Source organism: Tachypleus tridentatus, chromosome 12 (assembly GCF_004210375.1).
Source record: "Tachypleus tridentatus isolate NWPU-2018 chromosome 12, ASM421037v1, whole genome shotgun sequence".
Lineage (NCBI taxonomy): Eukaryota > Metazoa > Arthropoda > Merostomata > Xiphosura > Limulidae > Tachypleus > Tachypleus tridentatus.
The window spans coordinates 59,036,953-59,325,310 of NC_134836.1; the positions used below are offsets into that span (position 1 = coordinate 59,036,953).

The following is a 288,358-nucleotide window of genomic DNA, read 5'->3' on the forward strand; positions in this document are numbered from 1 at the left end:
TAGCTCCTGGGTTCTCAGGGAATCTATCAAGATGACTGTACAGGTAATGGAGTTTGACACTCATGTTACATCAAGGTCGCGAAAAGCTGACAACATATTCGTTACAAGGGTTTCATAGTTGTCAGCTTTTTTTATTACCGAGAAAGTTTGCCATCACCGCCACAAATGAAAGCCATGCAGTCCTTTCCTTGTCGTTCATCTTTCTGGCAAATTCTTGATCACGCACAAGTGCACGAATCTGTGGTCCATCAAAAACACCTGTCTTGATCTTCTCGAAGGACAAACCAGGGAGCACAGAAAATATGTGTTGGAAGCATTCACCGTCAGTATTCAACGCCTTCATAAACTTTATATGCAAAAAAGGCTCGTTTGGGTTGAGAAAATATTTTACACAAACTGTTTCATCAAGCCCAGCATGATATGGAGAGGAGGAAATATGATCTTTTCCTCAAATGACAGACAATTGGATCGTTGACAATATTTGGCATACCTGCCTTCAGAGTCTCACGTATGGGCCACTCCTTCTGGTTCCAGTGCTTTTCTCGAGCTCGGCTGTCCCACATGCAAAGATAGCAGGGGTACTTTGTAAATCCTCTTTGTTGACCTAGGAGGAAAGTAACCATTTTGAGGTCCACACAAATTGTCCAGTTGTGCTCGTGGTATTTTAGTAGGTCAGTCACAGTCTTAATGACATTATATTCCTCTCGTAAATACACAGAGTGTCCAATTGGAACAGCTGCATAGACATTGTCATTATGAAGTAGAACGCACTTCAAACTTTGCTTAGAACAATCTAGAAATAATCGCCAGTCATTTGGATGGTATACTGGCATCCCTAATTCCTGAGAAGACCTGAGATATTATGACAATAAACAAACATATTCTCCTCTGTAAAATATGGCACAAAAGCCTGCTCCCGATTTCGGAAGTATGACACTTTAGTTGTATGGCTCAGCTGATTCTTTTCTTGCATCCTGGAAGCTAACACTTCAGCTGCATTTTTGGAGAGACCCAAATCACGCACAAGGTCATTCAACTCTGGCTGGCTAAACTGTTGAGGAGTTAATGACTGTGGGGTCTCATAAGAAGGATCGCCAGATTCTGAAAGTATTTCTTGAGTTTCATCAGCAGTCTCTTGCTCTTGGTCACTACCCACATCTTCAGATGGAAGAAATCCTTTAAAAACTGGGATTGGGAGCTCATCAGAGTGCAGAGTAGGTCGGATTGCTGAGGGGATACTAGGATATGAGATTTTGTGTCTGTTTTTCTTGCCAATGCCCTTTGTATTGACCAGACAAAAATAGCAGTCAGTTGTGTGGTCCATCGGTTCTCGCCAGGTCATGGGAATTCCGAAAGGTAAACCCTTACGTTTCCCTTTTGTCCAGTCACGCAGCATTTCCTCGCAGTTATGACACACAATATGTGGGGCCCATTTCTTGTCTTGGTCACCAAGAGCAAGTCAAAGTACGCTTTATAAGCATGCCTCAGAAATGATGTTATATTACGCCTTTGACGAATAAGCGTGAAGCATCCACAAATATAACAGAAAGCGTCCGGCTTGTTCTCACATTGACGTCTCCTTGTAGCCATGATCAGATCTGAAACAAAATCTAAACAATTTTAATATCTCTGTTGATAACATAAACGTGTAAGTAATTAACACGTTTCCTGCGATGGGACCCACCGGTGTCCCACTATTGTCTTACCTTTAACTAAGTTGCAGGCAAGAGACAAGTGTAACGACAACCTCACGTTATCATAGCTCATGCAGCACTGAAGCTGACAGATGTACAAGAGCATCGCAGCAGTTGCCGGTTTGCCAATATAGGCATCACAGGAAACGTGTTAATTTGACCACAAACGGCTAGAATGAAAAACTTAAAATTGCATTAAAACTAGAGCATGTAGAGCTGAACCGTTTTCATATTTGAATTTAGCAGGTCACAAAGGGTAAGAATAAGTAAAAAAATCTTATGCAACTGAGATTTCGAAAAAATTTGTTGACCTGTGTTATCATCCACTGCCAACTCTTGGGCTACTCTTTTACCAATGAATAGTGGGATGAAACGTAACTATATAACGCTCAAGGGCTGAAAGAGTGCTCATGTTTAGTTTGTGTGTGTATATATATTAGTTTGTTATAATCTAAAAGAAGCCGAAACATAAATTAATTGAAAAATTAAAAAAGCTTTACTAATTGAAAAAATCCCAAGGTAGAAGTACCCACATAGATGATAGACAATGTATCCCCAAAGCAATTTGCGTCCTACTTCTTCAGTCACCTCCTAAACCTAGGATAACTTTTATATCCCACATTAGAGCTTTTACCTTGGGATCTATTTAATTAGTGCAGTGTTTTTCGTTTATTATTTTACAATTTATTTCTTGTTTTGACTTATTTTTAGGTTATAACAAACTAATGTAATTATTCAGAGGTTTGGATTTGATGTTTTTAACGCATGTTTTAAGTTAATTTATCTAACTGTTTCAGTATTAACTTTCTTTATACATAAACATATTTATTCTACTGAACAAGTGGGTCAGGTTTATCTGATCACATAAAATGTGTGATAAAACTGTAATTTTTTGTAGAATATTTTTTTTCTCCTTACGTAATTATCTAACTGTTATATCTAACGCAATATTACATATGATATATTATTCTTGTAAAATAACAATAGTTTACAATTTTATTTTTATAGGTAACAACTAAAAAAAACCACAGCACTGACAATTGTCCGAAATAATGAAAACTGCAAAAGTGGTTTTGCTGTAAAAATATAGAGTTGCATAATTATGTTTTGTCTGTGTACATACATACTGCTCAGATCAGCTGTATTCTGAGACTCAAATTCGTTTTTACCTTTTGTTAAAAAATAATACCGTAATGTATTTGATAAAAACGAAATAAATAAAATCTTAAAAACTGTACATCAAAATAACCTTTCGCCATCTTTCCTCACCTTTTCCCATCAAGTAGAAACTGGAACATAAGAAAGAAAGGTCTACTAACGATTATTATAAATATATATAAAGTTACATCAATTTGTGTGAGAAGACACGAACTATTCCGTGCTTGATGTGCTAACAGTTGCGGATAGATCTTTTGTGAGTGTTGCTGTTCGTAAGCCTAGCGTATGAACTATACTGATTATGATTATACTGGAAAACTCGGATTACAAACTGTAAACAAGAGATAAGTTATTATTTGATCAAGAAAAAAAAACTAAATTTCTTGTCTTTTATATTTGAAATTTTTTCTCGAAGTTTCTTTGTTTGTTTTCGAATTTCGCGCAAAGCTACAAGAGAGCTATCTGCGCTAGTCGTCCCTAATTCAGCAGTGTTAGACTAAAGGGAAGGCAGCTAGTAATCACCCCCTCACCAGCTCTTGGGCTACTCTTTTACCAACGAATAGGGGGACTGCACTTCGCACTTCACATTTTAACGACCGCACGGCTGAAAGGTCGAGCATGTTTGATGCTACGGGGGTTCGAATCCGCAAAGTCAGTTTTTGAAAGATATGTAGAAAACGTGGAAGTTCTTTTTCTGTTCTTTTGTAAACTTATCTAAAAGAGCAACAGTTTCTGATATTCCTGCTGACGCAGGTGATTGTATGTATATTATGCTGATTAAACGTATTTTATAATTTGTATAATTAATTCTGTCTAATAAAGCTGGTGCTTTGCTTGTGTTTCGTGTAGTCCAGTCTCTCTTACTGCCAGTGTGAAATCACGATTTAAAATGAGATAAAAACTATTTGTATCAAAGCTTTTGGGATAATGAAACACCGTACAAGAAAAAAATGATCACGTGCTAAATTGATCAATACGTTTTGATCTAAGATCTTCTTGAAATATTGAATGCACTTGGATCAAATTTAGTAGAAATCCCAGGAGAAAACTCTTGTTGTTGTTGGCTTTTTTTTTTATTAAGCTTTGCAGAAACGTTGGTACAAGTAATTTTCATTGCGTGTGTACAAGCACTATATCAGTGTTGCCTCAGAATGTCCGTAATGGTTCTAGAAAGTTCTGTTTTTATGACTAAATCCTAAATAATGTGTTATTGCGATTAAGTTTGCATTTTCGCTATTTCTTTACAATTTATTATCTTTTAAACATATCGCTTTTAGCCAGAAAATTTCTTACATACATGTTTAAATTAAGAAAAACCGGATTGTAGCGTTCGACAACAAATAATAAAAGATTTATAACTAACTATGGTTTTCAATAAGTAAAATGTATTGTTAAAACATGGCGATGATAAATTTTATGAAAAGTTAAGAATACTTAGAAAATAGTCTAGTTTAGTTAATGTAAGTCAAAGGTCAAAGGTTACTTTAAAAAGTTTCCGCGCTATATCGCAAGCTTTCCCAGCATCTTAAATAGTGGGTGCGTTATAAGAATGGAAGTCATTTCTTTAACGTGGAGGGTCAGTAAAGCTGCGTTTGAAATTTCGTATAATACCGTTTTTGTTCTTATAAGACCTATTGTTAAATAATAAACAATGGCATGACGTGATTAAATGTAACCACGTAGCTAGAGTCATTTTGACTTCCAATTACCGGTTATGAATCTATTAAGAAAATGAATACATTCCGAACGTCTGAGATATCGCTACACTAGTATGAAACACAAATTACGACACTTTCGGCTCTACCTGGCTTCGATAATGATGTGATCGTACGTTTGTTCTAAGTTTGTAAGTTATGATCTCATTTGGAAGACAGTAATAGAAACATGTCTCTGAGCCTTACACGTTTCGAACATATTTTAAACAACATTCACGCTACACGAAATTTTTTTGTCATTTCGTGAGACCAAACACCTGGAGAAGAGGGAAATAGAGAAAGTTTTATTTATGACGAAGCTTCGAGTTTCCTCGAGTGTTCCTTAATGTTAACACCGTCTGAAAATCTGAAAAATCTGTTAAGTGTTATATCAGAGCTATTCTTCTAGTAACATGAAAATAGCACGAGTGATGAAACCAGCAGACTTTGACTGATGGTGGAACAGTAGTTGTACCGTAAATAATAAAAACGTAACCTAATATTGTTATTCTGAAACAGTTGTTCACAACACGGACGGCTTAAATAAATTTAAAATCAAATATTTAGACAACACGCCAGAAAAACAAATTTATAGGAAAATATTTTGGTTGAATCTTGGAGAATCTGTTAGTGTTAAGTTCATTGGTTTGGGGGTTATATGTGAGAACCTATACTAAACTTCACGAACTATGTTTCAAGTCATGAGACATCAAGACACCAGCAACATAGAAAACTCTGACTCATAAACTCATATAGGTGAATAACTGTTGCGTCTTCTACTTTTTCGAAGATGTGTCGACATCATTAAAAGACCATAAGAATAACGGACGAAGAACTCTTGTTCGGCAGCCATTTTAACTTGACCGTTTTATTTAAAAAATAAAGGGGAGATCGGTAGCAAAATACATGAGACCAGGGAAAGTTATAGTAAATGTTGCTCACATTTCTAGGTTACTTTGTACAGGACGAGCACCCTTCAGTTATCTAGCGTGTTTGAGATAAATGAGCTGTTTCGAAAGTTAAGTATGAATAACATATCTATCATTTACAATATAACATTAATAAGGCTTTAACTCCCAAATAATACGTTAATAAAGGTAATTTTGGTAAATGAGCAAAATAGTATCTTTTAAAGAGGGTAGATTTGTGAATTAACCAACTTTCTAATAATTGCTTTGGTGCCAATCATACACGGAACAAATGTAATTATGTATAGATTACGATGCTTACAAAAGTACTATCGAATTACTTACATATTACGTAAGTAATTATCAACATATATATTCATAACATTGTGCAGTCTAGTCACAGACAGCTCGCAACATTTGCATCATAACTGAAGAAATTAGTAGCAGGTGTACGTTGTAAAAACAACGAACGAAGTAATAAGCGAAAACAAACGAATCTCCAATGCATACGTCCGTTCAGGGACTATACAGGAGTTATTATTCATACATATGGAAACTGTTAGGTTAGGGTTATGGATTAATTCTTAATTGTTCTTGAGAAGCCACCATACAAAATAAGAATTACAACTATTTTACCTATGCATGTCAGCTCCATTCATTCTGAAAATCATAGTTATATGTTGATTAGCGTCTATGGCAAGTCTTATATGTTCTAAAATTAAGACCATCTATTGATTTTTCGATTTAGGTGAAACCGTACATAAAGAAAGAGAATCTACCTTCAACTTAAACTGAGCGACACCAAAGACAAAGAAAGTTCAATTATTTTCTGCTAATGAAGTTTATTTTGTTAATGCTAGCTATACTAACCCGGTTGTTCTAACATAATTGCTGTTTTAAAACGTGACTCTACTTAGCGTGTGCAGCTAACATTAAGAACATGCCTTCAAAATACAGAGCTATTAAAACTATTTTAATACGAATAACTATTTTTGTTATATGCTATCTCAAACTAATTTCTTCATCAACAATAAATTGAAATTCGGTTATAGTTTTCGAGTATTATTTTTCTTTTTTTACTTCTGCAATACGACTATACACCTTTTACTGTATCTAAGCGGTGTATAGCATTTACTTTTCAGGGCGTTTCTGAGCAATGTGGAAGTAATCAGGTGAAACATGTGAACGGGAGAGATGTAAGCTCATTTATTTCGTTCCAGATTTGAATTTTCACGAGCGGTTTACTGACAGGTTGTTGCCATTATGGATTCACATCTAATGTTTCGCTTAAAAAAACGATGAAATATATGAAATACAAATCAGAGTATTGGTTTATTTTCTAATCTTAATCTACACTTTCGTATTTGCTGGTTATTTTAAAGTACATAATATATTTAAAAATGTGGGGTCTTGGCTGAAGACTTTCGAATTGTATCGTTATTAATAATTGAAATATCATATGAGAGTATTTTAAAACTTTTGGTTAGAGAATACAAAATAAATCAGAACACTTTAAATGTTGTGTTTTGAGAACATGTTTGCAATTAATCCATTTATTGAATTCTGTTGGAAAGCGTCTGTTCCGTCGTAACTGAACGAAACTCTATAATACATTTATATGTACAGTAACATATTTACCTCAACGATCATTGACAAGGCTTAGAGATAGTGTTCTAAGTAAAGAGTTAACTTCACTTTAACTCACAACAAAATACACACCTCAACTTTACCTACAACCACAAAAGATACAATTTACATCCGTAGTTGGGACAACGTTAAGTGTACGGAATTATAATGTTAAAATCCTGGGTTCGATTTTCCACTGTAGGAATAACTAAACACTTCAATGCAGCTTTTCTTTAAAACAAACAAACAATAGAATCTAGAGAACGAAAAAAAAAACGGTTATGAATAAAGCCACTAATTTGGAGAACCAAGAAGAGAACCAAGAAGTGTAAACTACTCTATAATATCGCTCCATCAGAAGAAAAACCAACAGAAATATCTTCCCTCTGAAACTACAGCAAGGACACCTCCATAAAAGTTCTATCAGAAGACACAAAAATATCATGTAATTATGTGCAGTTGAAAATGGTAACTAAACAAGAGCCCTGTGTGATCAATCCACGTCAAGCACACAGAAATAAACAAATAAATAAATCGACACTTCAAGAAACACCAGAAAGAAGTTAAGTAGAAACAGCCAATAACTGACATCAGCCCTCCTCACTCTAAGTATGGTCTATCTAATATTCTCAAACAATTATATCTCTCCGTTTCAAAGTTAATTGCAAACCATCCGTTAGTAAAATATCTGTTAGATATGATATCGCCATCAACAAATAAACTGTCCTCAAAAGTTAAACACGCATCTCACTTTGCAGAAATTATAATCAAATCATCCACGATAACCTCTGAACATATACTTCATTCACCAACAGCTTCAAGAGGATACAGCTTAACCTCTGAACATATACTTCACCAACAGCTTCAAGAGAGGATCACCAACAGCTTCAGGATACAGCAACCTCTGAACATATACTTCACTAACAGCTTCAAGAGGATACAGCAACCTCTGAACATATACTTCACTAACAGCTTCAAAAGGATACAGCTTAACCTCTGAACATATACTTCACCAACAGCTTCAAGAGGATACAGCTTAACCTCTGAACATATACTTCACCAACAGCTTCAAGAGGATACAGCTTAAACCTCTGAACATATACTTCACCAACAGCTTCAAGAGGATACAGCTTAACCTCTGAACATATACTTCACCAACAGCTTAATCTCTGAACATATACTTCACCAACAGCTTCAAGAGGATACAGCTTCTGAAATACATACAACTGGCAATATCTACATAACAGCACATAAACCTTCTGTCTAAACGTTATCAACAAGGAGAATGTTTATCTATACGTTTAAGATAGGCCCGGCACAGCCAGGTGATTGGGACGCGAGACTCACAATCCGAGGGTTGGGGGTTCTAATCTCCGTCACACCAAACATGCTCGCCCATTTAGCCGTGAGGGCGTCAAAATGTGACGGTCAATCCCACTATTTGTTGGTAAATGAGTAGCCCAAGAGTTGGCAGTGGGTGGTGATAATTAAATGCCATCTCTCTAGTCTTACACTGTTAAATTAGGGACGGCTAGCGCAGATATCCCTCGTGTTGCTTTGCGTGAAATTCCAAAAAACAAACAAACAAACAAAGAGGTTTAGGTTTGTTACCATTACTCAAAAACCTCTTCACTGAACATTTAACATTAAAAACAGATCTGCTTATTGATGATACATATGGTTACACATTAAAGACAGTATTCAAGAATTTATGAACCACCTAAGCGGCCAAGCACCACGATAAAATTAAAATTAAAAATAAAAACCCAAAAAACTCCCATACCCTGGTGCAGTCGTAACAAAGACGTATAATTTATATCCTTCAAGATTTTACAGGAAACCAATAGATACAGACAAGTATCGCTACTATCAATCAAACCATCCAAACAGCACACAGATAGACGAAGTAAAATGTCTGGTTTCTAGAATAAAATTGATTTGCAGTACCGAAACAACTAAGAAGAAGAAAGAAAAACACATCGGTTAAGGCCCTGGCATGGCCAGGTGGTCAAGACACTCGACTCGTAATCCGAGGGTCGCGGGTTTCAATCCCCATTGCACCAAACATGCTTGCCCTTTCAGCCGTGAGGATGATATAATGTGACGGGCAATCCCACTATTCTTTGGTAAAAAGGTAACCCAAGAGTTGACGGTGGGTGGCGATGACTAGCTGCATTCTCTCTAGTCTTACACTGCTAACTTAGGGACGGATAGCGCAGATAGCCCTCTTGTAGCTTTGCACAAATTGGAAAACAAACAAACTTCGCCAGAAGCCAGCATTTTAAAGATATATCGACACGTATATGAAACGAGATTTGTGTGTGTTAGATATATGTAAGGTTTTGAAGCAAAGTATAATAGAATATAGATCGTAATTTTTAAATACATTTTTCCAAAATTATTTATTATTGAAAAAAACAAAACCAGCAAAGAACAAATATTCAAATTTTGTGTTTGTGGAAAAAAAAGAGGCTTTAAGTTTATCTGCTACGGTCACCAATTTTAAATTAATGACCAGCTATTTAACAGCACAATACCATCCATCGTCTACGTTAAGTGACTGACTGACTTATCACGCATTAACAGTTTAAAGTGCGTGGATTAATTCTTTGGTTTGTTTTTTGAATTTCGCGCAAAGCTATCCGAGGTCTATCTACGGTAGCCATCCCTAATTTAGCAGTGTAAGACTATAAGGAAGGTAGCTAGTCATCACAACCCACCGCCAACACTTGGGGCTACTCTTTTACCAACGAATAGTGGGATTGACCGTCACATTATAACGTCTCCACGGCTGAAAAGGCGAGCATGTTTGGTGCGGCCGGGATTCGAACCTGCGACCCTTGGGTTACGAGTCCAACGCCTTAACACGCTTGGCCATACTGGGCCTAATTCTTTGGTATATCACAGATTAGGACTTGGCTCGCCAACTCCGAAGTACAGAGCACTTACACAAGGCCACCCCGCGCCCTCTGAAGGATAAAAAACGTAATGATAATATGATTTAACAACAATCTTTTGTGTCATATCCCACATGATTTGTTGTAACTGATTTTAGATTGACAGCAAACATGAATCACGTTATACCTTGTTCAGACATGAAAAAAATGAATCTGAAGGCTGGCTTATAAAAGTTATAAAAAAACAACAACTTCAATTTCATCGTTTATTGTAGAATACGAAAGAACATATTAAGAGTTCTGTTCTTACAGCCCTTTGCAGCTGTGTTCGACCGATTCAAGAAAATAGTCGTTTTGATGCTCAGCTGGGATGACCCTCGACTTTCCTTCCAATAACGAAATATTTATATGTGGTCATGATGCTCAGCTGGGATGACCCTCGACTTTCCTTCCAATAACGAAATATTTATTTGTGGTCATAGACAAAAAATACTGTGTTCTTTGAGGATAATCGATTTGAACGTCTCTTAGGATGTTTTAAAGACGGTTAAATTAATAAAATATTATAATGCACTTTCACGAAGGCTGAATAAAATAAAATACAAAAAATTAAATGTTACATTATAAGAAGTATAGTGATTTCACAGCCGTTTTAAATTTTATCACGCTTTCCGCATGCTGCTACGGATCTGTTACATGTTGTATCTCATACATATATAACACGTGCATTGACATGTTTTAATATTTGTTAGAAATTAACTTAAAATTTGATTGTTACAAAATATCAGATATGTTCACATTGTTTTTCTATAAAGTATCTTACTGTCCTCGTATAATTTCAGAAAAGCTAAGCATGTTTTTAGTAGTTTTTGTTGTTATTTTTAAAATAAGCACAAAGCTGCACAAAGGGCTATCTGTGTTCTCCCCACCACGGGTATCGAAACCCGGATTTTAGCGTTGTAAGTTCACAGACATACCGCTGAGCCACTGGGAGGGGAGGCGTTTTTAGTGGTAAAATGAGTTGTTTATAAACCATAATGATGTAGAATATTTTATGAAACGAAACTGAAACCTTTCATCGAGACTTATTCTCCTCAATTTACTGTGAGGCATATTTAAATGAGATGGTTAAATATTGTGTTACACTTCGAGTTTAACGTAGGTTTTCCATGAAATTAGACAGACAATATCTTTTTGATTTTTCTTGTAAACACTTCTTCAAAATAAAATGTGTAGACTGATAATAGAGTGTATAAATTGTTCTTGGTTTCTAATAAAGCCAACTAATCATATACAGTTGTATGTAAAACGTGAGATATTCAATATTAATTACCATAGCTAATGAATGATCCTTGCTCTGCTTCAGAGTTGAAAGACCAAGGCATAAATTTCAGAGTCCCGAGTGTGCAGATAACGGTTACCCATTACCCCCCCCCCTACCCCAGTTACTTTCATAGCTATCCAAATATTTGTTTTTAATGGAAACACACTACACGAAGACACACGGTTTCAAACGAAACGTTTCGACATACCAAAGAACTGAGGAACATTATATGCGAAGCCCGATTCGAGTAAAATGATACTAGACTCCGGTCATTTCTAAATGATGTTAATAGATGGTTGTGTCATGTAGATAAGGACCATCCCTGTCTCCAGGGTCACCCTGAATCTACTAAGTTTGGTAATGTTAGCTTAAAAACTGTGAGGAATTCGTGGACAAACACTTTCAAACAACGTGAATTTTGATTACTATAATTACGTTATATCTTATATGTGATGATAAAAATAATTATTTCTTTATTATACTGTTCTAGTAATAAGGTAGCCCATCAATTTTAAAACATTAACAATGTTTACATACTGAAGTTGTGTGATGTAAACCGTGCGAGTCAATTACGATATTCAAGATAAGGACGCGTCGTCTTATGAAGATATTAATTGCTTATGTAATTTATTTAGCTTAATAGAATATTTAAATATTCTACACGAATGAAAGGTTTGCCGTACTTTTTGTCCTGAATGTGAGTTAGGTATTCCAAAAACGTTGCTTGCCGAAGGGAAATTATCTCAATTTACTACCATTTAGCGCAGATCTGAGAATCCTCGGAAACCTAACTGTTGTAAGAACGTGTATTTATACGACTAAAACACGGCCAAATAAGAAATGTTTCTGAAGTAACTCATGGATTCTTCTTTTCTTATATTCCAGTGATTGCAAGGTAACAAATATTTTTTTTCTTTTAATTAATTATAATTATGAAAGTAATTAAGAACTCCTTATTAAATATCAACCGAGAAAATAAATTCATATATCAAATATACATGAACATAAAAAAATAATTCTTAGATGTGAACGTGTTTTACTACAAATTATTATGATATAAAAGCTATTATCAATTTTCTGCTGTAAACTTACCTAAAAGTACTAAAGATGTGTCTGGGATTATCTTACCTTTCAGAGGAGGTGGTTAGTTAGGATTAGCTCTCGCAGTAGTCAGGATCTGCACTAAGGTTACTCAAGATCTGCACTCAGGTTAGTCAGGATCTGCTCTCAGGTTAGTCAGGATCTGCACTCAGGTTAGTCAGGATCTGCTCTCAGGTCTATCGAGTAAGTAACTTGGCCTTGGAAGAGCTACTGACGTGATATTAATATAAACGTGGAAAATGAAACAAAACACAATTTTTCAGAGAGTTTCAACTTGAGAATTCGAAATCTGCTTGCACGCCTGAAATATGCAAAATCTCATGTGAAGGTAAAATAATAGAAAAATATAACCATAAGTCGGTAGCAATGTTCTGGAGGTGTTGAAAGACAAACACAGACGATAACGTCAGTAAAGTTTAGAATCCAAAACAAACAGTGTTTAAAAGAACGGTAATTATGTAAACATGCGTATTATGAGGACGTTATAAACAGCAGCTGTATAAAACACTTACTTCCTCATAAGAGGATCAGCACTGATAGCAGTTCAACATGAGGAAATAAACAAATTATAAAACAGTGAAAAAACTTTAACAGGAAACGTTGTGTAGCTTGTTAGATGTTTAAATGTTTTGAGGTCTAGCAATGGTCAGTAAGGCTAAATAATGTAGTGAAATTATTACAGAATAAGTTTTTATAGAATATCTGTTTAACAAAATATAGTTTAGATTAAAAATTCATCAGTCATCTAGAATCAAGTTATTATTGACATTAGATTTATAAAATCTAAATAACCTAAGTATAATTATTATTAACAAATATATAAACAAAATATTATTAACAAAAGATCTAAAAACTAAATAGCCTAAAAATAATTTTATTTACAAATAACAACGTCCCCAGTAGCTCTGCAGACTTACAACTCTAAAATCCGGGTTTCGCTACCCGCGGTGGGCAGAGCACAGATAGCCAATTGTGTGGCTTTGTGCTTAATTCAAAACCACAAAATATAATAACTAGTAAATAGAAATAAATTATTATTAACATTAGATCTATAAAACCGAAATAGCTTAACTATAATTATTATCAACAATATTAATTAACAAATAAAAAGAAATTATTTTTATATTAGATATATAAAACCTAAATAGTTGGACAATAATTATTATCAACAATATTAATTAACAAATAAAAAGAAATTATTTTTATATTAGATATATAAAACCTAAATAGTTGGACAATAATTATTATGAACAATATTAATTAACAAATAAAAAGAAATTATTTTTATATTAGATATATAAAACCTAAATAGCTGAACTATAATTATTATCAACAATATTAATTAACAAATAAAAAGAAATTATTTTTACATTAAATATATAAAACCTAAATAGCTGAACTATAATTATTATCAACAAATAATAATTAATTAATATAAACAAATTATTATTAACATTAGATTTATAGGAACTAAATTGTCCAACTATTTTGATTATGGAAGCTTCTATTGGATAGAGTTTATTGATGTGGATCTGAAGCTCTTAACTATGCACCGTGATATACTGTGAAAAACAATTCACGTTTTCGGCTTAGGGAATATAATAGCTATGAAATTATATAAGAACAAATCAGCTTTAAAATCAGAAATATTAGAAAATAGCTAATCTTCGTTGGCCAGTGATTATATAATAATTAAAGTTATTTTAAATAATTATCTCAAATATCTTGGAAACAACAAATCATCTGGTTTTATAAAAAAACAAGAACAAAACAACATAATTTATGGAAACAATAATACGTAAGAAACGAAACTGATGTGTTTGGTTTTCAAAATATCGAAATGAAATCTTATGTTTCAACATGATTATTTTTAACTATAACTTTTACAAGTTTTTACACGTGAAGGTCAGAAATATGTGGAATTTGGTATGATGCAAATTTTGCGAACATCTGGAGTAGGGTTATCTGCGTTATCCGTCTCTCATTTAGCAATGTAAGTCATCTGGTCATCACCATCCACCGCCATATCTTGGATTACTTCTTTATCAACGAACAGTGGAATTGACAGTAACTTTATAATATTCCCACGGCTGAAAGGGCGAACGTGTTCGGTGATTCGAGGATTCGATCTCATTTTTTTTAAGTAACAGTTCGTTGCTGGTAAAGTTGAAAAACAAGGAAAATGGCGCTAAAAGGATTGTTTTTTATCGATTTAAAGGCTTTTTGTTCATTCCAAAAGCAAGATACACTTGATAACCGAACAACTGACAAAATTATTTAAAACACAACAATTTGGTTAAGTGTTTAAAAATCTGCCAAAATATTTTGACAGAGTCAAACGTTTTGTTTAGCATACATGCTCGTCCTTTTAACCCAGGGGGCGTTATACTGTTACGGGCAATCCCATTGTTCGTTGGTAAAAGAATAGCTCAAGAGTTGGAAGGTTTACACTGCTAAATTAGGAACGGCTCGCGCAGATAGCCCTCGTGTAACTTTGCGCGAAATTCCAAACAAACAAACTCTTTTCGTGTGTGACTGAAAATGTTATTTACTCAAATTTATATTCGTTCTTTCAGAGAATAGACACAGATTTTACCAACAATTTTTCATAACGTTCGTTAGCCTAGAAAACATTTAGGAAGACGACACATATCATTAAGCACAAAGTACCTTAATCTTCCCTGTCAACAAAATTAAAGGTGAAAATTCAACCTTTACCACAAATTCAATATAAAATACACCAGCCAGTTAGTTACTTCAAAACTATTAGTGGTGGTCTACACAAATATGATGAGCTGTACAATAAATTTAGTCTACAAATACAATATAAGATTACTAACCAGCTGTTCAAGAATGGGCTATTTGTAGTCTGCCCACCACGAGTATCAAAATCCGGTTTCTAGCATTCTAAGTCCAAAGTCATTCCGCTATGCCACTGGGAGACAGGATTCTTAAAAACATACGAGTCACAGAAAAGTTCAAATCATTATAACCCCTCATGTTTTCGTTCGGAGTCACTATATACTTCAGGCATAAAACATGTTATTTCAGCCAGTTGCAGGTGCTTTCTTAGTACCGAGTGCCTTGATTGACAGTAACCTAAAATTACTCACTATAATTCAGCATGTGTATCCAGGAAACTACAAATAGAATAGAAAGAAGTTGGGGAAGTTACAGCAGGTAAGAGATGAAGATTTATATCGTACTAATACTCCGTTCAAAACAAAGGTTGAATTTCGACAAACATATTGAATGAAGCAAATTTTGCTTCCTTTCCTTCGGGCCCGGCATGGCCAAGCGTGTTAAGGCGTTTGAATCGTAATCCGAGAGTCACGGGTTCGAATCCCGGTCGCGCCAAACATGCTCGTCCTCCCAGCCGTGGGAGCGTTATAATGTGACGGTCAATTCCACTATTCGTTGGTAAAAGAGTAGCCCAAGAGTTGGCGATGGGTGGTGATGACTAGCTGCCTTCCTTCTAGTCTTACACTGCTAAATCAGGGACAGCTAGCGCAGATAGGCCTCGAGTAGCTTTGCGCAAAATTAAAAAAACAAAACAAAACATCAATCCTTTCCTTTGTTGTGGGCCCGGCATGGCCAGGCGTGTTAAGGCGTGCGACTCGTAATCTGAGGGTCGCGAGTTCGCATCCCGGTCGCGCCAAACATGCTCGCCCTCCCAGCCGTGGAAGCGTTATAATGTGACGGTCAATCCCACTATTCGTTGGTAAAAGAGTAGCCCAAGAGTTGGCGGTAAGTGGTGATGACTAGCTGCCTTCCCTCTAGTCTTACACTGCTAAATCAGGGACAGCTAGCGCAGATAGCCCTCGAGTAACTTTGCGCGAAATTAATAAAAACAAACAATCCTTTCCTTTGTTGTTGTTTGTGTTGCTTTTTGGAAGTGGTAACGGTGCTAATTAAACAGGATATAAAGGTAATCTTTGAAAATGAAACATCTTCAAGTTACACTCATTTTAATAAACTGTAACCATATAATTCGAATTATAAAACGTGCTATCTATTAAAATTTCAGTATAGTACGTTGGCTAGCTTTGATGTGTCTCACTCCAAACATTGTCGTTGTCGAAAACAGGAATATTTCATGAATAAGTCATAAAATGTATAGAGGAGAAGACAGTAATCACAAATTTTATTTCACATGAACCGAAAGTTGTTTTCTTTAAATTCATATCTCAGAGTGAGAATCAGCAATACATACTGATATGATGAAGATTCTGAAACTCTTGAAGCTATGCTCGCACTGTTAAATTGTGAAATGTTCCCCAAACAATTTATCAAATACAAATTGTTATCACGTTTATGGAAAGACTGTTGTGTTCTTTTTCATATAAGCGCGAACAAAAAATGTAACATTCTCTAGTAAGGATAATATGATTTAATATAGGATATGGACTAATATATGTGGTTGTTTTTGTTTGAATTTCGCGCAAAGCTACACTAGAGCTATATACGCTAGCAGTCCCTAATTTAGGGGTGTGACACTAGAGGGAAGGCAGCCAGTCATCACTACCCACCGCCAACTCTTGGGCTACTCTTTTGCAAACAAATAGTGGGATTGACCGTCACATTATAACCCCTTTCCCACGGCTGAAAGAGCGAGCATGTTTGGTGCGAAGTGGATTCGAACCCGCAACTTTCAGATTACGAGTCGAGTGCCTTAACTACCTGGCCATGTCATATTTGTAGAGGTACAGTTAAATGAGAAACATAACGAAGTTATTTACGCGCAAAAATTTTTAGTGTCATGATTGTAGATATAAAGTAAAGATACCCACAAATAATAGAATTAAAAAATAATAGGATTGTGTATGTTAATAAAAGGCGTATATTTTCAAGCAAAATTTATAATAACACATAACGTAACGTTTCGAAGATCCGCCCTTCATTTGGTCTAAATGCTATTTGTACTTGAGCCTTATTATGCAGTGATTGATCGATTCATTGGAAGTCAGCGTAAAATTTTGTTTCGCGACTTGTATCCTTTTGAATAAACCAATTTTTGTTTTGCGTAAGCTTTCCCTGTGGGAACTTATTTTAATGTTAGTATCATTAATCACTGTTAATTATATGTTAATTTATTGTGCTCAAACGTAAAAAGAAAAACACGATCTGCTTCTATCAAAACCCGCCTCTTCACGTAGCAAAATAGTTTGATTTACGTTTTGTTGATAAGTTGCATGATAAAGCTGTTTGAAGTTTTATTATATAATTAATACGTGTTTACTAACATCAGTGGAGTTACGGTTACTTTATATGCTGGGTTTAAACAATGTAAGAGAACAAGGGATCGCTAATGTTGTATGTCATGATATTGTATATCGCTAATGTTATATATATAGAGAAAAAGTAGGAAAATTAAATGTAGTTAGAAACTGCGTCGCTAATCCATCTCTGCTTTTATCCCTATCTATAAAGTGGACTTACTCCGTCACCACGGTAACGATTTAAAGTTAAAGCCGACCGCACTCAAGTCTTCACAAAGCACACGGGAAGGAGGACCCACACATCAGTAGGTCACTCAAACAATACCGACCATCCGAAATATCGCAGTGTATGCTCTACTAAGGTTTATAGCTTTTGTCAAAATAAAATGTAAAACCTTATAGAAGATCAAAACGAAAATGAATTGTTTCATTAGATATCGACCACCGTTTTTCTTCTTGTGGGCGGTGCTCTACCTACACATTGTTAGTAAGTATTCAATCTATTTAAAACGTTTTTTTGTAGCATAATACGTTAATCCATGTGTTACGAATAATTATCAAGCATATTTATACATGTGTATAATGCTATTAAAAGCAGAAATGGAAGCTGTTCAGATGAGTGATCATATCGATGTTCGTTTTTGATCAACACTTGGTAAGTTTACTTTAAAGTAATAACTATCAACACTTTGTAAGTTTACTTTAAAGTAATAAATGTTTTTAAGATTTTTAACTGCGAATAAAATTATTATCATTTACTTAAATAAAACACAAAATATGTTAATTATTTTCTTCAAAAATCAGTCGAAGGAATCATGTGGTTACTTTATCTAATGTAAACAAAAGATTATACAGGAGATCGAAATACGTTAGGTTACATCTTAATCAACCAAGTCAGGTCTCTGAATAAGTGGGAAATTAGTTGAAATTGATGTGGTGTGTAGGAAAATGCAGATATCTTAGCAAAGTGCAACTACCAGTGCAAATATGTTAAAGTACTTCTAACGCAGGAATTGTTACGTTAAGCCTAAACTGTTGATTACTTGGTAAATATCCTTTGCTACAAGAGTAATTGGTCAAGCAGAGGAGCCCATTTTTAGGAAACGCTCGAGTTTCTGACTTGATGTTTGGACTTTCAAAAGACATAATTAACTTGCATTAAACATAGTTCTTGCTATACATTATTGCAAACATATACATAATATTCCAAAAAATAAATAACTGAGTCGTAATAAAGACCCCACCCTGTGACACAGTGGTATGTCTACGGACTTGTTAGAAGCCGAGTTTCGATACCCTTTGTGGCAGAGCACAGATGACTAACTGTAACTTTGTGCTCAACTTCAAACAGATATAATAAAGGAAGAACAATGTGTAATTAAGGCTAGATTTATTTTTATTATGAAAAAAATAACTTAATTTCATTTGTTCGGCGTCTATAATCTGATGTTTTAAATCAGCGGATTGATGATTGCCTTTACACTAGTATAACACTTATAACTGACTCAGAGGAACACAGTTTTTTTTATTTCCTGGTGCAATAATTATCATTAAACACCGATAATGATAGAGACAGGTTTCTTACGTTTGGAAGTCAGTGTTTGCTTCTTATTCATAAGAGGAGAACAAGCTACAAAATACCTAAAAATTAACAAATCAATAATAATAAACCACTTTAACTTATCGATTTATACAATTATTCAATTGTTTTGAAACGTTAACCTTGACGGATCTAAACAGAGATATTACATCTAACAATTAAGACACGGCCCGGCATGGTCAGGTGTGTTGAGGCATTCGACTCGTACTTCGAGGGTGGCGAGTTCGAACCCCAGTCACACCAAACATGCTCGTCCTTTCAGCCGTGAGGTCGTAATAAAGTTATGGTCAATCCCACTATTCGCTGGTAAAAGAGTAACCCAAGAGTTGACGGTGGGTGGTGATGACTAGTTGCCTTCCCTCTAGTTTTACTTCACAAAATCAGGTACGGCTAGCGCAGATAGTCCTCGTGTAGCTGTGCACGAAATTCCAAAACAAACAAGACACTAATGTTCAATTATTTTTACTTTTAATTTGAAAACCGGAAACACTTTATTAGTTTATGGGTAAATTGCGTTGGATGGGCTCATTTAATAACATCACGTGTAACTTTTAAAATTAACTTGGTGAGTAGTTTGGTGTTCAGTAAGTAAACTGTCTTCACCTGGAATGTTGGTTTTTCCTTTACCTTATGCCTTTAATTCATTTAGGTTTTGAGTCTCTATTCCGACAAAAAACACTAGTTCCAATCTAACACCGTGCAGTGAAATATGTTGTCAAATAAAACCATCCATTAAAAAACAATACTGTTTTTTGTTAGATGCGTGTAAACTTTATAATTTGTCAAACCATTTTCTGTTTTATTTCTGATACTTTAATCAACAGATTTTAAACATTATTTTAGAAACTGGTGTATCTTTTATCTCAACAATTTGTTTACTTTAATCTGACATATTAAAATATCGTTTTCATTACTTAGAAAGCACCACACTCAAACATCACAGATTTACTTTGGAATTTATAATGCAACATTATGTATGAAGCAGGAATTAAAGTTAATACAAATTAATTTATAGCCCTATTTTTCGGGTTAATTGCAGTTGATATTTAATGGCACCGATTACGTGACGTAGTTTCCTGCGTAGTGATGTTCAGTGGAACAAATCTTCAGGGATTTAAAAATATACTGCGAATTAACAATATGGATAACGAAGGATAGGAGAAATGTTTTGTTTGTTTATTTTGAATTTCGCATAAAGCTACTCGAGGTCTAGCTGCGCTAGCCGTCCCTAATTTAGCAGTGTAAGACTAGAGGTAAGTCAGCTAGTCATCACCGCCCACCCCAACTCTTGGGCTACTCTTTTATCAACGAATAGTGGGATTGACTGTCACATTATAACGCCCTCACGCTGAAAGGGCGAGCATGTTTGGTGCGACCGGGATTCGAACCCGCAACCCTCGGATTACGAGTCGAAAGCCTTAACATGCATGGCCATGCCGGGCCAGGAGAAATAATTTCTAAATATTTTGCAACAGCCTCTTGCATTCAAAAGAAGATATTCTTAGCATGATTCTTTGATAGATTGTTTAGGCAGAGTATTCATGATGAAACTTTGTAGAAACCTGAAGACCAAAGACGGAAAACTTTCGAAACGTCGTCCTCTGCACTTGTGTCTCCACAACAAGGAGTTGTTTGCCATTCTACAAAGTTTCATTCTCAGTATGATATTTAAACGATAGTGGTTACCGTCATCTTTTTAAGAAAAATTAAAAGACATTTTGAAAAATCATAATATTCTGTTAGGTCGAATAATTTAAAACTTACGCTGAAAAACAAATCATAAAGTATTTATAATATTTTAAATAAAATACATACAAAATAATAAAGTACAGTCAAGAAAAATGTCATTTACGGATTTACAGATGAAAGTAGGCTTAGGTTATTATAGTTTTCTATCGTCTTTACGAGACAAATTCTAACAGTCTCGAACAAAGATATATATATATATATATATATGTGCAAATATTTAATTTTGGACTGCAGTTTGTTGACAGTGATGTAGTTTGTGCTAGATATTTCTACATTAAACCATATTATGGATATATTTACTTTTGGATGGCGGTTTGGTTTTTCGTCTTGCTATTCAGTATATAGTTATTTAAAGTAATTGTGAATTATTTTAGTTTATTTTTTTAAGTCAGCAATATAAAGTTTAAAGAAAGTACATCCATATTATTCTTAGAATATGACCTTCAGTAGCTCAGTGGTAAGTTTGAGGGGTTATGATGCTGAAAGGTAGGTGGCTATACCCATAATGGGCATTGTACAAACAGGTGAAAACGTAAACAAGTGATAAACTTAGAATCTTAGTCTTTAAACCTTGGAAATAATAAACAGGTATTTACACACTTGTAAGTGGAAACGTGTTTATTGTACACTACACTATCCTGTGACAGCAGGATATCATAAAATATACCCGGCAGTAAAACACATGACTTGTTTTACTAACTGTAATACAAAGTCACGTTGTACACCCTACATTGTAGTGTTAAAAAGTAGCTATCTTTATTACTATATTGAATCAGGTAATAGTAAAAGAAATACCACAGCAGGAAAACCTAATTTCTAAGATGTTCACTTTCCAGCTTTGATATATTATTCAGTCTGTGTTAGTTCCTTTAAAGGGAAACTGCTGCTGTATATGCATCAGATGATTATGTTTCATATATGATACATAAGTGTACTAAAAGGTGTTTCCTTTAAATATTTCGTTAATAAAATAACATACAAATCGGAACATGGTGCATCTTAATGGGACATTGTAAATAGAAAAGTGTTAAGTTGATCAGATAACTTGGAAATTTTATGGAAAATACTGCTGTATTTTACTTTAAAATATTTTATTTCTCATATTATATATCAGAGCGAATGCTTACGAATATTATTTTGTTCATTTTTGTTCTTATAAATGGATATCAATTCGACTGCGCTTATATTATCTTTTCACTGCCTTAAATTTCAGGATGTTATACTGTTAGTAGGATGGGTAAATTTGTGAAGTATTTTAATTGTAAGTAATAATACTTTTACAATAATAAACAGTTTTTGCGATATAAAGGAGTTACTTATGCTTTTGTGTCAAGTAGGTTTAAAATACAACAAATATTCCGACAAGAACGAAAGATTAATTACACGAGTGAACTGGAAAACTTGTTTCTATGTTATAACAATATTTTTCTTTGTCGTGCGTTTTCAACAGTAATTATTAGCCATAAAAATAAATAATTACAAACAAAGATTCGTACATGTATTTGTAAATATGAATGGGAAATTCTTATAACCTTTACATTAACGTAAGTTTTATTAAAGATATAAATATTTCCAGCTAAAATCGTATAAAATATTTTACTAAAATGTTATTACTGACAAAGCTGGAACATAATCAATATATTTTATAGTTTAAGTTGTTTCATTGTTAATATCTATACATTAGAAACATCTGGAGAAACAGTAACACGTTGCAGAAATGTGTTTCATTAGAGATAGAGCCCTGGCATGGCCAGGTGGATAAGGCACTCGACTTGCAATCTGAGGGTCGCGGATTCGAATCTCCGTCATATAAAACATGCTCGCCCTTTCACCCGTGGGGGCGTTATAAGTAACGGTCAATCCCACTATTTGTTGGTAAAAGAGTAGTCCAAGAGTTGGCGGTGGCTAGTGATGACTAGCTGCCTTCCCTCTAGTCTTACACTACTAAATTAGTGACGGCTAGCGCAGACAGCCCTTGAGTAGCTTTACGCAAAATTCAAAGCAAACCAAACCATTAGAGATATATAAATGTTAAAGTGAACATGTGCATCAAATTGTTTTTACTAAATTATAAAAATTAATAAAAAGTTGTATATGTTTGTATATATATCAAAGATAAGGTATCCCACAAGCAAGGTTGTTTGTAGTTTTTCAAAGAAAGAAGATAAACTGTTAGGATGAAACAAATACATTCTTCGTCTTTGTGCACAAAACTGGTAAATGTCAAGAAAAACAGTTACATTTTTTGCTTATAAAGTCACATTGAAAATTCCTTAAATGTCCTCCAAATACGTCCTCTAGGACTTTCGTTGTTCCTTGAATCAGATAAAACACCTACATACGAGAAGTAATTAGTTTGAATCGTATGATATTCTGTAAACACGAACAGCAGGAGTTTCATTCAACAGTCATTCCCAGTTATCTTCGGATAGGCTTTGTACTATAGAATACTTATTTATATGAGACTTTCATTCACCTAAATTTACGTTTAATTAATAAGCGACATTTGTCCCCCAGTAACGTAGCGGCATGTTTATAGACTCACAGCGCTAGAAACCGAGTTTCGATACCCGTGGTGGGCAGAGCACAGATAGCCCATTGTGTACCTTTGTGTTCAATTCCAATCATTCGTTATATCTCTTTTTTTTTAATAAAGATGAATCGTCTTAAATAGTTATGCTATTTCTACTGCGCATGTCCTTCACGTAATAATGTCTTGTGCAAGCTACTTTTAAATTCTCAGGAAGTTACAGAATTGTTAGAAAAGGGAAAAAATGTGAAATTACTTTTACCTTAACACACTTCTTGCCATAAAATAACCAAATTTTATCAGAGGCATAACTGAGGAACGTATTTCTTATTCTGAAAAAGTTCTATCTTGTTTAGATTTTTTTTTTTCAGGAATTGTCAACGATGGTATTCAGTATTCTTTTTGTCATTCTCTATCAGTATATGAAGCTCATCTCTAAACGAGGCTTCAGGAAGCAACGTCTGTTCTGGAGAAATATCACGAGTCTTGGAATATCCTGAGCTCTGACTGACGTACGTTTCATTCAAACCACAAAAGCCGCTCTGTCTATAAAAATAGAAATGAAACAGATGATTGTGATTCTTGCTGGTAAAGGACGCTATTTAGCTATGGTCTTGAAACGTTATTTAGCATGCCAGAGTTCTCTTCAATAAATATGTATGGTTTCCACTTGCTTTCTTAATTAAGAGTAGTTTTTAACATATAATGATTTTAAATATAAGGAATTTAAAATTTCTCAGATATATAGGAAGAGTAAAAATTCATAAAACGATCTCCGAATGATTTCCTGGAGAGTATTATTTCCTGTGGAGTATTATTTCATGGAGAGTATTATTTCCTGGGGAGTATTATTTCCTGGAGAGTATGATTTCTTTGACATATTTTGTCTCTAAGTAACCTTTTCTTGTTTTCTACTTCTAACAAAGTCAGTCCTCTGTACCCGAGCAGAATATTTCTCATTTCTCTTCTGGGTAAATCAGTTTTACTCAGACTATCGATACTTAAAGCCATTTTAAAGAACTTTGTATTATTTTTACTCATCTTTGTCATACAAGCTAATGTCATCCATTTCGAGGATTAAAATTCATTTCAGCTGTTGGGCAACAACTCGAGTTTTCTTTTTTTGTTTTTGTTATTCCACCATAAATCTCTTTTGCTGGAGAAACGTATCAGTTTTTACCTTGTTTGGTTTATTAATTTTTGTTGTTGTATTACCCTGTTGTTTAAAACATTTATTTTAGACTATTAATAATGCAATCGATAATGGAAGTTGTTTCGGATTTTCAATATTAGTAGTTTCCAGCGATTATTGTTTTTATAAATCTATAAGTTAATAAAGGAATCCGTTGGTTTGGTCATTTTGCAACAAAATTACAATTGTTTTCTAAGTATTTTAATAAAAATATAAACAACTTGTGGTTGGAAATGAACGATCAAAACCATATCAATCACAACTTGGCTGGGGTCCGGCATGGTCAGGCGGATTAAGGCGTTCGGCTCCTACTCTGAGGGTCGCGGATTCGAATCGCAGTCGCACCAAATATGCTCGCTCAAATTATTTCGTGAATGTTCTAGAGCGTAGAACATTGTTTACACTCTACTAGAAAGAAGTACGTGTTGGAATTCAAACAAAAAAATAAATCCTTTTTACAGACGTTTATATCTTTTCTGGCCCGGAATGGCCAAGCGTGTTAAGGCGTGCGACTCGTAATCTGAGGGTCGCGGGTTCGCATCCCGGTCGCGCCAAACATGCTTGCCCTTTCAGCTGTGGGGGCGTTATAATGTGACGGTCAATCCCACTATTCGTTGGTAAAAGAGTAGCCCCAGAGTTGGCGGTGGGTGGTGATGACTAGCTGCCTTCCCTCTAGTCTTACACTGCTAAATTAGGGACGGCTAGCACAGATAGCCCTCGAGTAGCTTTGTGCAAAATTCCAAAACAAACAAACAAACAAAAATTATATCTTTTCTTATTTTATTAATCAAAGTAAATCTCAAAATCTCTTCTCTTAATTTGCATGTTTAATACGTTTTATGTAGGTTATAGTATATGTTATCTTTTTTAGTAAACTATCACGATATCTTGAAAATAAATTATTTGACAGAAATTCAAACGACTTGAAAAAAAAAAGAGTTTAATGGTGGTAATTTCTTGTCCTCCTCAGACGAGAAATTATAACATTTCTATGTAAAGCAGCAACAAATTTTAACGTGTTTCTTTTAAATTTGTATTTGAAATGTAAGTATTATTCTAGTGTGTCATCTTTTCTATGTTTGCAACAATATGACACTTGACAAAACTGTATTTTGCATAATGCACAGTTTGAAACTTTAGTCAGTTTCGGCTGACCTTTCGTGATAAAATTTTCTTTCTTTCGTGATTACAGAGTAGATGCAACAGAAATAGCTGGCAAATTATTATAATACAAGCAAAGTTTTACCTTTACAAAGACTAGTAATTTGTGAGTGGTGTTGACAGGTGATTACAAAAAAGACAGATTGCGAGATTGACCAATAATAGACGTTCCAGGAGCCAGAAAGACGTTTGTCCGAACGGAAGGTTAATCAGTCGGGTGCCCAATAAGTCGTGCTCAATAAATTGTGCGTGGTCTCTTAGCGAGGGCTATGATTAACCCTCCTGTCACGCAGAAAGACCTGTAGTCGCTGAACGCGCATAAAAATGGAGAAACGAAAGCATGACTACCGCTGACAACAAACCTGAAACAAAGTGTGATGTATGGGCACGCTAGGGCTAACACTGTATGGGCACGCTAGGGCTAACATAGATAGTATAAAATAGCTTTTATGTAGGTGCTATATGTCAAAATTTATCCACTTTCACAGCGATGTACTGGAAACACAAAACAACAGTTACTGATGTAAGTAAAAAAATGAAAAGCAGTCTGGAGTCTTTGCGAGTTACTACATGCAACTGTCAATTGAAAACTGAACTAATTTTGCACGTTTTGTAATTAAACACAACATGCAGTAAATACTCTTATGTAACGCGTTGAACACATAACCAACGTTTCAGCACTTTTCACACGTAAACCCAGCTTATCGGTTATATATTTCCTTTCTAGACAAACCGATGCCTCCCGCTAGTACAGCGGTAAGTCTACGGATTTACAACGCTAAAATGAGGGGTTCGATTCCCGATGTGGCTTTGCTATAAGAAAAACACAAACAACGCGATAATGCAGTAATGTGTACAACCATTGAAATGAGGAATTTATACTTAACGCAATAGATGGAATCAGTATTAATATAATTATAATTAATATAATATAAAATGTTCTTAGTTACTTTATTAAAGTATTTGATTGTGTCTTTCATATATGAATATTACAGTATGGTGGGACCCGGCATGGCCACGTGGTTAAGGCACTCGACTCGTAATTTGAGAGTCACACTAAACATGCTCGCCCTTTCAACCGTGGGAACTTTATAATGTGACGGTCAATCCCACTGTTCGTTGATAAAAGAATAACCCAAGAGTTGGCGGTGGGTGGTGATGACTAGCCGTCTTCCCTCTAGTCTTACACAGCTAAATTAGGGACGGCTAGCACAGATAGCCCTCTTGTAGCTTTGCGACGAAATTCAAAACAAACTAAACAAAAAGGTGTCCTTCATTTACAAATCTTCAATAATTTAGTGCAGTAGCGTTTTAAGTATTCTGAAATGTGATATGCTGAAATATTGTAATAATTTGTTATAAACGTAAGAGTGCCCCGGTGAGACAATGGTAAATCTTCGGATTCACAATGCTGAAATTAGCGGTTTGACTTCGCTTATTGGGTACAGCAGATATCCGGATGTGTGTGACTTTACTATAAGAAAATACACATATAAATATAGTAGATTGGGCTCAAATGTATATAAATGATAAGGAATCATAAAACTGTTGACGAGCCGCTGTAAGTAAATGTTATTTATGATGAAATATGGTAGTGATTCATAATAGTGGTCGCCCATTTATCCTTCCTTATTATTATTTAATATTGTGCTGCCAGCCTACAGCGAAAATGGCTGTCAGTATTGTAATAAAACGTGAATGGTGTTACTAAACGCATCACTGAACATTGTGTAGGATATTTTAAGTTTATCTGACTACCTAACATGTAACATCGGCTGTATAACTATTAAGAATCAATCATTTTAATGTAGTCTGTAGTTTGAAATCTCATAATCTGTTACATGCATACGTATACATCTGCGTTAGAACCGTGAATCTAATTTAATGTTTATATGGCAGGGATAACACATTTAACGTAGCGGTTATTAATTGCTGTTGCAACTTTACTGATGTCACATATCACATGTTTATGTATAGGGTTTCTGCCCATTTGGACACGAAGCTGTTCACAGAATCACAGTTTATTTGTTATTTATTTTACCACTGCATGATCGATTTCGGCCATGTCATGTCTAAAATTTATTCAAACGTTTAGGCTGTCTCTCACAACAGAAATATTTAAGCTGAAGTTTAAAAGGTAGCACCAAGCTCAGTTTCGAACATCGGATCGGCATTCACAGTTATGACTGATGGTAGGTGTCGAATTATAGCGAACACTGAGTGATTGTATATAACGCAGATATAGCAGCCATCCTTGAAGCTGACTCTAAGAAGTGACAAAAATAAGTGCGATTCTAGGCGAAAATGAAACAAATTTTGTAACCATATGTTTATTTTATTTAGAGAATATATAGGTTCAGATATAGTATGCAGCCGAATTTAGGGTTACCACAGTGGAAGGAGGCTGTAGAAGTGTCACGTTCCAAACTCCATCAGAAATGGAAGGGGGGTATATTAATATCATCAATTTATAATTGTTAAGTTTTAGACTTTCCAGAGTGTGCAGAATGGCCAGAGGAAAAGAAACTAGGCCTATAAGAAATGTTTGTTTGTATTCATATCATATTACATCATGACACATTGTATTATATTTCATTAAATATATATACATGCATCTATACAAGTTGTAAAATTCGTATGGCTATAAGTACATAAAGCTTTACAACAATATATATAAAACCTGCATGTGTGTATTTATGATCTAAATAGTAGTCAATTGCACTGGATGTGCATATATATATAAACCTCACATGGTTACAAAATCCAATCCGTACACCATTCCAGTATATTTCAGTTGTCTCTCCAATCCAGAATTTACAGACTCCCCATATAGCTACAGGGTGTAAACATGGTATATATACTCTTCAAAAAACAGAAACGCAAAAGGGATATTTTTTTTATTTTAGAAATAAATTTTATTTTAAGAGAAATGTATGTAATAACGTTACAAGCTCAGAGTATGTGATGTTACACGTGTTAAGGCACTGATTGTCAGACCAAAATGACAATAAAAGTTGTGCACTTTGAAAACGGAGGAAAACATCGGATTTTTCGCCAAAACGCATTCGTGTCCAATAAATTTGTTTGAGAGATCTGCATGTTCTGCAAATGCAACATGTGCAAAATCCCTATAAAAGTGACGGGTTCTCGGTTTCCATAGCTCAGTGTTAAGCCACCGACACGCAATACACTTACGCCAAGACTGACTGAAGCACAACGCAACAACGCCATTGGTTGCTTGGAAGCAGGCGAATCTCGATCAGATGTTGCCAGAGCTGTGAATGTCCACCCAAGCACCATCACAAGGCTATGGAATCGTCACCAATAACATGGATCAACTCGTGACCGTCCACGATCTGGCAGACCTCGTGTGACCACGCCCGCACAAGATCGCTACATCCGGTTACGTCACCTTCGGGATAGGATCACCACTGCGACGTTTACTGCCTCAACCATACCAGGGCTGCGTAGGATTTTCGATCAGACCGTACGCAACCGTCGACGAGATTCTTAGGCCCCATCATGGTGAACGTCAACGGCGTTTTTTCAACATGACAACGCCCGTCCTCACACAGCCCGACTCACCACTGTCTTCTTGAGACACCGCAACATTAACGTTCGTCCCTGGCCCTCCAGATCACTAGATTTAAACCCCATCGAACATCTTTGGGACGAGTTGGACCGACGTCTGCGACGGCGACAACCTCAACCGCAGACTCCACCTAGCTTGCAGCAGCTTTGCAGGCTGAGAGGACAACCATTCCACAGGATGTGATTCGTCATTTCATCGCTTCCATGGGCAGGAGATGCCAAGCAGTTATTGATGCTCACGGGGGGCATACTCGTTATTGACGTTGAGTGACGTTAAACTTCAACTAGTGAGCGTGGACTTCACCTTTGCAGACTTTGGATGTTCAGCAGTAAATGTGCAAAGTTTCACACATGTCATACAGAACTACCCGGAATAAACTTGTTAACAATTTGTCTCAAATTTTGCCTTTTGCGTTTCTTTTTTTGAAGAGTGTATATATATTTTACAAGTACATACATAACCTGTAGTACATTGATCACCATACATCTCAGTCATAATACATGCATTACCATTATCAATGATTACGGCCCGATATGGCTAGGTGGTTAGGGTACTCGACTCGTAATCTGAGGGTCGCGAGTTCGAATCCCCGTCACACTCAATATACTCATCCTTTTATCCGTGGGAGCGTATAATGTGACGATCAATCCGACTATTCTTTGGTAAAAGAGTATCCCAAGAGTTGGCCGTGAGTGATGACGACTGGCTGCCTTCCCTCTAGTCCTACGCTGTTATATTAGGGATGGCTACTGCAGATAGTCCTAGTGTAGCTTAGCGAAAAATTAAAAAACACGCCAATAAAAAAATCAATGATAGCATTGTGACAATGATATCAGGAACAAAAGCCATCCAATCAACATGAAGCAATCCAAAGGATAATCCGTGATGACGAGAAAACCCACTTGCAGAGAAAATTCTTTCTTTGTGAACCTGACGATGACCGAAGAAGGTCGAAACGTTGTTCGCTCCTCTATTAGTGCCTTCTCTATCCATACCAGCCGTTTTTAAATATATAATCCTAAGGATGTCATTGTTTCCTGATAGAGCATCATTCACCAACTGTTTATTCAGTAGAACTAACTGTTTCAAATAGAATTAAAGAAAACAGATTATTATAAGCTACATACAAAAGACAGTTAGTTTAAATGTCAAATATAAACGTAAAAAGTAACAATCAATCTTAAGGTTTGAGACATGGAGTTAGCATTATTTTTCCGCCTACAAATCCTTATTTTTAGAAGAGTAATAATAGGAATTTATAGCTTGAGGAAATAACGTTAAAACTATTTATTAAACCTTAAGCTTGTTTGTTTACATTTTTTTGCAATTGTATTCCCATTTAAAGCTACTCACTTCGTTTTTTAATTTCTTGAAGACCCCTATTGTATTATATTATTATACTATTCTCATTTCTAGAAGACTCCTATTGTATTATATTATTATATTCTTCTCATTTCTTGAAGACACTTATTGTATTATATTATTATATTATTCTAATATCTTGAAGACTTCTATTGTATTCTATTATTCTCATTTCTTGAAAACTTCTATTGTATTATACTATTCTCATTTCTTGAATACCCCTATTGTATTATATTATTATATTATTCTCATTTCTTGAAGACACTTATTGTATTATATTATTATATTATTCTAATATCTTGAAGACTTCTATTGTATTATATTATTCTCATTTCTTGAAGACTTCTATTGTATTATACTATTCTCATTTCTTGAAGACCCCTATTGTATTATGTTATTTTTATTTCTTGAAGACCCCTATTGGATTATATTATTTTCATTTCTTCAAGACTTTTATTCACCTGTCTTTAAATTAACAATTTTTGATTTTGTGCAATTCGCTTCACCTACAAAATGTTTAACCTTTAACAACAGCATTTTATGTAATTACAAAACTCTCATATATACATATAATTAAGTTAAAGTAATAAAAAAACAGTGACAAAAATTCATAAATCGAAATCAAAATAGTAAATATCTCAGTTATTTGTTATAGAGCATTTCAACTGAGATAATTAAGTAAGAAAAATTACAAGATATACATTTCCATCATGTGCGTTTCTTTTGAAATCCCCACTACAGACACTGGGGGCTCAGCAGTAAGTCTGAAGACTTAAACATTAAGATTTAGAATTCAAAACCTTCAGTTAACCAAATGCAGATAACCTGTTTGTAGCTTTAGACTTCAAAAATATTTTTAAATCCCTTTAAATGAACCTTCATTTAAAGCAATAACTCGCTTTCTCTGTTTCTAGTTACCAAAAATACAAAAGATGAAACATTCGTAACAAAGCTTTAAATATAGAAAGAAAATTACTCAGATATTCGATTCACAATTACTATGGAACTCGAATAACTAAAACAACAATTGGTGTTCATTTGCCTATATTAAAATTAAGTATAGTCCGAAAGTAAATTCGATAAATGTTAATAGATAAAAACCAAAACAGCAACTGTCTGTACAAATTGGAACCTATTTTTCATAATAGGCTTTTATTGACATAGCAACAAGAGGGACAGCACAAGAAAATGAATAGCTGTCTTTTAAGAATGAACCCTGAAGCGATATCAGGTTTATTATTTTTCTTCGTACAAACTATTTTATTAGAATCTCCTCTAAACATATTAATACAATAAATACCATTGTGTAAGCTATTGTATTAGAACTTCATCTAAACAGATTAAAATGATACATACCATTGTGCAAACTATTTTATTAAAATCTCATCTAAGCAGATTAATACAATAAATACCATTGTGCAAACTATTTTATTAGAACCTCCTCTAAACAGATTAATAGAATACATACCATTGTGCAAACCATTTTATTAGAATCTCATCTAAGCAGATTAATACAATAAATACCATTGTGCAAACTATTTTATTAGAACCTCCTCTAAACAGATTAATAGAATACATACCATTGTGTAAACTAGTTTATTAGAATCTCATCTAAGCAAATTAATACAATAAATACAATTGTGCAAACCATTTTATTAGAACTTCCTCTAAAAAGATTAATAGAATACATACCATTGTGCAAACTATTTTATTAGAATCTCATCTAAGCAGATTAATGCAATAAATACCATTGTGCAAAATATTTTATTAGAACTTCCTCTAAACAGATTAATAGAATACATACCATTGTGCAAACCATTTTATTAGAATCTCATCTAAGCAGATTAATAGAATACATACCATTGTGCAAACCATTTTATTAGAATCTCATCTAAGCAGATTAATACAATAAATACCATTGTGCAAACTATTTTATTAGAACCTCCTCTAAACAGATTAATAGAATACATACCATTGTGCAAACCATTTTATTAGAATCTCATCTAAGCAGATTAATACAATAAATACCATTGTGCAAACTATTTTATTAGAACCTCCTCTAAACAGATTAATAGAATACATACCATTGTGCAAACTATTTTATTAGAATCTCATCTAAGCAGATTAATACAATAAATACCATTGTGCAAACCATTTTATTAGAACCTCTAAATAGATTAATATATGTTAATATGATGAGCTGCTTATATATGAGAGTTTAAAATTATTTTGAGAATATGTTGACAGTGTTAACTGATTGGAGTAGTAAATTTTTTGTGATAAACGTAAGGAAGCTATTTCTAAATATGGTCATATTTTTTATTTTTTACCTTTTATTCGTCGTGGATTCCTGAATTCTACACAATTGTTTCAATATAATGAGTGAGGTTTTTGCGGATATTTGATGTTTTCCACTCAACTGGTGTGCATTCTATTACAAGTTCAATGAACTAAATATCTTAATGCTTTAAAGGGAGACATTTAGATTTTGCTTACGTCTATGCCAGGTTTACTGAACGTATCAACAGTTATTATGATGTAAGAGGTTTATTTTATCTTCATTTTGCTTCATATATGAATCGTATGTAACTATTTAACCATCTTATCAATTTATCGTACGTTTTCTTCTTTGGCAGGAGAAACGATTGGAAATGGATCAGTGTGGTGATTCTGAACTTATCTTTTGTTCATATTCTGTTTCTCTAATATTTTGATTTCTGCAAATACATGGTATGTGCTGTAAATATTATTTTCCCCTCCATTAAGTGTTTAGTTGGTTTAATGGGTATTTTTTGTTATTGCATTTTGAAATGTCTTTTGAAAACTGGTCTCACGTTATTATGTTTTAGAGATGCCTCTGATATATGGCAATGTAGCGGTAGTTATTTTCGGTTGTTACCTGCTATAATTCGTTTTTATCTAATTTTCAGACGTTCGTTGTTAACGAGGGTTCTAGTGATGCGTTGTTCTTCCATCTTCAAATATGGTTCATTCTGAAAACCACGTATTCCGTGATACTCCACTAATTTTCTGGCTACTAGCCACACAAAAATAGTTATGTTTAGGATTCTTCGAAAACAAGAGTAAATTAGTAACAGAAACGTTGAAAAAACTAGTTAGTAATTAGTTTTTGGACATAATATAATTAATAATAATAAAGAAACTAATAACTGAACTGAGTATTAACTATGACTACAAATATTTCTCTAAGCCTCAAACTAATTTTAAGTAGAGAGATACTGATAATATCGTTCAGTTGTTTGTAATTTCACACAAAACTACACGAGTGCTTCCTACTTTAGCCGTCCCAAATTTAGTAGTGTAAGACCAGAGGGAAGACAGATAGTCATAACTACTCACCGCCAACTCTTGGACTGCTCTTTCACCGTCACATTGTAACGCCCCCACGGGTGAAAAAGCGAGCATATGTAGTGTGATGAGGATTCGAACCCGCCGCCATCATCAGATTACGAGCCGAGTGCCTTAACCCCCTGGCCATGCTAGACCTGGTCACAGGGTTTTGTGTAAATTATTTAAAATATTAAGACATAATAGGTGTTGGTTCTCAGTTTTAAGTTCAAATTCCTGGAATACACAATTTCATTTTTATCTTGTTTAAGCTGGTAGGGCAATATTTCATGTAAAACTAATGATTAAAATTTGTTTTTATAACTAGTGAGAATATTTACACATATCAAAAATATTTCTGCTCGAATTCGAATAAATCCTCACTATTTGGTGCAATAAATGGTGAAAGACGTGTAGATGAATATGGGTCCATTTACTATTTAAAATAATAGTTTAAATGTTTCAAATCTTATTACCTAGTTCGACTGAAATTTTGTTTTTGTGAGAAAACTGTTCACTGTCTGAAAAAACAAACAAACTGTCGTTCAAAATTACGTTTTATGCTCATAACATATCTATTCGATTTGGAAGTGTGATATAATATAAAGAAATCCTATTTAGTCACTGAAACTAACTTCCCAACCTTAGAACCTTTGATGGGTGGGATTTCCATTGTAATAGAATTTGTCATTTCGTATTGCAAAGAAGCCTAGCTGTCAACTATTGCATAAAGACATCTGCTGTTTTTTTTACTTGAACATTAACTGTTTGAGTCTAAAACAGCATTAATCTCGCCTGACAAGAACTATATTATTATATCCGCCTATTTCACTAATAATGTATAGGTTTGGAAAATTTATCTATCTGATTGATGTTTCAAAACGAGATAAATCATGTACTCCTTAAATATTTAAGATTTGTAAGGGTTTGGCAACCATCGTTTCGATTATAGGCGTAAGTGATATTAGAACATTTGAATTACTGAATTATATGTAAAGTCCAGAAACGTTTCAAGTCTCTGAAAATGCTGCATTGTTTTAGAGATTTCGCACACAGTTAACCTAAACTACATATGTTGTTACGAGAGAAAAAGTAGTTTTGAATGGTTAGCGAGGAAACGTTTTATTTAGTTTTCTCAATTATTTAAAATTTCGTTATGATCAAATTTATTAAATTTACTCTCATTACATCATAGATCTTGGCTTATTTTCTCGTGATAAATTATTTTAATGTTTTTAATTAGTTGTCTAAATTACTTTCTGTTAATCAAAGGATTAGGTGCATTTTGCCTATGTTATGTAAACTTTAACGAAGGAAAGAAACCAATTTCTTTTAACAGCGACAACATAATTTACAGCCAGCAAATTAAAGTTGAAGTTAATTCAAGAAGTAATTTTAACTTGTTTCCCTAGCGACTCGACATTTTACTTTTTTCCTGACTTCTACATTTGGAAAGATGTTTAGTGGCTACATGAATCTTTCGGAGTTTTTCTCTCAATGGCTTTTGTTTCCTAAAAAAGAAAACCGTAGGATCATTGGAAATTTCTTAGGAGGAAAGGATCCTTAATGTTTCCAAAAAAAAAGGAAAATGTTAAGATACGCAAAGGAAAGAAAAATGATTAAAACATCTTAATTTGTTAGTGTGGATATTAGGCTAAAGCTGTCTGTGAATAAAGGTGTGTGAATTCATATACATGCATGCGTATGGTGGGAAACATTTTTCACATCTATTTGAAAACAGTAGAGAATGAAGAAGAAATCGCGTGCATAGACCTAATACACATTAGTAACTTAAGCATACAAAATAGAAAACTATGCATAATAAAGTTACCAAAAGAATAAAACTCTTTTTTTCAGATTTAATTCTATACTAGTTTAATTCCTTCTTTAAATGAATTCACCGAAACTATTCTGATCAATGATTCTAATTTTACTTTGTTTTTTAATGTTGAGTGATAACGCAATGCATAAACATGAAAGATACTCGAACGTAAAACTATCAGCTTGATTGGCAGATATAGTAACGTCCTTCTGTATATTTCTGTGTTCTCTTTGTGACGCCCTTCTGTATATTTGTGTGTTCTCTTTGTGACGCCCTTTTGTTTATTTTTGTGTTATCTTTGTAACGCCTATCTGTATATTTGTGTGTTCTCTTTGTAACGCCATTCTGTTTAGTTGTGTGTTCTCTTTGTAACGCCCTTCTGTATATTTGTGTGTTCTCTTTGTAACGCTCTTCTGTATATTTGTGTGTTCTCTTTGTAACGCCCTTCTGTTTATTTGCGTGTTCTCTTTGTAACGCCCTTCTGTTTATTTGCGTGTTTTCTTTGTAACGTCCTTCTGTTTATTTGCGTGTTTTCTTTGTAACGCCCTTTCTTATATTTGTGTGTTCTCTTTCTTTGAGGGAAACTAATTATATTTATGATGAATTGTTATGTAAACATTTCGATATTTTGATTATATTGATGTAAAATTCCTCATCTATAAGATATATTATACTGCTTAAGTATTTTATTTTCTTTGTTTACTTGTTTTAGAGTTTTCTCACACAGTTACCCTAAACTGCATATGTTGTTTTTTTGTAATGAAGCATAAAGCTACACAGTGGACTATCTGTGCTGTGCCCACCAGGGAAATCGAACTCCAGATTCTAGCGTTGTACGTCCACAGATATACCGCTCTGTCACTGAGGGGGGACAGCGTATGTATACAGCTATCTCAAATTGTTGGCAGATAAACTAAATTAAAGGCAGACAGTAGACAGATCTTGTCGCCAGCTATTTGTTTACTCGAGTCTGAAATAATTCAAGGATTGCACCTCCAGTTTTATTGCAAACTCTCAGCCCCAAAAACGCATAGCACGTTTTTGCGGGTGTAAACCTCGAAAACGAAACACTTGGATTTACATTCAGAGTTTGCTAACCGCTAGGCCCAGTTCAAGATACTCCACAACAGGGACTGCTGTTTTATTGTTGACATGGTGGCGTTACTTAGGCATATGCAGTAACTTTCAGCTTGAATGTAATTTTTTTTTAGGGGAGGGGTTTTAGACTACTTAACTTGTGAAACGGCTTACAACTGTGTTAGACTGCCTAGATAATGACTAAATAATCTTCATGTTTATTGCAATGTTAATAATGCCCTGATGTTGGTCTTTTTTTCCTATTATTCTTAACAACATAATTTGTTTACTTGTCTATTAATTAGTATGATTTGCCTGTTGGGAATTAAAGAATATTCTTCAGGATGAAAACTTAGATGTTGGGTTTACGTTGTCATTTAACTGAGACATGATGAAATTGTTCAGTTTTAGTCTTATAACCTTGTTTACATGTAGGTTTTTTAGAGCTTTTTAACTGTATTTTTACATGAATATTAAGCTGTCATAGCACGTATTGTATACTTAACACTAATTTTACTGCTTTGCAATAGAGTAAATAAAAAGTTTTATTTTATAATACTTTAGTTAACCTACAAGTCTCCAGATGGTGCTTTCAACTGCTGCATCCAAACAGAAAGATTCCTTACTTTATGAACTGCACTAAATAATGATAATCTAGTTTTATTGTGCAGTCCATGAAGTCTTATAGTGTTGGTGCAGTCCATGAAGTCTTATAGCGTTGGTGCAGTCCATGAAGTCTTATAGTGAAAATAGTGTTAGCTTAAAAAATATATGTTAGGCGGGACTGAAGCTGCATTTTTCGATTGATTTATGGAGAACATGAAATGAAATTATATATTTGTTTACAAATAATAAATTATACTCTTGTGGTTTCTAATTAAAGACCTGAAAAATGAAGTAAAATTTGAATTGTGGGTTAAAAATAAGTTTACACATATATTGGGTGATCAATGTGGTAACTTAATAGTGTCATATACTATTATAGATGTTACTAGACTGAAGCTCCACCTATGAATCATCATATTCGTAGTTTATCCTACTTACCTAGTTTGTTTGTTTGTCTGAAATTCGCGCAAAGCTACACGGTGGCTGTCTGCACTGCTTTAATTTAGCAGTGTAAGACTAGAGGGAAGGCAGCTAGCTAGTCATCACTTCCCACCGCTAACTATTGGGATACTTTTTTACCAACAAATAATGGGACTGACAGTAACATTGTAACGCCTCCACGCCCGAAAATGCGAGCATGTTTTATGTGACGGGATTCCATCCTGCGACCTTTGGATTACGAGTTGAGTGTCTTAGCCACCGGGCCATGCCGGGCCCCTACTTACCTGGTAGCTTTCATGTGTAAAAACAAATGTGGCAAAGTTTCAACTTTTAATGTCTACACCACTATTGTGATAAGCAAATGGCCTTTCAGGAATTAGTGACATATATACATTGAAGCCAGTTAGGTGCACTATACTTTATCAATGTTATACAATGTTTGTATGAACAGTTATATAGTTTTCATTAAAGCATTAACATTATAAAGGTTTCTGTAAAATATAAAACACTACCAGTATTTACTTATACATTTATTGTTTCCGGAAAACACAGTAAAGTTTTCAAAAGTATTATTATTATGTCCTCATTGTGAATATCAAAAGAAGAAGTGAAGGATAATTCATAAAAGTTGACAACCACGAGTACAACGGTTGATATTGTACATTACATAACATTTCATGGTTTCATTAGAGTTTGTTTTTTTACTTGCCCATACATACTTGAGAATTCAGGAAAAATAAAGGTGAATCATAATGTAGTGTTATTCTATGTTTGCATATTTCTTAGAGAAATGGAAAAAAAACTTACCATTTTTTCACTTAAGGAAAAATTGCCAATTGCAGAGTTGTCCATCTGACTGATTGTCAGGAGTCTTGACTTTATAAATTCACGTCAGGAACTGGCTGAACCAATTTCGTTGAAATTTTGATAGATGGATGAAGAAAGACCAGGAAATGTTAGCTCAGATGTATAAACAATCCAATAAAAGGCGTCAGTGTGACAGCCTTTTCAATTATTACAACCTGAAACCAACACTAAACGAAAGTGACGTTTAATGCTGCGCGTTTTCAATAAGCCTGCATAATGAATAACGCACACGCACGCCGTCCCGCCATCTGCTAGGAAGACAGCAAAATAAATAGCACGCGAGATGCAATTACATTTGCTAGCAATATTCTAAAAAGCACAATTTATATACCTTACCAGTTTGTAGTATAATAAAGAAGGAAATGGGTATATTCTATCAATTTTTAGTAGAAGAATAGTTTGTGACAATGTGCTAGTGTTTATGAAAAATTAATTTACACATTACGAACTAACATTTCCAAAACATTGATTTGTTTATTATTAAGCACAAACGGCCATCAGTGCTCTAACCACCACGGGTATCAAAAACCTGTTTCTAGCGGTCTGAGTCCGCAGACATACCGCTATGCTACTGGGAGGGAAACATTTTCTAAAAGCTCTTTTACATAACAACAAGTAATATTTCCTTTGGAACTTTGGAATAAATATTATTTTCAAATGTAGACGTAATTCACGTAGACTGTTTTTTCAGTGAAACAACTAAATACACATACATATGTACAAAATCAATGTCTTCATTATTTTCTATAAGAGAAAGCTATGAAGTGTTTATTTCATTGAAACACCATTGATGATCTATGACAACTACATGACCAGGTGGTTAAGGCGTTCAACTCGTAATCCGAGGTCGCGGGTTCGAATCCCGTCACACCAAACTTGTTCGCCCTTTCAGCCGTGGGGGCGTTATTAAGTTACGGTCAATCCTATTATTCATTGGTAAAAGAGTAGCACAAGTATTGACGATGAGTGGTGATGACTAGCTGTCATCCCTCTAGTCTTACAATGCTAAATTAGGGACGGCTAGCGCAGATAACCCTCGAGTAGCTTTGGGCGTAATTAAAAAACAAACAAACAATATGACAACTGACTCATCCTTATTATTGGGTTTGAACTTCATTACAAGAACAAATTAAGTAGTTTAAAACTCTACTTATTGTTAATTCTTTATGAAAGTAACTTAAATTAACAATGAAACCAGCATTACGTCTTTGTGTTAACAGAACTAACGCTATATGAAGACACAGTTATAAATCTTAACTCGTGGTTTTGACTTGAAACCAGCCTCAGTTCTCTTTGTTAACAACTATTATTATCTCTCCAAAACTCATACTTTCTGCATTGATAATTATATTTATGCAAGCGACACCCGGTAGCTATGAAAACTGTAGTTTACGCGTTGTTTTTATTTTGAAATTTATGTAAAACCGTGAGAAATATATTTAATGAAGTATTTTTCAGAATATAACGAACCTAATTAAAATAATTTATTGTAGAGTAGCCAGGAAAGCAAGAATTGGAAAACAGATGTGCTGTAACATTTTTGAAACTCTTATATTTGTCTAAAAAGTACTGTTTATCTTTACATAATTGCAAATATTCAATTATCAATTTATTTTACCTTAGACAGACGAAAAATTATAAACCCACAAGGGCGCACTAACCTCCCTCTCTGAAATACAATTAAACTCAATGGTGATATCTAACCTATCTTTAATAAGGCGTCCCTGGTAATTCAGCTGAGGTTTACCTCAGTTAGGAGTCCCTGTAAGTAAGTTGTCAAGGTACTGACAGATTTGTAATATATTTCTGTCTACTCCACCAAACAAGCTTCACATTGCCTTTTGAGATATGTAAAATCAAGGAAGAAATGAGATGTTATAACTTCAGTCAGCGCTTTTTCTAAGCTATGTAATTTACCTCAATGTACATGTCTTGTATATACATTAAGATACTCGTCATGATGGGTTATAATTATGAAATTTTGACATTAACAGTTTTTTTACCAATATGATTTCTATATTACTTTATATTACTTTATTAAAGTATCACACAAGGTTTCTTAAAACATCTTCGGTTTAACTTTTAATCTCTTATATGTACAATGTTTCCACTTGTTTTGTAGTAGTTAAGAACTTATTATTATAGTATGATTTAGGTCTATCTAACTACTATACTACTGTTATGCTAAAAGCCATACACAAGAAATGTTACGGCCACTAGTATGGGTGTGTTTTCTTACAGCAAAGCCACATCAGGCTATCTGTTGAGTCCACCAAGTGGACTCGAACCCTGGATTTTAGTATTGTAAATCCGTAGACTAACCGCCGTACTAACGGAGGTCTACGGTCACAAGTAGAAATCTTGAGCACGTGACTCTATTGAGCTAGATATAACGACGTATGATACAAAATGTCACCTTTCTGACGTTTCTAACAGTCAAAATTATATGCATTTGACATACATCAAATAACCTTTATTACATTTCTAATCTCGCGATAATTTCAAAATGAAGGAAATGCTTATATCTCATTAATATTTACAGTATTTATTTTCCATACGACATGTACGAAATCAAATATTAATTTCGTTTGATAAAGTGCATAATTTCATGCTATTTAGCTTTATAACACAACTTTACTTACAAGAAAGAATAATCGAGTCGTTCGAGTATCTCTTGTACCTAACGTTAAAAAATTATATTCAAATACACCTTTTCTTTCGGGCCCCGACATGAGCAGCTGGTTAAGGCATTCGACTAGTAATCTGAGGGTCGAGGGTTTGAATCCCCGTCACACCAAACATACTCGCCCTTTGAACCGTGGGGGCGTCATAATGTGACAGGCAATCCTATTATTCGTTAGTAAAAGAGTAACCCAAGAGTAGGCGGTGGGTGGTGATGACTAGCTACCTTCCATCTAGTCTTACACTGCTAACTTGGGGACGGCTAGCGCAGATGGCCCTAATGTATCGTTTCGCGAAAGTCAAACGAAACGTTTTCTTTTCCAGAAAATCATTCAATACCCTGTTTAAACTCCCTAAAGTGCCGATCTCCATTACTCTCAACGAAAACTCATTCCATGATTCTATGACCTAATTACCTTGTAAAACTTAACTGGAGTGGAAAGTTTCTTTTCGATATTTTAAACTTGTATTCTCTCGTTCTTCCGGACACAACAGGAATAAACCGTATTATTTAATCTCGTCAACCCTTCTGTAGGTTCTTGTAAACTACACTCTGGCCATCTTCCAGCTTTCTTTTCGAAAGAGAAAATAAGTTTATAAACGTCATGTTATTATCACAGGATAATCTCTCCATCTCCAGAATTAACTTGATAGGATTCATTTGAAACGTGTTTAATAAGTGAATATTCTTTGTCAGATAACAAAACTAAAACCATATTTCAAGACTTGATACTAGTTATCTGTATAAAGAGGTAATTGCCTTTCTTGGCTTGTAATCGATACGTATGTAAGTAAATAATAAATGTTTTAGTACTAGAACTTTACCTGCTAATGAATTAGCATTATGAGAATCCAAATGCTTAGCTTTAAGCCTAATTTCTCACTTATTATAAGTGCTAACTGTTTGTCAAACCTACCAGTTTTTCCAAGATTTTCTGTAGTAACTACTTACCTCCCCGATACAAATACAAATGACGAACAGTTTTATCTCTTCACTAAACCTTACATATTTACCTGTTAGTTTCCAAACAATACCTGTAGTCTAAATGACAAAGAAATATAAGGCCCAAGCTCTGACCACTAGATACTCTTACCGCTAACAAAGATCCAGTTTGACTGGACTCCATCAAAGTATTTTTCAGTTTCTTTCCCACAGCCATCCTACAATACCTTTAACTAATCACTCCACAACACCTACTAATATGAATTTCTTAGCTAGTCAATGTGTCGCATTATCAAAAGCATTTTTTGAAATTATAAGTACAACAGTCAGTATCATTTCCATCATCAAAATACATGTAACATCCTTAAAAAACTAGAGACTATAAAATAAAAAACATACTTATATTTAACGAATCTACGTTGGTTCTCTTTCTAGTTCATTCAGTGATTACTTAAACGTATTTTATCAGAATCTCTCTATTTTTTTTTAAAGTACAGAAGTAAAATTAACTGGCTCAAACTTTCTTGAGCAAATTTTCTCATCCATTTCAAAAATAAAAGTAACATTAGAAACCCTCTAATAATCAAGAACCAGCTCATTGTCTAGTGACGTATTAAAAACGTAAGAAAAAGGAAGAGACACACGTATCTGAAACTTCGACCTCATTTAAAACTTTTGTAAAAAACACTATTTGATTCTTGTGAAACCAATATATTAATATATTGGTGATTCAAGTTAAATGTAACATAATTTCTTTTAAAAACAGACGTGACAAGATATTTAGATTTAATAACTCCTGTCCTTCGACAAACGACTTTGCAGTAACACTTTTTCAAGGACCCAAATTATATCTTAACATATTTTATGTGCTATAATGTTTCACGTACATAAAAAATGTGATTTATTTTTACGCAAAGCAGTTAGGCTGGATAAAAAAGGCAAGCCGTCACGAAGAAAAGATAGATTTAATTGGATGATACTTGTGCGCGTGTGTAGTGCTTGTCTTATATCAAAGTTACATCGAGCTATTTGTTGTGATCACGGAAGGGAATCGAACCTTTAATTTTAATGTTGTAAATCCGACGACTTACGGCTAGAAGATAATTATAGGTGCTCTTGTACGAAAAGTATATATGATAAATATAATTTTTATACAAGCCCAACGTGAAGTGTAGAATAGTGGAAGAACATAAGTTGTTATCATAGTAACTGAGAGATAAATATTTGTCATGAATTTTTTAGATGAAATTCTGTGAATGTAAAAATCCTTCAATATTTAAAGAATACTGTAAAACTTAAGACAAAAACATACTCAAAACAGCTCGGGGAATCTTATGGTCTGTTTGTTTTTTTTTAATTTCGCGCAAAGCTACTCGAGGGAAATGTGCGCTAGCCGTCTCTAATTTTGCAGCGTAAGACTAGAGGGAAGGCAGCTAGTTATCACCACCTACCGCCTACTCTTGGGCTAGTCTTTTACCAACGAATAGTGGGATTCACCGTCACATTATTACGCCCCCACGGCTGAAAGAGCGAGAATGTTTTCGTGTGACGGGGATTCGAACCCGCGACCCTTGGATTACGAGTTGACCACTTGGCCATGCTGGGTCGAATGCTAGAGTAAAATGCAGTTTTATTAAACAAACAAAAAGTATGTTTTAAAGCGCATATTTGGTAGAGAGTAAAAGTTGTATTTTGAAACATAGCGAATGAAGTAGACTAGTAGACCTTCTGAAATCCCTTATAGAGTGGATATAAGTGAAAACATTTTAAACAGATAAGTTTCAAAACTATCTGAACCAAGATTATACATGCGTCATGAATTAACGGTTTATGAAAAACTTTACTCGGAGAAATGCAACAGACTGTTAGCTATTCAATCATTTTACGATATTATGCTATACCGAGGCTGACACCGTACAAAAATCCTATTGTACAATTTTACGTTCAAAAACAACCTGATGAAATACAACTCATTTATCGCCATCAACTAAATAGTTTATTAAGCAAAACCTAACAAAAATATCATTGGTGTTGAAAGAATCGCTTGTTTCCAATTTAATTTGTAAGGTGATTCATTTGTTTTTGATTTTATTAAACACAAAATTATACAGCGGACTAAATGTGCTTTGCTCACCACAGGTATCAACACCTGAATCTTATGCCTGTAAAGCTTCCGATGGACTGCCGAGAGGCTTCTAAGATGAAGACAATTGTCTGTCTTTTAAATAAGAACAGTAAAATCGATCTCCAGGAGAAATTATGGTCAATCAATCGAATAGTTCATCTGAAGATAGCGTATCATTAACTAGGAAACGTAAATGTTTCAAGAACTGAAAACAGATGCAAAAATAATTACTTCAAACGAATAATTATTACAACATCCTGTTACAGTCATGAAATAAATTACAGCATCCTGTTACGGTCGTGAAATAAATTACAGCATCCTGTTACAGTCGTGAAATAAATTATATGAACAACATCTTTGTAGAATTCACAAAAGTATTTTTAAAATATCTTAAAGACATCTTGCTCCTTTCTGTCAATAGATAAATCCTTAAATTGTTGAACCTAGAAACTTGAATGCAGATGAAGCTTTAACAAACTGACAGCACTTGGAATACGAATGGCATTTCATTACTTTATGCCTCGACTATCGAATTCTAAGTTATTGTTACTCACTGTAAAATAAAGTGTCAAAAGTTGTGACGTTTGCTTATAGCTGGACGTTATACATTTTTTTATATATTTCTTTACCAAAGGGTACAAGAATCGAAGTCTTTCTTGCGTATAACCCAGTTAAGTTTCACAGTCTCTAAAGAAACTTAAAAGTAAACAGAATAAGTTTCATATCATGAGTCTTGCAATGCAAAATAATATTATTTTGAGATAAAAATTACGAATGTTTTATTTGGTACATTTTGACATCTAAAGTATGCTTTTTTTATGTCAGTGTGATAAAAGATTAATGAAAAATAATAATGGTAATTTTTGAAGGCTTTTGGTAAAAATACTGAGATAAGCCTTCATGCAAATTTACTAAGCGAAAATCAATTACACTGTCATAACCAGAAACGACCTTCTTCATGCACGTGCAGTGGTTTTCAAGAGACTGGTTAGAATAGAAGTGGGCCTGTTAAAAACATCAATCATGTGAAATATAATAAATCAAACGAGAAAATCATATTCAATAACACGTAATAAGTGGTTCATGAACAGCAACACTATAGAATAATTTATACATCTCTCTCATTTGTTCAGTGAAACTGAACAAAATGTATTTAGTTTTAAAGAAAGTATACAACCATTTACGTTTATCTGAAAATCTTATGTTTTATTTTTATCAAGTTGTTTTTTTTTTGTCATTCATCACAGAACATTCTAATTTTATTTATGAAAATATAATTACATTTCTTTACAATAGCCATAAACATTATAAATCAGCAGTTTTGGTTAGAGTGGCCCAATAGCATGTCTGCGGACTCACACCACTAAAAACCGGGTTTGGATACCTGGGGTGGGTAGAGCACAGAGAGCCCCAATGAAATATTTAATCATTTTTCCGAAATTATTGATTTCCGGTGTAAAAGAAAGAAGAATAACATTCACAAGTTTAACAGATTATGTTGTGAACCCAACAATCGTGCGTTTCAAAATCATTGTTTCATTCGTAGTGTATTCGTTTGGAAATGAGTCTTGTTGAGATTATGTTTAGTTATGAACTATCAAATTGAGACATAGACCATCCAAATGTACAGCACTAGTTTTGGTTTGTTTTTAATTTCGCTCAAAGCTACTCGAGGGTTATCTGCGCTAGCCGTCCATAATTTAGCAGTGTAAGACTACAGGGAAGGTAGCTAGTCATCACCACCCACCGCCAACTCTTGGGCTATTCTTTTACCAACGAATAGTGGGATTGACCGTAACATCATACGCCCCTACGGCTGAAAGGGCGAGCATGTTTGGTACTAGGGGATTCGAACCCGCGACCCTCGTATTACGAGTTGAACGCCTTAACCTACCCGGCCATACAGATCCTAGGAATGTTCAGCGTAAGATCAGTACACCAGATTTTATAAAGATTGCAAAAGATTTCTTCAAACAGCTTATTTTACTAACAGAAAATTTTTTCTTCACATCAAGAACTTTAACACATTAGAAATAATAATTTAATTTCCTTCAGCCTTACTTTTAACCACTCTCAAAATGTTTCTTTTATCTCAGAAGTTTAAGTGCCTTACTTTTAACAACTCTCAAAATGTTTTTTTTATGTGAGAAGTTTAAGTGCCTTACTTTTAACCACTCTCAAAATGTTTCTTTTATCTCAGAAGTTTAAGTGCCTTACTTTTAACAACTCTCAAAATGTTTTTTTTTTTATGTGAGAAGTTTAAGTGCCTTACTTTTAACCACTCTCAAAATGTTTATTATATCTGAGAAGTTTAAGTGCCTTACTTTTAACCACTCTCAAAATGTTTCTTTTATCTCAGAAGTTTAAGTGCCTTACTTTTAACAACTCTCAAAATGTTTATTATATGTGAGAAGTTTAAGTGCCTTACTTTAACCACTCTCAAAATGTTTATTATATCTGAGAAGTTTAAGTGCCTTACTTTAACCACTCTCAAAATGTTTCTTTTATCTCAGAAGTTTAAGTGCCTTACTTTTAACAACTCTCAAAATGTTTTTTTTTTATGTGAGAAGTTTAAGTGCCTTACTTTTAACAACTCTCAAAATGTTTTTTTATGTGAGAAGTTTAAGTGCCTTACTTTTAACCACTCTCAAAATGTTTATTATATCTGAGAAGTTTAAGTGCCTTACTTTTAACCACTCTCAAAATGTTTCTTTTATCTCAGAAGTTTAAGTGCCTTACTTTTAACAACTCTCAAAATGTTTTTTTTTATGTGAGAAGTTTAAGTGCCTTACTTTTAACCACTCTCAAAATGTTTATTATATCTGAGAAGTTTAAGTGCCTTACTTTTAACCACTCTCAAAATGTTTCTTTTATCTCAGAAGTTTAAGTGCCTTACTTTTAACAACTCTCAAAATGTTTTTTTTTTATGTGAGAAGTTTAAGTGCCTTACTTTTAACCACTCTCAAAATGTTTATTATATCTGAGAAGTTTAAGTGCCTTACTTTTAACCACTCTCAAAATGTTTATTTTCTATATGAGAAGTTTAAGTGCCTTACTTTTAACCACTCTCATAATGTTTTATCTGAGAAGTTTAAGTGCCTTACTTTTAACCACTCTCAAAATGTTTTTTTCTATCTGAGAAGTTTAAGTGCCTTACTTTTAACCACTCTCAAAATGTTTATTTTCTATATGAGAAGTTTAAGTGCCTTACTTTTAACCACTCTCATAATGTTTTTTATCTGAGAAGTTTAAGTGCCTTACTTTTAACCATTCTCAAAATGTTTTTTTCTATCTGAGAAGTTTAAGTGCCTTACTTTTAACCACTCTCAAAATATTTTTTTCTTTCTGAGAAGTTTAAGTGTCTTACTTTTAACCACTTTCAAAATGTTTTTTCTATCTGAGAAGTTTAAGTGCCTTACTTTTAACCACTCTCAAAATGTTTTTTTTATCTGAGAAGTTTAAAGTGCCTTACTTTTAACCACTTTCAAAATATTTTTTTCTATCTGAGAAGTTTAAGTGCCTTACTTTTAACCACTCTCAAAATGTATTTTTTCTATCTGATAATTGTAAGTGCCTTACTTTTAACCACTCTCAAAATGTTTTTTTATATCTGATAATTGTAAGTGCCTTACTTTTAACCACTCTCAAAATGTTTTTTTTCTATCTGATAATTGTAAGTGCCTTACTTTTAACCACTCTCAAAATGTATTTTTTCTATCTGATAATTGTAAGTGCCTTACTTTTAACCACTCTCAAAATATTTTTTTTCTATCTGAGAAGTTTAAGTGCCTTACTTTTAACCACTCTCAAAATGTTTTTTTCTATCTGAGAAGTTTAAGTGCCTTACTTTTAACCACTCTCAAAATGTTTATTTTCTATATGAGAAGTTTAAGTGCCTTACTTTTAACCACTCTCATAATGTTTTTATCTGAGAAGTTTAAAGTGCCTTACTTTTAACCATTCTCAAAATGTTTTTTTTCTATCTGAGAAGTTTAAGTGCCTTACTTTTAACCACTCTCAAAATATTTTTTTCTTTCTGAGAAGTTTAAGTGTCTTACTTTTAACCACTTTCAAAATGTTTTTTCTATCTGAGAAGTTTAAGTGTTTTACTTTTAACCACTCTCAAAATGTTTTTTTTATCTGAGAAGTTTAAAGTGCCTTACTTTTAACCACTCTCAAAATGTTTTTTCTATCTGAGAAGTTTAAGTGTATTACTTTTAACCACTCTCAAAATGTTTATTTTCTATCTGAGAAGTTTAAGTGCCTTACTTTTAACCACTCTCAAAATGTTTTTTTATATCTGATAATTGTAAGTGCCTTACTTTTAACCACTTTCAAAATGTTTTTTCTATCTGAGAAGTTTAAGTGCCTTACTTTTAACCACTCTCAAAATGTTTTTTTTCTATCTGATAATTGTAAGTGCCTTACTTTTAACCACTCTCAAAATGTTTTTTTTTCTATCTGATAATTGTAAGTGCCTTACTTTTAACCACTTTCAAAATGTTTTTTTATATCTGATAATTGTAAGTGCCTTACTTTTAACCACTCTCAAAATGTTTTTTTTCTATCTGATAATTGTAAGTGCCTTACTTTTAACCACTCTCAAAATGTATTTTTTCTATCTGATAATTGTAAGTGCCTTATTTTTAACCACTCTCAAAATGTATTTTTTCTATCTGATAATTGTAAGTGCCTTACTTTTAACCACTCTCAAAATGTTTTTTTTTCTATCTGATAATTGTAAGTGCCTTACTTTTAACCACTCTCAAAATGTATTTTTTCTATCTGATAATTGTAAGTGCCTTACTTTTGTAACAAAGATAAGATTGTGATTTTAAAGCTAGAACATATTTCAGTAAAAACTTCAAAACACTCTTTTAGTAGTGGTCTGAAACATGTCTTTAACTGTGACTTCAAACTGTTTCCAAGTGATGACTTTAGACATACGTTTGTGTATCATTGTTGAAACTTTGCTGAAAACGTAAAGCAGTCTTTGTCATCGAAATAAAGCTAACCATCATTATTTGTCTGGCATTTTAATTCAATCATAACTGCTGAATTTGTAATTTTCGATTGTAGCATAAACCATTTATCAATAAATATTTTATAGTGATTTTTGATATAACGATATTTAGCTATGAACACACATCAGAGATTTGATTTTCTGACTAAAGAACTTTGTAATGATAAATTTAAGAAAGGTTTAGGCAGACCTTAAAAATTACTCAGTAAGAACATTGAACTGTTCCTCGTCTGAACTTCTAACTATATTTTGTCAGGGTAACCTTACATTACCTTGTTCACCGAGAATGGTGCGATGTGGCGAGATAGTTATAATGTTTCACTCGCGAATAATTTCAGAATTGCGGATTCGAATTTCCGTCACACCAAACATGTTCTCCGTTTTAGCTGTGGGTGCGTTATAATGTGATAGTCAATTTCACTATTCGTTGGTAAACGAGTTGTCCAAGTGTTAGCGATGGGTTATGATAACTAGCTGCTTTCCCTCTGGTCTTACACCTCTGCACCCCAGTGGTTCAGCAGTATGTCTGCAAACCTACAACGCTAAAAACCGGGTTTCAATACCCGTGGTGGGCAGAACACAGATAGCCCATTATGTAGCTTTGTGCTTAATTCAAAACAACAACAACTTACACCTCTAAATTAGGGATGGCTAGCGCAGAAAAAAAACAAAAACGAATAGTTTTGGGCGAAATTCAAAACAAACAAAACTATTCACTGATTATCTTTAAAAACTATCTTCGGTTATGACATTAAACTAGTTTTTAACGAAATCTTTATATGTTTTTATATACCACAAATTACCATGTTTCAGATCATGTCTTCAGCGAGTTCTACAATACATGAAGAGCTAAAACCAGACAATTATGTGTAACAGATCTGATATATTACATGTGTAAGTGCCCTTCTCAATGTCACATTCAACTAAACCATATACACAACATGATGAAGGTGTCATGGATTTCCTTGATATCATAATATGAAGAGGCTGTATCATTCAGAGCTTACAATGTGAATTTCTTTCACTTAAAGCTACACGATGACCTATTTGTGCTCTGCCCACTACAGGTGTTGAAACCCGCTGTCTAGCGTTGCAAGTCCGCAGACATACCGCTGTGGTAGAGGACTCAGAACTTTATAATTTACAATAAAAATTGCCTATTAATGTAAACAGTTGATTATATTAAGTTATTGTTATTTTAAATTACGGTCTTTTCACGAATTCCTAATCCAACTTTGATGATTAATTTATAGAGCTCTGTGGTAAATCCTATTTATTTTCATTTGGTTGGTTGGAATTAAACTCAAAGTTAAACAAAGGGCTATATGTTCTCTGCTAGCTACGGGTATCGACAGACATACTGCTGTGCCACTGGTGGATTTTTACTTTTGTTATTAGAGGTGAGGAAAACGTTATGATATTTTATGTGCCTTTCTATAAGCTACTGCATCCTTCACTTCTAATGTTACGTCATCAAAAGGCATATTTTGCATGAAATTCACTGCCTTTCTTCCCGAATGAATTTGTTTTTTTAGTACGCTAATCCTACTGTAATTCGTCATCATGCACAATGACAATTTTCATTAAAATTTTAACTTTCTTCATTATCAATTTCAGTTATTATTTTCTCCATTTATTTCAGGCTCCAACATGATCAGGTGGTTAAAGCACTCAACTCGTTATCTGAGGGTCGCGGGTTTGAATCCCGTCACACTAAAACATGCTTGCTCTTTCATCCGTGGGGGCGTTATAATGTGACGGTCAATCACACTATTTGTTGGTAAAAGAGTAGCCCAAGATTCGGTGGTGGGTGGTGATGACTAGTTGCCTTCCTTCTAGTCTTACACTGCTAAATTAGGGATGGCTAGCGCATATAGCCCTAGTGCAGCTTTACGCGAAATTCAAAACAAATCAAATTTTATTTCAGTTTTAATAAAATACCTAAAAGAATCGTCCACGTTTACGATATTTATAATTCCAACATAACCTATACTGTCAAACGCTACTATTACACTTCTGCGAATGTTCACTTATTGAATAGATAAATCTTAGTGTTTTTTCAAGAAATATATAAAAATGCAGTTCACTGAAAATACGATATATATATATAATATATATATAATTATATAATTAAATATATATATATATATAATATATAATACATATAATATATAATACGATAAATATATAAAAATGCAGTTCACTGAAAATACGATTTGTTTACCTTCAAATTATGTATCATCATATGTTCAATTCAAAATAGTTTGTTAGAAACAAATGTGATATCAGACAGCAAACTCTGTATGACGTAAACAAACACGCGCACACAAAGGTATAGATAGACAGACGCTTCGATTTACTTTGAATACCCTGTAAAATATAATCAAAACCTCTTTATCCATCAAAATCTTTATACAGACATTGGAATACCACTCTTAAAATAGAGTTCACGCACTTCTAGTATTACAAAAAATCATTGTAATTCGTCATATTGAACACAAAACACTAAAGAAACAAGTGCACTATTGTGACAACTGTCTTTCACCAAATGAATAACAGAATGAAAATGGAGTATCTTATTGGAGCATTATTTAGTTATGGAACGAATCAGTTTTGTTAACAACCTAACACTAATTATACCAGGTAGAGCTTAGTACCCTAATATTGAAATTACCAAGCCTTAGGTTATGACTGAATGAATTTGTCTGGCATAGTAATATTTTGAGAACAATAATAAGATATTGAGCAATAGGCGTAGGATTGAGAAAACTCAAGATCTTCAGAACACACTTCAGACCAATCAAGCAGACAACGTTGTCAGACAACCCTATTACATTCGTAATCATTTCAATTCCAAGTTCTTTGGTAAAGGTAGTGAGGTCCAAGAGACCTAGTAGATTTAGATCTGAATAACTGAGTGACTAATTCATGATCTACATAGTTCCTCGTTGAAGGGATTCATGGATACACTATTAATTTACATGCTCCAGCTGAGGTGTGAATGAGTTTTTTTTTTAGAAAGATTACACATGGGCCCAATAGCAGTAAATATATTCTGTCTTTTAATGAGCAGCAAACCCGTCCCTCTGAACTATTAATAGGTTTGCAAATTTATTCATGACTACGCCTTCTTACACCGTAACATAACTACGTCAGAGAAACTCACATTCATCGGCGTTACTAGTAGCATCAACTTCATTTTGTCTTATCTCACACAAGCCTGCGAATAATTTAGAGGTATGAGACCTTGACACATCTGTGATGTGTATGGGTGTATAGTGGCATTGTGACGATTTTAAAAAATGTGTTTTTTTGTACGAATAACGTTAGATCTGAAGTTGGTCTTTTCAATCTTAAGCGAGATTTATAAAGTCAGTTAATTATCATTTGTCTACTTACAATCACTCCAGTTACTGTCCTAAAATTATTGTTAAGCTTAGGGACAACGAACTAAAGAATCCTAATTGCCATGTTCTGCAGATATCTGTCATTATTGACCTAAATGATTTTGTATGACCTTATTCAGACATTCTAATGCACAAACTGGATAGTTGTTTGATAACTTATTCACAACTTTCCCCTACTGAAACGAATATATTAACAAAAACTGTTACTAACTGACCATGTGAGTACAGAGTTTTTGTCCTATCTATTAGGCAATGCCAGTAACTTTACAAAGTATATGAAATGCCTACCTGTTTAATTTGTTGGTGTTATCTGTAGCAGCTGTTGTCATGTCTTCATCCGTTAATGCATTTGAAGAACGTTACTGTTTTGCAGTTCATTTATCTATATTATATAAAAGTTAAACTAAGCACGTGCAAGCATATGCGTTCATGCATTGCATAATATTGATGATGTAATGCAGGTGTACTTCTGTCTTCATCCGTTAGGATAAACTATTGACTTACTTCTATAAAAGTTAAAGTTTGTCAAATAATCACGAACTGGCTGCTGTCAATACAGTAAAAGTTAACTTGATTTTTATATTTTATTCTCTGCGTTTTGAATTAGTTGTAAATAAAGTTAAGAAATATCGATCGTGGAATATTTTGAGCTTTCTTCAAACTATATACTTTGAATTTAAATATTATAGAAGAAGAATCTAGAATACTTTCGAAACTTGGTAACCATAATTTAATCATATAACTTAGAATGATCACGGAATAACACTTACGTCAACATGTCATATAACAAGTTAAGTTACTCCAGGTGTAAAATTATTCCTAATATTAGAAAAACCTTAATATTTAAACTTAATGCATACTTGTTTACTTAATGTATTACATACGTCTAATTTTGTGTTTATAAGTTTCATATGGGTATCGATGTGCACGTATGTTTAATTTTGTGTTTGTAAGTTTGATATGGGAATTTATGAGCACGAATGTTTAATTTTGTGTAAGTTTGATATGGGTATCGATGTGCACGTATGTTTAATTTTGTGTTTGTAAGTTTGATATGGGTATCGATGAGCACGAATGTTTAATTTTGTGTTTGTAAGTTTGATATGGGTATCGATGAGCACGTATGTTTAATTTTTGTTTGTAAGTTTGATATGGGTATCGATGAGCACGTATGTTTAATTTTGTGTTTGTAAGTTTGATATGGGTATCGATGAGCACGTATGTTTAATTTTGTGTTTGTAAGTTTGATATGGGTATCGATGAGCACGTATGTTTAATTTTGTGTTTGTAAGTTTGATATGGGTATCGATGAGCACGTATGTTTAATTTTGTGTAAGTTTGATATGGGTATCGATGAGCACGTATGTTTAATTTTGTGTTTGTAAGTTTGATATGGGTATCGATGAGCACGTATGTTTAATTTTGTGTTTGTAAGTTTGATATGGGTATCGATGAGCACGTATGTTTAATTTTGTGTTTGTAAGTTTGATATGGGTATCGATGAGCACGTATGTTTAATTTTGTGTTTGTAAGTTTGATATGGGTATCGATGAGCACGTATGTTTAATTTTGTGTTTGATATGGGTATCGATGAGCACGTATGTTTAATTTTGTGTTTGTAAGTTTGATATGGGTATCGATGTGCACGTATGTTTAATTTTGTGTTTGTAAGTTTCATATTGGTATCGATGTGCACGTATGTTTAATTTTGTGTAAGTTTGATATGGGTATCGATGAGCACGTATGTTTAATTTTGTGTTTGTAAGTTTGATATTGGTATCGATGTGCACGTATGTTTAATTTTGTGTTTGATATGGGTATCGATGTGCACGTATGTTTAATTTTGTGTTTGTAAGTTTATATGAGGGTCGATTTGCCAGCACATGTAAAATAAATACTAATCGTATTTTAATTTATTTAAATAATATTTTGTGCAGAGGTATAATCACGCATGGTAACCGATAAGTTAGGTTTAATTTGTGAAACTGACAGCACATTTAGCCATATTTATCATTTAAGGTCAATGTGTGTTTTATGACTCGGAGATTTAAAAAAAAAGTAAAATTTGTTGGATTTTATAATGAAAACAACAACAACAAACTAACTAAAACCGCCTGATTCAAGTGCATAAAACGCAAGTTTAAACAAACGCCTCAGTATGCGCGTAGCATTACTTGTCCTGCTGGGAAATGAAAATGACGCTGTCTGAGGAGATTCGCGATATGAAAGCGATATAGCGATATTTCTTTCGCACATAATGGAACATTTACTTTTAGTCTTTGTGCAGATGTCAAAAGGTGTCAAACGTCTAGCTCTGTGGTCGAAATATCGAGTGATTGATGTCTTTAGTTATATCTTCCGCTTTAGCGAATTTTAGCTTTTCAACTGTAAGAAAGTAAACGCTTTTTTCTCTTTCTTTGCAGAATTTATCCACTTTTCCTTGAAAACTTGACTAGTAGAAAACTTTGATACAGCCTGGGTGTAAATACACTTTTATGAAGTGCTGACTCTGCCTGAATTTAATATGAATCTATTTTCTTCCTAGCAATAAAAATATTGTATTAATATTACTTGCAGTACCATTATGTAATATACATGTAACGTCGCTTTTATACGTTAATTGTATGTGTAATTTTTCCTGGTGAAGTACTTATACGCTGTTGGTTTGTTTGAGACTTTGTTGACCTGTTTACCAACATACGATTTTGTTCACAAGAATACTGTACTCTCATCAATTATAGCTTCGTAAATACTGAAACCATTGCAAATTTTGCCAAGAATAATTTGGAATGGTTTACTGATAAATATAATGGAAAAGTTAAAAATCGTTTGGAAAGAATATACTGTTTGAAACGCACTATAAAATGTACATGTTACATTAAATTGTTCCAGAATCAAACTGGCAAATTTATGTATTTTATCAATCCATTTAAAACACAGGGTTTGTCCGAATTTTGTTTTCTTTTTAGCAGAAAATCAAACAATGAATTATCTGAGATGTTCCTACTTTGGGAATGGGAATCGATCCCCGGATTTTAGCGTTTTAATCCGAAAGCCATCAGTTAAAATAAAATTTCTCGTAAATATTGATTATTACATCCGTTATTTCTTCAGCGAATTCTAAAAAAAACACACAACCCTAAATTATGTTGTTTTCGTTTTCTATTTATTTCATACAATAAAATAAACCTGAATAGAAACGTTTATGTAATGTAATGGAAGTCGTTCTTTGATTCTTAGAAACAATTTAAAAATATGGATCTTAAAACTATTGTTTATGTCTAGAAAACACAGCCATGAAAGTAATTCAACCAAAAACTCAATTATCTCAAACAATGTTTTTAAGATAATTTTTGCGTTCAAAATTTCAAATACATTTATTTGAAAATATTAAGCAGATTTTTGTCGTTTATGTTTTACAGTAAAGCTACATAATGGGATAGTCTGCGCACTGCACAAGTCTGTAAATTGGATATTGGGTTTTACCATTGTAAGTCCGCAATCTTTTTACTGACCCACCGTGGAAAACTTTTTTTGCCAGTTTATTGACTTCATACTCTTTTGTAATTTGTATAACAATGTCGAATTTGTAACATTATGGATTAAAATATGGTAATTATCAAGGTTAGCATTACATACGTTAATTACTATGGAGGTCTAGCTAAATGTATGACTGCTTAAAAGATATAAAACTTAGATATCGTACAAAAACATACAACTTCCTATTACACGGAGTTGAACAGTTGTTATTAAAATACTAATGATAGTAAATAAATGAAATACACATATATAAAAATATATTTAAATCTTCAACAACTGAATTTTTATTATTTCTCTAGCACCTCAGCTAAATGACCAGGTGGTTAAAGCACTCGACTCCTAATGTGAGTGTCATGGGTTCGAATCCCCGACACACCAAACATTCTCGCCCCTTCAGCTGTAGGGACATTATAATGTGACGGTCAATTCTACTATTTGTTGGTAAAAGGGTAGCCCAAGAGTTGGCGGTGGGTGGTGATGACTAAATGCCTTCCCGTAAGTCTTACACTGTTAAATTATGGACGATTAACGCAGATATCTCTCGTGTAGCTTTGCTCAAAATTCAAAACATATTGCTTATTTCTTTTATGTTTAGAGCACGTGATAAAGTACAAATGACAAAGAAAATATTTAGTTAAATAAATGGTACTGCTTTTATAACTTATGTTAAATGTCACTTATACTATCAGTTACTGAAAAAACACAATACTTAAGAAGCAGGTATTCAGAAATAGAACGGACCATTCAGGCAATCGATACTGTTTAGTAGCGGAGAAAATTAATAACAATATTGTGTAACGTGGAGCAAAAAATAACTAAACGTAATTAACCATGTACTTAACACCTGTATCGCGTTGTTCAATCTTTATTTGGGAAATGTTTTGTAATAAACACTTTCCCTAAATTCTTTACTTTCATGTTTAAGGTTATTAAACTGTGTTATGTATTGTATATTGTGTTATATATTGTATGGAAGTGGCTATTAAGACGACACAGAACACTCAAAGTTATTTTATAAAGTAATTACGGATTTAAATCTATTTTGTGTTTTCAGTTTTTGTGATAAATCAAAAAATAATTTACGTTCTTTTCGAGTGTGTGTGTTTTTAATAGTAAAGTCACATCGGGCTATCTGCTCAGCCCACCGAAAGGAATCGATCCCCTGATTTTAGTGTTGTAAATCGGGAAGACATACCGCTGTACTAGCAGGTAGCGTACTGTTTGATCATTTCTGTGTGTGTATATATTTATGGGGTGGAAAAGTACTCCCCCCATGAAAATATTGTTAATTTGTTACATCTATTATTAGATAACAGAAAAGTACAAAATTATGTTTTTTAGAACGTACTCCACGAGCTCCATTTAAATATGATCTCAAAAATCTAATTTTAACACTAGATTTCATAAATACCAGAACTTTTCATGATTTTAAGTTACATGTTATCACACAAAGTGTTGTACACCTGCTGCAGTTTTTTAGATCTTTTTATTCAAATTATTCTACAAAATGATCAAACAAGTTTCTTTATAATTGTAGAGTCGTTAAAAGATGTCTTAGAAATAAGATATTTGATGCTGTGGATTGTTTTGTTTTTGTGTTTAGGATTTTGCTCAAAGCTACACGAGGACCACCTGCACTAGCCGTCCCTAATTTAGCAGTGTAAGACTAGAGGGAAGGTAGCTAGTCATCACCAACCACCGCCAATTCTTGGGCTACCCTTTCCCCAAAGAATAGTGGGTTTGACTGTAACATTATAACGCACTCACAGCTGAAAGGGTGAGCATATTCGATGCGACGGGAATTCGAACCCGCGACCCTCAGATTACTTGTCGAACGCCTCAACCCCCCTGGTCATGCCAAGCCTGATGCTTTGAAATGACCAGGTTAATCACCTGATTTGAATCCGACTGAAATTTGTTGGCTAAGTTAAACCGGTTAACTTGTTGAAGTACTTAAAGAAGGATTACGGTTAATAACTCAGGAATATCTATACAAACTCATTGAAAGCGTGACTGGTCGATGTGCTGTAGTACTGAATTACAAGCGAACGTTGACTAAATATTAACTTCTGAAACTGGTTTGTATTGTTTTGAGTTTCATTTTCACGTTCGATTATTGCAGAAAAATATATAATTTTATGTATTTGTTTCTCTTATCTAATATAAGATATAACAAGTTCACATTTTCGGTGGGAAGCACTTTTTCACCTCCTGTATATATATATATATATATGTTAGACTTAAAGACTGAATTTTATCAATAGCGGAAAACAAAATAATCATTTCGAGATATGCTTATTTGAAAATTCTCAAAACCGAAAGAAGCCTTTCTTTCAAGATTGACCAGTTAGTAATTCTAAGCTTGAGACAAATAGACAAATTAATTGAGACAAAAAAAAAAGTAAAATAAGCGAAATGTTCATTTCGCTCAGATTACAAAATGTTTATGTTGGTTTTGTTCGACAGATGTGTTAAATTTGAATTTAATGGCGTCATTCATAACTTCATGTGCAGATATTAAGACTTAATAAAATACTAAATTTATAGATAAACTATTGAACTTATGGTAATTAATTATAGAACAATTAATGAATTTAAATATAAAGTAATATATCATAATATTTAGAGCTACTGGTTTTTAAAACTATTCAAACAACAAAAATAATTTCGCAGACCAATACAATGCAATTATATTTATATTTTAATATTCTTACTGTTTGTGAATTTTTATTTCTGTGTGCCCAAGAGTTGGCGGTCGGTAGTGATGGCTAGCTTCCTTCCATCTAGTCTTATACTGTTAAATAAGGAACGGTTAGCGCAGATAGCCCTCGTGTAGCTTTGCACGAGGTGCCTGGCATGGCCGAGCGCTAAACATGCTCGCCCTCCCAGCCGTGGGGGCGTTATAATGTGACGGTCAATCCCACTATTCGTTGGTAAAAGAGTAGCCCAAGAGTTGGCGGTGGGTGGTGATGACTAGCTGCCTTCCCTCTAGTCTTACACTGCTAAATTAGGGACGGCTAGCGCAGATAGCCCTCGAGTAGCTTTGTGCGAAATTCAAAAACAAACAAAAAACAAAACAACCTTTGCACGAACTTCAAAAATAAACAAACAAACAATATTATCACAAGTAAGTCTACAGATTCATAACACTAAAATCAGGGTTTCGATTCCCCTTGGTGGACTCAGCAGATAGCCCGATGAGGCTTTGCTATAAGAAAACTCATATTACAGATTATCATTCTGCTTATTTTTCAGAGCAACTTCTTTCTTAAGAAATGAGACAACTTCTTCCTTAAAAAGTGCGACAACTTCTTCCTTAAGAAATGTGACAACTTCTTCCTTAAAAAATGTGACAACGTCTTCCTTAAGAAGTGTGACAACTTTTTCCTTAAGAAATGTGACAACTTCTCCTTAAGAAATGTGACAACTTTTTCCTTAAGAAATGTGACAACTTTTTCCTTAAGAAATGTGACAACTTCTTCCTTTAAAAATGTGACAACGTCTTCCTTAAGAGGTGTGACAACTTCTTCCTTAAAAAATGTGACAACTTCTTCCTTAAGAAGTGTGACAACTTTTTCCTTAAAAAATGTGACAACTTTTTCCTTAAGAAATGTGACAACTTCTTCCTTAAGAAATTTGACAACTTCTTCCTTAAAAAATGTGACAACGTCTTCCTTAAGAAGTGTGACAACTTTTTCCTTAAGAAATGTGACAACGTCTTCCTTAAGAAGTGTGACAACTTTTTCCTTAAGAAATGTGACAACTTTTTTTTAAAGAAATGTGACAACTTCTTTCTTAAAAAATGTGACAACTTCTTCCTTAAGAAGTGTGACAACTTTTTCCTTAAGAAATGTGACAACTTTTTCCTTAAGAAATGTGACAACTTCTTCCTTAAAAAATGTGACAACTTCTTCCTTAAGAAGTGTGACAACTTCCTTTCCTTCAAGTTGCAGCATCTCGTAATGTTCATTCGTGAAAATAAAATATTTATCATTAATATTCTCAGATGACGTAGATATCACTTTATCAAAATTCACTTCCATCATCATTACCTGGTGTGCACGTGTCTAGGAATATTAGTAGGTGACACTATTTTGACAGTACCCACAATTCGAATTTAATTCGTTGATGGAACAAAAACTACATAAGCATTTCGCGGTTTAAGCAATAACGCAACTAACATTTCGCGATTTGCTGATTTGTTTTGCTCAAAAATCGAAGGTTTCCTTTTTTGTGTGTTTCGTCTTCTTCAGTACTGATGCTCTTTCTTGTTTGCAAGTTGCATAATGGAATAAATAAAAGTTAAATTTTAATATTTGATTTTTTTCAATAACGGTTTTTTTTTACTGAATTCGGACTTTGAGTATAACATTAATATTTATAGATAATAAAGATATCTTTTCAAAGTAAACATTATTGAATAATTTCTAACATTTTTTTTAATCTCATGTTACATGTTGAACACATCTAGACCAACAACAAACAAACAACAATAAATCACAAGATACAACAAACTACAAAACCTTACACTGTTGCATATCATATGTTCCTGACATCAGTGAAAAAATAACCAACATTTGGAAAAAACTTATAACAAAACACAACATTCCAGTAAACACCAAATTTATTCAAAAACCAGGTGCAAAACTAAAGTCCTTACCATGTAAAACTATACTGATAAACACAACACTAACATTATTTATAAAATGCAATGCAACAACTGTCACGACTTCTATATTAGAGAAATAAGCAGAAAAATGAAACAATATTTAAAGAACACAAAAAACACCTTCACACGTTCTTCAAAACTGCAAATCAAATAAACACAACATAACCGTAGAAAACCCTCAGGTTTCAAGAAGGGAAACAAATATAAACAAAGGCAAAATCAAAGAAGCCCTACTTATACAGCGACTAAAACCAAAATTAAACCAATATAAAGGAACACCTTTTTACTTACACTGATTAATAACGTCTGTGTCTGTGTCAAAGCCATATCGGGCTATCTGCTGAGCCCATCCAATTGGAATCGAACCCCTGATTTTAGCGTTGTAACTAATTAATAATCTAACATTCAACTGCAACGACCCCTACAATCCCGTACACGTTTATACTCTCGTCACTAAGAAATGTGTCCGGGAACGGCCACTTGAAAACTCTCTCTTCGTTAACCTGAAGATGACCTAGGAAGATCGAAACGCTGTTCTCTCCTTACCAAAAAAATGTTAATACCCATACCAGCCGTTCTGAGATATAGAAAGGTTTAGCTGATTTAGGTGTTGTACGAAACGTTTATCTAAACGGTTAGTTATGTATTAGATTGTTACTTTGAACACACGAAAATAAGAAATATAATAGTTTTCTGTGTTTTTCATGTTAATCATAAGTATTGAAAAGAATTATATTGAAAGATTAGTTGTGCTTTATATGCATGGAAAGCTCAGCTGTGTTTTATATGAATGGAAAGATTAACTGTGTTTTATGTGTATGGAAGGGTTAGCTGTCCTTTATAAACGTAATCAATTATATTATCAAAGCGAAACTTGACGTAGCAAAAAACTGTTAAGTGTGTTTTATGAAACAGAAAATCCGATAACACGAGCTCAACAAATGGCAGACTGTTCGTTTTCGGAATTCACTTTTGAAGACAAAAGAAATCACTTCCAAAGCGCCCTGATTATTAGATCACCGGTTTTACGACTTTTATTTATTAATATGATACATAATTTTTAGTACTATAGATATGTTTACATGACGTTTAATGTTGGAAAGAACAGAAAATAGCTTATTCCAAAAGGTAATGGAAGATAAACAATCACACTAGATGAACATTCTCCTGAGAACATCTATGCTACCTGATAGCATTCCTGAAGGACACAGCAACAATGTCAAAGTTATCAGGCATAATCAATCTATTACTGTAGCCTCGCTGTACTGTTATAACCATATCGAGCCTGAAAGTGTCGTTAAAACGAAATTTCCCAAGCAATTTTTCCGGATAAAAATATACAATGAAAAACTTAAGTAACGTTTTTTATTATTATTTAGATCATGAGCATAAAATGTAGGGTTACTACTTAATAGATAAGTAGTATTTTTCTAAGCTCTTTGTTCCAAAAACGATAAAACATCATAAAACAAATTCCACTTTTTGTACTGAAGTTCCCCGTTTTTAAAACATTTGTGCTTGTTTATTGTTGTAAGTGCAGGGTAGCAGTTTTTGCACTCACTGAAAAAATACGTAAAGGGAAAGTTTACAAGTATTGATAAATACGGGACCTTCATATCATAACAGTTTACTTTATATTGTTTAACGTAGCAATTTGCGATCTGTACTCTGTATTGTTTTCTGCTACTATAACGTCATTAAACCTGTGCAACAATTTTGTTTTTCTAGATTGTTGAAGTAGTGATAGCTCTAAGACCTTCGGTTCCTTATTTCTAAATATAGAACTTGACTTATTAAGACTAAAATAAATATATATTATAATATCTTTAGATTTGATTCAGTGATCTATAGATTATTAGAAATAAGGATAACGTAACTATTAGACAATAGGATCATATGTTTTCCATCACTGAGGTATTCGGATTAATTGAAATAATTTAACGAGATATTGCATTACATACATGGTTAGAACTTAACAATATATATATATCGCTTAACAATAGTTTTCTTAATCCGAGAACAGAAATGAGCTGTATTGTCTTATGAAAAACAACACACTGTTAACTTTTGTAACTGGAACAAAAGATGTACTGTTTCTCAGAGCGACTAGTATGGGTTTTAACACTTTTATTAATACAGAGCGAACAACGTTTCGACCTTCCTAGGTCATCATCAGGTTAAGAAAGAAAGAGTTTGCAACTGACCGTTGCCGGACACGAGAAATACAAGTACTGGTCAGAAAATACCAAAATAGAAATTAATGGCCTGTAATTGATATAAGACAGGATATCAAGACATAATTACTTAAGGAAATATACAAATGTCTTCTGGCATTCTGATAAATATTACACAAACTTTACACAATACATGTATGTTTGTATTGTTTAGTTTTGAATTTCGCACAAACCTTCACGAGGGCTATCTGGGTTAGCCGTCCGTAATTTAGCCGTGTAAGATTGGAAGGGGGAGCTACCCATCACCACCCACCGCCAACTCTTGGGCCAATCTATTACCAAAGAATAGTGGGATTGACTGTCATATTATAACGCCCCCAAGGCAAGTATGTTTGGTGTGACGGGGGTTCATATGTATTAATAGAGTTCTGCATATTAATCTTCGTAATTCTTTATGCAGTAGGTTATATTATTGTTTATTGTTTCTGAATTGTACACATCAAATATTAAGCCTCGGACTGGCCAGGTGGGTTAAAACGTTCAACTCGTAACCTGAGGGTCGTGGAGACCTTATAATGTTACGGTCAATCCCACTATTCGTTGGTAAAAGAGTAGTCCAAGAGTTGGCGGTGTATGATGATGACTAGCTGCTTTCCCTCCAGTCTTACACTGCAAAATTATGGACGGCAATCGCAGATAGCCCTTGTGTAGCTTTGCGCGAAGTCCAAACGAAACGAAACGATATCAAGTTTCGTGTTTTGTAATGATATACTGTGAGGGTTGTAATAATGATATACTGTGAGGGTTGTAATAAATGTTTGCATAGAAGACAAGACATATAAAAATAAACTATACGCCAGTTCTCTGTATTGATTCAGCATTAACTACGAGAGCTTATAACGCTAAGAATCTGATTTCGATACTTGCAGAGGGCTTATCAAAGATAACCCAAAGTGTGGTTGACAAGAAACAAAGCTAAAATTATAAGCAAGTTAGTTTTAACGTTAATTGTCGATCAGTATTGTATTTAATTTGTATTATATCGCAGCAAAGTGTAAAAACGTATGTATATCGTGGGCAGTTTTGAAGGTTATTTGGCGATATTACTATTCTACGACACTGTGTTCTAATGTGTGTAGATCATTAAATAAAATTCGATAAATATATACGTGATTAATATAGTGTCAGCTTCTCTTAATTATTCATAGTGAAGAACCCGATAGGGTAGTTTAATGGTTTCACTTCACTTTAAGGGGTAGTGCTACCATCAAGAATGTTTTAGAGACCGTAATGCACGTGAACTCATGTGAATGAGATGATAAGGCACCTTAAGTATGTATAAACACACATAAGATGAACACTGCAACATGTACTACATGGCCAAAAGTATGTGGAAACTCAACCATCACGCCCACATGTGCTTGTTGAACATCTCAGTTCATACCCATGGGTATTAATATGGAGTTGGTTCCTCATTGCTGCTATAACAGCCCCACTCTTCTGGGAAGGCTTTTCACTATATTTGTAACATGGCTGCGGGGATTCGCTCCTATTCAGCCACAAGAGCATTAGTGAGGTCGGGCATGATGTCGGGAGAGAAGGCCTGGCTCGCAATCGGCTTCCAGTTCATCCCAATGATATTCGATGGGGTTGAGGTCATGAGTGTAGGCCAGGCAAGTTCTTCCACACCAACCTCGGTAAAACATGTCTTTATGGACCTTGCACGGAGGCATTGTTATGCTGAAACAAAAAAGAGCCTTCTACAAACTGTTGCCACAAAGTTAAAAGCACACAATTTTCTAGAATGTAATGGTATGTGATAGCATTTCACTGGAACTATAGAGCCTAGTCCAAACCATGAGAAACAGCCCCAGACCATTATTCCTCCTCCACAAAACATTTACAGTTGGCACTATGCATTCAGGCAGGTAGCGTTCACCTGGCATCAGCCAAACTAAGATGCATCCGTCAGATTACGAGATAGTGAAGCGTGATTCATTACTCCAGAGAACGCGTTTACACTGCTCCAAAGTCCAATGGCGGTGTGCTTTACATCACTCCAATGCATGGCATTGCGTATGGTGTTCTTAGGCTTGTGTGCAGCTGTTTTGCCATGGAAACCCATTTCATGAAGCCCCGACGAACAGTTCTCGTGCTGACGTTCTTCCAGAGGCAATTTGGAACTCGGTATTGAGTGTTGCAAATGTGGACAGACGATGTTTACGCGCTACTCGCTTCAGCACCCGCGGTCCTGTTCTGTGACACTGTGTGGCCTACCGTTTCGTGGCTGAGCTGTTCTTGCTCTTAGACATTTCCACTTTACAATAACAGCACTTACAGTTCACCGGAGCACCTCTAGCAGGGCAGAAGTGTGACGAACTGACTTGTTGGAAAGTTGGCATCCTATGACAGTGCCAAGTTAAAAGTCTCTGAGCCTTTCAATACGACCCATTCTACTGCCAATGTCTGTCTGTGGAGATATTCAGTCATTTATCGTTTTTGACGCTTCTTATTTACTCAAGTATCTACAGGTGTATTTCTTATGCATTCAAGTATCCACAGTTTAACGTAGTTCAAGTCGTCATCTTAGGTTAGTCCTACCTTATTCTTTACCTGTATGGTTAGCGTGGCTGTTTAGTAGTAGTGCAAGTTTGCCTCACGGGTACAAAGAGAAAACTTTGGTATAAATTGTTTAGATGTATGAAGAATAAAAAGTCTAAACACGATTTAGTTCTAAAGAGTACAAGCCACCGTTAACACATAACACCAAAATGCTTAAATCAAACTAATATTTTTTTTTCCTTTGTTTAACTCCTTGGTTTTCACACACTATCCGATACTTAAATGTATGTATATAAATAAGTGTATTGGGGATTATGCTAATAGATGACCAGTGTTATTTGTTAATGTTATAAAGGTCGAAACGGTATTCTCTGCTTATCAATAAAAGTGTAAATACCCATACCAGCCGTTCTGAGATACATTTTGTTTTTACTTCAAGTAAGTTTATCGTCATCAGAGTTTACCTAGAAGTTTGTTTTTAAATCGTTTGAATGTCAAGAACAGTAGTAGTTTGATATATTTAGACGTTTTGGAATTATCTGTTTTATTAAATCACATTTTTATGTGTTTACATCACATTATATGAATTATCTGTTTTATTAAATCACATTTTTATGTGTTTACATTACATTATATGAATTATCTGTTTTATTAAATCACGTTTTTATGTGTTTACATTACATTATATGAATTATCTGTTTTATTATCTGTTTTATTAAATCACACTTTTATGTGTTTACATTACATTATATGAATTATCTGTTTTATTAAATCACATTTTATATGTGTTTTATTTACATTACATTATATGAATTATCTGTTTTATTAAATCACGTTTTTATGTGTTTACATTACATTATATGAATTATCTGTTTTATTAAATCACATTTTTATGTGTTTACATTACATTATATGAATTATCTGTTTTATTAAATCACATTTTTATGTGTTTACATTACATTATATGAATTATCTGTTTTATTAAATCACATTTTTATGTGTTTACATTACATTATATGAATTATCTGTTTTATTAAATCACATTTTTATGTGTTTACATTACATTATATGAATTATCTGTTTTATTAAATCACATTTTTATGTGTTTACATTACATTATATGTGAACAAAAGGTACTAACTTATGAATATTTAGAAAATCACGTATTAAGTTATCGTTCTCTTAACATTAGAAACGGAATTCCAGAATTTGTGTTCATTTCTTTAGTTGGGCAAGTCTTATCTCTACATACAAGTTTTCATCACGCTTCAACTAGTTAACTTACATATTTTTAAGTTACCTTTCCCTTCTCTAATGTTTGAAACGTCAGTGTCGATAATTTAGTCTTTTTCCTAAATCTCACTGTTTTACTTACATTTTATGACACTTATTATTTCAGTATTTGAATATCAGAGTATCCAAGTACTCTGCATTATTGTGTTTAGTTTTACAAATGTTAGTGCCTAAATTTTAAAACATTTATCTAACAACGGTTTCATTGTTGGTACATCGTGTACTAAATTATTCTTTATGAAATGCATAGAAATTTGTAATCTACATTTACTTTAAATGACAATAGTATGGTAGAGATTTATAGACAACCATTAATCCTTATCTGTTCTGTTGCTTGTATGACGAACCCTAGTATGAATGTTCTATGTTATTATCACAATATGGGACTATTTCTCACTCTGTTGAACTATTGAAACTTGTTTGCTTGTTTCTCGCATATTCGCGCAAAGCTACTCTCGGAGCGATTCTTCTTTACTTTTTTAACTGGGTGGTAGGCTAAAGGGAAAACAACTTTTGTGACCAAATTGTCACAGAGCGCTCACAGCCCCAAAGTGAATAACACTATTTTGTGTGTGTTTTGGGGCATTCTTGTGTTGTCATGATCGGTCCAAGGTAACTAATAATTTCAGATTTACTGGAGGTATAAAATGTTTATTTAAAGTGCACGACATTTTTAAAACCTAGGTTTCCATATATCAATATTATAAATTCATTAAAAACGGATTTTAATTGGATAAAAAGTACTCATCTTCGTTATGAAGAGAAACCCACTTGAAGTAAAAATGTATTCTCAAGACAGCTAGTATGGGTAGTAAAACATTAATAAAGGCCAATCCCACTATTCGTTGGTAAAATAGTAGCCCAAGAGTTTGGCAGTGGGTGGTGATGACTAGTTGCCTTCACTCTAGTCTTACATTGCTAAATTAGGGATGACTAGTGCAGATAGTCCTCGTGTAGCTTTGCGCGAAATTCAAAACAAATAAACAATATTTGTGACCTACACAGTGTGCTAAAAATAATAAGTCGTAATATATATATATATATGTATATGTATATTTCGAAGAGTGACTTGCTTGATTTTAAACTTAATACGTCCAATATGTGAATTATTATTGGATTTTATATTGTATATTTTCTAAACAACCACTTACATATAAATATATAAATATAAACTACTTATTAATATTACCATATATTTTTGTATTTCAGTTTTATAATAGGAATGACTTATTTTTGAAATGAGATAACAAAGGTAATGCTGTGTTTCACAAAGCTTGGATTGCACTTTCTATATTTTATATATATTAAGATTCCTTGACGTTTGACATGTTTGTTGTTAAGCGCAAAGCTTCACAATGAGCTAACTACGCCGTGCCTACTGAGAGTATCTAAATTTAATTTTGAGTGTTATAAGCCCTCAGACTTGCTGCTGAGCCACAGATGGGGAAGATATAGGAAATATTTGTATAACGTGTAATACATATTTATAAGATTTGTTTTGTATGTAAGCCTAAATATACAGTTGATTCTCCAAAATCATTTTAAAACTTTATCCAAAAATGACAGAAAGAGATTTGAAATTGTTTTTTAAATGCAGTAAACTTAATGTAATTTACAAAATTTAATAGCAGTATTATGTTCTGAGAAATCACTCAGAAAGTGTATTGCAATAATATGTGGTAAGCTACGCAAGTTAGATTTAACAAATATATCATCATTCTAGATGTCGCTGCAGTCAAAATCAGGAGACTATCAGTTCCACGTTGGGTTGAGAACGGAACTGAAAGACCCATTACGCTGGACTGCGAGTACTTATACACCCATAACGACTTACACTTGGTTGTGAAATGGTTTTATAACAACGAGGTAAAACCGGTTTATCAGTGGATTCCAGCGCTCAGTACTCGTTATGTTTCTGGGTTTCTTCAGGGTCGGTTAGATGACACTTTTGTTGCAGAACCGTTGGACACGTACTCTCGATACCGGGCTCTGAGGATCATTAAGCCTACAATTGATATGACTGGAACCTACACATGTGTTGTGACATCTTTAGCCAACCAGGACTCTCGTGAGCAGGGGATGGTTGTTTATGGTAAGCCTGTCATTATCAGAAGTAAATGTAAGTCGATCTGACACTCTTTATATTGCTTCCATATAAATTAATTTATGTTTAAACGTATCAAACATACAATCTATGAGCCTTAGCTTTTACAGTGCCATTCTTCATATTAATATAAAGACCAGCGTCCCCTTACAAATATGGTGACATGAGATTATAATATTGGTACTGACATTTTCAACCAGAAGAGCAAGTTTTACACACACACACGAAACTCCTAATGTTCAGACATAGCCAGCCCTAATTTAGAGCTACTGGCCAGAGGGAAGGTAGAAAATCAGAAACTCCTGTCGCCACAAAAATATGAACAGATTAATAGGATTGACTGTCGATTTTATCACTCACTCATAGCTGGAAATTTTGAGCATATTAAGCAGCATGGAGGATAAACCTTATACCTTACGATACGCAGCCCAACAACCTCACATTGTATAACATCATTTATGCTTAAGCAACAACTTAGAATATTGTAATAAATTACAAAATACAGGAAATATTGTTATTCAGAAAACTACAGTGTGCTATATGCGTTCTGTCTACTGGTGAGAATAGAATCTTGAATTTTAGCGTTGTAATTACCTAAACTTACATCTAACTCAGTGGGAGACAGATATGTAATCAGAAAACTCTCTATTAAATGACGTATTTTTATTAGTACTACAGCAGTGATCTTAAATAAAAACATTAATTTATCAAAACAAGCTGCATTTTGCCCTAGAGAGTATTAAAATGTTAACTCAAACATCTGCCTTTTGTGGTAAACAGTCATTCAGTTGGTCTCCTGTTGTTTATAGAGCCATTTTGCCCTAGAGAGTATTAAAATGTTAACTCAAACATCTGCCTTTTGTGGTAAACAATCATTCAGTTGGTCTGCTATTATTTATAGAGCACGCAGAACGATAGATTTGTGATTTGGAATACCAATAACAGTTATTCATAGAGCACGCAAAACGATAGATTTGTGATTTGGAATACCAATAAGCGTTATTCATAGAGCACGCAGAACGATAGATTCGTGATTTGGAATAACCAATAAGCTTTATTCATAGAGCATGCAGAACAATAGATTCGTGATTTGGAATACAAATAAGCGTTATTCATAGAGCATGAAGAACGACAGATTTGTGATTTGGAATACAAATAAGCTTTATTCATAGAGCATGCAGAACGACAGATTTATGATTTGGAATAACAAATAAGCTTTATTCATAGAGCATGCAGAACAATAGATTTGTGATTTGGAATACAAATAAGCTTTATTCATAGAGCATGCAGAACAATAGATTTGTGATTTGGAATACAAATAAGCGTTATTCATAGAGCATGAAGAACGACAGATTTGTGATTTGGAATACAAATAAGCGTTATTCATAGAGCACGCAGAACAATAGATTTGTGATTTGGAATAACCAATAAGCGTTATTCATAGAGCATGCACAACGATAGATTTGTGATTTGGAATAACCAATAAGCGTTATTCATAGAGCACGCAGAACGACAGATTTGTGATTTGGAATAACCAATAAGCTTTATTCATTGGAAAAAGAAGAAAAATTACAATTAGAATGAAATACTGTTTGTAATGCAAGAATTAGTCTTTCTTTATTATAAGTGAAAATCTGCCTTCAACTCATTAACTAGTGTAGCGCTGTTCATCTTAACATCCGGAACACGTTAAATAACATCTTATTAAAATCAAAATTTATACTTTAACTGTCTTGTAAAAATTAGTATTAGAAAAGTAAACACATGTTTATATGTTATTCTCTTTAAGCCCTAATTAGTACACTAAGATGACAATGTATTTTATTTTGCATCTCTGGATAACAGTAAATGTTTCCACAATACTCTATTCTGAAAATAAAATATCATTTCAGGCTGAGATTTCAAAAAGGAGAAATTCAGTTGAAGATGATTTCAGTTTATTTTTCATAATATTTGCAGCAAGTAATAAACAAAAAGGATGGACAACAAATTATATTTATGGCAAGTTAATTAATGCTATCTGAAGGCGTCCGTGATTTTGAACTATTAACCCAAGGGAACTCTACAATTATGCTACATCTTCGATTCCCTTTACTTTCTTTTATCCATTAATTTCATTTTAGTTTCTACTTATTTCTGTCAATAATTATCCGCATAACAAATTGTTGTTTATCAGCGCTAACCAACAACAGATAGGTTTAAAGAATTTTTTCTTCCTTCGCCTCTCTAGGTTTATTCGTTCTCTCTCACATTTCCCAGTCGGTTGAACTTATAGAGGTGCCTGCTGATTGCAGAGATTTTCTCAGCACCTAATTTCTTAGAGACTGGCAAAAAGCCAACCATTTTTCACCCCTCTCAACTGCAACTAATGTTCCTTATTCTTAATTTCATAGTAGGGAATGTATTTAATCTGTCAGCACCAAACCCACATACATATCATCTAAGCTAAGTGATTGACTGACGTTTTGTTCGTACTACCTGTGTATAATTTCACGGTTCTGTCTCATACAGTTCGTGAAATATTATAATAATTCAATACATTTAATATTTTTCAGTAATTGTAATAATGTTAATGTCAGCGATAACAAATAAACTTATGTTAAACGCGTAGTTTATGTTTTTTCTTTGTCACACGTTTTATTTATTAGATCAATTTCGAATTTTAGATCTTTCTCTGTACCTTGAAGCTAAGCCAAGAAATATTACTGAAGAGTTAATTAAATATTATATCATTGCACAGCCGTTTGGTTTGTTTGAATTTCGCGCAAAGCTAAACGAGGACTATTTGCGCTAGCCGTCCCTAATTTTGTAGTATAAGATTAGAAAGGGAGGCAGTTAGTAATCACCACTACCGCCAACTGTCACATTATAACGCCGCCACGGTTGAAAAGACTAGCATGTTTGGTGCGACCGGGATTCGAACCCGCGAACCTAGGATTAGGAGTCGATTAATTTAACCACTTGGCCATACCATGCAAGGGGACCGCTCACTCTACGAGTTTACAACGCTAAAATCAGGGGTTCGATTCCCCTCGGTGAATAAGCAGACACCTCGATGTGGCTTGGCTATAAGAACACATAAACAAACACCCTTCCTCCTGATTCCTATCCCCGTAGCATCGTAGAATATCTGTCGGAGACATGGTACATTAACAAAACCTTTATCGTTAGGGTTAAATACTTATATAAGAAAACCTTATCATGATGTTTTTCATGGTGACCTTATTATTGGTTGAATAAAGATGTCTCTTAATTATCTGGAGACCATTTCCAATTTCCTAGGGTCTTTAATAAGGAAATGGTTCAACAGTTTGAAAAAGAGAACGATCTAGAATTTGTAATAATGACTTTAATTAAGGAAACAGTTTCATGAGCATTTTATCTCTTGTTAATATTCAGTTTTATCAAATCAACTTGTGACTGTAATAATCAATGTCCACAAGTCGTAACACGTGAGGTTTAGATAAACGTATGTTTCAGTATATATTCTAACAACAGATGCTCTGATAAGTTTATGACGCAACTTCTTTTCACTTCGAAGATATTTTAATTGTTCAAATTAAAGCGATGGTAAGGATACGTTTAAATTGATTTAATACTCTAATTGGTTTTCTCTAAGTTCTATTTTCATGATAGGTTATTTGACAGCTTTAGTACCTTGGACGATTTCAATTCTTTTGCAATTGTTTTCTGATATTTTGAACTAGTTATGTATATATATACATATAATAACCAGTATTTTTTATTACAAGATTTACTTGTACAGATTTATTTTATGTAAGCTTTGTTTTTTGTTTGTTTTTGAATTTCGCGTAAAGCTACTAGAGAGCTATCTGCGCTAGCTGTTCCTAATTTAGCAGTGTAAGACTAGAGAGAAGGTAGCTAGTCATCACCACCCACCGCCGACTCTTGGGCTACTATTTTACTAACAAATAGTGGGATTGACCGTAACGTTATAACACTCCCACGGCTAAAAGGGCCAGCATGTTTGGTGTGACGGGGATTCAAACCCGCGATTCTCAGATTACGAGTCGAGTGCCTTAACCACCTGGCCATGCCGGGCCTCATGTTAACTGAACCGGCTTAGTTTGTTTGAACTTAAAGATGTGTTTGTGGTACTTGAACTAAAGAAAAAATATTTGCTGATATAAAATTACTTTGTTTACTGAAACATCTCTTCAGAAAGATACTAAACTGATTCGGGAAAGAGTTGAAATTGAATTGTTGTTTTATGAAAGAGAAGTGGCAGCTTATTTTTGATATATATGTATATACATTTAAGAAATTTAATACTGATAAAGTTCGATTGGGATTGATTTTAATATCGCGCAAAGCTACACGAGGGCTATGTACGCTAGTCGCCCCTAAATTAGCAGTGTAAGACTAGAGAGAAGGCAGCTAATCATCAGCAGCCACCGCCAACTCTTGGGCTACTCGTTTACCAAAGTGGGATTGACCGTCACATTATAACGCCCAAAAATGAAAGGGCGAGCATGTTTGATGTGACGGCGATTCAAACTCGCGATACTCAAATTATGAGTCGAGTACCTTTACCACCTGGCCATGCCGGCCCCCTGATAAAATTAATTAAGCAAAATCAAATGACAGAATTACGTTAAAAAGAACAAATTTAAACCTTTGTCTAATTATATTGGTTTGTTACAAACTAAAAATAAACCAAAACAAAAATAAACTAAACAAAACACGACACACTAATTAAAGAGAACCTAGGGTACAAGTTATTATGTAAGATATAAAATGTATCCTTGGTTTTGGAGGTGACTGAGGAGATAGGATTGTGGTGGGGACACACCGTCTATCATTATTAACCTCCATTCGACAGTTCCACATAAAAAAATGAAATAAAGAGTAGAAATATAAATTAAAAGAGCGAGATGTGGGTTTTCAAGATAACAACGTCCCACATCTATATCACCTTTCACTGCCTGCAGACAGTTGAGAGAAGGTGACTGCTCTCTAAAGTAAAGAAAAAGAAAATACTTGCAAAATAATAAAAATAATAAGGTACTACCATTTGAGGGGAAATATATTAAAACTTATCTCTTGAAGTTCAGTGCCCATTATGGTATAAATGCACTAATTTGTAGCCCAGTAAACAAGTTATATTAGTATGAAGATTCCCATCCAGTTATCTAAATAAACTAGTTTCACACCCAACCACCATTCACTTATTAAGTCTGTTGCGACTATCTTGCTCTAAATAAGCCTTTATACGCAGCAAGGTGTACATCCGCATAAAGTAGTGCCAAGCTGTTAAGTGTCGTTATTCATAACCACAAATAGTTATTAGAAATTTTCTGTAAATATATACTATTTCACTAGAAGTCCAAATAAAAAGAAAAACTATTAATTTTCGTAATATTTTTTACAATTTATACACCTCATAATTTTACACGTGTCACAAATCTATAGTAAAACACGTTCTGGGCCCCGGCATGGCCAGGTGGGTTAAAGCGTTCGACTCATTATTTGAGGGCCCAGGTTCAAATCTCCGTCGTACCAAACATGCTCGCCCCTTCAGCCGTTGGGGCGTTATAATGAGAATGTTAATCCCACTATTTGTTGGGAAAGAGTAGCCCAAGAGTTGGCGGTGGGTGGTGATGACTAGCTGCTTTCTCTCTTGTCTTACACTGCTAAATTAGGGACGGTTATCGCAGATAGCCCTCGTGTAGCTTTGCGCGAAATTTATAAAACAAAGAAACAAAACATGTCCTGAACTCTTAGTAAGAAAGGAAACTGTGTGGGTAAGTTCAAACTAAACGTGGAGAGAGTCTTAAATACATTACAAATGCTGTAAAAACAGGTTGCTTTATAGTGAGCAACGAATCTCTTGCAGCTACTAAATATTTACAAAGTGTTTTTCATTTCAACTTTTATTTATTTTCTTGTTAATACACAGTATAACACTATTCTTTACTTATCTTATTCAGAGGGCTCCCACTGGGACTGCCATCTGAATTTATTTACATATACCGGAAAGCTTTTGGGACTTTATAAGTGTGCCATAAAATGAAAACGTTTGGGAAGCATTGCGTTAAGGTTTATGAGTGGTGTGGCTAAGCCACATAAATGGTACTAAAACAGTCACGTCTAGGTTGAATGATCGTATGTAGGAGTCACGAAATTAGCGTCGAAATAAATGTGCGAACATCTTAAAGCCTTTCTTTTTTTTTTCTAATTTCAATAAATATCCTCACTTGTATTAAATATTGATGAATCAATTTGGATTGGGTTATGGATTCTTTAAAATTCTGTTTCACACATTCAGTTTTTTTCTCTATCAAAATTCATGAAGGACATAATAATCACGTTACTCTGAAACATGTATCTAGCTAAATGTAACATTTGTATCAGATGTTACTACTTCATACTATGATTATTTTATGAAGACAAACCAGTGTTTTCATAAATAAGTAAAGGCCGAATTTCATGAAAAACACACAGACAAAACTGAGGACGTATTTTCGCTTGCGTTAAAATTTTCATTAAACGCCACATGGAACTAAAGCCTTTACTCATTGTGATTTTAATGCACTATATTTTAAATAAAAGATGAGTAAGATTTTTAGATCTCTATCTACTTCTTGACATACGTTACTGACAAAAGTCCTCGGGCTTGGCGTGGTCGTGTGGTTAGGACACTCAGTTTACAATAAGAGAATCGCAGATTCGAATCCCCGTCCAACCATATATGTTCCCCCTTTTAACTGGTGGTGATGACTAGCTGATTTATCTCCAGTCTTTCACTGTTAAATTAGTGACAGTTATCACTGCTATAATAAACCAAACCAAAACTCCTTTCGGTTATTTCCAGAACTAATCAAAGGTAAGCGGTTTATGGACTGAAATATTTATTGTATAAAACTCCACAGCTAATGAAACATAAGAATTAATATGATTTAAGAATTACCTATAACAAAGTGAAAAACGTTTCAAAGCAGTTTTAGGTCATTTGTATTTAAAATACATGACAGACAAATATGTCCCCCGCTGATATAGCGGTAAGTCTATGGATTTACAACGCTAAAATCAGCGGTTCGGTGTCCCTCGGTGGACTTAGCACATCGCTAGATGTGGTTCTGCGATAAGACAACGCACACACAAATAAAAATGATGTTAGTAAACATTAGTGCTCTAGCTCTTTATAGAATGTTTGCTTGTTTATAGAATGAATATTTATATACAATTTGCCTTCGCAACAAACAAATAATGCAAAACTGAAATACTCGTTGAATTTCTTTGTGGAAAATATATTGAGATTATAGAATGTGTTTTTTAAATTTCGCGCCAAGCTACAAGAGGACTATCTGCGCTAGCCGTCCCTAACTTAGCAGTGTAAGACTTGAGGGAAACCAGCTAGTCATCACCACCCACCGCTAACCCTTACGGCTACTGTTTTATCAACGAATAGTGGGATTGGTAGTTACATTATAACACCCCCATGGCTGAAAAGGCGAGCATGGTTAGTTTGATGGCGATTCGAATCTGCGACCCTCGGATTACGAGTCGAGTGCCTTAACCACCCGGCCATGCCGGGTAATGCGCTTTGATTAGCACGATGTCAGGCTAAGTAAACAGTAACTAGTAATAGGTCATCCTCACTGTCAGTACTGTCAATAGACGAATTATTTCATTTATTACCCGGGTAATTTATAAACCATACTTAGAGCAATGTCTTCTTTTAAACGTAAAAGACCTTCAATATAATTAATAAAATTAACAGTTATGTTGTTTGATTATTAATTAAGTGTATGCTTCTACACAATACGAACTTTATCAATAATTTCAAGATACGCGCCAAAATCCGATACAATATTAAAACGTACAACATTTAAAGGATTTTGGCTTCTAATAGTTTATTGTAGTGATCTGGTGGTTAGGGTGTTCGACTGGCAATCGACATACAGGATGCGTTATAATGTGACGGTCAATCCCATTCTTTGTTGGTCAAATGGTAGCCCAAATATTTGTCTTGGATAATATTTACAAGCTGCTATTCCTTTAGTCATCCACTGACAACATTCGACTCGTAATCCGAGGATCGCGGGTTCGAATCCCCGCCACATCAAACACGTTTGCTCTTTCAGCAGTAAGAGTGGGGGCGTTATAAAATGACGGTCATTCGCACTATTCGTTGATAAAACAGCAGCCCAAAACTTTAAGTTGGTGGTTCTAGTCTTACACTTCTAAATCTGGGATGGCTAGCGCAGATAGCCCTCGAGTGGTTTTGCGCGAAATTCAAAATAAAACAAAACAATTCTCTGATAAATAAATAATGGTTAACTCAGAGCGCCCTCGCTACGCTTTGCAGATATATAAAACGAACCAAAGAAATTTTATACATTAGGACTTAACTGCGCATGTTATTCTATTCTTGTAACAAATTGTATTTGACGAAGGAATCCGATTATTTATTTAAACTTAAAAAGTAATTTATTTTCTCTGCAAATAAATTTCTATACGGTGGTGATTTACTTCTGCAAATATTCCTTGTTAGTTGAAAAGATACAATATACGTTAGTTTTTAAATTGTTTAAACAGAAGTCATATGTGATTGGTCCGGCCATTTTTAATTAATAATAATTATTTATTTTTCATTATTCTTTATTTGAATATTATTAAATAACTACTCCACAAATTCCCTTACGAATCACCGAAGGCCCAGTGTATCGAAAAGTTCCTTCATTATTATTAACTTTTTCTATTGTTATCATAAAAGATTCCGTATCTCACACACACATCCTGTAAAATAAAATAGTTAGGGTATCCATCCTTTGGCATTTGATTACGTGTGCCTACGTTTCATTCCTGCAGTGGAATACGTACATAGTTTCAAAGGGGATCTGTAACGTAGTTCCATGGTCAAATTAGAGTTCATCTGTGACCCAACTCTTAGATTCCCATCATTTTGGGCGCATTTCTGTCTTTCCTGGTGATCGATATAAATAATGATAAGGCGATTAATCCAAATTAACGAGGACACCCAAATCATCCTGAAATCCTCGTTGTAAGTTCGATTCTGCTAACTATAAAAGTATGTGTTGAGTTTACTGATAACAGATTTCTGAGAAACAATGTAAATTCGTTTATTGTATAAATATTGAATTTACTTTGATGTAACATAATTTGCTTTATTTTTTAATTTTGCTTTTAGACTCCATTTTGATAATTTCGGCTGTCTACAGATTCAGTTTTCATAGATACTTTGATAGATTCATATGTTTATGTAACATTTATTGGTGTGTGTTTTTCTGTGTATGTTTATATTTAGTATGTAGTGATGTTATATGGTATTTAGGCTTAGGAACTTTATTGTTACCTCCTTGTTCACTTCCCTCAAGTTGGATTCCTGCACGTGGTGAGTGGACCTCCTAGATAAGGTTCTGTACTTTCAGTTTACCTTCTCGTGGATTTAAACATCCACCCACCTGTATGCCATGCGACACGTGAAGAGGACAAGAAGATTCTGGTGGTTGAGGGGTCCAACTTCAACAAATCACTTTGGTCTTGAATTCTTTTAGACGAGTAGCCTTTGGATGACTTTCCCAGAGTCAGTCGGCTGGTCCACTTGGGTTAGGATCAATCAAGTACCATTGTTTGACGTTCTCAACAGGTGTTGTGAACATTGTATCTGATGCTGATGTTTGTGTATAGTGCTCATGAAACCCTGGCGTTGCTGCACTTTCCTTGTTTGGCATTGTAGTGCATCTCCTCGTAAGACTCCATGATGGGTGGGGTCTTTATTATGGATACTCCTGTTTATAAAAGCACAAAAAAAAACAGTTTATATGGAAAAGACCATGCACGAACGGCTCTAGTGTACAGGCAACATCACAGTCAAATTCTGTTTCTCGATTTTTAAGTATCCATTCCTTATCCGAGAAATCCTTATGTCAGATTCCCTCGTTTTTTATTCAAAAGGGATTAAAGGGATTTGATGACTCCCCTAATACAGATATCTGGAGATATTTTGGTGGAAAAATCCTCACCACAACATACAAAATTCCTCCTGAAATCGAAGGCCATTGGTGATGTAACCATTGTGGTTATTCCCCCATATAACTTTGAATTCTTCCAGAGGAGTTATAATTAATAGGGATTTAAAGAACATTCCTCGGAGATCCTCGCTGGTTTCTCCAGCCAAGGAGTTTCTGCAGTGCCCGAATGTCTACTCGCAAAGACGGAATTATGGTACCTACTAATGTTCTGATATTGACGTTTACATCAACACGTTCTCCTGCCACATTCAAAGGAGGTTATCTGAACTGTAAGGTTTGGCCATACATTCGCAATCCTCTCAAATATTTACAGTGTCATCGGTTCAGTCACTCAAAAACATGTGCTTGTTGTTGTGGCAAAGACCACGATGCATACGAGTGCAAACTAGAACCATGCTGTTTGTAAGTATAGTGGTCCACACCCCTCTTACTTTATTTATTGCCCTAAATGAGTGGAGAAGAAAGAGATGCAATGCTTGAATACAATAAATAATATCTCCTACCCAGAAGCTCGGAAATTATTGTCCCCAACTCCGTCTCGGACATATGTTGCTAGACTCCATTTCACTGCCACAGTGGATGTGCAGTCAGACCTCTCTATGCCTTTAGAAGAGTCGTTTACAAAACACCTAAAGCATCTTTTGCTCTCCATGATTGAAAGAGTTCACAAATCTACGTGTAGTTCCATCCCCGTCTCTGCTACTCCTTCCAGTGACTACTCAGTTTTACTTCCTTTGGCTCTGGGTTCAAGTTTCTCTCGAGTTCAACCTCTTCTGCAGCTCCAAGAAGTAGAACGACCATTTATTCACGCCCTTAGTCACTGGAACCTTTGATCACAGATAAAAACCTGCCAATGCGACCCAAGACTGGATCTATAGATGTCAATAGATTTTTGTCCGATCAAGAAAAAAACATGGTCGAAAAGAGAAGGAATTCCCGTCACGTTCTTCTCTACATAAATAAAAATATCCACTCTGATCCAGTAGAACTGTTGGGGTTTTCGTTCAAACATACATGACATCAAGGATTTGATAAATTATTACCATTCTGTGTGTTCCTCCTGAAAGAAAACGTTTCTGAAATCTGCCAGTGCAGTCACCCTTTGGCAGTTTTCTTTGTACAAAAACGACAGGTCGTGAGATGGATGAGTGCATGGTAGGGTGGCACAACTAATTGATCAGCATGTGCCCATTCTGTCTTTGCCACTTGATACACCCTTGGAGGCTGTAACTATCCGTGCTTTCTTGGGTCGTGCCATCGCTATTTGTTCTCTCAACTTGGCTTCTGAAGAGATCTGTGATCAATCAGGTCCTGATGCTTTTACTGAGTAGTTATTATCTCATTTTTAATCCTGAGGGATATTAATAGACATAATCCCCTCTTGGATGGTGTTGATATTGATGGTAGAAGTTGTACCATAGAGCACGTGCTCTTGGATCACAACCTGTTTTTTAGTACTGGTTCCTGTACTTATTTTCATGCATCTAGTCAGTCTTTTACTACAATTGATCTTTAATCTGCTCCATTTCACTTTTCTCTTACTTTTCTTGGAGGATTGGCAGAAACCCATGGGGCAGTGATTATTTTCAGAGAGACTGGCTATGGTCGATGCAGCCAGACCCGCGCGCCTTGACGGAAGTTGGACCAGGCCAACCGGCCCTCTTTTACTGTTCTCTTAGAACTTTATCCTTCCATCGTGTGCAAGCCATCGATAGGCGTGGCAGCAGTTATTGACTGTATTGGCTGCTCATTGCATTCCTAAACCTCTACACGTTTTCCACAGTATCCTCGTCCTTGGTAGAATTCTGACTGCAAGATAATCTAAAGAACGGGAGTGGGATACCTTTTGTAGGTATCCATCTCTTCTAAACTGCATTGGGATACCTTTTGTAGGTATCTTTCTCTTCTAAATTGCATTGGTACACCTTTTGTAGGTATCCCACTCTTTTAAACTGCATTGGGATACTCTTTGTAGGTATCCCACTCTTTTAAACTGCATTGGGATATCTTTTGTAGGTATTCCACTCTTTTAAACTGCATTGGGATACATTTTGTAGGTATTCCACTCTTTTAAACTGCATTGGGATACCTTTTGTAGGTATTCCACTCTTTTAAACCGCATATGAATTTTAGTGGGCCCGTGCACATGCTTGGAAAGTAAGACGTCAAAGACAGAAGTAATCTTGGATTAAATACATCTCTAGCATTTCGTATGCCAGAGTTCTAAAGTCGTATTGGACAAGATTCGGAAGATCAGTAAACAGTATACTTCAGCTCCCCTTTGATCTTGCTCTCTGATAGTCAGGAAGTTGCTGATGTTAAGAGCATCGTCAATACTCTCGACGAAAGCTTTTCTCGTGCATCTAGCATTTTCACTTCGTCCTCCATCTTCTTAGCCATCAAGACACGGGCAGAACGATCGCCTCTTTCCTTTTGGACTGATCGTCTATATGACTATAATCGCCCCTTTACGCAGGTGAAACACAAGTTTGCTCTTCATTTATGTAGAAGTACTTCAGCTGGATATCAGCTGTTGATATTCATTACGAGATGCTGCACCATCTCTCTCCTGCTTCTCTTGCTATTCTTGTGGTTTTATTTAAGAGAGTCTGGCAGCAAAATGTTTTCCCTGATGCTTAGTGTCATGCTATTGTACACCTTTTTCCTAAGCCTGGGAAGGATAACAATATTCCTTTGAACTACAATCCAGTTGCTTTGTCTAGCTGTCTCTGTAAGATATTAGAGAGGATAGTTAATGCTATTCTTGTTTGGTTCCTCAAATCAAACAACTTCCTCTCACCATCTCAGTGTGGGTTTTGGTGACAGTGCTTTACCATGAATCACCTGACTCGACTTGAAACGTCAATCAGGAAAGCCTTCCTCAAGCAACAGCATCTTTTTTCTGTATTTTTTGGCTTAAGAAAGCTTATGATACAATGTGAAAGTATGGCATTTTGTGAGTCCTTCACTCATACAGGTTGTGTGGCTATTTACCCATTTTTTATTAAATATTTTTTTAAATGAATTGGTGATTCCAAGTTTGTATGGGTTCGACACTTTCCTGTTCTTTTCCATAAGAATTGGAGTCTCTCATGGCTGTGGCTTGAGTGTTACAGTTTTCATTATAAAGGTTAATGACATCAGTGGACAACTTCCTCTACAGTTGCAAACGACTTTAATATTTCGTGTCTATCGTTGAACTTGAGGCTTATTGAACGGTAGCCACAGATTGCCCTTATCGCTTACTGAAGTGGACCACAGCAAACTGTTTTACCTTTTCTCGATCCAAAACCTTTTGCAGGCAATAATGCCGAAAACAGGGTGTTCACCCTGATTCCGAGCTCCGTCTTAAAGACGTTGTGTTTCCCGTGGTCTCTCAAGCAACGTTCTTTGGGCTTATCTATGACCGTAAGTTAACCTTTATTCTACACATCAAGTAGCTATGCGTCAGGTGTACAAAGGCACTGAGCATTTTCTATGCCCTTTCTTCCACCTCTTGGAGAGCAGACTGATGCTCTATGCTAAAAAAATCTATATTGTCTTTATTCAATCAACACTGGACTATGGGTCTCTCATCTATGGCTCTGCCAGAACATCTGCTTTGACGATGTTGGATCCTGTTCAATATCAGGGGCTTCATCTCTGCACAGGAGCCTTCCATACTTCTCCAATCCAGAGTTTGTACACTGAGTCTCATGAACTTCCTCTATTTTTTGGCCGTTTGGAACTGTCTTTACTGTCTGTTTCGAAACTTTGATCATTACCACAGCATTCCTTAGTGGGCCATAACGTTTCATAATAGACAGTGTGCCATTGTTCCTTTTGGCATTCATATCCAGGGGAAATTGAATGAATTGGGCCTTTCCTTGGATAGTATAGTTGTATTCATGATCATCCCCACATATGACCTTTCTTTGAGTCATTTGAAAAAGGCGGATACTCCAGAATGGAAGATCGCCTACCATTTGCTGAATATATTTCGAACCATCTTTCCATTTCCATTTATACGGATGGTTCGAAATCAGGCGACTCTGTGGGCTCTGCCATGGTTTGTTGTGATTCAGTTGTTTCTCACAGAATCCCCTCTACAGTTTCTGTGTTCACTGTCGAATTGTTCGCCATTTATCTTGCACTGGATCACATAGAAGTAGTACACGAACTGTACTATTTATACTGGCCCTCTACAGGCCCTGGATCACATAGAAACTATGTAGCACACAAACTGTAATATTTATACTGGCCCTCTACAGGCCCTGAAATTGCTTCACGTAAGTTCACATCCTGTTCTCGTGGATATTCAAAACTGACTGTACCATTTGTCTCTATCATCTACTTCTGTCCAGTTATTCTGGACATCAGGTCACTTCGGTATCCAGTTATTCTGGACACCAGGTCACTTCGGTACCCAGCTATTCTGGACACCAGGTCACTCCTGTACCCAGTTATTCTGGATACCAGGTCACTTCGGTACCCATTTATTCTGGATACCAGGTCACTTCGATATCCAGTTATTGTGGACACCAGGTCACTCCTGTACCCAGTTATTCTGGATACCAGGTCACTTCGGTATCCAGTTATTCTGGACACCAGGTTACTTCGGTACTAGCGGGAACGAGTTAACTGATATTGCAGCTAAGTCTGTCCGCTCTGGTACTGTCACCCCCGTACCTGTTCCATAGATGGACTACGATCCTGTAAACGAGGCTCTGCCAGTCGGCAGTCGACTTGAGGTGAGAAACGTCATAACAAGCGTTTCCATATCTATCCTTCTATTGCTATTTGGTTGTTTTGCTTCCTAAAGGATCGGAAGAAGGAAGTTGTTCTCACTAGGCTACACATTGATCACAGTTTTATAAATCATCACTTTCTTTTATCTGGTAGTGATGCACTGATGTGTGGTCCGTGTGACACTCAGGTCATAATAGTCCACATTTTACTATTATGTCATCGTTATAATCGAGAGCGACAGCACCATTTTAATCTTGTATTTACCCTGAGTTCACCCTGACACTGGGCAGTGTCACTGGCGATCGTGAGACTGTCCACCTCAATTGTGTTTTTAAATTTTTGAAGGCCATTGGTCTTTATAACTCTATTTAAGATTTTAATTTGAAGATTGGACTCTGTTTTCACACGATTTCGTTTTACATATTTTAACGATTTTACTTTGTTATCTTTTTACCGGTTGCTTTGCGCAGATAGCCCCGCTGCTTTGCACCAATAAACAGCCAACCAACCTTACCTCCTCGTCCCCTAGTGGCAGAGTGTTACATCTGTGGACGTACAACGCTATATCCGAGGTGGACAGAACACAGGTAGCCCATCGTATAGCATTGTGTTTAACTTCAACACAAGTAAACATACAAATACGTTTCCTGTTCCATCATGAATTTCGTGTTAATAATCAGATCTCAGAAATTATTCCATGCAAAGAAAACAGAGGGTGGAACACATAAGAATATCGAATAAAGATAAAGAAATTATCTCATACAAGCAAAACAGATAGGGTTACTTATAAGGATAAAGAATACATTCACAATAGACCAAGACTGAAAAAACCCCATCAAAACCATGACAACAATGACGATTACATAAACGGTTCTATCTATAAGACCCGCTGGTAGCTCAGCGGTAAGTCTATTGACATTTAAATCTAGATTTCGGTATAAATGGTGGGCATTGTACAATAGCTGGCTATGTAGCTTTGTGCTTAACAATAAATAAAACATAAGATAAACATGACAATGTGAGCTTAAATATGAACATATTGATGAAAGCAGTAGAAATCCTAAAATCAATATTTAATGACAACTTAAAGAAGTCGTCACATTAGAACGAACGCACAAAATTGACCAAGAAATGAAATACGAACATAATAATAAATACACAGAAATGACATAAATATTGAATAAAAATATCCTGTTTACTTTTATTGAATATTTTTTACCATACACGACATAACGCCAATATACATTCTGTTCTTCTTTTCGGTTACCAACTGAGAAAGGTTCCCTAAGAAAACTGAAATTCCTCTTTTTAGCTACACAAAAGTAAGCAGAATCTCACGTAGGCCCGGCACGACCAGTTGGATTAAGGTGTTTAACTCGTAACCTGAGTGTCGCGAGTTCGAATCCTCGTCGCGCCAAACATGCTCGCCCTTTCAGCTCTGGGGACGTTTTAATGTGTGGTCAATCCCACTATTCGTTGGTAAAAGAGTAGCCCGAATGCTGGTGGTTGGTGGTAATAATTAGCTGCCTTCTCTCTAGTCTTACACTGCTAAATTAGAGACGGTTAGCGCAGATAGCCTTCGGGTAGTTTTGCGCGACATTAAAAAACAAACCGCAGCTATTCGTTTGTTCTAATTGTTTCACGCTACTCTTCATGGTATTAATATTTTTCCATTTTGTGATAAAACGCAACTTATATAATCATATTTTTTCATTCAACGCTTTAGTTTCATTTTAATAATTTAATTCATGAAATTATGTTATGCGTGCATAGATATTATTATAAACTCATGGTAGAAAATATTTCATATTTTTCAATTATAATAATTTATTTTTCATTAGTTTATCTCATATAGTTGTGATGTGCAAAGCAATTTTGTGTTTCTTGTGTTCTTCGGCGATCATCTCAGGTGCACGTAGATTGTTTTGTTTTTTTTAATTTTTCGCAAACCTACTCAAGGGTTATCTGCGCTAGCCGTCCCTAATTTAAGACTAGAGGGAAGGCAGTTAATCATCACCACCCACCGTCAACTCTTAGACTACTCTTTTACCAATGAAAAATAGGATTAACTCTAACATTATAACGTCTCCAAGGCTGAAAGGGCATGCATATTTGGTACGACCGGGATTCGAACCCGCGTCCCTCGGATTACGCGTCGAACGCCTTAACCCACCTGGCCATGCCGGGCCAGTACACGTAGAAGTTATAAAATATTTCGCACACTAACCTTTCGACCTCGTTTATAATTTTGAGAACAGCCCTCACTTCCTATTTTTCTGGGCTATTCCCGTTTGGAATCAAATACAATATTTCAATAGAAGAATGGATGTATAATAGAAAACACTATGTACAAGAAGTGAGCAATATTTTTTATTGGCAGAACAAGTGATACCTTGAGGTATTAAATTCCATTATTTTTATAGGTAGTGACCTCCATCAATGTGACTAATGCATGCACACTGAGAAGGAAGTTGTTATAGAACTTTATATATAAATATATTATCTTCTTTTGTTTAAGAAGCAACATTTTAGAAATAAAACCAAACCAATAAGTTATAAGCCTTAAGTCAATGAATCGTTCGGAACACAAGTTTACCTCCAATTGCTCTTATTTATAGAGATTATAAATTGACTTTGTTCCTTTTCTTTATATTTAGCCGTAGTTAAAAAATTATGAATCTCTGCTCTAGTGCACACTTCCTGTTGTATAGCAGACTGTTGCGGTGCTACTCTTGATTCTTAGGTTAACAGAGCTCGTGAGAACACGTACAGATAACTGTGATCTTATTATGAAATACATGAAGACTGTTCTTGTCTGTGCCTTCAGTAAGATAAAAGTCCACCAGGGAAATTGTTTTTTAAAGTTTTGAAACGGACTTTCTTTTATGAATAAAATGCAAGAGGCTTGGAAGAATATATTTCTAAAATCTAGAAAACACCAGAAAAAACAAAGGAAAAAATTCAAATACTATAAAAATGGAGCCTAAGCTTTGAATGGAACAATAACAAAATCCTTCAACTATACTATCAAAGTTTTTTTTTAAAGACTGTTTTCTTTCTTTCACACAAGATTGAAAACTAAGTAACAACTATTCATGACGACGAGAAAAACCCACTTGTAGATAATTATATATTTAAAAACGGCTGGTATGGGTAGAGAAACCACTATGTAGAGGAGCGAACAACGTTTCGACGGTGACCGAAGAAAGTCAAAACGTTGTTCATTTCTCTACTAGTGCTTACTCTACCATACCAGCCGTTTTTAAATATATAGTAATAACTATATTTGACGAAGAAACTAATTCTAATAATAAAAACCTGTGTTGTTAGTAAATCTCTAATTTATTATTATTTAATAGTTCAGATTAAAACTTTAAAAAGAGATTTTTCTTGAAAGGTTTATAAAGATGTTTCGTACTCGTGGTACCCAGAGAAACCCCCAAAATCAACTGGATAAAAGTATCTGAAAAGAAACCCTAAAACTGATCGTTTTTTGAAAGTATACTTTGCTTCGTCCATTCTGATCTATCCACTGCCGATACATTATCTTTAACATGTTCTTACCGCTAAAGTTACTAGTATGATGCAATGTCCATTGTCTACATAAAATTTACAGCAATATACCTTATCATAAATACTAATTCTACGGGTCGTTACTGAGATGGAAAGAAGATTACACAGAAACATACATACCTCGAGCCCTTGTATTCTGGTTGATAACTTACAAAAATAATGGATTGAAATATTGTTGATCTATACAAAGGTTATGACATACTTTATTGCTACTTAGAATTTCTCCATTAGACCAGAGATAAGTTTATAGACTTACAGTTTGAAATATTGGTTCGTTTCTCCTCGGTGGACAAAGCTCAAGTACCTCCGTGTGTACATCCGCGCTAACAGAATAACAACGAGTCTCAATTGGGAGCAGATGTCAAATAATTTATTAGAACAAGGTTTTCTATACTTCACGAAATCTATATAGTAAGTCCCGTGATCCTTGTGAAAGCTACGTTATAATTTAAATCTATACAGTAAGTACCGTGATCTTGTGAAAGCTTCTTTATAATTTAAATCTATACAGTAAGTACCGTGATTCTTGTGAAAGCTTCTTTATAATTTAAATCTATACAGTAAGTACCGTGATTCTTGTGAAAGCTTCTTTATAATTTAAATCTATATAGTAAGTCCCGTGATCCTTGTGAAAGCTTCTTTACAATTTAAATCTATATAGTAAGTCCCGTGATCCTTGTGAAAGCTTCTTTATAATTTAAATCTATACAGTAAGTACCGTGATCCTTGTGAAAGCTTCTTTATAATTTAAATCTATATAGTAAGTACCGTGATCCTTGTGAAAGCTTACTTTATAATTTAAATCTATACAGTAAGTACCGTGATCCTTGTGAAAGCTTCTTTATAATTTAAATCTATACAGTAAGTACCGTGATCCTTGTGAAAGCTTCTTTATAATTTAAATCTATATAGTAAGTCCCGTGATCCTTGTGAAAGCTACGTTATAATTTAAATCTATACAGTAAGTACCGTGATCCTTGTGAAAGCTTCTTTATAATTTAAATCTATACAGTAAGTACCGTGATTCTTGTGAAAGCTTCTTTATAATTTAAATCTATACAGTAAGTACCGTGATCCTTGTGAAAGCTTCTTTATAATTTAAATCTATATAGTAAGTCCCGTGATCCTTGTGAAAGCTTCTTTATAATTTAAATCTATACAGTAAGTACCGTGATCCTTGTGAAAGCTTCTTTATAATTTAAATCTATACAGTAAGTACCGTGATCCTTGTGAAAGCTTCTTTATAATTTAAATCTATATAGTAAGTCCCGTGATCCTTGTGAAAGCTTCTTTATAATTTAAATCTATATAGTAAGTCCCGTGATCCTTGTGAAAGCTTCTTTACAATTTAAATCTATACAGTAAGTTCCGTGATCCTTGTGAAAGGTTCTTTATAATTTAAATCTATATAGTAAGTACCGTGATCCTTGTGAAAGCTTCTTTATAATTTAAATCTATATAGTAAGTCCCGTGATCCTTGTGAAAGCTTCTTTATAATTTAAATCTATATAGTAAGTCCCGTGATCCTTGTGAAAGCTTCTTTATAATTTAAATCTATACAGTAAGTACCGTGATCCTTGTGAAAGCTTCTTTATAATTTAAATCTATATAGTAAGTACCGTGATCCTTGTGAAAGCTTCTTTATAATTTAAATCTGTACAGTAAGTACCGTGATCCTTGTGAAAGCTTCTTTATAATTTAAATCTATACAGTAAGTACCGTGATCCTTGTGAAAGCTTTTTTATAATTTAAATCTATACAGTAAGTACCGTGATCCTTGTGAAAGCTTCTTTATAATTTAAATCTATATAGTAAATACCGTGATCCTTGTGAAAGCTTCTTTATAATTTAAATCTATATAGTAAGTACCGTGATCCTTGTGAAAGCTTTTTTATAATTTAAATCTATACAGTAAGTACCGTGATCCTTGTGAAAGCTTTTTTATAATTTAAATCTATACAGTAAGTACCGTGATCCTTGTGAAAGCTTTTTTATAATTTAAATCTATACAGTAAGTACCGTGATCCTTGTGAAAGCTTTTTTATAATTTAATTCTATACAGTAAGTACCGTGATCCTTGTGAAAGCTTTTTTATAATTTAAATCTATACAGTAAGTACCGTGATCCTTGTGAAAGCTTTTTTATAATTTAAATCTATATAGTAAGTACCGTGATCCTTGTGAAAGCTTCTTTATAATTTAAATCTATATAGTAAGTACCGTGATCCTTGTGAAAGCTTCTTTATAATTTAAATCTATATAGTAAGTACCGTGATTCTTGTGAAAGCTTCTTTATAATTTAAATCTATATAGTAAGTCCCGTGATCCTTGTGAAAGCTTCTTTATAATTTAAATCTGTACAGTAAGTACCGTGATTCTTGTGAAAGCTTCTTTATAATTTAAATCTATACAGTAAGTACCATGATCCTTATGAAAGCTTCTTTATAATTTAAATCTGTACAGTAAGTACCGTGATCCTTGTGAAAGCTTCTTTATAATTTAAATCTGTACAGTAAGTACCATGATCCTTGTGAAAGCTTCTTTATAATTTAAATCTGTACAGTAAGTACCGTGATCCTTGTGAAAGCTTTTTTATAATTTAAATCTATATAGTAAGTACCGTGATCCTTGTGAAAGCTTCTTTATAATTTACATCTATATAGTAAGTCCCGTGATCCTTGTGAAAGCTTCTTTATAATTTAAATCTATATAGTAAGTCCCGTGATCCTTGTGAAAGCTTTTTTATAATTTAAATCTATACAGTAAGTACCGTGATTCTTGTGAAAGCTTCTTTATAATTTAAATCTATACAGTAAGTACCGTGATTCTTGTGAAAGCTTCTTTATAATTTAAATCTATATAGTAAGTCCCGTGATCCTTGTGAAAGCTTCTTTATAATTTAAATCTATATAGTAAGTCCCGTGATCCTTGTGAAAGCTTCTTTATAATTTAAATCTATACAGTAAGTACCGTGATCCTTGTGAAAGCTTCTTTATAATTTAAATCTATATAGTAAGTACCGTGATCCTTGTGAAAGCTACGTTATAATTTAAATCTATACAGTAAGTACCGTGATCCTTGTGAAAGCTTCTTTATAATTTAAATCTATACAGTAAGTACCGTGATCCTTGTGAAAGCTTCTTTATAATTTAAATCTATATAGTAAGTCCCGTGATCCTTGTGAAAGCTTCTTTATAATTTAAATCTATACAGTAAGTACCGTGATCCTTGTGAAAGCTTCTTTATAATTTAAATCTATACAGTAAGTACCGTGATTCTTGTGAAAGCTTCTTTATAATTTAAATCTATACAGTAAGTACCGTGATCCTTGTGAAAGCTTCTTTATAATTTAAATCTATATAGTAAGTCCCGTGATCCTTGTGAAAGCTACGTTATAATTTAAATCTATACAGTAAGTACCGTGATCCTTGTGAAAGCTTCTTTATAATTTAAATCTATACAGTAAGTACCGTGATCCTTGTGAAAGCTTCTTTATAATTTAAATCTATATAGTAAGTCCCGTGATCCTTGTGAAAGCTTCTTTATAATTTAAATCTATATAGTAAGTCCCGTGATCCTTGTGAAAGCTTCTTTATAATTTAAATCTATACAGTAAGTTCCGTGATCCTTGTGAAAGGTTCTTTATAATTTAAATCTATATAGTAAGTACCGTGATCCTTGTGAAAGCTTCTTTATAATTTAAATCTATATAGTAAGTCCCGTGATCCTTGTGAAAGCTTCTTTATAATTTAAATCTATATAGTAAGTCCCGTGATCCTTGTGAAAGCTTCTTTATAATTTAAATCTATACAGTAAGTACCGTGATCCTTGTAAAAGCTTCTTTATAATTTAAATCTATATAGTAAGTACCGTGATCCTTGTGAAAGCTTCTTTATAATTTAAATCTGTACAGTAAGTACCGTGATCCTTGTGAAAGCTTCTTTATAATTTAAATCAGTACAGTAAGTACCGTGATCCTTGTGAAAGCTTTTTTATAATTTAAATCTATACAGTAAGTACCGTGATCCTTGTGAAAGCTTCTTTATAATTTAAATCTATATAGTAAATACCGTGATCCTTGTGAAAGCTTCTTTATAATTTAAATCTATATAGTAAGTACCGTGATCCTTGTGAAAGCTTTTTTATAATTTAAATCTATACAGTAAGTACCGTGATCCTTGTGAAAGCTTTTTTATAATTTAAATCTATACAGTAAGTACCGTGATCCTTGTGAAAGCTTTTTTATAATTTAAATCTATACAGTAAGTACCGTGATCCTTGTGAAAGCTTTTTTATAATTTAATTCTATACAGTAAGTACCGTGATCCTTGTGAAAGCTTTTTTATAATTTAAATCTATACAGTAAGTACCGTGATCCTTGTGAAAGCTTTTTTATAATTTAAATCTATATAGTAAGTACCGTGATCCTTGTGAAAGCTTCTTTATAATTTAAATCTATATAGTAAGTACCGTGATCCTTGTGAAAGCTTCTTTATAATTTAAATCTATATAGTAAGTACCGTGATTCTTGTGAAAGCTTCTTTATAATTTAAATCTATATAGTAAGTCCCGTGATCCTTGTGAAAGCTTCTTTATAATTTAAATCTGTACAGTAAGTACCGTGATTCTTGTGAAAGCTTCTTTATAATTTAAATCTATACAGTAAGTACCATGATCCTTATGAAAGCTTCTTTATAATTTAAATCTGTACAGTAAGTACCGTGATCCTTGTGAAAGCTTCTTTATAATTTAAATCTGTACAGTAAGTACCATGATCCTTGTGAAAGCTTCTTTATAATTTAAATCTGTACAGTAAGTACCGTGATCCTTGTGAAAGCTTTTTTATAATTTAAATCTATATAGTAAGTACCGTGATCCTTGTGAAAGCTTCTTTATAATTTACATCTATATAGTAAGTCCCGTGATCCTTGTGAAAGCTTCTTTATAATTTAAATCTATATAGTAAGTCCCGTGATCCTTGTGAAAGCTTTTTTATAATTTAAATCTATATAGTAAGTACCGTGATCCTTGTGAAAGCTTCTTTATAATTTAAATCTGTACAGTAAGTACCGTGATTCTTGTGAAAGCTTCTTTATAATTTAAATCTATACAGTAAGTATCATGATCCTTGTGAAAGCTACGTTATAATTTAAATCTATACAGTAAGTACCGTGATCCTTGTGAAAGCTTCTTTATAATTTAAATCTATACAGTAAGTACCGTGATCCTTGTGAAAGCTTCTTTATAATTTAAATCTATATAGTAAGTCCCGTGATCCTTGTGAAAGCTTCTTTATAATTTAAATCTATATAGTAAGTCCCGTGATCCTTGTGAAAGCTTCTTTACAATTTAAATCTATACAGTAAGTTCCGTGATCCTTGTGAAAGGTTCTTTATAATTTAAATCTATATAGTAAGTATCGTGATCCTTGTGAAAGCTTCTTTATAATTTAAATCTATATAGTAAGTCCCGTGATCCTTGTGAAAGCTTCTTTATAATTTAAATCTATATAGTAAGTCCCGTGATCCTTGTGAAAGCTTCTTTATAATTTAAATCTATACAGTAAGTACCGTGATCCTTGTAAAAGCTTCTTTATAATTTAAATCTATATAGTAAGTACCGTGATCCTTGTGAAAGCTTCTTTATAATTTAAATCTGTACAGTAAGTACCGTGATCCTTGTGAAAGCTTCTTTATAATTTAAATCAGTACAGTAAGTACCGTGATCCTTGTGAAAGCTTTTTTATAATTTAAATCTATACAGTAAGTACCGTGATCCTTGTGAAAGCTTCTTTATAATTTAAATCTATATAGTAAATACCGTGATCCTTGTGAAAGCTTCTTTATAATTTAAATCTATATAGTAAGTACCGTGATCCTTGTGAAAGCTTTTTTATAATTTAAATCTATACAGTAAGTACCGTGATCCTTGTGAAAGCTTTTTTATAATTTAAATCTATACAGTAAGTACCGTGATCCTTGTGAAAGCTTTTTTATAATTTAAATCTATACAGTAAGTACCGTGATCCTTGTGAAAGCTTTTTATAATTTAATTCTATACAGTAAGTACCGTGATCCTTGTGAAAGCTTTTTTATAATTTAAATCTATACAGTAAGTACCGTGATCCTTGTGAAAGCTTTTTTTATAATTTAAATCTATATAGTAAGTACCGTGATCCTTGTGAAAGCTTCTTTATAATTTAAATCTATATAGTAAGTACCGTGATCCTTGTGAAAGCTTCTTTATAATTTAAATCTATATAGTAAGTACCGTGATTCTTGTGAAAGCTTCTTTATAATTTAAATCTATATAGTAAGTCCCGTGATCCTTGTGAAAGCTTCTTTATAATTTAAATCTGTACAGTAAGTACCGTGATTCTTGTGAAAGCTTCTTTATAATTTAAATCTATACAGTAAGTACCATGATCCTTATGAAAGCTTCTTTATAATTTAAATCTGTACAGTAAGTACCGTGATCCTTGTGAAAGCTTCTTTATAATTTAAATCTGTACAGTAAGTACCATGATCCTTGTGAAAGCTTCTTTATAATTTAAATCTGTACAGTAAGTACCGTGATCCTTGTGAAAGCTTTTTTATAATTTAAATCTATATAGTAAGTACCGTGATCCTTGTGAAAGCTTCTTTATAATTTACATCTATATAGTAAGTCCCGTGATCCTTGTGAAAGCTTCTTTATAATTTAAATCTATATAGTAAGTCCCGTGATCCTTGTGAAAGCTTTTTTATAATTTAAATCTATATAGTAAGTACCGTGATCCTTGTGAAAGCTTCTTTATAATTTAAATCTGTACAGTAAGTACCGTGATTCTTGTGAAAGCTTCTTTATAATTTAAATCTATACAGTAAGTATCATGATCCTTGTGAAAGCTACGTTATAATTTAAATCTATACAGTAAGTACCGTGATCCTTGTGAAAGCTTCTTTATAATTTAAATCTATACAGTAAGTACCGTGATCCTTGTGAAAGCTTCTTTATAATTTAAATCTATATAGTAAGTCCCGTGATCCTTGTGAAAGCTTCTTTATAATTTAAATCTATATAGTAAGTCCCGTGATCCTTGTGAAAGCTTCTTTACAATTTAAATCTATACAGTAAGTTCCGTGATCCTTGTGAAAGGTTCTTTATAATTTAAATCTATATAGTAAGTATCGTGATCCTTGTGAAAGCTTCTTTATAATTTAAATCTATATAGTAAGTCCCGTGATCCTTGTGAAAGCTTCTTTATAATTTAAATCTATATAGTAAGTCCCGTGATCCTTGTGAAAGCTTCTTTATAATTTAAATCTATACAGTAAGTACCGTGATCCTTGTGAAAGCTTCTTTATAATTTAAATCTATATAGTAAGTACCGTGATCCTTGTGAAAGCTTCTTTATAATTTAAATCTGTACAGTAAGTACCGTGATCCTTGTGAAAGCTTCTTTATAATTTAAATCAGTACAGTAAGTACCGTGATCCTTGTGAAAGCTTTTTTATAATTTAAATCTATACAGTAAGTACCGTGATCCTTGTGAAAGCTTCTTTATAATTTAAATCTATATAGTAAATACCGTGATCCTTGTGAAAGCTTCTTTATAATTTAAATCTATATAGTAAGTACCGTGATCCTTGTGAAAGCTTTTTTATAATTTAAATCTATACAGTAAGTACCGTGATCCTTGTGAAAGCTTTTTTATAATTTAAATCTATACAGTAAGTACCGTGATCCTTGTGAAAGCTTTTTTATAATTTAAATCTATACAGTAAGTACCGTGATCCTTGTGAAAGCTTTTTTATAATTTAAATCTATACAGTAAGTACCGTGATCCTTGTGAAAGCTTTTTTATAATTTAAATCTATACAGTAAGTACCGTGATCCTTGTGAAAGCTTTTTTATAATTTAAATCTATATAGTAAGTACCGTGATCCTTGTGAAAGCTTCTTTATAATTTAAATCTATATAGTAAGTACCGTGATCCTTGTGAAAGCTTCTTTATAATTTAAATCTATATAGTAAGTACCGTGATTCTTGTGAAAGCTTCTTTATAATTTAAATCTATATAGTAAGTCCCGTGATCCTTGTGAAAGCTTCTTTATAATTTAAATCTGTACAGTAAGTACCGTGATTCTTGTGAAAGCTTCTTTATAATTTAAATCTATACAGTAAGTACCATGATCCTTGTGAAAGCTTCTTTATAATTTAAATCTGTACAGTAAGTACCGTGATCCTTGTGAAAGCTTCTTTATAATTTAAATCTGTACAGTAAGTACCATGATCCTTGTGAAAGCTTCTTTATAATTTAAATCTGTACAGTAAGTACCGTGATCCTTGTGAAAGCTTTTTTATAATTTAAATCTATATAGTAAGTACCGTGATCCTTGTGAAAGCTTCTTTATAATTTAAATCTATATAGTAAGTCCCGTGATCCTTGTGAAAGCTTCTTTATAATTTAAATCTATATAGTAAGTCCCGTGATCCTTGTGAAAGCTTTTTTATAATTTAAATCTATATAGTAAGTACCGTGATCCTTGTGAAAGCTTCTTTATAATTTAAATCTGTACAGTAAGTACCGTGATTCTTGTGAAAGCTTCTTTATAATTTAAATCTATACAGTAAGTATCATGATCCTTGTGAAAGCTTCTTTATAATTTAAATCTGTACAGTAAGTACCGTGATCCTTGTGAAAGCTTCTTTATAATTTAAATCTGTACAGTAAGTACCGTGATCCTTGTGAAAGCTTCTTTATAATTTAAATCTGTACAGTAAGTACCGTGATCCTTGTGAAAGCTTTTTTATAATTTAAATCTATATGGTAAGTACCGTGATCCTTGTGAAAGCTTCTTTATAATTTAAATCTATACAGTAAGTCCCGTGATCCTTGTGAAAGCTTCTTTATAATTTAAATCTATATAGTAAGTACCATGATCCTTGTGAAAGCTTCTTTATAATTTAAATCTGTACAGTAAGTCCCGTGATCCTTGTGAAAGCTTCTTTATAATTTAAATCTATACAGTAAGTACCATGATCCTTGTGAAAGCTTCTTTATAATTTAAATCTGTATAGTAAGTCCCGTGATCCTTGTGAAAGCTTTTTTATAATTTAAATCTATACAGTAAGTATCGTGATCCTTGTGAAAGCTTTTTTATAATTTAAATCTATACAGTAAGTACCGTGATCCTTGTGAAAGCTTTTTTATAATTTAAATCTATACAGTAAGTACCGTGATCCTTGTGAAAGCTCTTTTATAATTTAAATCTATATAGTAAGTACCGTGATCCTTGTGAAAGGTTCTTTATAATTTAAATCTATATAGTAAGTACCGTGATCCTTGTGAAAGGTTCTTTATAATTTAAATCTGTACAGTAAGTCCCGTGATCCTTGTGAAAGCTTCTTTATAATTTAAATCTATACAGTAAGTACCGTGATCCTTGTGAAAGCTTCTTTATAATTTAAATCTGTACAGTAAGTACCATGATCCTTGTGAAAGCTAAATTATAATTTAAATCTATACAGTAAGTACCGTGATCCTTGTGAAAGGTTCTTTATAATTTAAATCTGTACAGTAAGTCCCGTGATCCTTGTGAAAGCTTCTTTATAATTTAAATCTATATAGTAAGTCCCGTGATCCTTGTGAAAGCTTCTTTATAATTTAAATCTGTACAGTAAGTACCGTGATCCTTGTGAAAGCTTCTTTATAATTTAAATCAGTACAGTAAGTACCGTGATCCTTGTGAAAGCTTCTTTATAATTTAAATCTATACAGTAAGTCCCGTGATCCTTGTGAAAGCTTCTTTATAATTTAAATCTATACAGTAAGTACCATGATCCTTGTGAAAGCTTCTTTATAATTTAAATCTATATAGTAAGTCCCGTGATCCTTGTGAAAGCTTCTTTATAATTTAAATCTAACAGTAAGTCCCGTGATCCTTGTGAAAGCTTCTTTATAATTTAAATCTATACAGTAAGTACCGTGATCCTTGTGAAAGCTAAATTATAATTTAAATCTATACAGTAAGTACCATGATCCTTGTGAAAGCTTCTTTATAATTTAAATCTATACAGTAAGTCCCGTGATCCTTGTGAAAGCTTCTTTATAATTTAAATCTATATAGTAAGTCCCGTGATCCTTGTGAAAGCTTCTTTATAATTTAAATCTAATCAGTAAGTCCCGTGATCCTTGTGAAAGCTTCTTTATAATTTAAATCTATACAGTAAGTACCGTGATCCTTGTGAAAGCTAAATTATAATTTAAATCTATACAGTAAGTACCATGATCCTTGTGAAAGCTTCTTTATAATTTAAATCTATACAGTAAGTCCCGTGATCCTTGTGAAAGCTTCTTTATAATTTAAATCTATATAGTAAGTCCCGTGATCCTTGTGAAAGCTTCTTTATAATTTAAATCTATACAGTAAGTACCGTGATCCTTGTGAAAGGTTCTTTATAATTTAAATCTATACAGTAAGTACCGTGATCCTTGTGAAAGCTTCTTTATAATTTAAATCTATATAGTAAGTCCCGTGATCCTTGTGAAAGCTTCTTTATAATTTAAATCTAATCAGTAAGTCCCGTGATCCTTGTGAAAGCTTCTTTATAATTTAAATCTATACAGTAAGTACCGTGATCCTTGTGAAAGCTAAATTATAATTAAAAGTTGCTTGTTTTTCAGCTCCAGCGAAGACGATAGTAGTCAATCACAGCTTAACTTCGTCAAATGAGTTAGACGTATCTTGTACGGCAAAAGGGCTCTTCCCTAGACCACAGATTGAGTTGTTTGTGTCTAAGCCTGGTAAAACTGTTCCCCTTTCTGTCGGCGGAGCTTCGGTTTCTACTTTTTCACGAGAAGGAGTATTTGATATAGAACTTAAGAAGACATTCAGTATTAGAAATCTGTCCAAGACTGAAGCCACTATATTTGAATGTTTCATAGAGATTCCAGGGACTGATTATGTTACAGTCAAGAGGAACGTTTACTTTCCAGGTAGGATTCGGAAAATTCCGAGTTAAATATATTTCTGTTAGTACAATAGAAAAAAGGTAAAACACTGGACTGTGTTACTGTCTTTACGATTATGGTTAACAACAGAAGATAGACGGCTGAGCAACAATATAATAATATGTATTTTATTTATGTAAATACCAGAATTAATGAGTAGGTAATTATTTTACCCATAATTATATGTCTGATAAACAGGAGCTGTTTACATTACAATTTCTACCAGGACTTAGCTAATGGTAGATATTAAAAACAGGCAATGAAATTATATCACGTGACGTTTGTTTAGGTGAACTCAAAATTTCGCTTTTATAATTTTCAATTTCACTCTCGGATTGAGTCATGGAAAATTGGTTTTAACTTAAATAAAATCTTTTAACCAACAAACCAACGTGCAGATGAAAATCAGCATAGATAGTTTTTAAGATATCAATTGGAGAGAATGTTTTATGAACAATAACGTATCTTTCTTCAATATACTTTCAGTTAGCGTGAAATATTAACTTCTATCGATATTAATACTGAAGTTAAAAATAGGTGGATTATGTCTGTATGCATTTTTATTTAAAGTAGAAATAAAACGTAGAAAATAAATATTTTAATATTTGTTAGAAAGTTTGAGTCCCAGGTATATCCAATAAATAAACATATTTTTATAAGAATACAGTTATAACAGCTAGTATGTATATTAACTGAAGATGACCTAGGAAGGTCGAAACGTTGTTCTCTCCTTTATTAGTAAAAATGTTAATACCCATACCAGCCGTCCTACAATACATTTTTATTTCAAGTGGGTTTCTCATCATGAAGAAGGAAAATAATACACGTATTTATCGAAATGGTACAATCTATATAAATGTAATAGTATTGTCTGTTGTCTAATATATATGTAAAAACGGTTGGTTTGGGTTGAGAAAATTTTATGTAGAGGAGCGAACAACGTTTTAACCTTCTTCGGTCATCGTCAGGTTCACAAAGAAAAAAAGAGGTAACTGACCACATGTTTATACAACAACTCAAGCCCAAAATAAACCAACACAAAGAAACACCTTTATACCTATATTAATAAATATATCAAACATCTAAGCACGCCCTCTACATTCCTACACTTAGTTATACAACCCCCTTCAAACGTGTGGTCAGCTATCGGTCAGTTACCTCTTTCTTTCTTTGTGAACTTGACGATGACCGAAGAAGGTCGAAACGTTGTTCGCTCCTCTACATAAAAATTTTCTCTACCCATACCAGTTGTTTTTACATATATATGTTTCTCTACAAGTGGGTTTTCTCGTCATCACTGATTGTCTATTGTCTGTTCATGAAACTACTTAGCAGAGTTATAAATAGATCTTCGCCAAATTAATATGGAATTTTCTTGTGTCCACGGGGAGATGCACACAAATCGGTTTTGGCCTTTTTTGCCTTTTTTACCACTACCTCACCTTCTAGGGATGGACCTTTACCAAATTTGATATTGAGTTTCTTTATATTTATGAAGACGTACAAACAACATTTGAGCTTCCCATTTTATGTTTTGCAGTTTTTTAAAAGTTTTGTTGTTTTTGAGGATTTTTTTTACTACTACTCGGCCTTGTTGATGGATCTTCATTAAATTTGACAAGAATGTTTGTTAGGTCCAGGCGGAAACACATGCATATTTACTGTTTCATATTTTGTGTTTTGCAGTTTTTATGAACTTTTTTGTGTATTAAAAAAACTACGTATAAAGAAAGCAATCTTTTATGTCCTAAGATAATATTTTATTAATCATGAATTTACAACTAGGGAACGGGTTCTCCAGCTGGTAGCGAAATAACTTAAAAGTAGAATTTATCAAATTAATTTCTGACTTTAGTCTATGTCTAAGCAAGCTTACATTTATATTAGGGCTCTGTTCATCATTGTTCTTGAGTAAGATCTCAAAGCAATTTTATTGCACAAGTATGTTTGTTTGTTTTTTTAATTTTGCGCAAAGCTACACGAGGGCTATCTGCGCTAGCCGTCCCTAATTTAGTAACGTAAGACTAGAGGAAAAGCAACTAGTCGTCACCACCCACTGCCAACTTTTGGCTACTCTTTTACTAATGAATAGTGGGATTGACCGTAACATTGTGATGCCTCCACGGCTGAATGAGCGAGCATGTTTGGCGAGACAGGAATTCGAACTCGCGACCCTAGGATTACGAGCCGAACTTTTAACCCACCTGGTCATACAGGGCATTGTAAAAATAATATCTCTGTCATGCATCGGTGTGCCTGGAAATGAATCTGTGTGACCTTCTTAAAGAGTGAACTTTACGTTGTTATATTTGCTGTTAAACTATTTTAGAGATTAAGAATGTTGGTCAGAGTTCCTAAGTAGATTTAGTAGTTTAAAAGATTGCGGGCAATTTTCTTTTTACGATACCAAATAATCCATTAATCTAGTCTGTAACTAATCCATTAATCTAGTCTGTAACTAATCCATTAATCTAATCTATAACTAATCCATTACTCTAGTCTGTAGCTAATCCATTAATCTAGTCTGTAACTAATTCATTAATCTAATCAATAACTAATCCATTAATCTAGTCTGTAACTAATCCATTAATCTAATCTATAACTAATCCATTAATCTAGTCTATAACTAATCCATTAATCTAATCTATAACTAATCCATTAATCTTATTATAAGGATCGCCATTATTAAAAAATCTTTAGTGAGCGACAGTTAGGTTTAGAAATACATCTGAACCATATTTGAGGGTATTACCCTTGAAAAATCTATAAAATACAGGAAGATTTTAAGTGATGTATAATTACAATTATTTGTTATTGTTTTATGAATGATATAATAATTAGATTTAATACAGAATATAATTCTAGCGTTTTTTTAATTTTATTTATTTGTGTCTTTTCATCAGGTACCTAAATGCTATTGATTTTCATGTTTTAGTGATTTTATACATTAAACAATTGCAAATTCGCTCTCACTAACATTAATCTAATGACGACAAAACAAGTAGTTACGCTAACTTTCATGTCACGTGTAATGACATTTCAAAACCTGTACTTATGACGTTTCAAACATGAAGAGGTTGGGTAAAGTGGGGTTCTAACCTTGGCAAACCAACATTGTTTCATTCACGCACGTAAAGTGTGGTTCTAACCTTGGCAAACCAACGTTGTTTCATTCACGCACATGAAGACTAGAACCACAAATATGGCTTGTTTCAGATATTTATTACAAAGCTACACGAGGACTACCTGCAATAACCGTCCCTAATTTAGCAGTGTAAGACTAGGGGGAAGGCAACTAGTCATCACTACTCACCGCCAACAATCGGGCTACTACTTAACTAACAAATAGTGGAACTGACTGACACACACAACGCCCCCACGGCTGAAAGGCAGAGCATATTTGGTTATAGAATTATTTAAGTTTAATTCAGAATTAAACACATATTTACATATATGGAGAATAGAGAATGATGATGCAAAGTCTAATCGGTTTTATAATTTTGTTTAACAACTATGTATGGCGAATAACGTAGAGTTAGGCTAGTTTTTGTGTAATACTATAAAAGACATCTTAGGGCTATCGTAAGATGATGGCAGTTGTGTAATGAATTCTAACATGCGAGTTGCTAAAGTCTTTAATAAAAATGATAATTATTAATATTTAGACTTAATTATTAATGAAAGACAAACTACCAAAGACCCCTATGACCACCCTGCCTTAGGTTGTCAGTTATCTGATTGTTTTAACATTGTCAAAATATCCCAGCACCAATTCTTTAATTAATAGCAAGTATTTCAGCATAATTTAATGTTGTAGACATCCTAACTTGAATTTGTTTTTCTTAGTAAATGACCGTGTAGGTTGTATAAATATGATTAATTAATTTCAGCTGTTCTAGTCCTAGAGGCTTTCTACGTATTATGATTCACTTCTGCTGGAAGAGTGCTTTGGGGAGTTTCCTCTGTAATATGTATGTGTTTCGCTGTCTAGTCCTGATATTACTACAACATCTGTAATTCTGTATAATATAATTACGAAGTTCTAATGGTACCATAACATGTGTAAATAACCTAAGGTGTACATAACATTCATTACCATTAAACTCACTGTATATATGATTATATATACACGTATTTATAACTTGGTATATAACAGTTTTTGTTGATTATCAAGCCATAATAAAATAATATGATACTGGCAGGTTTAGCGGGAGAAACAAAAATGAACAACAACGAGTCATGCTGTGCTCTATGTTTAGAAAACAAAACAATTTTTGTTACTTTGGTGTGGTATCAAAATATTTCCTTTCATAATTCGTTCAGCAGCTTAGGAGAGGAACAGAACCACAATATTAATTCATATCTGGGTAACAAAACTATAGAGTTATAAGAAGTGGATGGAATAGAGTCAAACAAAGGATGTTTTTTTATAACTATACCGACACTAAACATATCAATGTTCTTCCACATTTTAAAGTAACAATAGGTTTTCGACGAACATGACGTGTGGTACACAGAAAAAGATTGTTAACAGAATATTAAGAAAAGTAATAATATTGTTAACATGAAGAACTGCTTTTCGAATGTTCGTTAACTGATAAAACAAAAGGCTTTTCTCTATATGTTGCACTGGATGCATAATGATTTGTTTGTTTGTTTTTTGGAATTTCGCACAAAGCTACTCGAGGGATATCTGTGCTAGCCGTCCCTAATTTAGCAGTGTAAGACCAGAGGGAAGGCAGCTAGTCATCACCACCCACCGCCAACTCTTGGGCTACTCTTTTACCAACGAATAGTGGGATTGACCGTCACATTATAACTCCCCCACGGCTGGGAGGGCGAGCATGTTTGGCGCGACTCGGGCGCGAACCCGCGACCCTCAGATTACGAAGCGCACGCCTTAACGCGCTAGGCCATGCCAGGCCTAAGATGCATAATGAAGGAAAAGTAGATACTCTGTGAAAATAATCCAGTACAAATTAATTATAAACAAACAGCAATAGAAAACACTGTTAGTGAGATCTATATTTCATAAATTGGCATATCATCTTTTTGAAATAATCAAAGCTTTCTATGCTTTTAATAGAAGTAAAGTTTGCACTGAATACAACGAATTACTGTATAATAAATGAATAAGATACTGTTCAAACTGTTAAAATACGGTAAGGAAATCAGTTAGTTTGATTTCTTTTTTATTTCGCGCAAAGCTACACGAGGACTATCTGCGCTAATCGTCCTTAATTTAGCAGGCTTTTTTTTTATTTCGCCAAAGTTACACGAGGGCTGTCTGCGCTAGCCATCCCTAATTTAGCAGTGTAAGACTAGAGGGAAAGCAGCTAGTCATCACCACCCACCGCCAGCTCTTGGGCTACTCTTTTACCTACGAATAGTGGGATTGACCGTCACATTATAACGCTCCCACGTCTGAAAGGGCGAGCATGTTTGGTGTGACGGGGATTCGAACCCGCGAACCTCGGATTACGTGAAGCAAATCAGACCGCCTCGTTAAAAAAATAACGTATGAGTTAATATCTTTTAAATCACCGTCACAGAAGAAAAACAAAAGAATTAGGACATCTGTCCACTTTACTACTGTGTGATTAAAATAGAATTATCAATACCGTCTTATTCCATTTTCTATAAACTTTAAATTAGCTCAAATATTATCAAAATAATCAGATGTGATGTTTAGTTGTTTTGACGTCATAATTGTCTGCAATATTTTATTTCTAAACGTACAAATTTAAAGGTTTCCCTACTTCGTAAAATAAGAATAATTTCACGTTAAAAATTATTTCACGTCTCTTAAGATACAATTACCATCATTTCGTGTTAATCCATAGTAAAGAATTTACAGATATAAAGATTTTTACCTCAAAACCCGTTTGTACTCTTTCTAAAGACTAAATTTCAACATTCTATAACTCAGAATTTTAATTCGGTAGTTTTTTCTTAAATTCAGGTTTATAACTCGTTCACAGCACAACATTTTTTTTTTCCAATTTCGAATTTATATCATATCTTCTGGTTAACATCATCTATTGTTCCAAATTTAGATTTATAATATATTCAGATATTAATACTTATAGGGTTTTCTTTCTAGCCGAATTAGAACTTTAATGCTGAAATTGTTGTTTTAGGGTACTTCTCACCCATTAAAGGATGAATGCCCTGTACTTTAACCAGATTGTAATTCATAATCCATATACAACTTAGCATCATATGTTTTCACAATTTTAAATTCAAAACCCACCCAAAAAACAATTACAATATATTTTTAATTACGTCATACCTTATTTTGAAATTAATTTCAATATTATATTTTTAAATTCGGGTTCTACCTCTACTCAAAGACCAACTCCGTATTTTATGGTTTTTTTTTCAAATTCAGGTTAAATCAACCCAAACCCTAATCACAGTAGTTTTTTTTTCTCTATCTAACCATTAATAATAAAAAGTTCCTCTTAAAATTAAGTTCAAAACCTTCTAAAGGTGACATTATCTTAAAAGGTTTTTGCGTTTTTTATGTATCTTACTTTCTTCGAAAGTGTTAATTTAGTCTAAAGAAGAATGTTTATTAAACACGGTGTAGAAGGAAAATAATTAATGAAGATGTTCAAAAAGTTCACCTCTCCCCCCTCCGAAAACAAAAACAATAAAAAATAACAGCGCCGAGAAAATTGTTTTATCACATTTTATTGTTTATTGAAGTTAATTATATTAATTAATTGTCAATTAATATATGATTAAATACATAAACTATCTGTGAAACGTTGGGCCTAAGATGTGAACAAAATGTATTATTAAATAATGAAACTTGTAGCATTAGCTAGTTATGTATAAAGAACATTTAACATGAGCCACCTAGCGGCGGCCCCAAGTAGCACAGTGGTATGTCTGCGGACTTGCACACAAAAAAACCAGGTTTCGATACTCGTGGTAAGCAGAGCACAGATAGCCCATTGTGTATCTTTGTGCTTAATTCTAAACAAACAAACCATCTAGCGGAACTATGGCAAACCTTTTGGCTTGTAACGCTAAAACTAGTGGCTTGGTACCCATGGCAGACAGGGTATGTTGTATAGTCTCGTGTTTAATCTGATGTAAGATGTGTGTAATACATAGCTTGGGATCTTCACCGTGTTGAGTAGCAAACATCGTATTACTAGAAAGTAACCTTACCCACAAGAATGAGCGAGGAGTAAAAAATTATCAAATTGCTTTCTTGTTTTACGAAAGGTAAAGCGCTAAATAAAGTTTTACACATTAAAACTACAAAATGTAAATTATACAGTAAAATACAATGAGAACGTATCAAAGTCGATTGATTAATTCAAGTTTTCTATTATAAATAAAATCTGTAATGATACAGGAGAAAGATACATAATTGCATTTTAACGAGATAATGACTCGCTTGAAAAAAAACTGAATAATTTTATTATTATGAATAAAAAATACACACGCTAAGGAATATGGGTTTTAGGGTTTTAGGGTTTTTGTTTGACGTTGATTGACGATCTTATAAACCAACTTTTAAACTTGAAGTAAAATAACTTACACAATAAAGAGTAAAGAATGAACTTTTAAAACCGTAAATAAATTAAAAGTATGTCCCCCCCCCAGTGGCATAGCGGTATGTCTGCGGACTGACACCGCTAAAACCGGGTTTCGATACCCGTGGTGGGCAGAGCACATATAGTTCATTGTGTAACTTCGTGCTTAATTCTAAACAAACAAGCGAACAATAAAATAATATTAATTAAAACGAGATCAATTTGCATGCTAATAGAACTAGCAAAGGAATATTACAGAATATAGCATTTTCTTATAAGTACAACGTAATAAATAAAATAATAGTTTTACAAGGGATGAAGTTTACCATTTTACCCCATCCTTTAAGAAAAGGCCCCGGCATGGCCAAGTGGTTAAGGCACTCGACTCGTAATCCGAGGGTCGCTGATTCGAATCCCTGTCACACCAAACATACTCACCCTTTCAACCGTGGAGGCGTCATAATGTGACAGGCCATCCTATTATTCGTTAGTAAAAGAGTAGCCATAGAGTTAGCTACGAGTGGTGACGACTAGTTGCCTTCTCTCCAGTTTTACACTACTAAATTAGGGACGGCTAACGCAGATAGCCCTCGTGTAGTTTTGCGCCAAATTGAAAAAAAAACAAAATAAACCCACAAGTTAACTAATTCAGCTTAAGTTGAATTAGAACCGGAGTTACAAAATAGGTTCTATGTGTCAATACCAAGCGCAAGAATCACTGGCTTAGTCCTAGTCCGAACCGAATTCCATTTCTCAAATCAGGTCTACATTTGCAGAAAGTCTTGTTGTCTGTTTGACTGGACACAGTCACTATAATTTACTTTAAGTTATCGAAATAGAGTGTTTGTGTCTGTTTTTCTTATAACAAAGCCACACTGAACTATCTGCTGAGTTCACCGAGAGGAATCGAGTTCCTGATTTTAGCGTTGTAAATCCGTAGACTTACCGCTGTATCAGCAGGGTATATCGACATAGAATCAGACTATAACTGTTTATATTGCACTGAATTAGTAGGAAATCCATAGGTCCTGACAAAGCTGTAATAGTGAAATGTTGGAGATATAAGTCGCTATGTTATTTACGTTTATTAAAACTCTAGTTTATGTTAAACAAATTCAAGAATAATAAAGCGTACTTTAGCTTTTTTCGAAATAACGAGTTATTACGAAAACACATATAGGTGGTTTGGTCCTTAAGAATGTTTTGTTTTTGAATTTCGCACAAAGCTATCTGCGTTAGCCGTCCCTAATTTAGCAGTGTAAGACTAGAGGGAAGGCAGCTAGTCATCACCACCCACCACCAACTTTTGGGCTACTCTTTTACCAACAAATAGTGTGATTGGCTGGAACATTATAACGCCCCCACGGCTGAAAGGGCGAGCATGTTTGGCGCGACCAGGATGCGAACCCGCGACCCTCAGATTACGAGTGGCACGCCTTAACACGCTTGGCCATGCTGGGCGGGTCCTTAAGAAACACAAGCTTACTTATAAAGTATTTTGTTTTTAAGAAAATACAGATTTTGTTTAGAACTAAATTAGAATAATTCTCTGAGTGCTTCCCGTTACATTTAAAAAGATAACCAGTGCATTATTATAGTAATTATCAGCAAGTAATTGAAAGAAAGTCTTTATCCATGAAAGATTCGATAAGCCTGTTTTTATAATTTATAGATAATTGCTCTATTTGATGAACATGAACCAACTAATTGTTTCTTTTAAGAAACTGTGTTGACATATAAAGATTTATGCATCATTAAGATGTAGGCTTTATCTTGTAAACACGAAGCTTATTTTAAACAAAAAGTGCTTGAGCTGAGAAAATAATATTGTTAACATCGGTTGAATACTGTTCATACTTTTTTACTTCTAATCGTTTGCCAATTAAAATGATAAAATTATTTTAATGATTTTAAAGTCGTTGTTTGTTATTAAGCTCAACACAACACAAAGGGCTATCTGTGTCTGCTCACCACTGGTATCGAAACCCGGTTTTTAACGGTATAAGTATCGGAATGATTTAAAAGCAAAATATCGTAAGCACTTTGTGATAAATTATTTCAATAATTATATTTTTGATACATTACAGCAAATTATTTATAAAAAGTTAAAATGGAGGAGAAAAATGTTTCGAGGGAAATATTGTGATTAGAAGAATAACAAGAACTTGCTATTGGTTCTATCATATTGTACTTCACTGTCATTGGATGATAAGAATGGAGGTTCAACCATTCATGTCGTTTTCAGGAAATGTTCTCTAAAACAAACGTGTTTCTATGAACATACATTTTTCCTTGTTAGCTACACTGATTATAAATGTACAATTAATTCTATGACATAATGTTTTAGAGGTATCAAAATCTGCTATTGTAATTACAATCTACAGTCAAAAACTTTAAATCAAATTTAGTTACTGCTGCATGGAAAAAAAAAACACACATAAATCTTATGTCATTATAGATCTTTGGAATACTGTGTTATATTAGAGGTTCTCCACTATTACGGTTTGCAAAATAGATTACAAAGTTTATATTCTGGTTTTCTTTAAAGAAAGGACAGTTAGTATAGTATACTAGCATTAATAAGGGATACATTTAACTTTTGAGTTGTTTATATATATATATATATATATATATATATATATATTCATACGAATGAAATGTTTTACTTTATTTGATATAATTCTAAATGAGAAAACACTTCACTTTAACGGTTGAATATTCAGACCAAATTAACATTTTACAGGTTAGACGTACGTAATAGTTTGAGCGAATTTAACTAAACATTTTATTAATAAAGTTGGATTGTAATATTCTTAGAGACGTAAAATGTAATCTTCAGACATACGTTGTTATTAGTAACATTAGAATTAACTCGTTGTTAATAATATCTAGAAGAAACAACACATTATTGTTATTAATATCCATGAGAATCAACTCATTGTTATTAACAATATATCAGGTCATTCCTTAAGTAATGTCCGGTTTTAGGTTCAGAAAAAAAGGAAGGATTTCAAACGCTTTTAATGTTATTTAATCAATAATGTATGTTCCATTATTATTAATTACTTCCTGTCAATGATTCACAAACTTCTGAATGTCACATCTATAAAATTATTGGTGTTTGGAGGAAAAAAAATGTAGAGAGGGTAGTTTTGACATCTTCGTGTATTCCAAGCTCTTTTCCATCAAGATAGTTTTGCAAACTTTAGAATAAATGACAATTAGATGGGATAAGTTCAGGAGAATAAGGAGGATGTGGAAGTTTTTCCCAGTCCAGCTGTTTAGTCTTTACAGATGTGATCCTTGCTGTATGGGGCCGTGCATTATCCTGGTGTAACGTAACACCTTTATGATTGATCAAAGCAGGTCTCTTTTCTTTCAGTGCAACATTCAAGCGCTCTAACTGTTAACAATAAAAGTTTGATGTAATCGTTACATTGAGTGGCAGCAACTCAAAGTGTATCACACCAACAATATCCCACGAAACGCTTAAGAAGACTTTCTTATGGTGAAGGCCTATTTTGGGCTGTGCTTCAGCCAGTTTACCTGCAATGAGACATTGTCTGGGGAGCTTAACACTTTTATAAAATATCCATGTTTTATCTCTGGTCACTAAGTTATCCAAGAAAGGTGTGTTACGTTCACGAGAGTGTGAAGTGCAAATGTCCACCCTTGCTCTTAGGTTGGCTTCTGTCAAATTATGGGGGACCCATTTTCCAAGTTTTGACACCTTTTCAAGCTGTTGCAGATGACGGAAAACTATTGAATGGGTTCAATTAAGCTTCTGTGCTAGTTCTTAAACTGTTACAGCACAATCTTCATCAAGTGCAGCCAGCAGCAAGTCATCACTAAACTCAACAGGATGACCTGAACGTGACACATCACTTAAACTGTAGTCACCTGATCTGAACTTCTGAAACCACCTTCGACATTTACTTTCATTAAGAGACTCCGCACCATACGCACCTTGAATGTTTCGCGTAGTTTCTGCTGCACTATTGCCTTTTTTAAACTCATAAAGCATTATATGTGTAATGTGCTCCTCAGACAAATTTATCTTAATTTGGGTTTATTTGATTAATAATCTGAAACAGTGGAGTTCTGTTAGTTTCTTTTATTTGTCTGAACATTTTTATACACGTCCTACTACATATTTTAGTCATTAAAGCCTTCTACGAAGACAGAAATGATGATGCACTTTCTGTATTAAATTTTCGGACATTACTTATGGGATGACGTGATACAAAAGAATCATCACTTTGTTATTAATAATATCCTAAAGAATCAACACATTGTTATTATTAATATCGATAAGAATCAACTCATTTCTACTAATAATATATAAAAGAATCATCACGTTGTTATTAATAATATCAAGAAGAATCAACTCACTGTTATTATTAATATCAATAATAATCAACTCATTGTTATTAATAATATATAAAAAATCATCACATTGTTATTATTAATATTGATAAGAATCAACACATTGTTACTAATAATATATACAAGAATTGTCACATTGTTATAAGTAACATCCAGAAGAATCAACACATTGTTATTATTAATATCGGTAAGAATCAACTCATTGTTATTATTAATATCAATAACAATCAACTCGTTGATACTAATAATATATAAAAGAATCATCACATTGTTATAAATAACATCTAGAAGAATCAACACATTGTTATTATTAATATCGATAAGAATCAACTCATTGTTATTAATAATATATAAAAGAATCATCACTTTCTTATTAATAATATATAGAAGAATTAATACATTGTTATTATTAATATCGATAGAAATCAACTCGTTGTTACTGATAATATATAAAACAATCATCACATTGTTATTATTAATATTGATAAGAATTAACTCATTGTTATTAATAATATATAAGAGAATCGTCACATTATTATAAATAACATCTAGAAGAATCAACCCATTGTTATTATTAATATCGGTAAGAATCAACTCATTGTTATTATTAATATCAATAATAATCAACTTGTTAATAATCATTATTTTATATGTTATTAATAATCATTGTTATTAATAATGTATAAAAGAATCATCACTTTCTTATTAATAATATCTAGAAGAATCAACACATTTTTACTAATAATATATAAAAGAATCATCACGTTGTTACTAATAATATCTCGTAGAATCAACTCATTGTTATTATTAATATCAATAATAATCAACTCATTGTTATTAATAATATATAAAAAATATCACATTGTTATTATTAATATTGATAAGAATTAACTCATTGTTACTAATAATATATAAAAGATTCGTCACATTGTTATTAATAACATCTAGAAGAATCAACACATTGTTATTATTAATATGAATAATAATCAACTTACTGTTATTAATAATATATAAAAGAATCATCACATTGTTATAAATAGCATCTAAAAGAATCAACTCATTGTTATTAATAATATATACAAGAATCATCACATTGTTATAAATAGCATCTAAAAGAATCAACTCATTGTTATTAATAATACATAAAAGAATCATCACATTGTTATAAATAGCATCTAAAAGAATCAACTCATTGTTATTAATAATATATAAAAGAATCATCACATTGTTATAAATAGCATCTAAAAGAATCAACTCATTGTTATTATTGATATCGGTAAGAATCAACTCGTTGTTACTAATAATATATAAAAGTATCATCTCGTTGTTATAAATAACATCTAGAAGAATCAACTCGTTGTTACTAATAATATATAAAAGTATCATCTCGTTGTTATAAATAACATCTAGAAGAATCAACAAAACGTTATTATTGATATATAAAAGAGTCATCACATTGTTATTAATAATATATAAAAGAATCAACACATTGTTATTACTAATATTGATAAGAATCATCTCATTGTTACTAATAATATATAAAAGAATCATCACATTGTTATAAATAACATCTAGAAGAATCAACACATTGTTATTATTAATACATAAAAGAGTTATCACATTGTTATTAATAATATAGAAAAGAATCAACACATTGTTATTATTAATATTGATAAGAATCATCTCATTATTATTAATAATGTGTAGAAGAATCAACACATTGTTATAATTAATACATAAAAGAATCATCAAATTGTTATTAATAATATCAATAAGAATCATCAAATTGTTAATAATATCAGTAATAATTAACTCATTGTTATTAATAATATGTAGAAGAATCATCAAATTGTTATTAATAATATCAATAAGAATCATCAAATTGTTAATAATATCAGTAATAATTAACTCATTGTTATTAATAATATGTAGAAGAATCAACACATTGTTATTATTAATACATAAAGAATCATCAAATTGTTATTAATAATGTCAATAAGAATTATCAAATTGTCATTAATAATATCAGTAAGAATCAACACATTGTTATTATTAATATCAGTAATAATTAACTCTTTGTTTTTAATAATATGTGGAAGAATCAACACATTACTTTTAATAATATCTATTTTTTTAATTCTAGTATTATGTAAACAGTTTTCACATATCTTTTTCTTTTAATTAAAATAATTTACACTTGTTATTTCTAGTATTTTCCATGATTCATTAAAATTTTAAGACTTCATAATTTTTTCTACCCTGAAAATTAAAATTTAACAGAAATGTTTCTTAGAAAATAAGAATATTAACCTTGAAAACTGTCATATTCTTTCATACATATAAAATTTCTTAAACCAATATTTGCAATTTATTGTTTTACAATAATAATTTTCCAATATTGTTAGTTGTTCTTTGTATTATAAAAAGTAGAAGAATCGCTTATTTGGACATTTGTCTCACAACTATTTTGTATCCTATTCAAATATTCGTAAAATAACTCAACAGTAATTGTTCATGAATACATGAAAACATAGTAAAACTGTTAAAAAGATTAGTTTAAATTAAGAGATTCCATCTTTTCATCTCATAGCCAACTTTTATTTTTACCCGAGCAAACTATTGTTATGTCTATAGTTTGTGATTAGTAGTTGATAAAAGTGTGAAAGTTGGTCGTTGATAACACATTTCAGTTTTTTCCCTTTGATCCACTCTTTTCATATAGTTTATAAAATAACGTGTAGATTACATGGCCAAAGATTTACCTAAACATCTTATCAAGATTATGTTTTGAGGCTTATTGATTTTTATGATGAAGTTATAATTGATTTTTACTTAATTACCCCCTTAATGAACGTACTCAAACGAATTAGTATTGATTTACTTTGTTTTCAATACATTCAAAGAAAGAAAATAAAACTCTATAGATGTTTTAATAAATTACAAGATTCTATGATATTTTTTATATACCTATTTCTACTCTTTTATTTTCATTGGCGGTTATTTACCCTACATATTTTATATTTGATATATTTATATTATAGACGCTTGATTATTTCAGTTATTTTATGTTTATTTTATTATAAATCTCATTTCATTTGATTTATATTTGCATTGTATCATTTATACTCGTATAGGAAAACTATAGCTAAGCTGATAAGTGGTATACCTACAAGCAACCTTTGAATCATAGTAAACAGAGATTACAAAGGTAATATACGAAACTAAGCTGTACATTTTGATAACATATACTTAAGTCATTGAAATCAAGAACAAACTAGCTGTCTGTCTGTGATTTTCTACAATTTTTAATAACACGTAGATCATGTTTAGGTTACAGTAGTAAAATATGTTTTGTAAATAAATCTGAACCAAATATATATATATCTTTCTCTAAATAAATGATATTGATAACATAAGTTAGTTTGTAGTTGAAAAGTAAGTTAATAACGTTTCCTTAACTGAGTTGATAGTAAAATGGTGTAGGTGAAGAAAAGAACGTTTGGTGGAATTAGAAACGAAATGAAACCAGATCTGTCTCAATTTTTCTTAATGTTATATAGGGGTTTTGCATGAAAATGTAAATTTAAGTCAAGGTAAAGTTGTAATGAAGATAAATATGCGTTGGTTTAACTAGATGATTAGCATCATTTTGTCTTAAGTTGCATTACACAGAAATTTGATTTACAGCGACAATGTCGTACACTGAGATACAATGTTTTGCTTAAATTCCGTATAAAAATGGTAGTTTTGTGATAAGATCTAATACTTATGACAAAAATAGTTTATACTGTAGATTTTTGCATCATTTGTAATTTGTAAACTTCAGATTTCAAATCAAAAGTGAGTACGTATTGTTACGTATTGTATGAGTCCCCAATTTATTTTATTACGTATTAAAATTTCAAATAGTCTAAAACTGAATGAAATTATGATTAGCTTTAGAAATTAAATGAACGTCGATATGTATTCTATTTATGATATTTTCCAACAGGACTGATGCACACATTTTTAGTACAATTATATTTTATTATACAAACAATATCCCAATTTACAATAACGATTAATACAAATAATACACTATTTACAAAAGTTTCCCAAACTTTCGAACAATACCACGTGTTCTTTGCCGTCTGCAACTTGATATCTTATCGAGGGTTTACGATTAACGAGTTCATTTCGAGTTGATGCAGATGCAAGTCACTTAAGAAGGAGCTAGCTAACTCTTCACTGATCACACGTTGCATTTTTCATCGCTAACGTTACACAATGTATTCGTAATAATACCAATGTCCCGTGCGAATCCGTTCAAGTTAAAGAGTTTGTAATGTTCGAAATTTATAAAAATTCATGGTCAGATATCTAAAGTTCTCGATTAATAAGCGTTAGAACAATTACAATTATAGTTTTTGAGGTTTATTGTATACCAACTGTAACAGACCAATAATGTATACTGTCTCTTGGCACGTCGAGTTGGTTACATTTATAAGCTTAAAGAGAGTTTCTAGAAATTCCAGACTACTCAACAATACAGACGATACTAGTGTTTAGGTACACACACATATTGTTGATTCTTGTTTGTTTTTGAATTTCGCGCATTGCTACACGAGAGCTATCTGCACAAGTCGTCCATAATTTAGCAGCGTAGCACTAGAGGGAAGGCAGCTTGTCACCACCATCCACCGCCAACGCTTGGGCTGCTCTTTTACCAACGAATAGTGGGATTGATCGTCACATTATAATATCCCCACGCCTGAAAGGGTGAACATGTTTAGTGTGACGAGAATTCGAACCTGCAACCCTCAGACTACGAGTCGAATGCCTTAACCACCTGGTCTTGCCGGGGCCTGTTGATTCTTATAATCGAGAAACTTTTACAGTGAATAAGCAGAAATTTCGCAATACAGATTTAACAGTGAATATAAATTTCGCTTAAGTAATAATAGATATTAATATTTATATGTGATAGTAAATCCGTCTTAGTATGAAGCCCTATTACGCTAAAAACATGGCTTTGACAAACATCAAGTAGTCCTATTATGGGGTTTCTAAAAACCCAACAAGTCAATTTGTATTTACTCTCCGAGAAGTCACTGCTCTTTAAACCATTTGCTGAATACCAAAACTCACCTGAGAAGAGCAATAAGGGAGAAAAAAAAGACCTTATTTGAAGAACTCTATATGTCCATGTATTTCAGATTAAGTTACAAATCTGATGTGTATTAAGATGTATTACACAGAACGTGTAACACGGAATCTTACAAAAATATACCAATATGTAGTAAACTTGTTCTAAATAGATATAGTGCTTCATGTTAAGATATAAATAAAGAAACGAGAATTTGTGCTATGTCTTTTACGATGAAATAACTCTCTGTTGCTTTGTCATAAACAGATTCTTTTTTTTAGTATTAAGCAGAAGTCTACAAAATACGCTGTCTGTGCTATGCTCACCATAAGTATCGAAACTCGGTTCTTAGCGATATAAGCCCTCAGAAATAACGCTGATCCACTAGAGCCAAATAGTTTTAAGTTATGTTATACATAAGCTCAGAGCTAAATAGTTTTAAGTTATGTTAAACATAAACTCAGAGCTAAATAGTTTTAAGTTATGTTATACATAAATACAAAAACCGTAACTGTACTCTAGAGGGTTAGAAAATATTCTACGAGGCTTAAGAAGCAGAACAAACTAAATAAAAGTGAAACATTCAGTCTGTGGTTTTAGATAAAAGCTGTGACAGATGTTTTATGTAATGTTTTTACTTAAATATTTTTGCCTTCGTCTCGTGCAGGTTTTGAAAGCGCACACATGACTTTCAGAAATATACACTTACACGTTTACAAAAATCTGCTGCACCATTGCGTTTGAGACTATTTTGGTCTATCCGATAAAGGCCTGACATGGTATGATGGTTAGGAACGCTTGACTCACAATTTGAGGATCGCCTATTTGAATCCTAGTCATAACAAATATACTCGCCCTTACATCCGTGGAGACGTAATAATATTACGGTAAATCCCACAAGTTGTTTGCAAAAAAATTGGCTTAAAATGATGACGGTGGTAACTAGCTGCCTTCCACTGCTAAACTAGGGATAGCTTTTGCGTGCAACCCTGGTGTAGTTTTCCTTCGACTGATAAACTAGGGATGGCTATTGTGTACAACCCTGGTGTAGATTTCCTTCCACTGATAAACTAGGGATGGCTATTGTGTACAACCCTGGTGTAGATTTCCTTCCACTGATAAACTAGGAATGGTTTTTGTGTACAACCCTGGTGAAGTTTTCCTTCCACTGCTAAACTAGAGATGGCTATCGTGTACAACCCTGGTGTAGTTTTCCTTCCACTGATAAACTAGGGATGGTTTTTGTGTACAACCCTGGTGAAGTTTTCCTTCCACTGCTAAACTAGAGATGGCTATCATGTACAACCCTGGTGTAGTTTTCCTTCCACTGATAAACTAGGGGTGGCTATTGTTTAGAACCCTGGTGAAGTTTTCCTTCCACTGCTAAACTAGGGATGGCTATCGTGTTCAATCCTGGTGTAGCCTTCCTTTCACTGCTAAACTAGAGATGGCTATCGTGTGCAACCCTGGTGTAGCTTTAAAACAAACAGCTACAATGTATTTCGGGAGCTTAACGGTAAGCTTGAGTGATTAAAACATTAACAATCAGGATTAAACATCCGAATTGATTAGACCTCGATTATTCTGTTTTGGTGTTAACCGCTTAACAAACAAACAAACATGTTATCCTCTAACTTTGTTAGTGTTTCTTTTAGATAGAATACACAGTATAGTACAGGAAAAACATATTTATTGTTAAACAACAGTTACACATTATTGAACACTATATCCGTTCTTAATGTCAAGTTTACAACAACAATATTTGTCGTGAAAAGTCCTAATGATTAAGGAACTCCTTTCGCAATCCAATCATCCTAAATGTTATCGCTTCCCTCGTAGGGGCGTTATAATATGACAGAAACCACATTTTTTTGTTGGTTGAAGGGCAGCTCGAGAGTTAACGATGGACGACGACGTTGACCAGCTGTCTTTTCTATAGTCTATTACTTTTACATTAGGAACGACTAACGTAAATAGCTTTCGAGTAGTGTTGTGGAAAACTGTAGGTAACAAAGAATAAAAAATTATATTTTTGTAGCAAGACAGCTTTTAAAGTAAGGAAAAATATTTTTATAAGACGTACTGGCCCGGCATAGCAAGACGGTTATAGCACTGGATACGTAGTTCGAGGATTGCAGGTTAATCCCAGTCACATCAAACATGTTTGCCCTTTCAGCCATATGGGTGTTATAATGTGACGAACAATCCATTATTCTTTGGTAAAAGAGTAGCCCAAAGATCGGCGGTGGATGGTGATGACTAGTTGCCTTACATCTAGTCTTACACTGCTAAATTAGGGAAGACTAGCGCAGATAGCACTCGTGAATCTTTACGCGAAATTCAAAAAACAAACAAACAAACCAAGAGTTGACAATTTAGGGACGGCTACTGCAGAAGCCCTCGTGTAGCTTTGCGCGAAATTAAAAAAAAAACACACACAAACAAACCATAGTGTAAGTGCTCTGGCTCGTAATAAAATAATTCTTATAATCTGTAAGTAAAGCTAAAAGAAAATGTTAATAAATATGATTTCCAATCTTCCATATCGGATAATAAACAAGCAAGAAACGTATAACAAAATTTGTTTTTAAGATCACGTGGCGCAGAATAATACGAAATACAATATACCTAAAATGTCTTGTACCATGCAGTGATTCAAAGTTTTCCATTCACATGAATACATCAATATTTTGTAAGAGGTTTTCTATATCCATCGTGCTGAGAAATCTAAATATTTTACTTCAAGAAGTTTGGTTTGATTTGTTGTGAATCTCGCGGGATATCTGTCCTAACCGTCCCTAGTTTAGCAGTGGAAAGACAGTTAGTCATCACCACCCATCGCCAACTCTTGGGCTACTTTTTTACCAACGAATAGTGGGATTAACCGTACCATTATAACGCCCCCAGTGATGAAAGGAAAAGCATATTTGTGTATGAAGTCAGTGTGTTATTCCAGATACCACTGTAATTTGCAATAGCCCTGACGTATTAATGGCGAGAATTATTACGCTTCTTTCTGTCCTGGGAACATTTCTCGTAAAGCTAAAAGTCTTTGAGGGGCTTCAATCACTCTCAACAGAAAAAGAAACCTTAAAACAATGTTTACCCTTTAATAAAGAAACCACTCTTAAACGTTCAACACCAATGATTTTCCATTATGAAATGAAATATTTCTATTTTCATTTCAGGGGAGCTTATTCATCATGTTGTAAGACGTTGCTGAATTTCGGAACTAAATGTGAATGTAATTGATTTTTCTATCTTTTTAATAATTTACTATACCAGAGGGCGAGAAGGATTGTGATAGGAAGCTGAAATATATATATTTCTCTGATTTGTCAATCTCATTCAATGCAACAAACGTGCATAGTTTTGTTATTGATGCTTTACAAGAGATATATAGTAAGTTTTAAATGAATATATATATCTTTTTTCATACTGCTAGATCAGTTAGAATTCTTTATAAACAGTTTCGTATAAATTGCAAACTATTTTAGTGGTAATATGAAATTAGCAGTATATATATATATATATATATACGATTTAAGTTGGTAAAAACATTTTAAGCATCATATTATAATAAAACTCTTGCTTATATGATACTGAAAAAAATTATTTATTACGCGATATGCAACCTCCAACTTCGCGCATGTTTTATTCTGTGTGCACATAGATTTGCAATAGGGATCACGATTTTCCCATTTCGCCTCGATTTCCTCTTACGGAGAGCTTTACTTTTCTCTATTCTCCGGGTGTATATATGACATCATAATTACGTCACACGCTGGTCTAATGCACTGGTGCTATGGGTAATTAAAAATATTTTTTCTACTTACGGAATAGTAGAATTGATCTTCCAAAACATGACTTTCAGACTAAATAGGTAAATCTAGAAATAGAATTACGATTACTTGAAACTTGCCATAACAAAGCATGTGAAGGTTTTGAACCTAAAATAAACGTTATTTACTCTTATTAAATAAGTAGAAACATGTGAGAATTCTTGTTCATGTAACTGCGATTCTGATTGCTTAGTTTTTCCTACCCCTATTCTCAACTTGAAAGATTCACAGAGGGCAAAACAAACGTACTATGATAGATAATTTATTCTATTCGTAGACAAGTGAGTAGTATGCTCGATTTGTAATCTGAGGGTCACGGGCTCGAATTCCGTACCCACAAACGTAATCGCCCTTTCAGCCGTTCGGGCGTTATAAAGTGATGCTCAATCCCACCATTCGTTGGTAAAAGAGTAGCCCAAAAATTGTCGGTAGGCGATTATGATTAGCTGCTTTCTCTCTGTTTTTTCATTTCATTAGCGACGTTCAGCGCATATAGTTCTCGTGTGTTTTTCTGCGAACTTCAAAACAAACCAAACAAAAAAATTTGTTCGGTTAGTTCCAGAACTTGTTAGCTAATAAAAGGGTAAAGGAGCTTATAGACTGGTATTTTTATAGCATAAAACTCCAAAATTAACGAAGCGTAAGAATTAATATAATTTAACAAATTGAAAAACGTATCAAAGGTTTTTGTGTTTAAAATACTTGACAGACAAAAATGTCTCCCGCTGATTTACAACGCTAAAATCATCGGTTCGATTCCCTTCGGGGAACTCTGCAGATAGCCCGATGTGATTTTGCTATGCATCAAAATAGTATTAGAAAACACTAGTGGTCAAGCTCCTTCCGAACCTAAAGTACTTTCACTTTTCACCAACATATGTGTTGAACATTATACCAAATAACCAAACGGCATGGCCAGGTGGGTTAAGGCTTTCGACTCATAACCTGACGATCACGAGTTCGAATCTCCCTCGCACCAAACATGCTCGCTCTTTCAGCCGTGAGTTCGTTATAATGTGACGGTCAATCCTACTATTCGTTGGTAAAAGAGTAGCCCAAGAGTTGGCGGTTGGTGGTGATGACTAGTTGCCTTCCCTCTAGTCTTACATTGCTAAATTAGCAGATAGCCCTCGTGCAGCTTTGCGCGAAATTTAAAAACAAAACAAACATTTATGTCAACAATCATATATTTGAAAACGGCTGTTATAGAAAGAAAAAGCAATTATAGAGGAGCGAACGTTTCGACCGTCTTCGGTCATCGTCAGGTTCACAAAGAAAGGGTTAATGACCAGTAGCTGACCACATGTTTGAAAGCGGTTGTGTAATTGAGTGTAGAAATGAGAGGGCGTAATTAGGTATTGGATATAAACAAAATACTACTAAAAATGAAAAAATCCAACAAAATTTCAAAAAACTTTTAATTCCGACCTACGCAAGACTGACTTACGCACATCACAAATATACAGCATCCTGAAATCTCATAAACCAGATTGTCTACTACGACCAATAATATCCACATATGAATCGTTTAATTACAATCTTGGTAAATACATAGCATGGGCATTCTCCCAATATGTAACATCAGCCAGCTCTATTCATCAAAGACTCCTTTAATTTCAATTCTAACCTCAATCAACTTAATCATAAAGCCTTCGGCCCGGCATGGCCAGGTGGGTTAAAGCGTTCGACTCATAATCTAAGGGTTGCGGGTTCGATTCCCCGTCGCTCCAAACATGCTCGCCCTTTCAGCCGTAAGGCGTTATAATGTGACGGTCAATACCATTAGTCGTTGGTAAAAGAGTAAAGAGTTGGCGGTGGGTGGTGATGACAGGCTGCTTTCCCTCTAGTCTTAAACTGCTAAATTATGGACAGCTAGCGCAGATAGCCCTTGAGTAGCTTTGCACGAAATTCAAAAACAAACAATTAATCATAAAGACTTAATGGCCAATTTCGATGTCATATTCATCTTTACAGAATTTCCATCCACTGAAGCCGGAAGATAGCCTTTGAACTCTATATCCGAGACCCTAACCCGTCAATAGACATTCCTTGCACCTAAATAGCAACCTTCATTGAATTCGCCACGACGAAGACAAACCTTATGTTCAACAACCACAACTATTTACAAACAAATGGCCTAAGCATGGGTAGCCCAGTATCACCAGTTCTAGCCAATATTTTTATGACACAAGTTGAAACACAACCATTTAACACAGCATGACATCCACCACTATACTGGTACAGATATGTAGATGACACGGTTGCGGGATTCAAATCTACAGAACACATACATAATTTTTTCAATCACATTAACTCTATACATCCCAACATTAACTTCACCTTATGAACAGGAAGAAAGCAATCAAATATCATTTCTTAACCTAAAAAGTACAAGAACTGATACACAATTTAAAACAGAAATCCACCGAAAAATCACCCATACTGGACTATACATTCCTTGGGACTCAACACACGAAACAAAACAAAAACTCAACATACTAAGAAACCAAATAAACACAACCATAAAACTATGCTCACCAGATAAAATTAACGATCAATTAGACAAAATAACACAATACTTCATCAACATCAATAAGTGTCCTCCACAAACCGTAGAAAACATGATACGAAAACAGAAAGTAAAATCAACCAACAAAAGTAAATATATCTCACGAATCAGAAAACCACGAAACCATATACTGCTGCATACCATATATTCCCGACATCAACAGAAAAATAACCAACATTTGGCAAAAACTAGTAAGAAGATATGACATTCCAATTAATACCAAATGTATTCAGAAACCAGACACAAAACTGAGGTCTATACTATGTAAAAACTACACTGACAAACACCACACCAACATTATTTATAAAATACAATGTGATAACTGCTACGACTTATATATTGGAGAAACAAGTAGAAAAATGGAAACCAGATTCAAAGAACATAAAAAGTCACCTTCACACGTTTTCGAACACTGCAAATCAAATAAACACAACATAACCATAGAAAACACTCAAATACTATATAAACGAACATAAACAAATACAAAATGAAAGAAGCCTTACTTATACAACAACTAAAGCCCAAAATAAACCAATATAAAGGAAAACCTTTATACCTATATTAATATTTATAATCAAACATCTAAGCACGCCCTCTACATTCTTACACTCAATTACACAACCGCCTTCAAACATGTGGTCAGCTATCGGTCAGTTACCCCTTTCTTTGTGAACCTGACGATGACAAAAGAAGGTCGAAACGTTGTTCGCTCCTCTACATAGTGATTTCTCTATTCATACCAGCCGTTTTTAAATATATAGTTATCTCTACAAGTGGGTTTTACCGACATCACAAATAATAATATCGACAAATATCGCGGTCTTATAAATATATTGTTTTGCACTAAATGTTATGAATCTCGTATATTCAATATTATTAATGATGTATGCTGTCATAGAAAGCTCTGTAGTTGACAAAATATAAAAAATAAGCCATTCTGAGATTAAATATCTACATATAAACGTTTTATTGTTCTTTATTTCTAGAATGTCTTGAAGGATACATTGTTTGGTGTATTATTTTATTTCTTTGAAATACGGAAATTCCAGAAATCTGTACAAAGCTCAAATATGTTTTCTTTTGGTTAGAAAGTTATTTTATATAAATATATTATTGTGCAAAAACATATTCACGAACAAAATTCTCAACAGAACTCTACCTTTATTACTAATTTTATTTTATATTCTTAATTCGAGTGGCGTTTTAAAAAAGTCATCTCGTTTTCATTTTAGGAATGACCATCAATGACAAACATAAAAGAGCATCTTCGTATGAGTCACTGTTTTTGTATGTTAGAATATAGGAAATTCTAGATAAGCAACTTCGAAATGGACCTCTTAAAGAATGTGTAACATCCTCGATAAAAAATATATTAATATTCAGTAAAGGAACAAACTTCACTTAAGACTTGATAGTAGAATGTTTGACAGATAAGATCCTTGTTATTCTATGATTTCACTCAACCGACTCTTTTAAATAATCTCTATATAAGTAACGATAACGTTATATAAACATTAACACATTTTGAAACTATTCATAGTTTATCCACATAACTCAAAGATATTAATATCGGATTTATACGTATATTCATAAAATATCAAATTTATTTACATAATTACAGGACGATAATGAAAAAAACATACACACAAAATTATATGGTCTTAATATCAAATTTATTGGATAAAAATAAAAATTTATTAACATAAATATAGTATATTAATGTCGATCTTATAGACAAAAATATAAGGTATTATTATCAAATTTATCCACATAATTATAGGACATTAATGTCGAATGTACCCACAAACTTATTAAGTATTAATATCAAATTTATCCACATTATTATACGACGTTAATGTCGACCTTCTCCACAAAAGTACTGGGTACTAATATCAAATCAAACCACAAAATAATAGATCGTTAATATGAAACTTAAACACAGAATTATAAGGTATTAATATTAAATTTATCAACAAAATTATAGGATATTAATGTCCAACAAAATTATTGGACATTAATATCAAATTTATCAACATAATTATAGGATATTAATGTCGAACATAGCAACAAAATTATTGGGTATCAATATCAAATTTATCCACATAATTATAAGATGTTAATGAAAAAATATATCCACAAAATTATTGGGTATTAACATCAAAGTTACAAAAATAATAATAGGACGTTAATATCGAGCTTATCCAAAAAATATTGGGAATTAATGTCAAATTTATCCACATATTTTAGGAGGCTATTGTCGATCTTACCCACAAAATCATTGGGTATTATTATCAAAATTATCCACGTAATTACAGGACGTTAATGTCGAAAAAACCCACAAAAATATTGAGTATTAATATCAAATTCAACCGCATAATTATAGGATGTTAATGTCGAAATTATTCAAAAAATTATTGAGTTCTGATATCAAATTTATCCAAATAATCTTAGGACGTTAATGAAAAACATACCTACAAAATTATTGAGTATTGGTATCAAATTTATTCACATTATTATAGGACGATAATGTCGATCTTATCCACAAAGTTATTGGGTATTAATATCAAATTTATAAATAAAATTATAGGACATTAATGTCGAACGTATCCACAAAATAACTGGATAATAATATCACATTTATCCACATAATTATAGGATGTCAATAAAAAAACATACCCACAAAATTATTTAATATTAATATCAAATTTTTGAACATAATTATCGAACGTTACCGTCGAACTTAACAACAAAATTATTGCGTGTTAATATCAAATTTTTCAACATAATTATAGGACGTTAACCACGAACTTATCTACAGCATTATTGGATATTAATATCAAATTTATAAACATAATTATAGTACGTTAATTTTAAACTTATCCACAAAATTATAGGGTATTAATATCAAATGTATACACATAATTATAGGACGTTAAAATTGAATTCATCTACAATATTTTTGGATATTAATATCAAATTTATCAACAAAGTTATAGGACGTTAACGTCGAACTTATGTACAAAATTATTGGATATTAATATTAAATTTATCCACAGAGTTATAGGATGTTAATGTCGAACTTACCCACAAAATTATTTGGTGTTAATATCAAATTTACCCTCATAATTATATTACGTTAATGTCGACTTTTCCACAAAATTATTGTGTGTTGATATCAAATTTATGAACATAATTATAAAACGTTAATGTCGAAGTTATCCACAAAAGTGTTGTATATTAATATCAAATTTATTTACATTATTACAGGACTAATAATATCCAACTTATCCACACAATTATTGCGTAATAACATACAAAATTTATCCACATAAGTATAGGACGTTAATGAAAAACATACCCACAAATTATTGCATAATAATATCAAATTTATTAACATAATTATAAGATTTTAATGTCGAACTTATCAACAAAATTATTGGGTAATAATATCAAATTTATCCACATAATTATAGGACGATAATGAAAAACATTCACACAAAATTATTTTATATTACTATCAAGTCCTGGCATGGCCAAGCGCGTAAGGCGTGCGACTCCTAATCCGAGGGTCGCGGGTTCGCGCCCGCCTCGCGCGAAACATGCTCGCCCTCCCAGCCGTAGGGGCGTAATAATGTGACGGCCAATCACACTATTCGTTGGTAAAAGAGTAGCCCAAGAGTTAGCGGTGGGTGGTGATGACTAGCTGCCTTCCCTCTAGTCTTACACTGCTAAATGAGGGGCGGCTAGCACAGATACACCTCGAGTAGCTTTTGCGAAATTAAAAAAAACAAAATTACTATCAAATATATCAACATAATTATAGGATGTTAATGTCGAAGATATCTACAAAATTATTAGATATTAATATCAAATTCAAATACATAATTATAGGATATTAACGTGGAACTTATGCAAAAATTATTGGGTATTAAAATCAAGTTTATACACATAGTTATAAATCTTTATCTCGAACTTAACCACAAAATTATTGTATATTAATATCAAATTTGTCCACATTATTATAGAACGTTAATTTCGAAAAAATCCAGAAAGATATTGGTTATTGATATCAAATATACCATTATTATTATAGGACGTTAAAGTCGAAATTAAACGAGTGTTCATTTCAAATTGATAAACATAATTATAGGACGTTAATGTCGAAAATATCCACAAAGTTAATGGGTGTTTATATCAAAGTTATCCACATTATTATAAGACGTTAAAATCAAACTTATCCACAAAATTATTGGGTGCTAATATTAAATTTATCTACATAATTATAGAACGTTAATGAAAAAAACATACCCACAAAATTATTTGATATTAATTACAATTTTTCAACTTAATTATCAAACATTAACCTCGAACTTATCCACAAAATTATTGAGTATTAATATCAAATTCATCCATATAAATACAGGACGTTAATGTCGAAATTATTCACAAAATTATTCGGTACTAATATCAAATTTATCCACATAATATTAGGACGTTAATGACGAACGTATTCACAAAATTATTGAATGTTAATATCAAATTGTTCCACATTATTATAGGATGTTAATTTCGAAATTACCCTCAAAATTATTATGTGTTAATATCAAATTTATAAACATAATTTTAAGACGTTAATATCGAACTTATCCACGACATTATTGGGTATTGATATCAAGTTTATCCATATAATTATGAAAAGTTAATGTCAAACTTATCCACGTAATTATTGGGTTTTAATGTCAAATTAATCAACATAACATTAGGCGGTTAATCACCAATTTATTGGGTGTTAATAGGATTTTAATGTCGATCTTACCCACAAACGTTAGATTTATCCACGTTATTATAGGATGTCATTATGGAACTTCTCTACAAAAGTATTAAATATTAATATAAAATAAATCAACATAATTATAGGATATTAATGTCGAACGTATCCACATATATATTGGGTATTAATATAAAATTTATACACATAATTATAGGACGTTAATTTGAAATTATCCACAAAGTTATTGAGTACTAATACCAAATTTATCCACTTTATTATAGGACGTTAATGAAAAATCCTACCCCCAAAAATGTTTGGTGTTGATATCAAATTTATTCACAAAATTGCAGGACGATAATGTCGAACTGATCTATATAATTATTGGTCGTTAATATCAAATTTATAAACATAATTATAGACCATTAATGTAGAACATATCCATAAGATTAACGAGTGTTCATGTCAAATTTATTAACATAATTGTAGGACGTTAATGTCGAACTTATCCACAAAGATGTGGGTATTAATATCAAATGTATCCACATTATTATAGGACGTTAAAGTCGAAATAATCAACACAATTATTAGGTTTAAATTTCAAATTTACAAATAAAATTACAGGACATTAATATCAAACTTATCCACAAAATTATTTTGTACTAATATCGAATTTATCCAAATAATTATAGGATGTCAATGATTAAACATACACACAAAATTATTGGGTATTGACATAAAATTTATTCTCATAATTATAGGACATTACTGTCGAATTTTTCCACAAAATTATTGTGTTTTAAAAACAAATTTATCAACATTATTATAGGATGTAATGTCTAACTTATCCACAAAATTATTGGGTACTATTATCAAATTTATTCACGTTATTATAGGACGTTATTGAAAAATTCTTCCCACAAAAATGTTGTGTATTGATATCAAATTTATTTACATAATTATACGACGATACTGTCGAAGTTATCCACATAATTATAGGGTGTTAATATCAAATTTATCAACATAATCGTAAAACGGTGAACTGGAACTTATCTTCAACACATTTGGATATTAATATCAAATTTATCCACATAGTTATAGGACGTTAATGTCGAACTTACCCACAAAATTATTGGGTGTTTATATCAAATTTTCAACATAATTATAGGACGTTAATGAGGAACGTATCTACCAAGTTATTGAATACTAATATCAAATGTATCAAAATAATTATAGGGTATTAATGTCGACCTTATCCACAAAATTATTGGGTGTTAAATGCAAATTTATCCACATTATTATAGGATATTAATGTCGAAACTACCCACAAAATTACTGTATGTTATTATCCAATTTACTGACATAATTATAGGACGTTAATGAGGAACTTATCTACAAATTTATTGGATATTAATATTAAATTAATCATCATAATGGTAGGATATTACGCATCCACAAAATTATTGTGTACTAATATCAAATTTATTCACATAATTATAGGAAGTCAATGATAAAACATACACAGAAAATTATTAGGTATTGACATCAAATTTATTCTCATAATTATAGGACATTATTGTCGAATTTTTCCACAAAAATATTTTGTCTTAAAATCAAATTTATCAACATTATTATAGGAAGTGATGTCTAACTTAACCACAAAATTATTGGGTACTAATATCAAATTTATTCACGTTATTATAGGAAGTTAAAGACAAATCCTACCCACAAAAATGTTCTGTATTGATATCAAATTTACCCACATAATTATATTACGTTAATGTCGAAGTTATCCACAAAATTATTGTATATTAATATCACATTTATCCACATTATTACAAGACTGATAATATCGAACTTGTCCACAGAATTATTGCCTATTAATATCAAATTCATCAACATAATTATATGAAGTTAACGCCGAACTTATCAACAAAATTATTAGATATGAATATCAAATTTATCAACATAATTATAGGATATTAATGTCGATCTTACTCACAAAATTATAATAATAACGTTATTATAGGATGTTAATGTCGAAATTACCCACAAAATTATTGTATGTTAATATCCAATATATTAACATAATTATAGGACCATTATTTCGAACTTGTACACGTAATTATAGGGTAGAAATATGAAATTTACCCACATAATTATATTACGTTAATGTCGAACTTATCTACATAATTATTGCCTATTAATATCAATTTTATCAACATAGTTATACGAAGTTAACGCCGAACTTATCTACAAAATTATTGAATATTAATATCAAATTTATCAACATAATTATACGAATTTAACGCCAAAAATATATTTGCAAAATTATTGGATATTAATATCAAATTTTTCAACATAATTATAGGATATTAATGTCGAACTTATCAACAAAATTATTGGGTATTAATATCAAAAATATCCACACAGTTAGAGGACGTTAGTTTCGAACTTATCCACAAAATTATTGGGTGATAATATACAATTTATAAAAATACTTATAAAACGTTATTATCGAATTTATCCATAAATCTATTGGGTATTAATACCATATTTATCTACATTATTATAGGACGTTAATGTCGAACTTATCCGAAGTTATATTGGGTATTAATATCAAATTTATCAACATAATTATAAGACGTTAATGAGGAACTTATCTACAAAATTACTGAATTTTAATATGAAATTTATCCGCATAATTATAGGATGTTATTGTCAAACTTACCCTAAAGATTATTGAGTATTAATATATAATTCATCCATATAATTATAGGAGGTTAATGTCGATATTATTCACAAAATTATTGGGTTCTGATATAAATTTATCGTCATAATTATAGGACATTAATGAAAAAACATACCCACAAAATTATTGGTATGGATATAAAGTTAATTCACATAATTATAGGACGTTAGTGTCGAACTTATCCACAAAATTATTGGGTATTAATGTCAAATTTATCCACATTATAACAGACCTTAATGTCGAACTTATCCAGAAAATTATTGGTTATTAATATCAAATTTATCAACACTATTATAGGAGGTTAATGAAAAACATACCCACAAAGTTATAAAATAATAATATTAAATTTTTAAACATAATTATAGGACGTTAATGAAAAACATATCGACAAAATTATTGTGTGTTAATATCAAATTTATCAACAAAATTATAGGACGTTAATTTCTAACTTATCCACAAAATTATTGGGACTAAATATATCCACATTATTATTATACGGTAATGAAAAACATAACTACGAAAATATTGGGTATTAATGTCAAATATATTCACATAATTGTAAGACGTCAGTGTCGAACTTAATCACAGAATTATTTAGTGTTAATATCAAATTTTTGAACATAATAAAAGAACGTTAATGACGAACTTATCCAAAATTTATTAAGTTTTAATATCAAATTTAAACGCATTATTATAGGACGTTAATGAAAAACATAACCACAAAAATATGGGGTATTAATATCAAATTTATTCACATTATGATAGGATGTTAATGTTGTAATTATTTACAAAATTATTGGTTGTTAATAACAAATTTATGAACATAATTATAGGTCGTTATTGTCGAAGTTACCCACAATATTATTAGGTGTTAATAACAAATTAATCCACATAATTATAGGACGTTAATGAAAAAAATACGCACAAACATTTTGGTTATTTATATCAAATTTACACACATATTTTTAGTACAATAATGACGAACTTATCCACAAAATTTTTCGGTATTAATATCAAATTCGTCAACATAATTATTGGACGTCAATTTCTAATTTTCACAAAATTATTGGGTGTTAATATCAAATTTGTTAACATAATTATAAGACCTTGATGTCGAACTTGTCTACAAAATTGTTGAATATTAATATCAAATTTATCCACATTTATTATAGGACGTTAATGCCGAAATTATTCACAAAATTATTGGGTGTTCATATCGAATTTATCAACATAATTGTGGGACGTTAATTCCGAAATTATCCATAAAATATTGGACATTAATATCAAATTTAAACACATTGTTATAGGACATTAAGTCGAAATGATCAACAAAATTGCTGCGTGTTAATATCAAATTTATCCATATAGTTATAAGACGTTAATGAAAAACATACACACAAAATTATTGTGCGTTAACATCAAATTTATAAACATAATTATCTTACATTTATATGACGAACTTCCCCACAAAATTTTTGGGTTTTAATGTCAAATTTATCAATATAATTACAGAACATTAATTTCTTACTTATCCACAAAATTATTGGGTACTAATATCAAACTTATCCACATTATTATTATACGGTAATGAAAAAACATACCCAACAAGATATTTGGTAATGATGTCAAATTTATTCACATAATTATGGGATGATACTGTCGCACTTAAACATAAAATTATTCAGTGTTAATATGAAATTTATCAGCATAATTATAAAATGTTAATGTCGATCTTATCTTCAAATATATTGGATATTAATTTCAAATTTATCAACATAATAATAGGATATGAATGTCGATTTTATCCCCAAAATTATAGGACGATAATGAAAAAGTCACACACAAAATTATTGGGTGTTTATATCAAATTTATTAACAGAATTATAGGTCGTTAATGTCGCACTTATCTACAAAGTTATTTGGTATTAATATTAAATTTATCCACATTATTATAGGACGTTAAGGTCGAACGTAACCACAGAGTTATTTGATATTAATATAAAATTTATACTCATAATTATATGACGTTAATAAAAAACATACCCACAAAATTTTTGGATAATAATATCAAATTTATCAACATAATTTAGGACGTTAATGTCGAACCTACCCACATAATTATTCGGTTTTAATATCAAATTTATAAATATATATATAAAACGTTAATGTCGAAATTGTCCACAAAATTATTGGGAAATAACATCAAATTTATCCACATAATTATAAGACGTTAATGTAGAACGTATCCAATGAATTATTGGGTATTAATATGTAATTTTCCTACATATTTATGGGACGTAAATGAAAAAACATAACCACAAATTATAGCATATTAATATCAAACTGATCAACATAATTATATGATGTTAATGTCGAAGTTATCTACAAAATTATAAAATATTATTATCAAAATTTTCAAGATAATTATAGTATATTAATCTGGAACTTTACCACAAAATTATTGGGTAATAATATCAAATTTATCTACATAGTTATAAAACGTTAATGACAAACTTATCCACTAAATTTTGTGGTGTTAATATCAAATATATAAACACAATTATAGGAAGTTAATGTCGAACTTATCCACAAAATTATTGGGTGTTAATATCAAGTTTATGAACATAATTAGAGCACGTTAATGTCGGAGTTACCAACAATATTATTTGGTGTTAATATCAATCTTATCAACATAATTATAGGACGGTGATATCGAACTTATCTATAAAATTATTGGGTATTAATAACAAATTGATCCACAAAATATAGGATGTAAATGAAAAAAATACCCACAAAAATATTGAGTATTAATATCAAATTTATTCACACAATTATAGGATATTAATGTCGAACTTATCCGCAGAATTATTGGATATTAACATAAAATTTATTCACATAATTATAGGTCGTTAACGAAAAAACATATCCACAAAATTATTGGGTATTGTTATCAAATTTATTCACATCATTGTAGGAAGTTACTGTCGTACTTATCTACAAAATTTTTGGGTGTTAATATCACATTTATCCACATTATTTTAGGACGTTAATGAAAAACATACCCACAAAAATATTGGGTATGTCAAATCTTTTCACATAATTAAAAGTCGTAAATGTCTAACTTATCAACAGTGTTATTTGGTGTTAATATCAAATTTATCAACATAATTGTAGGACGTTAATTTCGAACTTATCCACAAAATTATTGGGTGTTAATATCAAATTTATCAACATAATTATAGGATATTAATGTCGAAATTATCTACAAGATTATTGTGTATTAAAATCAAATTTATATACATAGTTATAGGACAATAATGTCGAACTTATTAAAAAATTATTGGGTATTAATATCAAATTTATCCACATTATTATTATACGCTAATGAAAAAACATACACACAAATATATTGGGTATTTATATCAAATTTATTCACATAATTATAGGACGCTACTGCCGAACTTATCCACAAGATTATGAGGTGTTAATATCAAATTTATCAACATAATTATTGGAAATTAATTTCTAACTTATCAACAAAATACTGGGTACAATAATCAAAGTTTTCAACATAATTATAGGATATTATTGTCGAACTTATGCACTATATTATTTAATGTTAATAATAATCTTATGAACACAATTATAGGACGTTAATGACGAACTTATAAGTAAAATTATTGCGTGTTAATATCTAATTTATCCACATTGTTTTAGGACGTTAATTTCGAACTTATAAACAAAAATATTGTATATTAATATCAAATTTTATCCACATTATTAGAGGATGTTAATGAAAAACATACCCACAAAAATATTGGGTATTGATGTCAAATTTATTCTCATAAATAAAAGTCGTAAATGTCTAACTTATCAACAGTGTTATTTGGTGTTAATATCAAAATGATCAACATAATTGTAGGACGTTAATTTCAAACTTATTCACAAAATTATTATGTGTTAATATCAAATTTATGAAAATAATTAAAGGACGTTAATGAAAAACATGTCCACAAAATTATTGGGTATTAATATAAAATTTATCCACATAGTTATAGGACGTTAATGTCGAAAGTATCTACCAATTAGTGTTTATTAATAGGAAATCTATACACATAATTATAAAACATTAATGTCGAACTTATTAACAAAATTATTGAATATTAACATCAAATTTATCCACATAATTATAGGACGATAATGAAAAAACATACGCACAAAAATATTGTGTATTTATATCAAATTTATTGACATAATTTTAGTACGTTACTGTCGAAGTTACCCACAATATTATTTGGTGCTAATATCAATCTTATCAACATAATTATTGGACGTTAATGTCAAACGTAACCACAAAATTAATGGGTCTTAATATCAAATTTACCCACATAGTTAGAGGACGTTAAAGTCAAAGTTACCCACAAAATTATTGGGTATTAATATAAAATTAATCCACATAGTTATAGGACGTGAATATCGAACTTATCCACAAAATAATAGTATATTAATATCAATTTGATACACATTATTATAAGACATTAATGTCGAACTTATTAAAAATTATAATTGAGTATTGATATCAAATTTATGAACATAATTATAGGACGTTAATGAAAAACATATCGACAAAATTATTGTGTGTTAATATCAAATTTATTTACATGATTATAGGACGTTACTGTCGAACTTGCACACAAAGTTATTGGGTGTTAATATGAAATTTATCAACAAAATTATAGGACGTTAATTTCTAACTTATCCACAAAATTATTGGGACTAAATATATCCACATTATTATTATACGGTAATGAGAAAACATAACCACGAAAATATTGGGTATTGATGTCAAATATATTCACATAATTGTAAGACGTTAGTGTGGAACTTAACCACAAATTATTTAGTGTTAATATCAAATTTTTCAACATAATCAAAGAACGTTAATGACAAACTTATCCAAAATATATTAAGTTTTAATATCAAATTTAAACACATTATTATGGGACGTTAATGAAAGACATACCCACAAACATATAGGGTATTAATATCAAATTTATTCACATTATGATAGGATGTTAATGTTGTAATTATTTACAAAATTATTGGTTGTTAACAACAAATTTATGAACATAATATTAGGTCTTTATTGTCGAAGTTATTCCCAATATTATTTGGTGTTAATATCAATGTTATCAACATAATTATAGGACGTTGTTGTCGAACTTATCCATAAAAATATTGCGTGTTAATGTCGAACTTGTCTAGAAAATTATTGAATATTAATAAAAAAATTATAAACATAATTATAGGATATTAATGTCGAACTTATCCACAAAATTATAGGGTATTATTATAAAATTTATTCACATAATTCTAGGATGTTAATGTCGAAATTATTCAAAGAGTTGTTGGTAGTTAATATGAAATATATCCACATAATTATAGGTCGTTGATATCGAACTTATCCACAATATTATGTGGTGTTAATATCAAATTTATCAACATAATTATTGGGCATTAATATCGAACTTTTCCATAAAATAATTCGGTGTTAATATCATATTTATTCACATTCTTATAGGATTAAACGAAAAAACATACCACTAAAATATTCAGTATTGATATCTAATTTATTCGAATAATTATAAAACGTTCATATCGAACTTATCCACAATATTATTTGGTGTTAATATCAAATTTTTCAACGTAATTAATGACGTTAATGTCGTATTTATCCACAGAATTATTGGGTATTAATATCAAATTAATCCACAAAATTATAGAACGTTTATAACAAAAAACACAACAACAAAATTACTAGATAATAATATCAAATTTATGAACATAATTATAGGACGTTAATGTCAAATTTATGTACAAAAGTATTGAATATTAATATCAAATTTATCAACATAATTATAGGATATTAATATCGAACTTATTCCCAAAATTATCGAGTATTATTATGAAATTTATCCACATAATTTTCGACGTTAATCAAAAACACATACACACAAAAATATTGGGTATTGATATCAAATTTATTCACATCATTGTAGGACGTTACTGTTGTACTGTTGTTAATGAAAAAACATACCCATTAAAATATTTGGTATTGATGTCAATTGTATTCACATTTACTGGTCGCAAATGTCGAACTTATCAACTTATTGTTGTTAATATCAAATTTATCAACATAATTACAAGACGTTAAGATCGAACTTATCCACAAAATTATTGGGTATTAATATCAAATTTATCAACATAATTATCGAACGTTAATGAAAAAACATACCCACAAAATTATTGGGTATTTATATCAAATTTAATAACGTAATTATAGGATATTAATGTCGAACTTACTCTCAAAATTATTGGATATTAATATCAAATTGATGAACATAATAATAGGATATTAATGTCAAACTTATCCACAGAGTTATTGGATATTAACATAAGGTTTATTCACATAATTATAGGTCGTTAACGAAAAAAACGTATCCATAAAATTATTGGGTATTGTTATCAAATTTATTCACATCATTGTAGGAAGTTACTGTCGTACTCATCCACAAAATTTTTGGGTGTTAATATCACATTTATCCACATTATTTTAGGACGTTAATGAAAAAACATACCCACAAAAATAGTGGGAATTGATGTCAAATTTATTCACATAATTATAAGTCGTAAATGTTTAACTTATAAACAAAAAACTAATGAGCAAGGATGAAATATTTAAAGCGCAACTATGAAGCGAATAAAACACACTATTCAGCAGGAATGAAATAATTACGGCACAACTATGTAACATACAAAACACACTGATAAGCAGGAATAAAATATTAAAAGCACAACTAAGTAACGTATAAAACACACTATTCAGCAGGAATGAAATATTTAAAGTGCAACTATGTAACGTACAAAACACACTAATAAGCAGGAATAAAATATTTAAAGCACAACTAAGTAACGTATAAAACACACAAATCACAAAGGATAAAATATTTAAATCACAACAATGCAAGATATAGAACAAACTAATCAGCAGGAATGTAATATTTAAAGTACAAGTATGTAACGTATACAACTCCCTAATCAGTAGAAATGAAGTATTTAAAACACAACTACATAACGTATAAAACACACTACTCAGCAGAAATGAAATATTTAAAGCACAACAATGTAACGTGTAAAACACCGTATTCAGCAGAAAAAAAATATTAAAAGGTCAACTATATATTGTATAAAACACAGTAATCAGCAAGAATGAAATATTTAAAGACCAGCTATGTAATGTATAAAACACAGTAATCAGCAAGAATGAAATATTCAAAGCACTAGTATGTAATGTATAAAACACAGTAATCAGCAAGAATGAAATATTTAAAGACCAGCTATGTAATGTATAAAACACAGTAATTAGCAAGAATGAAATATTTAAAGACCAGCTATGTAATGTATAAAACACTAATGAGCAAGGATGAAAAATTTAAAACACAACTATTTAACGTATACAAAAGACTAATGAGCAAGGGTGAAATATCTAAAGCACTATTGTCTAATGTATAAAACACACTAATCAGTAAATATGAAAAATTTAAAGCAGAATTATGTAACGTATAATGCACACTAATCTGCAAGGATGAAATATTTAAAGTACAACTACGTAACGTATAAAACACACAAATCACAAGGGATAAAATATTTAAATCACAACAATGCAAGATATAGAACAAACTAATCAGTAGGAGCCAAATATTTAAAGCACAAGTCTATAACGTATAAAACACACCGATCAGCAAGAATGAAATATTAAAAGCAAAACTATGTAACGTATAAAACACACCGATCAGCAAGAATGAAATATTTGAAACACAACTATGTAACGTATACAACACACTATTCAGCAAGGATGAAATATATAAAGCACAACCATGTAATGTATAAAACACACTAATTTGCAAGTATGAAATATTTAAAGTTCACCTATGTAACGTGCAAAACACATGAATCAGAAGGAATGAAATAATATATTACAGTGTACGATTTAGAACTCTCACATTTGTTACATAAAAGATAGAGTAAAGATGCCTTCTTCTTTTGTTTATCCACATATCACATTTTAGTCTTTTATAAAATTAGACATGTTTAAACATTATAGCCTAACGTGTACAATGTATTTGCTTCTTCCATGAATGATGTACTTTATATATCTTCATATGTTCCTGGCCAGATCGTGCTTAGTCTTTTAAAGATAGTATTCTGTTAACTTAAACGTTTATATAATTAATAATAATTTTGTCTTGAATGTCACACAAAGCTACACGAGGGTTATCTTCACTAGCCGTCCCTAATTTAGCAGGGTAAGACTAGAGGGAAGGCAGCTAGTCATCACCACCCACCGCCAACTCTTGGGCTACTCTTTTACCACCAAATAGTAGGATTGACCGTAACATTATAACGTCCCCACGGCCGAAAGGGTAAATAGGTTTGGAGTGACAATGATTCAAACCCGCGAACCTTTTATTACTAGTTAAGTGCCTTAACCACATGGTCATGCCAGGGCCAGTCAACATAGGTCATGCCAGGACCAGTCAACATAGGTCACGCTAGGGCCAGTCAACATAGGTCATGCCAGGTCCAGTCAACATAGGTCATGCCAGGGCCAGTCAACATAGAATTAAAGTACATTAATACTTAACCTATCTGGTTAACTTCAAACTAGTATTTTATTTACGATCTGAATCAACATATGATTCAAAATAGTATAAAATATGTAGCGACTGTCTGTTCTTTATGTAGAATACATTATACGATTTGTTGCTTTTAATATGCAAATTTTATACGTTTTATGTACTTTAGAAAAATACAAATATTTACGACTTATTCTTGATAAAATTTATGTTTTCTCTTACTACGTTTAAAAATTGTTAAATTTAAACATATAACTAGTCTAGCATTTTCTGCCCTCTCTAAGTTTTAAGAGATAGTTAGCCAAAACCGCCCACACCCAACTCTAGAGCTGCATTTCAGTTGCGAATAGTGAGGTTGACCGTTACATTATAACGCTCTCACGGCAGAAAGGGTAAACGTGATCGGTGACGGGATACGAAGCTGTCACCAGCCACCAGCCATATGTTAAAAAAGTCGATTAACTGATAGAGCACAAGTTGTACGTGAAGTAGACAGAGAGCTGTCAACTTTACGTGTTTCAAGTGTTTCCTGCAGAGCTATATGAAAGTATATCTGCACGTATTCGTTATAACCGCTAAATAACAGACTAGAAGGAAGGCAGACAGTCAGTAATATTGGTGATACCGTAGTTTGAAGAAACAGTGGAATTTGATCTGTGTCTCCTTCAGCGTATCTTTCTTTTTTGTTTGTTCTGAATTTCGCGCAAAGCTACACGAGGGCTATCTGCGCTAGCCGTTCCTAATTTAGCAGTGTAAGACTAGAGGGAAAGACAGTTAGTCATCACCACCCACAGCCAACTCTTGGGTTGCTCTTTTACCAACGAATAATGGGATTGACCGTCACATTATAATGCCCCTACCGCTGAAAGGGCGAGCATGTTTGGTGCGACGGGGATTCGAATCCACAACCCTCAGATTTCGAGTCGAACGCCTTAACCCACCTGGCCATGCCGGGCTTTTAGCGTATCTACTGATCTAAAGTGCATAGAGAACTTTCTTGGGAAATTGACAGCGAATCATAAACTACAGTAAAAACTCGTCAACCGCAAAGCCACTTCCTGCTCCAGTAACATTAAGAAGTTTCTCAAAAAGAGGTATCTTAGTTGTAAATAAATATTTTATCTGGCTAAACTATATAAACAAAATACACTTAAAGTTATACTTGATGGTTAGAAAATATTCTAATTTGATCTGTAATAAGAAATGTCTTTAAACAGATTCGTAAAATTATACTGAAATAAAGCTTATGATAAATAATATTGTACATGTTAGCGAACACATAACTACTCTTATCTTGTGCTTCGCTAATAGTAAGTGCTATTTTTGCTGTTCGTATCATAGGAACTTACCAGGGACTAATGTTATCCTAGTATAATAGAAGTTATTCAAAAAAAAGAAATGAACATGAAAATAGGTAATAAGGTTCATTCATAATATCTAGAATGAACATTTATATAAAAAATCTAAATCTGTAATAACTTTTAGAGATTTATATACCCAGGTGCTCGTAATACACACACACTATTATTGGGGCTTCAGATAAATGTGAACCAATAACAATTCCTATTTTAGCATCAGTGGCCATGAGTGATGAAACACAAATCACGCATGATGCCTCATAGCTCGAAGTATACGTTCCTTTCAGTGTATGATGTTTTACAACTGGCCTTAGCTGAGAGTAGAGTACGGCTACCGTATAAGGTTATACGAGATATGATGTATGGGTTTATTTATCTAAACACAATTTCAAAAACATTCATTCAAGTTATCGACTCTTGTTAATAAGAAAAATATCGAGCTATCTGGACAACGAACAGAAACAGCTTTTGGTTTTTGATTAAAGTTTCATTTCAAAACGAACATCAATATATATTCATGTGTGTGCGTGTTGGATGTACAATGAAAATACATTACCTTTGTTATGCAATCTTATGCTACTCTATTTTAAAAGTAACGATCTATGACCTCTTAGGTTCATTGCTTATTGGAAAACCGCCGACCTGCTCAGGATCTGAAGTTTGGAAACCGCAGAGTAACAAAAGTTAACAAGTAATCTTTATGACATTAAACGACGTCGGGAATCATGTTGTGTTTTAGGGACGAATGTTTTGATTGAGATATTGACGTATGTTGGTAAACAGTGCGTTGGGAAGTAAGAAATGACAAATTATGTACTAGTGTCTTAAATACACTGACTTCGATAAGCGATTTATGTGGGTATGTTTTTCATAGAGCAAAGCCACATCAGGTTATCTGCTGAGCCCAGCGATGGGAGTCGAACCCCTGATTTTAGCATTATAAATCCGTAGACTTGTTGCTTTATTTGCAGGGAGCGATAAAAGGTTGTACCTGCGCTTGATTTAGAAACCTTGACCAAACCAGAAGGTAAAAAACTGAAGTTATGACGTCATTAATATTTTCATATATTCTTTGGTAGTTACTTATTTGGTTTGTCTCTCTCTGTATACATTTATATATATATATTTAGTTCAGTTAACAAAATAATTGAAAATTGCTTAAACAAACTTTACCACACCGTCCGTGGAAAACAAAACAAAAAATGCGGAGCTGAAATAGGTTTCAATTCATTATTGAGCACATCCATCTTTTAGTAAAAATCTAAGCGTAATAGCTGTTAGTAAACCTAGTCGCTAAAGTACCCCAAGGACGTCATTTATAAGGAAAATAAAAGCGTTAATAGATGAACAAGCTTTCAGCCATCTTGCTTTCAAGTCGCTAGATTTCCTACTTGTAGAAAAGTAGTTCCCAATAGAGAAAAGACTTAACTAATTTCAGCCTTGTTAAAACATTTATATCTTTTAGGCAGCTCAACTGATTTTCTTCAACTATAAATTCTGAACTAAATCTCAGTAACAAATTCAAGTTTGACTCCTGTAAGAGAACACAATTTTCACAAAGTAGTAATAAACTTTGCCTCACTTTACAGATAACCTGGTGGTCTTTCTTCTCAACTGCATATGTAGATCTAACTAAGTTAATAAAGACATATAAATAATGAAGGTTCAACACAGTAGAAAAAGCTTGCCGTGATATAAGTACATTGGCTGACACTCGCAGTAACAAAATAACATATAATTATGCTGTCATCAATAAACTGAGCTTCAAAAATAATTATATGACGTGACACGCGTGATTTCCCATAAAAATAGCTTGACTACTAAACAAGGTCTCTTTCTGGATTTAATCCAGTGATGTTTTCAAAATCCCCACTTTTAACTTTCATATAAAACACAGTGTTTAAAAAATCTATTATTTCACATAAAAATAGCTTGACTTCTAAACAAGGTCTCTTTCTGGATTTAATCCGGTGATGTTATCAAAATACACATTTTCGACTCTCTTACGTGGTTCTCCTAATGGTACAAGTTTTTTTAGTTTGTACTTTTAACATTAAAAAGCGTTTTTAAATAGTTACTGACCGTATAACATTTAATTCATTTTACGTTTGATACTAAAATGATTGCCTAAGAAATAAGTGAATAACGTAATATACTCTGAATAATTTTTTGTTATTTCTACAAATTTTGATTGCGTGTTCTGTTTGTCGTTTTTATCTTCCATAACACAAGTCTAAATCATAATAATCAGTGATGTCGAGAAACCCACTTGTTGAGAAATTTATATGCAAAAACGGCTCGTTTGGGTTGAGAAAATATTTTACATAGAAGAGCTCTATACGTAGAGCTATTTTACGAATCATTGTAAAATATTTTCTCAACCCAAACGAACCGTTTTTGCATATAAATTTCTAAATCATTATGTTTTACGAAAGACAAAGCAGCTATAACGAAGCATCAGGCCTTCATCGTGGCATAGTCTGTTCGGTTGTTTAAGTGCAAAGCCACATTAAGCTATTTTCTGTGTCCGTCGAGGGAGATCGAACCTTGGATTTTAGCGTCATTAGTTAGTAAACGTACAGCTATCCCACCTGAGGGCTCATAATGAGTCGTGGATTTTAAATTCAGTCAAGAAACTTACCGCCTTTTTGTCCTGCATTATAATGTGTAGATCCATTCTCATTTTTTTGATAATATGGAGTGACAAAAGAATTCTTCGAGCAGCTTTGCATGAAATCCAACAAGCAAACAAACATGCGGATATTTGAAGAACTTACTGCTATGGCTGGTCAGTCTTTGAACAACCTCACTTAATATCGATTCATACAACCTCTGGTAGCAATAATAGCTATGGTAATGACTCCACGAGATTTAAAAGATGTTTTATTTTACTATAGTCCATTTAATAGAGAAATATGACTGCAAATGGTTATTGTATGAAATCTGATATGTCGAATGTAACATTCAACCCATAAATCCAGTAACACTGCTGACCAACAGGAATTATTTAAGTCACTCCCTTGTTCTTTGACTTACGTTTGGACAAGAACAATAACAGCAGATTATCTGTAGTTTGGTTTGTTTTGAATTTCGCGCAAAGCTACACGAGGGCTATCTGCGCTAGCCGTCCCTAATTTAGCAGTGTAAGACAAGAGGGAAGGCAGGTAGTTATCACTATCCGCTGCCAACTCTTAGGCTACTCTTTTACCAACAAATAATGGGATTGACCGTCACATTATAACGGCTGAAAGGGCAAGCATGTTTGGTGTGGTGGGGATTCGAACCCGCGACCCCCGGATTACGAATCCAGTGCCTTGTCTGTAGTGCCAATGCGGGTTAATGTGGCACTACAGGATGTAGGTGGTACTTTTTGTTTCAAATATTCGTAAAGCTATACTCGAGGTCAACCTGAATTGGTCATCTCTAATTTTGAACTGGTCAATGTCATTCCTGTCCAGCTCTCGTGCTACTCTAATCGATAGTTAAGTTGACTATCACTTTTGTATCACATGTGCATCGTGCGAATTTGTAGTAACGAAACATGAATCATAGATTCTTGGATCTACAATGAGGCATGTTAAAGATACTTATCTTAGTCACGGTTGGTAAAGTCACTCATTTTAGACAGTGAATGTAGGACTCATCTAGGTCTCAAGCTCTGCCACGAGTACCTTTCCCACACTACTACGCTATCAGGAGGTTTAAGAAAAGTCCTGTCGCGTTTCACATTCTTAATATTTTTACTTTAGTTTCAGAGCAGGAAACAACGAAACACGAATCATCAGAAAACATCAACTGCTGCCAGACTTACAGTTCTACAGTTTGTGCTTTGAAGATTACTAGATCAGGGTTGTCAACAGTCATATATCAGTTGATGTCATTCCTTTACACTGAATATTTAGGCCCAGTGACATTTCAATTATTCTAAAAGGAAGTATTCAAACGGTAAACAGTCTGAAATCTGTTACGCTGTTAAAAAAACTGTTCATTCAATTGTGTACCTTCAGTTGTCTATGTATAGCAGCCACAGTTACATTTCCCTTACGAGAGACGCATTAATGTTATTCATAGACTATGTCATGTCCTTGACCAGTTAATCATGGAAACGATTTTTGGTCATAACGTTCATGCAAGACAAGCATCCGTTATCACGCCCTGGCAGACACAAGGTAATCTATTTTCATATAAAAATTAATGAAGTGTTCTCTAAACATGTGTGACTGCGTCCTAAGAACGATTTTATTTAGGGTAGAAGCAATAAAGTCTGAGAGCCATGTTTCCTCCTATCAGCATGTACTGGTATTAAAGTGCTAAAAGTTCTGCTTATAGTTAACAGTTTTTAGTCTAACACTTTTCGTTAACAAAATGTAAAATTGATTCATGGCAAATAATCAGTACTGCTGTCATACATGAAAGCCCAAGAGCCATAAGTTTCCTGGGTTCTCGTGCTATCTAAGGCGCTACGTTGAAAATTATATTGTTGTCATAATATATTATATTCCCATAGGTGTGAATCCTTACTTTGATTACGTGTTTTCAACTCATTAGACCTAACTGATTATTACTCCGGTGCATATGTGATAATATTCCTCCTTTTGCACATCAATCGACTGAACTAAGTTTTTAAACTATGGTCAGTACCATTGACTTTTATAACAAACTTTCACAACTTACTTTAGTCAAAAGTCTTCTAATGAGAAGTTTGAATGAAAATCGACGACAAAAACACTTGTACAACACACGTTCATGTAACTAAATATTATGTAACAAAGCTGCAGTGTTGTTATCTGTGCTTTTCCCAACAAATGTATAGAAACTCGGTTTTTAATGTTATAAACCCTAATTTAGCAGTGTAAGACCAGAGGAAAGGCAGCTAGTCACCACCTGCCATCGCCAACTCTTGGGCTACTCTTTTGCCAACGAATTGTGGAACTGACCGTCACATTATAACGCACCAACGCTGTAAGGGCGAGCATATTTGTTGAGACAGGGATTCGAACCTGCGACCCTCACATTACGAACAGAGCGCTCTTACCACCTAGCCTATTTCTACTATGAATCTCAATTCAAACGTTTAATCACGTGAAAAACGAACTAAACCAATTTTCTATTTTTGTTTCAAGATAAAATGTGTTTCATCCTTCTCCAGCACAAGTGACGTAGCGTAAGGCAGAAAACATACAGACCACAGTATAGCTTCGTGTTTAACGTCATACAATAAAACAAAACCTCTGAAAGCGTCTTTCTACATGCATATCCGTTGAAAATACTTTCAAATACATTATCCCTAAATGACCTATCCCTAGATTCAGATTGATAATAATCTATGATGACATGCGTAAATTGTCCAAATTTAATAAATAAAATATATGCTAGTAAATTTATTTGTTTGAAATTAAGCACAAAGCTATACAATTGGCTATCTGTGCTCTGCCTACCACTTGTATCGAAACTCGATTTCTAGTGTTGTGAGTCCACCAACATACCGCTATGTCACTGGGTAGTGGACTGGCTAGTACAATCACCAGATATGTAACAAATAAAGTCAGTGAGAACATCTGTTCAAAGCAAGTTATCACGTAAAAAATGGTAAAGAAAATGTCTATAGAATACAAATAAAACTAGAAGTTAAGAAAGAAGGTTCATTTGAAACTGTTTATTGTTCTGGGGTTTGGTATACGATTCATTATTTACTTGTGAATTTTGTCTGTTACTGATTTTTATTTAAATACTTCTAATCATTATTTGCACAAAATTATTTGAGTTTCATACAACTTTTTTATATCAAAAATAGCAGTCAAACATTCCCAAAAAATTAGGTCCACTTTGAGAACCAGTCTGAAAGCTGTATCAAAATAAGTTCCAATTATTAAAAAAAATGTCAGATATTTGTTTCGGGGCTATGTGTACCTTGCTCACACCGATTTTATGAGCTTTAACCCTCAAATCTCAGCGAGGTTATACGTTAAATATACGTTAAAATCAATCACGGTCCCAACTATTGTTCTTTTAAATTATAATCAAATCATTATTATAACGCTTGTTAAAAAGTTATAAAACGATCCGTTTCAGGCTCTGGCGTGGCCAAGCGTGTTAAGGCGTGCGACTCGTAATCTGAGGGTCGCGGGTTCGCATCCTGGTCGCGCCAAACATGCTCGCCCTCCCAGCCGTGGGGGCGTTACAATGTGACGTTCAATCCCACTATTCGTTGGTAAAAGAGTAGCCCAAGAGTTGGCGGTGGGTGATGATGACTAGCTGCCTTCCCTCTAGTCTTCCACTGCTACATTAGAGACGGCTATCGCAGATAGCCCTCGTGTAGCTTTGCGCGAAATTCAAAACAAACAAACAAATGATCCGTTTTTCATTTATAAAGCTTCGAAATAAACATTTCTATGCACTACATCTATCGATACACGGTTTGACTCTAATATAGGCGGACTTGGTCTGGTAATCAGGAACACATTAGATAAGGAGATGGAACACTTAGCTTTGAAAAACGTCAAGTGGACAAATATTATACGAAGTCCATCAGTCCGTCAAGTTGTCTTTGTTCACGTTTTTACATCCATAGTGCATTTCAGCGTTTACACTAGATAATTACTGGAATCATAAGATTCTTTTTATGTCTTGTGTAAAAAACCATGGCAGATCAAAGTACCTTACACAAAACAACATATATGTACGTATGTGTTTGTTTCTACACCTACTTGTGTTCTCCAAATTAAATATACTATAAAAGGCGATATCTTAAAAATTATTGTCATAGCAGAAAACACCGAGAAAATATTAACACTGATAACTGATTAGCATTTTATAAATATTAACACTGATAAGTGATTCTCATTTTATAAATATTAACACTGATAAGTGATTCTCATTTTATAAATATTAACACTGATAAGTGATTCTCATTTTATAAACATTAACACTGATAAGTGATTCTCATTTTATAAACATTAACACTGATAACTGATTCTCATTTTATAAACATTAACACTGATAACTGATTCTCATTTTATAAACATTAACATTGATAACTGATTCTCATTTTATAAATATTAACACTGATAACTGATTCTCATTTTATAAATATTAACACTGATAACTGATTCTCATTCTATAAATATTAACACTGATAACTGATTCTCATTTTATAAATATTAACACTGATAAGAGATTCTTATTTTATAAATATTAACACAGATACCTGATTCTCATTTTATAAATATTAACACTGATAACTGATTCTCATTTTATAAATATTAACACAGATAACTGATTCTCATTTTATAAATATTAACACTGATAAGTGATTCTCATTTTATAAATATTAACACTGATAAGTGATTCTCATTTTATAAATATTAACACTGATAACTGATTCTCATTTTATAAAAGAAAAAAATTGTCATCTTTAGTTCTTCAAATTCTATTCTAGATCTTATTAAACAGTAACAGAGAACCTGTGGTTATTTTTAAGCCTTTGTTTTAACAGATCCATATTTGGAAGAACCAGTAAAAAGTGTATCAGTTTCGAAAAATATTAATGTAAAAACGGCTCGTTTGGGTTGAGAAAATGTTTTATGTAGAGGAGCGAACAACGTTTCGACCTTCTTCGGTCATCTTCAAGTTCACAAAGAAAGTAAGAGGTAACTGACCGGAATCTGACCAAATGTTTGAAAGGGGATGTGTAATTAAGTGTCGGAATGTAGAGGGCGGTGTTAGATGTTTGAAGATATAATTTTATATTGTTTATTTTATTATTATTATTTATTATATCATTATTATATTACTTTTTCATACAGGTATAAAGGTGTTCCTTTGTATTGGTTTATTTTGGACTTGAGTTGTTGTATAAGTAAGGCTTCTTTAATTTTGCGTTTGTTTATGTTTGTTTCTTTATTTAGTATTTGTACTTAGTGTTTTCTATGGTTATGTTGTGTTTATTTGACTTGCAGTGTTCGAAAACGTGTGAAGGTGACTTTTATGTTCTTTGAATCTGGTTTCCATTTTTCTACTTGTTTCTCCAATATAGAAGTCGTGGCAGTTATCACATTGTATTTTATAAATAATGTTGGTGTGGTGTTTATCAGTGTAGTTTTTACATAGTATAGACCTCAGTTTTGTGCCTGGTTTTTGAATACATTTGGTATTAATTGGAATGTCATATCTTCTTACTAGTTTTTGCCAAATGTTGGTTATTTTTCTGTTGATGTCGGGAATATATGGTATACAGCAGTATATGGTTTCGTGATTTCTTTAATTCGTGGGATATATTTACTTTTGTTAGTTGATTTTGCTTTCTGTCTCGGTGTGTGCGTATAATGTTTTCTACGGTTTGTGGAGGAAACTTATTGATGTTGATGAAGTATTGTTTTATTTTGTCTAATTCATCGTTAATTTTATCTGGTGAGCATAGTTTTATGGCTGTGTTTATTTGGTTTCTTAGTATGTTGAGTTTTTGTTTTGTTTCATGTGCTGAGTCCCAAGGAATGTATAGTGCAGTTTGGGTGATTTTTCGGTGGATTTCTGTTTTAAATTGTGTATCGGTTCTTGTAATTATGAGTTTAAGAAGTGATATGTGATTGCTTTCTTACCGTTCACATGTGAAGTTAATGTTGGGATGTATAGAGTTAATGTGATTGAAAAAATTAAGTGTGTTCTGTAGATTTGAATCTCGCAATCGTGTCGTCTACATATCTGTACCAGTATAGTGGTGGATGTAATGCTGTGTTAATTGCTTGTGTTTCAACTTGTGTCATAAAAATATTGGCTGGAACTGGTGATACTGGGTTGCCCATGCTTAGGCCATTTGTTTGTATATAGTTGTGGTTGTTGAACATGAAGTTTGTCTTCAACGTGATGAATTCTATGAGGGTTGCTAATTGGTTGCTGGGAATGTCTATAGATGGGTTAGGGTCTCGGACATAGAGTTTTAAGGCTATCTTGAAGGCTTCTGTGGTTGGAACTTCTGTAAAGAGGGATATAACATCGAAATTGGCCATTAAGGCTTTATTATTAAGTTGATTTAGATTAGACTTGAAATTAAAAGAGTCTTTGATGAATGAGCTGGTTGATGTTACATATTTGGATAATGCCCATGCTATGTATTTATCAATATTGTAATTAAACGATTCATATGTGGACATTATTGGTCGTAGTGGACAATCTGGTTTATGAAGTTTGGGGATGCCGTATATTTGCGGTGTGCGTGAGTCGGTTTTACGTAGGTAGGAATAAAGTGTTTGTGAAATTGTGTTGGCTTTTTTCATTTTTAGTGGTATTTTGTTTAGTTGCGTTTCGTGTGTCTTTGTTGGATTTGTGTGTATTGGTTTAAATTTGTTCGTGTCTGATAGGATGTTCTTCATTTTTTGGATTATTCATTTGTGTTCATTATGACTATAGTGTTACCTTTATCTACTTTTAGAATTTTTATGTTTTTATCTTGTTTTAGGTTTTTAATGGAATTACTGTCTCTTTTTGTAAGATTATTTTTTAGTTTTCTGTTTTGTGAAATTATGTTGATGGTTTTGTAAGAAAATTCTTTGAAAAAATCGTTTAAGATGTTGTTTTTAGGTGTTTCTGGAAAATATAAATTTGTAATTTTTCCTGGGAAGGTTGGCTGTTGGATGTCAATAAAATTATCTAAGTTGTCTTCTTTCTGTTGGCTGTTTTGGTTGTTTCTTGTTTTTCTTCTCTGTAGAAAGTATCACAAGTCTCCTGGCTAGATCTTTTAAACATGTTTTGATTTCTATGGTTGGAATGTACCTAGGTGCTACTGCGAAGTTGAGTCCTTTGTTAAGTAGATGTAACTCGTCTCTGTTTAATTGTTGGTCGGATCTGTTAATTATGAGGTTAGTCAACGGTTTGTCGTTTTGGTGTCTTTTCTGTTGCTTGCATCTTAGTTTTTCTAGTTTTTTGTTGTGGCAGATTTTTTTGTCTCTGTCATTTCTGGTGTTGATTTGGTTTATGTTTCGTTGTATAAGTCCGTAAATCTTTGTTTTAATGCAGCATGCCAGTTGATGGTCTAGGTTCATATCTAGCGACCTTAGACTCGTAAGCTTCCTCTAAGGAGCTATACATGAGTTCATAGCGGACCGTCACGTCAACAACCGCCGCTTTATCATCACGAAAGAAAATCAGATCAGGTCCCCGGCGTTCACGATTGCTTGTCTCAATGGTAGGTTCTTTAAGAGCCTTCCACCCTTTGTGTTAGGTTTCAGCTACCAAATGGTCACAGCTTTTATTGTGACGTCTTGTCCTCATAGACTTAAGCTTTGGACACTGACCGCTAAGGTGACAAAGGGTCTCTCTCGGGGCCAAGCAGTCCCGGCATTTGGCAGATTCTTCCCTAGTGGGATAGACATTAGCCCTTAGAGCAAGACACTTCCTTCAATCCCACCGGTTTAGGTAACCAGTGGTTGGAAGATATAGAGTCTTTGAAGAGTCCTACACCATGCCCTTGGAGGGCAAGTCCTTCCCAGCACTTTCTTTCCATATCTCTCAATTAGTATGATATGTTCCAAAAGTCTGGTCAGATTTAAGGATCGGAAGTCCTGCTTTCGAGGCAATATCCCTGATGGTCCCCAACAAACCATCTTCTTTAGCCAAGTATGATGTTATTTTGTCCGAAGAATGGACAAGCCTCAATCCTGTCTTAGTTTATAGAGTAGGAATCAAAGATTCCAATTTTATTAGAGCTAAGCCACTGTCTCTGTAACGGGAATAAAATAACCCGTCGGCCGTGCAAGGTGGAAGATGACACCAGTTTTTAACGGCCTTTTTGATAAGATTGTCTAGATCTTTTAACAATCTATTGCTCTGTTTTCCCAGTTCGAGCTGGTATAGGAGCCTAGGTACCGTAAACCTGTTGAGGATCTCAACACGTTGATAAGGTTTTAGTGGTACCTTCGAGATTTTGTCTATCCACTTCTCAAGGGAAGGAATTACAGGATCGCTGTAAACACCTGTCCATGGACAGACATTGGCTCCAAGATTCGGGTCCGATCATTGGGAGTGTGTCACCGTTGACTGACCAAGGAGGACAATCGTTAACAGTGAAGGTCTTATTGGACCCCTAATCAGCATTCCGGAACTCTTCGAGATGTTGAGAAACATCCCGAACAGTTATCGTTCACAATATCCAACGTTCATTGGAGACTGAATTAACTAACATTTGGCAAGAACTAGTAAGAAAATATGACATTTCAGTTAATACCAAATTTATTCAAAAACCAGGCACAAAACTGAGGTCTATACTATGTAAAAACTACACTGACAAACACCACACCAACATTATTTATAAAATACAAGCGGCCTGGCATGGCCAAGCGCGTAAGGCGTGCGACTCATAATCTGAGGGTCGCGGGTTCGCGCCCGCATCGCGCTAAACATGCTCGCCCTCCCAGCCGTGGGGGTGTATAATGTTACGGTCAATCCCACTATTCGTTGGTAAAAGAGTAGCCCAAGAGTTGGCGGTGGGTGGTGATGACTAGCTGCCTTCCCTCTAGTCTTACACTGCTAAATTAGGGACGGCTAGCACAGATAGCCCTCGAGTAGCTTGTGCGAAATTCCAAAAAACAAACAAATAAAATACAATGTGATAACTGCCACGACTTATATATTGGAAAAAAAAGTAGAAAAATGGAAACCAAATTCAAAGAACATAAAAAGTCACCTTCACACGTTTTCGAACACTGCAAGTCAAATAAACATAACATAACCATAGAAAACACTCAAACACTAAATAAAGAAACAAACATAAACAAACGCAAGATTAAAGAAGCCTTACTTATACGACAACTTAAGCCCAAAATAAACCAATACAAAGAAACACCTTTATACCTATATTAAAAATAATAATAATAATATAATAAATAATAATAATAATATAATAATAATAAAATAAATAATATAAAATTATATATTCAAACATCTAAGCGCGCCCTCTACATTCCGACACTCAGTTACGCAATCCTTTTCAAACATGCGGTCAGCTTTCGGTCAGTTACCTCTTACTTTCTTTGTGAACCTGACGATGACCGAAGAAGGTCGAAACGTTGTTCAGTCCTCTACGTAAAATATTTTATCAACAGAAACGAGCGTTTTTACATAAATATTTTTCTCTACAAGTGAGTTTTCTCAACATCACTGATTGTATCAGTTTCGATTTAGCTTTGCGTAGATCTGGAAACTCTATAGTTATCTTCCTGATTTTGTTTTGTTTGGTTTTTTTTTACCACTTTCTTTCACCTGGAAGGTAATTTTGGGCGTGAAATACAACACTCCGTTAGTTCATTAATTTTATAAACATATATTTGTTTTAGTAACTGGAGTAAATTTTTGTTTATATAGTAGTTACAGAAGAGATACGCTGAATATTATTGGCTCACTGAATGTCAACTTAAAGCACATCTCTTTATAACTTTTTTAACAAGTCATACGCAATAAATGTCAAGTAGAAAACTGCTGTCAATAATAAATAAAAGATTTTAAACCAAAAATTATGAAAAGTTCTGCTCAACAGTAACGTTAGAGGTAGAAACGCAGATGTTGTGAAGATTCTAATTAGTATTAGGTAATTATGACAAATAATCAATGTCTGTGTTAAACGTGCTGGTAACATGGGAAGAACTCCAACATTACGGTTTAATTTCCAGTTCCTGTTGTTCACCTAAATAAATCTGTGCTATCAGTCGCTGTCTCAAATTTCCTGTCATATGGAATAAAAGGTTATGTTCTTCTGAAAATGATACAGTATACATGAATGTAGGTGTCTGGGAACATCTAAAAACTACACAATGAGTTTGTGTAACATCATGTCTTAAATTTTTATCAGACACGTTTAACCATTAGCAAACATTAAAATAGTAATGACATACTTTGGCAGGAATCTGACTTTTCACCTCTTATCTAAGTTTGCTGTGGTCAGATTTGGATATTCCATAGTGCATCCGTTATTGTTGTCCTTTATGAACAGTTTTTGGTTACTATTGTATAAGATATTTTATTTGATATTTTGTATACTATTAATATTGGTATTTTGAGAGTATGTTACATATTAGTATAATTACGTAAAGACATTACCACAAGAGACTCAGACAACCTAAAACCATACCATTAAAAACCATTTTCTTTAGATCTGTAAAACTCTTTCAAAAATATTTATAAGTCAACATAAGTTTTAATTACCTTGAGCATTTACGAAAGGAACTTTTAACGTAAAATCATATATAATACAAGGGGTTTACGTGGGTTCAGAGTTAACACAAATATAAGTTGTGTAGGTGATAGAGGACTTCTAGTATTATTCCGCGAGCGTCATGACTTTACTTTGTTTTTTCTGCAGACATTTACACCTCATTATTCAGACTATATCAGATAGGTGTTAAATGTTTGGGAAAAATTATTTTAATGAATAGGATGAAAGAAGTATCACTTTATTAAAACTAAAATATTTTGCCATTAAGCTAAGAAAACCAGCTATTAACCAGAATAATATCACACAGCCACTAACTACATTTTATAAAAATACAAAAAGAAAAGAAAAGAACGTTTATGTCTGAACATGAGACAAACCATACAGTTTACTTCACAACCTGAACATGAGACAAACCATACATTTTACTTCACAACCTGAACATGAGACAAACCATACAGTTTACTTCACAACCTGAACATGAGACAAACCATACAGTTTACTTCACAACCTGAACATGAGACAAACCATACAGTTTACTTCACAACCTGAACATGAGACAAACCATACAGTTTCCTTCACAACCTGAACATGAGACAAACCGTACATTTTACTTCACAACCTAAACATGAGGCAAACCATACAGATTGCTACACAACCTGAACATGAGACAAACCATACAGTTTCCTTCACAACCTGAACATGAGACAAACCATACAGTTTACTTCACAGCCTGAACATGAGACAAACCATATAGTTTACTTCACAGCCTGAACATGAGACAAACCATATAGTTTACTTCACAACCTGAACATGAGACAAACCATATAGTTTACTTCACAGCCTGAACATGAGACAAACCATACAGTTTACTTCACAGCCTGTTTACTTCACAACCTAAACATGAGACAAACCATACAGTTTACTTCACAACCTGAGCATGAGACAAACCATACAGTTTACTTCACAACCTGAACATGAAACAAACCATACAGTTTCCTTCACAACCTGAACATGAGACAAACCATACAGTTTACTTCACAGCCTGAACATGAGACAAACCATACAGTTTACTTCACAGCCTGAACATGAGACAAACCATACAGTTTACTTCACAACCTGAGCATGAGACAAACCATACAGTTTACTTCACAACCTGAACATGAGACAAACCATACAGTTTACTTCACAGCCTGAACATGAGACAAACCATACAGTTTACTTCACAACCTGAACATGAGACAAACCATACAGTTTACTTCACAACCTGAGCATGAGACAAACCATACAGTTTACTTCACAACCTGAACATGAGACAAACCATACAGTTTACTTCACAACCTGAGCATGAGACAAACCATACAGTTTACTTCACAACCTGAACATGAAACAAACCATACAGTTTACTTCACAACCTAAACATGAGACAAACAATATAGTTTACTTCACAACCTGAACATGAGACAAACCACACAGTTTACTTCACAACCTGAACATGAGACAAACCATACAGTTTACTTCACAACCTGAACATGAAACAAACCATACAGTTTACTTCACAACCTAAACATGAGACAAACAATATAGTTTACTTCACAACCTGAACATGAGACACACCACACAATTTACTTCACTATTATTTGCTAACATTCACTTTCTATTCAAAACGTAGGAGGCACGTGAACGTTCCATCCTTATAAGATCTCCGGTAGGACAACGATAAGATTTCGGATTTATGATGGTAGGGCCCTGGCATGGCCAGGTGGTTAAGGTGTTCGTCTCGTAATCTGAGGGTCGCGGGTTCGAATCCCCGTAGCACTAAACCTGCTCGCTTTTTCAGCTGTGGGGGTGTTATAACATGACGGTCAACCGCACTATTCGTTGGTATCGTAAAAAGGCATCGATAGAAAATTGGTCGCAGTCTTGTAAACTACTAAATCTCCTTAGAAACTCTGACCAACTTTCTTAATCTCTAAAATAGTGTAACAGCAAATATAACAACGTAAAGTTCACTCTTTAAGAAGGTCATACAGATTCATTTCCAGGCACACCGATGCATGACAGAGATATTAATTTCACAAGGCCCGGCATGGCCAGGTGGGTTAAGACTTTCGACTCGTAATCTGAGGGTCGCGAGTTCGCATCCCCATCGCGCCAAACATGCTTGCCCTCCCAGCAGTGGGGGCGTTATAATGTGACGGTCAATTCCACTATTCGTTGGTAAAAGAGTAGTCCATGAGTTGGCGGTGGGTGGTGATGACTAGCTACCTTCCCTCTATTCTTACACTGCTAAATTAGGGACGGCTACCTCAGATAGCCCTCGTGTAGCTTTGAGCGAAATTAAAAAAACAAACAAACAAACTTATGATGCTAAAAATCAGTTGTTTTATTTTTTGCATGTACACAGCAGATTACCCAATGGCTTTATTACAAGAAAACACCAACACGTACATTCTCTTTAAAACAAAAACATGTTACTTAATAGCTTGTAGTTTAAGAGCTAATACAAACCTTTTTTAATTATATGAAACCAACTGAGACTCATTTCAATTTATCGTTTTGATGTGATAAATGATTAAAGATGATTGGTCGCTTATGCCCTCTTAATAATAAGAGCGATTCAACATAAACAAATGGCCAACTACTTTGCAAGAAATTCTTAGACAGGCAAATAATTTGTGTTCTATAACGTATAGGAACCTCAACATACATTAAATCATTTTTGAACAAACAAAGGCTTAGCTTCATTCATTGCAACCAGCTACAGAAAGATTAAACAATGTACCATAACAATAAATATTATTCAAATCTATATAAATCTATATAATTTTTATAGACTATTGAATTTTAAAGATAGCGACAATGATACCACATTCTTTCTAAAAAGCCTCCCAGTGGCACAGCGGTATGTCTACGGACTAACAATGCTATAATCCGGTTCTCGATATCCGTACTGGTAATAGCACACACGTAACCAGTTCTACAGGTCTTTGTTGAACTTCAAACAAACCTCTCTAAACCTCTAGCATGGCTTGAAATGCAACACTAATTTTGTTTTATACAAAGCAAAATAAGTTTAAACTTTCTTACCTTAGTTTGAATGCTATTTATACCTCTGAACTTAGTGAAGTGATAGAATGTCTGTTGGAATATCATGTATTACATCAGAATGTGAGAAACAGAAGACATGACATTGTTATTATTCCAGTAGTAAATAAGTCTATTTCGTATATGCCATGTGATCATTGCCAAGTAAACATAAATATTATTTGCCAAACACAAGGTTTTCCGTCTCATTAAACGTCTCTCTTTCAATCCAGAAAGAAATTCTGGGTTATAATGTAACCACACACTTTTCACTCGATCAAATACCTCGGAGGGTATTGTACATGAAAACCCTTTTAGTACACTCGTGATTCTATAAGCTAAAGTTACGATTACTGGCCTTTTAATTTGCTTATGATAGATATTAACTAGGTAGAGAAAGTTAAGACAAATTTCGTTATGTATGCAATAGCGGCCTATTGTATGTAGATGTGTGTAAAAGTGAACCTCGCTGAGGTGTGTCAGATAGCTGTTGTATATTCATGTAAAAAGCTAACGATGTAGGTCTGGGTTCTGTAAATGCTGTCGTATGTCCTGAATTTTGTAAGAGTTTGTAACTTATCTTTTATTTATGTGAGCGCAACATTTATTGATACTGGGCATGGGTATCCTATTATTGGTTTTATATCGATAATGTATATTTTAATAACGGTTTTAGTTTACGTTCCTCTGTTCTTTGTTGACAGACTTTTGCCATACCTTATACATTTTTATACTCTAATTCGTACTAAGGTGCTCAGCCGAGGTTAGTTTCACTGTTTAAACTAAGAGCCTGCTTGTTGAAACACAGTGGGTCGCATGAGCTCTGACTTTGGGTCTCGCCAGTGGCGATGCACATGAAACAAAGGGGTCTTCAAGGACTATTTTCCACACTTTACTTTTTCAGTGGAAATCCTCATTAACTCAGCAAAGATTGTTTTTTGTCTGTTTTTGTGAATTTTGCGTAAAGCTACACGAGGGCTATCTGCACTAGCCGTCCCTAATTTAGCAGTGGAAGACTAGAGAGAAGGCAGTTAGTCATCACCACTCACTGCCAACCCTTGAGCTACTCTTTTACCAACGAATAGTTGGAGTGGCCGTAACATTATAACGCCTCCATGGCTGAGCATGTTTGGGTGCAAGGGAGATATGAACCCGCGACCCTCAGATTACGAATTGAACGCCTTAATCTACCATGCCGGGCCCTAGGAAGAGAATGATATGGTTGAAATTATCCACAGAGTTGCTACAATTTAATATTACACCTTTCGACTGCTAACCATCTATGCTTTGTCGTATTAGGTATTGTCTTATCTTTTGAAAATACGTTTGACTCAGATAAACGTTATTTAATAACAGAATTTATGTAGCTTCGGGCAGTATCATAACTTTCGAACAAATATATATAATGATGTGGCAAAAATATTGCGAACAAATGAGGCGAATGGCATATGGGTATAAATAAAATGAAATATATACAACCACACTTTTAAAACGTTTGATAAAATGCAGCTCCTTATATCCTACACGTGTCATTTGACTAGACCTACAAACAACATCAAAATGGAAACTTCATAATGGTTTAGTTACCTGCACGAAAATCTATGAAACGAGGTGATTGGAAAAAGTCTTAATAAGTCAGTTACTATGTAATAGAACCTCAGATAGAGAGCAAAGCTTGCAAGGTAGTCACGAAACATAATTTAAAATGGACTGGTGGAAGAAAGCCGCATGTTTCATTGACGAATCATGAATTTTTATGTATAGAATGAGGCTTAGTTTATGACATAACTCTATACACAAATGGTATTTGGGGTTGAATTGCACAAACAAAATCAAGTATGCGAGAGGCTTGCGGACACACTGTGACAGTTTCTGAACTGAAAGGGAATTGTGACAGCGATATGTAACAGAAACGCGTAAAATGAATTTCAGGAAGTTACGAGTAAAATATGATAAGTTACATAATACTGCTAGCAAAATGTTTTGCGTGACAAACCTTTAAAAACTGAGAATTAGAGCTGAAAACGATAAAAAGAAACGTGAAGTGTAACAAAGCTAACAAAACCAAATGTACCTTGTAACAAAACCTGACAATCCTTAGCAAACACTATATCGGAAACGCAAAAAAAAAATAAAGATTGAATCGTGACAGAATTTGTTTCTTACGCGGTTTAAATGTTAAATTATATTTTGAAGCATATGATTTTCTAAGTTCGAAAACAGTTATTTTGCAGCCCAGTTATAGGTGATAGATTATTATTATTATTTATGATTAATTGCATTTAGAACGCATTTGAAATCAGGCCGAGACGCAATAAGCTACTCTGAAACGTAAAAACAAAATATGTGTATGTTTTTTAGAAAGTCATAATTTATAGCTAATTACGAATCACTTCAAAAGCTTGTTAAAAGTAGGTGATTGTGATAGATGTCTTGTTGAACAGTTCTGAACTCTAATGGCTTCTCTATTGTGACCTTGGTGTATTGGGTTCAACATTTCATGCCGTGACTCAGCTAATGCGAATAGCGTAAATCAGATGTCACGCAAGATTTAACTTTTCGCTCAGGCTTCAATTCGAAAGTTAAGTATTTTCAATAGAGACATATCCTTACTGGCGTTTATAAAATAATAAGACTACAATAAGAAGAACGCTAAGCAAAATAAATTTGGTAATTATCCTGGATCTATAAAGTAGAGCGTTCCTGGCTTTAGATGTTTTGAAATCGTAAATGTCAATGCAATTGTTATCTATATTTTTATTTAATTTGTGTGGGTGTGTATTTGTAAGTTTAAAATATATCTATTCTTTTAATGTTATTTGTATTGTGTTAAATTTGCCTTCATAACGAACGAATAATTCGAAATTGAAATATCTGTGAGTTTTTTGTTGAAAATGTATAGATGTTAAAGAGTGTTCGTTTGTTATTTTAGTTTTGTACAAAGCCACACGAGGGCTATCTGCGCTAGCCGTCCCTAAGTTATCAGTGTAAGACTAGAGGGAAGGCAGCTAGTCATCATCACCCACCGCCAACTTTTGGACTACTCTTTTACCAACGAATAATGAGATTGATCGTCACATATAACGCTCTTACGGTGAAAGAGCGAGCATATTTGGTGTGATGGGGATTCGAACCCGCGACTCTCGGATTGCAAGTCGAGCGCCCTAACTGTCTGGCGATGCTGGGTCAAGGTTAAAGAGTGTATTTCAAGATGAAAACTCATTTGGTATCATGTTCGTGTTGCTTCTAGTCTGTGTTTTCTAATAAAATAAGTAAAAACAGATATTTTAACTGATTCAGAATTTATACCCTCAGACACATCTCTCTCCATTTGTCTCGGATGTATGCTCATACACTTACATTAAAATTTGGTTCGTGTTAAAGATTTGTTCTCAAGTTTTGTGCTTACTATATATGTTAAGTGCTTTTATCCAACTTTCAACTCTTCAGTCAAGGACAGGTTGTTGTCAATCGAATACCTCTTCGATTAAACTTACCTTTGTTCAGATGGCTCTCTAAGCTTTACCTTGAATATTACAATCTGTTTGAAAGCGATGCCCTCAGTACCTTTGTTCAGATGGCACTCTAAGATTTACCTTGGATATTACAATCTGTTTGAACGCGATGCCCTCAGTACCATTGTTCAGATGGCTATCTAAGGTTTACCTTGGATATTACAATCTGTTTGAAAGCGATGCCCTCAATACCTTTGTTCAGATGGCTCTCTGAGGTTTACCTTGGATATTACAATCTGTTTGAAAGCGATGCCCTCAGTACCTATGTTCAGATGGCTCTCTAAGATTTACCTTGAATATTACAATCTGTTTGAAAGCGATGCCCTCAGTACCTTTGTTCAGATGGCTCTCTAAGGTTTACCTTGGATATTACAATCTGTTTGAAAGCGATGCCCTCAGTACCTTTGTTCAGATGGCTCTCTAAGATTTATCTTGGATATTACAATCTGTTTGAAAGCGATGCCCTCAATACCTTTGTTCAGATGGCTCTCTGAGGTTTACCTTGGATATTACAATCTGTTTGAAAGCGATGCCCTCAGTACCTTTGTTCAGATGGCTCTCTAAGATTTACCTTGGATATTACAATCTGTTTGAAAGCGATGCCCTCAGTACCTTTGTTCAGATGGCTCTCTAAGGTTTACCTTGGATATTACAATCTGTTTGAAAGCGATGCCCTCAGTACCTTTGTTCAGATGGCTCTCTAAGATTTACCTTGAATATTACAATCTGTTTGAAAGCGATGCCCTCAGTACCTTTGTTCAGATGGCACTCTAAGATTTACCTTGGATATTACAATCTGTTTGAACGCGATGCCCGCAGTACCATTGTTCAGATGGCTATCTAAGGTTTACCTTGGATATTACAATCTGTTTGAAAGCGATGCCCTCAATACCTTTGTTCAGATGGCTCTCTGAGGTTTACCTTGGATATTACAATCTGTTTGAAAGCGATGCCCTCAGTACCTTTGTTCAGATGGCTCTCTAAGATTTACCTTGGATATTACAATCTGTTTGAAAGCGATGCCCTCAGTACCTTTGTTCAGATGGCTCTCTAAGGTTTACCTTGGATATTACAATCTGTTTGAAAGCGATGCCCTCAGTACCTTTGTTCAGATGGCTCTCTAAGATTTACCTTGGATATTACAATCTGTTTGAAAGCGATGCCCTCAGTACCTTTGTTCAGATGGCTCTCTAAGATTTACCTTGGATATTACAATCTGTTTGAAAGCGATGCCCTCAGTACCTTTGTTCAGATGGCTCTCTAAGGTTTACCTTGGATATTACAATCTGTTTGAAAGCGATGCCCTCAGTACCTTTGTTCAGATGGCACTCTAAGATTTACCTTGGATATTACAATCTGTTTGAAAGCGATGCCCTCAGTACCTTTGTTGAGATGACTCTCTAAGGTTTACCTTGGATATTACAACCTGTTTGAAAGCGATGCCCTCAGTACCTTTGTTCAGATGTCTCTCTAAGATTTATCTTGGATATTACAATCTGTTTGAAAGCGATGCCCTCAGTACCTTTGTTCAGATGGCTCTCTAAGGTTTACCTTGGATATTACAATCTGTTTGAAAGCGATGCCCTCAGTACCTTTGTTCAGATGGCTCTCTAAGATTTACCTTGGATATTACAATCTGTTTGAAAGCGATGCCCTCAGTACCTTTGTTCAGATGGCTCTCTAAGATTTACCTTGGATATTACAATCTGTTTGAAAGCGATGCCCTCAGTACCTTTGTTCAGATGGCTCTCTAAGATTTACCTTGAATATTACAATCTGTTTGAAAGCGATGCCCTCAGTACCATTGTTCAGATGGCACTCTAAGGTTTACCTTGGATATTACAATCTGTTTGAAAGCAATGCCCTCAGTACCATTGTTCAGATGGCACTATAAGGTTTACCTTGGATATTACAACCTGTTTGAAAGCGATGCCCTCAGTACCTTTGTTCAGATGTCTCTCTAAGATTTACCTTGGATATTACAATCTGTTTGAAAGCGATGCCCTCAGTACCTTTGTTCAGATGGCTCTCTAAGGTTTACCTTGGATATTACAATCTGTTTGAAAGCGATGCCCTCAGTACCTTTGTTCAGATGGCTCTCTAAGATTTACCTTGGATATTACAATCTGTTTGAAAGCAATGCCCTTAGTACCATTGTTCAGATGGCTCTCTAAGGTTTACCTTGGATATTACAATCTGTTTGAAAGCGATGCCCTCAGTACCTTTGTTCAGATGGCTCTCTAAGATTTACCTTGGATATTACAATCTGTTTGAAAGCGATGCCCTCAGTACCTTTGTTCAGATGGCTCTCTAAGGTTTACCTTGGATATTACAATCTGTTTGAAAGCGATGCCCTCAGTACCTTTGTTCAGATGGCTCTCTAAGATTTACCTTGAATATTACAATCTGTTTGAAAGCGATGCCCTCAGTACCATTGTTCAGATGGCTCTCTAAGGTTTACCTTGGATATTACAATCTGTTTGAAAGCGATGCCCTCAGTACCATTGTTCAGATGGCATTCTAAGGTTTACCTTGGATATTACAATCTGTGTGAAAGCGATGCCCTCAGTACCATTGTTCAGATGGCACTCCAAGGTTTACCTTGGATATTACAATCTGTGTGAAAGCGATGCCCTCAGTACCATTGTTCAGATGGCACTCTAAGGTTTACCTTGGATATTACAATCTGTGTGAAAGCGATGCCCTTAGTACCATTGTTCAGATGGCTCTCTAAGATTTACCTTGGATATTACAATCTGTGTGAAAGCGATGCCCTCAGTACCATTGTTCAGATGGCACTCTAAGGTTTACATTGGATATTACAATCTGTGTGAAAGCGATGCACTCAGTACCATTGTTCAGATGGCTCTCTAAGATTTACCTTGGATATTACAATCTGTGTGAAAGCGATGCCCTCAGTACCATTGTTCAGATGGCACTCTAAGGTTTATCTTGGATATTACAATCTGTGTGAAAGCGATGCCCTCAGTACCATTGTTCAGATGGCTTTCTAAGATTTACCTTGGATATTACAATCTGTGTGAAAGCGATGCCCTCAGTACCATTGTTCAGATGGCACTCTAAGGTTTGCCTTGGATATTACAATCTGTGTGAAAGCGATGCTCTTAGTACCATTGTTCAGATGGCTCTCTAAGATTTACCTTGGATATTACAATCTGTGTGAAAGCGATGCCTTCAGTACCATTGTTCAGATGGCTCTCTAAGATTTACCTTGGATATTACAATCTGTGTGAAAGCGATGCCCTCAGTACCATTGTTCAGATGGCACTCTAAGGTTTACCTTGGATATTACAATCTGTTTGAAAGCGATGCTCTCAGTTTATAGTTTTTACAACAATTATTTCATTCCGATCAGATTTATTTCTGTTCAGATGGTGTTTTGAGATTTCTCTTTGACGTTACTGTGTAGATTTGAAAGCAGTGCTCTCGGTCTGCAGTTCTTATTGTTCTAAAGCACGATTATAAGAAACGTTTCAACTACTGTACTAAGATAAAAATACATTAAAATATCGACTGTTATCAATAAACATTACAGTAAATTTAAATTATTTTGGTGAATAAAGCTTTTAATAGATTATTTGCCATTTTTAACATTACTCTACTGAATGTTGGAACTCCAAAGTCAAACATTACCAAAAACACATATTTTAGTCTGCACTTCCTTTACGCTCCAATCCAAATAAGACTTGGTACAAAATATGTTTTACGTTATTTGTGATGACAAGAAACCTACTTGAAGAGTGTATTACAAGAGAGCTGGTGTGGGTATTAAACATTTATTAAAATAAAGTTGTTCTCTACTTTACTTTAATAAAAGTTTTAATATCCATAACAGCCGTCATGAGATACATGCTATAATTTAACTACTACAGACTGAAATAGGCAGACCTTGGATTTATGGCTCCTCTTTTGATTTTATATAACTATTAAAAAGCATACTTTACATAAATATGATTCAGAACAATACTCACAGTGAGATATAAAACCAGTTCCATTCTTGCGATTTTATAAAATTCAAAGGTTCGAAAAATAACAGAAATAAGCCTGTCGACCCATTATATGTCAGTAATTATATGTCAGTAATGGTACTTTATGTGTTAATAATTATAGATGATATATAAAATATGTCAGTCATAATAGATGAGAACTATCTCAATGGTACTTTATATGTCAGTAATTATAGATGAGAACTATCTCAATGGTACTTTATCTGTCAGTAATCATAGATGAGAACTATCTCAATGGTACTTTATATGTCAGTAATTATAGATTAGAACTATCTCAATGGTACTTTATATGTCAATAATTATAAATGATATAAAAAATATGTCAGTCATAACAGATGAGAACTATCTCAATGGTACTTTATATGTCAATAATTATAGATGATATATAAAATATGTCAGTCATAATAGATGAGAACTATCTCAATGGTACTTTATATGTCAATAATTATAGATGATATATAAAATAAGTCAGTCATAATAGATGAGAACTATCTGAATGGTACTTTCTATGTCAGTAATTATAGATGAGAACTATCTCAATGGTAATTTATATGTCAATAATTATAGATGATGTATAAAATATGTCAGTAATTATAGATGAGAACTATCTCAATGGTACTTTATATGTCAGTAATTATAGATGAGAACTATGTGAATGGTACTTTATATGTCAGTAACTGGAGATGAGAACTATCTGAATGGTACTTTATATGTCAGTAATTAGAGATGAGAACTATCTCAATGGTACTTTATATGTCAGTAATTATAGGTGAGAACTATCTCAATAATACTTTATATGTCTGTAATTATACATGAGAACTATCTCAATAGTACTTTATATGTCAGTAATTATAGATGAGAACTATCTCAATGGTAATTTATATGTCAATAATTATAGATGATGTATAAAATATGTCAGTAATTATAGATGAGAACTATCTCAATGGTACTTTATATGTCAGTAATTATAGATGAGAACTATTTCAATGGTACTTTATATGTCAGTAATTATAGGTGAGAACTATCTCAATGGTACTTTATATGTCAGTAATTATAGATGATATATAAAACATGTCAGTCATAATAGATGAGAACTCTCTCAATGGTACTTTATATGTCAGTAATTATAGATGATATATAAAACATGTCAGTCATAATAGATGAGAACTATCTCAATGGTACTTTATATGTCAGTAATTATAGATGAGAGCTATTTCAATGGTAATTTGCGAGAGACACCTACACGTTTGATATTTGTAACATTCTTGTATATTGTTATTTCTCTTGATTATTAATGTAGAGCTGCACAATGGACCAAGCGCTTTCAGCAGTGGCCCGGTATGACTCGTAATCTGAAGGTCGCGTGTTCCAATCCCTGTCGCACTTAACTTGATCGCACTTTCATGCGTAGAGGCGTTAGAATGTGACGATCAATCCCACTTTGGTAAAAGAGTAGCTTAAGAGTTGGCGGTGAGTGGTGATGACTAGCTGCTTTCTCTCTAGTCCTACACTGCTAAATTATAGACGGTTAGCACAAATAGCCCTGCTGTAGCTTTATACGAAATTCAAAGTAAACAAACTGTTCAGCAACGAGAACTTATTGTTCTCACATTGCGAAGACGTTTGATTTGAGAGGATCACAGGTTAAAAAAATGTAAAAAATCATAGTATATAATAGGTGGCACTGAATTTAAATTGTTTTGAATTTCGCACAAAGCTACTCGAGGGCTATCTGTGCTAGCCGTCCCTAATTTAGCAGCGTAAGACTAGAGGGAAGGCAGCTAGTCATCACCACCCATTGCCAACTCTTGGGCTACTCTTTTACCAACGAATAGTGGGATTGACCAAAACTTTATAACGCCTCCACGGCTGAAAAGGTGCGATTGGGATTCAAACCCGCGACTCTCAGATTACGTGTCGAACGCCTTAACCCACCTGGCCATGCCAGGGCCTGAAAGAAAACGTCACCATCACCCGGTGAATTTAGAGTGACATATCCTGCATAAGTAAGAGCTTCTTTAGTGGATTAACAATAAACCTATGGGTTCAAAACGCAAAAACCGACTTTTGATACTCATATTAGGTACCGCATATATAGACCATTGTGAAGCATTTTGTTCGAAGATAAACAAATGTATGTATGTATAAGCATTATTAGGTCTCTTTATTGAAGTTCACAGAAACTCCAAACTTAATTCTGCTGTGATTCAAACAAAACTGACAAAAATTACTGTACGCTATTGTACAAGCTAGTAATGTTTTGATTACCAAGATTTTACGATATGTAAAGTGTGAATGATATTATTGCATCCTTCTATATATTCACCCACAAGTTCTCTCTCGATTACTAATGTAATCCTCTCCACTTGTACCATTCCGATAGCCTCGCCGCCAGTTGCACAATGGCATGTTTGTGGACCCCCACCGCTACAAACAGTATTTCGATACCCGTATTGTGTTGTGAAGCTTTGTCTTTACTTCCAAACAAACACACTTATTCCAACTTGGTCACAAAAATATAGCTTTTTGTCTCAGAAGACCTTCCGAACGACCAGCGGAAACTGAAAAATTCGTTGTTCAAGTAATTACAGCCAGTTCTCTGGCTAGTCCAGTTGAAGTGGAAACTGTTGTTGTTCAAGTAATTACAGCCAGTTCTCAGGTTAGTCTAGTTGAAGTGGAAACTGTTGTTGTTCAAGTAATTACAGTCAGTTCTGAGGCTAGCCTCGTTGAAGCTGAAATAGCTGATTTATAATAGCTTGAGAAGAGCTTCGTTCCTGACTAAAAGCTTTTCGGTGGCAGGAATTTTGATTCAAAATCCTAAATGTATTTAATTTTATTAAATATTAAGTAGGATGATACATAACTTTACAGCTTGTAATTCGGGGATAAAATGACTGAGTTATGACTTCCCATGACATCATCATCAGCTGATTGTCCCATGCTATCATCATCAACTGATTGGGCCATGTTTTCATCATCAGCTAATTGTCCCATGTTATCATCATCAGCTGATTGGTCCATGTTATCACCATCAGCTGATTGGTCCATGTTATCATCATCAGCTGATTGGTCCATGTCATCATCATCAGCTGATTGGTTCATGTTATCATCATCAGCTGATTGGTCCATTTATCATCATCAGCTGATTGGTCCATGTTATCATCATCAGCTGATTGGTCCATGTTATCATCATCAGCTGATTGGTCCATGTCATCATTATCAGCTGATTGGTTCATGTTATCATCATCAGCTGATTGGTCCATGTTATCATCATCAGCTGATTGGTCCATGTTATCATTATCAGCTTATTGGTCCATGTTATCATAATCAGCTGATTGGTCCATGTTATCATAATCAGCTGATTGGTTCATGTTATCATCATCAGCTGATTGGTCCATTATATGAACTTTCTTCTTCTTCCGTCATCATTGCATCTGTTTTCTTCACAATATCTTCAGCTTCAAGCCCCATTGTCCTTGAGTTGAACTTTGCTATTACCTGGAATTGTGAATCACCATTATTGCTTTGATTAGCTCTATGTATAAAATTCCAAGATGTTTTCCTTTCATTCCTAGATGCTGCTATAGAGGCCGATCACAGTTGATGTTTTGTGGCAATCCTTGTTGAAGCAAAGCCACTTATCAAACCCAAAGATGTTATGACAATACCCGAAACTAGGATTGGTGCTGACGAAAAAACTAGTAAGAGTAGTAGAATTAGCGTTTCAACAAATCAGAAGAACAAAATTTGGTCTCTAGCTTCAAAATATACAATGTAAAAAAGTCATATAATAACATCATATAAATTCAGAATTTGAATACATCAAATTGAGTAATCCCTTAAGGTTTATAAAACGTTTCTCTTTTAGGAAAACTTACTTGAATATCTTGTCCCTCTGGATTAAGGAAAGATTTGTGTTAAATAACATTAATGTAAACAACTGTTTAATAATTTGGTCTAGCTTAAACTGCAGTATTGGTTCTTCAAGTAACTAGTGATATAAATAGCGTCTCACTCAGTGTTTATCTGTAGCACTCTAGCTGGCCTGGTGAATCTTGATATATACCTACTCGTTTGTCTGCAGCACTCTAGCTGGTCTGATGAATCTTGGTATATGCCTACTCGTTTGTCTGTGGCACTCTATCTGGTCTGATGAATCTTGGTATATACCTACTCGTTTGTCTGTAGCACTCTAGCTGGTCTGATGAATTTTGGTATATACCTACTCGTTTGTCTGTAGCACTCTAGCTGGTCTGATGAATCTTGGTAACTACCTACTCGTTTGTCTGTGGCACTATAGCTGGTCTGATGAATCTTGGTATATACCTACTCGTTTGTCTGTAGCACTCTAGCTGGTCTGATGAATTTTGGTATATACCTACTCGTTTGTCTGTAGCACTCTAGCTGGTCTGATGAATCTTGGTAACTACCTACTCGTTTGTCTGTGGCACTATAGCTGGTCTGATGAATCTTGGTAAATACCTACTCATTTGTCTGTAGCATCTAGCTGGTCTGATGAATCTTGGTAAATACCTACTCGTTTCTCTGTAGCACTCTAGCTGGTCTGATGAATCTTGGTAAATACCTACTCGTTTGTCTGTTGCACTCTATCTGGTCTGATGAATCTTGGTATATAGCTACTCGTTTGTCTGTAGCACTCTAGCTGATCTGATGAATCTTGGTATATACCTAATCGTTTGTCTGTGGCACTCTATCTGGTATGATGAATCTTGGTATATACCTACTCGTTTGTCTGTAGCACTGTATCTGGTCTAATGAATCTTGGTATATACCTACTCGTTTGTCTGTGGCACTCTAGCTGATCTGATGAATCTTGGTAAATACCTACTCGTTTGTCTGTAGCACTCTAGCTGGTCTGATGAATCTTGGTAAATACCTACTCGTTTGTCTGTAGCACTCTAGCTGGTCTGATGAATCTTGGTATATACCTACTCGTTTGTCTGTAGCACTCTAGCTGGTCTGATGAATCTTGGTATATACCTACTCGTTTGTCTGCAGCACTCTAGCTGGTCTGATGAATCTTGGTATATACCTACTCGTTTGTCTGCAGCACTCTAGCTAGTCTGATGAATCTTGGTATATGCCTACTCGTTTGTCTGTGGCACTATATCTGGTCTGATGAATCTTGGTATATACCTACTCGTTTGTCTGTAGCACTCTATCTGGTCTGATGAATCTTGGAAAATACCTACTCGTTTGTCTGTGGCACTCTAGCTGGTCTGATGAATCTTGGTAAATACCTACTCGTTTGTCTGTAGCACTCTAGCTGGTCTGATGAATCTTGGTAAATACCTACTCGTTTGTCTGTAGCACTCTAGCTGGTCTGATGAATCTTGGTATATGCCTACTCGTTTGTCTGTGGCACTCTATCTGGTCTGATGAATCTTGGTATATACCTACTCGTTTGTCTGTAGCACTCTAGCTGGTCTGATGAATCTTGGTATATACCTACTCGTTTGTCTGTGGCACTCTATCTGGTATGATGAATCTTGGTATATACCTACTCGTTTGTCTGTAGCACTGTATCTGGTCTGATGAATCTTGGTATATACCTACTCGTTTGTCTGTGGCACTCTAGCTGATCTGATGAATCTTGGTAAATACCTACTTGTTTGTCTGTAGCACTCAAGCTGGTATGATGAATCTTGGTATATACCTACTCGTTTGTCTGTACCACTGTATCTGGTCTAATGAATCTTGGTATATACCTACTCGTTTGTTTGTGGCACTCAACTTGGTCTGATGAATCCTGGTAAATACCTACTCGTTTGTCTGTAGCACTCAAGCTGGTCTGATGAATCTTGGTATACACCTACTCGTTTGTCTGTGGCACTCTAGCTGGTCTGATGAATCTTGGTATATACCTACTCGTTTGTCTGCAGCACTCTATCTGGTCTGATGAATCTTGGTAAATACCTACTCGTTTGTCTGCAGCACTCTAGCTGGTCTGATGAATCTTGGTATATGCCTACTCGTTTGTCTGTGGCACTATATCTGGTCTGATGAATCTTGGTATATACCTACTCGTTTGTCTGCAGCACTCTAGCTGGTCTGATGAATCTTGGTATATACCTACTCGTTTGTCTGCAGCACTCTAGCTAGTCTGATGAATCTTGGTATATGCCTACTCGTTTGTCTGTGGCACTATATCTGGTCTGATGAATCTTGGTATATACCTACTCGTTTGTCTGTAGCACTCTATCTGGTCTGATGAATCTTGGAAAATACCTACTCGTTTGTCTGTGGCACTCTAGCTGGTCTGATGAATCTTGGTAAATACCTACTCGTTTGTCTGTAGCATTCAAGCTGGTATGATGAATCTTGGTAAATACCTACTCGTTTGTCTGTAGCACTCTAGCTGGTCTGATGAATCTTGGTAAATACCTACTCGTTTGTCTGTAGCACTCTAGCTGGTCTGATGAATCTTGGTATATGCCTACTCGTTTGTCTGTGGCACTCTATCTGGTCTGATGAATCTTGGTATATACTTACTCGTTTGTCTGTAGCACTCTAGCTGGTCTGATGAATCTTGGTATATACCTAATCGTTTGTCTGTGGCACTCTATCTGGTATGATGAATCTTGGTATATACCTACTCGTTTGTCTGTAGCACTGTATCTGGTCTGATGAATCTTGGTATATACCTACTCGTTTGTCTGTGGCACTCTAGCTGATCTGATGAATCTTGGTAAATACCTACTTGTTTGTCTGTAGCACTCAAGCTGGTATGATGAATCTTGGTATATACCTACTCGTTTGTCTGTACCACTCTAGCTGGTCTGATGAATCTTGGTATATACCTACTCGTTTGTCTGTGGCACTCAACTTGGTCTGATGAATCCTGGTAAATACCTACTCGTTTGTCTGTAGCACTCAAGCTGGTCTGATGAATCTTGGTATACACCTACTCGTTTGTCTGTGGCACTCTAGCTGGTCTGATGAATCTTGGTATATACCTACTCGTTTGTCTGCAGCACTCTATCTGGTCTGATGAATCTTGGTAAATACCTACTCGTTTGTCTGCAGCACTCTAGCTAGTCTGATGAATCTTGGTATATGCCTACTCGTTTGTCTGTGGCACTATATCTGGTCTGATGAATCTTGGTATATACCTACTCGTTTGTCTGCAGCACTCTAGCTGGTCTGATGAATCTTGGTATATACCTACTCGTTTGTCTGCAGCACTCTAGCTAGTCTGATGAATCTTGGTATATGCCTACTCGTTTGTCTGTGGCACTATATCTGGTCTGATGAATCTTGGTATATACCTACTCGTTTGTCTGTAGCACTCTATCTGGTCTGATGAATCTTGGAAAATACCTACTCGTTTGTCTGTGGCACTCTAGCTGGTCTGATGAATCTTGGTAAATACCTACTCGTTTGTCTGTAGCATTCAAGCTGGTATGATGAATCTTGGTATATACCTACTCGTTTGTCTGTACCACTCTAGCTGGTCTGATGAATCTTGGTATATACCTACTCGTTTGTTTGTGGCACTCTAGCTGGTCTGATGAATCTTGGTATACACCTACTCGTTTGTCTGTGGCACTCTAGCTGGTCTGATGAATCTTGGTATATACCTACTCGTTTGTCTGCAGCACTCTATCTGGTCTGATTAATCTTGGTAAATACCTACTCGTTTGTCTGCAGCACTCTAGCTAGTCTGATGAATCTTGATATATGCCTACTCGTTTGTCTGTGGCACTATATCTGGTCTGATGAATCTTGGTATATACCTACTCGTTTGTCTGTAGCACTCTATCTGGTCTGATGAATCTTGGAAAATACCTACTCGTTTGTCTGTGGCACTCTAGCTGGTCTGATGAATCTTGGTAAATACCTACTCGTTTGTCTGTGGCACTGTAGCTGGTCTGATGAATCTTGGTAAATACCTACTCGTTTGTCTGTAGCACTCTAGCTGGTATGTTGAATCTTGGTAAATATCTAATCTATTAAATACCATTCTCTCTTGAAATCTATTTTATTCTGAGAATCTTGTCGAAGAGACTGGAAGAAGGAGGACCTATTTTGAATATTGGTCTTTCTAGTATACCTAACATTGACTTTTGCCCCTAATTTGGTTTTGGAAATAGTTGAATGTATAATGTAGCAACCAACGTTGTTAATATAGGTAAAACGATGGCTCATTTATAAACTTGTAGTTTACAACAGTAAAACTCGGAACTCCCTGTTGTGAGTAAAGCAGTGATGCCTCTTAGTTTACTAACGACCATTTTATTAAAATAATGTAATGAATATTTGAAATCAACCACTTAAAGAAGTCAGTTAGAATGTAAATTCGAGCACATGCAAGTGTTGCCATCTCGTGAAGAATTGTAAAATTACTTATTTTATTTTGATATCGTCACCGATTATGAGAACTATTATTGTAACAAATTATCATTAACGACTGACCAAAGCAAACTATTACGATGGATCAGAACCATAATTAATGGATTACGATAGCTTATTTAATATACTGTTCTAATTAGGTGTGTGCAAAATTATAAAATGAATAGATAATAATTTGATTAGATTGATTCATTACTTCAAGAACAAAACAGAAAACTATTGATGTATTATTTTGTTTTGCACAATTAACGTAAAAATTAAACATTGAATGATTGCTAATAATTTTAAACTAACAGCTAATCAATAGACGGATCTTTCTTTTTCTTAACCATCTAAAGCTTCCGGTAACAGTAAGTTCAATGAATTTAAAACTGACTTTATTTAATTAGTATCAATATTCATGCCTTGAATCATCTGTTTGCACTATTTCTTAATTTAAATATAATTTTCTAATATTTACTTTTACAGCCTATAGGTGTCACTGAAATACGTTTAATTCTATTTTTTTCTTTTTTCCCCTTTTTCACGCAAAAGAACCTGTGAAGATGGAACAAGGTACGTTACAAATCATTTCAGTTTATAACATTTATTTAGTATTGATTATTATAATCAGTTAGTAGGATACTTGTTGAAATTTCAAATTTACAAGTATGATAAATAAATAAGGTATACCTTTTTTGCGTTCGGCAACAACGGACAGCTTTCTAATAATTTAGAATATTATATAGTCGAATCTGTAGCTGCTACCCGCTACTTTAGCGGTACGTCTACGGATTTACAACGCTAAAACCAGAGGTTCGATGCCCTCGGTGAGGTCAGTAGATGACCCCATGTGGCCTTGTTATAAGAAATACACACCAGTCCACAGTCGAAGTTCTTACCTCTTCTCTTGTCTTTGTGTAAAAATATATTGTTGTAATTCGCTTACTTTTGATTATAATCTTATAATCCTCTTGTGCAGAACAAGATAAACACCAAAATTCCATTTTTTGGTATATTTATTTATTCGTTATTCTGACAAACAATTTAAGACGTAACTTCCCTTTTTTTTTAATTCGCCGGTAAAATAAAACAATTTACGTAGAACAGAAGGCAATATAGTGAAGTGAACTTTTACGAAGTACCCTTAGTATAAAATGCATAATAGATGTTTGTGAGGTAACTAGCTTTTGCCTTTCGAAGATTTCTAATTTAATATTATAAGTTTTTTCGTACCGATTAGTGCTAATAGCTCACGTGTAGCTACTCAAATCAACGAATATGTAGCGTGTGTACAGAAAAATAAACTTGTTAATTTCAGACGTGCATTTTTAAATATAGAGAGACCGTAAAGTAAAGGCAAGTTGATACCTATTAACACACTACATTTACATATGTATATTTAAAAAACAACAACTGATGTATTTGAAGTTTTATGTACTGTGTATTCTGGGGGCCGTCCCTTTTCTACATAGAATTATATAGTTAAATATCGCCTGAACTATATCGCTTTGCCCCAGGTCACGTGGTTTCTCTTTAGCAGTTGCGGATGTGAAAGTATATCTGAGCTGAACTCTATTTGAACGTGAGGTAAACGCACTTTTGTGTTCAGTCTTATAAAACACAATGATGTTCAGTACAGGTTTTTGAATTTTGCGCAACGCTACACTACGGTCTGCGCTAGCTGTCCCTAATTTGGCAGTGTAAGACTACAGGGAAGGTAGATAGTCATCACCACCCACTGCTACCCTTGGGCTATTTTTTACTACGAGTGAAAGAATATGTTGTGATGGAGATTCGAACTCGTGACCCTCAGATGAGGAGTCGCACGACTTAGCTAACTGTGCCATACCAAGCCGATCCTCACTTTAGACATTTGTTGAACCTCCTTAGTAATCCGTATATGTTTGGTTAAAAGACCGGTCCCACACAGGTATCAGTTTTTAATTTTCATTATGACTTATCGATGGAATACATATAAGTAAATTAAATAATTAACGTTACGTAAACAAACGAAACATTTACAGAACGCTGAAAAGAAAAACTTGTTTTTTTTTCTGTGCGTTTCACTAAAATTGTATAATTAGAATGTTACTGAAACGGCAGTTCGGATCTTCTGGTTTTGAAAACGCTATAGCGAAACAACTATATATACATAATATACATTAGTTCCTTTAAAAATAATTATATCGCACGTGAAAAACACAACACGAACTAGTAACGTAATTGGAGTGACCTGTTAAAATAATAATAAATCTACAAAAATACAACCGTACGAACATGTCGCTATTTTTGTTCATGTTTTTTTTCTTGAAGCGTGAAAAAAAAATCAGTTTCCTTTAGACTTTGTTTCACTGAAACAAAAGATACAAAAACTGACCAAAGTATTTCCAGATCACGCGCTAAAACATAATATATCAAATGACTATTAAATAAAACAAACAGAATAGAATTTATTTCAAGATACTTGTTGGACACATGCAAAGCATGATACGAGGAAATTGTTTTATAAGAAAGTTGAAGTTGAAACTATTAATGAAAGAAAATACATTTCTATTTCTCAACAAATTCCTAAATCGCTGGCCTGTTACACTATGTAACAAAATGTTTACTTTTTCTTGTTCCTGGACAGAAAGTGTTATTTCCCAATTACTTATGCCTAAAGTAAATGGAAAAGACCCATTTTTCTCTTCAAACTTTGCTTTTGTGACCTGGGAACGTATAACGAAAACATGGTGGGAGACTATATTTGGGGACTGATACGTGAAAGTGATTTACATTACAGTCGCAAATCTCGAAAAACTACTCACTTCTAAACATTTTTGTATAACTTTAGTATAAAGACATGTAAATCTTGATTCATATGTTGTTTTATTCAGACCTTATGTAAATGAAAATGTGCAAATTTGTCCGTTTTTACATAGAAAATAGGTTAATTTCTAAATTTCATTATCCAGGTCACAAAAGCAAAGTTTGAAGGGAATAATGGCCATTTTCTGTATTTTTACAACATAAGCAATTAAGAAATAACACATACTATCCAAGAACTATGTGTTACATAGTGTTATAAGTCTTTGAGTAGCAAGTATTGGAAACCACAAAATGTAATTAGCATAATCTTGCAATAAATTCTGTGCACTTTAAATGTCGTAAACGTTTCCAAAATAAGAGCAAAATGAAACAATAAAATTGAAAGGAAAACGTGTCTCTAAATAATATTTAAAAATTAGTGAAGTTTTCCACAGATGTTAAATAAAATATTTATTTTCAGTTGTTTTTGAAGGTCAACAACTGCATGGTGTAATTTTTTCCATTTTTATAACATTTCCATAAAATATTATAATTTTTTACACATAGTTTAGAGAGAATAAAGTTGTTTCATGTGTAGAATTGAGTTTTTATAAAATTTATATCTTGTCACTCAAATACGATCGCCTTTTCAGACATGAGAGCGTTATAAAGTGACGGTTAATCCCATTTTCGATTGCAAAAGAGTAGCCCAAAAGTTGAGGGTGTATGGTGTTCACTAACTGCGTTCACTGCAGTTTATCACTTTTAAATAAGGGATAGCTCGCGCAAATATTTATTGAGTAGCTTTGCGTGGGATTAAAAAAAATGACACAAACGAACTATTAAATTCGTGTAATTTTTGGCCCCTTTGTTTTGTAAACATGACATAAATGTATCGATAAAAAATAACCAATACATTTGTATTTTGGGTTTCTAGCAAAGATATTTATCATTCTATCTGACTTTAAACAACTGGCCAAAGGGAAGGCTGCTAGCAGTTACTCCCTACACTTCGTCATCAATGTCAAGGGAGTGATTGTCACTCTTATTACAATTTTTCAGATTAAATTAAAAACATTATTGTGGGATTGCACAGATTCGAAAGCTGCTCACAAGGTTTAATTTTCAGAATTTTTTTTCTTTATTAATCCACCCCATAGAAGAAATATAAACAAAAATACATCAATCTATATAGTATTCTCATAATATTCACTGTATTTATCTGGATAATATACATAATATATACACATTAATTTAGTGGTAACAATACAAAAAATAAATAAAACTCCTACCAAACGTATTACTAATAAGATAAACTACAATAAACTAAAAATCAAACATAACTGTCATTCTAAATATCTATATAGTATATAACCCTGTACACCCACACTTAAGAAGTGCCCAGAATCACGATAAATACTATAGAAATCTGTCAGTGTGTCACGTGACAGAAACCGTGTAAAATCGAAATAAATTTTAGTTTTAAGTTGAGTTTTAAAGATATTCACAAAATGAAAATTAACACCACGTGATAGAACTTTATTACCGGCAGAATGAATCACAAACTTAGCTATACCCGTACATAAATGTAACAACCCGAGGTGATAAGAACTCAGATGAGGTAAAAATCCAACCAAAGCTACCTGTCCTTTTCTTTGATTCATCAACCCACGATCTAAAACTGTCTTCAGCAAACCAATAAGTAAATTCTATGTGTTCCATATTTTAGAATATTGGGAAAACAAATGAACAGCAGCTTCTCTAGCAACACGACAGAAGGAATGTTTTTTTTTGTGGGTTGTTTTCTTTGTAATTTTGCGCAAAGCTACACGAGGACAATCTGCTATATCCGTCCCTAATTTAGCAGTGTAAGACTAGAGGGAAGGTAGCTATTCATCACCACCCACCGCCAACTCTTGGGCTACTCTTTTACCAAAGAATAGTGAGACTGACCGTATATTATAACGCCCCCATGGCTGAAAGGACGAACATGTTGGTTGTGGCGGGGATTGGAACCCGCGAACCTCAAACTACGAGTCGAGTGCCTTAACCACCTGGCCATGTCGAGCTCACAACAGAAGAAGCATAAGCCAGTCAGGTGATGAAACACATCAACCAACTCAACATTGGTAGTCACTACATAATGCCAAGTTAGAAAATATAAATAAAACATCCTTCCCAAATAGACGGCCAGTCAGCAGCGGGTACAACACAAAACTGATATGGGACAGGGTGGCGAACATTATCCAGTAACACAATAAATATCTTTTACACGGAGAGACCGTGACTTAAACTGATATCCAAATTATTGTTACTTGAAATTATACTCTAGAATGCAAAACAATCAAATGGATAAACAACAATGTAATACGTTTCCATGGCATATTGTTATTAACAAATATTAACTTGTTTTGGGATCAGATTGTTTAAGTGATTGAAAATATTTAAGATATATACGAATCTAAATCTATTTTTGAGTTCCAAGAATGTTTTATGTACCTTTAACCTTAGTTTTTGTTTGTGTGGCAAGCGTTAATATTTTTTTCCAGGATGGGAATTATTAGCTTAAACACTTAAAGAAGTGTAAGTTTGATTCAGAATTCTACCACAGGACCAATCCGTGTAAAATATATTTAATTAGTTGAAATAGCTAGCTTATCACTGTTGGAAGTGGTGTCATCTATTGGGCGTTATTAAAAATAAATTCTCGACAAAGTTCGTGGTCACTTCACATTATTGTGACAGTATAAATCAATTTTATGGCAATGGTAAATATAGATATAAAAAGTTTTATGAATTACAATTCTTTTACCTCAATGTCAGATTTTTCAAACCGATTTCTATTTATATGTTTTAAGCCTAATGTATTTTGCTATTACAGAATTTGTCAAAGCGTTAGAAATACTAATACAAATAATATACGTTACACATTACCACTGGTATTGCATAAGTTTTGGTTCATTTTTTTACATTTAACTTCTGCGATCTTTGTAATTTACTTAGTTGCTGTCTTTACTGTAGAATAGGTGATTAACTTAACTGTTAAACATTATCTTCTGTAAAAAACGTGTATTTCCAAGTTAGGCTATTCCGTGAATACTAGAATCTTTTATTTTCAGTGATGTCGAGAAACCCACTTGTTGAGAAATTTATATGCAAAAACAGCTCGTTTGGGTTGAGAAAATATTTTACATAGAAGAGCCGTTTTTGCATATAAATATCTTTTATTTTGTTTAAAAAACAAAATATTCTAAAAGCTAGTTTTTTAACACTCCTACAAAAAGTGGGGCCTAATAGGCCCCAGAGTAACTTGAAAGGTTATTAATATTAGGCTAATAATTTTGTATTTAAATGAAATTGTCATTTCATTTAATGAAATGAAATCAAATGAAATGGCAATTTAGGCCACACTTTTCGTAGGAGTGTTAAATTGGCTAGTACTACCATGCGTAAACTAAAAATCGCTATAAAGTCTGTTGAGCAAAAGGTCTCCATGACGAAATATGATAATAGTAAATATTTTATTTGTTTATGTATTTCATATTATGTGTTTTATTCAAAGAATTTTTTTCTTTAATGAGCTATAAGAATACTAGGGTTAGCAAAAGTTATTTTTTCTAAAAATTGAGGCATTTAAATGTTGCAACAATGTAAATTTTATACATTTAAATGTTGCAACAATGTGAGTATTATACTTTTAAATGTTGCAACAATGTAAGTATTATACTTTTAAATGTTGCAACAATGTAAGTATTATACTTTCATCCAATATCAAATACCACCCATACATTTATTAATTTTCTATTGTTTTAAAATCACATTTCCTGTATTGTTATAATTACTATTTGCTTTTTTAAGATGTAATGTTTGCTTTAGTTTGTGGCTACAACTTGACTACGAAATGTAGCTCCAAGACTCAGAGGCTTTTATGAAAGAAAGAAATACCATAATTAGGTTATTCAAATAGATCTTTAGCAAAAAAAATTGCAAAACTAAAAGCAAAAAAAGTTGAAACCAAAAAATAATCGAACAGTACCATGGAACTGGTACCAAGAATTAAAGGATGAGGCCTAATAAACTATCTAAGCTTTCCAACTAAGATGTTGAGAACCTCAGGTTTACTTTATTCAGAGACAGGCTTAACTGTATCAAATGCAACTATGTTGTTCCAAAACAAAAAACTTGTGTTAACATATACTCATCTACATGTAAGATAACGTATTCCATCAATAAAAACACTTTCTTTTTATTCTGGGAAGGAAACAAACAAAAGAAATTTAAGTTTGCAAAATCTTACAAAATTATTCATCCTTTACATGGAGAAAAAGGCTTTGTTCCATGAGTTCAAGGTTTAATACTTTTGGAACCATTAAACGCCAGTAACTTTAATGTAGGATTGCTTAGAGAGTTGAAGAGAAAATTGTCTGTAGCTATCAATTAAATCTGGTGATTGGAGCTTCCAATTATAGGATGTTTAATCACAACTTGAGTTCGTGGTCTCTACTGTATGTATGGATTCTACCAAAAAATAAGCAAACACCCACACATCATATTGTTCTTTCTGGACGTTGATTAGTTGGAGAAAATTTCATTTGATAACAGTAAAACAGTATCTTAAAACAGAGTCACAGATGGGAACCTTGGTACTCCAAAAAGTCCAGACTTTAATACCATCAAGACATACAGTAGTGATAGCGGACATCATAGGAGTATAACTGGTCATTACATGAAGACATTCGGAATTCAATTCCCGTTAAGTATTTCCAAAGGTTTAAATACAAACCATTCCTCATCAAATCCACACAGGGATTTGTGCGAAAGTTTATCACACAGTATTAAAGAAAGGAATTATTAACCTGTCTTACATTCCTTTCGTTCGCCTTCAGACATTACGTAGTTTTGAAATACCGGTCTTTAAACAACTTAGCATATTTTTGATTTAAAATGTTTGTTATATCCAGTAATATATATATTTATAGCCTGTTTAAAGTAAAACCAAAATCCATGATCCCAGCAATTATGTTTTTTGAAAAATAAACCTTATCTTGAGTTTAGCATGCCAATGAAACATTTTCAAAAAGAAAAAAAATATGTTAATTTAGCCAACAAACATTGCTCTAAAACAATTTTATCTAAGCGACATCTCGTGTAAAATAACAAAAACACACTATAAAACAAACACCAGAATCTGCACAACTGAAAAAAAGTGTTTGTCCTCAAATATAAGGACAAACGATACAACTTTATACAACTTTAAATATCGCCAAGTGAAAGTCAAGTACTTTTGCAGTCAGTAAAGGCCCCGACATGGCCACGTGGTTAAGACACTCAACTCGTAGTCCGAGGGTCGCGGGTTTGAATTCCGTCACACCATATATTCTCGCCCTTTCAGCCGTGGGGGCGTTATAATGTGACGGTCAATCTAACTATTCATTGGTAAAAGTGTAGCCCAAGACTTGGTGGTGAGTGGTGATGACTAGCTGCCTTCCCTCTAGTCTTACACTGCTAAATCCGGGACGACTAGCACAGATAGCCCTCGAAAAGCTTTGCACAAAATTCAAAACAGACCAAACCAATATTTCTTATAAGTTACTTATTTAATTTAAAACCATGACAATGTTAATTTACAAATCTATGCCTTAAAGTATTCTTTATCTTTCATTTTGCTAAGCCTTAATACAAGACAAGTACAGAAGTAGAATTTTCTGGCAAAACAGTGTTTGTCAGCTCTCGTTGATAAATTATAAATTGATTAATTTATGCTCAATCGAAGCTATCCGTGGTATTACTGTGATATTTCGTGATTTATCAAATCATTTTTCAGATACAAAACAAGTTCGTTGTTTCACTACTCAGATTAACGGAAAATGATGTCATAATAAGATGTGTGAGTATCCATACATGTGTCTCAACTTGGAAATGATTACTTTGTAACGATTTTTTTTGTATATCGATCACAAACTATGAGACGTCGTGTCTTAATACAAACTATTATTCTACAATATTCTTGTCTTTGATGGGCGCTTCTGTACTCTAGTGAGACCCTCAAGCCAAATTAATCACTTGTCGTACACGCCTTATCACACACGTGTTCTTGTTTTCTTTTTAATTTCTCGCAAAGCTACACGAGGGTTATCTGCGCTAGCCCTCCCTAACTTAGCAGTGTAAGACTAGAGGAAAGACAGTTAATCATCACCATCCACCGCCAACTCCAAGGGCAAACATTTTGGTGTGACAGGGATTCGAACCTGCGACCCAGAGTTTAATAGTTGAGTACCTTAACCACCTGGCCATGCCGGAGCCTCGCGCACTCTCTGCTCTCAGTGTTCGTCCTTATTGCTATACATATAATATAATTTATAGCAGTAAATGACATACGGTTAAAAAATGAAACTATTCGTTCTGATTAATTTTATATTTATTGGCCAACTAGACTTCATTTTTAATTATTGTTTAGATTTTTAACAACAATCAATGATATTCTTGAAAGCTTCAGTGTTGTTGACAAAATCATAAGACTTCCTTTAAACATTAAATGAATAATATATATATATACTTGGTTGAAATTTCACTTTATTATGTGTAATATGTCAAGGATGTTAAGAAAGAATGGTGGTAAGATACAGATTAATTTCTGCATCGTTCAACAGCACGTTTCTACGCCATTTTAATTTTAGTTTTATCACAGCGCACTAAATGATCCGATGAAAGTGATTAAATGACATATTTCATATAAGCTTGGACAGATGGCAGCACTAACGAGATTATCCGTATCTATAAGTGTGGTCATTTCTGTAACTTTCATAGCTATTCTTACTTTTCAATAAATCGTTAAAATTAACATTTAACTATTACCATAATTATTTAATGAACATTATGTTGATTAATCTTTTCATTTAACGTTTCTACATCTGCATATTTTGGTAAGTATACGAAACAGACAAAACTTATGCTACCCATGTTTCCAACATTTCTGTCGTAGATTAAAACACTGGTCTCACAATTGCACCTCATTAAATCTTTCATTCCATTTCAAACTGTTTATGAGATACGATTGTTTATACTTTATATAATTAGGACTTTTTAATGTTATTCTGCCTTGAATTTTACTTCAAATGTTCGTGATATTTACCCACACAAAAGTTTCAAATGAATTACGTTGAGAAGAGACAAATTGTGTTTATATTCTCAAAATGTCTATTCAGTATAAGAATTATTTAGTTTTAGATACTGTCACTCCTTTATCTCATGCTTATCATGTCCCAAATTGTTAGGGTGTTCGACTAACTATCTTCACCGAAAGTTATCTTCCTTTCAGCCGTGAAAACATTATAATGTGGCCGGCAATCAATGATTCGTTGGAAAAGACTGTCCAACAATCGGCGGTGTGTGTTGTTGATTACTTTTCTTCCCTGCTAAGTTATGAACGGCTAGCAAAGATAGGCCTTATTTAACTTTGGGCAAAATTCCAAACCAAATATTCCTCTCTTATTGGTCCGGTGTGGCAGATGGTTAAGGCGCTCTTCTCGTTTTCCGAGGGTCGCGGGTTCGAAGCTCCGTCATACCAAACATGTTCGCCCTTTCAGCCGTGAGGGCGTTATAATGTGACGGTCAATTCCACTATTCCTTGGTAAAAGAGTAGTTTAAGAGTTGGCGGTGATGATTAGCTGCCTTCCCTCTAGTCTTACACTGTTAAATTAGAGACGGCTAACGCAGATAGCTCTCATATAGCTTTGTACTAAATTCAAAAACAAACAAATATTTTATTATTATATCATTGAAAGAGGAACTGAAATCCAATACATCCAAAACGGCAACATGTTTTTTAGAGAAATATAATTACACTAATTATATCTTTAAACACTTGATATGGTTAACTCATTTGTAATGTTAAGAAACTACGCAGCCACGAACAAATGGATACAAAATGTTTATATAAAGCTCAAAAATACAAACAACACATTCTAAAAATACAAAGTTTTAATTATCACAAAGATACAGAGAAAGGTTCTTATATTTGGACATTGTTTTTCAGGTGTGTGTTATTAGTTACCAGTTGAGTAAGGGGAATTCTGGTCCTGATTCGTTGCTACATGAGAACTTGTTAATATTCCAGTCATAATTTTGACGTCTACACTTAGATATTTTAAAGATACTTGTATTTTGTTTCGTAGTAATACGTAGGTTTTATACGGCTGTTTATGGATACAAGTCTCACATAGTTTGCTATATCGTTAACAGCAAGGGAACCAATGCATTATAATCTTTATAAGTAAAAAAATTCGAGGAAAAAGGAAATTCTTGGAAACTAAATTATTATTGCTTGTTGTTGTTTTTTTCCGAGCGGTGTTTATCCATTATCAGTATTTTGAAAAAAACAAAAACAGGGTTTTTCTATATATAATAACGTAACAAAACTGAATTATTTTTCTATTTATGAAAAACGTGTCGTCCGGTAGGTGTCAGTAAAAAAAAAAGTTCGAACATTCAATTCGAAAATGGAGAGTTCGATTTCTCGTGGTGGACAGAGTGCAGGTAATTCATTGTTTAGCTTTGCGCTAAAACAACAGCAACCACACGAGAGAGGTGCGAGAAAGCGACACCTGCATTAGATAACCTGAAGTAACTTGAATTTATGTTAGATGTGTTTCACAGGATTTCAGAAATTACACATTCATAGCTCATTCCCACAATTATAAATATATTTGAATTTTCTATTTCATAATTTAACTTTCCTAACTGTTTTGGAGATTGGTAGAGTTGGGATTATGAGATGAGAAAGGATACATCTATCTTCTTCAGAAGAACAGCTCCATATGTTCAACAAAGAAACAAAGGATAAAACTAATTATACTCGGGACTTATTCAGTACAAATATAGCAATATTTCACTGTCAACTCGAATTGTTTTCTATCAGTTTCGTGGTTATCTGTTGCTATTTTCATCTTTATGAAGTTGGTATGTACAATTCGTAAGAATATTGACGAAAATAACAAGTTTCTCACAAAGATTATCATAGTTTATATTAAATCTAGATTTCAAAGTTTTTAGACACAAACTTGCTTAGTGAAAGGGCCTGGCATGGCCTAGCGCGTTAAGGCGTGCGCTTCGTAATCTGAGGGTCGCGGGTTCGCGCCCGAGTCATGCCAAACATGCTCGCCCTCCCAGCCGTGGGGGCGTTATAATGTGCGGTCAATCCCACCATTCGTTGGTAAAAGAGTAGTCCAAGAGTTGGCGGTGGGTGGTGATGACTAGCTGCCTTCCCTCTAGTCTTACACTGCTAAATTAGGGACGGCTAGCACAGATAGCCATCGAGTAGCTTTGTGCGAAATTCCAAAAACAACAACAACAACAACAACAGCTTAGTGAAAAAGGCTTACCTTCCTGACATTGTCAAAGCTTGTGTATTTATCCAAACTATTTGTGTTCCTGTGATATTTTTAGGGAGCAAGTAAGCAAACTAGACGTAATTACGTAAGGTTCCGAAAATGTTTTGGTTCAAGAGTAAATAAAATCAAAATTAAAAGCAGATTAAAGATATTTTTTATATCTTTGTTTAGTAGTTGACGAGTCATGCTGTGTTGTAATCTATACAATTCTTTTCTCGATTGATAATTGTACAACTTTATGTATCCCTTGTTGTCATTATCATTTTATTGTCTGCTGTCTGACTGACAGACAACAAATTATTGTACTTTGGTGCTAATGGTTAAAATACAATGCTGTGCAAGGATATTAGGACAAGAGAATATATTGTCATGCTTTACATTTATGGACTAATACTTCCAAGCTATTATAGAATGTAGATTTCAACACTGTAGTTATGCCTCACTGACCCCTGGTGAGAACTGAATGAGCCAGGATGACAATACTTATTATTCTTAAGAATCCCCATATATTTCTACCAAGTCATACAAGTTCTGCTTGAATGAACATACTGATCAAATTTCAAACTTAGGATATGAAATAACTGTCACTGTACCGTATGCAGTTTCTTAGTTATATAAAAGAAAGCCAACAAAGAACTAGCATATGATACAGATATATACTAGAAAAACCACGTTGATAAAAACAATGTTTAACACTATATTTTATGTTGTTATGCTATGGACCCCTCCCCCCAAAAAAAAAAAACACCATAGGAAAATGTCTGTAAATGAGAAAGTTTACATACAAGCAGTATGCGTTGCTGGTTGGACTCTCCGACAAACTTCTGGAGACTTAAAATACTCTCCAAATATTGTCAAGTTCCACCACAGACTCAAAGAGCGAGCATGTTTAATGTGAGGGGAATTTAAACCCGTGATTCTCAGATAACGAGTCGTCTTTTAATCACCTGGACATGATGCTTGAGGGACTCAACAAAAATGGGATGTTTGGACATGAGCGTTTATCTTATGCTTGAGGGACTCAACAAAAATGGAATGTTTGGACATGAGCGTTTATCTTATGCTTGAGGGACTCAACAAAAATGGGATGTTTGGACATGAGCGTTTACCTTATGCTTGAGGGACTCAACAAAAATGGAATGTTTGGACATGAGCGTTTATCTTATGCTTGAGGGACTCCACAAAAATGGAATGTTTGTTTGTGTATCAGTTAAAAAATTTAGTTCGATCTCAAAATATTGACAACAGGCTGAAATTTCCTTATAAAACTATGAAACTGGACTACTGGTCATTGAAAAAATGTATTTTGGAAGGATGAGTCCAAGAGTGAAGTATTTGGTTCAAAACGTAGGTTGTACATCCAGTAAAAAGAAGGTAAAAGCACCGACCATGAAGCATAAGGGAAGCAGATGGTTTAGGAATGTTTTTCTCTGCTGAGCCAACAGGAGATATTTGTAAAATAGATAAAATAATGGACCAGCGCAAGTACCACAAGATACTGATCGGTCCAGTGGTTTGCGTATTGTTGGTAAAGGGTCCTACTACCGAGAAGATAATAACCCCAAACTCTCATCCAACCTATGAAAAAATTACTCAGCTAAAAAAAAACTGCCTAAGTCATTGAAATGATTCAATGGCCGCCATAAAGCCATGATCTCAAACCAATTGAGCAAATATGAGATTCATAGATCAAAACCTTAATAAATCAAAAGTTGCAGACAAAGAAACTTTATTGGAGTGTTTTAAAGACATTTGTAGTAACATTTCAAAGAACATTTTAGTCTAATATGTTGCAACAAAATATTTACAAGCACGTTCCTGTTGTGCTAAACATGAAAATTAAAAAAAAAAACTGATGTTTCTCTCGTGATATATCATCCATTGTTTTTCAAAAGTGGCCAGAAATCTAATATTTGACTTTATCCTAACACTTCTATACAATACTGTAGGTGATCCGTCCAGACTGCCTACAGCTTAAAATGATAATAAACGTTTGCTACGTTAGTAAACATACTGATAACTGAATTAAGATTTGTAACCTCAGGTTAGCGAAACTTTAGGTACAGTGCTATGCCTAACTTAATAAATAACTGCATACATTCATCGAAGTAAATCTACAAATGTTCAATCGTTACTGTTTCTAGTGGCTTGATGTTCTACACCTCATTCCTTCATAATTGATCGAGTTACATTTTCTAAAGCCTACCTGGTGGCTAAGTGGCAATACTGGGGGTTTATATTGGTAAACACTAGGTTTCGGTTCCCGTTGTGGTAATGGACAAGAAGCCATTGTTTATCTTGAAAACAGATGTTTATTTCCCAGTAAGATCGAAAATATTTGAACCTTTGTTAACGTTAAAGCCTTGTTTAAGTTTAAGAGACCATTCTGTTTGTTTGTTTTTTTAACTACAGTCTCTACTTGTGGATGAGGGCGTTCATCTTGCTTTATTTGAGATGCGTTTTCCCATTTTTATTGTTGTTTTTAATCACAAACTGCACAATGTGCTACCTGTGCTCTTCCCACACAAACTACACAATGTGCTACCTGTGTTCTTCCCACACAAACTACACAATGTGCTACCTGTGCTCTTCCCACACAAACTACACAATGTGCTACCTGTGCTCTTCCCACATGCTTAACTTTACACAAACCAACTTTTCACATGACGGTTATGGAAACTAATTTTCAGATTTATAAGCCTTCATTTACCGCTTAGCCACCTATGAATGTGGTATAATAATGTGATGGTGCTCTGACTTAGCCACCTATAAATGTGGAATAATAATGTGATGGTGCTCTGATTTAGCCACCTATAAATGTGGTATAATAATGTGATGGTGCTCTGATTTAGCCACTTATGAATGTGGTATAATAATGTGATGGTGCTCTGACTTAGCCACCTATGAATGTGATATAATAATGTGATGGTGCTCTGATTTAGCCACCTATGAATGTGGTATAATAATGTGATGGTGCTCTGATTTAGCCACCTATGAATGTGGTATAATAATGTGATGGTGCTCTGATTTAGCCGCCTATGAATGTGGTATAATAATCTAATGGTGCTCTGACTTAGCCACCTATGAATGTGGTATAATAATCTGATGGTGCTCTGACTTAGCCACCTATGAATGTGGTATAATAATCTGATGGTGCTCTGACTTAGCCACCTATGAATGTGGTATAATAATCTGATGGTGCTCTGACTTAGCCACCTATAAATGTGGTATAATAATCTGATGGTGCTCTGATTTAGCCACCTATGAATGTGGTATAATAATCTGATGGTGCTCTGATTTAGCCACCTATGAATGTGGTATAATAATCTGATGGTGCTCTGACTTAGCCGCCTATAAATGTGGTATAATAATCTGATGGTGCTCTGATTTAGCCGCCTATGAATGTGGTATAATAATCTGATGGTGCTCTGACTTAGCCACCTATGAATGTGGTATAATAATCTGATGGTGCTCTGATTTAGCCGCCTATGAATGTGGTATAATAATCTGATGGTGCTCTGATTTAGCCGCCTATGAATGTGGTATAATAATCTGATGGTGCTCTGATTTAGCCGCCTATGAATGTGGTATAATAATCTGATGGTGCTCTGATTTAGCCGCCTATGAATGTGGTATAATAATCTGATGGTGCTCTGACTTAGCCACCTATGAATGTGGTATAATAATCTGATGGTGCTCTGATTTAGCCGCCTATGAATGTGGTATAATAATCTGATGGTGCTCTGATTTAGCCGCCTATGAATGTGGTATAATAATCTGATGGTGCTCTGATTTAGCCACCTATAAATGTGGTATAATAATCTGATGGTGCTCTGATTTAGCCGCCTATGAATGTGGTATAATAATCTGATGGTGCTCTGATTTAGCCGCCTATGAATGTGGTATAATAATCTGATGGTGCTCTGACTTAGCCACCTATAAATGTGGTATAATAATCTGATGGTGCTCTGATTTAGCCGCCTATGAATGTGGTATAATAATCTGATGGTGCTCTGATTTAGCCGCCTATGAATGTGGTATAATAATCTGATGGTGCTCTGATTTAGCCACCTATAAATGTGGTATAATAATCTGATGGTGCTCTGATTTAGCCGCCTATGAATGTGGTATAATAATCTGATGGTGCTCTGATTTAGCCGCCTATGAATGTGGTATAATAATCTGATGGTGCTCTGACTTAGCCACCTATGAATGTGGTATAATAATTTGATGGTGCTCTGACTTAGCCACCTATGAATGTGGTATAATAATCTAATGGTGCTCTGACTTAGCCACCTATGAATGTGGTATAATAATCTGATAGTGCTCTGACTTAGCCACCTATGAATGTGGTATAATAATCTGATGGTGCTCTGACTTAGCCACCTATGAATGTGGTATAATAATCTGATGGTGCTCTGACTTAGCCACCTATAAATGTGGTATAATAATCTGATGGTGCTCTGATTTAGCCACCTATGAATGTGGTATAATAATCTGATGGTGCTCTGACTTAGCCACCTATAAATGTGGTATAATAATCTGATGGTGCTCTGATTTAGCCGCCTATGAATGTGGTATAATAATCTGATGGTGCTCTGACTTAGCCACCTATGAATGTGGTATAATAATCTGATGGTGCTCTGATTTAGCCGCCTATGAATGTGGTATAATAATCTGATGGTGCTCTGATTTAGCCGCCTATGAATGTGGTATAATAATCTGATGGTGCTCTGACTTAGCCGCCTATGAATGTGGTATAATAATCTGATGGTGCTCTGATTTAGCCACCTATAAATGTGGTATAATAATCTGATGGTGCTCTGATTTAGCCGCCTATGAATGTGGTATAATAATCTGATGGTGCTCTGATTTAGCCGCCTATGAATGTGGTATAATAATCTGATGGTGCTCTGACTTAGCCACCTATGAATGTGGTATAATAATCTGATGGTGCTCTGATTTAGCCACCTATAAATGTGGTATAATAATCTGATGGTGCTCTGATTTAGCCGCCTATGAATGTGGTATAATAATCTGATGGTGCTCTGATTTAGCCGCCTATGAATGTGGTATAATAATCTGATGGTGCTCTGACTTAGCCACCTATGAATGTGGTATAATAATCTGATGGTGCTCTGACTTAGCCACCTATAAATGTGGTATAATAATCTGATGGTGCTCTGATTTAGCCACCTATGAATGTGGTATAATAATCTGATGGTGCTCTGACTTAGCCACCTATGAATGTGGTATAATAATCTGATGGTGCTCTGACTTAGCCACCTATGAATGTGGTATAATAATCTGATGGTGCTCTGACTTAGCCACCTATGAATGTGGTATAATAATCTGATGCTCTGATTCCTCTGATGTGCGGGTTTCTTTCTGATTCTCTCCTTTCACTGAATATTTCTTTATCCTGTCACTGCTTGAATGACTGTTCTTAGAAAGTTACCTTCAGTAATTTTATGCTGTCAAATAGTATTGACTGATTATTTATTATTAAGCACAAAGCTACACAATGGGCTATCTGTGCTCTGGGTATCAAAACCGCTGTTCTACTGGTGGTGCTGAATGTTATGGAATATATAAACGTTAAAAATATTGCTTCATAAATTACGAATCGATCTGAAGGATATGCATATATCCAAAAAGAGGTTAACAGTCCTAAATATATATAATTCAGTTGTCAATTCCAATTGCTTTTATCTTTTTTTTATAATTTCAAAAGTGTCTTGATTTTATATTCTGACTCTGAAGTCAAACTTAGAGCACACCAAACATACTAGCCCTTTCATCCGTGGGGGCGTTATAAAGTTACGGTCAATCCCACTATTCGTTGGTAAAACAGTAAGTAGCCCAAGAGTTGGCGGTGAGTGGTTTGTTTGTTTGTTTTGAATTTTGTACAAAGCTACTCGAGGGCTATCTGTGGTAGCCGTCCCTAATTTAGCAGTGTAAGACTAGAGGGAAGGCAGCTAGTCATCACCACTCACCGCCAACTCTTGGGCTACTCTTTTACCAACGAATAGTGAGATTGGCCGTCACATTATAACCTCCCTCCACGGCCGAAAGGGCGAGCATGTTTTGTGCGACCGGGATTCGAACCCGCGACCCTCGGATTACGAGTCGAACGCCTTAACTCACTTGGCCATGCCGGGCCGCGATGAGTGGTGGTGACTAGCTTTCTTCCCTCTAGTCTTACACTGCTAAATTAGGGACGGCTAGCACAGATAGCCCTCGTGTGACTTTGCGCGAAATTCAAAACAAACGAAACCAAAACAAACTTAGAGAAAATCGTGATTATGGGATTTATATGAAATTACAGTAATAAAGTACAAGATTTATCAGAACTAAACACTGAGAAAACAAGAAATTTATTGTAAAATGTGGTTTCTCTGACAGAAGAATTTGATATGTGTAATATTTCATTGAGTATCAAATATAAATTCTAGAATTTCTGAAAAAAAATTGTTTGTTTTGAATTTCGCGCAAAGCTACTCGAGGGCTATCTGCGCTAGCAGTCCCTAATTTAGCAGTGTAAGACTAGAGGGAAAGCACCTAGTCATCACCACCCACCGCCAACTCATGGGCTACTCTTTTTACTAACTAATAGTGGGATGAACCGTAACATTATAACGCTCTTATGGCCGGAAGAGCGAGCAAACATAAATGTTTGGTGCGACTGGAACTCGAACCCGCGACCCTAAGATTACGAGACGTACGCCTTAAAAAAAACTGAAATGTGTCAGTAAATATTCTGAACAGAAAGTAAAATAAAGTAAAGTGAAAAAAATAAAAAAGTAAAACAAAATAAAGTAAAATAAAATAAAGTAAAGTAAAGTCAAGTAAAATAAAATAAAGTAAAGTAAAAGTAAAGTAAAGTAAAATAAAGTAAAGTAAAGTCAAATAAAATAAAGTAAAGTAAAGTAAAGTAAAGTAAAATAAAGTAAAGTAAAATAAAGTAAAGTAAAGTAAAGTAAAGTAAAATAAAGTAAAGTAAAAAGTAAAATAAAATAAAATAAAATAAAGTAAAGTAAAAGTAAAGTAAAATAAAGTAAAGTAAAAGTAAAAGTAAAAGTAAAGTAAAGTAAAGTAAAGTAAAGTAAAATAAAATAAAATAAAGTAAAGTAAAGTAAAGTAAAAGTAAAGTAAAAGTAAAGTAAAGTAAAAGTTAAAGTAAAGTAAAGTAAAGTAAAAAAAGTAAAAGTAAAGTAAAAGTAAAGTAAAGTAAAGTAAAGTAAAATAAAGTTACTGTCAAATGAATTGTTAAAACAATTTGCTGTGATGTGATGTTTAACCTGCTAAACTGTCTTCTTAACACACTAGTTAAACTATAATACTTCAACATGTTGATGTTTGGTAGAAACATGAATGAAACGTTACATTTGTATGTCAACACATGTCTTCTGCAGCCGTCTTTGAACTTGATTTAAAATTAATGTGAACTACGTCAGCAATATAGACAAATGCATTCTTTTAAATATTCAAATCTAATATGGACTATTTACTGCGTAACATTCTATAGAAGTTAACTTCCTTAATCGTTTTTAATGGATAATACATATATAGAAATTTGATTGTCAATTTTGTTCCAAAATGTGTCGCTGTCGACCTCTATAGAACCAAATATGTGAACAGTAAATCAAATATTTGACAAATATTCACAATTCGAGAGACAAAAAAAAAACGTTCTTAAAATCAGAGTTTACTCTTGTTAAGAAATTCATCAGGGATTTTTTTAAGTACACGTGTATTTCAATTGGACCCACGATAACTACTGCTGTTATACCGGTTTGTTTACAGATTTCTCTTGTTTCATTCGTACTGATATACAAAGTCGAGGATATTTTATTTCAATAGAAACAGAAGTTTAGATATCTAGGTAAAAGGAAATGGTTCATATAGTTATTCGATAGAAAACCGAGTGGTCTATCGATTTCAAAAGACAGTGTTTACACAGCTCAGACTTAGGTTATCGACCTGGCTAAGCCTAATGAAGATAACCTGGAAATAGATCTCACAAATACTTCTTTTGAAAAGTTTTTTTATCAAGTGTAGTGAGCAGAAACTTAATAAGTAGCGATCGAACCTGTTTTCAATCACATTAGTTTTCCCGATAATTCATTTACTCTGTTAAGTCTGGCAATACTGATAGAAAAGAGGAGACTTTTAAAGCGAAGATTTTTGAAAACGTTTTTCATTCAGTGCTTTAAAAACTGACTCGGCTTTAGAAACCTTAAGGTGATTTCTCGGCTGTTAAAATTGTTATTCGACATAATTCAAATAACATCAACAGGCAGTAACCATCTAAATCTAATGAAAAATCAGTTTTTCACTAATAGGTCACTGAGAATCTCAAATAATATCGTTTAATACAGTTTATAATACGATTATACTTTAAAGATAAATAAAACCTATTGACTTCCCGATTCTAAAAAAAATGGGAATGTAATATAAAAAATTATTTGTTTGTATAGAAACAGAACCAATTTATAGTTATCTTAATTTTCGTAAGATGATAAAGGTAAAATATTGTTTTTGAGAAGCTGGTTTTTCGTGAAATTTTTGTTGGTTGGTTGTTTTGAATTTCGTACAAAGCTACTCGAGAGCTATCTGCGCTAGCCGTCCCTAATTTAGCAGTGTAAGATTAGAGGGAAGGCAACCAGTCATCAGTGGGATTGACCGTCACATTATAACGCCTGTACGGCTTAAAGAGCGAGCATGTTTGGTGTGACGAGGATTCGAGCCCGCGACCCTTAGATTACGAGTCGAGTGGCTTAACCACCTGGCTGTGCCAGGGCCTGAAACGTTTGTAAATAAGTAAGAAGGTTATAGTTTGATTTGAAAGTTTTTTTTATGTTCCACAGAAACCTCTGTAAAGTTTCCTTTTATGTTTCTATATCGTTTTCGTTTCGTATAATAAATATAAACTATTACCACACGATAAATTTAGTAAATATACATTCATTCGTAAGTGTTAAATTGCCCTTTATTCGCGATGTAGTATTCCTTGTAGTATTCAATGTAGTATTCAATGTAGTATTCCTTGTAGTATTCAATGTAGTGTTCCTTGTAGTATTCGATGTAGTATTCAATCTAGTATTCCTTGTAGTATTCAATATAATGTTCCTTTTAGTATTCAATGTAGTATTCCTTGTAGTATTCAATGTAACGTTTCTTTTAGTATTCAATGTAGTATTCCTTGTAGTATTCCTTGTAGTGTTCCTTGTAGTATTCAATGTTGTATTCCTTGTAGTATTCAATGTAGTATTCAATATAGTATTCTTTGGAGTTTAGAACGAAATTTAATAACTGATTTGTTTTAAGCACAAAGCTACACAACACGCTACATATGATTTGCACATCACGGGTATCAAAACCTGGATTGTAGAGTTATAAGTCCGCAAATATACCTGCTGTGCCACTGGGGGTTAATGATTAATATAGCACAAAAATACCTTAAAATTAAAATATTTATTAACTACAATTTAGTATTCGTATTTAATCGCGCAACTTAACTGTAGGACTTTTTATTTATCGTATAAATAATTTACTATCTTTGTTTGTTTATATATGTGACTTCATCTAATTTTGGTGAGAAACACAGATAACCTTCAACTTAAAGGTAATCGAGTCAGAAGTTTTGTGTGTTTTTTATGAGTACTTCATAATTATTATTTGAATACGAGTTATTTCAGTATTAAGTTTTAAGCTCAAAATGTTTATAACAGACTGCTTTGTTACGGTTACACTTGCATACTCTAAAATAATACTTATTTCAAAATTAATACATATTAAGATTACAGACCAATGAGCGAAATTTGTTTCTCCATTAATATATCTACAAGTTTCAATATTTTATAAAAGATATTAAATAGAGTTCAAGCAGAAATTTTCCTTAGACTTTGATAACAACAGTAACTGTCATACAGATATATACATATAATTGTAAGAGCTATTAACCACCTAGAATGGGTCGAGTTTTAAGGTAACTACTGTTGGAACGAAATACAAGACAATAAGCTCCTGTAAAGAGAATTAATGATTTCTGTTACAATAAATCATGTTTAGGGATTTTAATACAATAATGCAATACAATAAAACAATAATAATCGCTTACGCAGAATTAGCTTGGAATATATTACTTAGCTGATAAACATGAATAAACTAATTATATTTTTGGTCCAGCACATCCGTTTGTTTGTTTGCATTTCGGCAAAACTACATGAGGGCTATCTGCGCTAGCCATCCATAATTTAACAGTATAAAGCTAGAGAGAAAACAGCTAGTCATCACCACCCACCACCAACCCCTGGGCTTCTCTTTTACTAACGAATAATGGGATTGACAGACAACATTGTACTTTCACGTGGCTGAAAGAGAGAGCATGTCCGGTGTGACGAACTCGTGACCTTCAGATTACGAGTCGAGTGCTTTAACCACCTGGTCATGCCGATTGAAACTGTAGCACACCCTTAAAGGCCAGCTTTAAGTTTTATGCCTTTGGGTTTTGTCATATATCGTTTTATTAGAGTTAATATTTTCCTTCCTTAAAGTTGTTTGTTCAGACACACAATGAGTTTAGTTGCTAGGTTTGTGTGCAATAAGCGTTCATTATTCTGTCACTTGTGCATCCATCAAACTCACTATAGATACATATGTATTTCATTCATTTTATATTAAATCGAATCGTTTCTATAGTCCACGATGTACTTCGTGACGTGTTAAGTTTGTGTGACTTTAGTCATGACATCATGAATTGGTCTGCCTCAGCCATAGATGGTAGGATCTTTAACTATCTTGTGGCACTCGTTGACATAGTACCTCGTTTATTAAAAATAATAAACTTACAATGGTTTTGCACATAAATCAGATAGATCTTCATGTATGGAGATTAATGTGCACATGAAACAAATAGTCAAAGTATGAATCAGATAGATCTTCATGTATGGAGATTAATGTGCACATGAAACAAATAGTCAAAGTATGAATCGGATAGATCTACATGTATGGTGATTAAATTTCAACATGAAATAAAGTTGTTTAATATGTACACACCACATAGACACAGTGTTTAAATAGTTATTTCAACATAAAATAAAGTTGTTTAATATGTACACACCACATAGACACAGAGTTTAAATAGTTATTTCAACATAAAATAAAGTTGTTTAATATGTACACACCACATAGACACAGTGTTTAAATAGTTATTTCAACATAAAATAAAGTTGTTTAATATGTACACACCACATAGACACAGAGTTTAAATAGTTATTTCAACATAAAATAAAGTTGTTTAATATGTACACACCACATAGACACAGTGTTTAAATAGTTATTTCAACATAAAATAAAGTTGTTTAATATGTACACACCACATAGACACAGTGTTTAAATAGTTATTTCAACATAAAATAAAGTTGTTTAATATGTACACAACACATAGACACAGTGTTTAAATAGTTATTTCAACATAAAATAAAGTTGTTTAATATGTACACACCACATAGACACAGTGTTTAAATAGTTATTTCAACATAAAATAAAGTTGTTTAATATGTACACAACACATAGACACAGTGTTTAAATAGTTATTTCAACATAAAATAAAGTTGTTTAATATGTACACACCACATAGACACAGTGTTTAAATAGTTATTTCAACATCAAATAAAGTTGTTTAATATGTACACACCACATAGACACAGTGTTTAAATAGTTATTTCAACATAAAATAAAGTTGTTTAATATGTACACACCACATAGACACAGTGTTTAAATAGTTATTTCAACATAAAATAAAGTTGTTTAATATGTACACACCACATAGACACAGTGTTTAAATAGTTATTTCAACATGAAATAAAGTTGTTTAATATGTACACACCACATAGACACAGTGTTTAAATAGTTATTTCAACATGAGATAAAGTTGTTTAATATGTACACACCACACAGACACAGTGTTTAAATAGTTATTTCAACATGAAATAAAGTTGTTTAATATGTACACACCACATAGACACAGTGTTTAAATAGTTATTTCAACATAAAATAAAGTTGTTTAATATGTACACACCACATAGACACAGTGTTTAAATAGTTATTTGAACATAAAATAAAGTTGTTTAATATGTACACACCACATAGACACAGTGTTTAAATAGTTATTTCAACATGAAATAAAGTTGTTTAATATGTACACACCACATAGACACAGTGTTTAAATAGTTATTTCAACATAAAATAAAGTTGTTATGTACACACCACATAGACACAGTGTTTAAATAGTTATTTCAACATGAAATAAAGTTGTTTAATATGTACACACCACATAGACACAGTGTTTAAATAGTTATTTCAACATAAAATAAAGTTGTTTAATATGTACACACCACATAGACACAGTGTTTAAATAGTTATTTCAACATGAAATAAAGTTGTTTAATATGTACACAACACATAGACACAGTGTTTAAATAGTTATTTCAACATGAGATAAAGTTGTTTAATATGTACACACCACACAGACACAGTGTTTAAATAGTTATTTCAACATGAAATAAAGTTGTTTAATATGTACACACCACATAGACACAGTGTTTAAATAGTTATTTCAACATAAAATAAAGTTGTTTAATATGTACACACACACATAGACACAGTGTTTAAATAGTTATTTCAACATGAAATAAAGTTGTTTAATATGTACACACCACATAGACACAGTGTTTAAATAGTTATTTCAACATAAAATAAAGTTGTTTAATATGTACACACCACATAGACACAGTGTTTAAATAGTTATTTCAACATGAAATAAAGTTGTTTAATATGTACACACCACAGAGACACAGTGTTTAAATAGTTATTTCAACATAAAATAAAGTTGTTTAATATGTACACACCACCTTCACACAGTGTTTAAATAGTTATTTCAACATAAAATAAAGTTGTTTAATATGTACACACCACATAGACACAGTGTTTAAATAGTTATTTCAACATAAAATAAAGTTGTTTAATATGTACACACCACATAGACACAGTGTTTAAATAGTTATTTCAACATAAAATAAAGTTGTTTAATATGTACACACCACATAGACACAGTGTTTAAATAGTTATTTCAACATGAAATAAAGTTGTTTAATATGTACACACCACATAGACACAGTGTTTAAATAGTTATTCTATTGATAAAATATCATATCGAGAAATTTCATAAGAAATGTATTTTGATTTCCCAAACCGTGTGAATCAGTGCATAAAACCTTTAAACGACATGGAGGCTATTATGTATATTACTAAATTACTCAGTTGAACATACAAATAACGGAGTTATTTTATGAAATAGAAATCAGATGTCCCTAAATTGCACAACTGTTCTTTGAAGTGGAATTTCATCATGATAGAACTCTTTAGATGTAAAAACAATGTTAAATCATTGTATCAAAAATTGCAGTGTGTTATGAAAGTACAGTTGTTAGAAATATATTAACTCAATTATAAAAATAAAGAGTAAATTACTGTATAAGTTGTATATAATGTATGTAATTTGGTTTTGCTTTGGAATACGTACATATCAAGAACCAAAGTATCATAAAATAATTCTTTTGTACATAGAAGTATTACAAATGATGTTAAAGTACATATTTATAATGGAAAAACAGACAAAACACTTGATAGATTAAACTTACTTAATGTACCCAAATATGCGTTTTGTATGGTTTAATGTATAGGATCAACAAAGGTAATGTTTTGAAACAAACGTAGTATAATCTACGAAAAACCTTTACAAAACGTTTAAATATAATATTCAGAAACAAAATACACTTCTGTTTTCCCTCATTTTAAACAATCAGGGATCTAACTGCAATATTTTAAAAAACTTCTCTGTGGTTATTGTGATTATTAAATGAGCTGTCTATACTCTGCCCACCATGGGTATCGAAACCCGGTTTTTAGCGTTGTAAGTCCACAGACATACCGCTGAGCCACTGGGGGAAGGGCTCTGTGGTTATGCAAAGGTCTGTTGTTACAAGCATCAGGGCAATGTTAATGGCATCTGTATATTTATTTCGTGATGAATTCGCCACGTTTTTAACGTGCCATGCCATAAAATGTAGATTTATGTATGGTATCAACAGGCTCTTTATCAAATTTTGTGTAAATCTTTTGTCTGCAAAGTGAAAATTATGATATATATTGATACGAAAAGGAACATTGTGGTCCAAAAACGTTATTTCAGTGAATAAGGTTTTTTTTTTGTTTTCTTGTGCGTTAACACTGTTGATAAATTAGAACGTGAAATAGAGAAAATTTCGCAACTTCCAATCAAATTTCGAAATTAATAGCTATGTTCATGAGGATCATGGCCGATAAAACCACTACAAACCTTTTAACCTTCCCGTACAGCTTCAATAGACGATTTCCTTCAATATTGTTAACAATGGTCTTAGAAAAGGACGTCCAATACGAAGGAGTCCGAGCAAGGTCCAAAACTGTTGTCAGCACAACGTGCTCTGGACACAGTCAGTTGGGGGAAAAACTGTTACTTGATTTTAAAACAACATTTTGAGCAGCTGCTCTTTGCCAGGTTTGATGCGGCCAAGTGGTTAGTTTTAATGTATAAAATAAATGTTTTCTAACCCTCGAACAGGAAAGGAAAAAGAGTTCGTAAAAATCCTTACTGAAAAATCGCGTTCTGCACTTTGGGAACCTTGCTGCGTTATAAGAGTGACAGTGAAACCCCATTATTGTGTTATAGTAGCTAAAGACTCTTTGAAAGGTCTTATTGACCAGTCAACTCACTTCTAGTCTATCCTACAAACAAACGTACAACAGAGAATCAGTGGAAGTATTGCAATGGTTAACATCCACATCATTAGTAAAAGCTAATTTGTAAGACGTGATAAAGGCCCGGCATGGCCAGGTGAATTAAGACGTGCGACATGTAATCTGAGGGTCGCGGGTTCGCATCCCCATCGCGCCAAACATGCTCGCCCTTTCAGCCGTGGGGGCGTTATTATGTGACGGTCAATTCCACTATTCGTTGGTAAAAGAGTAGCCAAAGAGTTGGCGGTGGGTGGTGATGACTAGCTGCCTTTCCTCTATTCTTACACTGCTAAATTAGGGACGGCTAGCGCAGATAACCCTCGTGTAGCTTTGCGCGAAATTAAAAAACAAACAAACTTTCCGTATGAGCGTGACCGAGCTAGTAATTAGATTGTAGTCGTGTGTGAAGTTTCTGATTATTATTCGGCTTCTGTTATTTGTTTTACATGTGTATGTTCATTGCCATCAAAGAGAGCATGAATTAATTAATAGTTTTAGGTTATTACCATTACGGCGAACACAAGCTTGTCAGTTGTGTGTAATCACAGCCATCAGAACGAGTACTAGCTAGACAGTGTGTTGTAGCTATGACCTTCAGTTAAGCACAGTCGACAAAACAGGATATGGCTTCAAAAGTAACACAGAATTCATTTCTGTATCATAAAATACGATTAGCCTTATTAGAACATAAATCTACATAAACATTTGTTGTTATTCTTAAAATACACGATATAGTTATCTAATATTTCTTATTATCCAATGTGTCGAGTCTGGAAATAAACGAATCGTGAGGTCTCGTCTATATACGATTTTGTAATTTGTCATTGATTCTGATCGATTTGATCAATTTGAATGTTTATCAATCATCAGAGACAACGGTAAAACAAAACACGCAACCAGAATGTTTATGGCGGTAAAGTCTTGTTTATATATTGGTTGGTTCTAATGCTCTCCACTCACCACAAGAAAACCTACATCAAACCAGGTTAGTTGTAGTGTGAAGAGAACATTTGAGACATCTTAATATATAGATTAGTTTATAAGTTATTTTTATTTGTCTCTTGATTAATTTATATGAACATTGGAGAAAGAGAAGCAATGAGAAAAACTAAAAATCAAACTGCAGTCAATATATATAGTTGAATATACTGTTATTGTGCTTCTGGTTAAAAAGATTACAATGTATTGTTCCATCAGTAAGGTGTACTATTAACGATACTTTCGACCATAATCCCAATAATATCTCAAGGTTCGGCCAGTTAAGGAGATGTGAATTAGTCTAAACTAATAATGCAAAACAATAATAAAGTATAAATACAAAACTGAAATGCAATGACATTCAATACAATAACCGATAATGTGATAAACGTAACAACGGTAGATAACATAATGCAATTTATATTTAGAAAACACAGAAGTATAGTCTATAAGTTTGATTTCATAGCAGTGCACAAGTAAAATAAATATAAAATTTTAAGTAAAGCTAGGTATAGAAGACGAAATACAACTTCTAAAACGTTTCAAAATTACTTGTGCTATTCACAAATGACATAATATAACCACAGTTTGTCATATAACAATCGAGGAAAGCTCTGTGACATTACTTTGTTGAAAAACAAAAACCAAAATACCAAATCTTATATCATAGAGTTTAATTTCATCCTACTTTAAAACTACTGGTTTAAAAGCTTAGTTTGTTGATTGAATGGAAAACCTAATTATTTGAAAATAAAAATTGTATAATGCATCTAATTTTTCACGAGTTTAAATTTTATTTATTTCAACAAAATGCACTTGAAGTACAGCAAAAACCATAAAAATTAAAGTTTACACATTTTGTAATTTATAGTTATTAGAGCTTTAATATAGTCTTGATCAAAATATCTGCATGTGTTTCTATATTGGTGTTACTGTGTACGTCCATGGAGTAATTATTGAGTGCATGACCGAGTAATAACAGACAAGGTAACATATGATTGAACATATATGTTGTAGTTTTTATGGTCTGTATAACTTGTTTTGAGCATTTGTTCGTCAAAACAAACATAGACGCCTGTTTTGTACAAAAGTGTGTGTTATTGACATAATATTATTCAAAAGCGATCAACATTTTGATATAAAGTCATCCTTCATCATTTACTACAAGTTATGGAGCGTCATATCGTTCATTTGTCCCGAAATAGTTTGAATCAAACGAGACATTGCGGGAATAATAGGGTATCCCCGGCGTCCTGTAACTAGAATTTTGAAACGTCATTGTGCTGTAGGAAATGTTGTCCAAGCAAAGTCCACTGGTAGGCGCCGAAAAGTGCTACCCTGAAATGACAGTGATTTAATCAGGTTAACATGCCCAGGTTGAAAGAAGTCTTGTAACACCTTGCAACATGAATGGCATGAACACATTGGTTCTCAGGTAACTAGAAGAATAGTAAATATAATACAGATCAAACAAGGTTATTTTGCAAGAAGGGCTATTTTCAAAGAGATGTTAACCATAATTAACCGCTATCGCCATGTTACTTTGACAAGACAGCACCCCAGCTTACAGTTAGGACATTCATAACACGTCATCTTTTTAGATGAGTCCTATTTCCGGCTTGTTAAACCTAATGGTAGGATTCGTGTTTCTTGTATGCCTGCAGAACAGATGAAGGAAGAGTGTCGTTTCCTGAGAGAACACACAGAAAGTGGTGCAGTACATGTTTGGGCAGCTATTCATCATAATTAGGAAAACTGCTCTTCATATCCTTCAAGGAAACGTCAGTGGCGCTGCCTACAGGCATCACATGGAATTGATATCTCTGTCATATACTAGGGCAGGGATTGACAATGACTTTGTAATCCATGATGACAATGGCACATACCCACAATGCCCTGTATTATTAGGGATAATAATACTTCCAGGAGGACGTTACAAGGCTCACATGGAAGCAAAATCTCCAGATTGTAATTCCATTGATAACTGAGCTGGAAAACTTCTAACCACGACCCTAAACTAACTACTGTATCTCAGTTGCAGTGCCACATAGTGACAAGTTGAGATGAAATCACAGTGGATCACATAAATAATCTCATAGATGGCATGCCACGTCGCGTTGCGGAGGTTATTAGACTACTGAGAAGACCAGTCAAGTACTAAATGTTTAATACAAACTCGTATAGGGTTACAGATGGTATTTTTAATGATTTAATGTTATATTTTGTTTTTATATGTGTGTTGTGACAAGATTTTGTCGTGGTAGAAGAAATGCTGAATTATTCACCTTTCAATAAATTAACGATAAAATTGTTTGCTGTTATAATACATCATTTATAATATCTATATAACATATATTATTATACAAATTACATAATTTTATGTTTAATATAACATGCATTTCTCAGTTTGACAACGTTAAGTGTAGTGGTATCATATGTTAATAGTAATGATCTTACTAGTTACATAACGTTTAGCCTACACTGGATATATATATATATATATATATATTCGTTTCCTTGTATGCCAACCTTGTATTCCACACCACTAAATCATAGTATGTTAATTATTTTCTGAACTGTCAATATATACCAACCATCCCTGTCGACGTTCCTGAACTTTCAATATATACCAACCATCCCTGTCGACGTTCCTGAACTATCAATGTATACCAACCATCCCTATCGACGTTTCTGAACTATCAATATATACCAACCATCCCTGTCGACGTTTCTGAACTATCAATGTATACCAACCATCCCTATCGACGTTTTTGAACTATCAATGTATACCAACCATCCCTGTCGACGTTTCTGAACTATCAATGTATACCAACCATCCCTATCGACGTTTCTGAACTATCAATGTATACCAACCATCCCTATCGACGTTTCTGAACTATCAATGTATACCAACCATCCCTATCGACGTTCCTGAACTATCAATGTATACCAACCATCCCTATCGACGTTTTTGAACTATCAATGTATACCAACCATCCCTGTCGACGTTTCTGAACTATCAATATATACCAACCATCCCTATCGACGTTCCTGAACTATCAATGTATACCAACCATCCCTATCGACGTTTTGAACTATCAATGTATACCAACCATCCCTGTCGACGTTTTGAACTATCAATGTATACCAACCATCCCTATCGACGTTCCTGAACTATCAATGTATACCAACCATCCCTATCGACGTTTCTGAACTATCAATGTATACCAACCATCCCTGTCGACGTTTCTGAACTATCAATATATACCAACCATCCCTGTCGACGTTTCTGAACTATCAATGTATACCAACCATCCCTGTCGACGTTTCTGAACTATCAATGTATACCAACCATCCCTGTCGACGTTTCTGAACTTTCAATATATACCAACCATCCCTGTCGACGTTTCTGAAATTTCACTTTACATCTAAAAAAAACTGAAGACAATTTAATTTTTCCCTAATTTTCTTGGCATTAGGGAAAAAGAATGGGTGAGATAAATGACGTAATTATTCCCTTTAAGCCAGTCTATTATTCACGACAAAGGAAGATATACATTACTGTATTCATCGGAAGTGAAGTCTTTATGTTACACGAATACGGACTTCCAGAACCCTAAAAGATGACAAGAAAAAAAAACTTGAAACGGAAGCAGTGTTTCATTTTACTGGACCGCTGTTTTCGATACTGTTGATTGATACAGGAAACAATGGTCATTATTCTTCCAGTGGCTACACTATTATCTCATTGGAATAATATAAATTGTCATGAAAGGAACATGATAACAGAAAACGCTTTCACTGATCTACCAGGAAAATAAAGAGCTTTTTCGCCACATTCATCGAGATAAACACTAGAACATAGTCTCCACATAGTGGATGAGCTCGTGGATCCCACTGGTCCAGAGCGAAACTCAAAGGATACTTTTCTATTTTAAAATCAGCTTCGTTCAGTCACATACACTTGATTTCTAGTTTAAATTTTGCTACCAAGACGAAATAGCATTTCCAATAAAAATATTTTATCACATGGTAATGCACAGAAATTGGTAATTAGTAAGGGATATTGCACGTCTACTAATGGTTCACCTTTAGAATATTTCATTCAAATCATTTTATTACCAAAAAGTGTCTAGTATAGAAATATTCTTCATTAAATACAACCATTTAGTACCTTTATCGATATTACTGAGATGGCAAAGTACTACAATATCCCTTGAAAGAGTAATTTATCAACTTGTAGCCCGTCTGGAATTTGAACATTTAAATAAGTTAATTGAACAATGGAATTTCTGGGTCTTACGTGAATTCAAAAAAAAATGCAGAATTTAATATTCATTTAGTTCTAAATATGATGGTGCAATATTAATCATTTGTAAATGATACCGAGTTTAAATAGGACTTAATAATAATTATAGGTTCGGTTTGTTTTCAATTTCGCGCAAAGCTACGCGAGAGTTATCTGCGCTAACCGTCCCTAATTTAGTAGTGTGAGGCTAGAGGGTAGGCAGCTAGTCATCAATACTTACCGCCAACTCTTGGGTTACCCTTTTATCAACGAATAGTAGGATTGACTGTTACATTATAAAGCCCTCAGGAATGAAAGGGCAAACATTGCGAGTCGAGTGCCTTAATCACCTGGCTATACCCTGCCAATAATTACAAATAACCAAAATGCTTCTGTTAAAATTATAAATTCTTACTTCAAAATTGTAAAACAATAATAAAATATGTAGATAAAAAAGAATAAACAAAGTAGGAGCTTAAATAATGATGAAAACACATTTCTACAACAATGTGAGAAGATGAATAATGATGAAAACACACTTCTACAACAATGTGAGAACATGAATAATGATGAAAACACACTTCTACAACAATGTGAGAACATGAATAATGATGAAAACACACTTCTACAACAATGTGAGGAGAAGAATAATGATGAAAACACACTTCTACAACAATGTGAGAAGAAGAATAATGATGAAAACACACTTCTACAACAATGTGAGAAGAAGAATAATGATGAAAACACACTTCTACAACAATATGACAACATGAATAATGATGAAAACACATTTCTACAACAATGTGAGAAGAAGAAGAATGATGAAAACACACTTCTACAACAAGGTGAGAAGATGAATAATGATGAAAACACACTTCTACAACAATGTGACAACATGAATAATGATGAAAACACATTTCTACAACAATGTGAGAAGAAGAATAATGATGAAAACACATTTCTACAACAATGTGAGAAGAATAATAATGATGAAAACACACTTCTACAACAATGTGACAACATGAATAATGATGAAAACACATTTCTACAACAATGTGAGAAGAAGAATAATGATGAAAACACATTTCTACAACAATGTGAGAAGAAGAATAATGATGAAAACACACTTCTACAACAATGTGAGAAGAAGAATAATGATGAAAACACACTTCTACAACAAGGTGAGAAGATGAATAATGATGAAAACACACTTCTACAACAATGTGACAACATAAATAATGATGAAAACACACTTCTACATCAATGTGAGAAGATGAATAATGATGAAAACACACTTCTACAACAACGTGAGAAGAAGAATAATGATGAAAACACACTTCTACAACAAGGTGAGAAGAAGAATAATGATGAAAACACACTTCTACAACAATGTGAGAACATGAATAATGATGAAAACACACTTCTACAACAATGTGAGAACATGAATAATGATGAAAACACACTTCTACAACAATGTGAGAACATGAATAATGATGAAAACACACTTCTACAACAATGTGAGAAGAATAATAATGATGAAAACACACTTCTACAACAATGTGACAACATGAATAATGATGAAAACACACTTCTACAAAAATGTGAGAACATGAATAATGATGAAAACACACTTCTACAACAATGTGACAACATGAATAATGATGAAAACACACTTCTACAACAATGTGACAACATGAATAATGATGAAAACACACTTCTACAACAATGTGACAACATGAATAATGATGAAAACACACTTCTACAACAATGTGAGAAGAATAATAATGATGAAAACACACTTCTACAACAATGTGACAACATGAATAATGATGAAAACACACTTCTACAAAAATGTGAGAACATGAATAATGATGAAAACACACTTCTACAACAATGTGAGAACATGAATAATGATGAAAATACACTTCTACAACAATGTGACAACATGAATAATGATGAAAACACACTTCTACAACAATGTGACAACATGAATAATGATGAAAACACACTTCTACAACAATGTGAGAACATGAATAATGATGAAAACACACTTCTACAAAAATGTGAGAACATGAATAATGATGAAAACACACTTCTACAACAATGTGAGAACATGAATAATGATGAAAACACACTTCTACAACAATGTGAGAACATGAATAATGATGAAAACACACTTCTACAACAATGTGAGAAGAATAATAATGATGAAAACACACTTCTACAACAATGTGACAACATGAATAATGATGAAAACACACTTCTACAAAAATGTGAGAACATGAATAATGATGAAAACACACTTCTACAATAATGTGAGAACATGAATAATGATGAAAATACACTTCTACAACAATGTGAGAACATAAATAATGATGAAAACACACTTCTACAACAATGTAAGAACATGAATAATGATGAAAACACACTTCTATCACAACGAGACAACATGAATAAAGATGAAAACACACTTCTACAACAACGTGATAATTTGAATAATGATGAAAACACACTTCTACAACAATGTGACAACGTGAATAATAATGAAAACACACTTCTACAACAACCTGTTAATATGAATATTGATGAAAACGCACTTCTACAACAATGTGGGAACATCAATAATGATTAAAACACACTTCTACAGCAATGTGAGAACATGAATAATGTTGAAAACACATTCCTACTTCTAACAGAAATGAAATCTTTGATACATTTTCTAATATTTTCTGTTAATTTTGACATATTTTCTTCAATATTCTTATGTTAATAATAACAATAAAAATACTTAAACGTGTACTCATAAAGATGTATAATTACTGACAATGTTTGTTTGTTAATAGAGTATAGGATATTAATACGTTCAAAATTTAACATTTATGAGTTACCATGACAGGTTCCTCGCTGGTACAGCTGTATGTTTACACACTTACAACGCTAAAATAAGGGGTTCGATCCTTTTCGGCTGACTCAGCTGATAACCCGATGTGGCTTTGCTTTAAGAAAAACACAAGGATACATTCGTTCGGCTGACTAAATCATTTAGAACTGTCAAAAAATAAAAATATTACATACTGTATTGAAAGATGTTAAGATATTAATTTATAAGTTTCTAATTTCATACTGCTTTTCACAAAAATAATAAAAATATATAAATAAACAACTACTACAAAAATTGTTGAGAAAAATCAAGAATCATTAATCGCAAAAAACAATAAAATAATCTCATCATTCTGATTATATGCGCATATATGTTCTCTTATAGGAATGTCCATCCAATGGGATAAACAACCTTATGATATTTATTCCTGAAATGGAAAATCTTCATTATAATAAAGTTTCCCCAGTAAACGTTATATTCTACACATTTCCTATTTCTTTCACTTCCTCTTCCTTCCCAGTGACTCGGTGGTCACGATGGTTTCGTGAATAACGAAGTTTTGATATTTGACACACAATAGAAACCCTATTGTGTAGGTTTGTGTTTAGCAACAAACGATTTTTTTCCAACAAGTAACAAAACCCTCATATGTTTATGTGTTCTTTTTTAATAAGGATAAATTATTCCATTGTACAAGAAAAATTACGTATGCTCTTACATCCTCAATTTATTGGTCAAAATGTGATAAACATTTTTAGACTACTTCCATTCCTGACCTTAATTTTAAAACATCACTCTCGTTGTAATATAGTAAATGCTAACAATATGTATTCTAGCTTTTTCAGCTCATAATTTTAATAAAATGTTCTGTTAAGTAACAAACCACTACAACGAGACAGCGACACCTAATTAGCAATTTGAATATAAGGCAAATTTTAATTTCAAAGATATCCTAACCTGTTTTAAGTGGTTACCCAAAACATTGGAATATTTAACTACGCTCTTAGAACTATATTTCATAGCAATTTGGGAAGTCGAAGAATTGGTACCCTTGACTGATCCATTAACATCGTTAAGTTGTTCCAAAACACCCAGAAGGCTTAAGATTCAGGTAACTGTGACGTTCTAGAAAGAACTCGTGTCACATTAATTACATGTCATTTACTTTATGTAACATTACTTTGATAAATTTCAACATAGACTAACAACACAAAGAGGAAACAAATTACCTGGACTTTATCATAAACGGAAGAAATGTTACAAAATGATACTAACACAATTTAAGGACTGATTAAAACTACATTAACAAAATTATCGAACACATTTTTATATCATTGTATCTTTTGAACTTACGAGGTGATTAGCTACTTTTCCGCAAGTCTGTCTTGACAAAAGATTTCGTTTCTATGGATGTTAATAATATACAATCCTAGAGAAATAGAATAGAAGAAACTAATTAATTTTACAAATACACAAAAACTGAACCAATTTTTATCTGCCTATTGTGAAGTGTTACTTTTGTACTTACGATTAAGTTTTGAAATTTTGTAGATGTTCGAGAAGAGAGACTATTTTTGAATTTCAAATGCTACAGATTTGAGGAAAATATAAGCATTTGAAACGTCTTAGAATTCTAACTACATATTTTATACAGGTATATAAGAAATACGGAATAATTTAAAAGAATTTTCACAAAATCAAACATGTTTGCGAAAGAACAAGAAAGCTGAAATCCAATATTCTAAATGGAAGATTACAAATTTAACTTCCTTGTTCTACAAATTTAAGAAAAAAAAAAAAACGTTTCTCAGTTGAAATAGCCCATAAGACAAACGTACAGAATGTTTAATCCCATCAGCCTGGATACTGGTCTAAGAAACAGTAGTGGTTCCTAACTTCTAAATCGTGTTATCCATACATGTAATTATCTGATGGTTTGGAATTTCGGTGGATAATGTATAGAACGATTATAGAACGATAACATGGAGTTTCAGTGAGGGGATAACGCGCTCGTGCGTCTCAAGGAAATCAGTGACTGAAGAAGAAAAACTCCATAGGCTATTCCGAAGTGATGAATGTAGGAACCAGTGCCATTTTTCACACCTGGTTTGGCGGGCATATTGATCATCGTCTTGCTTCGGCAGAAATGATAACACTATTTACAGCCTGGAGAAATTTGACCTTCTTACTCGGCTTTGAATGCAAACATGGCTTCACAAAAACTGTAAAATTTAATCATCAAAATATGTTATCAAACGTAAAAACGTGCCGCTGATTCGAGATTTAATTTCTTAAATTTTATATTCTGTTAAAAACAAAACAGTTTGTTAATCAAACACAAACATCTTGCAATTTTGTTAATAAATAATTTTAAACTTGAAATATCTGTGTACAAATGATTTAATATTAATTGCACGTGTTAACACGACATTGCACAATTTCAGCTACATGGCTTTTAAACGTTTTAGGTTTATTTAAGTTTATGATTTGGTTTGAATTTTGCCAAATTCTACACAAAGGCTATCTGAGCTAACCGTTCCTAATTTAGTAGTGTAAGACTAGAGGGAAGGCAGCTAGTCACCACCACCCACCACCAACTCTTGGGCTACTTTTTAACCAACGGATAGTGAGATTACCATGACATTCTAACACCCCCACGGCTGAAAGGGTGAGCATGTTTGGTATGACGGAGATCCGAACCCACGTCCCTGGGATTACGAGTCGAACGCCTTAACCACCTGGCCATGCCGGGACTTTATCTTTCGAAGGTAAACATAAAATGACACGATGCTCTGCTCACTACTGGTATCTAAACCAAGTTTATAGCGTTATAACTACACACACATATCGCTGTATCACTGGATGTCTACATACCAACTTTAATTGTTTATTATTATTATCTGCTAGAACTTCTTAATTAGTTGAAATATTATATCCTAAATTTGAAATTTGAAAAAATCAATATAATCAATATAAATATTGTATAAAATAAGAGATAACGAAAGCAATGAAGTAAGGCCTGCTCATGGCCAGGTGGTTAGTGAACTCGACTCGTAATCTGAGGGTCGCGGGTTCGAATCTCCGTCGTACCAAACATGCTCGCCCTTTCAGCTGTGGGGGCGTTATAATGTGACGACCAATCCCTCTATTCGTATATAATTGGCAGTGATGACTAGCTGCCTTTTCTCTAGTCTTATACGGCTTAATTAAGGACAGTTAGCGCAGATAGCCCTCGTGTAGCTTTGCGCAAAATCCAAAACAAACCAGTAATTTATTCTGCTTTTCCATTTTTCTTTACTAAAACGTACTTACACTTGACGCTGTTCTAATGCGATAACTTTAAGAATACGTTTCGTCTGTGTTCTTCTTATAGCAAAACCACATCAGGATATCTGCTGAACCCACCGAAGGGTGTCGAATCCCTGATTGTAGCGTTGCAATTCCGTAGACTTACAGCTGTACTAAGGGGTGATGATAAATTTCGTGTAAGGTGTTATTAAATGTTTGTTTCCTTCTATCCTTATTATGATTCTATTTAATAGGCTAGAAACTGACATTTTTTATATATTGTCTTTGGCTCTCCTTGTTCTCATCAACGCTTTACGACGTTTAGTAAATTAGGCTAAACTTTGTTTGCTTCCTCAACTGTCAAGAGTCCTTGAGAGTTATCTGGGCTAGCCATTCTTTATCCAGAAGCAGAAGGCTAAATGGAAAGGTAGCCAGTGAACAGTACTCATCAACATCGCTTGGGATACTCTAATCAAATAGTTGAAGTTACCATTATATTATAACGCTCAAACAGCTTAATAGACTAAACTGATTGGTTAAGATAGCAGTAACAATTGTAACTAGCGTATTTATCACTTAAACGTGTAATTAAACAAGCGTTAAAAAGCAAAATGAACTGAAAAATAACTGATTACTTTCTGACAAAAGTAAAGAAACTGCTCCAGAAACAACTTCGGTTTTTGTTTTATACAGAAGGACATTTATCATTCAACATCAACATTCAGTGTTGAAATTGAATCTGCAATTATGTGGTTGACCAAAACATTGGTCCAACATGGCCAGGTGGTTAAAGCACTCGACTTGTAATTTGAGTGTCGCGGGTTCGACTCTCCGTCGCGCCAAAAATGCTCGCCCTTTCAGCCGTGGGGACCGTGTCGGTCAATCCCACTATTCGTTAGTAAAAGAGTAGCCTAAGAGTTGGCTGTTGGTAGTAGTGATCAGCTACCTTCCCTCTAGTCTAAATTAGGGACGGCTAACGCAGATATCCCTTATGTAGCTTTGCGCGAAATTCAAAAACAAACAAACTAAAACATTATCGCAATGAGTGGCGACGTCATTTCCGTTTCGCACGTCGTACTTTATAATAGATCACGTTGCCAAAGACTTAAAAAAAGTTTAATTTTATATTCGGATCAGCGGTAAAACTAGTTACTGAGTTTCTATACCCGTGGTTGCGCAGTACAGAAAGAACATCGTGTAGCTTAGTGTTTAACTACAAATAAACAAAATCCACTGAAAATGAGATCTATTATGCTGTGACTAGTTCTATATTGTGGTATACAAGTAGATGTGTGATATAGAAGTGTTAAAAGAGAATTAAAATGACATGAATTACATAAACCTGAGAGATGAGGTGTGTTATCTATCAAATAAATAAGGAAAACTGGTTGCATGAACTTGTTGGGAAACTTTGTGAAACACAAACTTACACATGTTAGTGCAACTAGAAACTTGTCTAGAAGAGATGAATGTGTGAACATGAGAAACTTTCATCTATTAAAGTGTTTACAGCAAATTCACGGTGAGTTCTTTATTGTGTTTAATGCGGTGCATCCAACTCGCTACGCAACAATGTGGGTAAATTGAAATTACTCGGAGACACGAAACTTACATCGAAGTTGCTTGCTACATCTTTGGTATGTTTAAAACCAGTCGACGTGGGAACAGCGAACTGATGGTTGCTTTTCAGATCATACTAAATGGTGACAGTCAATTTAGTTAGTTAGTTCAACATAATAACAGTCTGTAGGCCATTAAGCGAGATAATAAATCATTCATGAATGACCATAGTGAAATATTATGCATTTTATGCATTGAGGTGGTACCTGTTTGTGTAAAGTGTTTACACATCTAAATACACATGAGCATCGATGTTTATATAAAGAGAACAACTACTCCTAGGGGTACCATTATATTGCACCACAACAATTTATTCATAGTTTTAAACTAACAATGTCGAATTCTCCGTTTGAATTGAACGTGTATCCTAAACAGTTAGCTGGAGGGTTAGCTACGCGATAGTTTAACCACAGTTTGCGAGTCTTTATCACCTCGCTGAATTGCAAGCGAATATAAACCACACCAAGTACCACTTTGGAACGTTTTATGTCGACTGTGCTCTTGAATAACATTTATTACTCACACTCAGCTGATTCATCTCCTTCGTCTGTATAAATATGTGGTTAACAGTTCGTATATATATTTTAGTGAAAGTGAATAAATTTTAATGAAGTTACAAAAACAAAATCACATGGGACGACTGTGTTAAAAACAGCGAATCCAAATCTCTGACTAATAATACCAGTTTATTCTAACTTAAAAACAAGCCGAAACAAAAATAGATTGAACAAAAAACGCTGCTCTAACTGAGAAAATCTCAGGGTACTAATTATAATGTGGGATTATTAAATGTACCCTAGGTTTTGGAGGTGACAGAAGAAGTAGGACCCACATTGCGGTGGGGATACACCGTCTATCAATCTCAACCACCATTCACCAGTCTCACATAAGACATAAAAGAGTAGAAATAGAAACGAATAAATATCAGAGAAAAAGAAAATAAGACAAATTTTACTCAAAATTTTAATATCTATTTTTAGTTATGAATAAGGTAATTTAACAACTTGGCACAACTTTATGTGGATGTACACCTTGCTGCATATAAAGGCTTGTTTAGAACATAGTAGTCACAGCAGACTTAGTGAATGGGTTCTGGTTTCTTTGGATAGCTGGATGGAAAGCTTCATGCTGGTATAGTTCGCTTACTGTGCTGTCAATTTGTAACTTTCTACCATATTGGGGGCTGGAATGCTAACTTCAAGAAATAAATTTCAACTTACTTACCCCCAAACGGCTGCACCTTTTTATTATTTTTTTTATTGTTTACTTGGGAAAGCAGCCACCTTCCTACAACTGTCTGCAGACAGTGAAGGGTGATATAGATGTGGAACATTATGGGCTTCAGCACCCACATCTCGCTCTCCTAATTTCTGTTTCTATATCCATTGTCACTCTTTTATTGTATTCCTTTATGTGAGACTGGCGAATGGAGGTTAAGACTGACTGACGGTGTATCCCCACCGCAAAGTGGGACCTACTTCCGCAGTCACCTCCAAAACCTAGGGTACATTTAATAATCCCATATTATAGTTTGTACACTGAGATCTTTTCAATTATTGCAGAGTTTGTTGTTTAATTTTTGATATAATTTAGTATTATGAACAGAGAGTGATGACGTGATCCCACTATTAGTAAATAAAACCAAGAGATTTTTAGGAGCTGTAATAAAAGTGGATGTTCGAGATTCTAGAAGAATATACCCATCTTACTTTCTTTGTAATTTTTAATACTTGGCACAAAAATAAGAAAGAAGCAAATTATTTTCGTGCTGTAGGAGAAAAAGTGCTAAAAGCCCTAAACTTAGTCCTTTGATCTAGGTTACACTCTACAATTATTAATTCTTTGCTCGGTTTTAACCAAGGTTTAAAACTACAATTGTTTATCCCCTGATTGGCTTTGTGGCATGTCTATTATTTTTAATTCTTGGTTGTCTTTGACTTAGGTCACACAGTATGATTATTAAACCTTTAGATTGCTTATGATCAAGGCCTGGCATGGTCTTAGGTGGACTTAGGTCACACAGTATGATTATTAAACCTTTAGATTCCTTATGATCAAGGCCTGGCATGGTCTTAGGTGGACTTAGGTCACACACTATGATTATTAAACCTTTAGATTGCTTATGATCAAGGCCTGGCATGGTCTTAGGTGGACTTAGGTCACACAGTATGATTATTAAACCTTTAGATTGCTTATGATCAAGGCCTGGCATGGTCTTAGGTGGACTTAGGTCACACAGTATGATTATTAAACCTTTAGATTCCTTATGATCAAGGCCTGGCATGGTCTTAGGTGGACTTAGGTCACACATTATGATTATTAAACCTTTAGATTGCTTATGATCAAGGCCTGGCATGGCCAAGAGGGTAGGACGCTCAACTCGTAAACTGAGGGTTGCTGATTCGAATCCTCGTCGCACCAAACATTCTAACCCTTTCAGCCGTGGGGACGTTATAAGTAACGTTCAATCCCACTATTCGTTGGTAAAAGCGTAGCCCAAGAGTTGACGGTCAGTAGTGATGACCAGCTGCATCCTTCTAGTCTTACACTGCTAATTTAAGAACGGCTAGCACAGATAGCTCTCATGTAGCTTTGCGCGAAATTCAAAATCAAACAAAGCCTTTGATCAAAATTACACATTAGAATTATTAATTCTCGGGTTACATTTGACCTAGGCCACGCACTACAATTATTAATCCTTTGACCGATCTGGTATGACCTGGTTGCTAGAGCGCTCTAATAGTAATCTGACGTTCGTGAGATTAAATCCTCTTCACCGAACATGCTCGCTCTTTCAGCCATGGGGTCGTCAGAATGACATGTGCAATTACACTATTCGTCGGTGAAAAAAAACTTGGGAGTTAGTTGGCTATGGGTAGTGATAACTAACACTAACTGCCTTTCTTCTGGTCTATAACTGCTAAGTTAAGTCCGAGTAGTTTTGCGTAATATTCAAAACAAACCAATCAAACAATACTTTATCCTAGGTTGCATATTACATTTACTAACCCTTTGACTGTTGTTGATCCATATTTAACACTATAGCTCTAATTTGTAGGTATGGTAGAATAGAAACAGGACAGACTGGACCAAATAATTGTTGATAAATATTTAATCTTTAAAAATTTGAGTTGTTTTGAATTTCGCCCAAAGCAACACAAAGGCTGTCTGCGATAGCCCTCCCTAATTTAGCAGTGTAAGATTAGAGGGAAGGCAGCTAGCCATCACCATCCACCGCCAACTCTTGGACTACTCTTTCACCAACAAAGAGTAGGATCGTAGTCACTTATAAAGCCACCACGGCTGAAACGGCGAGCATGTTTGGTGTGACGGAGATTCGAACCCTCGACCCTCAGATCACGAGTCGAGTGCCTTTCACACCTGTCCATGCCGGGCCTCCAATCTTTAAACAATTGTTCAAACAACTTGTATAGCAGAAAGAAGAACAAAGAGAAAGACCGCTAGCTTCTGAAATTATATAAAAACTAAAATTTCTTTGATACAACAAAGACCATACGGTTCGTCAGACGTCAGTTTGCACTGTAGGTTGTGGCAGCAGGTGCATGTGATGTCTGCCCTGTCAGTCCGACCATTTTTAAACTCCTTCCACCACCAATATTAAACATCTTTCCATTTCACTACGACACGTCATTGATGAATGCAAGAGAGACAAAAGTGTTTCTTTTAATACACAAAATGTCTTGGAAAATCAGTCAGATAAAAAGGGACAATGTGTACCCCAGAAACACTCATGTTTATAATGTAATGCTGAGAAAAATGTGTTTGTTTTTGAATTTCGCGCAAAGCTACTCAAGGGCTATCTGCGCTAGCAGTCACTAACTTAGCAATGTAAGACTAGAGGGAAGGTAGCTATTCATCACCACCCACCGCCAACTTTTAGGCTATTCTTTTATCAATGAATAGTGGGATTGACCGTAACATTATAATGCTCCCACGGTTGAAAGGGGGAACATGTTTGGTGCAACGGGGATTCGAACCCGCGACTCTCTGATTACAAGTCGAACGCCCTAACCCACCTGGCCATGCCGGGCCTCTGAGAAACGTTATAAATGACCCAGTAAGTTTGAGAAGGAGATATACCTAAAGATTATCATTGTGGTCAAAGGTTAACTTTAATAATAAAACCATATCAGATTTAGTACCAAGTATCTACTGGGTTAAATCACACATTTAGCATTAATCCCCCGCTGGTACAGCAGTAAGTCTACGGACTTCCACGCTAAAATGAGATGTTCGATTACCCTCGGTGAACTCAGCAGATAGCCCGATGTTGCTTTGCTAAAAGAAAACACACACATTAAGCATTAATAGTATCCGTCGAGATTTAAAAAAAAAAAAAACCCATTAGAAATACACTTAGATGGTGAGCAATTATAGTGACCCTTAAATTACATGTATATATTTATTCACTTAGAAAAAAAACCTTTTACACATTTTTGTATACCTTGTTGCTTAGTTTAATAAAAGCCCCTGCGAGTACTGGGTTCGATTCACCTCGTTTGACTCATCAGCTAGCCCGATGTGGCTTTTATATAAGAAAACACATACACGTTTACTGAAAGAAAATAAGAAACACGAAGTATAATTTTTATCGTTGAGTATGTAGGAGCACATGTGTAACATCATTTCTTTCGGATTAAACACATGTTTTCGATAACCTCACAAAATAAATCTTAGGCCAGTTGTAATTTTAACACCTCCTTAAACGACAAATGAACTAAAAGGTCAGATTAGGGACATAAAGGTCTGAGCATAGATGTCCGTAATTTAGATCTGCTGATCAGAAGAAGTGAATCAGAAGAAGATGTAGCATCTGGAGCTTGCTACATTGCTTACTATTATGCGAATATTCGTGACTGATTGTTACTTTTATAACGTTTCCATAGCTGAAACTACAGATCATATTTAGTAAGATATCGTGGACTCGCACTTTTAAACTACTGATCTGGAATAGAGAAGGTAATCCATAAGCCACGCCTGATCCCGAACTTCAGACCTTATAAGTTTAAATAATTAATAATGGTTCATCCATTGGAAAGTATTATCGTACAAAACTTTGATATATTTTTTTTAGTAAATATTAAACGAAAATTAGATTAATTTAACTATGAATTTGCATTTTTTTAAGTGTGTTTGTGTGTGTTTTCTTATAACAAAACCACTTTGGGTTATCTGCTCAGCCCAGCGAGGGGAATCGAACCCCTGATTTTAGCGTTGCAAATCGGAGACTTTTCGCTGTACTAGCGGGGGGTATTTTTCTTTAAATGAAATTAAACATGGTATTTTATCGTACAACAGACTAACAAGTTTGATACCAGTACGACATAGTTCTTTAGAAAGTGCGATCCATTTAAAAAGAATTATAAAGTAATGTTTTGTCTACCGTACATGTAATAGTAACATATTAAAATATGTAACATGTAATAACTTTCTTTTAGGATATTAAAAACAAGCAAACAAAAACAATATCGACCATACCACCATCATGACAATCTCAATTACAAAAAGTTGTATCAAGTGCCCAGGTCTGATTGTACGCGTGAATACATATATACTTTGTATGTGTATTTATTTGCTGTTTCTTACTATGGATAGCACCTGAGTTAAAACCGGTTAGGTTTTTGTTTGTTGGTTGTTGTTTTTTTTAATTTCACGCAAAGCTACACCAGGCCTAACTGTGATAGCCGACTCTAATTTACCAAAGAATAGTAGGATTGAAGGTAAAATTATAACGCCCGCACTGCTCAAATGGCGAGTATGTTTGATGCGACGGATATCCGAACCCGCGACCCTCAAATTACTAGTCGAACACCTTAACCACCTGGCCACGCCAGGCCTTTTTAAATTATCGCTACATAGTAAGTATTCTTACGAATTAATGTTATAAACAGCTTGTAAAAGTTCTGTGATTATAGCGTGTGGTATAATGCACAAACCTTATTTTTTGAGCGATATAAGACAGAAGAAGAATGGACAATACTGAGCGAGTTATCTTTTAAAGATATGTGTTAGTGTACAGATAAGTAAGTCTCGATCAGGTATACAATACTGAGCGAGTTATCTTTTAAAGATATGTGTTAGTGTACAGATAAGTAAGTCTCGATCACGTGTCACTTTTTTTTTGTTACTGGTGGAAGATTAAAACAAAACTCATTTGTTAAGTAAAATATTAAATATATTTTTTTATCTTCTACTTGAAGTAACTTCACGCAAGAATGTTTTTCCTCCATGATGTTTTTTTTCTAGAACTTGTAAAAGAGACGTGATACACACAGTCTCATATGAAATGTTGTATTAATACACTTCTCAGTTTCTTTCATATATGTTACTAATTACCTTAATTCGTAACTCGCTCATTACACAAACAAACCATCCCGTATACGCTTAAAAGGAAATTAACGAGCTAAGCCTAGTATAGCATATAGTCTTCAGATCATCCAATTAAAACACTTTCCATTTTAAACAATGTTCATTACATGTTCAGTGGAACTCAACAATGGACTATACGTAAGTAGTCGCAACTACAGAAGTCTTAGATAGTTATATGTAAACAGATTTATTAGATAGCGTTTTCTGCTTAATGCACTTTGACTTCAAATTTCATAAACAAGCATCTTATAAATGAATTACGTTACTATGAACTATTCAAAGTGGAATACATATATGTTATAGAGTCGGAAAGAGTTGAATAATTTCTAATAATTGATGTTTCTTAAATCCAATTCACTATTGATTCGAACAGTAACTGGATTATAAATACAATACTGACACAATCAATTCGTCTTCTACATCTAGGCTCCACACTGCATGTTGGAGTCAACCAGCAATACAGTATGTTAAAACATAACTACGAGAAGTATTCGTATCAAGTTGTATATTTCATCGTAACCTGATTTGTGTTTTTATATTCCTTTAGTAAAGGTTATATTACACTCAAAACGCACGGGAACATTTCACTTGTACTCGCATGTATGTGTATATACGTTAGTATCTGTGAATTATTCCAAAACAAAAACTATTCTGGCTACGTAGGTTTATATGTTTTGTTGTTTTATACACAGTAATGACTCCACTATTTTAACACACATAAATATACTAACATCTTAGCGCTGTGTTAATAACACGTTTGTCTTCCATCCTTGTAACATTAAGTACGGAATTATATTGAAATAGTCTACAGGTCTACTAATGTAAATATTTAGCCATTGCTGTAACTCTACTTTCACGTATTATATATATATATTATAAATACATATCACTACAATTCTGAAATCTTAAATAAACAAAATACGAATATAAAATGTAGCTTTTTTCTTAAATCGATTTATTGACTTGTGCGCTGTTAAGCCTAAATGTGAGTTACAATCACGTGTTAGACGTTTTGGATAAGATAATGACATCGGATTGTGGTATGTATAAAAAACAAAACCGAAATCATAAATAAAGGCTAACGATAAACTTAACTAACAGCTTTTCTTCTATAACTCCTTTACCCTGTTCATTATGATTATTGTAAAATATTTTTTTCTACTTATTTTTATTATTAAGGCGAGTTAGTATAATAATAAATGTATAATCATATGACTCTGTTCACGTTAAACGTAAAATGAGCTAAATAGCGTTCTATGTTTGAAAATACTCGTTGCACTGAGAGATGTACACCAAAAATAGATGACGTGTAAGTGTGTTTGTATGTTACAAAATGTATTACTGTTCATCATTAGTTAACCTCAATAAACAATTGATAAACAATTTCCTGATATATATATTTATTGGTCACTTTCTTGATTTTTGCATTAGCTCCACTTCATTTCGCCCTATAGCATATTAGTGCATGAACATCCAATTTCTCACAGTATTCATATCTGAGACGCATGTTTTGTGAAACGAAACTGATTGTTTTTAACTTTTATATTGGAAACAGTGAAAGCTAAACAGATGTACTTATGATGAAATGTTTAATAGTCGCTATTGTTCTCTGTATTCATTGTGTTTCGTTTGTTATTGTGAAAGTTATTAGGAAATTTTTTTTTACTTAGAGCACAGTACCAGTTTCAGTTTCATGACTGGTGGTAACACGAACACATTTTCCAAAACAACTATTTGGAATACATGGAATAAATTGTCTCCTTTTTAAACGTAGCGACTTTAATCGTAGGAATCAGGTTTTATTGTACATGTTTCAATTAGGTATTTATACTAGCAAACACATTGAATGAAAGAAATATTTCGAAGTCTCTAAAACGCACACACATACAAAAAGGCTGCACTTCGCAACTAGTGAATTATTTGGTGGATCTGACGTTTGTAATATTAATAAATCCGTTTTGTTTACTTTATAAGACCATTAATTTGTTTTAGAGCAAAGTTACGTTATGGGCCCGGCATGGCCGATCGTGTTAAGACGTGCGACTTTGATGCGGCCAAGTGGTTAGTGTTATTGTATAAAATAAATGTTTTCTAACCCTCGAACAGGAAAGGAAAAAAGAGTTCGTAAAAATCCTTACTGAAAAATCGCGTTCTGCACTTTGGGAACCTTGCTGCGTTATAAGAGCGACAGTGAAACCCCATTATTGTGTTATAGTAGCTAAAGACTCTTTGGAAGGTCTTATTGACCAGTCAACTCACTTCTAGTCTATCCTACAAACAAACGTACAACAGAGAATCAGTGGAAGTATTGCAATGGTTAACATCCACATCATTCGTAAAAGCTAATTTGTAATACGTGATAAAGGCCCGGCATGGCCAGGTGAATTAAGACGTGCGACATGTAATCTGATGGTCGCGGGTTCGCATCCCCATCGCGCCAAACATGCTCGCCCTCCCAGCCGTGTGGGCGTTATAATGTGACGGTCAATCCCATTATTCGTTGGTAAAAGAGTAGCCCAAGAGTTGGCGGTGGGTGGTGATGACTAGCTGCCTTCCCTCTAGCCTTACACTGCTAAATTATAAATTGCTCGAGTAGCTTTGTGCGAAATTCAAAAACAAACAAACAGTTACGTTATGGGTCATGTGCACTCTATCCAACGTGGGGATATGAACCTCTGTTCCACTGATGGACTCTGTGGTTAGGGCATTCGACTCACAATCAGAGGGTTGCAGGCTCGAATCTTCATCACACCAAACATGATCGCCACTTCAGCAGTGCGAACGCTATATGTGACAGCCAATCCCACTAATCATTAGTAAAAGAGTAGTCCAAGAGTTGGCAGTGGGTGGTGACGACTAGCTGCTTTTCCTCTAGTCTTACATTACTAAATTAGGGACAGCTATCGCAGATAGCAAAACTCAAAATAATCAAAATTTATTATACACTGAATATTTTCGTGTAATAATAAGCTTGACATAAGAGAAAAAATATAGAGAAAGTTTTGATCTCGTTTAAAAGGGTGGGTCTGCAAAGTGATTCGAAAATGATACCGTTCATTTGATAGAAGCATGTTGAAACTAGTGGCTATGTTAAAAACAAATCATATACTAACTGCTTGAAAGGATATGTATTTAACAGAAAGTATGTGAACCCTGTTGAGAAAAAGCTTTAGCTTATGGCTCTTTTTTATCTTGCTTTTACGGTATAAATCAGAGTGTTAAATGTTATTATCTTATATTTATATATGGACTAAATTACAAGTTTCTAAGACAGTATATATGTGTCCGAAAGTTCAAATTGGAATCTACAGTGCGTAACAATATAAATATTTTAAGTCGGGTATAAGATAGAGAGAAATAACTCCCCGCGCCAAGGTGGTTAGAGCACTTGACTCGGATTCTGAGAGTCAACGGTTCGAATCCCCATTACACCAAACATTCCCTCAGCCATGGGGACGTTATGCATGACGGGGAATTCCACTGTTCTTTGATAAAATGGAATCCCAATAGTTTGGCAGAGTGTGGTATGATTATATGCTTTCCCTCTGGCCTTACACTGATAAATTAGGGACGATTAGCGCAGATAGCCCACGTTTAACTTTGCGCCAAATTTAAAATAAAACCCAAAACCAAGTGAATTAGAATTAATAAATACCATACCATCTCTACCAGGTTATTCTCGATAAATATTTGAGTAATTGTGTATTTTATTTTGTATATGGAATACTGATATCAATTAATAAACACTGGCCGTCGTATTTCAGTTAAGTTACCGGAAAGACTTTATAACTACTAAGTTTCAACCATTCTGTTTTCATAATGGAACCTATTGTATAAATAAGGAATCCGGCATTCAGTATCATGACTTTAAAATTGAGAGAAAATAAATTTGTTGAGACCAACTCTACTCATATTATATTTGATATTTCCAAGCGTTACGTAACATTTACTTTTATAACTAATAAAGAAACAACAAATAAAATACAGTTGCAAAGATAATGCATTATATTTGTTAAGAGATGGCGCCACCTTTCAGTTATTAATTTGTGCTTTTTACAAAATATTGTTTCTGTATTTTTTATTTCGCACAAAGCTACTCAAGGGTTACCTACACTAGCCGTCCCTAATTAAGCAGTATAAGACTAGAGAGTAAGCAGTTAGTCATCACCACCCACCGCCAACTCTTGGGCTACTCTTTTCCCAATGCATGTCATTGGTGGAATATCCTTTCATATATGGTTTAGAATACTTTAATCATATATGTTCACTTGGTTTTTCGATTTTTTTTTTTCACATGCCTTGCATATAATTATGATATTTCTCTTGTCGAATGTACTAAAGTTGTTAACTGCGTTAATACTTTTATTCAGGTGAATGTTCGCTTGGGGCTGTAAACTTATTCCACTTTGGCTACATATCCGTCTGTTCTGTGGGAAAGGAACTCACTTCCTTTCTCTAAAAATAAAACAACACATTTTTGTGTATAAATTATGTACGAGTTAAGGTTATTATTTATAATAGGCCGAGGCAAATGTAACGTAATATTCTGATATTCTACGTTTTAACATTTTGTCTGAATGTGGCGTCAAAATTATTTCTGATCTTGCCCTATGCCATGTGATCTAAGATTTTTATTGTTTTTGTACTGGACGGGCGTAAAATAATTATTCTGAGACTTTATTTCGTATGAACATGTACAGAAAGTCTCTGATCCAGCTGCTATTAAGAGTGAAAGGTAACTTATAAACCGTTCAATAAGGCTTGTCACTTACTTTGACATAATTACTGTTCATAAAGGATTCTTTATCTATTTATCTTTGTTTGTTTATTTCATTTGCTCGGCGAGTCCGAGTTATTATCTAAACAGGATTGTCCCCAGGGATGTAATCCCCTTCAATGGCTCAGCTAAATGAGAAATTTCGATATCCGCGGTAGCCACAGCACAGATAGCCAGCGTCCAGTGGTTAGAGCGCTAGACTAGTAATATGCGAGTCTCGGGTTCGAATCTAGAACTGCTTCCCATTTAGCAGCATTTGCCGCCTACGTGACTAGTCTTAACCGAATATAACCATTGATCGTGCTAGATTATAGATTAAACAACTGAAAGTACAGAGCGGATTTCGCTGGCTCGCTTCTTGAACCTGTCGCAATACAGTCCAACAGGATAACCACTTGCGTAAAGCCCTGTGAGCCGCTAGAGAAACTAATGGATGTTAACTTACTGGGAGCAGCGAAAATATTGTATTGATACCAAAGTTGTGACGTTTTACGAAACGTTTTTCTAACCCGAGAAATGTTAAATATATTATCCACTTCGGGAGTTCCTTCAATAAACGCATGTTAACATCGCTAGGTTTCTTTTATTAGAAAATGATATTACAATGATTTAAAAAATACGAATGAAACATTAGACGATGGACTTTATTATTTTAATAACTAACAGGATACAATTTAAACTTTCTAATGGTATCAGCTTAGTCTGTGTTTAATACTGGATTAGTAGGATCAGAGCTGTAAAATGTACCACAGCGAATCCAGTTACTAAGGCTTTGGCTTTCTTACAATGGTTATTTATTTTCGTCATAAAACAAACAGCCATATAAATTACCCTTAAGTGCTTCTATTGACAAAGGAGGTTTGTGGCGGAAGATACAAAGCCGTTTTACAACCAATACAAAGCCACATTATATCCAATAAAACGTCACATATTTAAGAACAGCAATGTTTTTGTTTTGTTTTTGGTATTAAAAGTTATTACGAAACTAAGATTGTATTCTAAAACAAAACAGTTGGTTTTTATATTCCACATATCATAAGTGTGTTAAGTTTAATGTTCTACGTTTGTTTATTATAAAATCCTGTAAGTTCGAAGGCGAAACTGGTGAATTTATTTAAGGAATCACCATAAAGTCAATCAAACTAAGTCAAATAAAGTTTAACAACTTCTTTCTCTTGCTGTTAAGCAAAAAGATACACAGTAGGTTGTCTGTGCTTTGTCTATCCCGAGTATCGAAACTTAATTATTAGTATTATAAGCTTTTAGTTTACTGTTATGTCATCTGTAAAGGGTAAAGTTTAAGCCATAAAAGCCAACTAAATAACTTTATTTATGTTTTTCTCATAACTTTGGAAAAGTGGATCCATATTCAGAAGAAATAGCGTGTTAGGGTGTTCGACTCGTAATCCGAGGATCGCGGGTTCGAATCCCGGTCGCACTAAACATGCTCGCCATTTCAACCCTGGGGGTATTATAATGTTACGATCAATCCCACTATTCGTTGGTAAAATAGTAGCCCAAGAGTTGGCGGTGGGTGGTGATGACTAGCTGCTTTCCCTCTAGTCTTACACTGCTAAATTAGGGACGGCTAGCGCAGATAGCTCTCGAGTGGCTTTGCGCAAAATTTAAAAACAAAACAAAAACAATTCAATAAAAATAATTTAATAAATATTATTAAAACATTTTAGTATAATTTTGTCACAGTCTACGCTACACAGACTTGTATGTCGAGTCTAACGAATGTAGCGATATTGGATACATGAAAAGATATATATATATATATGTGTGTGTGTTGGTTACACATCTTTGATAATAAAACACGTAATCATTGTTAAGTAAATACCTATTGCATTTTTAACAATATTTTATCATTACGTTCTATTACATTTTGCACCATGAGTTGTCCATTCTAACATTCAGAGTGGCGTGAGGGTCGCCTAGTAGTAGTGTGCTTTGAATTTAAATTTATGTGTTCGAAGTCCGTGACCTGTCACCTAAACTTACACCGCATTTTAGGATCGTGGTGTTTTGAAAGAATAATGATTAAATTTCAATAATCGGTCAAGCTGACCAAGATTTGTGGCATGTGCTATTGGTTAACCGTGTTCCTTCATGTCTGTCAGCTTTTAATTATGAAGAACTATGCAAGAAAAATCTTAAAGAGTTAGACAAACATTTAGAGAGCAGTTATCTGAATCGAATTAATATTTTAATATGACATTCAAATTTAGAATATGATTCTACAATAGTTTGTTAATGTTTAGTTTGTCATATCGTTTAAGTGTTTGACCTAAAGGTCCTTTTGTTCAACATATAGTTTAACTTGAACGTGTAAACTGAAACTAATATTCAATATTTAACGTATTTAAATAAAAGTGTGACCTGAAAATAATAACAATAACTCAGCTAAATTAAAATATATATTTAAAAACGGTTGGTATGGATAGAGAAAGCACTGTGTAGAGGAGCGAACAACGTTTCGACCTTCTTCGGTCATCGTCAGGTTTATTTAACTTAATAAACATATTTTCTAATATTCAAAAACTTTACATTTGTTGACCTTTAACACTGATCCAAAAATGACACGTTTTGACGCGTTTTGAAAATATTTATATAAAAACATAACTTTATCATTCGTTTTAAGGAATTGTGCCCGAGAGACTTTTCTTATATGTTTTTATAAGGACTTGTAATTGGTGCATATTGACAGCCAATGCTAAACTGTTTATAGAAATGGAATCTGTATTGAACACTAAAATAAACAAAATGTAAACGAACTTCGGCCACATTCATTCCAGCATCTCAAAAATACCAAAGTACCCTAAAATTTGATACTTCTACCAATTACATAATTTTACTATAACTCAAGTGGTTCAGCGGCAACTCTGAAGGCTTTTATTTCTAAAAACCAGGTTTAGATAATTGTGAACGATACAAAACAGATCGAACATCGTGTTTCTTTGAGCTGAGCAAGATAGAAAACTAATCGAAATGTTTTTGTTAGGTTTTGTTGTTGGTTTACTTCCTCAGTACAGCTGTATTTATATAATTATAAATATTCTACTAATTAAATTTCTCTATTCAAAACATTTAATAATAAAAAGTAATAAAAATTGTTGTATATAGAATATAGAATTGTGTTGCTATAACAGTTTGACTCAAAACATTACAACTAATTCTGGTAGCTAAACTCTCATCCGAATATCTTGAAAACTAGCTCTATTATGAAGTCTTGATTAATTGAAAATGTTGAAACAGTAGAAATTAAACTACATTAAATAAGCGCATAAAATTGGCCTAAAATATTTTGTTAGATATTAAAGAAATGCTTAATATGATTCGCAATTTCAATTTCAACAATAAAGACTAAATTAGAAAAATATGAGTTATACTTCCATGCGTTGTTGTAAATTGACGAAGGGCTAGTTTTGTTATATTAATGACGAAGTCAGACTACAAAGAGCATGACTTCCTCACTTTTCATGGCCTGATATGGCCAGGTGGTTAAGGCACTCGATTAGTAATCTGAAAGTTACGGGTTCGCATCCCCTTCACACCAAACATGTTCGCCCTTTCAGCTGTGGGGCGTTATAATGTGACAGTCAATCCCACTATTCGTTGGTAAAAGAGTAGCCAAAAAGATAGCGGTGGGTGGTGAAGACTAGCTGTCCAGTCTTTCAATGCTAAATTTGTTACGGCTGTCACAGATAGCATTCGTGCAGCTTTGCGCGAAATTAAAAACAAACAAACAAACAATCGCTTTTCATTTATTGTGTTACAAAAGGAAACAAATAGCAACTGTTGTAATTAGCTACAATATACTCGCTGGAATGAAAAATAAATATTAAGGAAGTACCTAGTTCTTACTTTAACAAGTTAAAGATAAATATAAGTACCCATATATATACGTGAGTACCCAATATCTTATTTTATCAAGTTAAAGATAAATATGAGTATTGATACATACACTGCTGGCCCAAATCTTAAGGCCAATGAACATAAAGAAAAAAATATGCATTTTGCTTTGTTAGACTCAACCACTTATTTGAGTAAAGCTTCGAAAGATGAAAATAAGAAAAGGAAAAAAAAAACAAACTTTTTTTAACATTTAATAAGGAAAATGTGAACACTATGAAATTAGCCTAAATACTAGCTGGTTAAAAATTTAAGGCCATACTCAAACAAAATGTTAATCGGTAAACACGTAACGAAATTTAGTCATTTGTGTTCAACATTAGCGTTGTCAACATCTCTCATTGACATCTCCTGTGTTACATTGGGTGAAAACATGGCAAAGGTTAAAAAGTTGACAGAGTTTGAACGTTGCAGAATTGTTGAGCTGCAAAAGCAAGGTCTCTCTCAATGTGCTATCGCTGGTGAGATTGGGCGTAGTAAAACTGTTGTTATAAAATTTCTTCAAAGACCCTGAGGGATACGGAACGAGAATTTCAAATGGTCGGCCCAAGAAAATTTCGTCAGCGTTGAGCAGGAGGATTCCACGGGCTGTCCGGCAAGACACCAGCCAATTGTTGAACCAGATTAAGACCCTTACGGACGCAGAATGCAGCTCAAGAACAATAAGACGGCATCTACGAGAGAAAGGCTTTAAAAAAGCGTAAACGTCTTCAAAGTCACACCTCCTTCCACACCAAGAAACAGCTCAGTTAAACTTAGCCGAGAAGCACCAAACATGGAACGTAGAAAAGTGGAAGAAGATTTTGTTTTCTGGTGGAAAAAAATTTAACCTGGATGGTCCAGATGACTTCCAACATTACTGGCACGATAAGGATATCCCACCGAAGACATTTTGTACATGACACAGTGGAGGAGGTTCCATCATGATCTGGGGTGCTTTCTCCTTCCATGGAACAATGGAGCTTCAGGTTATACAGGGGCATCAAAGAGCAGTTGGCTACATTGGCATGTTGGAGAGAGCATCCTTATTGACTGAAGGCCCATGCTTGTGTGGAAATGACTGGATCTTTCAGCAGGACAACGCTGCAATCCACAATGCCTGCAGGACAAAGGACCTTTTCATGGCGAATAACGTATTCTTTTGGACCATCCAGTGTGTTCTCCCGAATTGAACCCCAATGAAAATGTTTGGGGGTAGATGGCAAGGGACGTCTATAGAAATGGACGTCAATTCCAAACAGTACATGATCTTCATGAAGCCATCTTCACCACTTGGAATAACATTCCAGCCAGCCTTCTGCAAACGCTTATATTGACCATGCCAAAGCGAATGTTTGAAGTTATTTGCAATGACGGCCGTGCAACTCACTACTGAGATCTCTTGTTGGGCATTTCCTACCCTGTTTAGGACTTCTTTTTGGTATGGTCTTAAACTTTTGACCAGTTAGTATTTAGGCTAATTTTATAGTGTTCACATTTTTCCTAATTAAATGCTAAAAAAGTTTTTTTTAATTTTTATTTTTAGTTTTCCTATTTTTATTTTCATCTTTTGAAGCTCTACTCAAATAAGTGGTTGAGTCTAACAACGCAAAATGCATATTTGTTTTGTGTGTTTGTTGGCCTTAAAATTTTGGCTAGCAGTGTATATATATACGCGAGTACCCAATATCTCGCTTTAACAAGATAAAGATAAATGTAAGTACCCATTTATATATGTATATATACATGAGTACCCAATATCTGACTCTGACTAGTTAAAGATAAATATAAGTACACATATGTACATATAAGTGAGTAACCAATATCTCACTCTAACTAATTAAATACAAATATAAGTACCCATATATATATAAACGTGTACTTATATGTATCTTTACCTGATTAAAGCAAGAAATTGGGCATTCTATCGAGGTTACTATTAAAATTTAAATGATTCACACCTCTATATGAATGAAATGATGTGCTTATGAACCTCTACTGAACACTGGTATTAATACATGTAAGAGGTTAAAACACTAGAACTGAAACGTAGTTTAGCTTGAAATCAGTCCAAAACAATGAATATTTTAGTTATTTTTATTAATGTATTCATATATACATATGAACCATTTTTATCTATAAAAATAATGTAATACGTCATCACAACAAAGTTTTGAGTTTCACCATTGTTTTAACTTTAATTTTATTGTATATTTGAACTTATTAGCTGTCAGATTTAAGTTTGGTTTTCTGTATTGAAAAACTGAACTCAGAGGTTTTTCTGATAAGATTCACTTGACATCAGAATTACCTCCTGCATGGCTTTTATTTCAGTTTTCATTGAAAATAAAATTTGAATTGAAACTAGAGAGCGATATAAACATAGAAATACTAATAAAGTTTCTTTATTTTGAATTTCGCGCAATTCTACACGAGGGCTATCTGCGCTAGCCGTTCCTAGTTTTGCAGCTTTTGTGGGGGGGGTTACTCTTCTATCAACGAATAGTGGGATTGACCGTCATATTATAACGATCCCCCGAATGAAAGGGTTAGCATGTTTGGTTGGAGAAGGATTCGAACCCACGTCCCTCAGATTACATATATAGTGCCTTAACCACCTTACCACACCGGGCCGGTAACACTAATATATTGACTCTTTTACCTAGCTTTTATATAAGCAATACCCTATCGGTAGACTTTGTCACTTCGTGGGTCTGATTTTTCTTTCCTTATTCACACGATAACCTGAAAAAAAAAAAAAAAAACAATTGTAAACAATGTAAAGTGATGATAGAACAATAGACGATTACTATTTTTGTAATTTTCTGGTGTTTACATTAGATACAGAATATGCCACCAATTACTGAGAAAATTCGCCTCAACAATGGAGATATAACAAGTATCCTTTGGTATATAGAATTATAAACTGGTTGTTTTCTACGTCAATGCACCATTTTTTTTGTAAATTACGAGCTTTCATCTGACAACAGTGTGCTCGAAGATAAAAAAAAATATTTTAACGCCGAGAAAAGTCCTGACGAGTTTTAAAACAAAATCACTGTTGGTCTTAATACCAACCAGAGATCAGTTGATCACCGCTACCACCAGTTAGCTAAATTAGAATCGATTTAACTCGGACTATGAACTGACCAGGTTAATACCTGGATGTTAATCCCAAATCCTGGATTCAAATATGATATCCTCTTCATTAAAAACAGTACATCATTGTCCAGAATGGCTGGATAAAACAGGGTGTACCTGCTGAATTAGCTATTAACAAAGGATCAACTTCAAACTGTAAAAAGAGGTCAAATTTTTATTACAAAATCTCTCCAAGACAGTCGTTTTCCAACAAATTCTCTCGGTTGCTGCTAAAACAGCTTCATCCAAGCGAAGCAAACAGTAAGTAATGGAATTTATCATTCCATATTATGAGTTTCCGGTGTTTAGCACCCAACTCTTAAAGCACCGTGAAATCCAACGCTTTGTATTCACGGTTGTGATTAGCTCTATAAAAGCTTAATTGAAATGTGTTGTATCAGTCGTAAGGAGTTCTCACACCTGGTGGATATGTTGGTCTGCATTCTTAAACTCTTATCAGAGTCCCTAGTGACGGATTTAATGCTAGATTTGCAGTTTTGTTTCACACTAAATCATCAAATTCGTATGGGCAGAGGAGATCTTACCATTTGGTCACCAGATCAATATTCTGTGTTATCACATCTGATAGACTTCCGTTTCTACAACACATTATCGTAATGAATACGAATATAAATAAGATGGCTAAATATTATTAAACTTATACCATTCATCCAGCAACTCCTCTTCCTGAGAGAGACGTGAGATCTCTTCTTTGTTGCATCTTGGCATCATCTAAATGTCACGTGCAGTAGACTAGGTTTATAAACACGCATTCTTAATTGTATTGTGAGTACAAAATGTCTGGTCACAATGTGCCGTCAAATTGTTTTGGTAATATTATATGTACGAGTATCTGCTCATGTAAATATTCGATCGAAGGTCCACTAGTAACGTGTATTGAATTTCTTTCAGGACTGGTCAAATCACGAAACGTTGTATTCATATTAAGTTCAGTTTTCAAGAGTTGAGTTCAATATATATAAACACCTATGTGTTCATAGGAACAATAAATAAACATGTGTCACAAGACGGCTGGTGTGGGTATTAAAACATTTATTAAAATAAAGTAGATGACAACGTTTTTATGTTCTTAGGTCATCTTCAAGTTAATAAAGAGTTTACAAGGAGGTTTCCACCTCATTAGGTCATCTTCAGGTTAATAAAGACTTTACACAGGGGTTTCTACCTCATTAGGTCATCTTCAGGTTAATAAAGAGTTTACAAGGAGGTTTCCACCTCATTAGGTCATCTTCAGGTTAATAAAGACTTTACACAGGGGTTTCTCGTCATTAGGTCATCTTCAGGTTAATAAAGACTTTACACAGGGGTTTCTCGTCATTAGGTCATCTTCAGGTTAATAAAGAGTTTACAAGGAGGTTTCCACCTCATTAGGTCATCTTCAGGTTAATAAAGACTTTACACAGGGGTTTCTCGTCATTAGGTCATCTTCAGGTTAATAAAGACTTTACACAGGGGTTTCTCGTCATTAGGTCATCTTCAGGTTAATAAAGAGTTTACAAGGAGGTTTCCACCTCATTAGGTCATCTTCAGGTTAATAAAGACTTTACACAGAGGTTTCTCGTCATTACGTACAAATAAATTGGTAAGAAAAGCTAGTTCAACTTTCCTTACTGTATATCTTTCTAAACTATTTCACTGATACGTTATTACAGAAACTCGATGGTGACTTTACTCCTGGAATTAGGTATAGATATGTATTTTTGATCTATTTTCAGTCTACCTACAGCGGGTTTCGCTACCAAATTTTTAGTGTTAAACCACCACGGTGTGAATATGTGTGCTAATATGGAGCCACGATGTTTTCTTGCTGCGTATTGTAGATATTTATGTTCTCAAAAAATTAAGGTTAAATTCCTTTATAAATACTCTTCAGTGTCACAGCCGAAAGTCTGTGGACTTATAACACTACAAATCGGGTTCCGATAGTTGTTGGGGGTAGAACACAGATCGCCCATTGTGCTTAACTATCAACATTTTATAAATGACACTGATTTATCTAAAACATTTGCCTTTTTCTATCATCTTAAAATTAATATATTTTCGATTAATTTCAAACGTTTTAAAATTTCTTAAAACTATGTATTTTACACAAATTAGAAATACCCGCAGGTACAGTGGTGAGTCTGCCAATTTACAACGCTAAAATCAGCGGTTCGATACTCCTCGGTGGACTCAGCAGATAGCTCAATGTGGCTTTTCCATAATAAAACACACACAAAAAAGAACTTTGTGAATTATCACTCTGTATAAAGTTGATTTAACTTGGAATGATATATTTTTACATTAAAAAGAAAAGCAAACTCTTTAAGATTTGATTGTACATTGTTGAGTTTCACGGATCATTAGTTCACAGACAGCAGTAATTTGTTTCTTGGTAGTTTTAACAAAAATAAAATATAAGTGAAACAAAACAAAGTTGAACCATACAAAAGTTAGTAAGAAGGGAAGACTTCATCACGTGCTAAATCGTGTAAGATAAAATAGTTAAAAATATTGAAGAAAGGTCTCTACAAATTACTGACATTAAAGTGTTGTTCGAATTTAATTATTATTGTAATGCTACGAGACACTCGAATAGCAAGAAAATCCAGAAATATAACTTATTTCACACACTTTATTTCGGTTACAGATTCCTTTGGTGACAAAACGCTTGGTTTGTTTTTAATTTCGCGAAAAACTAAACGAGGGCTATCTGCGCTAGGCGTCCCTAATATAGCAGCCAACTCTTTTACCAACGAATAGTGAGATTGATCGTCACAATATAACGTCCCCACGGCTGAAAGGGCGAACATGTTTAGTGTGACGGGAATTCGAACCCACGACCCTCAGTTTACGAGTCGAGTATTTTAACCACCTGTCCATGTCGGTCCGTAGATAAACGTTATAACAGTATTACCAATAATGTCCGTGTATATCTGGAGCTTATCAGAATAAATTTGAGAAATGTTTTCACATTTGCAAATAAAACTGAGGTACTTTATGTTATCGAAGCTACAATAAGATGCCAAATTCAAATTAAGTGTTAGAGAAATGTTTATTTAAAAGTTATTCTTAAAGTTAATAATTGTAAAACTGATTTTCTTTTGAAAAATATTCTTGAATTCAAACAACTTTAACTGGAAGAAATGTTTTCCAGCTAAATAAAACCCAACTTATCTCTAATGAAAGTAGTTTTGAAACTTTGTTCCTTTTGATACTACATATTTCGTTTTCAAGCAAGTAATTCAGTTCCCTAAGTTAAATTTAAATTAAAATCGGACGACAGTTTAAGCTGTGTGAAAAACCTTTTAAATTTAGCATTAATTTAATTTGAAATATTTATGTTTCCCGGAGGTCTTCTTACAATACTCATAAGGAGCAGGCAGAATGTTATGTTCAATGTGGGTAAGATTACTTCCATTGCAATTGTCACATACATAAGATGTTCCATTAAACTCTCGACTCATGCAGTGTTTTCATACACCGAGAGTTTTTTTTTGGTTTTGAATAAACGTTATAGAAACATTGCAATGAAATACTTTAGTGTGCTTCGGATTTGATATTTAAAAAACATTGAATGAAAATTAATTTAAATATGCAATCTATTTCTCCACCATAATTTTTCAAGATGTACAGTTAGTATAAACACATACTTTCTTGATAAATTTATGTGTGTTTATATATGTGTAGGTATGTATGTGTGAAAGTAATTTTAATCTCATTTGTGTGCTCAATTCTTTAAGGATTATCAAATGCAATATATCAGTTTCATTACTGCAATTTTCTGAGCCGTTTTTGAAAATTTAATAAAACAAAAATTAGTTATTTTACCCAATGATTAATCGTGACAGTTTTGGATTAATTGAAATTAATTATTTTATCACAATCTATGTTCGTAAAGTAACGCTAAACCTTTCTTATTTCATATAAAGTATGTGTTAATTTATTTTCGGGTACCACAAAAATATTGGGGAACACAGTACGACTTATGTTTAATTGGAACTTTGGAATCTTTCAGGTGATCGGAGTGGAATTTCACATGGAAAGAGAGTCATACAGTTTTCAGATTATATCTTCATAGTCATAATTTTAATGGTTCTCAACTTGTAATAAACTTCAGTTTTAATATATTATGTAAAGGGAAAATACGTTGAAGTAAAAGCGAATAAAAATAATGTTTTCAGTGAGAGTACTGTGTTGGGTCAACTGTTTTCACGAGGAAACACAATAGCTGCGGCCAGTTATTGACCAACGTATTAAAGTAGTTTCACTTACCAACCTATCCGTGATTTCTCTTGAAACAGATATTGCCCAAAAGAAAAAAAAAACAACAACGCCATCTATCATTCTTCTACAAGATTTAGAAACTTTCTTGAGACCTTCAGCCATCATGTGTAGGTATAAAAATATTCTGGCTAGGCATAAGTATTTTTATATAAAATGTCTTATGGATAAAGAAAACAAGGTTTTGTAAAAGTACAGATGGGATATAACACCAAAAACAGTGAAAATGGACAACCATTATTTTGTTCATTGTAACATTCGTGTTTATATTTTTTAACGTCACTCACCTGTTGCTTTGTTGTTTGTTAATATTATTTAATATATCAACACATATATAGATATATTAAAATTAACACTGACACGTCACTTAATAGTTCACAAATTAAACAATAAATTATATATGTAATTTACGGTACCATTATATAAGATATCTGAACATAATCATTATTACTACAGTGTTACGTGAGAGATATGTTTAAATCACTTATTATTTGACTTATTCTATTTCTGAGCAGTGCATTCTATATTTAATATCATAAATATTTTCAAGGATTATAAAAGTGTGTGATGACAGTATTTCCGCTGCATTATGTTCGTAGTATCAATTTGCTCAATACAGAGCTCATCAGTCCAGCCGGGACACAACAAACGTGATAGAGCAGAGAGCGTGGCAGTAGTTTGCCTTAAAATTATCTGACCTCAAGCTAAAGCTCAGGATCAAATATAACAGGGGGCGCTCAGTAGTAAGCTTAAAGCTCAGGATCAGATATAATAGGGTGCGCTCAGTAGTAAGCTTAAAGCTCAGGATCAGATATAACAGGGGTGCTCAAGTAGTAAGCTTAAAACTCAGGATCAAATATAACAGGGGTGCTCAGTAGTATTGTTTCTCTTCACCCCCCTCCCCGTGGTGGCGATTGCTGGGGTAACTTAAGAGCCTCCGAGACAAAAAGAAAAAAAAAATATATATATATACACACACACACACACACACACACAAATATGCACATATACACCTCTATATACGTACCTACAATAAAATAATAATAGTAATAATAAAAATAATTTAATGGATCTCGGCTTAATAGTAGCATTAGGGAAGCAAGCAGTGGCTTAAAATCGACAACAAGTTCAGACGTCTATCACAAAACCAACGGCTGATGTTGAACGTATGGTCCTTCGGGATATTTGGGATCGTTAGATCAAATACCACAGATCTGATCTAGGGGGATAGTACCCCGAGAAAACCTACTTTCACAATTCGGACACCGAAGACTCTATCCGAATAGTGCCTCAGCTGAAAACAAAATTATATACGAGTTAAATCACTAATGGGGTTACGAACTTATCACAACTTGTGTTATTATTGTGGTTGGGGGTTTGTTGTGTTCAGGGGAGATATGTGAGTTTACTATGTGTGTGGGGTGGCTGCAAGACTCGAATATTCTTGAGTTAGTAAGTTTCTTATATAAGTGTAGTTGCATTATTCTGTCCTTGATGTTTGGGATGTTGTAAACGTTGACAATTAGGGACCATCTGCTGTTTACGTGCTGCGTCTGTTGGATGGCTTGACGTGCTCCATATCGCTACGTCGTTGGCGTATTGGGATGCATGTATTCCATTTATCTTGAGGAATGGTATGTCATATACAAAAATTATGTAAAGAAGTGGATTAATGGCTGACCATTGTGCTACGTTTGCTTTCAAATGAAATTGTTCTCAGAAAACGTTATTAATTCTGGCCTTGGCTACTCTGTTATGAATACATCCAGCTATCAAGCGTGTGAACATTGTTGGAATATTAATCTGTGATAATTTATATAGAAGGGCATCATGCGAAACAGAATCGAAAGCACGATTAATATCTAGAAATGGCGCCACTGTATTGTAATTTCAGTTGTAGGCTTGAAATATAAATTCTATTTGTGTTACTAGGTGGTCAGCCATTTTTCTATTGCATCTAGTAACGTTTTGTATATTTGATGTCTTCTTCCTCTAGATGGAATAATCGAGATGAATTTTTGCTAATAGTTTGTCTAAGTTGTTTAAAATACTGATTAGAAGAATCTGGAAGGTTATTGTTGAATTTGGCTATTACGGTAATTATTACAGATTTCCAATCTTCGGGGCAGTGTCCATACGTCAGGGAGAAATTGTATAAGGTTATTGTATATCTTAGAAAGTTGTAAGGTAGTTTTTAATTGCTCGGTTGATAATTTTATCTTCAACAGGAGAGCTGTTATTGTTTAGGCTTTTCATGAGCAATATAACTTTAGTTAGAGCAGGTAAGTAGTATGTGTGAGTAGTATAGTTGTGTGTCGCACAAAGGTGTCAGGTTTGACGTAAACATATGTGAGTGTTTCCGAATGTAGTTCTTCACTGGTCCTTCGTGGCCTTTGTTAAACGTTGATGAATTCGGTGTAATAAATATTTTTCCAGGTATTTAACAAATAGGTTACTCTCTTCTTTGTCGGTTGTTCCTTATGTGTTTTCATACGTGATGTTATAAACGTTCTCTGAGATGATATTGATTTACAAATTTTTGCAGAATCTGTCGGGTCTAACGAGTGGCAGAAGTTTTCCCAGTTACTTTTCGTTTGTGCTTGAATTAGGTTATTGATTTTATTTCTTTTGTGATTAATTAATGTTTTGATTAGCTTTTTGGGAGACATGACAAATAGTCTCCTCAAGCGGCGTATTTTGATAATGTGTTAGTATATGTCTGGGTGAGTTTCCAGTGTCTTAGATTGTGTGAGGGAGCTGTTATATTTCATTGCTTTTTGAATGGCAGTTATTATTGATCGCGTGAAGTCGTCTTTTGTTTCTGTGCTTTTGATATTCTGTGGTATTGATATGAAAGTTTCATTAAGAGTTTTTGAGATTTTTTTTCCCAATCAGTTTAATATAATCTTATACCTAATGGAGAAAATAATTGGCTTTGTTTTCTTTTTCGTGAATAGAATGAATTAAATGGGAAGATGGTCCCCTCCTATCAGTTCTGTGATATGAAAAATTTTATGTGGTTAAAGATATCTGGTGTAAAAAACGCTAAGCCTAAATATCTTATATTCCATCTGTATGTGCGTGATGTGGCCAGATGGTTAAGGCACTCGACCCATAATCTGAAAGTCGCGAGTTAGAATCCCCGTCACACGAAATATGCTCGCCCTTTCAGCTGTTGGGGCGTTATAATGTTACGATCAATCCCACTATTCGTTGATAAAAGAGTAGTTCAAGAATTGGCGGTGGGTGGTGATGACTAGCTGCCTCCATCTAAACTTACATTGTTAATTAGCGACGGCTAGAGCAGATGACCCTCGAGTAGCTTTGCGTGAAATTCAAAAACAAACAAAATTTCCGTATGAGTGTGACCAAGCTAGTAATTAGATTGTAGTCGTGTGTGAAGTTTCTGATTATTATTCGGCTTCTCGGACTTGCTTACAAAGCGATAATAGTAAGTGGTGGTTTCTTGTTGTGTATGATATCGCATATAAGTATTTCATTGTTCGAGATCATTGCGATGTTGTGAAAGTCTATTATGATGCTTGGTTTATAAACGAGTGCAGTACGCTTTGATATTGTAACCTGGTGGACTAAAGTTATGGTTAGGTTTGAGAAGTGTGTCGTTGAGAGATATGATTTTAATAACGAGGTTACTACATCATCCAAATAGTTCATATTTTGTGTGGGTTAACTCTTGGTTACTGCATCATCCAAATAGTTCATATTTTGTCTGGGTTAAGTCTTGGTTATTGCATCATCCAAATAGTTCATATTTTGTGTGGGTTAAGTCTTGGTTATTGCATCATCCAAATAGTTCATATTTTGTGTGGGTTATGTCTTGGTTACTACATCATCCAAATAGTTCATATTTTGTGTGGGTTAAGTCTAGGTTACTACATCATCCAAATAGTTCATATTTTATGTGGGTTAAGTCTTGGTTACTGCATCATCCAAATAGTTCATATTTTGTCTGGGTTAAGTCTTGGTTATTGCATCATCCAAATAGTTCATATTTTGTGTGGGTTAAGTCTTGGTTACTATATCATCCAAATAGTTCATATTTTGTGTGGGTTAAGTCTAGGTTACTACATCATCCAAATAGTTCATATTTTGTGTGGGTTAAGTCTTGGTTATTGCATCATCCAAATAGTTCATATTTCGTGTGGGTTAAGTCTTGGTTACTACATCATCCAAATAGTTCATATTTTGTGTGGGTTAAGTCTTGGTTATTGCATCATCCAAATAGTTCATATTCTGTGTGGGTTAAGTCTTGGTTACTACATCATCCAAATAGTTCATATTTTGTGTGGGTTAAGTCTTGGTTATTGCATCATCCAAATAGTTCATATTTTGTGTGGGTTAAGTCTTGGTTACTACATCATCCAAATAGTTCATATTTTGTGTGGGTTATGTCTTGGTTATTGCATCATCCAAATAGTTCATATTTTGTGTGGGTTTAAGTCTAGGTTACTGCATCATCCAAATAGTTTATATTTTGTCTGGGTTAAGTCTAGGTTACTGCATCATCCAAGTAGTTTCGTTTACTGTGGGTTTAAGTCTAGGTTACTGCATCATCCAACTAGTTCATATTTTGTGTGGTTTAAGTCTAGGTTATTGCATCATTCAAATAGTTTATATTTTGTGTGGGTTAAGTCTAGGTTACTGCATCATCCAAATAGTTTATATTTTGTTTGGGTTAAGTCTAGGTTACTGCATCATCCAAATAGTTCATATTTTGTCTGTTATGTCTCCCTGAACATTAACATGTTGCAAATAATCCAGTTAATATTATCTAGTCGTGGTTTCTGAGTGTTGGTGATCAATATATTCAGCCATCGAGACTGTATCGGGATTTTCCAGATCTAGATAGAAATCTGTTGCTGAACAGATTTCTTTGTAGAGTTTTGGGACAGCCTGGGCGGATCCATAGAAACAGATCATAACAAGGTGATCTACGGATTTCTCTTTAGAGGTGTGGGACGTTCTGGACGGATCCAGAGAAGCAGATCATTAAGACATCCGCTAGAAGTGCAACTGGTCGGTCGATGCACTCTTCATCTACTTTTCTTGGTCTCCTGGTGTTTTGATTTTATGCAGGGAGTTGTGCATTCTCATTAGATTCTGGTCTTCTGGTAGGATAGCTGCATATGAGGTATGCCTTGGTAGGTAAGAAACGCAATAGAGAAATAGAACGTCACATGATTTTCGGTTTAAAGTTATCTGCCCTCAGGCCGAAGCTCAGGATCAGAACAGGAGGCGTTCAAAAATATTGTTTCTCTTCGCCTCGCTCTTGGTGGTGATTTTTTTTTTGGCAACCTGAATAATTAGAGCTCGTGAGAAAAGTTGAAATTTAAAAAAAAATTTGAAAGAAAAAATGAAACCTATGTAATACATTCTCAAGAAAACGCTTGTGTCCGGGACCTTACTTATGAACTTATTTGGTACTACAATCATTATGGTAGCAAGGCATAAGTATAATCAATGTACTTGTAATTATAGGAACATTGTGTTTTTTCTATACAGTATTAGGCCTATTTTAATTTAAACACTGTATTTTATTTCTTATACTTTAGTGATTTTTGAAACAAGTATTCCAACCACACTATGTTCACCTCATCCATCGCAATCTTTCTTTGACCTCCCATTTACATGGTATATTTGATCTAATTAAAAACTTTTAATAATCAGCTCGTGTTTCTTTAATATATCGTTATAAAAATTCACGACATAGATCATAGAGTTTTCTTATTGGAGAAAGAGAGAAACTTCGTATTTTACAATTATTGATGTATTATGTAAACTTACAAACTTAGTTTTGATAAATAATTTACCAATCGGCATGTGTTCTTTCTTTGATTTATCATCAGAAATGCAGTTTATTTAAATTAACTTGGTGGTTTCACAAGAATTAACATGTTTTATTAATATTCGTATTAATAAAAATATTGAGTTTAATGAAAGTCTGTTATAAATCATTGGGTGTTTCAATAATATAAATTATCTCTTTAAATGATAAAAAAGTTTTGATTGATGACACTAGCGACCTCATCATTTGGATGTTTTGATTTGTATGGGTTATTTTGTATTTATAACCATAAAAGCGTGAATGGTTGAACAAGGAATTTTATGAAATCGTATTAAAATGGTGAATAAAAGTTATAGATTTATATTATTCCTTCGAAAAACAACACGAAGTATCTCCTTAATTCGAATATCTTCTGTTTTCACTATAAATCATGATAATAATTTAACACATATCCTACAAGTTGTAGGCATAAGTATATGTATTAAAAAAGTACCTAATCTCAATTATAGAGTAAATAGCTTAGTTATCCAAATTTGTGTCTGTATAATCACATCATATAAGTATCATATGACAATACCATATATTGTTTCCATAAAAGTAAGTTATTGGAAATAGTATTAACATGGTGAAATGAACAGTTTCTACTTAAATAGTAAACAATAAATGAACAAAGTGATATAACTTTATCTCTACGTTATATTATGTAAACATCGTTTGAGTTCATTATAAGCTTTAAATTCTATATATTCTTTTAATAATTCTTCACATTAAACGAAACCTCACGATTAAGGCAGATAAAAGAAACAACATATCTAAATATACAATGTACTATGAATTAATACTTAGAAATAATCTCAACATTGAAGTAATGACTAATTAGGCATAGAACTCATTTACTTTGAAAGCGAAGAGAGAATTAGACTACTTATATTTAATCTTACACCGAGCAAAATACGTACTGCATGTGAGACTGAAATGAACTGCCCTACATAACGAAGCGTTGTAAATAGACTAAAAATTATGTGAGACTGAAATGAACTGCCCTACATAACGCAGCGTTGTAAATAGACTAAAAATTATGTGGTACTTTGTTTTAGAAGCCAAAGCAAAAATTCAAAAAGTAGCATTGGATTGTTGTAAGGTTTCAAAAAAACTTATCTAACAATATTTGCTACACGAAAGTAAATTTAAAAGAACACGGTTTGAGTATGACGTCATTTGTTTTTCTTTTATTAATTGTAAAATAAACAAGTTTTCTCTACGATTTATTACATCTGGTTCCTCACGTATGGCTTTATTTATAAGAGTGTACCTGATTTCACTTACTGATCAAACCCATGAAAATCACATACATGAAAAATCAGTGAACACAGTAGAATTCTGTCGTCATCAACGCAGATGGAGATACATCATCTGAAGGAATTTCATAAACACATTGGAGTAATCAAATCAAGAAATTTATTTATATAAATATGTATCGACAACTTATTCATTTTGTATTATTTTTCAGTATATATATATATATATATATGATAAATGCACATGTAAGTGAGGGTTACTGGACTTACTGTGTTTGCTTAAGCCACATTACAGAAAAGCCATTAAGTGATTGCAACAAATCACTATAACATCAACAAATATATTAAAACTGTTAACCCAGATAATTAAAATAACAATAGTTTATGAATGTTTTCCACTGAAACTAAAATTAGGCTCCTGTCACGAATCCTGGTAAGTCTCATATTCCTGAAGAGCTATCCAGAAAATTGTAGCAAAGGATTGATATATTTGTTTGGGGGAAAGATAAGTTGCATGTATTCACGTCTTCTGTTATTAAGATGATCATTAATCGGATTAATTATCTGAATGTAATGGAGTAGAACCTGTTTATGTTATTCTTCTAAACATGAGTAGAGTCAGCGCACAATCTTCTTTAAGAACGGAGAAGAGAAAAATAGATAAAAGAATTGAGAAGAAAACCAACACAGCAGGAGAAGTTAAGCTGTAAGTTTAGAATTGAGAAGAAAACCAAAACAGCAGGACAAGTTATGTTGTAAGTTTAGAATTGAGAAGAAAACCAAAACAGCAGGACAAGTTATGTTGTAAGTTTAGAATTGAGAAGAAAACCAAAACCAAAACAGCAGGACAAGTTAAGTTGTAAGTTTAGAATTGAGAAGAAAACCAAAACCAAAACAGCAGGACAAGTTATGTTGTAAGTTTAGAATTGACAAGAAAACCAAAACCAAAACAGCAGGACAAGCTATGTTGTAAGTTTAGAATTGAGAAGAAAACCAAAACCAAAACAGCAGGACAAGTTATGTTGTAAGTTTAGAATTAAGAAGAAAACCAAAACCAAAACAGTAGGACAAGTTATGTTGTAAGTTTAGAATTGACAAGAAAACCAAAACCAAAACAGCAGGACAAGTTATGTTGTAAGTTTAGAATTGAGAAAAAACAAAAACAGCAGGACAAGGTATGTTGTAAGTTTATAATTGAGAAGAAAACCAAAAAGCAGGACAAGTTATGTTGTAAGTTTAGAATTGACAAAAAAACCAAAACAGCAGGACAAGTTAAGTTGTAAGTTTAGAATTGACAAAAAAACCAAAACCAAAACAGCAGGACAAGTTAAGTTGTAAGTTTAGAATTGACAAGAAAAACAAAACCAAAACAGCAGGACAAGTTAAGTTGTAAGTTTAGAATTGACAAGAAAACCAAAACCAAAACAGGAGGACAAGTTATGTTGTAAGTTTAGAATTGACAAGAAAAACAAAAGCAAAACAGCAGGACAAGTTATGTTGTAAGTTTAGAATTGAGAAAAAAACCAAAACAGCAGGACAAGTTATGTTGTAAGTTTATAATTGAGAAGAAAACCAAAACAGCAGGACAAGTTAAGTTGTAAGTTTAGAATTGAGAAGAAAACCAAAACAGCAGGACAAGTTATGTTGTAAGTTTAGAATTGAGAAGAAAACCAAAACCAGGACAAGTTAAATTGTAAGTTTAGAATTGAGAAGAAAACCAAAACAGCAGGAGAAGTTAAATTGTAAGTTTAGAATTGACAAGAAAACCAAAACAGCAGGACAAGCTATGTTGTAAGTTTAGAATTGACATGAAAAACAAAACCAAAACAGCAGGACAAGTTAAGTTGTAAGTTTAGAATTGAGAAGAAAACCGAAACAGCAGGACAAGTTAAGTTGTAAGTTTATAATTGAGAAGAAAACCAAAACAGCAGGACAAGTTATGTTGTAAGTTTATAATTGAGAAGAAAACCAAAACAGCAGGACAAGTTATGTTGTAAGTTTATAATTGAGAAGAAAACCAAAACAGCAGGACAAGTTATGTTGTAAGTTTAGAATTGACAAGAAAACCAAAATCAAAACAGCAGGACAAGTTAAGTTGTAAGTTTAGAATTGACAAGAAAAACAAAATCAAAACAGCAGGACAAGTTAAGTTGTAAGTTTAGAATTGACAAGAAAACCAAAACCAAAACAGCAGGACAAGTTATGTTGTAAGTTTAGAATTGACAAGAAAAACAAAACCAAAACAGCAGGACAAGTTATGTTGTAAGTTTAGAATTGAGAAAAAACCAAAACAGCAGGACAAGTTATGTTGTAAGTTTATAATTGAGAAGAAAACCAAAACAGCAGGACAAGTTATGTTGTAAGTTTATAATTGAGAAGAAAACCAAAACAGCAGGACAAGTTATGTTGTAAGTTTATAATTGAGAAGAAAACCAAAACAGCAGGACAAGTTATGTTGTAAGTTTAGAATTGAGAAGAAAACCAAAACCAAAACAGCAGGACAAGTTATGTTGTAAGTTTATAATTGAGAAGAAAACCAAAACAGCAGGACAAGTTATGTTGTAAGTTTAGAATTGAGAAGAAAACCAAAACCAAAACAGCAGGACACGTTATGTTGTAAGTTTAGAATTGAGAAGAAAACCAAAACAGCAGGACAAGTTATGTTGTAAGTTTAGAATTGAGAAGAAAAACAAAACCAAAACAGCAGGACAAGTTATGTTGTAAGTTTAGAATTGAGAAAAAACCAAAACAGCAGGACAAGTTATGTTGTAAGTTTATAATTGAGAAGAAAACCAAAACAGCAGGACAAGTTATGTTGTAAGTTTAGAATTGAGAAGAAAACCAAAACCAGGACAATTTAAATTGTAAGTTTAGAATTGAGAAGAAAACCAAAACAGCAGGAGAAGTTAAATTGTAAGTTTAGAATTGGCAAGAAAACCAAAACAGCAGGACAAGCTATGTTGTAGGTTTAGAATTGACATGAAAAACAAAACCAACACAGCAGGACAAGTTAAGTTGTAAGTTTAGAATTGAGAAGAAAACGAAAACCAAAACAGCATGACAAGTTAAGTTGTAAGTTTAGAATTGAGAAGACAACCAAAACAGCTGGACAAGTTAAATTGTAAGTTTAGAATTGAGAAGAAAACCAAACCAGCAGAAGAAGTTAAGTTGTAAGTTTATAATTGAGAAGACAACCAAAACAGCAGGACAAGTTAAATTGTAAGTTTAGAATTGAGAAGAAAACCAAAACAGCAGGAGAAGTTATGTTGTAAGTATAGAATTGACAAGAAAACCAAAACAGCAGGACAAGTTAAATTGTAAGTTTAGAATTGAGAAGTAAACCAAAACAGCAGGAGAAGTTAAGTTGTAAGTTTAGAATTGAGAAGAAAACCAAAACAGCAGGACAAGTTAAATTGTAAGTTTAGAATTGACATGAAAAACAAAACCAACACAGCAGGACAAGTTAAGTTGTAAGTTTAGAATTGACAAGAAAACAAAACCAAAACAGCAGGACAAGTTAAATTGTAAGTTTAGAATTGAGAAGTAAACCAAAACAGCAGGAGAAGTTAAGTTGTAAGTTTAGAATTGAGAAGAAAACCAAAACAGCAGGAGAAGTTAAGTTGTAAGTTTAGAATTGAGAAGAAAACCAAAACAGTAGGACAAGTTAAATTGTAAGTATAGAATTGAAAAGAAAACCAAAACAGCAGGACAAGTTAAGTTGTAAGTTTAGAATTGACAAGAAAACCAAAATCAAAACAGCAGGACAAGTTAAGTTGTAAGTTTAGAATTGACAAGAAAAACAAAACCAACACAGCAGGATAAGTTAAGTTGTAAGTTTAGAATTGACAAGAAAAACAAAACCAACACAGCAGAACAAGTTAAGTTGTAAGTTTAGAATTGAGAAGAAAACCAAAACAGCAGGACAAGTTAAGTTGTAAGTTTAGAATTGACAAGAAAACCAAAATCAAAACAGCAGGACAAGTTAAATTGTAAGTTTAGAATTGAGAAGAAAACCAAAATTAAAACAGCAGAACAGTTAAGTTGTATGTTTAGAATTGAGAAGAAAACCAAAACTAAAACAGCAGGACAAGTTAAGTTGTAAGTTTAGAATTGAGAAGAAAACCAAGACAGCAGGACAAGTTTAGTGATAAGTTAAACTCTTAGAAAATGGATGAAAATTTGTAATTAACGACTTGCTTTCTGGATGTTAAACTGTGTTTACCACAGGCGATGGAAGACCGGATTTTATAGTTTTAAGTTTGTAAAGTTACTATTGCCTCACAGTATCAGTTGAGAAAATATTAGATTCTATAAAGTAGATGTAAAATTTGACACTAAATAAAGAGATGGAACGGAGAAAAAGTAGATTGATTTAAAAACGAAAACAATAATATCAGCATTATTGTGTTGTCTCTCTATTAATATTGTGTTGTCTCACTATTAATATTGTGTTGTCTCACTATTACTATTGTGTTGTTTCACTATTACAATTGTGTTGTCTCACTATTATTATTATGTTGTCTCAGTATTACAATTGTGTTGTTTCACTATTACTATTGTGTTGTCTCACTATTATTATTGTGTTGTCTCAGTGTTACAATTGTGTTGTTTCACTGTTACTATTATGTTGTCTCACTATAACCGGTGTGTTGTGTCACTATTACAATTGTGTTGTCTCACTATTTCAATTGTGTTGTCTCACTCTTACAATTGTGTAGTCTGTGTATTACAATTGTGTAGTCTGAGTATTACAATTGTGTAGTCTCACTATTACAATTGTGTTGTTTCACTATTACTATTGTGTTGTCTCACTATTATTATTGTGTTGTCTCAGTGTTACAATTGTGTTGTTTCACTGTTACTATTATGTTGTCTCACTATAACCGGTGTGTTGTGTCACTATTACAATTGTGTTGTCTCACTATTTCAATTGTGTTTGTCTCACTCTTACAATTGTGTAGTCTGTGTATTACAATTGTGTAGTCTGAGTATTACAATTGTGTAGTCTCACTATTACAATTGTGTTGTTTCGCTATTACTATTGTGTTGTCTCACTATTATTATTGTGTTGTCTCACTATTATTATTGTGTTGTCTCACTATTACAATTGTGTTGTTTCACTATTACTATTGTGTTGTCTGAGTATTACAATAGTGTTGTTTCACTATTACTATTATGTTGTCTCACTATAACTGTTGTGTTGTGTCACTATTACAATTGTGTTGTCTCACTATTACAATTGTGTTGTCTCACTATTTCAATTGTGTTGTCTCACTATTACAATTGTGTTGTTTCACTATTACAATTTTGTTGTTTCACTATTACTATTGTGTTGTCTCACTATTATTATTGTGTTGTCTCACTATTACAATTGTGTTGTTTCACTATTACTATTATGTTGTCTCACTATAACTGTTGTGTTGTGTCACTATTACAATTGTGTTGTCTCACTATTACAATTGTGTTGTCTCACTATTTCAATTGTGTTGTCTCACTATTACAATTGTGTTGTTTCACTATTACAATTTTGTTGTTTCACTATTACTATTGTGTTGTCTCACTATTACTTGTGTTGTCTCACTATTACTATTGTGTTGTTTCACTATTACTATCGTGTTGTCTCACTATTACAATTGTGTTGTTTCACTATTACAATTTTGTTGTTTCACTATTACTATTGTGTTGTCTCACTATTACCTGTGTTGTCTCACTATTACTGTTGTGTTGTTTCACTATTACTATCGTGTTGTCTCACCATTACTATTGTGTTGGCTCACTATTACTTGTGTTGTCTCACTATTAATATTGTGTTGTCTCACTATTTCAATTGTGTTGTCTCACTCTTACAATTGTGTAGTCTGTGTATTACAATTGTGTAGTCTGAGTATTACAATTGTGTAGTCTCACTATTACAATTGTGTTGTTTCGCTATTACTATTGTGTTGTCTCACTATTATTATTGTGTTGTCTCACTATTATTATTGTGTTGTCTCACTATTACAATTGTGTTGTTTCACTATTACTATTGTGTTGTCTGAGTATTACAATAGTGTTGTTTCACTATTACTATTATGTTGTCTCACTATAACTGTTGTGTTGTGTCACTATTACAATTGTGTTGTCTCACTATTACAATTGTGTTGTCTCACTATTACAATTGTGCTGTTTCACCTTTACTATTGTGTTGTCTCACTATTATTATTGTGTTGTCTCACTATTATTATTGTGTTGTTTCACTATTACTATTGTGTTGTCTCAGTATTACAATTGTGTTGTTTCACTGTTACTATTATGTTGTCTTTCTATTACTATTATGTTGTCTCACTATTATTATTGTGTTGTCTCACTATTACTATTGTGTTGTCTCAGTATTACAATTGTGTTGTTTCACTGTTACTATTATGTTGTCTTTCTATTACTATTATGTTGTCTCACTATAACTGTTGTGTTGTGTCACTATTACAATTGTGTTGTCTCACTATTACAATTGTGTTGTCTCACTATTTCAATTGTGTTGTCTCACTATTACAATTGTGTTGTTTCACTATTACAATTTTGTTGTTTCACTATTACTATTGTGTTGTCTCACTATTACTTGTGTTGTCTCACTATTACTATTGTGTTGTTTCACTATTACTATCGTGTTGTCTCACCATTACTATTGTGTTGGCTCACTATTACTTGTGTTGTCTCACTATTAATATTGTGTTGTCTCACTATTAATATTGTGTTGTCTCACTATTACTATTGTGTTGTCTTGCTATTAATATTGTGTTGTCTCACTATTACTATTGTGTTGTTTCACTATTACTATCGTGTTGTCTCACCATTACTATTGTGTTGTCTCACTAATACTATTGTGTTGTCTCACTAATACTATTGTGTTGTCTCACTATTAATATTGTGTTGTCTCATTATTAATATTGTGTTGTCTAACTCTTTATATTGTGTTGTCTCACTATTACTATTCATTTAGAGAATGCTTGACGTTGTAATTATGCTAAGAATATTTCCATTTGCATAAAAAAAGAGATACAAGGAATTACTAGTGTGGACTACAAGAAGGACGATCACCAATGTGTGATGTATTTACAGAATATGTGAAGAAATGTTGGACAAGTAAAACTAAAAACAATCATTTGTTTACAAAATGTATGCAGATATACATACATTTGGAATATTTTAAAGAATTTTTGGAATTTTTGAAAAATTAAAAACAAGCAAATGAAACACATAACGTGTTAGTTTAGTTTAGTTTAGTTTAGTTTAGTTTAGTTTAGTTTAGTTAAATGGAATAGTGTGCAAATAATGTAGTATTTTTAGAGAAGTTTTGGAATGAACTATGTTTGATAGCCAATGTGAAACGCAGAGGGGGAGACACTGTTAGAAAGACAATAAATACAAATCCGGTTTATAAGGATTTGTTCTGAAACAAATGATTAAATATAAGTGGTATTTTGAATCTTTAAGAGAACCGAAGAAAAGATTGGATCGGCTATTAACTGTGGAAAAACAATAATAGTGCAGAAGAAATGAAGTCGTAATTCAATTTTGAATAGAATGAAGACATTAAAGGTATTAGATACATTACATTATTTAAATTATTTAAAGTAATTTATTACAGCAAAGAATGAAGCTGAGAAACAGCATATGGTCTACAACCTCGGATTTTTATGTCCTTAACATTTTTTTTGAGATAAATTACTTTTGATGAAAATATAAATTATAATTTACAAATCCATGGCACTCCGCGTATTAACATGAGCTACAAAAACTTAGAGTTTATCAGAAACTTTAAAGAGAAAACTAGAATAAGATTTTGAAATAAATATAAGTTACAAAAATGTCCTGTCTAGTTTATTAACATAATGTTGAATAAAGAAGAAGACGAAAAATAAATTACTTCAAGAACATGAATTACGTCACTGCAAGAGAAGTGTGGTTGGATAAGTTCATGACTTGTGTGTTTAGAAGAGGACAAGACAATCATAGAAGTATATGAAGAGATTAAACGGGATTTGAACAGGATGAAACAAAAGTGATGAATAGAGGTCTACGTTTATTCTAAATACGCTAATCCGAAGGTGTCAGCAAACATCATGAGATGGAGAACAACTGTTTCGATTAATAAGGATCTCAATAGACTTGTCACACCAGAAGAGCTTTTTTGTATGGTCATTTTATGATGCATTCAATAAATAAATGACCATAGATTCCTTATTTGTTTTAGCTGAAACAAGCATTCCAGTTGGAACTCTCTTTGTTAACCAGAAGATGACCTAAGAAGCTCGAAATGTTGTGCTGTACTTTATTTTAACAAAAGTTTTAATACCCATACCAGCCTTCTTGTGACACATTGTTACTTCAAGTGGGAACAGTGTTAATATCCTTACCAGCCTTCTTGTGACACATTGTTACTTCAAGTGGGAACAGTGTTAATATCCTTACCAGCCTTCTTGTGACACATTGTTACTTCAAGTGGGAACAGTGTTAATATCCTTACCAGCCTTCTTGTGACACATTGTTACTTCAAGTGGGAACTGTTTTAATATCCTTACCAGCCTTCTTGTGACACATTGTTACTTCAAGTGGGAACAGTGTTAATATCCTTACCAGCCTTCTTGTGACACATTGTTACTTCAAGTGGGAACAGTGTTAATATCCTTACCAGCCTTTTTGTGACACATTGTTACTTCAAGTGGGAACAGTTTTAATATCCTTACCAGCCTTCTTGTGACACATTGTTACTTCAAGTGGGAACAGTGTTAATATCCTTACCAGCCTTCTTGTGACACATTGTTACTTCAAGTGGGAACAGTGTTACTATCCTTACCAGCCTTCTTGTGACACATTGTTACTTCAAGTGGGAACAGTGTTAATATCCTTACCAGCCTTCTTGAGACACATTGTTACTTCAAGTGGGAACAGTTTTAATATCCTTACCAGCCTTCTTGAGACACATTGTTACTTCAAGTGGGAACAGTTTTAATATCCTTACCAGCCTTCTTGTGACACATTGTTACTTCAAGTGGGAACAGTTTTAATATCCTTACCAGCCTTCTTGTGACACATTGTTACTTCAAGTGGGAACAGTGTTAATATCCTTACCAGCCTTCTTGTGACACATTGTTACTTCAAGTGGGAACAGTTTTAATATCCTTACCAGCCTTCTTGTGACACATTGTTACTTCAAGTGGGAACAGTGTTAATATCCTTACCAGCCTTTTTGTGACACATTGTTACTTCAAGTGGGAACAGTGTTAATACCCAGACCAGCCTTCTTGAGACACATTGTTACTTCAAGTGGGAACAGTTTTAATACCCATACCAGCCTTCTTGAGACACATTGTTACTTCAAGTGGGAACAGTTTTAATATCCTTACCAGCCTTCTTGAGACACATTGTTACTTCAAGTGGGAACAGTTTTAATATCCTTACCAGCCTTCTTGTGACACATTGTTACTTCAAGTGGGAACAGTTTTAATACCCATACCAGCCTTCTTGAGACACATTGTTACTTCAAGTGGGAACAGTTTTAATATCCTTACCAGCCTTCTTGTGACACATTGTTACTTCAAGTGGGAACAGTTTTAATATCCTTACCAGCCTTCTTGTGACACATTGTTACTTTAAGTGGGAACAGTTTTAATATCCTTACCAGCCTTCTTGAGACACATTGTTACTTCAAGTGGGAACAGTTTTAATACCCATACCAGCCTTCTTGAGACACATTGTTACTTCAAGTGGGAACAGTTTTAATATCCTTACCAGCCTTCTTGTGACACATTGTTACTTCAAGTGGGAACAGTTTTAATATCCTTACCAGCCTTCTTGTGACACATTGTTACTTCAAGTGGGAACAGTTTTAATACCCATACCAGCCTTCTTGAGACACATTGTTACTTCAAGTGGGAACAGTTTTAATATCCTTACCAGCCTTCTTGTGACACATTGTTACTTCAAGTGGGAACAGTTTTAATATCCTTACCAGCCTTCTTGTGACACATTGTTACTTCAAGTGGGAACAGTTTTAATATCCTTACCAGCCTTCTTGAGACACATTGTTACTTCAAGTGGGAACAGTTTTAATATCCTTACCAGCCTTCTTGAGACACATTTTTACTTCAAGTGGATTTCTTGTCATCACGAATTATTCCAGCTTCCAAAACAAAATTTGTAAACCGTGCAAACAGCTAGTATGGATATTAAAACTGTTATTAAAACAAAATAGAGAACAACGCTTGGACTTTCACTTCTCAGGTCATCTTCAGGTTACCAAAGTAATCAATTGGTGTAATATTTCACTCCCGGACTTTGAATAACTTTATATTTTTTATTGAAACAATTTTCCAACAACAGTATTCTGTAACTGTTTAAACTGGAGAGTCGAAGTCAGTGTTTACTTAATGTTTCAATAATTAATCGACAAGAAATTCAACGACACATGAGTACCGTTAGAACTTGATACCTAAATAAATCATTCTAGTTATTGATCATATTAAAGTAAAGTATGTCCCAGTGGGTAACACATCAGCCAGGAAGCATGAGGATCTTAGGTTCCATGTGATGAACTTACAAACACACTTTCAATTGTAATATTTAGTTAAGAGCAGTCACTTCAGATGGTGGATCCTTCCCACAATGTGATGTACCCAACGTTAAAGACCTGGTATTATTGGAATTTTCATCACGTAGAAACTCTTTTTATGAGAAAGTGAATTGGATTGGTTCTTATCCAACATAGAGCTGCACTATGGGCAGACTACGCTCTGCCCACCACAGGCATTGAAATCGATTTTTACCACTGTAAACCTACAGATTTATCGCTGAGCCACTATGGGCTTGTAAGTGATTTATGTTTCAAATATTTTTATAATCTCACCCCATCAAATACGCTGTGGTAGCATTATAATGTGACGGTCTATCACACTATTCGTTGATAAAAGAGTAGCCCAAGAGTTGGTGGTGGGTGTTGATGACTAGTTGCCTCTTCTCTAGTCTTACACTGCAAAATTAGGGATGGCTCGTGGAGATACCTCTCATGTAGCTTTGCGCGAAATTAAAAAACAATGTTGATTACTTAGACAATTCAAAAAGTCGGAAAATAAACTTTAGGCTTAAAGATAGCAGAAGTATGAATATAATAAATCCTTTCGAGAAGTAAAGACAAGTCATGTACCGGATTTGGAATTTTTTTCACCAGTTCACTTGTTTAAAAGTGCATGATACTTGTTACAGATACGAAGGCACAGAGCCCGCCATGGCAACATGGTCAAAGCGCTCGACTCATAATCTGAGGATCGCGGGTTCGAATCCCTTTTCGCATCAAACATGGCTGCCCTTTCAGCCGTGGGGACGTTATATGTGACGGTCAATCCCACTATTCGTTGGTAAATGAGTTGCCAAAGAGTTGGCGGTGGGTTGTGATGACTAACTACTTTCCCTTTAGTCTTAAACTGCTAAATTCGGGACGACTCGCGCAGATAGCCCTCGCGCAGCTTTGCATAGAATTCAAAACAAACAAACAAAAAGCTTCTCGAAATATCGGTTGTTTTTTTTCTTATTTCAGTTTCAGTTTTGTTTGTTTCTTTGATTGTTTGTTTGTTTCGGAGAGTATTAGTGCGTAACAATTCTGTTAAAATAGTTGTCCAGCGATATCTAATGACACGTATATATAAAACGGAAAGATTGATTCATTGCATTGCCGCTGTCGTAGGTTTGGAAACTAAGTTATTTTCTATTGTCTTGTTTTCTTAGTTTAGCAATAAATATAATTGGACTGACCTTTCGACTGACCTTAGAACAAACAATTCGTCAAACTAAAAGTTCGCTTCGTTGTTTATCAAATTACATTTTACTTCAAAATTACTAGTTGTAAATGTCACCAGGTGGCTGCTAAAGAAATCACTCCGATTGTCTTGTAATTCCATTTGTTGTTTAAACGACCATGTTTAAAAAACAGACAAAACACGTGATTTCGTGTCAGGTGGTACCAATACACAATTCGCAGAAGTTGAGAAGTTGCATATAAAGCATTATTAACTTAGAAACTGATATTAATTTCAACTATGCGTTGCAAATGCTATATATATCTACATATATAGATATAAAGTATGTTACTACTGGAAAAATAGAGTTATATGACACATTAAAAACAATTAGAGTAAAATTATAAAGGCAGTCAGATATTAATTATATCCTTTGCTATTCAACTTATTTGACGTTTGTAGTAAGAAACCTAAAACAATTTTATATCCTGAACAATATAGGCTTAGGTCCCAAGGTTCTGTTTCAGTTTGTTCTCTAGCTGTGAATAGCCCGGCATGGCCAAGCGTGTTAAGGCGTGCGACTCGTAATCTGAGGGTCGCGAGTTCGCATCCCAGTCGCGCCAAAACATGCTCGCCCTTTCAGCCATGGGGGCGTTATAATGTGACGGTCAATCTCACTATTCGTTGGTAAAAGAGTAGCCCAAGAGTTGGCGGTGGGTGGTGATGACTAGCTGTCTTCCCTCTAGTCTTACACTACTAAATTAGGGATGGCTAGCACAGACAGCCCTCGAGTAGCTTTGTGCGAAATTAAAAAAAACAAACAAAACAAACAAACAAAACTCTAGCTATGATCAGTTTTTACAAATCACAATTTTCCACAAGTTGTGACCACCTGTATAAATTTAATGGCTTAGCTACACTCACCAATATTTAATTAATCGGTCCTTACATGAGATGTTACTTCAAATTCCTCTCGGTGGGCTCAGCAGATAGTTCAATGTGGCTTTGCAATAAGGAAATACAAACATAATCATTTCAAGTGTCAACCTTTCGAGTCAGTCTGCTCACACACACAGAGAGGTTACATATCTTATTGTAACTATCCATAACTGTACTTTCAAGTTGAAGAAAATTTGTTTAACATTTTTGAAGCAGCTAAAAAACTCAGTTGAATTTTGTGTATATTTTCTGGTAAAATTGTTATTGTTTAGCACTAGAAGTTTCAGGTGACAGTAATGGTTTTTGTAACAGTGTGAAAAACATTAATAGTTATAATTTATTTGAGAATAGATTATTAGGGTTAATGTGTTATAGAAATTTAAAACGATTTCATCTTGTTGTTTTTTTTATAATTGTCTAAGTGAGATTAAATACAAATGTGGCTGAAGTTGGTCATTCTGTTGGTCTGTGGTACTTAAAAAAATCACTAAATAATTGTTTTCACAAGAGAATTGATTACAATGAGTACAAGTCCTAAGAAAGGAACAAGTTATTCAGCTCAGTAAATGTCTCGACAATATCTCTTTACTTATCATAACTTATCTTTAAATATCTACCTGTCTCATCAGAATGTGTCATTCTTGTCGTAATTATAGCTGTAAATGTCATGTATACATATGTACATATAAACTCTCTACGCTATTGTTTAAAGTTTCTACGTGTCAGATCTTATCTCTTGTTTCTGTGTTTGTCTTCATAATACCTTTTATATATATATATATATATGCGTGCAAAATAACATTGGTAAAGTTACAAGTATCAAGAAAATATTCAACTCATAAACGTACTAACTCATAAAATACGTTTGTTTACGTATTTATAAGAGCCCAGGGGACGTATTCAATTGATTACTGTTTACCTTGTCAAAGCTTCTCAGGTGGATAGGAAAAAACATTTATTTTATTTTACGAAAATGGAAGACGTCAGTTGAAAACGGCTAAATGTAATCCTGAAATTAAAGGTATTTATGAACCTTGTTTAAGTGAATGTTTATAAGGAAATCCGAACAGTATCATTACAGTTATCTGAAAATACCCTGAAAATAGCTTCCAATTTTGAGAGCTTATACCCCTAAGCATCATTTTATACGAAACAATGATCTTTTGATGTAGCAAACAGCCGAGTTATATCTGAATGAAACATACTACAGTTATAAACTTCAAACTGCTGGTGATGAACCGTTCAATAAGCTTGGAAACAATAATGCTTGAAAACCTTCTAAGCCTTTGTTCATGGTGTTCATGACGCAATGTAGGATATTCTATTACATAACTAATTTGAAATTCTCTCGTTTTCACGCTTCAAACAAATGACTTAAGGCTAGAAATTATATTACGCAGTTGCCATCTATGATGTTTAACCTTAGTATTCATATTATAATGAATTTGAAAGATACCCCTATTGTTATGTTTGATTTATGATGGAACAGCTATACAACAGAGAATAGTTAGAAGCAAAAATTTGCTCGGAGACTTGAATGTCTTTCAAATGCACTTAGATAGATTTAGGGCTTTATATTTAGCCTTACTGGAATAAAACTCTTTAAAATCAAATAACATATTTATTATTCTCTGGAAACTTGATATATATCACGACTCTGGTTTTAACAAATACCACGAATATGATAATATTCATGAACATTAAAATATCTTCTTTTTGTGGAGACAAAATTACTAAGGTTAACAGTCAAAGTTGTAGGTAGTAATTTCAACTTGTGTCATTAGTATAGTAGGTTGGAAACAATATGTAAGAGCTCTATTTTAGATAAAGAACAAATACGACATATTCTAAAATAATATGATACGCGTATTACCATAAGATGGATGTTGTATATATCTGAGCGTAAAGAAATTATACAGGGTGGCCCGTAAATCCCCACCCATCCATATGTTATGTTATATTCAATAATACTAATGATGAGTTGAAGGCAGCTGTTACCGCGGCATTTGGAACAATAACCCCTGCTATATTGAGGAAAATGTCGAACAGAACATGGCGTCGCATAATATTATGCAGCGAGAATGAGAGCCAGCACCCAGATACACTGGATACATAAAATGGATGGGTAGGGACTTACGGACCACCCTGTAGTGTTTAAAAGGAAAATTTCAACAAAACATATAATTTTATCAGGGATAGCAAATATTATATATTGAGCATATATATAGGTGTTTCATACCTAAGTCAGGCCTACACATACGTGTTAGTTACGTTCATACTTTCATAATAAATACCTACCACCCCTCTGACATATATCTCGAAGTAGATCGACATTCCACAGGTCCAACCCTTTTTGTTCACACATGTGAAGCTTGCGTTAACAAATCTGTTTCGTTGTATGAACTTTGATCTCTTACATATAACTCTAGTCACGAGACAGTTGTAGCATTTAATTTCTTCTTCAGAGGTACAGAAATTAAGATCAATTTCACTTCATCACTTAACAACTCTCTGAATTAATACAAAATAATACTTTATTACTTGAGAGATTATTTAACCCATGTGATTTTTTGGTAAGAAAATTCTTCACATGATGAAGATATATTGTTGTTATATAAGAATATCCTTTATGTAAAAACGAAGCTTCATAACCATACAACTACCATGACACTTATTTTTTTCAGAGAGACTGTTTTCGTAAAATTAGCTATTTTTGACGTTATGACTCACTCACTTGAGTTCATTTTCTACATTTGAGTGAGAAAACAGAAGCCAAAACATTGATGCTAAGTCAACCCCATCAAGTCAGACAACTCGTTAAAAGTAAACAATGTGATATAACCATTTAATTTGTTGTCTGATGAAACTTAAGTTATATAAAAGTAGTTATTGAACGGTTCCTATAAATATTCGTTGATTTTAAAAATTTTCTTCCAATTAAGGAGTTAAATTACAATTTCTAGGTCCCCCCATAGTACAGCGGTATGTCTACGGATTTACAACGCTAAAATCAGGGTTTCGATTCCCCTCGGTTGGCTCAGCAGATAGCCCGACGTGGCTTTGCTATAAGAAAACAGACAGACAGACAATTTCTAGGCCCTGCATGGCCAGGTGGGTTGAGGGGTTCGACTCGTAATCCGAGTGTCGCTGGTTCGAATCATCGTCTCACCAAACGTGCTCGCCCTTTCAGCCGTAAGGGCGTTATAATATGACAGTGAATCTCACTATTCGTTGGTAAAATAGTAGCCCAAGAGTTGGCAGTGGGAGGTGTTGACTAGCTGCCTTCCCTCTAGTCTTACAGTGCTAAATTAGGGACGGCTAGTGCAGATAGTCCTCGTGTAGCCTTACGCAAAATTAACAAACTAAACAGTTTCCAGATATCGAATGTATTTCTTGCACCTCTTTTCTGGGATAAATATAAAGAATATTCAGTCGCCAGAATTTGCTTTCAAACTGTAATACAAGAAGCAGTAAGTTTCTAGTGATGACTGATGATAAATCACTGAGTTAGAAAAAGAACTTCCTGAACTTTCATCTTTAATGGAGCATGGCAGCAAGATTATCTGACTTCGATCCGCAGCATGTGTGCAACCAGAAAAATGTTCATAAAAAAAAATTATGAATTCTGGTTTTGGGTTTGATGATTGTATATCGGCTTCCATCCATCATTTTCAATGTCACCGAAGTCATTCGTACAGGTTGATGTAGCTCTCAGGTCATTTGTTTGTGAAAAGCTTAATTCATCATGGGCTAGGCATCAGTCTTTTTGTTTTTAAAGAAAGATCAGAATAATGAGAACAGATTGGTTTGAATTTCGCTCAAAGTAACACGAGGGATATCTGCGCTAGCCGTCCCTAATTTAGCAGTGTAAGACTAGTGGGAAAGCAGCTAGTCATCACCACTCTCCGCCAACTCTTGGGCTACTATTTTATCAACGAATAGTGGGATTGACAGGTCACATTATAACGCCTCCATGGCTCAAAGGGCGAACATGTTTGGTGCGACGAGAATTCGAACCCGCGACCCTCAGATTACGAGTCGAATGTCTAAACCACCTGGCCATGACAGGCCATGAGAACGTATAGAAATGTCAATATATTTCATGACGTCACTCTTAGTTTCCACACGAAAACACAAACAAACCGCTGTATGAGCTGAGTGTAACACTGAGGGTAAACACAGTGACAAGAAGGGTCTAACTTCTCTCTATGCTAACACAATTAGTAACAGATTTCTCATTAAAAATTCACAAATAAATGTTCTGGAGAAACTTTCTGAAATTTCGTAATCTTCATGAAACGAAATATTGGCTACTACACATCATAATTAAATTGTACTTTATTATATCATGTGCACAAAAGCGACAACAGAACATTAAGGAAGTTATTAAAATCGTCACAACTTCGAGCTTGAATCGGAATTTTGAACTGATATTTTCAAAAATGTATTCGAACTGTTTAAACACATCACAATGTTTCCATAGTAACAGCTCATGTGGAGCTACCATCACTATGTTACTGATTCCCGTATTGCAGAATGTTTTAATACAACATTAGATGAAGTATAGATATTTCGTCATTATATAAAAAGCGACAAAAACTATTTCTACGTTATTTTGATTGGGTAATAGTCAAGAATTACATTATTTTGATTGGGTAATAGTCAAGAAGTACATTATTTTGATTGGGTAATAGTCTAAGAAGTACATTATTTTGATTGGGTAATAGTCAAGAATTACATTATTTTGATTGGGTAATAGTCTAAGAAGTACATTATTTTGATTGGGTAATAGTCAACAATTACATTATTTTGATTGGGTAATAGTTTAAGAATTACATTATTTTGATTGGGTAATAGTCTAAGAAGTACATTATTTTGATTGGGTAATAGTCAACAATTACATTATTTTGATTGGGTAATAGTTTAAGAATTACATTATTTTGATTGGGTAATAGTCTAAGAAGTACATTATTTTGATTGGGTAATAGTCTAAGAATTACATTATTTTGATTGGGTAATAGTCTAAGAATTACATTATTTTGATTGGGTAATAATCTAATTATTACATTATTTTGATCGGATAACAATCTAATTATTACATTACTTTGGTCGGGTATAATCTAATAATTACATTATTTTGATTTGGTAATAGTCTAAAAATATATAACTCGAAAGTTATTGTCCATTATTTTATTTTATTTTTTCGAATTTTGATTACAAATTACTCTTTAGGAGTCTAGAAAGTAAACTGGATGAAGTAAATAAAATCCTTAACATTATATTTTGATGATAAAATGGTTTTTGAAGTAAATAAAATCCTTAACATTATATTTTTGATGATAAAATGGTTTTTGAAGTAAATAAAATCCTTAACATTATATTTTGATGATAAAATGGATTTTGAAGTAAATAAAATCCTTAACATTATATTTTTGATGATAAAATGGTTTTTGAAGTAAATAAAATCCTTAACATTATATTTTGATGATAAAATGGATTTTGAAGTAAATAAAATCCTTAACATTATATTTTGATGATAAAATGGATTTTGAAGTAAATAAAATCCTTAACATTATATTTTGATGATAAAATGGTTTTTGAAGTAAATAAGATCCTTAACATTATATTTTTGATGATAAAATGGTTTTTGAAGTAAATAAGATCCTTAACATTATATTTTGATGATAAAATGGTTTTTGAAGTAAATAAAATCCTTAACATTATATTTTTAATGATAAAATGGTTTTTGAAGTAAATAAAATCCTTAACATTATATTTTTAATGATAAAATGGTTTTTGAAGTAAATAAAATCCTTAACATTATATTTTTATGATAAAATGGTTTTTGAAGTAAATAAAATCCTTAACATTATATTTTTAATGATAAAATGGTTTTTGAAGTAAATAAAATCCTTAACATTATATTTTGATGATAAAATGGTTTTTGAAGTAAATAAAATCCTTAACATTATATTTTTAATGATAAAATGGTTTTTGAAGTAAATAAAATCCTTAACATTATATTTTTAATGATAAAATGGTTTTTGAAGTAAATAAAATCCTTAACATTATATTTTGATGATAAAATGGTTTTTGAAGTAAATAAAATCCTTAACATTATATTTTTAATGATAAAATGGTTTTTGAAGTAAATAAAATCCTTAACATTATATTTTTGATGATAAAATTGTTTTTGAGGTCTTCCTAACTCCAAAGTGATGTGTCATCAAACTTATTGCTACAAGTGGTAATTGTGTTATTTTGTCGTTTAAAACTTTGTATTATAGAAGGACGTCTAAACATTGAGCTCGGTTATGTGTACATATATTGAAAATCCTTTCTGAATAAATAAAAATCATTAGCTTACCTCTTCAAGTTTTATTTCGATCTACAACTAATTTATTGTAGTTTTTTTATCGAAGCTTCCAATTATTACTTTTGTTTTAAAATCGATCAACACTGGGTATTTAAGGGGAACCATAAAGCCTAGAATGGTGCATCATCACAGTATTAACCAATTTATCTGCTCACATAATTTCTGTCTTAGATCTAACAAGGTTGGTGCAGCTGTCTAAGACAGTTAATTATGAAGCTGTTTTTTTTTTAATACCAGTTACTGTCTAGTAGATTACACTTGTAGGTAACGCTTATTTCAAGAAAACCCTAGGCAATTCAAAGATACTCAACATGGGGTAAAGAAATATGTATAGAAACAATCATGCACCAGTTGCTGACTTGTACATAAAGAGTTAAAACGTTTTGTTTTTAACAAAAACAAAAACATCTTATCGAAAAATTACCTGCACCCAAGATTCGAATAATGATTTTGACAAGTACACCTTTAAAAAGTGCGTCTGTCACAAAAACGAAACGTCTATAAAAACCAACTTTGTAACCCAAAGTTTACTTCAACTGTTGCTAATGAAGGGCTGTTTTGGAATTTTAGTAATGTTTTACGAGTGCAAATATTGGATTTACAATGCTATTTTCGTGACTTCATGTTGTTTTAAGTCATAGAAATTCATTTAGTTTGATCTTCTGAGTAAAACCTTATCATTTTGAGCACTTACGAAATTGTATAATATCAATAAAAATATTATGAGTATACAGCACCATCATCTGGGGCAGAACCAACAGCCCAAGAAACTGCACTGATCAGTAACAATCACATAGTCTGTCCGAACGCTTTCACAAAAACAAACAAATAGCAGAAGAGAAGTGGACAGCATATCACATATAAATCGTTTTGCTTGATAATTTTTAGGCCATTGGTTAAAGGATCCGATCCTTGGTATCAAAAATGTTCAGAAACGTTGATTTATTCTAACGCAATTGGTAGTCTACAAAATTTATAACAGCCATAACAATCACAACAGACATTGAGAAAAATGAATAATTTTTCTATTCGTGATTAGTAACTAGAAAAGGTTGTGACGAATATATTTCGAAAGAATAAACTTTTATTTGTTTCAATAACGTCATAAAAATCGTAAAAGCACATATTTTACACTTAATTATGATATACTGGTATCATTACGCCGAGTAATTTTATTTTATGATACAGATACATTTAAGGAAAAAAAAAACAGATAAATCACAACTCTAGAAATTCAATAGCTTAAGAATTTTTTCATAGATAAACCTTTCATCTATATGAGTGAGCTGTGTGCGGTGAAAAGTGAAAACATTGGAAGTTACACCTTACTGAACTTTTATACATTCACGATAGAAACTTTTTAACATTGTTTCTAAATCAAAATGCTGAGACTGACTGAGACAGTGATATTTTGTTTGGGAAAAGATGTTATCAAAATAAGTAGAAATATTCAAGAATATTTTGGAGAATATAAAAATAAACAAATATTCTAAAAGTTGAGAGGCAAGTTGGCTACAAAATACACAGAAGAAAATGAAAACATGACTAATGATTGGAAGAAAACGTATTATCTTTAAAGTTGGACAACTGAGTTAGAAAAACAAACCAAATGAAAATCAAATGTAACCTGGTGTGAGTTGTAAACAAATTATTATTTTTATTGAAAGATAATACGCTAAAAGTCAAATATTATTAATTCTACAAACAAGTCACTGCTATAGGAAAGAATAGTGTTCTATGTTGCTATTTTGTACTTTCATGAAACCAGCAAAATCACTAAATTAACTTTCATATCTTACACTTCCAACTTTATTCCATGTTACCATTGAAAAAGAAAGGGTTAACTTTTTAAAACTCTTAAATTATCGGATTTCTAGAATCACAGGTATATGAAATAAGCTTTACCTGTTCCTTAATTATAGCCCTAAAGTATGAATACGGATTTATATCTTTATAATGACACTGCCAGCTGTACGCTGGTTGAATTTCAACTCACTTAATTAGAAGCAAGTTGTATCTGGTATGAATACCAAACAACTAGTGTTAAAACTACTTAACTTTGGCAACTGTAACTTTTCGTTTCGTAAATGAATATTTCGAAGGTAAATGTACTGAATAATTAAACAATAACGTACAAAACAAACCTTATTCATTCTTCATTCACTCATACAAAATCTACTATAAGAAACTTGATTCTGAAAATAGTATGTTTATATCATATTTAGCTGTTTTTAAATAACGTGAGACTGATAGAAATGTTTAGGGTTATCCGATATGCAAGTATCATGGATTACCATATATGCAAGTATTATTTTTCTTTTTGAAATGCATAGAGTTAGGATGTTTGTTTGTTTTTTGAATTTCACACAAAGCTACTCGAGGGCTATCTGTGCTAGCCGTCCCTAATTTAGCAATGTAAGATTATAGAGAAGGCAACTAGTCATTACCACTCACCGCCAACTCTTGGGCAAGCATGTATGGTGCGACCGGGATTCAAACCCGCGACCCTCAGATTACGAGTCGAACTCCTAAACCTACCTGCTCATGTCGGCCCTAGAGTTATAAAAAGATCGAATGGGTTAAAGGATTTTAAGTTCATTAGTGAAACGGAAAATAATATTGTACAATAAAAAACAATTATTTCGCATTATTTGTCATTTTATACGAAAGATGAAAAATGATATATTAAGTTCAATATATCACTCACTAGAATACATATACTAATACACTGCTGGCCAAAACTTCAAGGCAAATGAACATAAAAAAAAAATATGCATTTTGCGTTGTTAGACTCGACCACTTATTTGAGTAGAGCTTCGAAACATAACAATAAGAAAAGAGAAATTAAAAATAATAAAACTTGTTTAATATTTAATAAGAAAAATGTGAACACTATGAAATTAGCCTAAATACTAGCTGGTCAAAAGTTTAAGACCATATCAAAAAGAAGTCTTAAACAGGGTAGGAAATGCCCAACAAGAGGTCTCAGTTTTGAGTTGCACAGCCATCATTGCAAATAACTTCAACAATTCGCTAAAAATTCAACAATTAATAAAGTGTCTTTTTCTTATAACAAAGCCATATCGGGCAATCTATTAAATCCACCACGGGGAATCGAACGCCTGATTTTAGTGGTGTAAATTCGTAAACAAAGCGCTGTACTATCTAAATACGATATTATTAAAGTGGAACTAACTAATTCACACAGTTTGTATTACATGTAGTAACTTATTATTTAACTTGGTTATTTTAATTAGAATATTAAAATCTCTACTATTCATCACTCAATTTATTGGTTGTTTTTAAATTATCATATTATTTTCTATTTTATAAACATTAATTGTTTTTTCTTTACTTCACTTACTGTCTTGCCGCTCGAAACTATAATTAAACAACAATGTGTTTCGTAGTATTTTATCTGCCTAAGTTATTTTGGGTTAACGTACTTATTAAAGTGTTTAGTACATTTAATTATTTTTGTTATTTCTTTATTACAAAAATTTCTACAAAGGATTGTTAGTTTGGGATTAGTCAAAATCTCTTAAGTTGTTCTTCTCTCGTGAAATATTATGTGGTCATTTCTATAACAGAGAAGGTATTCAACTATTTAACCAATGCCTTCTCATCGTTACAAGCAAAAAAGGTATATCAAACTATGTGTGATTTGAAATAAATGTTATTTGTTATGTGTGTAAATAGCTTTCCATTGATACTGATAGAACGAGGATACAATGATCTGGTCAGAAAACTAAGAAACATCTATAATCCAATGTAAACAGTAATGAGAACAAGGATACAATGATTTTGTCAGAAAACTAAGAAACATCTAGAATCCAATGTAAACAGAAATAAGAACGAGTATACAATGATTTTGTCAGAAAACTAAGAAACGTCTAGAATCCAATGTAAACAGAAATAAGAACGAGGATACAATGATTTTGTCAGAAAACTAAGAAACGTCTAGAATTCAATGTAAACAGAAATGAGAACGAGGATACAATGATCTGGTCAGGAAAACTAAGAAACATCTAGAATACAATGTAAACAGTAATGAGAACGAGGATACAATGATCTGGTCAGGAAAACTAAGAAACACCTATAATCCAATGTAAACAGTAATGAGAACAAGGATACAATGATTTTGTCAGAAAGCTAAGAAACATCTAGAATCCAATGTAAACAGAGTAAGAACGAGGATACAATGATCTGGTCAGGAAAACTAAGAAACATCTATAATCCAATGTAAACAGTAATGAGAACAAGGATACAATGATTTTGTCAGAAAACTAAGAAACATCTAGAATCCAATGTAAACAGTAATGAGAACAAGGATACAATGATTTTGTCAGAAAACTAAGAAACATCTAGAATCCAATGTAAACAGAAATAAGAACGAGGATACAATGATTTTGTCAGAAAACTAAGAAACGTCTAGAATCCAATGTAAACAGAAATAAGAACGAGGATACAATGATTTTGTCAGAAAACTAAGAAACGTCTAGAATTCAATGTAAACAGAAATGAGAACGAGGATACAATGATCTGGTCAGGAAAACTAAGAAACATCTAGAATACAATGTAAACAGTAATGAGAACGAGGATACAATGATCTGGTCAGGAAAACTAAGAAACATCTATAATCCAATGTAAACAGTAATGAGAACAAGGATACAATGATTTTGTCAGAAAGCTAAGAAACATCTAGAATCCAATGTAAACAGAGTAAGAACGAGGATACAATGATCTGGTCAGGAAAACTAAGAAACATCTATAATCCAATGTAAACAGTAATGAGAACAAGGATACAATGATTTTGTCAGAAAACTAAGAAACATCTAGAATCCAATGTAAACAGAAATAAGAACGAGTATACAATGATTTTGTCAGAAAACTAAGAAACGTCTAGAATCCAATGTAAACAGTAATGAGAACAAGGATACAATGATTTTGTCAGAAAACTAAGAAACATCTAGAATACAATGTAAACAGTAATGAGAACGAGGATACAATGATCTGGTCAGGAAAACTAAGAAACATCTATAATCCAATGTAAACAGTAATGAGAACAAGGATACAATGATTTTGTCAGAAAGCTAAGAAACATCTAGAATCCAATGTAAACAGAGTAAGAACGAGGATACAATGATCTGGTCAGGAAAACTAAGAAACATCTATAATCCAATGTAAACAGTAATGAGAACAAGGATACAATGATCTTGTCAGAAAACTAAGAAACATCTATAATCCAATGTAAATATAAATAAGAACGAGGATACAATGATTTTGTCAAAAAACTAAGAAACATCTAGAATCCAATGTAAACAGAAATAAGAACGAGGATACAATGATTTTGTCAGAAAACTAAGAAACGTCTAGAATTCAATGTAAACAGTAATGAGAACGAGGATACAGTGATCTGGTCAGGAAAACTAAGAAACATCTAGAATCCAATGTAAACAGAAATAAGAACGAGGATACAATGATTTTGTCAGAAAACTAAGAAACATCTATAATCCAATGTAAATATAAATAAGAACGAGGATACAATGATTTTGTCAGAAAACTAAGAAACATCTAGAAACCAATGTAAACAGAAATAAGAACGAGGATACAATGATTTTGTCAGAAAACTAAGAAACATCTAGAATCCAATGTAAACAGAAATAAGAACGAGTATACAATGATTTTGTCAGAAAACTAAGAAACGTCTAGAATCCAATGTAAACAGAAATGAGAACGAGGATACAATGATTTTGTCAGAAAACTAAGAAACGTCTAGAATTCAATGTAAACAGAAATGAGAACGAGGATACAATGATCTGGTCAGGAAAACTAAGAAACATCTAGAATACAATGTAAACAGTAATGAGAACGAGGATACAATGATCTGGTCAGGAAAACTAAGAAACATCTATAATCCAATGTAAACAGTAATGAGAACAAGGATACAATGATTTTGTCAGAAAGCTAAGAAACATCTAGAATCCAATGTAAACAGAGTAAGAACGAGGATACAATGATCTGGTCAGGAAAACTAAGAAACATCTATAATCCAATGTAAACAGTAATGAGAACAAGGATACAATGATTTTGTCAGAAAACTAAGAAACATCTAGAATCCAATGTAAACAGTAATGAGAACAAGGATACAATGATTTTGTCAGAAAACTAAGAAACATCTAGAATCCAATGTAAACAGAAATAAGAACGAGTATACAATGATTTTGTCAGAAAACTAAGAAACGTCTAGAATCCAATGTAAACAGAAATAAGAACGAGGATACAATGATTTTGTCAGAAAACTAAGAAACGTCTAGAATTCAATGTAAACAGAAATGAGAACGAGGATACAATGATCTGGTCAGGAAAACTAAGAAACATCTAGAATACAATGTAAACAGTAATGAGAACGAGGATACAATGATCTGGTCAGGAAAACTAAGAAACATCTATAATCCAATGTAAACAGTAATGAGAACAAGGATACAATGATTTTGTCAGAAAGCTAAGAAACATCTAGAATCCAATGTAAACAGAGTAAGAACGAGGATACAATGATCTGGTCAGGAAAACTAAGAAACATCTATAATCCAATGTAAACAGTAATGAGAACAAGGATACAATGATTTTGTCAGAAAACTAAGAAACATCTAGAATCCAATGTAAACAGTAATGAGAACAAGGATACAATGATTTTGTCAGAAAACTAAGAAACATCTAGAATCCAATGTAAACAGAAATAAGAACGAGTATACAATGATTTTGTCAGAAAACTAAGAAACGTCTAGAATCCAATGTAAACAGAAATAAGAACGAGGATACAATGATTTTGTCAGAAAACTAAGAAACGTCTAGAATTCAATGTAAACAGAAATGAGAACGAGGATACAATGATCTGGTCAGGAAAACTAAGAAACATCTAGAATACAATGTAAACAGTAATGAGAACGAGGATACAATGATCTGGTCAGGAAAACTAAGAAACATCTATAATCCAATGTAAACAGTAATGAGAACAAGGATACAATGATTTTGTCAGAAAGCTAAGAAACATCTAGAATCCAATGTAAACAGAGTAAGAACGAGGATACAATGATCTGGTCAGGAAAACTAAGAAACATCTATAATCCAATGTAAACAGTAATGAGAACAAGGATACAATGATTTTGTCAGAAAACTAAGAAACATCTAGAATACAATGTAAACAGTAAGGAGAACGAGGATACAATGATCTGGTCAGGAAAACTAAGAAACATCTATAATCCAATGTAAACAGTAATGAGAACAAGGATACAATGATTTTGTCAGAAAGCTAAGAAACATCTAGAATCCAATGTAAACAGAGTAAGAACGAGGATACAATGATCTGGTCAGGAAAACTAAGAAACATCTATAATCCAATGTAAACAGTAATGAGAACAAGGATACAATGATTTTGTCAGAAAACTAAGAAACATCTATAATCCAATGTAAACAGAAATAAGAACGAGTATACAATGATTTTGTCAGAAAACTAAGAAACGTCTAGAATCCAATGTAAACAGTAATGAGAACAAGGATACAATGATTTTGTCAGAAAACTAAGAAACATCTAGAATACAATGTAAACAGTAATGAGAACGAGGATACAATGATCTGGTCAGGAAAACTAAGAAACATCTATAATCCAATGTAAACAGTAATGAGAACAAGGATACAATGATTTTGTCAGAAAGCTAAGAAACATCTAGAATCCAATGTAAACAGAGTAAGAACGAGGATACAATGATCTGGTCAGGAAAACTAAGAAACATCTATAATCCAATGTAAACAGTAATGAGAACAAGGATACAATGATTTTGTCAGAAAACTAAGAAACATCTAGAATCCAATGTAAACAGTAATGAGAACAAGGATACAATGATTTTGTCAAAAAACTAAGAAACATCTAGAATCCAATGTAAATATAAATAAGAACGAGGATACAATGATTTTGTCAAAAAACTAAGAAACATCTAGAATCCAATGTAAACAGAAATAAGAACGAGGATACAATGATTTTGTCAGAAAACTAAGAAACGTCTAGAATTCAATGTAAACAGTAATGAGAACGAGGATACAGTGATCTGGTCAGGAAAACTAAGAAACATCTAGAATCCAATGTAAACAGAAATAAGAACGAGGATACAATGATTTTGTCAGAAAACTAAGAAACATCTAGAAACCAATGTAAACAGAAATAAGAACGAGGATACAATGATTTTGTCAGAAAACTAAGAAACATCTAGAATCCAATGTAAACAGAAATAAGAACGAGGATACAATGATTTTGTCAGAAAACTAAGAAACGTCTAGAATCCAATGTAAACAGAAATAAGAACGAGGATACAATGATTTTGTCAGAAAAGATCCAAAATATAATGTAAAAAAATAAGTCTTCGAAGTTACACATGTTTTGTAAGATTATTTTTTCTCATTTAGGATATATATCAGTGAGAAATGACATAAATACTTATTTATGACATTTCTAATCCATAATCAAACATTTAAATGACAAAAATATACACTTGAACAATATCTGTAATACTGTCAGTTATGTAAGGTCTTAGTCACATGGGTTCCGAATATTTTATCTGTTCAGACTATTTTAGGTGCAAAATGTTTGAGTAAACTGTAGTCACTTTTAAAACATCTTCTTTAGAAAAAAACCTGTGAACTTTTGCCAAGCACCTTAAACAGTAATTTCTAACTTGGCTTACTGAGGTAAATTATATAGTTTACCAAGCACCTTAAACAGTAATTTCTAACTTGGCTTACTGAGGTAAATTATATAGTTTACCAAGCACCTTAAACAGTAATTTCTAACTTGGCTTACTGAGGTAAATTATATAGTTTACCAAGCACCTTAAACAGTAATTTCTAACTTGGCTTACTGAGGTAAATTATATAGTTTACCAAGCACCTTAAACAGTAATTTCTAACTTGCCTTACTGAGGTAAATTATATAGTTTACCAAGCACCTTAAACAGTAATTTCTAACTTGGCTTACTGAGGTAAATTATATAGTTTACCAAGCACCTTAAACAGTAATTTCTAACTTGGCTTACTGAGGGTAAATTATATAGTTTACCAAGCACCTTAAACAGTAATTTCTAACTTGGCTTACTGAGGTAAATTATATAGTTTACCAAGCACCTTAAACAGTAATTTCTAACTTGGCTTACTGAGGTAAATTATATAGTTTACCAAGCACCTTAAACAGTAATTTCTAACTTGGCTTACTGAGGTAAATTATATAGTTTACCATGCACCTTAAACAGTAATTTCTAACTTGCCTTACTGAGGTAAATTATATAGTTTACCAAGCACCTTAAACAGTAATTTCTAACTTGGCTTACTGAGGTAAATTATATAGTTTACCAAGCACCTTAAACAGTAATTTCTAACTTGGCTTACTGAGGTAAATTATATAGTTTACCAAGCACCTTAAACAGTAATTTCTAACTTGCCTTACTGAGGTAAATTATATAGTTTACCAAGCACCTTAAACAGTAATTTCTAACTTGGCTTACTGGGGTAAATTATATAGTTTACCAAGCACCTTAAACAGTAATTTCTAACTTGCCTTACTGAGGTAAATTATATAGTTTACCAAGCACCTTAAACAGTAATTTCTAACTTGGCTTACTGAGGTAAATTATATAGTTTACCAAGCACCTTAAACAGTAATTTCTAACTTGCCTTACTGAGGTAAATTATATAGTTTACCAAGCACCTTAAACAGTAATTTCTAACTTGGCTTACTGAGGTAAATTATATAGTTTACCAAGCACTTTAAACAGTAATTTCTAACTTGCCTTACTGAGGTAAATTATATAGTTTACCAAGCACCTTAAACAGTAATTTCTAACTTGCCTTACTGAGGTAAATTATATAGTTTACCAAGCACCTTAAACAGTAATTTCTAACTTGGCTTACTGAGGTAAATTATATAGTTTACCAAGCACCTTAAACAGTAATTTCTAACTTGCCTTACTGGGGTAAATTATATAGTTTACCAAGCACCTTAAACAGTAATTTCTAACTTGCCTTACTGAGGTAAATTAAATAGTTTACCAAGCACCTTAAACAGTAATTTCTAACTTGGCTTACTGAGGTAAATTATATAGTTTACCAAGCACCTTAAACAGTAATTTCTAACTTGCCTTACTGAGGTAAATTATATAGTTTACCAAGCACCTTAAACAGTAATTTCTAACTTGCCTTACTGGAGGTAAATTATATAGTTTACCAAGCACCTTAAACAGTAATTTCTAACTTGCCTTACTGAGGTAAATTATATAGTTTACCAAGCACCTTAAACAGTAATTTCTAACTTGGCTTACTGAGGTAAATTATATAGTTTACCAAGCACCTTAAACAGTAATTTCTAACTTGCCTTACTGAGGTAAATTATGTAGCTTACCAAGCACCTTAAACAGTAATTTCTAACTTGCCTTACTGAGGTAAATTATATAGTTTACCAAGCACCTTAAACAGTAATTTCTAACTTGCCTTACTGAGGTAAATTATATAGTTTACCAAGCACCTTAAACAGTAATTTCTAACTTGGCTTACTGAGGTAAATTATATAGTTTACCAAGCACCTTAAACAGTAATTTCTAACTTGGCTTACTGAGGTAAATTATATAGTTTACCAAGCACCTTAAACAGTAATTTCTAACTTGCCTTACTGAGGTAAATTATATAGTTTACCAAGCACCTTAAACAGTAATTTCTAACTTGCCTTACTGAGGTAAATTATATAGTTTACCAAGCACCTTAAACAGTAATTTCTAACTTGGCTTACTGAGGTAAATTATATAGTTTACCAAGCACCTTAAACAGTAATTTCTAACTTGGCTTACTGAGGTAAATTATATAGTTTACCAAGCACCTTAAACAGTAATTTCTAACTTGCCTTACTGAGGTAAATTATATAGTTTACCAAGCACCTTAAACAGTAATTTCTAACTTGCCTTACTGAGGTAAATTATATAGTTTACCAAGCACCTTAAACAGTAATTTCTAACTTGCCTTACTGAGGTAAATTATATAGTTTACCAAGCACCTTAAACAGTAATTTCTAACTTGCCTTACTGAGGGTAAATTATATAGTTTACCAAGCACCTTAAACAGTAATTTCTAACTTGGCTTACTGAGGTAAATTATATAGTTTACCAAGCACCTTAAACAGTAATTTCTAACTTGGCTTACTGAGGTAAATTATATAGTTTACCAAGCACCTTAAACAGTAATTTCTAACTTGGCTTACTGAGGTAAATTATATAGTTTACCAAGCACCTTAAACAGTAATTTCTAACTTGCCTTACTGAGGTAAATTATATAGTTTACCAAGCACCTTAAACAGTAATTTCTAACTTGCCTTACTGAGGTAAATTATATAGTTTACCAAGCACCTTAAACAGTAATTTCTAACTTGGCTTACTGAGGTAAATTATATAGTTTACCAAGCACCTTAAACAGTAATTTCTAACTTGGCTTACTGAGGTAAATTATATAGTTTACCAAGCACCTTAAACAGTAATTTCTAACTTGGCTTACTGAGGTAAATTATATAGTTTACCAAGCACCTTAAACAGTAATTTCTAACTTGCCTTACTGAGGTAAATTATATAGTTTACCAAGCACCTTAAACAGTAATTTCTAACTTGCCTTACTGAGGTAAATTATATAGTTTACCAAGCACCTTAAACAGTAATTTCTAACTTGGCTTACTGAGGTAAATTATATAGTTTACCAAGCACCTTAAACAGTAATTTCTAACTTGGCTTACTGAGGTAAATTATATAGTTTACCAAGCACCTTAAACAGTAATTTCTAACTTGCCTTACTGAGGTAAATTATATAGTTTACCAAGCACCTTAAACAGTAATTTCTAACTTGGCTTACTGAGGTAAATTATATAGTTTACCAAGCACCTTAAACAGTAATTTCTAACTTGCCTTACTGAGGTAAATTATATAGTTTACCAAGCACCTTAAACAGTAATTTCTAACTTGCCTTACTGAGGTAAATTATATAGTTTACCAAGCACCTTAAACAGTAATTTCTAACTTGCCTTACTGAGGTAAATTATATAGTTTACCAAGCACCTTAAACAGTAATTTCTAACTTGGCTTACTGAGGTAAATTATATAGTTTACCAAGCACCTTAAACAGTAATTTCTAACTTGCCTTACTGAGGTAAATTATATAGTTTACCAAGCACCTTAAACAGTAATTTCTAACTTGGCTTACTGAGGTAAATTATATAGTTTACCAAGCACCTTAAACAGTAATTTCTAACTTGGCTTACTGAGGTAAATTATATAGTTTACCAAGCACCTTAAACAGTAATTTCTAACTTGCCTTACTGAGGTAAATTATATAGTTTACCAAGCACCTTAAACAGTAATTTCTAACTTGCCTTACTGAGGTAAATTATATAGTTTACCAAGCACCTTAAACAGTAATTTCTAACTTGGCTTACTGAGGTAAATTATATAGTTTACCAAGCACCTTAAACAGTAATTTCTAACTTGGCTTACTGAGGTAAATTATATAGTTTACCAAGCACCTTAAACAGTAATTTCTAACTTGCCTTACTGAGGTAAATTATATAGTTTACCAAGCACCTTAAACAGTAATTTCTAACTTGGCTTACTGAGGTAAATTATATAGTTTACCAAGCACCTTAAACAGTAATTTCTAACTTGGCTTACTGAGGTAAATTATATAGTTTACCAAGCACCTTAAACAGTAATTTCTAACTTGCCTTACTGAGGTAAATTATATAGTTTACCAAGCACCTTAAACAGTAATTTCTAACTTGCCTTACTGAGGTAAATTATATAGTTTACCAAGCACCTTAAACAGTAATTTCTAACTTGGCTTACTGAGGTAAATTATATAGTTTACCAAGCACCTTAAACAGTAATTTCTAACTTGCCTTACTGAGGTAAATTATATAGTTTACCAAGCACCTTAAACAGTAATTTCTAACTTGCCTTACTGAGGTAAATTATATAGTTTACCAAGCACCTTAAACAGTAATTTCTAACTTGCCTTACTGAGGTAAATTATATAGTTTACCAAGCACCTTAAACAGTAATTTCTAACTTGGCTTACTGAGGTAAATTATATAGTTTACCAAGCACCTTAAACAGTAATTTCTAACTTGCCTTACTGAGGTAAATTATATAGTTTACCAAGCACCTTAAACAGTAATTTCTAACTTGCCTTACTGAGGTAAATTATATAGTTTACCAAGCACCTTAAACAGTAATTTCTAACTTGGCTTACTGAGGTAAATTATATAGTTTACCAAGCACCTTAAACAGTAATTTCTAACTTGCCTTACTGAGGTAAATTATATAGTTTACCAAGCACCTTAAACAGTAATTTCTAACTTGCCTTACTGAGGTAAATTATATAGTTTACCAAGCACCTTAAACAGTAATTTCTAACTTGCCTTACTGAGGTAAATTATATAGTTTACCAAGCACCTTAAACAGTAATTTCTAACTTGCCTTACTGAGGTAAATTATATAGTTTACCAAGCACCTTAAACAGTAATTTCTAACTTGCCTTACTGAGGTAAATTATATAGTTTACCAAGCACCTTAAACAGTAATTTCTAACTTGCCTTACTGAGGTAAATTATATAGTTTACCAAGCACCTTAAACAGTAATTTCTAACTTGCCTTACTGAGGTAAATTATATAGTTTACCAAGCACCTTAAACAGTAATTTCTAACTTGCTTACTTACTGAGGTAAATTATATAGTTTACCAAGCACCTTAAACAGTAATTTCTAACTTGCCTTACTGAGGTAAATTATATAGTTTACCAAGCACCTTAAACAGTAATTTCTAACTTGCCTTACTGAGGTAAATTATATAGTTTACCAAGCACCTTAAACAGTAATTTCTAACTTGCCTTACTGAGGTAAATTATATAGTTTACCAAGCACCTTAAACAGTAATTTCTAACTTGGCTTACTGAGGTAAATTATATAGTTTACCAAGCACCTTAAACAGTAATTTCTAACTTGGCTTACTGAGGTAAATTATATAGTTTACCAAGCACCTTAAACAGTAATTTCTAACTTGGCTTACTGAGGTAAATTATATAGTTTACCAAGCACCTTAAACAGTAATTTCTAACTTGGCTTACTGAGGTAAATTATATAGTTTACCAAGCACCTTAAACAGTAATTTCTAACTTGGCTTACTGAGGTAAATTATATAGTTTACCAAGCACCTTAAACAGTAATTTCTAACTTGGCTTACTGAGGTAAATTATATAGTTTACCAAGCACCTTAAACAGTAATTTCTAACTTGGCTTACTGAGGTAAATTATATAGTTTACCAAGCACCTTAAACAGTAATTTCTAACTTGGCTTACTGAGGTAAATTATATAGTTTACCAAGCACCTTAAACAGTAATTTCTAACTTGCCTTACTGAGGTAAATTATATAGTTTACCAAGCACCTTAAACAGTAATTTCTAACTTGGCTTACTGAGGTAAATTATATAGTTTACCAAGCACCTTAAACAGTAATTTCTAACTTGGCTTACTGAGGTAAATTATATAGTTTACCAAGCACCTTAAACAGTAATTTCTAACTTGGCTTACTGAGGTAAATTATATAGTTTACCAAGCACCTTAAACAGTAATTTCTAACTTGGCTTACTGAGGTAAATTATATAGTTTACCAAGCACCTTAAACAGTAATTTCTAACTTGGCTTACTGAGGTAAATTATATAGTTTACCAAGCACCTTAAACAGTAATTTCTAACTTGGCTTACTGAGGTAAATTATATAGTTTACCAAGCACCTTAAACAGTAATTTCTAACTTGGCTTACTGAGGTAAATTATATAGTTTACCAAGCACCTTAAACAGTAATTTCTAACTTGGCTTACTGAGGTAAATTATATAGTTTACCAAGCACCTTAAACAGTAATTTCTAACTTGGCTTACTGAGGTAAATTATATAGTTTACCAAGCACCTTAAACAGTAATTTCTAACTTGGCTTACTGAGGTAAATTATATAGTTTACCAAGCACCTTAAACAGTAATTTCTAACTTGCCTTACTGAGGTAAATTATATAGTTTACCAAGCACCTTAAACAGTAATTTCTAACTTGGCTTACTGAGGTAAATTATATAGTTTACCAAGCACCTTAAACAGTAATTTCTAACTTGGCTAACCTTACTGAGGTAAATTATATAGTTTACCAAGCACCTTAAACAGTAATTTCTAACTTGGCTTACTGAGGTAAATTATATAGTTTACCAAGCACCTTAAACAGTAATTTCTAACTTGCCTTACTGAGGTAAATTATATAGTTTACCAAGCACCTTAAACAGTAATTTCTAACTTGGCTTACTGAGGTAAATTATATAGTTTACCAAGCACCTTAAACAGTAATTTCTAACTTGGCTTACTGAGGTAAATTATATAGTTTACCAAGCACCTTAAACAGTAATTTCTAACTTGCCTTACTGAGGTAAATTATATAGTTTACCAAGCACCTTAAACAGTAATTTCTAACTTGCCTTACTGAGGTAAATTATATAGTTTACCAAGCACCTTAAACAGTAATTTCTAACTTGCCTTACTGAGGTAAATTATATAGTTTACCAAGCACCTTAAACAGTAATTTCTAACTTGCCTTACTGAGGTAAATTATATAGTTTACCAAGCACCTTAAACAGTAATTTCTAACTTGGCTTACTGAGGTAAATTATATAGTTTACCAAGCACCTTAAACAGTAATTTCTAACTTGCCTTACTGAGGTAAATTATATAGTTTACCAAGCACCTTAAACAGTAATTTCTAACTTGCCTTACTGAGGTAAATTATATAGTTTACCAAGCACCTTAAACAGTAATTTCTAACTTGCCTTACTGAGGTAAATTATATAGTTTACCAAGCACCTTAAACAGTAATTTCTAACTTGCCTTACTGAGGTAAATTATATAGTTTACCAAGCACCTTAAACAGTAATTTCTAACTTGCCTTACTGAGGTAAATTATATAGTTTACCAAGCACCTTAAACAGTAATTTCTAACTTGGCTTACTGAGGTAAATTATATAGTTTACCAAGCACCTTAAACAGTAATTTCTAACTTGGCTTACTGAGGTAAATTATATAGTTTACCAAGCACCTTAAACAGTAATTTCTAACTTGCCTTACTGAGGTAAATTATATAGTTTACCAAGCACCTTAAACAGTAATTTCTAACTTGCCTTACTGAGGTAAATTATATAGTTTACCAAGCACCTTAAACAGTAATTTCTAACTTGGCTTACTGAGGTAAATTATATAGTTTACCAAGCACCTTAAACAGTAATTTCTAACTTGGCTTACTGAGGTAAATTATATAGTTTACCAAGCACCTTAAACAGTAATTTCTAACTTGCCTTACTGAGGTAAATTATATAGTTTACCAAGCACCTTAAACAGTAATTTCTAACTTGCCTTACTGAGGTAAATTATATAGTTTACCAAGCACCTTAAACAGTAATTTCTAACTTGCCTTACTGAGGTAAATTATATAGTTTACCAAGCACCTTAAACAGTAATTTCTAACTTGCCTTACTGAGGTAAATTATATAGTTTACCAAGCACCTTAAACAGTAATTTCTAACTTGCCTTACTGAGGTAAATTATATAGTTTACCAAGCACCTTAAACAGTAATTTCTAACTTGCTTACTGAGGTAAATTATATAGTTTACCAAGCACCTTAAACAGTAATTTCTAACTTGGCTTACTGAGGTAAATTATATAGTTTACCAAGCACCTTAAACAGTAATTTCTAACTTGGCTTACTGAGGTAAATTATATAGTTTACCAAGCACCTTAAACAGTAATTTCTAACTTGCCTTACTGAGGTAAATTATATAGTTTACCAAGCACCTTAAACAGTAATTTCTAACTTGGCTTACTGAGGTAAATTATATAGTTTACCAAGCACCTTAAACAGTAATTTCTAACTTGGCTTACTGAGGTAAATTATATAGTTTACCAAGCACCTTAAACAGTAATTTCTAACTTGGCTTACTGAGGTAAATTATATAGTTTACCAAGCACCTTAAACAGTAATTTCTAACTTGGCTTACTGAGGTAAATTATATAGTTTACCAAGCACCTTAAACAGTAATTTCTAACTTGGCTTACTGAGGTAAATTATATAGTTTACCAAGCACCTTAAACAGTAATTTCTAACTTGGCTTACTGAGGTAAATTATATAGTTTACCAAGCACCTTAAACAGTAATTTCTAACTTGGCTTACTGAGGTAAATTATATAGTTTACCAAGCACCTTAAACAGTAATTTCTAACTTGGCTTACTGAGGTAAATTATATAGTTTACCAAGCACCTTAAACAGTAATTTCTAACTTGGCTTACTGAGGTAAATTATATAGTTTACCAAGCACCTTAAACAGTAATTTCTAACTTGGCTTACTGAGGTAAATTATATAGTTTACCAAGCACCTTAAACAGTAATTTCTAACTTGGCTTACTGAGGTAAATTATATAGTTTACCAAGCACCTTAAACAGTAATTTCTAACTTGCCTTACTGAGGTAAATTATATAGTTTACCAAGCACCTTAAACAGTAATTTCTAACTTGCCTTACTGAGGTAAATTATATAGTTTACCAAGCACCTTAAACAGTAATTTCTAACTTGGCTTACTGAGGTAAATTATATAGTTTACCAAGCACCTTAAACAGTAATTTCTAACTTGCCTTACTGAGGTAAATTATATAGTTTACCAAGCACCTTAAACAGTAATTTCTAACTTGCCTTACTGAGGTAAATTATATAGTTTACCAAGCACCTTAAACAGTAATTTCTAACTTGCCTTACTGAGGTAAATTATATAGTTTACCAAGCACCTTAAACAGTAATTTCTAACTTGGCTTACTGAGGTAAATTATATAGTTTACCAAGCACCTTAAACAGTAATTTCTAACTTGCCTTACTGAGGTAAATTATATAGTTTACCAAGCACCTTAAACAGTAATTTCTAACTTGCCTTACTGAGGTAAATTATATAGTTTACCAAGCACCTTAAACAGTAATTTCTAACTTGGCTTACTGAGGTAAATTATATAGTTTACCAAGCACCTTAAACAGTAATTTCTAACTTGCCTTACTGAGGTAAATTATATAGTTTACCAAGCACCTTAAACAGTAATTTCTAACTTGCCTTACTGAGGTAAATTATATAGTTTACCAAGCACCTTAAACAGTAATTTCTAACTTGGCTTACTGAGGTAAATTATATAGTTTACCAAGCACCTTAAACAGTAATTTCTAACTTGCCTTACTGAGGTAAATTATATAGTTTACCAAGCACCTTAAACAGTAATTTCTAACTTGCCTTACTGAGGTAAATTATATAGTTTACCAAGCACCTTAAACAGTAATTTCTAACTTGCCTTACTGAGGTAAATTATATAGTTTACCAAGCACCTTAAACAGTAATTTCTAACTTGGCTTACTGAGGTAAATTATATAGTTTACCAAGCACCTTAAACAGTAATTTCTAACTTGCCTTACTGAGGTAAATTATATAGTTTACCAAGCACCTTAAACAGTAATTTCTAACTTGCCTTACTGAGGTAAATTATATAGTTTACCAAGCACCTTAAACAGTAATTTCTAACTTGCCTTACTGAGGTAAATTATATAGTTTACCAAGCACCTTAAACAGTAATTTCTAACTTGGCTTACTGAGGTAAATTATATAGTTTACCAAGCACCTTAAACAGTAATTTCTAACTTGGCTTACTGAGGTAAATTATATAGTTTACCAAGCACCTTAAACAGTAATTTCTAACTTGCCTTACTGAGGTAAATTATATAGTTTACCAAGCACCTTAAACAGTAATTTCTAACTTGCCTTACTGAGGTAAATTATATAGTTTACCAAGCACCTTAAACAGTAATTTCTAACTTGGCTTACTGAGGTAAATTATATAGTTTACCAAGCACCTTAAACAGTAATTTCTAACTTGCCTTACTGAGGTAAATTATATAGTTTACCAAGCACCTTAAACAGTAATTTCTAACTTGCCTTACTGAGGTAAATTATATAGTTTACCAAGCACCTTAAACAGTAATTTCTAACTTGCCTTACTGAGGTAAACTATATAGTTTACCAAGCACCTAAACAGTAATTTCTAACTTGCCTTACTGAGGTAAATTATATAGTTTACCAAGCACCTTAAACAGTAATTTCTAACTTGGCTTACTGAGGTAAATTATATAGTTTACCAAGCACCTTAAACAGTAATTTCTAACTTGGCTTACTGAGGTAAATTATATAGTTTACCAAGCACCTTAAACAGTAATTTCTAACTTGGCTTACTGAGGTAAATTATATAGTTTACCAAGCACCTTAAACAGTAATTTCTAACTTGCCTTACTGAGGTAAATTATATAGTTTACCAAGCACCTTAAACAGTAATTTCTAACTTGCCTTACTGAGGTAAATTATATAGTTTACCAAGCACCTTAAACAGTAATTTCTAACTTGGCTTACTGAGGTAAATTATATAGTTTACCAAGCACCTTAAACAGTAATTTCTAACTTGGCTTACTGAGGTAAATTATATAGTTTACCAAGCACCTTAAACAGTAATTTCTAACTTGGCTTACTGAGGTAAATTATATAGTTTACCAAGCACCTTAAACAGTAATTTCTAACTTGGCTTACTGAGGTAAATTATATAGTTTACCAAGCACCTTAAACAGTAATTTCTAACTTGGCTTACTGAGGTAAATTATATAGTTTACCAAGCACCTTAAACAGTAATTTCTAACTTGCCTTACTGAGGTAAATTATATAGTTTATTCCAAACTCAACAACTCATTCTAAATTTTTGTGACAAATGATTAAGCAGTTGAGATGTGTTAATATTTTTATATTTCAGCGCACGTGCGTGTTAAACTATTTTTTTGTTCCAATTCGCAGACATGTTTGAATTACACTGATAAAAATTTGTTTTCCACAAATTCTGCTATGAAACTATTATATTGTTAATTAGATTATTAAACATATTTCAAGCGGTTCCATGTATGTTAACTAATCAACATCACTTGAAATTACTTGCATTATTAATTACAATTTCTCCTTAATCAACTTTAGAGAAAGTGAAATGAAGTTATGTAAACTAGATTACGCAGCTTTGGTCTTGGTTAATTTACGACGATCTGTTGTTCGACCTCAGCCAGTTCAAACAACAAGCGTTATTTCATCTTCCTATACATGCCGTACAGACGTGGCTCTGCACATACGTATAGCCCGTATAGACGTGGCTAATTAAGGGCTTGCATGTGTACATGTAATTAGAACGGTTTGTTAATTGTACAATGACTAGTAATTGCTACATATCCCGTTTTATAGTGAAACAATTGATTGATTTTTGTATTCGTTCAACTAAAACCGAATTTCTTATAAAATTATATTTTATAAACATGCAGTTATGAACTTATTTTATATAATAGAAAATAACGCTTGAAACTATCAGTTTCATCACAGAAGTAAAGAGAATTTCTATTTCTTCCCGAGGAGAAATAAATAAATTGTATTTTGTTTTTTAATTTTAGTTAAACTACAACTACAGTTGAAGTTAAGATTATTTTATTTTTTCTAACTCAACGTAAAATTACTTAAATCTGTTTTTCTTATAATCTTACATACAACAGCTGCTTGATAGTATAAAATATTTATTGATAGATCTGAATGATGAAATTTCTCAATGACAACTTAGACAGTCATGGTATCTTTCACTATTACTTGAAGTTTATTAGACCTTCATTTCTTTCCATTATTAATTATCCCCTAGTTGATTCTGGCTACAACCGAGACTTGACACACTTTTCATTCAATGACACAAAGTAGTTTGTGGCATCGAAATAAAACTAAAACCACTGTTAAATTAATGGTAATCATAGTTTCGATAGTTTTAAATGCAGTTTGCCCTCCAGGCTCGTGCTCTTTAAGTCAATTAACGTGGATGCTTTCTAATGTTAAAACTATTCTGAACTTTATATTATAATTCAACGATTGTGGTATTTATTAAAAATAATAAAATCTTATTTTCAGGCTATTATCATGCTATTCATCTTTTAGAGTTTATTCACACAAGATGCAAGATAAACGTTAGGCAGTATAAGACATCGGCAACTTGTACAGCTGTCCTCAGACAATGTTATTCGTTTACTCTTTGGTAATTTTAGTTCTTAGAATAAGTAAAGTAGAATTAATTCTCTTATAAATTAGTTGTGTTTGGTTTTTAATTAACTCTAAACAAAATAAACCGAACATGAATAACACATGAGAGTGATAGCAACGAATCGAAGAAGAGAACACTGTTTTATAAAAACACGCTTTCTCTAATAATATTTGATAACACATTCTGTAACTGCATTACCATTTGAAATTAAACCAGTGGGCTGGTAGCTGTCTTAATTATGTAAGAATCCCTTTTTATTTATAAAAGTTAAATTACATTAGCAACCATCCAACCATGAAGAATTGACAATTTCTAGCTTTAAAGATTCATCTAATGTCAAACTTTCTTTTTACCTCTGTTGGTGTAAAAACAAAATCTAATCATAGAATGTTTTGAAGATAGATAGTTTTTTTTTTTCTGGATATGACAATGTACGTCTTTTACAGACTTCACGTTCTGATTCGTTGGTTGAATAAAATGTTTTGTAGGTCAGATGCTCTAACTTAGAATGCCATAAAGGCACTTAAATCTAATTAAAATTAATATCCTGAAACCAAAAACCACGAATAGTTCTGATAATGATTTAATAAACCAGTTAGAGATCCCGTAATATAATCGATTATACTTCATAAATCACTTCATTACTTATGAGCCAAAGAAAATGATTCAACACAGAAATCATTAGTAAGTAATAGAAGTGGAAAACAAGACGTTGAGAAGACGCTTTGAATGGTATAAAATATATTTTTTTTCTCTGTTGATTAGTTAGAAGTGAAGTAAAAACGTACAGCGAAGGTATAAAGACAGAGATAGATTTCGATAGCAAGAACTAAAGACAAACAAGATATCGAAGTGAGGAGACATAACTGAAGCAATAGTAGCGATATCTCTAAAATAATGTTATATCTTTTATCATTTGTTTGTCCATTCGTCTGATTTAAGTTCATAGTTACACATTGGATTATCTGCGTTGTGACAACTCTAAGGATATAACCGCACATTTTAGAGTTATAAGCCTTTCATGTAACTCAAAAACTACTCAGGGGCATAAAATAAGGTTATTTTTTTTTCATAGCAGGTTCTGGAGTGACTAAATTGTTTATGATTGATTTAAAAAGGAAGCCTGTGAAAAACAAAGTGATTAAATTAGAATGTTGTATTTGGCTTGATTTTCAACTGTACCGATAAAACAAAATCCCAAAATAAACAAGATATTATTAACATATCGTTAGACGGTACCGAAAATTATAGAGTTCATTATATATAGTTTGTATAGGAAAAATGTAATGACTGAAGTCTGTTTGTAGTTTCATATTTTTATCTTAGTTTACAATGACTTATATTCTCATAGCTTTAGGCATTTTTAGAAGTCTTTACTTCCGAGATTAATGCTAGTTTTGTTAATTATTTTCGTGTTTAATTAACAACAAAAGTCTTTTACACGTCCCTTTACAAAAAAATGTAAAATCAAACGATTAACTTAAATAATATATTATTTCACTTTGAAAAATGTCATTTTATGATTTGGTCTACATTTTATTACTTTACAAGCTATATAAATGTCAGTGGTAACTCATGCTTCATGAACCAATTGAAACAAGACTTTTATATATAAATTTAAATTTTAAATATAAATATAAATTGGCTTTCAATGCCTCGCTATTCTTAGTTGGCAACCTTTTTTTTCAAACTGCATCACTTACTGGTTAGGCCCCGGCATGGCCAGGTGGTTAAGACACTCGACTCGTAATCTGAGGGTCGCGGATTCGAATTCTCGTCCCACCAAACATGCTCGCCCTCTAAGCCGTAGGGGTGTTATAATGTGACAGTCAATCCTAATATTCGTTGGTAAAAGAGTAGCCCAAGAGTTGGCTGTGGGTGGTGATTACTAGCTTCCTTCCCTCTAGTCTTACACTGCTAAATTAGAGACGGATAGTACAGAGAGACTTCGTGTAGCTTCGGGGAAAATTCAAACCAAACCAAAATTATTGGTTAATCATTATAAATGACTAGTATTTTCAGTTGTGTTATTTTACTCTCACGTGAATGGCATTATATATAGCACGTGGATTGAATATCCAGGGATTAGATATCCAGAGGTCCAGACATAGAAAACCTATAATCGTAAATGCTGTATTAGAGAACAGACAGTCAGCTACATGTGTCGCCCATGCAGCTACTTTTGATTAAATTAGCGGGACTCGCTGTCGTAGTTAATAAGTGTCCTCATATGAAAGCCCAGAAATGTGATTACTGACACATCCCACATCAAACCTTAGACGTTTCGACCCATACCTGATGGGATAATCACTGGTTCAAATACCTGGTATGCGTTAGTGTAATATTAAAAGATATGATCGCGAATAAAATGTTTCATAGACAATGTAAAAATTATTAAATCGGTTTTTTTTTAAATTCATTTAAATATTTTCATTAGATATACATTAACGCGTTCAGTGAATATTTTGTTTAAGCAGTTTTGTTGTTGTTGTTGTTAGAGTATAATTAACGTAATGTACAGTTACCACAGTAAATGAAAACAAAATAAAACTAAACTTCTCTGCATTACAAACGACACCGAATTTATTTAAGAAACAAAAATACCGCATTTTGTCAATATAGTTTTTACTTACACATTAGTTTTATTTTGCATACATTGAAAGTGAATAAACCGTATTAGTATTTTGTATTCAAATGTTATGTCGTTGTAGTGGGTAGAATACCAATTCACTGTTCACGCTAACAAAATGAGGTAAAGAATTAGTCTTACTTCAGAAGTTTTGAACAGCGTAAAAACTAAAACCATACTTCTATTATATTATCTATAATGTGTATTTTTTATAGAAGGTACGAAAAAAGTTATTGTTTTGAACTTCAGACAAAGCTACACGAGAGCTATATGTTCCTAATTTAGCAGTGTATGACTAGAGGGAAGGAAGCTAGTCATCACCACCCATCGCCGACTCTTGGGCTATTCTTTTATCAACGAATAATAGGAGTGGACGTCATTTTATAATGCCCTCACGGCTGAAAGGGTGAGCATGTTTGGTGAGACGGGGATTCGCACCTGCGACCCTCAGATTAGGAGTTCAGCCTATATATATATATATGTAGAGAGAGACATTATTATTCATTGCCTTAACCACCTGGGTAAGATGCAATGTGAGATGTATAATTACAAACTAAACCTTCAGTGTTATTATAATGTTTGAAGATAAAAGCAACGTCAGGAGAAAAATAAAACCTTCAAAATGCATCATATAAAAATACTCCTACTTATCAGAAGTCATTGTCTGAATATAGTAACTGTTCTTTTCTATATATTGAACTTTGCTTAAAATACATTTTAAAAACAAGCATATAAACCAGTGGTAGTCAAACCGATACTCGCAAGCCAAATGCAGCTCGTGGAAATATGTTGAATGAGCTCTTTCTTGCATCACAATTAATATAAAAGGTAAATAAAAAATTTTTAAGCTTTATAATTATTTACTTGGTATAAACTGAGACTCTACTGGATTAAAAGGTAAGTTTATTGTTTATGGTGAGTAAATATATTAAGAATTTAAACCCTAATTTCAATGCTAGATTTAAATTAGGGCGTAAAGAAATTTTGGATCAGCAAGGATTACAGAGGAATTGTGCTAAAAAATCAGTAATCGTACAAGCCGTTGCTGACACTATTAGTTTTAGTTGGCGTGGTTTGAGATTGCGTGATTGTGGCGTGTGTGGGTGTGTTGCGGACAGTGAATTTAGCGGGATGTTAGTGTAATACTGAGCGCTGTAGAGTTTGGTTTCATTGCTCGTACTGAAACTTATTGTTTCTTGTCACTTTAATTATTTAGAAGTGTCTGTGAAAATTTTGTGAGGTAGATGACGTCATCAAATTCAAAGTAGCGAAAATGTGAAGATGAAAACAGAAATTTTAAGCCAGAGTTGAAAGAAGGTTTTGCTTTCATCGTTAAAGGAGTTAAACCTTTGTGTCTTATCTGTAATGTGTTACTCAGTCATTACAAAGTCAGTAACGTGAAACGCCCCTATGAAACAAAGCACAAAAACGTTTCGTCTGATTATCCATCTAAATCAGAATTACAGAAAAACAAGTTAACTGTGTTAAAATCATCATTAAAGAGCCAACAGACACTATAGACAACGTTCGGTAAGGAAGTTTATACAACGACTGAAGGTAGTTTTGTTATATCATGGAATATTGCTCGTGCTAAACGCTCATATTCTGATAGTGAATTTGTTAATAAGAATATCGCTGAAGTTGTTGCAGTGTTAGATCCAATTAACAAAAACTTGAGCGACTAATAACACAAACACCAGCTTCACTCCACACTACAGAGAGACGTATCTTCCAGATCAGTGCTGATGTTGCAGGCGAAATGCAAAATAATTTAAAGAATTCCCTTGCATTCAGTTTAGACCTTGACGAATCTACAGACATACAAGACAACCCAAAAGTCGTGGTATTTGTTCGTTATGTTTCCTCTGATGCAACTGTGAAAGAAGGGATGTTGAACTAAGTAACACTAAAAGAAACAACTAGTGATATTGACATTAAAAGTGCACTTGACAGAGCCTTAACAATTGCTGATATTCCACTGTATAAACTCCTCAGTGTTGCAACAGATGGAAAACCTGCAATGGTGGGAAAAAATGCAAGATTAATTGCACTTATGAAAAGTGATTCCAGCTTTCCAGAATTTCTCCTTGTTCATTGCATTATTCATCGTGAACACCTGACAGCCAAATACTTCGAGTATGAAGATGTTATGAAATTCGTTCTTGAAATTATAAGTTTCATACGTTTAAATGGGAAGACCCACCGACAGTTCAAAAATGTTTTTTGAAGAACTGGAATATAAAGATAAAACCAGTGACGTCTTTTTTAATGCATTGTGAGATGGCTTTTAACCAACGATGTCTTAACTAGGTTTGTGGATCTGTTGGAGCCTATTATTACTTTTCTTGAAGAAAAGAAAATATTCTATCTTCATTTGGGAAATGATGAATGGATGCATTATCTAATGTTCCTTACTGATATAATGAATAATCTACAAACTCTCAACTTGGCACTCCAGGGGAAGGATAAGATTGTTTCTAATCTTACTCAGACAATTGTCAGCTTTCAAAATAAAATAAGACTTTTTCAAAGAGACAAATTGTTAAGAAACTTCAGTTACTTTTCCAATCTCAAAAGGAGAGTAAATACATTCCCTGATACTGAAATAAAAGACCACAAACTGGAAGAATACAAAGATAAATTACAAGGGCTGCTTGATAATTTCCTAGACAGATCTGAGGACTTGCAGAATCTGAAGCCTGCTTCGCCTTTCTTGTAAATCCATTCATGGTTGATGCGATCAATGATGGTTGTCCAATTGTCGAGCTTCTGGTTACAAAATCATCTGCTGTGGAAATGGAACTAATAGAACTACAGGAGGACCTGGATCTAAATATGATTCATAAATCTCATTCTACAATTGCGTTCTGGAAGCAAGTTCCAAAAATAAAATATCCTAAACTGAAGAAAACCAGTGTGCGCGCATCTCAATTTCCAGCACAACATACTGCTGTGAATCACTGTAATGGAGTTTGTGAAGTCGAAGTATCGTGTTATCCTTACAAATCAACACCTGACTGAGCTAATTCGTACAGCCTTGACAACATATCAGCCAGAATTTCAACGACTCACAGCCAAGATTGAAACATACAAGACCTCTACTAGCAGTAAATAACCTGATAATTGTATCAATGTCTGTTTGTGTCAGAAAATATTATGACAAGACTAAAATTTTGTAAGGTGGTATCTGATTAAAATAACTCTAGTTTTATTGTTTTACATATTTACCTCCATGTTTTAACCAGATATTTACTAATACAAATAAATATCATTAAAAATATGTGTTTTTACCACTTTTATTTATATTTTGGGCTGTCTCGTTTAATGTCAATATATTCAAATTCACATATTTTTCATAGATGTTTCCGTAATTTAGTACCATATTAAATACGCTCAATATTGTTAAAACAATATCAGCCAGGATTTTGAAAATATTTGGTATATATATATGTGTACTTTGTGATTATTGAAACTAATACAAATTAACAGTTTAAAAACTAAACACATGAATAAATATTATTACGTACATGTATATCTTAATATTTACAGGCCCGGCATGGCCAAGCGTGTTAAGGCGTGCGACTCGTAATCTGAGGGTCGCGGGTTCGCATCCCCGTCGCGCCAAACATGCTCGCCGTGGGGGCGTTATAATGTG

The 288,358-nt window shown here is 33.3% G+C and overlaps 1 protein-coding gene across 2 annotated transcripts; it reads left to right on the forward strand.

The window, feature by feature from the left end:
* Window positions 1-17,855: 17,855 nt before the first annotated feature.
* Window positions 17,856-234,496, forward strand: LOC143235148 (selection and upkeep of intraepithelial T-cells protein 7-like). 2 transcript variants are annotated; one of them, XM_076473018.1, is made up of 5 exons: window positions 17,856-18,108; window positions 69,110-69,505; window positions 98,479-98,790; window positions 172,590-172,610; window positions 234,333-234,496. In XM_076473018.1, exons 1-5 carry the CDS (start codon window positions 18,039-18,041, stop codon window positions 234,422-234,424), a joined length of 891 nt encoding a protein of 296 aa, XP_076329133.1. In that variant the 5' UTR covers window positions 17,856-18,038; the 3' UTR covers window positions 234,425-234,496. The 2 variants fall into 2 exon arrangements, with proteins under 2 accessions (XP_076329133.1, XP_076329134.1); XM_076473019.1 differs by having other exon boundaries at window positions 17,869-18,108; window positions 69,110-69,478.
* Window positions 234,497-288,358: the final 53,862 nt, after the last annotated feature.

What these genes read in the sequence shown, in the direction of transcription:
- LOC143235148 (XM_076473018.1), top strand. Translation starts at nt 18,039, where the DNA reads ATGAATTGTTTCATTAGATATCGACCACCGTTTTTCTTCTTGTGGGCG. An exon ending in TGTCATTATCAGAAGTAAAT is followed by an intron (nt 69,506 to 98,478) that starts GTAAGTCGATCT and finishes CTTGTTTTTCAG; the next exon opens with CTCCAGCGAAGACGATAGTA. An exon ending in ACCTGTGAAGATGGAACAAG is followed by an intron (nt 172,611 to 234,332) that starts GTACGTTACAAA and finishes GGAATCTTTCAG; the next exon opens with GTGATCGGAGTGGAATTTCA.